Consider the following 237236-nt stretch of genomic DNA (forward strand, 5'->3'; position numbering starts at 1 on the left):
CTTTCTGCCGTGTAGAACTATTGATTGGGCAGTCAGTACCAGCCCTTCAGATACACATAGGTTTGCCAGTAAAATAAAAAACGCCCAGTTAAATTTGAATTTCATACAAACAGCAAATAATTTCTTAATGTAAGTATGTACCAAATATTGTATGAGACACGATTACTATTAAACAATATTCTTTGTTTATCTAAAATTCAAAATTAAATAGCAGCCTTGTATTTTTACTTGCTAAACCTGGCAACTCTAGGTGTACATTTACTAATTCAAATTGTACCATCTTAAAAGAAAATGCTGGTAATCCTATATTTGGTCAGGCCCATGTATTTTTAATGTTATTGTGTGGTATCCAAATGAAATTTGAAAACATGATTTGCATTTTCTGTATTTCTTATGTATAAAATACTTTTTGCTTATGAAATATAAAATAACCTTAAGGAACAATATTTGATGAATATATTTTCTATTTCTTTGATTAAAATTAAAGTTAAATGAATCTGCATAAAACAACATTGCTGGTTTTCTACTTTTTTTGTTTTTGAGGGAATAGAACTGACAGGAAGCCTCACTTATAATATGAACTGTTAACATATGGAGGTTCCTATATCTTTTTAGGTAATAAACAGGATCCATGTAATATTTTCATCTCTAATTTAACTGCCCCAAAGTTCAATTCTTTTTATCATAAAGAAGTTTTATGAAATTACCCAGAGCAAACATACCTTTCTCCAAGTGATAAAATTTCAATGATAAGAAAAACTGTCATACTTTGAATTCCTGAGTATAAATTTTAACTCATTTATAATTTTCCCAGTACTAGTTTTCTAAAGACATTATTAAAATCCAAATGATGTGCTGTGAATTGTGTATGTAATTTTTTTATTTCGAAAATTATTTTGCAATTTTAGGAGCCTCCATTATTGAAGCTGAGACCTCGGAAAGTTACAAAAATACTAAGGCAAAACTATACTGGCATGGGATAGGATTACTAAATTATGAAATGCCTCCAGATATTATCCTTCAGGTAAAACTAAATTAAGAATAACTCATTTCTATTTCAAAGTTTTGTTTAGTATTTATCACGAAAATATTAATGTTTAAAATGGAGGTGATATAAGGTTCTGAAATTGTTACAGAACCTGAAATCATCTCCTTATATTTTGTATAGTCATTACACTCATTCAAACCTTATTTTATGGTTTGTAAATTACAATTATTTATTTATATATTTACTTGCTTATTATTTTAAGATCAGTAAACTAGATGATTTGCTTTCAAATAAAACACAAACATTCCATATAGTCTCTATAAGTAGATTCTGTGGCCTCCCTTTTCCATTGAAAACTTCAGTCATTCAACAAACATTTGTTGAAAGTACTTGTCCCCTAAGCTCCAAGTACTGTAAGTTCTATTCAGAGCACACATTCTTATTGAGTCCTGTTGTAACATGAAAAATTTCTAAGTACGGAACCTTTTCATTTAATTTGAAAGACAATAGACATTAACAGAAAGTGAGCACCTCGCAACGATGGTCCACACATCTGAAGTTAGTTTCGGTTTTTGAAGTAACTTCAGGGACAAACCCTCGAATCTTATATAAGCTATAGTCTATATCTAAGCAGTAGTAGACCTCATTTTTTACCTTTTCCACCAGAACCAGCATCACCACCACTATCAACACCAATCACCATCGCCACTACTACCACCACCACCTTTACCTTCCACCATTACCATCATTACCAGCATCATCATCAGCACCATTACTACCACCACCACCACCATCACATCATCACCACCAACCATTGTAACCATGACCACTAACCCTCTACCTCCACCATCACCATCGTCACCACCACCACAACCACCACAAACACTGTCACCGACACCATCATCACCACCACCTCCACCTCCACTCCCACCAATATTGCCCCTATCACCACCATCACAGTGATTACCACCACCATGCTCACTAGCACTACCATCAGCATACCCTCCATCACTCATACCCCCTAGCTGCCTTCTGGTAGCTTACAATCTAGTAAGAGCAATGAACCAAAAAAAGCATGCTCATATTGATATAAGCTTAAAGTGTGCTGGAAGAATAACCAAACCTAGCAGTGTCTTGGAAGTTTTTCTGTTTGATATGTATTGAACACACACAATGACTTTGTACTATAGGCAGAAGAGAGATCTGCAGTCAATAGTGAATAGCTGACCAGTCTTTTAGAAATGGCTTTATATGACTAGATAAGAGATTAATTCCATGTTTTCTTTCCAGCCAGATGTCTATCCTGGAAAGTGCTGGGCCTTTCCAGGTTCACAGGGTCACACACTAATCAAACTTGCCAAGAAGATCATCCCAACTGCTGTTACTATGGAGCACATCTCAGAGAAGGTGTCTCCCTCAGGAAACATTTCTAGTGCACCCAGGGAATTTTCCGTCTATGTAAGAGACTGTCTAAATTCGTCATTCAGATTGGCCTGTGATAGAAGGTGGTTGGTTAGGAATTAGAGGTTGAACTCTCATCTTAACTACTGAGTCACTTACCTCCTGGACCTCTGCTTCCTCCTCTACAAAGAGAGAGGATTGGGCCAGATGATTTCTGTTACTTAATTTTATTTTTTTACTTTTATCAAATTTATACATGTATAATTAGAAATCAAATATTTCCATGAAGCTTATAATTAGACAGTAGTTTTTTGTTTCACTTCTTCCAACCCCCAACTTTCATGATCCCAAAGCTTCCATTTGCAACAATTTTAGTTGCTTATTTGGGTTCTTGCCTTTATATTTGCTTTTACTGTTATTTCTTGATTTTTCAGTTTTGGTTGTTATCGCTTGACATCCTCCAGTGAAAATGAACATTAGCTCACTTTCATGGGTCCCCCATCATCCCAATATGTTCATGTATTACTTTTTTATACAAAATGGATTTATAGAGATAAATAATTTACACTTCAGAACATTCAACTTACCTACTTAAAGTGCACCATTCAATGGCTTTTAGCATATTTGTAGAGTTGTATATCCATCACCACAATTGATTTTAGAACATCTTATTACTCCCAAAATAAACCTCATATCCCTTAGCTGTCACCTCTTATCCCCCCATCATGCTGCCCCAGCCCCTGGCAATCACTGATCCACTTTGTCTCCATAAAATTACCTATTCTGGACATTTTATATAAGTGGAATCATATAATATGTGGTCTTTTGTGAGTGGCTTCTTTCACTTAGCATATTGTTTTCAAGTTTCAACCACGATATATAGTATGTATAGTATGATATATCATGAAATATGGTATGATATATCATGATAGATAGTGTCAACATTTTAGTTTTTAAATTGTTGAGTAATATTTTATTGAAAGGCTATACCACATTTTATTTAGCCATTTATTAGTTGATGGACATTTTAGCTATTTTCACTTTTGTTTATTATGAATAATGCTGCTATCCACATTTGTGTACAAGGTTTTGTATGGACATTGATATTTGTTTCTCTTGGGTATATACCTAAGATCGGAATTGCTAATCATATGGTAAATCTAGGTTTAACATCTGAAGCACTACTAGGCTGTATTATCTGTTTGTTTCAACAATAATCAAATGTCTTCCTGGTGACTACGGGAACAATACTATTCTTAGTTTAGGCATTTAGTGTATTTGAATACTATTGTCTTATATAATTTTTTGACATTTCTAAGGACAACTATCTCACTTTTATTTAATATGCTTACTTTTTTATATTCAAAAATCACTAAAACATTCCCAAATTCTTCAGAAGTGTGAATATTCTCCCATTATGTTAACTCATGTAAGATAAATTATGAGTTTCTTTCTTCTTTTCTTTCTCTCTTTTTTATTTTTTTCTTTTGAGTCAGAGTCTCACTCTGTCACATAGGTTGGAATGTAGTCACACAGTCACGTCTACCACAACCTCGACCTTCTGGGCTCAAGAGAGCCTTTCTCCTCAGCCTTCCAAGTAGCTGGAACTACAGGCACGCACCACCATGCCTGGCTAATTTTTTTATTTACTGTAGAGACAAAAATCTCACCAGCAAGTTGCCCATGCTGACCTTACACTCCAGGGCTCAGGCAATTCTCTCACCTCCACCTCCCAAAGTGCTGGGATTACAACCATGGACCACTGCACCCAGCTCTTCCCTCCCTCCCTCCCTCCTTCCCTCCCTCCATTCTTCCTTCCTCCCTCTCTCCCTTTCTTCCTTCCTTCCTTCCATTATCCCTTCTGGAGCCCTCTGCCTTTCACTCCAGTCTTTTTAGGTAGGCCTGATGCACAACTGTTAGCATGAGATCTCATTTCTGTATCCTGGAAATTCAACTTACCATCGAATTTATCATTCTTAAAAATTGCATTCTCTTATTTTCCTTTTCTGTTCTTTGTTCTACCTTCTGGAAGAGTTTATCAATTTTAATTTTTACCACTATATTGAATTTTTCATTTTTGCTGTCATGATTATACTTTCTAAGATTTTTTCTACAAATATTTCTTTTTCTTTAGAGTCTAGATTTTTTTTCTTTCATGGATGTGGAATCTTATTCTTCTGAAGATATTGATATTAACTATAGGTTTGTTTAATTTCCTCTGCTCTCTTCCATGTCTTTATTTTGAAGTACCACTTTTCTCCTTTGTGTATAGAGTGTCTATCTTTACTGTAAGGTACTTTTCTCTGACGTCTGTGGTGTTTTTCTATCACATAGAGAGCTGGCCGGAAGCTTTGTGTACATGGTGGAGTTGGCCAACTAAGAGCTTCATGGTGGGGAATCATCTAACTGGGCCTTTTCTTCTGAGGTCCCAAGTGTAGTATCAGACAAGTTGACCCTGAGAGGAATCCTGCAATCTTGTGTGTAGGAAGTATCATTCAGGCTGACCATACACTAGGATCTGCTGGGGAAAAGAGAGCCATGAACCAGCATTCAGTGCATAGGACATAACTCATGCCTCTTATTTGTGTTTGGTACTTGAGCTACCCTGTCATCTCTCTTAAAGTTGGGAGGAAAAAGAGAGCCCTCTGCTGGCCCAGAGGAAGGGTAATGACCTACCATGGACTTGGGGTGTGGGGATAACTGCTTTTTGAAATGACTATCAGCTAAGCCTTAGATGTGGGACTTTCCTGCGGTCTTCTCCCCTCCCACCTTGTGGCCCTAGTCCCCGGCATTTCTGGGGATCTGCAATGTAAGTCAATGTGCTGTTGATTCCACTTACAGACAGAGTAGTTTGTGCTTCCTTCAGTTTCCATTTGGTCATCTTCAAATTTTTATCTTAATTTCTTTTTTTTTCTTTTCTTTTTTTTTTTTTAGATGGAGTCTCACTCTGTTGCCCAGACCGGAGTGCAGTGGCCACCGCAGCCTCGACCTGCTGGGCTCTGGCGATCCTTCCGCCTCAGCCTTCCAAGTAGCTAGAATTACAGGCATGCGCTACCACGCCTGGTTGATTTTTTGATTTATTGTAGAGATGAAGTCTCGCTGCCCAGGTGGGTCTCGAACCCGCGGGCTCAGGCAATCCACTCACCTCAACCTCCCAAAGGCGCGGGATTACAGGCTGAGCCACCGAGCCCGGCTATCTTAATTTCTACTTCCAGTTTTTCCTCATAAGTTTATGCCTTACTAAAGTAACCCTTTGATATTACTACCTGGAGGGGTGCCTAGTGTTAAACAGCCTGCCTTGTATGTCATCCAAATGCCTCTGCATTCCATGATTCTGGGGTTACAAAACACAGGGCTACTATCCTTTGATGCAAGCCTGCACCACCCACAAGAAGTGTCTCAGAACAGTCGCAAGAAGTTGAATTTGGACAGTTAAGCCCCATCTCAGAAAGGTGCAGTTATTCATTATTTAGAGGAATTATGGGTGATTCCTGCAGACTATTTCTCATCTTTTTCCTCTATATTAGAGAATTTATGAATTGAGTGAAATTAAAACAAGGTGATAAAGAACTAGGCAAAACACTCCTATAATCCCAGCAACTTGGAAGGCCAAGGCAGGAAGATCATTGGAGCCCAGGGGTCTGAGGCCAGGCCTGGTAGCATAGCAAGACCCTGTCTCTTAAAAAAAGAAAGAAGCTGGACTTGGTGGCTCAGCCTGTAATCCCGCGCTTTGGGAAGCTGAGGTGAGTAGACTGCCTGAGCCCGTGGGTTCGAGACCCGCCTGGGCAACTTGGCGAGACCTCATCTCTACAGTAAATAAAAAAATCAACTGGGTGTGGTAGCGCATGCCTGTAATTCCAGCTACTTGGAAGGCTGAGGTGGAAGGATCGTCGGAGCCCAGCAGGTCGAGGCTGTGGTGGCCGGGAGCGGCCACTGCATTCCAGTCTGGGCGACAGAGTGAGACTCCAACTCAAAAAAAAAAAAAAGAAAGGGAAAAAACAGTGATAAAGGAGGTAGGAATAAAATTAATGCTTCTCTCCTAGGCTAATGGAACTATATAAGGTGTGAGTCCTATATATACATATTTATGTAATCATGAATATGTTATGCAATCATGATGTATTCAGTTTCAAAATGAAAGTATTATCTTCTCTTTTAAATAAAATTATGTTCTGATGTTAATATTTTTATTATGAAATGACTAAACTAGTGAACTCTTTATTTTGCCATGTTACCATCATTTAAAAAACCTAACAAAAGCTTGAGATTCACAAAACAAATTAGTTTGCACCAATGCACTCTCCTCTCACAAATCTTCAATTTGAGGAGCAGAGAAGGAGAACACAAGGGAAATTGCATACAAATATCAATGATGCTGTCAGTCAACAGAAGCTTAGGGAAAATTATTTGTGTAATCAAAGTCTCACAATTAGCTTAAGTTTATCTCATTTTGGAAAACACCATTTAACATGGGGAATCATTTTTGTTGATTTTATTCAATGTATGCTGACTACAAATACAATTATTAGGCTAGAGTTAATCCTGGGATTAGCTCTATCCTTATCTATCGATCTATCAGCAATCTATCTATTTATCTTTTCTGTCTATAATCTACTATTCATCTGTCTCCCTATCCATCTGTCTATCCTCTATCTATAATCTATTATTCATCTATCTATCCATCTATCAATCATCTATATCATCAGTCTTCTATATATCTATGATATATTATCCATCTCTATCTGTCATCTATCTATCTATCTTTATATCTAACTAGTCACCTCTGTGATCAGCCTCTGGCCTCATTCACCCCTGAGTTAAATGTTCTCTGGGTATGTAGATCAATCCTGGCATAAGCACAGCACCATGTCTCTGGTTAACACACAAAGATGTCTGGTGAATTGTTGCTACTTGAACCCACAACTATTCATTCATTACAATCTCTATATCTGTTCCTTTCTTTATTAGGGTATCATGAAAAAATGTGAAGAAGAAATTTTCCTGGGTCAGTTTATATATAACAAAACAGGAAGCACCGTTCAAACATTTGTACTTCAGGTAATGTATGCCCTGGGAAATGATAAGATTTGAGTGATTCCATCACCGAGAGATTTGTTGAAATTTCTCCATGCAAAGTAGAATGTGAGAAAAATGATGACAAAAGCATGTGTTAAACAAGGCTTATCTGGACTTTCATAGCTCCAAGTGCTTACGAGAATTTTATTGCAAAAGACAGGCGAATACAAAAGCAATTTTTAAGTCAAATTCTTCCTCATCTACTATGACATAAAACTATATTGTTTCTCAGTTCTCCTTACTAAACCATTCCCTGGATACTATTAAGTTTGATAGTCACTATCTCATCTTACTTGGATAAAGAGAGTGGGGGTGATGGTGCAATATGAGGTGGATGGAGACAGAGAGGAACTCAGAGGAAGAGAGGATAAATATTTAATACCAGATAATATAAGTAAAAATTATTTTACTAACCCAATGGGGAAAAATATCAACTGTTAGCTTATAAACCCCTGAAACCTCAGTGAAATATACTATATTCTCATTAGCCACAGGAAGTAATTGAAGAGACGCAGACGGCATCTCAATCATGTGTAAACAAGTGTTTTATGACACTTCTTGGCCAGATAAGTGAGAAAATAAAAGCTAAAACCACCATATGTATTAGAAATGAATGTATTTGTAGAGTTTCCTATTTGATTGTGTACATATATATATATATATATATATATGTTTTTATAGTTGGTTTTATTTATCCAGTTTTCAGACAAGTTCTCCCTTCCCCACTCCTTGACACAGCCAGCAAGGAGTGTGGAGGGGGAGAGACCATGGCATGGAGAGGTCATGTGACCACCATATCTCCCTCCCCCACTGTGTGTCTTTTCATAACCTTTTAACTCCAGTAACACATTTCTTCATTCACGAGCGATATTAGAAAATACTTGTGTAGGAAGGAAAAAAAGAGAATTTTGTTTTATTTATATTGGCATTCATTGAGATGTTTTAAGATGAATTTCTTTATAAGGCATTAATTTTATCTTTTCTTTATTTTCAGCATGAAGTTTCTGAATCTTTATTATATGTGAAACTTAAAATCCTTAGCAACTGGGGACACCCGGAGTATACTTGTTTATATCGATTCAGAGTCCACGGCACCCCAGGTGGTCACACCTAGAAGAGCTGGTGCAGAAGGCTGTGACCACATGTCCAGAATATTCAAGGACCTTTATTCCCTTAGATGATACCACACCCATAGGAATTGAGAATTGGAAGTGGGAAGAAAAGCTCAAAGTGGTTCATACTTGTCTGTAAAAAGTGAATTTTACTAATAAAAAAAATGAAAGTATTCAATATCTTTGTGGCAGTTTAGTCTTTAAGGATGCATCATGTTGTTGGAGCATTGAAAACTTATGTTGTATTTAGAAGATAGTATTTTTAAATAGTTTTTCTCATAATAGCATCTTTGTCTTCATGTATTCATTCATCTATATCAGGCATGAATATCCATTATTACTACTATTATTTAGCACTGATCTGAAGGAACTAGTCAATGCAATTAGGTAAGAGACAGCTAACTTTTAAATTAGAGGTAAAAATCAGTGAGGAGTTTTGACCATGACCATTGCAGATAATTTGATGAATTCCTTAAAATGCAATAAAGTTGTAAGTGTCTGGACATTGACTCTTTCCCCTATATCTGACTTCTTTCTGCCCCTCCCCCAGGAAGCATCCTCTGGCCAATGCTTGTCTCTGCAGGATATGCATATTTCCAGTAATGGTCACAAGTCACACAGGGTGCAGGTAATTGAACAGAGTTGGGAAAAATGTGGCCAGCACCCTTACTGTGATTGTAACCACCATAGCAAGTTGAATAATTAACCTGCTTGACTGAAGAGTTGTTTGCTATACTGTCCCACCAGTGGAGATTCTTTCCCCACCTACAGGCTGCTATCTGTACCTCCTGGGAGGAATCTTTCTTCACCAACTGGCTGCCATTGCCGTCGGTGCCTCTTGTAAGTTCTAATAAACCAGTGACCTTCCTTACTGGACCCCTGTGTGACTTTTTTGGAATAAAGAACATTATGCACAAGTCCTCTCAGATTTGGGTTTGCCATGTTACAAAGGTCTATTTTTTTTTTTTTTTCAGTTACAAACAAGAAAAAAACTGTATTAAGTTAGTGGATAAAAAATTACCACACACAGTATAATTCATACATATAAGAAATAGCTGGAGAGTATAATTTATAAAAGCCACAACAAAGATAAAACAAATCAAAGAAGAAAGTAAAATACCTATGTGGCAAAAACTCTCAGACAGCAGAGACTGAGTAAAGGAAGACATTAATAAATGGAAAGATATGCCATATCCTTGGACAGAACAACTCAGCTGTTAAAATGTCAGTTCTCCCTAAGTTAATTTACAAATGTAACTTGACCTCAATGAAAAACTAGGAAAAAATTATGGTATTTATGGGGCAGTTATGGATAGTAAAGAATTATTGTTAAAAAATAATTTGTAGGTGTCTGTGTGATAATGGTATTGAAATTTTGCTTAAAAATTATACTTATATTTTGATTATATATTTAAATATTAACAGATGAAATGACATATCTGGAATCTGCCAAAATAATATAATAGGAATAAATGAATGGTAAGATCAATAAAAAAGATTGACATTAGAATGGTCATTGAAGTTGGATGCTGCCAGTCTGTAGGGAGTTCTTACACTATTCTGTCTAGTTTATCTATGTTTGATATTTTCAACTTCAGAAAATTTTTAAAAGATTAAACATACATTTTTTAAAACTTTAAAGGGTATGTTTTAAACTAAATCGACTCTGAAGGTTCATATGGAAATATAAACTTAGTAGGAAGCCAACGAGAAAAACTCTGAAAAAAATCCTACAAAGAGAATAGCTCTATGACATAGGTCTAAAACAATAATTAAAGCCATGTGGTACTGGCAATGAAACAGACAAATCTAAAAATAGATTTACATCTATGTGGAAATTTGGTATAATAGAGGCAGTATCTCAAAAGGGTATGAAAAAAATGGCTTTAGACAATTATCTAATAATTAAGAAAGTAATGTTCGTATTTCTCACTTTACAATATGGTAAATTCCAAATATGGTAAAATATATACAAGTAGGCAATAAAACCATTAAAGTATTAACAAGAAGACTTGGGATAATTTCTATATGGCACTGGATAGAAGAAGATCTTTCTAAATTTGAATCAAAATCTAGAAGCCACAAAAGAAAAAATAAATAACTTCTACAATATAAAAATCAAGAACTTCTGTATGGCCAACTAAACCTTAAACAAAATGCTAAAAATGCTTGCAATTGGTATAAGAATCATTCATTCTAATATATCAAGAGTCTCAAGAAAGCAACAACAACTTAACAGAAAAAGGGTCAAAGAGTGTGAACAGACCATTTACAGAAACATTTGAAAGATACTCAAGCTTATTTATAAGAAAAATGGCAAAACTTATATTGTGGAGCTATTTTTTTATTGATAAGATTAGAAAAACCCAAAAGTTTGATAATGTTTTATTCCAAGGTTTTAGGAAAACATTCTGTCACACATTGCTGGAAAAATGCAAATAGAGTATAACCTTTTTGGAAGGAACTTGGTAATATCTATCCAAATTAAAGATGTACATACTCTTTGACTCAAAAAGTTACATGTGCAAAATACCATTAACAATGTTCCCCAAAAGGAAAGACAATGAGAAAGGTAGGAATGAGGTAGGAGGAGGCCCCCACATAGGAAGGAGCAAAGTGTTCGACTGCATATTTATAATATTTTGTTTTTGAACCACATGAATATATTACCTCTTCAGACAGTGAGCATTTTAAAAATACACATGGGTCAGGCATAGTGCCTCACATCTGTAATCCCAGCACTTTGGGAGGCTGAGATGGGATGGTTGCTTGAGCCCAGGAATTTGAGATCAGAGTTTGAGATCAGCTTGGGCAACATAGCAAGATCTCGTTTTCACAAAACATTAAGAAATTAGCTGGGCATGGTGTTGTGTGCTGTAGTCTCAGCGTTACTCAGGATGCGGAAGCAGAAGGATCACCTGACCCCAGGAGGTTGAGACTGGAGTGACCTGTGATTGTGCCACTGCACTCTAGCCTGGGTACATACACACACACACACACACACACACACACACACACACACACACATACACACACACACACATACACACACACACACGAAACAAACATGGACTCTGATTTTTTTATAGTCAAGGAGAGAAAGTAGATATTAAATAAGAATGATAAATGTAGCTGGGCATGGTGGCTCAAGCCTGTAATCCTAGCACTTTGGGAGGCCAAGGTGAGGGGATTGCCTGAGCCCACAGGTTTGAGACCGGCCTGGGCAAATTGGCAAGGCCACATCTCTACAATAAATGAAAAAATTAGCTGGGCATGGTAGCACACACCTGTAGTTCTGGTTACTTGGAAGGCTGAGGGGAAAGGATCGTCTGAGCCTAGTAGGTTGACGCTGGGGTGGCCGTGAGTATGCCACTGCACTCCAGCCTGGACGACGGAGTGAGACTCCAACTCAAAAAATAAAAATTATAAAGGTAATAAAAAGAAAAAAAAAAAGAAGTGCACACATGAAACCAAGGGGCCTCAACCAGTGGAGTAGGGCAGCACCCTGACGGGAAAGAGATTTGTGAGACAGTGGTCTCGCACTACACTCTATCAGAATCACCTGGTCATACGAGGGAAGATTAGTGAACTTTCTGAAACACCAGAGAGCTGAAAAAATGGCAGTAGGGAAAACAGAGACACCCAGGTGCTGCCTCTGCAAGTCCTCTGAGCTTGAGGATGTAGGTATGATGGGGTAGTATAAAATGGAAAAGGTCTTTTATGAGGCACAGCAATGTCAGCTCTTTCATTTTCATCATAGAAAAGAAAGTATGAGTGCAAAATTCTGGTCCTCAGCTTCCTCTAAATTCCTCTCTTGAGCACAAGGTTCATTTCTAGAGAGTCTGGGCTAAGGTGAGCCCCAATTTTCTCCTGTTTGTGTAGTTTCTGTCCCTTTGCTAAGGGGATGAAAGCGCTAGTGAAAAATTCTCTATGTATATGTGTGGTTTCCAGCTCCCAACAAGTAGGCCACCCAAAACACACCCCTTCATTGGCCAGATGGCTTTTTATAACACCACGAAGGCCATGTTGGGTGGAGCAGGGCTGGAGAGGAGGCAGTATGAGGGGTGGTCAGTCTGTGACTATAATGAGGCCCATAGGTGTGGCACAAAAGTTCAAGAGGCAGCAAGAAGTTCAAGAGCTTTGCAAAAATGGTGTAAGGTATGCGGTGGATGGCATGACTGGAAAATGTAGGCAGGTCCACTAAGAGAAGCAGATGGAAGATTTTAGACGTTATCTGAGGAGCAATGTTTTTATAGTCATTGAGGATCGAAGAAAGAGGGTAATATCATCAAATTTGAGTTCAGCCATGCCACTCTGGATGGTCTGTGGAAAATGGGCCAGAAAAACTCAGAAGTAGGCACAGAGAGGTCAGTGAAGGAGTTGTAACAGTCCAGGTAGGGACTGGTGGAGACAGCAGGCTGGAGGGAGGCAAATGGAAATGAGAGGGTAAACAAGGAATTGATCAGTGAAAGATGAGATCTGTTCCGAGTCACAAACGCACATGCTCTCACGGAGTAAATGAAGCAATTGTTTCTAAGCTATCAACGTATAGGTCAGTTGGCAAGAGTCTTTATCTTTATGCAGTTGAACTAGCCTCTTTTCGGCTTGGCACAGTCAGCTTTCCCACAGGTGGCAATGATGCTGGCATCCCTTTGTGTTTCCTTGGCTCTCCATAGGTTGGGGAATAAAGTATAGAATCCTATTTCTACTGGTGGTTAATTTCAGTGGGGCAGTATGCATTTTGAATACAGGCTTGAAATCAGGAGATGTAGGTTAATGGTCAGTTTCAAATTTAACAAGATTTGTGACTTTGGGCAGTGTTCTAGAAAAGACGTTTTTGGTTGTAAGAAAGTCAAAGGCCCTACAACTAATGCAGTAAAAGTGAGAGAGAGTTATTAAAAAGTTACGGGAAGATCATGAAATGCAAGGACAGGAAATGAAATATAGCTAGATCTCGTGAGAACAGGAGTTGAAGCTGTTATCTGAGTCCTACATGTGGCCAATACAGCCACCCCAATTCCAGCCAGGCTCCTGAGGAGGAGAGGGGTCAGGCTGTCTAGTGGCCACACACTCCTTCTTCTATGCACACCCCCCCCACACACACACATCTCTTGGCAATGGGACCCTGTTGCTCCTCTTAACCAGAAGTGAAGACTTGTATTAATGACATTTTTAGATTCAGCCCCTCCCTTTGCAGAAGTCTGGCTAGTGGTATCAGCAGATGCTGGACACTGCTGGGAGTGGGGCATGTGGCAACACACTGGTTTGTTATTTGTTCTCCACACTGTCAGGGAGAAAGGGCCAGCTAGGAGCCCAAACTTCACCTGTGTACCACTTACTTATGTAGCGAATCCTCACTTGTACCCTACAACTCTAAAATAAAAAATTAAAGTAAATTTTAAAAAAGAAGAAACACAGACAGAACAAAAACAAAATTTTTCCTATGTCCTATGATGTTTTGCCATACTAAAAACCCAAGGAGGGACTGCCTCTTCTAGGCTAGCCAACTCTTAGAGGCAGCATATCTTTCACTTGCAAACTGATCAAAGTTTATGCTCCCAACCACCTCCTTACTAACTCTCACACACCAAAGTCAGTTATTCTCCTTGTTTGAAATCACCCAGGGCCAGGTACCAGGCAATAGAGACCACCTGCCAACATTATTCAAACTAGCCAGGTCCAATCTGTTCACCCCGCCCTGCCTTGCCTTTCCCGTGGAAACTCAATACAGGCTCTGGCTCGGGCTTTCTCCTTGCTTCTACTTCTGCTTCCTAATAAAAAACGAGTGCTTCCCCCATGTAACCACGAAGAGGGAATCTTTCCATGGCATTGACCCATCTTTCTGTGTCCTCACTCAGTCACCTCTATAAACTAAAATTTTAAAGAACCATACTTGTCTCTAGAAATTCATTCTTTCAATAGGCTGCTGGCAACTTACAGCCCAGATAAAAAGTAAATAGAGATGGTGCTTAGGCAATTTGGAGTCCTCTTTCAGGAACTGGGAATAGGAACCTGTGAAATTATAGCAGTCGGGAAAAGAAAATGTATCAGTTATCTATTGATAACAATTGAGACAAGTCTGTTTCTCTAGGCCACTGTATCTAGGCCGGATTTACTCTGATCGGTAGAATGTGACCTCAGTAATATTGGAGGAGCTCTGGAGCTTAAGCCTTGAGAGACCTGGCAGCTTCCACCCTCTCCTTGGACCACTAGCCAGGAGCCACCTTGTCGAGAAGTTGGTCTAGCCTGCTGGAGGATGAGAGACTATGTGGAGGAGAATGAGATGCCCAGGCAACATGCAGCACCAACTTTCAGACTTGTGAGCAAGGCCACCTTGCACTTTCTAGCCCAGCAGACCCTCAGCTGAATGTAGCTTCATGAGGAAGTCCTGGTGAAAACAACAGAGCAACCACCCAGACAACATCAAAGATCTTGTTGAAGTCACATGTTTTTGGGATAGTGTGTTACACATCAATAGGTAACATATCTATCTCACCCTTACTTCCTGATGGCTATAATTTCTCAGGTTCCTAGTCCCAGTTCTGGAAAGAGGACTCCAAATTAGCTGAGCTCTGTCTTTATTTACTTTTTATTTAGGCTGCAAATTGCTGGCAGCCTGTTGAGAGAATGAACATACAAATGGACAATGACCAGACCATACATAAAAATAGAACTCAAACCCCACAGTCTGTAGCAGCCTGCCCAGGAAGTCAGTCCTGTCTCTGCAGTAACTAGTCCAGGACTGCTCTCTAGAAGTCAGACTCTAGGAAGTCAGCCCACCCTCTCTAGCAACTGATCCAGGAAGCCAAAGAACTGCTGTAATAACTAGCCCCACATAACCAGAACTTGATTAATAACTGGCCGATAAAGAAGGACAAATATGTGGACTTCGCAGCAACTTGGATGGATCTGGAGTCGATCATACTCAGTGATCTATCACAGAAAAAAAGAACTGAGTTCCATATGTTCTCACTCATAAGTGTACCTTGAACAATTATAATATTATAAGAAAGCATTTGACAGTAATGGGAAACTGTCAGGGGAGGGGGGTGGGATTGGCAGTTGAGGGAAACTGCTAGGGGAGGGAGGGGCACACCTCATCAACAAGGGTAACTGTAAAATCAACATTTGTATACCTAACCCTGAATTGTACCCCATATCTTTATAATAAAAAAAAATAAGCCGGGCTCGGTGGCTCAGCCTGTAATCCCACGCCTTGAGAGGCTGAGGTAAGTGGATTGCCTGAGCCTGCGGGTTCGAGACCCGCCTGGCAACTTGGTGAGACCTCGTCTCTACAATAAATAAAAAACAAATTAGCCAGGTGTGGTAGTGCACACCTGTAGTTCCAGCTACTTGGAAGGCTGAGGCAGAAGGATCACCGGAGCCCAGCAGGTCGAGGCTGTGGTGGCCGGGAGCGGCCACTGCACTCCAGTCTGGGTGACAGAGTGAGACTCCAACTCAAAAAATAAATAAATAAATAAAAATTTTAAAAAAGAAAAAAATAACTGACCGATCGCCTAGCTTTTGGCCTAATTTCCAATGTAGGACCCACAGAGAAAGCCAAATATTCTCCCCTAACCAACTATATGGGATGTCCAGCTTCCAGTGAGCTGCCCCAGCTTCCCCAGGCTGACTGTCTTCATCAGGGCTCAGATGAGTCATCCCTCTCTCACTTTGAAGATTTCACTCTCCAATGCCTGCCTGTAGGGCTCTGCCAAAAGGTGATGGTGTCCGACTCTGAATACATAGACTTTTCCTGATCTTCTTTGGTGAGTCTTCATGTATGTCCACTCTATGTATAATCAATTGCTTTCCTGTAGGCCAAGTGTCAATAAAGCCAATCCAGTCAACAGAGACTTGTGTGCCACTGAACACTCAGCAACCCAGTGATGCAGATTCCTGTAGAGAGTGTGGGTAGGATGTGCCATGGCTGATATTTCTGATTCTCTCTGTTCCCTATCTTTGAAATGGGAATAATAGCACTTATCTTATGGGTGTTTATGTTACCAAAGTAATGATATCAGTGTACAGTTGCTATAAAATGAGAGCTACCTCACCCTGCTGATAGATAATATGTAAATAGTGCTTTTAAAATGAAACATGGAAGGCACTCAACAAATGTTGATCTCCCTCCTCCTGGGTGGAGGGTGGTCTCCTTCCTCAATCCCCATCCCTCACCACCACGCCTGACACTTTTCACGTTCTCCATAAATGTTAACTTTAAAACTATCTGTGGAATTTATTGAAGTACTTTCTCTTTGATATCTAAAAGAGGAGAAGAGTCTTTGAAGAGCTGCTTAAGCAAAAACTCATCCCTTAAAAGGAGTATAATTCTCAAAAGACATTCACTCATGCTATCTCTAGAGTATGCTTTCCTTTATTTTACAGTTTTCTTATGTAAAAAAAAAAAAAAGAAGACAAATATTACCTTTCAAGTTTGATGCAGAACCTCTGAGCTCTGTCAGTTAGTTTCTTTCCCCTTGGGTAATTTTTTTGACATTAACAACAGGATTGCAAACAGTCACTTCTCCCTCCAGGGACTTAAAAAGGATGAGCAAGCACCTGAAAGACACCAGCCAAATACTTACCTAGGTAGAGTTTATTGTCTTTGCAGCTGTAGAGAGGTTAGTTCCCTTACTTCCAACTATACATCCTGACTGACGTTTTCTATGCCCCACTGCTATTGTATTTCAGTTTCTAACACAAGATTAAAACATTTCTCTCCCCAACAAATAAACCTAGCAGCATCAACACCATCTCCCCTCCCCCACACAACCCGTCATTGCATGACTGAATTACTAACCCCTGAGGTTGGGCTGTTTTAAATCAGAAGGCAATTTACTTGCTAGACAAGAATATAAATATACATAACACTAAAAAACTCAGTGGCACACGGGACTTCTAAAAATCTCAAGTGATTTCATTTTTTTCCTCACAATCATTTGGAACTAAAGTAGTGAAATAGTGTCAACACAATTATCAATTCTGAAGTTGTTGAATTAATTTGCTAAACCTATTTAGTGTAAGAACATTGCCTTTTTTTTTTTTTAGTAGGATTCTCACTTTGTCACACAGGCTGGAGTGGCAGCCTCTACAGCCCCGACCTGCTGGGCTCAGGTGATCCTTCTACCTCAGCCTTCCAAGTAGCTGCAAGCACTGGCATGTGCCACCACACCCAACTTTTTTTTTTTTTTTTTTATGTACAAACGAGGTTTTGCCACATTGCCCAGACTGGTCTCGAAGTTGTGGGCTCAGGCAATTCTCTTGCCTCTGCCACTCAAAGTGCTAGGATTACAGGTATGAGCCACCACGCCTGGCACATTTTCTTTTCTTTTTCTTTTTCTTTTTTTTTGAGTTGGAGTCTCACTCTGTTGCCCAGGCTGGAGTGCAGTGGCTAGATCAAGGCTCACCACAGCCTCAAGCTCCTGGGCTCAGATAATCCTTTTGCCTCAGCCTCCTAAGTAGCTGAGACTACAGGTGCATGCCACCACACCCAGCTAATTTTTTTTTTTTTTTTTTTTGGCAGAGATGAGGTCTCACTATTTTGCCCAGGCTGGTCTCAAACTTCTGGGCTCAAGTAATCCTCCTACCTTGGCCTCCCAAAGTGTTGGGATTATAGACATGAGCCATTGTGCCTAGCCATCACACACATTTTCTTAAGAAGTTTAAAAAATTGTATTTTTAATACACAATTAAGCAATTTGCAGTAAAGATCAATATGCTATGAAACATGGTTTACAAAGTTTGTTTAGATACACTCTTTAATTATATTCATGATCTATGTAGCAGCCACCTTATTTTTTTTTTTTTTGAGTTGGAGTCTCACTCTGTCACCCAGACTGGAGTGCAGTGGCCGCTCCCAGCCACCGCAGCCTCGACCTCCTGGGCTCCGGCGATCCTTCCGCCTCAGCCTTCCAATAGCTGGAACTACAGGTGCGCGCTACCACACCCAGCTAATTTTTGCTTTATTGTAGAGATGAGGTCTCACCAAGTTGCCCAGGCGGGGCCTCCCAAAGGCACGGGATTACAGGCTGAGCCACCGAGCCCGGCTGCAGCCACCTTATTTAATAAGTGATACTCAAGTCTTCAAAATTTATTTACGAAGTAATAAAAAAGCATGTTTTTTTCTGCAGATTATATGAGGCAGAGAAAAAAAGCATGTTTTGTTGACGTACTTTTTTTCTTTTTTTTGAGTTGTTGACGTACTTTCAAAAGTGATATACCACATCTGACTTGGCAAACACTTGTGTGAAACAATGTAGACTAGAATTTAGCTTCATATTATAGTCTTAAAATAGGCAAAAACTGTTTGCCATTTTTGTATTTTGCACGTTTAAAATAACCTGCCCTATTATTACTATTAACATCTTGATTTCTATGTATCAAATATAAGATAAGGTTCTAGTCTCCTAATTCCAAAGGGCATAAAAAAGAATACATTTTAACATAATTTTTCATTACAATTAGATACAGTTGTTCTATTTTCCTCCCTTTAAAATCTATTTTCTTTTTAAAAATTCTAATGACATTATCCTAATAAGAATTGTATCTGATCTGGTTAAATTCATCTTGAGGCAAAGGCGCAGAATTATCATTTAACGTCAGTGTTGTGTAAGCACCCTGTCTTTACCAACTAGTCGGAATTTGTTCAAATTAAAAAAAAAAATTAAAACAATTTTCGAAACCTTATTCAAACAAGATGCTTCTAAGCTGAGGTACCGGTACCGTCATCTAAGGCTGCAGGGGCAGGGGAAGTTAAAACTGCTCTAGCTTAGAGAAGTATATTTAAGAGATCATTTTATTTAGTCCTTTATACATGACTGATTTTATTTGGATGTTTTAAAACAGAATTGAATTGAAAGAACAGAAAGTTCTTTCAAAACGTGAATTCCCATAACCACTTGCCCACATCTGGGGCTTGAAGACACTCTCCTCACTAAAAGCGGACCCCCATCTCCCCCGGGGCGTGGCTCGGCGGACCCCACCCCTCTTGGGGCGTGGCTTGGCGGCCAGCCCTCTTCCCCGGTCACGGCCGGGTGGATACCGGGCAAGAGCCGCGGATCCCCAGCGAGGCGGAACTACTGTGCGTGCCACCGCATTTCCGGGCGGGGACGCTGAGGGCGTAACACGAGGCCGCTGTCGATTGACGTCACCGCGGCGGGGCGCGGGCGCGGCCATGAAGTTTCGCGCCAAGATAGTGGACGGGGCCTGTCTGAACCACTTCACGCGTGAGCGAGGAGGCCAGAGGGCGCGAGGGGGGCCAGGAAGGAGGCCGTGCGCGCGCGACTGGGGCCCCGCGAGAGGCTCGGCGGGGCTGGGGGTGCAAGTAGGGGCGGCGAGAAGATGGGCGGGGAGGGGGGCGGTGGCGGTGGCGGAGGGCACTTGTGGGAGTGAGTGCGGGCAAGGGATATTTCTGACACTTTATTCTGATTACACTGCCTAATTTTTTTTTTAACTGACCACTGCTCCCATGGACATCTTTATCTGGCATTGACATTCCTGCAGTCAGGTCCCATTATCCCTCCGCCCTGACTATGCCTAAATCTTGGGTTCAGCTCAATGCTGCAGTACCCAGCGATCCATAAGCTTGTGTTGAATTAATGAGTGGCTTGTAGGTGCCTGTTTACCTACTTGAACGCTGATGGTGTGTGCCACACGCCTCCCAGGATTGTTGGGACACTGGTATGACATCAGCGGTATTAACAGTCCTTTTCAGTGTAATACCAACGTAAAGGTTTATTTTTCACCAGAAGTTCTGCGAGATAAACTGGCCTCCAGGATAAATGATGTGCATTTAAGTAATTTCTTATTTTAACTCTCTCTGTAGGAGTCAGTAACATGATAGCTAAGCTCGCCAAAACCAGCACCCTCCGCATCAGCCCAGATAAGCTGAACTTCATCCTTTCAGACAAACTTGCCAATGGAGGAGTGAGCATGTGGTGTGAGCTGGACCAGGTGAGCGGAAGCTCCTGATAGGCGTGCATACTCTGCTTACTGCTGCTGGAAGTATCACAAATGCCCTCTCTCACTTCCCATTTTCTTCCCTCAGAAGAACTTCTTCAGCGAATTTCAAATGGAGGGCGTCTCAGCAGAAAATAATGAGATTTATTTAGAGCTAACATCAGAAAACTTATCTCGAGCCTTGAAAACTGCCCAGAATGCCAGAGCCTTGAAAATTAAACTGACCAATAAACACTTTCCCTGCCTCACAATCTCGGTAGAGCTGGTGAGTAGGAGGGACAGGGTTTCTGAAATTTTCCACAAAAGGTCTTGGCCTCCGAAGAATAAAAGTAGTTATCAGCCTAGGTTTTTAAATAATATGTTGAAAGCTATTTGGTTTTATTCAAAATTAAAGATCTGGTACATAACTATATATTTTTTCCATTAGAGTTTCTCTTCATTTTGAAATAGCATGTGATCACACAATATTTTACTAAATTGCTGCCTTTTCCAAGCATCTCTCACATCTCTCTTTTAGTAGTATTGTTCCCTAGTCTAGAAGTCATGGTTTCTATCTACTTTAACCTCTGTCCTCTACCTCCCCTCCCTCATCTGGTATAATACCTTTAAATGACCAGTCATTCTTCATTAACACATCTGTCTTAGATGCTACTGCCAGATGAGTTCAGTACAGAGCTTTCGAAACTCTGAACACACACACACCAGAGTGGCTCTCAATACTTGTAGAATAAAGTTCGTATTTCTTAACATGACCAAAGCCTTTCACATATGGTGTACCCATCTTGGAGCCAAATTATAAAATATGACTCTCTGAGAGCTTCTCTGGATGTGTCTAATTTTTTCCCAACTCCAAGGCCTTGGTGATGTTGGGGCTTCCACTTAGGTCTTGTTCCTTCTCACTCTCTGAAACTTTATCTTCCTTAGTGCTCGGTATCAGTACTGTTCTGGTTCTGGCCTTCCGTTATCCTTACAGCTCTCCTTCCTTATATGCTATGTAATTCATTCATCTGTAGGTGAGGATTATATTCAGTTTCAAGCTGTTTATGGAAGAAGATTCCTCAACTTTTCTTTATAACTTTTTTTTACATTGAAAAATATAATTTATTTAGAAAGTAAATGAGAGAGAGAGAGAGTGGAGATTCACCTTTCCAAGGTAGGGGTGGGAACCAAAGCAAGGAAACATGGCGGCCATAGCTCAGAGAACCACATAAACACACCAGAGCTTAACAAAGCAATGACCTATAACTTTGTATTATCTTTTTGCGGTTAGGCAGGTCTTAGAGCTAATCAGAGTATTCCATGTCACAATATAAATTTTCTACAATTGCTTAAGGAAAAGCAAGAGATTCAAATAATACTTTTCTATCTAAAAGTGTGAGATACTTTGTTCTGTGAGTCTCATAGAAGCCCCTAGAAATAGATAAGCATAGCTAGGCTGTGGCTCATGCTTATAATCCCAGCACTTTGGGAGGCCAAGGCAAGTGAATTGCTTGAGCCCAGGAGTTCAAGTCCAGCCTGGGCATCATAGTTAAACCACATCTTTACAAAAAATTTTTTTAAAATTACTTGAGCATGGTGGCACTCACCTGTAATCCCAGCTACTTGGGATGCTGAGGTGAAAGGATCACCTGAGCCCAGAAGGTTGAGGCTACTGTGAGCCATGATCATCATGATCATGCCTGGGTGACAGAGTAAGACTTTGACTCAAAAAAAGAAAAAAGAAATAAGTTAAGCATAGTTTATCTTTTCAGCCATGTAGAAACTACAGCACCCTGAACATCTGTGTGCAAAGTTTGGTCTTTGGTTGCATAGCAGGCTTGCTTCTTTCTGCCTCTTGGCTTTACATATGCTGTTTCCCCTGCCTGAAACACTGTCCCTTCATCCTCATCTTCCCATAACTCTCATTTGGGTGGCATCTGAAACGTCACCTCCTCAGATAGGCCTCCCCTGACATCCTAGTCTAGGGAACTTCCCCCAAAACATTGGTCACTGCTGTGCTTTCTCAAGGCTCTAATGAACATCTTATGTAATTTCATTTGTTTATTTTCTTATTAATGCTTATATCCACTGGAACATTACAAACCATGTCTTATTCAGCACATTTCCCAGCTCCTAAAAGTAGAACATACACACCATAGTAGAACATGCACACCATCTGTATTGGTTGAATGGATTTTGAGTGAATGAATTGGGTCTGTTTTACTTAGATTTGGTGTCTTTTTTGTTCTCATTTTAAAAAATATTTACAACCTAAAAATATTGTTTTGTATTTTTTAATTCTTGGCAGTTATCTGTGTCAAGCAGTAGCCGCATTGTGACACATGACATCCCCGTAAAGGTTATTCCTAGAAAATTGTGGAAGGACTTACAAGAACCTGTGGTCCCAGACCCTGATGTAAGTGATACCTGTAGTCATGTTGTTCAGCACATTAAATGACATGATTTGAATTCTCTAATTTTAGTTGTAATCTTGCAGAATATTTTATTTGAAAGTTGTGTAGTCCTTAAAGTGATACTCATTTTGATTTGAATGTTATGTAGTCCTTAAAGTGATACTCATTTTTAAGGGAAAGTTAAGGAAAAAGTCAGAATATTTGCCTTTTGTTATTTATGTAAAGCATCTTAAAGCATGTTGCATGTGATAGAAATGTCATACTCTCTCCTAATGTCTTAATAACAGCACTTAAACAAAACAAAGTGGAAATAATACTTTGGAGGACAATTAATATTTATTAGTACTCTTGGCCTTAGGCACTATTTTGAGTTTCGCAAGACTTGATCGTTTTGCTCAGCCTGTCAAGAGTGATGTATAGATGTGTGTCAGAAAGCCATGAAGTAAGGAATTTCATGCCTTAAAGCTTGGGTTAACAATCCTGCTATTAGGAAACTCAGAACCTCTGAAAATAAAGATGATGGATGCTACAGGGCCCTTTGCTGCTTGTTCACAATTTATTTAAGAAGAAATTACAAAAATATACTGGGTTAAATGCCCTGGCGGTGCTAAAAAAATTTATATATATATATACACATTTTAAGAGGTATTATCTATGTATTACTTTTAGACTGCTGTAATCAGAAGTGTCTGGATGCTGATGGTAACCACTTTGAGCATCTCTTGTAATTGCAGAAGTCAAAAGTGACTTGTATTCATCTTTTATTATCAATATATATTGAGTATTACAATTGTAATACAGTTTTTCTTTTTTAAACATGTGTATACATTTTTTTGGCACCCTCTGTAGTTACTTTACTTTTACTAGAAGACTTCTACACTGATTTTGAGAAAGTCAACATTTTATAAAGCATATTAGTAACACAGTCTCAGATGTGATGCAGTGACTGCTCGCTATGTTTTTGCACAGAGTATGGAACAGGCTCCTGAGTCCTGGGTATAAACATCCCTTAGAGGAAGGCCTCCTGCTGAGTGCCTGAGTTTTATTCTCTGTGGACTTAGGGAGGACATCTCAGCTGAATACTATAGTTCTTTTTGAACCAGAAGAATGCCCACAGTGACGTGGTCACCGAGGTAACCAGAGGCAGGCATTCTGTTCTTTAATTTTGCTTGAATGCCCATTTGTTAATTAAATTGGTTTTCTTTTGATTTTTTGAAATAACTTTATTCAGAGATGTTAAAAACGATTCCACAGTTTTTGAGCATGTATGCATTCCAAAATTAACTATGGAGCACCTGTCATTACTAGAGTATGTTAATATTTTTAATACTTGTGATTTTTCTCATTGGTTTTGTAGGTTAGTATTTATTTACCAGTCTTGAAGACTATGAAGAGTGTTGTGGAAAAAATGAAAAACATCAGCAACCACCTTGTAAGTTATAACTTCTTTAAGACAACCTCTGAAGTGTTTGGTGTAGCCTACATGGCTTCTTGTCCTGGAAGGCATCTTCACCATGGACCAAAATTTGGCTGTTTTTGTGCTTACCCCACAACGTCCCACTCACCTGAATCCTAGCCTATGAAAACCTGGCCTGGTGTTGAGAACCCTTAGGTTGACAGTTGCCTTTAGAAACCTAATCTAGTACTTTTTAACTCTCATTCACTAAGGAAAGCTTTTATATTTGCCCTTAATCTTAGTGTTTATTTTTATAGTATATTAAGACTGTGTTCGGCTGGGCATGGTAGCTCAAGCCTGTAATCCCAGCACTTTAGGAGACCAAGGCAAGAGGATTGCCTGAGCCCAGGGGTTTGAGACCAGCCCTGGCAACTTGGTGAGACCTCACTTCTATAATATATCAGAAAAAAATTAACTGGGTGTGGTAGCGTGCACCTGTAGTTCCAGCTACTTGGTAGGCTGAGGCAGAAGGATCTCCTGAGCCCAGCAGGTTGACTCTGGGGTGGCTGTGAGTGTGCCATTGCACTCCAGCCTGGGTGACAGAGTGAGGCTCTGACTCAAAAAAAAAAAAAAAAATATATATATATATATAGAATACTTTCAACAGTTCTGCCTTTTCTTCCCCCTTATATTTTGGATGGACTATTACATCTTTTATCTGCTAACATGTATATACTTTTCAGTGAATCTCTGATATGACTGACAGTGAATTTGGAGTGGTGTATTTTCTTGCCAAGTGTCTTTCAGTGAACTAAGGATAAAGATGTGCCACATTATAGCAGCATTTATTCCAAGCAACTCTCACACTAAGCTGGTGGGCACTTTTATATTTCTGTTTATTTTATGAAAGTCTTCTACTGCCATATGTCTCAAGATGCCACAGCATGTGACAGTGGTGGGGAATTGGGTGGATTATCCTTGTTCACACTCAGGGTTATTCTGAATTCTTCTTTCACTCACCCCTCACAAAACACATTTGATTATGCCCCTGAATCTTAAAAACCAGCATCCACCTGACGAAGCATAAACTTTTGATCTTTACAATCTGCCAAGCCACCTCTGCAACCCCATCTCTGTTCCACCACCATGTCCTCCCTTTGGAATGCTACTGTACTCTGGCATTGGCCTACAAGGCTGCTTCCTTTTCTGTTCTGTTTCTTTGTCATTTCACACATGGTTTCTTCTCTCAGTCTCCGCAGAAGATACTTAGCTATTTTTGCAGTTCATCATGGACCTTTCCCCACCTTCCTGCTGGAAGCCCCTCCTCTGATGAGCCGTGTTTTCCGATGTACATGGTAAATCACCTGCTGATATCCCAGAGCACCTCTTAAACTTCCAGTTTCTTGAAAAGGAAAACCCCATTTTAATCATCTGCTCAATGTAGAATTGTCACTCAGTAGGCAGTGATAAGTGTTGCATGGATCTGGCGTGAAATTCAGCTTCTAGGGAATCTTTGAATCACAAAAATTTTTTGAAACCTTATTTTTTTGTTCATGGCTGTTTTTTTCTAGAATTTTGCTCACTTAAGAACAAAGCTGTTATTGGGCCTGCCCAGCTTAAAGCTTTTCCTTCATAACTTAATCCTTATAGAGCTCATTTTAATTTAAAATATGTTTCCCATGAAGCGATGTCACTGTGCTGATATTGGTGTCCCCTGTGACTACCATGATGTTGATCCAGTTGTTAGGCTGGCTTCCTCTAGGGATACCCTGGGGAGTTCCAGAGAGATTCAGAGAGACCCTAGAGAGAAAAGATAGGGCAATTAATTGGAGGATCAATTTGTTTGTTCTTTCTGTTCACTGGAGATGAGTCAGCAAAGTAGAAAGGTAAAAGGGTAGCTTAGAGAAAATCATCAGAGATGTTTTGTTTTTTTCTAGAGTGATTAAAAAACATATAGAAGTTTTGTGGAGTGGCTACTGTAGTCTGGAAAGTTAGCAAGTTAGAGTAGCTGAGTACATAATGAGATCTACCTAGGTAGCAAAATTCTGTATCTGAATATTACAGGTAATAAAATAATGGAAAATTGGTGTACTTGACACATAAAAAATGTCCACCTACACATCAGAAGTGCTCTATTCCTTATTTCCTTCATTTACTGCAAGATGTGACTGAGAGTGAGTTGTGTATGTGACCCTTATAAGAGCAGACAAAGGAGCAAGGACTGCCAAGAATCTACATCATGTTCCAAGATATTGCTTCTAAGCTCTGTTATGCATGTAATCCCCTGGGATCTGGTTAAAGTGCAAGTTTAGATTTGGGATTTCTGGGCTGGGGCCTGAGACCCTGTTTCTGACCAGCTCCTAAGGGTTGTCAATTCTGCATACCTTCAGACGACATAAGTATCAGTGATTTGCGATGTGTGCTGTTCCATATTGTACTTCAAATGTTATCTGAGAAACAGAGCTTCACAGGATCAGCTTAATGATTGAAACGAGAGTTGGAGGTTAGGAATGAGAACCTACATGACATGGAAGAGGGGAATGGTTGGAGCCACACACTTGGGTTCAGCTTCCAACTACCCTGCTTGGCATGGGCCATCGTGCTAGGATACCCCAAATGGGAAGAACAGTGCAGCAGTGACGGGATTTTACTTTTTGTAACTTTAGAGATAATTAATATTAGATGCCTGGTGTAATTAGTCAGCATATGACAAATGGTAAATAACTATTATTAAGGAAAATTATTGAAAGACGATCTTAAGAAATCAAATGTGTTGATGCACTGAATATTCCAGATAACTGAATTTGTAAAACAGATGTGAATGACTGACCAGTGTTCAGAGAATTCATTGTTTGTTAATTTCTTCAATAAGAGTTGATTGGATGCTGCCAGGTGCCAGATACTGGGTATAGTCAGGAGTGAGTTGGCATCTAATGTTCTGTTACTCAGATTGGAAGAAAGCATAAGAGAGCATTTAAATCAGAAGTGAGTCTAAAACCACTGCAAGCTGCTTTCTTGAATAAGTATTTATTTGTATCTGAAATCACTGGTTTTTAAAAACAATGGGAATTTACAGATCTTGGGTGTATGGTTATTTAAAACAATCACACATACATCATATGTTAGATTCACAGTGCTCCAGTAAGCAGTCCACAATATTCATAAGGTTGGTTTTATGTATTTTAAATTCAGATTAAGGAGGATGGGTTAAGAAAAATAACGATATATTTTTGGGTTGATGAAAAAGGTTGAAAAAGACTATTTCTCATTCAAAGGTGAGTTTACTAAGTTATGCAACAAGTTAAGTTTGGAGTACTGTTTTTCTATTTAATGTCAAAAGCTTAGAAATAAAAAGTCACCCAAATTTTTAAAAAAAAACCTTTTTGTTTAGTTTCTGGAATGAGAAATGTTCACTTCAGCAATTTTAAGGAATAAGAACGAGGAACACTCAATTGTATTCACTAGACATGGACTCAGAAGCAGAGCTGTGCAGTTCTGAGGCACTTGGATGGTGCCTACAAAATAAGACCTCTGCACTTACCTTTCTAGTTGCTAGGTGGCACTCTTGTATCACTGGTTAGGCAAAAGATGGGTTGGGCTTTGACGCTGGGCAAACACCAACATCAGTAAGAGAAATACTGTGTGCTATGGGCAGGCTACCAAAATCTCCAGCCACGTTGTGGCATGCATTTCACGTTTAGTTTCCATCCATTTAAAAGAACCACCTGGTTGGTGGTAGGCGAGTGAGCTTGAATGGAAAGCAGTCCTCTGTGACCCATCGGGAGAGTCCCAGGTCAGGAAGGACAGGAGTAGAAGAAAGGAGGAGAAGTGAGGGAGAGGCAGAGGCCTGGTAATGTGGACATGTAGGGTTGGCACAGCCAACCTGGTAGCAGCTTCAGACTTTTGTGAATTTGTTCTCATAGTCATTTATTTAATTCTAAAGGCCTTTATAGTTACATTAACTATATAGTTATGGCAGATGGTTTGGCCCATTTCTAAAACTAAGGAACTAACTTCCACATTCTTTTTCTATTCTCCTTTTTCCATTTTGTGATGGTTATATTATGTCTACATTGTCATGGCATAAAATTATTACACATTCTGTCCTCTTCACTCCTATTGTTTGGTTTTAGTTCTACAGGTAAAAATAACTCACAACTTTTATGCTTTTTATACCTTCCAACGTCTCGTGCATTTTTAACTTCTCTAGTCTTTGTTGTTGTTGTTGTTGTTATCAAAAGCTTATTCTCTAGTTTATCACTCAGGAAGGATTTACGGGAATAAGATTGCATTAGATTTCACACATTCATAATGTCAGTTAGGCTCACTGTACTGCATTGTCTCCTAATATATAATATTGGTGTAAAAAGACTGTTTCCATTCTGATTTTGTTTCATAGCTTGGATTTATTAATTTGAGGTGGGGTGGGGAGGGCTGAATACAGTAGGGGTTTTTCTCCATTTTCTTAAAATCCAGCTGGCTCTGAAGGCCTTATCTTCTCTGTTGCTGATACCACTTGGGCCTCGGTTCCCTCTGAGGTGTTATGAGGTCTTGTGGGGTTACCTTGTCATCTGGAAGCTAGTGCCAATGGGTTTTTTTTCTTTTGTCTTTTCTTTTTTAAGACTATGTAAAATTTTGAATTTCGCAGATTATTGAAGCAAACCTAAGTGGAGCATTGAACTTGAAAATAGAAACTGAATTAGTATGTGTTACAACTCATTTTAAAGATCTTGCAAATCCTCCATTAGGTAAGTTTCCTAGAGGGTTATATTTTGCTTTTAATTAATTGTTTTAGATAACTTACCTGTTGAGGTCTCTTAATGTAAAAGAGTTGAGTTTCAGTTGCCTTAGTTTCATGCTTGGGGAGAGAACAGAGGGACTGAGATTGGACTACCTAGCCACTGGGTGAGGGGCTGTGCTATCAAGCAGCTGAAGGATCAGTGCAGAGTCTCCTTCCTTCCTCTGTGGGATTCAGGTCAAGCTAAATAACTTCCAAGACCCCTTCCAACTCTTCAATTTTCGTCTGCTCCTAAATTTTTCACCTGGAATGGTGTTAGAAAGGTAGTTGCATTTCTTCTTTTCTCCTCCTTTAGTCACTCAATACTTATAAAATTAGATCAGCAAATGCAAAACTGTTTTCACTTGGTCACATTTTAAGTCTCATACGAGGTAATAAGGACATTGGATTCAGTTCAATAAGCAGTAAAAGCGGGGGCAGTTGGATAGCTTGGTAAGTCATAAGCTGAAAGGAGTTAGAACCATAGCCAGAGAGCTCACAGTGGGTGGCAACACAGTTACAGAGGCTGCCTGCACAGGGAAGCAGGCAGAGGACCAGGGGACGAGGACCTGCTGATGCTGGGAAAGCATTTTTGTGGTACACATTTGTTCCACAACAGATCAAATAGGCCTTGCAAATTCCTCACTTTTAGAATTAAGATTTGTTGCCACAAGTTTGCTTGAATATAAACAGCATAGCATTGCAAGAGATTTTTACTGTAGTGTAGGGAATACAGTAGGGAATACTGTTCCAGCAGCATGAACTCCATATAGATAAGACTATGATAATATTGTGTGAAATGACTTACTTGGTGTCACTCATTTTGTTTATTTTAATTAACAGAAGGTGGGTGGAACTTATCTTTGGACTTTTCCTTCCAAAAATTGAAAGAAATTTTTTTTTTTTTTTTTTTTGAGTTGGAGTCTCACTCTGTCGCCCAGACTGGAGTGCAGTCTCGACCTGCTGGGCTCTGGCGATCCTTCTGCCTCAGCCTTCCAAGTAACTGGAACTACAGGCACGCACTACCACAACCAGCTAATTTTTTGATTTATTGTAGAGATGAGGTCTCGCCAAGTTGCCCAGGTGGGTCTTGAACCTGAGGGCTCAGGCAATCCACTCACTTCAGCCTCCCAAAGCACGGGATTACAGGCTGAGCCACCGAGCCCGGCAAAATTTTCTTTTTCAATTCCACTTTCGAACAAAAAGTCTTGCATTAGCTATATGTGTATGGTTCAGCTATTAAATACATAGCGCCAGTCAAGGGAAGCAGCCCACAACCCACCTGTCAACGCAGTGTGGCTATAAGTTTTCAGGGCTAACAGAGTGTCCAGGGGTTGTTTCTAATAAATACTAATAAATACAATTATATTTGACCTAAAGGGGGAGATTGAGTCATATTTCAAGTCCCTGTAGGTGATGATCCCCTGGAAATTGTCATAATATTTTAAATAGTTAGGAATAAATGCATGTTTAACTAATGAGATTTATAAGTTGTAGTATTTGTCTGTGATACTAAAATTAGTGGTAAGGTGAATCATTAAGTAAAATGCATTGAGTATCTCTGATTTCCCACAAATACATTGTATTTTAAAACATTTATGTCCTTTTAGTCTCTGAAAGTACTTCTCAAGACAGAAATCCAGAACAAATGGCTGAAGTGCACATAGATATTAGGAAGCTCCTACAGTTTCTTGCTGGACAACAAGTAAATCCTACAAGGGCCTTATGCAGTGAGTTCACTTCTCTCTCTCTATATGTGTGTATGTGTGTGTGTGTGTATATATATATGTATATATATATACTTTTAAAAAAAATACTTGAGTCAACCCTAGTTTAACAGATTGCATGCAGTCTCATAAATGCAAATAAAGCTCAGTTATGTGGATTCTCATGTTCTAGGACAGTTGGGTCTTTTGAATTTTCCTGGACTCACAAGTACCTAGAGGTAGCAGCAAAGAAACAACCCCTGGACACTCTGTTAGCCCTGAAAACTTACAGCCACACTGCGTTGGCAGGTGGGTTGTGGGCTGCTTCCCTTGACGGGCTTGCCCAGAGAGACGTGCAGGTGCAGATCATCCTGCCTTCTCTGTGTTCATCCAATTTTATGTACTCAGAGGCTCACATACCGTTCTGTTTGGATTTAAGCTTCTGCTCGTGGTATCTTGTTTTCATTCTGTGGCTGCCCTGACGTGTGCCCACGGCCTGTCTCCCTCTGAGATGCTGATGACTAACAATTGTCTGTTGATTGTGGCTTGGTCCCATTGTCTGAGGTTATACACCTGCTCCAGCCCGCTCCATCCCCTCACCACATGTGAGAAAGGCATTACTTGCTAAGAGCTTTTTGAGGCTTTTTTTGGTCTCCTTGCTACTAAAATTACAGCAAACAAGAAGAAGCTATGGTTTGGATTTGACGGTCCACCTTTCGTGGAGTATCTCCTAGGCTGAGCCTGGAGCAGAGCTGACAGAGAAGGACAACCCAGGCCTGTACCTCATAACCCTTCAGATGTGTAGCATGCTTTAGAAAAGGAACAGAAGAGTCTAGGTGGCTATGTCAAAGACCAGCTTTTTTGAATTGAGAGATACAAAGAGAAACAGGAGAGACCAGAGAGGAAAGATCATGAGCGAGGCAGTGGGGGTTAGGAAATTAGGAAAGGCATCAGGTGGAGTGATGGGCACAGATGGTGATATTGCCAGAGGAACAGCTGCCTGGGGTGGAGAAGGAGAAGCTAGAGTAGCCCAGATTGGGGAGGGGAAGCACCCGTGTCTACTTTTGCTGCATCTTAAACTTTGACATTGATGATGTTGGTTTCTAGGGTTGAGTATGGTGGGAGCTACACTGCAGTGCAGGATCTGTGAAGGTAGAGGAAAGCACTTCTCAAAACCCTGATATGTGGAAAGCACCTGGGGGTTTTGTAAAGCAAACTCTTTGTTCACGGTTCTGGGCAGGCCTCTTGGCTGCATTTCTAACAAGCTTCTTGGTGAGGCCTAAGTTTTTGGTTCTGACGAACACAGTGTGAGTAGTGAGAGTATGACATGCCCCTTCTCTGTCCCTGAACTGCACTGCATCTGTCCTTGAACTTGGCATTTTGGGACCCTTCTGAATAATCAAAGCTGATGAAAAACACAAAAGAGTCCTTATCAGCAAAGGTGGGTGACTGGCCACGGGCAGTCTCTGAAATTTCACTTTGCTGAATACCCAAGTATAGCAGGAAAAAGGGGGACCAGCAAATTGTGATACAGCAAAAATTTAAAGATCCTATGTTGAACTTCTCATATCTTTTCCTTATCTCCCCCAACCTCCTATCTTCTTTATCAGCCTCTTCCAGTGTCAGCTCAGCTGTCCCCACCTCTGGGATAGGTCTCTGCCATATTCAGTCTCACTCTGCCTCCCCTGTGCCACTGCAACATGTCTCCTAAAGAACATTCGTCTTCCTATTTGTCTTGTGGTCCCTTTCCCAGCCTCTGATTTTCCTGGGGTTGGTCTCTGCTGCCTGCTCACTCATGGTTTCTCATCACTCAGTCACATTTCCTGGCATGCCCTCCTCCTTGGCTACAGTGCTGCAAATCTCTGTGCTCTCAGTGATTGTCACACCTCATGCTCCCCCCTGCTTTCAAGTGCACTTTTCTTCCGTGTGGTCTTATACCTGATTCCTTGAATTTTGCCTGTCACCCAGCACAAGCTTTTCAGAACAGCTTTCCCACCCTGTAGCTGTTTTAGGCATCTGTCTTCCCCAGGAGCTGTAGAGACACAGCCTCTTGGTCTCACAGCCACCACAGTGGAGGCCACATCATGGCTCCGGTGCAGGCAGCTCTCCCCGGCAAGGACAAGAGAGGAAAAGTTAAGCCACCTGGGCCCTTGGTGAAACACCCAGTGGGTTGGCTTCCTGGCAAACCACATTTACCCAAACAGGAGGCTTGCAGGACCCCTGAAATGCAGGCATCCATCCTGCACTGCAGTGTGTGATGCAGCTTGCCCCAGATGTTAGGGAGACCCTGGACCTTGACTTTTCTTAGTACACTTTCTCCACTCACTGGTGGGAAGCTGCTTCTCCCGCCGAAGGACACCGGTTTGGGTAAATGTGGTTTGCCAGGAAACCAACCCACTGAGTGTTTCACCAAGGGACCGGGTGGCTTCACTTTTCCTCTCTTGTCCTTGCCGGGGAGAGCCGCCTGCACCGGAGCCATGATGTGGCCTCCACTGTGGTGGCTGTGAGACCAAGAGGCTGTGTCTCTACAGCTCCTGGGGAAGACAGATACCTAAAACAGTTACAGGATGGGAAAGCTGTTCTGAAAAGCTTGTGTGTGACAGAATGTGTGTGCTGCACTGGGTCTTTAAGTGGACTTTTCTCTTCCCAGATATTGTGAATAACAAGATGGTGCATTTTGATCTGCTTCACGAAGACGTCTCCCTTCAGTATTTCATCCCAGCACTGTCCTAGCAGCTCCTTGCCCTGTCTTGTGCGTGGAGACTTCATCAGGATGGAGAGCCATGGGTGATGTGTTCCAAGTCATTCATCTTTGTCCTCACAGCACCACAGATCAACACCCTGTACTCACTTCTCCCTCTATAGTACTTTGACTGAAAGTCAAATTGATGAAGCACAGTTGGATAATTGTACTACTTATTATTCATGTGTGTTTTGTTTTTAAGACATTGAGAAAAGCTAGAGTTTTATTCATACCTTAAAAAGCAGTTTCTCGTCGAAGTTGTGAAGACCGCATGTGTTTAGAATTTGTGTAGTAGCCAGAATTCACAAAGGTGTTACCTATGGTGTTTGGTCCTTTTCCACCAGGCAGTCTCTAGCTCAGCACAGTGTGTAGCACATAGTCAGTGGCCCTTACGTTCCATTGTGCTCCCTCTCCTTGCAGCTCAGTGACAGAAAGGACAGCCTGTCTCACCTCTCCTGCTGCTTTGTTTACTCAGACCATCATGGGGAGTCACTGGCAGCATTTGGAGCCTGTGTCCAACTTGCTGAAGACTTGATCCCACTCCCCCTGCGATGCCTGGAGAGCTGGTCCAGCCCACACAGCTCTTGTCTGGGGGTTCATTCTGCCACTCCAAGCAGTTTCTCCCTGGGGCCAGTTTTGGTCTCAGGTTATGTTTCCTTATATTTCTTTCTTCTACAGTGCATCAGGTTTGTGATTCTGGAAATAATTTTAGAGTAGAAACAAATGAGACTTCTAAGCCAGCATTTGTGTTAAGTGATGAGACCATTATTTCTGTTTATATATCAAAGCTGGTTCAGTACTGATAGATATGCTTTCTCATTCTCTCTGAAGTACATTCCATCATAGTTCCTATTATAATTGAATCTTACTTGTCCTGTGGAGGTGGACATCATAAACATTATCTTAATGTCACATTACAGAGTTGACACCTAAGGTGCTTAGGATAAGATGAAGAAATGAAAATCCAGCAAAAACAAAACTTTATTTTTTGGCCTTTTCCCATTATTTGGTAAATCCAATGTATTTGTATTACTCTTTTGATATTTAACAATGTTAGTTTGAATAGGATGGAATTGTTAAATTAGAGGATACCATCTTAATTTGTAAGCTGTCTTCTCTTTGGCTTGTAATGAAATTAATTCCAGCTGTAGTGGTAAAACTTAAACATCATGATGCAAAATGAAGTCAGATCTGAAAGTAGTTTGATAACTTAACGTTTCTGTCAAAGAAAGTGTGTTAGCAACTTAAACTATTGCTGTATGTAATGTTTATTGTCAAATACACCTGATTTTGATGATTTTTCAGATGGCTCAGGATTTTATCTCAGTGTGGCGTGCATCTAAAGAAACCTTAGTTGGAATCCAAGAAGCTGGGGTCTGTTTCTGGTACTTGTCACAACTTGCTGCTTCGTGTCTCCCAAGCCTCTTTACATCTCAAAGAACTGAAAAATGATAGCAAGAGCCAGTAGGAAACCACAGACTTAAACAGTGCAGCTTTAATGAATGGTCTACCAAGGTATATTGTGTCAGATCAAGAAATAGCAATTTGTTTAGAGGAATGAGGAGAATTTGAAAAGTTAACATACTTCAAGAATAACATCTCAAGGTGCCGAGATCTCTTTTTACATAGCTTTCTAGATTTTAGAGATATACTTCCACTGGCTGTGATCATGTAAGAAATTGTGGTCTGTGGAGTGCTGTCCTAAATGTGGTACATAAGCTGTCCACACCTTGCCTGCATTGGGCTCAGGGCCCCTCCTGCCTTTGGTGAGCACATCTTGAACTGAGTTTTGAGGCTATTCTGTGCTGGGTCAGGGACACGTAAGAATTCCTAGTCCGGCTGCTTATGGCTAACATCCAAATGGCCCTGCTACTCTCCTCCAGCTCTTTCTTGATCCAACAGGGAACTGCTTACTCATAGGTCTCCAGACTGAGTTCGTAGTGTGGTGCCTTGTCTGGTGCCAGGGATTCTGCTCTTGGGGCCCTAGAAGATGGCCTCAACATTAGTCTTGGGTCTAGAATACTGGGTCTGCCATCAGGCAAAGAAAGTGTTTAATAACATTCAGTTTTCTTGGTATATGTTGCCAGATTGACATCTCATTTGAAGAGATGCAATTTAATACTTTCAAAGCTTTATTGAAATACAGTTGACATATCACACACGTCACCCATTTAAAGTGTACTACCCAATGCTTTTTAGTATATCCTCGGAGTTGTGCAACCATCACCATGATCAATTTGAGTATTTTAATCATCCAATAGAGAAACTTCTTAACCATTAGTAGCAATTCTTCATTTTTCTCTCTTTCCCTCTTCTGCTCTCCCTGACCCACCTCCTGAGCCCAGTCAATCAATTGTTTAATATTTGTATATTAGCCTATTCTGGTTTTTAACTTTTCATATCTAACTGTAATTTATGTCTTTTTACTGATACTTTCCCATTCTCCTTTCCCCCTAACCACCCCAAGCATCTGGTAACCACTATTCTGCTCTCTCCTATGAGATCCACTTTTCTAGCGTCTGCAGATCAGTGAGACCATGCAGTGTTTTGTCTTTCTGTGTCTGAATTATTTCACTTAATATAGTGTCCTCCAGGTTCATCCATGTTGTCACAAATGACAGGATTTGTTCCCTTTTTTTGGTCACTGAATAGTATTCCATTGAGACTATATTTACCACATTTTAAGAATAACATACATGCAATTTTCATTTGCCAGTTAAAAAATACATTTAAGAAATAAATGAGAAAAAAAGGGTTCATGTTACTGTTACCAATTCAATTTTAACATTATGCCTGCTTTTCTTTTAAATTGTATTTTTAATCCAAGGTACAAGTTTGTTACATGGATATCTTGCACAATGGTGGGGTTTGGACTCCTAGTGTACACATCAATTAATTAATGACCATTATACCCTTAAGTAATTTTTCAGCTATCACCTCTCTCCCCAGCCTCTTTTGGAGTCTTTTGGAGACTCTAGTATCTGTTGTTTTCATCTTTATGTCCATGTGTACCCACTTGTTTAGCTCCCACTTGTAAGTGAAAACATGGTATTTGGTTTTGTTTCTGAGTTAGTTTACTCAGGATAGTGGCCTCCAGCTCCATCCATGCTACTGCAAAGGACATGATTTTGTTCTTTTTTATGGATACATAGTATTCTATGGTGTATATGTACCACATTTTCTTTATCTAATCAACCACTGATAATTAATCAACTTAGGTTGATTTCATGACTTTGCTATTGTGAATAGTGCTGCGATAAACATAGGCGTACAGGTGTCTTTTAAAAATAATGTTATCTTTTCCTTTGTGTAGATACCCAGTAGTGGGATTTCTGGGTCAAAGGGTAGTTCTATTTTTAGTTCTTTGAGAAATCTCCATACTCTTTTCCATGGAGGTTTACTAATTTGCATTCCCACCAACAGTGTCTTAAGTGTACCCTTTTCTCTGTATCCACTACCTCTTCTTTGTGCATCTGGTAAAATATAGCTGTGAATCTGTCTGGTCCTGGACTTTCTTAGGAGGTTGCAGTTTCCAAAAATTTATCAGTTTCCTCTAGAACTTCTAGTTTGTGCACATAGAGATGTTTATGGTACTTTCTGATAATCTTTTGTATTTTTATGGCTCTGTTGTAATATCACCTTTATAATTTTTGATTGCGCTTATTTGAATCTTCTCTCTTTTATTCTTAATTATATTAACTAGTGCTTTATCAGTTTTGTTCATCCTTTCAAACAACTAGCTTTTTGTTTTATTGTTTCTTTGTTGGATTTTTTTTAAAACCTCATTTAATTTCACTCTAATCTTTGTTATTTGTTGTCTTTTGCTAGCTTTGGGTTTGATTTGTTCTTGTTTTCTGGTTTCTTGAGATGTGACATTAGGTTAGTAATATGAGATTTTTCTTTTTAATGTAGGCATTTAATGTTGTACACTTTCCTCTTGGCACTGTTTTTGCTGAATCCCAGAGGTTTGGTATGTTGTGTCTGTATTTTCATTTGTTTCCTTTTTTTTTTAATTTCTGCCTTGATTTTGTTGTTTACCCAAAAGTTATTCAAGAGCAAGTTGTTTAGTTTCCACGTACTTTTGTAACTTTGAGAGTTTCTCTTGGTATTAATTTCTAATTTTATCCACTGTGGTCCAAGAAGATACCCAATATGGTTTCAGTTTTTTTTAATTGACTGAGATTTACTTGATGGCCAAGCACATGGTCAGTTTTGGGGAACGTTTCATAGGCAAATGAGAAAAATATATATTCTGTGGTTGTTGGGTAGAATCTTTCTTAAATGAATATTAGGTTCATTTAGTCTAGAGTCCAGATTTTTTTTTTTTAAATGGAGATGAGGTCTTGCTATGTTGCCAATGCTAATGTCAAAAACCTGGGCTCAAGCAATTCTCCTGCCATAGTCTCCAAAGTACTAGGATTGTAGGCATGAGCCACCAAGCCCAGCCTAGAGTGCAGATAAATCTAGAGTTTCTTTGTTGATTTTCTACCTCAATGACCTGTCAGGTGTTGTCAGTGGGATGTTGAAATCTCCAACTATTGTTGTGTTACTGTCAATCTATTTTCTTAGATTTGGTAGCATTTTTTTTTTTAATGAATCTGAGTCCTCTGGTGCTGGACACATAGATATTTAGAATAGTTGCATCTTGTTGTATTGAACCCTTATTCAAAAAAAAGCACAATGGTTTAAAAAACAGACATTAAAGCACAATGATTAAAGCACATATTCATTATATAATTCCCTTCTTTGTCTTTTTTTTTTTTAACCATTGTGCTTTAATATCTGTTTTATCTGATAAGAGAATGACTACTCCTGCTCACTGTTGTTTTGCATTTGTACGGTATATCTTTTTTCATTCCTTTGTTTTTTGTCTGTAAGTGTCTTTAGCCATTAGGTGAGTCTCTTGTAGACAACATATGATTGGTTTTGTTTTGTTATTCAGCTTTTCACTCTGTATCTTTTAAGTGAAACATTTAGGCGATTTACATTCAGGTTTAATAATGATATGTGAAGTTTTGTTCCTATTGTGGTGTTAGCTAGTTGCCTTGGACTCTCAGTTTTGTAATGTGTAGGATCTGTGCGCTTTCTACATATGTGTGCTTTAATGCTGGTGCATGTTGTCCTTTTATTTCTATGTTTAGAACTCCTTTGAGCTTTTTTTGAAGTACTGGTCTAGTGGTGACAAATTTCTTGAGCATTTTCTTATTGGGAAAGATTATTTATTCTTTTATGAAGTTTGGTTTGGCAAGATATACATTTCTTGAATGACATCTTTTTTTAAATTAAAGATGCTAAAAATAGGTTGCCAATCTTTTCTGGCTTGTAGGATTTCTGCTGTGAAGTCCACTGTTAGTCTGATGGGATTTCCTTTATAGGTGATTTGACACTTCTGTATCTGCTTTTGAGGTTCGTTCTTTCATGCTGATCTTGGGTGACTGGTGACTATATGCATTGGTGATGTTTGTCTTGTATAGTGTCTCAGGTGTTTTCTGGATTTCTTGTATCTCAATATCTCTGTCTCTAGCAAGATCAGGGAATTTTTTCGATATGTCTTCCAAACTTCTTACTTTTTCTTCTTTTCCCTCAGGAATGCCTATATAAGTCATAGACTTTGTTGCTTTACATAATCTTGTATGAGGGGGGACAAAAAAAATTTATTTATAAAAAATTGTGTATTCTTACATGTTTAAACTTCAGCCACCTTCAAAGTCCTCTTCATTTGATGCAGTACACCTATTGAGATGCTTTTTCCATTGCTCTAAACAGTTTTTGAACTTGTCCATTTTGATGTCTTTTAGTGCCTCTGCCATTTTTTGTTTCACCTCTTCCACATCGGCAAAACGTTTCCCTTTGAAGACTTTTTCATTCGGGGAAACGATAAAAGTCACCCGGGGTGGGGCATGGGGTCATGCCATTTTAGGTCAAAAACTGCTTGATTGCTCAGTATGGTGTGAGCAGGTGCGCTTGTAAATCATCCATCATGAAATGGGCAAATGCACTTAAAGAATCTCCAAAAAAAATTCACTGAAACTGAAGGCAGCCTCTCACAACAGTGCTAACTGCTACACGGGTTCTGATGGGTTTCTAGAACACCTACCTAGCGGGGGAAACCTGTACTACAAGGGACCCATTCTCCAAAAGAAAATTCTGGGGATTGGGGGCTCTGCCTTGTATTTCTCAAAGGTGAAGTTCATTTTTTTATGTTATTTTTTTCTTTATCTGACTGAGTGCATTTGAAAGACTAGTCTTTAAGCTCTAAAATTCTTCTGCTTGGTCTAGACTTTCATTAAAGCTTTCAACTATGCTTTGAAATTCCTTCAGTGAATTTTTCATTTCCAGAAGTTCTGTTTGTTTTCTTTTAGCTCATTTGCTACCGCTGACATGAATTTACGTTATTCCAAATTATCTTCCTGGTTGCTGCTGACATGAATTTAAATCATTCCAAATTTTGTTCCTGGTTGCTGCTGACGTGAATTTATGTCATTGCAAATTTTGAACCTGGTTGCCGCTGACATGAATTTACATCATTCCAAATTCTGTTCCTGGTTGCCACTGATGTGCATTTACCAAGGAAGACTCTCTTTTTGGGTTTATAATCCAAGTAAAAATACAAAGTACAGAATGCTAGTCAGAGTGGTGTCTGAGGCAAATACTGGATATCTCTGCAACTTTCAGCTGTATTGTGAAAAAGGTGACAATTTAGAAAAGACCATTTCACTTGTGCTTAATGACAGAAGTTTGTGGCAACCGGCTTCAGATTTTTAAAAAATTTTCACCTGCTCTCAGGAAAGTGAAAAATTTGTCTGTCGTGAATGTACTAATGTATCTATCTCGTCTTTCATCTCCTGAATTGTTTTTCTGCCTTATTTGTGTTGGTTTTCAACTGTCTCTTGGATCTCATTAAGCTTCCTTACAACCCATGTTTAGAACTCATTGTCTGCCATTTCAAAGTTTTTAGTTTGGTTAGGATTCATTGCTGGGGAGCTAGTGTGTTTTTTAGCGGGTGTCACAACATTCTGTTTCTTCATGGTGCTGGAGTTCTTGTTTTGGTTCCTTCTCATGTATAGAAGCTGTTACTTCTTATTTTTTAATTTACTTTTGTTTGGATGGGATTTTTTCCCCTCTTTGAGGATGTGACTGTAGAACATTTTGGGTAGGGTCTCTTGACTTTGCTTCTCTATCCCTGTGCATTCTTGTTTCAGGCTTTATATTGGGTTGTGCAATTTTACCTTCAGGCCAGCAGGTGGTACTTACAGGTAAGAGCCACCTATGGCAAAAGCAGATGGATTTGTATTGATCTTTGTTTTCTATGTGGTGCTTTCTGTTATTGCAGGTGATGATCTGGGCAGTGGAATGCCTTGTGCTCTGAATTTTCTTTTCAGATGGGGATATAGGGAAAGGACACAGCTGGGAAGAGCTGGAGCACCTGGCTTATCCATGAATAGCCTAGTGATGAGCATGGGCACCAGCCCTGATGGAGGTAGCTGGGGAAACTCCTGGGGAAATGCCCCAAGGTCCCTGTGAGGGTTGAGGGAGCTGCACGAGCTCCATGTCCTAGATAGGCAGAAGTGGTTTCTGTCTCCCTTTCACATCCCTGTCCTGAGGCCCATGACTCAGTTCAGACACATATGTTGTCTATCTACAGGCCACTGTGTAGCTGAGAGCCACTGAAGTTGCCTGTCCTGCAGTTCTCCATGGGGATGGTGGCTTCAGGGTGGAATCTCCTCTTTCAGCTCAACACAGACAACTTTGTGGCTCACCTGTTGTCTAATGCGTGTAGTGCTGATAACTTTGTGTAGAGAAGAGGAGGGACTCTGCGTTTTGTCACACACAGGTGGATGTCACCTGTGATAGTGTTGGTTGTTTGGGTCAGCACAAACTCAGACCATGGGGAGAGTGGTCAGGTGCCACCAGTGGTGGCCTGGGCTAGGCAAACCTCCAGGCCCCTAGATGGCCTACTGGACCACATGTACAGGTCCTGAGGGGACTAGGCTGGGACCAGGCCTGCGAACTTGTTCTTGGGTCCAGAATTTAGGTGCTGGCTGCGATAGGGAGGACAGGTTGGTCCCCAGGTTACCCGCAGAACTTTCAGGTGGGGTCAAGTAGAAGGCTCAGACAATAGCAGAATGCCCAGGCAGTGGGAGCCCCAGGACTGACTGAGCACAGGTCTGTGGGGGCTGGGCTCTCAGAAGAGCTCTGGGTAGAAGGTGAAACAGTCAGGTGGGAGCCATGCAGCAGTGCTGCTGGCCTTTCATGGGAAGGCAGACCCTCTCCGCTGGAGCTGTGGAGGCTGGCAGCTGTCGGGAATGTGGCCCACATACACTTCCCTCCCGCAGGAGCAGCGCTGGCTTTTGCTGTTGGGTGCACACAAAGGTGCCCAGTTTCCCTGTGTTCTCCCTGACCCCAAGGCGGCAGCAGTGGTTGCGACTGTTGCAGGGGCCAGAGGATAGGCTGCTGGCCTCTGGGAGCTGGGCCTTGGCCAAAGTGTACATGTTGGTGCAGGACAGCTGCACTCTGGACCTGACGCTGAAAAGAAGGGGATGCCCCATTTAGGAGAGCGCAGCTGAGGCTGGCAGTTGTGGTGTGTGGTCTGACCATGTTGTACTTCCATGTTTATTGCAGCATTAGTCACAATGGCCAAGGTATGGAAGCAACCTGTCACCATTAATGGATGAATGCACAAAGAAAATGGGGGTTCTCCAGCTCAAGAAGGCTGATGAGGTAGCTAGTGGGCCCCTCTTTCATGGAGAGTAATCAAAATAGCAAGTAAATAGTAACTTTGTTTGGGGGGGTGGACACTGGAATTCATCAGAGAAGCAATGGCAGTCACAGAAAGCAAAGGAGAATAAAGACTCCTCTATACTGCAGCTGCAGTGTCTGTCTTAGGGGCATAACAGTGTGCTCAGCCTGCTCACTCCCTTCCTGGTGGGGTAACTGCAGCTGGGCCAGGCTACTCGGGGATCAGAAACCTGTGGGATTTCACATAGGCTCCAGCAGTGCCTCTGCATGGATTTCAGGAAGTTCCCTGTATTAGACTGGAGGCTGGAGGAGATGCCAGGGGCTCTCCTGTGGCTAGGATTGTAAATGTTCTTGGCAGAGTGTGGAAACCCAGGGATCTCTTACTCACCCCTTCCCTGCATCAAGGAGCTTCTTGCGGCTCCATACTTGTCCTAGCTCAGCTGGCTGCCTGTCTTTGCTTTCCCTTGCCATGGAGGAGGTCTGTTCAGAAATTCTGAGCAGACTTTTTTGGCCTCTAAGCCTGTGAGCACTATAGCTGTTGAATTGCTAAATGGCACCCTAAGCCCAGGTTCACTGTGGCCAGCTTTGAGGTTTGCATGTTGCATGCTGTGAGCCCCGCCCCATTCTTTGTTTCTAATTTATACCTAGTGGGCTAACCTTGCTGGCACATGCAGTGCCTCCAGTGAGAAAAGACCAGAGCCTGCCTCCTGCAAAGAAACTCACAATGGTGGGGAAGTGGAATGTCTACCTCCCCCTCATGTTTTCCACCGAGGACTGTGATAGTTGCTTATTGAAATTATGTGGTGGAGAGAGAAGCTGGTGAGCTACTCCATTTTGCTGACATCACTCTCCAATTCTTTACTTTTGCATGGATTTTGACGGAACAGTCTAAAAGGAAGCTTGAGTTTTTGGATTTATAGAGCTTCTTCTAAGTACAGTTGTTGAATTAGGAAATAAATATCATATGTTTAACTGGAATACCCTAAGATTGTTAGAGAAATAAGTTAGCCCCATTCAGACACTGCTGGTGGGAGTGTGAGGTGCTATCACTTTGCTGGAGTCCAATTTGGTATTGATTATGTAGGGAAAGCCTTTAAAAGAGATATATCCCCTTTTACTCAATAATTCTGCTTATCACAATTTATATAAAGATCACAATAAAAGATATTGTATTGTTATACTGAAAAAACTTGAAATATTCTAAATATCAACTTATAGAGGATTGGCAATCTGTGGTTTGACATGATATTTTATACTCTAAAAATAAACGGAAAAAAGGGTACTGATATGGCAAAATGTTTATGACTTATAGTTAAAACAGAGTAGACCTTGATATGTACAATATGATAGAAAAAGATTGGGAAGATACACACAAGCACTTAAACTTGGTTATTTCTGGGTAGTTTATCTTTTAGTATTTGTACAAGTATATATTTTCTAAAAATTGTATAACCAGTTTTGTAACAAAAAATAAATTTCAAGGGACTAAATAAATGTTATTTAAGTGCTATACATATTCAACTGGCAGTTACAGTTTCCTGAACATTGGACTTTAGTCTTTTAATTTTCACAGCACATTCTTATTTTCATAAGTTGAAAATTAAACTTTTGTCATGTTGAAATTATACCAGGCTCAGAATACTGGAGCCTTGACCAATAAGGTGCACCACATTGCTGAATGATCCCTTTTTATTATGGGCCCAACGTGAATGAGATTCAATCAGTGTTTGTAACAAAGTCTTTGTAGTGAAGGCAGAGTGACAGTTATTAGGCTCTTGGCAAGGAAATTCTGGAACAGACCAGCTGAGTCAGAGGACTTCACAAATCACCCCACGATGAAGGAAAATGACCTGACGGGGAGCACAAAGAATGGAAGCTGCCTACCTGGAATCCAGGTCCTCTTCTGTAGCCCTTTCCTGCTGAACCAGTCTCATATGTGCCACACATGTCACTTGAAAAGATGCTAAATTCCACACCCTAAGACCTGGGGAAAGATTCTGGCTCTTTCCAGCATCCTCATCTTGGGCAGGTCATTCAGCTTCTTAAGGAGACAGTTTAACAATGACTAATAATACTGGCCACCTGTGGTGGTTGGAATTGAAAGAACTAACAGTACTTAATTCTACACAGGGATGTATAATATAAAACGTGAACATCTATAAGCAGTCTTAGTCCATTTTGTGTTGCTGCAACTGATTACCACAGACTGAGTCACTTATAAAAGCAAGAGATTTTTTTTTTACAGTTCTGGAGGCCGAAATAATCCCAAGTTGAAGAGTTGCATCTGGTGAAGGCCTTCTTGCTGTTTTGTCCCCTGGTGGAAGGGCAGAAGGCAGAAGGGTGTGTGTGAGACAGGACACAAGAGGAGTGGAATCACTTTTATAATGACCTGCTTCTCTCAGTAACTAATCCACTCTCACATCATGACGGCAGAACCCCCGTGATCTGATTGCCTCCCACTAGGCCCTACCTCCCAAAACTGCTTCACTGAGGACCAAGCTTCCAACATATGAATTTAAGGGACACATTCAAGCCATAGCATATGCCTGATGAAAACAAAAACCAAACAGAAATTGGCCTTTATTCTAGCTGCTAGCCAGAGGCTGCCAGTTCATAGCAGCACACGGTACAGATTAGGTGATTTCCACTGCTTTTCTGAGGCTCTTAGAGGTTTGGTGAGCACGTCCCAGCACACTGACACAATCCAGTGACCTCAGGGCTGAAGCCCTGTGACAAGACAACCCTGCATTTCCAGCCTTGAACTATTTTGAGATTTAGGCTCTTAAAAGAGTCACATGTATACACTGTAACCACTTTTTACCATACTGGTTTCAACTTAATCCATCTATATGGTTATCTTCCTTAGAGAGAAAATCTAGTCACATCTTTGGGATGAGTTTCCTCCCCTTGAAGGAGAAGAAAACATGACCAGACAGAAGCGAGAACCGAAACTGAGTCTCGGGTTTCTACCCTGTGTTTTTGTTCTTTTCACTGTTCACTCCTCTCACTATTTGCAAACCAACCCTGTGGAGGAGGCAGAGGACTTAAGTAGCCTTCATAAGAGGGACGCACCGGTTGGGATGTGGTGCCCCATGTTAGCACTTCACCCAGTTCATATGCAGGCTTCCCAAAGCAGCCCTAACTAGCTTCAATTTCCTGAGCATCCACTCTTGTCAAATCAAAAACGTCACGTCCAGTGTGATTCTCGACTGTTTGGTGGCTTATCTGTCCTAAGTGACATAAGTGGATCTCCCTTCACGTTGGACATGTCAGAAATAACCAGGAGAAACAGTGCTGGCTCCAACTGTGCTCTATGGGGAAACAGAGGGACCACATCTGGGGACCATGGGGACTTGTCCTGAGTTTGCCTTTGCATATACTTACATCATATGATCTAGAGCCACATAAGTAGCAAAGCTTTTTTAAGGGGTTTCTATTCATACTTTATGGTATATCAGTTGTCTCTATCAAGTAATACTTTTACTCAGTGTGGAGGAGCCACTCCAGATAAAAGGACAAAGTTTGATGCAAAACTGGCAGGTGGGGGTGGAGAAGCCAAGATGATATAGATAATCGTATATTACTTGAACTTAAAAACAAATGCCTCAGAGCCTAATAAATTCCCCCATAGAATTTGTGTTGCGCTTTTCTTAATTGCATTGGAACAAGATAAATGCAAAGATGTTTACGTTAATTTCCTTTTCATAATGTACTTTTGAGAGGGAAAAATCAAAGTGGGCACCAAACCCTGCAGTGCTGAAAAATGATTCCTACTGTGATCATCATATTCCTTTGGTGGAATTGCTGCATGTGACTGCAGAGTGAGAGAACAATCAGGGTATAGATATCTTACCCTACACTCCAAGTAGCCGACCGACCAAAGGCATTTGGGGGCAGTCTTTCAAAGTTTGAATATCAAGCTACGAATATTTGCTTTTATTTTGAAGCCAATGAGAAGCATGGATGATTATAGAACAGACAGGTGTTGTTTATAAGTCAGCAATTGTTTATAATTCGTATAAGACAAAGTTCCTGTTTCTCACAAACACATGACACTTAATAACTATTAATATGTTTACTTTTATGGTGCTGCTATTTAACCTTGCAGATGATTTACACATTTTCCCCTGAAAATTAACACCACTTAGAAATACTCATCTTAAGCCGGGCTTGGTGGCTCAGCCTGTAATCCTCGCACCTTTGGGAGGCTGAGGTGAGTGGATTGCCTGAACCCGCGGGTTTGAGACCCGCCTGGGCAACTTGGTGAGATCTCATCTCTACAATAAATAAAAAATTAGCTGGGCATGGTAGCGTGTGCCTGTAGTTTCAGCTACTTGGAAGGCTGAGGCAGAAGGATCACCTGAGTCCAGCAGGTCGAGGCTGCGGTGGCCGGGAACAGCCACTGCACTCCAGTCTGGGCGACAGAGTGAGACTCCAACTCAAAAAAAAAAAGAAATACTCATCTTAGAGGAAACAGCCCAGAAACATGTTTTTGGGGGTGAGGATTAAACCTGAGATCTTCCAGGCAGGAGGTTAGTCTCTCTCAAGGGGTGCTGATTGACCGATTGTCCCAAGATGCTAATGGAGGGTGGGAGGGCTTTCCGCTCCCACCCACAGGGTGGGGGCAGGTCAGTCCCTGTTGCTTCAGGACACCTTTGTAGACGTTCTCCTACTCACAAGTTTGCCCAAAGGCAACCTTGATTTGGCTGCTGACAGGAGCCCATGGGAGCAGTTTGCTTGAGAGTGGAGTGGAGGTTGCTAATCGGAGCCTTGCCCCTGTTATCCTTGGTGCAGCCCACTCCGGGGATCAGCTCAAACAATGGTAAGTGTGACATTCTACCAAGATCTCAGCAATCTCTCCTTATTTTTGCCACAATTAATTACCAAAATTTGTCCAAGCACTCTGCTTGACGTTCTGTGTGTTAACCAGGCGTGGGGGCGGAGTGCTAGCCAAGATTGAGACAGTGTGTAGACCTCCACAGGCTGTCTCCGGGAGCAGGATGACATGAGGGTGACTGGCAGTTTGGTATCTAAGAGGGAACATGTCAGCATGTGTGATTGCTCACGCAATTAGAAGGCCAAGCGATGCTGGCTGGCCAGGTGCTTCCCCAGGAAGCTCCATTTGTAGGTGAGAAACTGAGGCAGGCACACCGTGAGATCATGATCAGAACTCGGGCTTGCCTCGAGACCTGAGAAACAAAGTTGATTACTCATGATAACCATCATTCTAGAGTTCTTTTTTTCTAACGTATTTTCCACTTAGTTGTCTGAGTTGCAAATACAATACTCTAATATCATTAAATGCCATCCACTACTTCTTAAAATTTGAGGACCTGCGGGAAAACAGTTCCTTAGGTAGAGGAACAGTTCTCAGGAAGGACTCTGCTGTTTGAATAGTAGCTTTCTCTTTCTGACCTTTTTTGTACACTGTGAATTGTGTCAACAACTGTTTGCCTTTTTGCTTTAACTGTTGAAACTCTTCAGGCCATGCTACCTACTTTCAGACATTCGTTTTTTAAGTTGAGATTTAAATGTGGCTCATGGTGAAGAAGCTCAGCCTTAATTTTATTTAATTTTCATTCATTTAAGTTCCAGTAGCAGAGGGGTGGCTATGGCTCCCACATTGGGCAGTGCGGTCTCACTTCTTCCCTCAATAGTGTCACCTTCTTTGCTCCTTGTCATTTCTAGCATCTTCTGCTAGCACTGCTGGCTTTACAAACTTTCAATTTAGGCTGTTGTTCCCAGTAGGTCTAGCTCCACAGGGAAGGAAAAGGCAATGGAGGAAGGTCAGGGTGGCCCAGTATGGATGTGAGCCCAGAGGCGAGGGTGGGGCAGCTGTCTTGACTCCTGGGCTCTGGATGAAGTTTTAGATTGATGAAGGTGTCAGAGCAAACCACACTGCAATTTGCAATGGATCCTTTCCTTGGGCACAAGCGCATTTAAAAGCATACGCTAATAAAACTGGAAAGTATACATTTCCTTCAATTCTCAGATTTTTCTCAACAAGCACAGTGGGAGCAAAGGGGGGTGCTGCCAACATGGTGTGAAGACAACAGGAAGGATAGAGGTGTGTTGAATCAACAGCAGACCCCATAAACCCCCCACAGGGCTCTGGTTACTCACTGTCTGTAGAGTTGCAGCTAAATTCTAGAAAACTCAGGGTCCGGATAAATTTGTCCAAGGCTGGACCCCCAAGGCTCTTTGATCATCTCCCCAGGGTCCTTCCTTGTTCCCATCTGGATGGGAACTTGTGTTCCAAAACACATTCCCTTTTCTCAGTATCACATTCTTTTCCAGTTAAATTCGAATTTAAGTCTGGAGTAGAGAGAAAAAACCACAGTTTTCTAGGTAACACACAAAACTAAGTTTTGTAAAATCTCTTTAAGGGTTAAAATGTTGAGGTAAAGAATTAAGGCAACTAAAAAGTGTTTTAAAAAGAAATGAGAGGATTTTAAAAAAAATTTATTGTAGAAGATGTGATCTCATCAAGTTACCCAGGCTGGTCTTGAACCCCTGGGCTCAGGCAATCCTCTCACCTCGGCCTCCCAAAGTGTTGCGATTATAGGTGTGAGCCACCGCACCCCGCCTGAGAGGATGTTTTATAATGAGGGGGACTCAGTCCAACCCTCCAGATCACAAACAAGGAAACGTACAGAGACCAGATCATTCCCGAGAGAGGCTTGGCTGGCATAGAGAGAATGCCAAGCATGCTGAAGGTAGCCCAGCTTAGAAATATTCTTTGGGAAGGTATCCCATACCCTGATGTAGTTGTGAACAGCTTTTTATTATCAGACTTCTCTCAACTTCCGTTTACAATCTCTGCCTTCATTAATGATCTGTGTCAGGCAGGTACTAAGAGCCTGAAGAATACTTCCTAAGGAGCAGCTTGTCTGAAAGTGTTAGGGAAGCAAAAGCTGTTTCTCATTGGGGAACCGATTGGAGTTTGTTTTTTTGCCTCCATGTATGATGTGTGTCCCATGAGGTTGCAAGTACAGGAGCTGGAAGCATCAAGCACCTTTCCTTTGATTTCTAGGGCATGGTGGGAGATGCTGGATTGCTGACTGTGGTAGTGGTGACTGGCCGGCCCAGGGCATGACCGGAGAAGTGGCCAAAAACACTTCTGATTATCAGAAAAGGTGAGCCAGCACTGTTCTCAGAGGATTTAGTGAGCTGGATTTCAAGTATGCATTTAGAAATCTTTCTTTCAAAAGAAATATTTTATTTTTCTTTTGGTGGAGAAAAAACAGGAACCACCAGGGATAATTTTTAAGGAAGAACGAAGTTTTAACCCAAATTCTGCGATCGTAGTATGGTTGGAATACGCATTCCTGGCCAGTGATGTTCAAAGACTAGTTCCAAAAGCTGACACTTTTATCTTAAAGTGAATCTTCTCTGCTTTTTCCTCCTCTGCCACAAGAGATTCTGAGCTTTGATGGGATGAGCTCTTCAGGCTAACCCCAAGAGAGTCATCACCTAGAGGATGTGGGCTCACAGTGGGGGAACAGGATAGTGCACTCGGCCTGGCAAGGTCAGTGGACACTGGAGTCCATGCTGAGAATGGGTTTGTTTTTGAAGGCTTTTGAGAGGACCCCTCTGAGTGTCTGCCTTCATCCCTGAGAACAGTTCGTTGCTCTTCCTGCACCCCAGGGCTGCCCTCCCACTTCCCTACTGCCTGCTGCCTGGCAGTGGACAAAGTTAAGCCATCTGCCTCTCAGAGGTCTTGCGTGGAGCCCAGCAGAAACCCAGTGCAAGGAGAGATCCCAGGGTCTTAGCTCATGGGTCTTATGTCTAAACCCCTGCCCTATACTCCATGCATGCCAGCACCCATGTGTTGTTAAAACCAGGTGACCTTCTAACAAATGTACAATCTGTGAGCTCTGCCATTGGCTGCATCCTGGCTGCAGGAAGCTCAAACCTCTTCCATACCCTTTCTCATCCTTTTCCTCTGAGAAGCAGTGAGAACACAGGTGGGGCCTTTGCTGTCCCCTGACCTGGCACAAGGGGAGCCAGTGGCTGCAGACCTCCCCCAGTTGGTGAGGAAAGTTAGTCTGCACACGTTGACAGCAGTCAGCCACATTCCTGCTCAGACATTTCTTTGTTTTGTGTCACTGCTGCCAAAGATTGGCTGATTATGGCTATATATATATATTTTTTTTCTTTTTTCATTATCTCAGTTTTCTTTTATTCCAAATTTCCTGGCTCCTGCCAACTCCCAGAGCCTTGGTGTGGGCACAATTAGACATCGACGGTTATAAATCAGGGAATTGTAAGAAAGTATCCCCTAGTCCTTAGAAAAGAAAATTTGAGGAGGGAGAGTTGTTGACTTAATTTTTTCCCATACATATTTCTATATCTTGTACTTGTAAACCAAATAGTTCATGGATGCATCAACCATTATGATTTGTTATCAAGACCCCATTTTTGAAGTTGTGGCTTTTTAGGGTCTTCTGGGTTACCTAAAGCAAACAAGGGCTGGTCTCATTTGCAGAAATAGAAGAGGTTTTCTTGGCTCTACTGTGCTCACCACATCATGGAGTTAGGCCCACAGTATCTGTGTGTATGTGTGGGGGAGGTGCGGTGTGGTGTGTGTTTGTGTGGTGCGTGTGTGTGTGTATTTATGTGGTTTTATGTGGTCTGGTGTGTGTGTGTGTGTGTGTGTGTGTGTGTGTGTGTGTGTGTGTGTGTGTGGAGTGGTGTGTGTATTTATGTGTGATGTTGAACCTCTGCCTTCATCACCTGGGAAGCACCAGGAGGCCAGTCAAGGGCCTTGCGTGGCGAAGGGTTCAACTGGCCCAAGAAAAGAGTTCAACTTCCAGGCTCTCATCTTCCAGCTGCTCAGAAACACTCACTCTTAAGGAATTCTAACGTCTGTCATGTAAAGACACCTCAACTGCAGCGTTTGAAGCCGTCGGCTCTGCCCTGCTCCCTTGATCAGTGCACGGTTAATTAAGAGGAAACCAACATGCCCCTGTGAAATGGCACTGATTTTGTCACTGGAGCCTAAGAACCTAAGCCCTCCTCACATCACCAGGAAAAAGAGTCTCCCTTGTATTTACATTGTCCTTTCACACTCCCTTCCCCCCACTTTTGGTTATTTTCATTACTTGAAGTCTCAAGGAAAACCAGCTGTGCAGCACCTCTGTGAGTACAAAAGCACACCTGATGTGGCAGTTATCGAGGATGTGTTCTCGCTTCTCATATTCAGGGGTCAGGAAGTTAATTCTCAAGGGCTAGCTATGTGCCCGAAACCATGGTAAGTAGCTTTTTTTTCTCTGCGTAACCCTTAGAAGGCATCCTGCAGTGGGGGCATCTGGGAGCTTGGTTAGTGCCAGGGCTGTCTCCCCTTGTGTGGGCCCAGAGCACAGGGGAAGTCTTACGGATGTGGGCTGTGAGTGTATGCAGTGGATACAGGTGAGGTTGGTCTTTTCCTCAATTATATTTGCCCTCTAGATTGCAGAAATCCTAAGATTTGAAGTATGAGCTGTACAGTTCCAAAGTTGTCCCTTGTTTTGTATATATTTTTTCATTTTCTTACTTTCTGACCTTTGGAAGACAAGCATAGTTAAGGACAGACAAGGAAACCCTTGGAATTATTCAGTAGTTTAACAGAGGCATTTGACCTAATGACCATCTTCATCTTGAGAATATAGCCTTGCACCTCCCCTCCCAATCTGTCCCAACTCTTTAAATAGTATTCTCGTCTGCCCTCTGGTGGCAGCTTCTGGGTTATTGCCTCAAGAGCCAGCTTTGTAAAAAAATAGGTGGAACTGTCCACAGTTTTATCCTGTGTAAGCCTTGTTTAAATTAAAATATATATCCCCTAGATTTCATAGGCACCCAAGAAAGGTTAAAAAATACTAGAAAGCAGAATGCATTTTCATGGGAGAAGTGGGGCCCAGTGTCTAAGAATGAGGGTAACACTCAGCACAAAATGGCCCTTCTTGGAGTGACAATCCTGGCGGCAGCCCCATGAAGTAGGTTGGTGTTATTTCTATCCTGGGAGAAGGAGACCAGCACACAGGGAGGCAAAGTGATTATCTCTGTCTAGGAACAGGTGGATGCAGGGCCTGTCCTTCCTCTTGGCACAGCAGACCATGCAGAGCTGGAAGCGATGGTTTCCACTGCCCCATTGCTGGGAACTGGTGTGGATCAGAAATTTGAATCACGCTGTCAGTTTCTGGTACAGTCAAGGCCAGAACCCAGAGAACCCACATCAGGGCTTGCTATACGCTATCTCTCTTGAAGTGGATGGATGATAGGCACAGATACCCAGGAGCTGAGGAGGGCAGCAACCAGGGACGAGATGATGACCCTCCACTGAGGAGCAGAAAAGCTTCAGAGGGTTGCTAAGGCCTAGGGAACCCAGAGGGAAAGTCGGCCCTCCATACCAAGGAGCAGAGTCCTAGGGCTGGCTTCAGCTGCAGCTTGAACTCTGCAGGCACCCCCTAGGATCCTTTGAGGGAAGGCACCACAGAATCAGTGTCACCTTTGGGTGCGCTGAGAACCAGATTTAAGCATCGGCCCTGACACTTACTGACAGCACGAGCTCTGCCAAGTCAACTCATTTTCCTGGGCCTCCACAATCTCCTCTTTTTTTTTGAGTTGGAGTCTCTGTCACCCAGACTGGAGTGCAGTGGTCGCTTCCAGCCACCACAGCCTCGACCTGCTGGGCTCCGGCGATCCTTCCACCTCAGCCTTCCAAGTAGCTGGAACTACAGGCATGTGCTACCACTCCCGGCTAATTTTTTGATTTATTGTAGAGATGAGATCTCGCCAAGTTGCCCAGGCGGGTCTCGAACCCGCGGACTCTGGCAATCCACTCACCTCAGCCTCCCAAAGCACGGGATTACAGGCTGAGCCACCAAGCCTGGCTCACAATCTCCTCTTAAAAAGTAACTGCACTTCACCTCTCAGGATTGTTGTGGGCTTAATGGGAAGAATGTCTCCCAGTGCCTGCTTGGTGTGGGCTCTGGGGTCATCCTGGTGAGGCAGGGTCATCAGTGTAGGTTAGACTTAGGTAGTTAAATCTCCTGCAAGCAATTTTAGAATAGAGGAAGCATTCAGACATTTTTCCTTGTTACATCAGAGGGACCAGGCCTCTCTTTTGGCTAGAGCTGGAAAGTGAACTCACCAGGCCATCCCACCCCCTTTGCTTATTCCAGACCAAAATTGAAAGCTATAGAAATGATCATCAGACTATCTTTTAGCTCATAAATCAACCTAGTCACAGAGTCTGGCCAGTCTATCAAGGCAAATTGCATGTTTCTGGAAATGGCCGCCCCCTCACCCATCAGAGAGAGAGCTGGTGATCCCTCAGGAACAGCAGATACCTGTAGCTTACTCATTAATATATTAGTCACTAAGTAGCTCTATCAATCTTTTTACCCACCCAGGGCCAGGAGAACTGCACTCAGGGGTCCAAGGTGGACAGCAGCAACAGGGATGGTGAGGCTGGAAGAGGGGAACGCAAGAAGGAACCCTAGAGGGTAGCCAGGCCCAGCCCAGAGGGTCAGCTCTGTGCATCCGGGTGGGAAGACCTGGAGGGAATAGGAGGAGAGCCGGGGCTATTCGGAGGTCATTTTAGTAGTCAGATGCAAACTGTATTTCAGTTAACCTTCCAAAACACCCCACATTTGGAAAACATAAAGTGGAAAACCATAGCGGCAACTCTTTGTTCATAAGGCAGCCAATTATGTGCTCAATAAGTTTGTGGCAGAGATACGAATATGGATGGAAGAGCTGTCACAGGATGGTTGTGAGCAAACAGTTTGTACCTAATTTAATTTTCATCCATTTATTCTCTTGCTCTTAGGTGTCTCCGGGCCTCTTGTGCCCTTTCCTTTTGTGGCAAGAAGCTCAGAGGTCTTTGTCCGTGCAGCCGTAGCTGTAGCCCTCCCTGCGGTGGAGGGTGGGGTGGTAAGGCCTTGGGATAAGGGGTGGGTCCTGGGCACCCTGCTAACTGACAATTCATCCCCGCCCGACTAATACAGAGCCCATGAATTAAAGAGGCCAAGCAGCTTTCCCAGAGTTGCTACCTGGTGGGTGGCAGCCTTGGGATTTGGAGGCCCTGCCTGAAGCCCTCGTCCCCTAGGGGTTCTCCTTCCCTGGTGATTTTATGAAACACAGGCTGGCTGCTGGTATGGGGTGACAAAACTCCACATCCATCCTCTTAGGCTTCCAGCTGGGCCCGTAAATTAAACTGACACAAGATAGATTAACAGGGGAAAGGCATACACATTTATTTCATATAAGTGTTAAGTGGCATGGGAATCCTCAAAGGAAATGAAGACCCAAAAGGCAGCCTGTTGTTTATATAGTGAATTGGACAAAGAATGGTAAATCATGAAAATGTGGTAAGGCAAAGAGTGTGGGCCCCTTTAATTGGCTGGAGAAGTGACTAGGAAGATAAAGGTTTGGAAATCCCCATGCCTGTGGCCTTGGAGTCATCTCCTATAACCTGAACATCCCTCTCCCTGGGCTTGGGGAGGCCCCATCGTAGACTGAGTGGTTCTCTAAGCATGGTCTCCAGACCCCCAGAGCCCCACCGCAGACTTCCTAAAGCAGAAAGTCAAGGCTGGGCCCCAGTAAAGACATTAAAAGTATTCCCCCTGGCATAGTCACTGTTTAAGTAAAAGACACTTGAAAAAGTCCAGGTGCAAGGTCACTCTGACCTTCATTCTAGTTCTTAAAAGCAGAAGATGAAATTCCCATATAAGTGATGTTCTCCTTATACTAGGGGGAAAAAAAGCAACATTCTTATCATCAAAGATGGGAAGTTGAGACCAAGAGAATTCTGTACAAACCTTGTTCACAATAATTTTTAAGTAGAAATAATTTTTGTTTTCAACGATAGCTATGCATTTGATAGATCTGAGGCACTTTAAAAATACTAATTTTAAAATTGTTAAAGAAAAATTATAAAAATGTTTAAATACTTTAAAAGACTGATTTAAATGAAGTGGGGATGGGGACATGGAAAGAGTATGCCTGGCATCAGTGTTAAAACAGTGCAAAGCTAACTGTTGGGATTCTTAAATGAAAATCAAGTGGAATTAATTTCATTAGCTTATTTCTCCTTTAGTGATTTGCTTTATTTAGTTTTAGGTATTGTTATTATTAATGTGATTTTCAGGGACTGTCAGCTTGTTTTAGAAAGTCAGACTTTTTCTTCAGATAATTTGAGCACAGTAGCTTTGATAACTAATTAGTTTCAGAGAATCATGTTACTTTACTATTCTAGCCTATCTAAAACGTTTTCTAAATATTTCTTCCTTGCGGACATCTCCAGTTCAGGAAGTTACTTCATACCCAGGTTGGCACATCCAGCCTGTGGCAGGCAGTTCAATTACACGCTTCACACGTTTTTGAAGACGCCTCAGGAACATGGCCTTGGGTGACTTTTCTTCAGCTTTGATTATCACAAGATATCAATACACTGAACTCTTGACAGTAAATAGTGTCATTGACTCAAAATATAAAAAGTGGATCCCATACTTTTCTAGAAAGTCGAGAACGTCCTGGGAAACTAGGGTAGAGTCAACTGCCTGTGTTACCGTGGGGGTACAGTGATTGAAGCTGAGTCCCCTTTTAGGATGGCCCAGTCCTGGCCCTGCTAGGAGACCTGCCCCTCTTGGCTGCCTGAGGCCCCCCTGGTTCCTCCTAGCATGAGCAAAGCTGGCCAAAATTGGAGAATGGTTTTATGGAGACTCGGGTCAGACAGAAGAGCAGCACAGCGCTCCAATGCCTCTTCACCCCCACCCCTTCCTGCCTGGGGATGAGGGACTCTCCCTGATGGGGAGGGGGCTGCAGGGAAGACAGTGTGTGCTACACCTAACTCACTCTGAAAAGCGAGGAAAAGAAAGAAAGGACACAACAGGCAGCAGCTTCGTGAAAGGTACCTCTCAAGGACACTCATCCTCAGGATCAGCTGCTACAAGGCCAGGGCAACTCTGACCTCGTGGATGCTTCCAGGGTTTTCTGCAGGCTTCAGAATTTGCTTATTCTCTTCTTCTAGAGGTCTACACCAGTTATGTGCTTTTTATGAGTGGTGAGAAGGGGGTGTGTTCTCCAAGTGCGCTAAAACGGAAGGCAGAAGGCCAGGAATCACAGAAGCCATCCACACCAGCTTCGCGGGAGAAGGTACTCCTTATAGCGGGCTGCTTCTGTGTCTGGGGAAACTTGGCATTTCTTCCTGAAAACCATGCATGTGTACCGTGTAGCTCAGAAGCACTTCCACATTTCAGAGGAGTTTGTCAGTTCATACCAATGAAACCTTAATTAGGAAGCCTTAATTCTGCTGTGACAACCAGAATGTAGTTCCAGAGACACGAAGTACAGACAGGCTGGCGCTCGGTGGCTCCAACACAGGCAAAGCTTCCCACAGCTCAAAACACAAAACCCCAGGTTGTTTGTAGAGTGGAGGGAGGGAGCTCTTTGAAGGCCCCTATTCATTAAGACTGGCCTACCTGGGTATGTGAGTTCATTTGCCTGTGTGGGCTTTATGAGCATGAAAATGAGGCTGGCATCCTCCAGCAGGCTGAAAGCACCCTGTCCTCCTCCTGTGCCATGAGTACCTTTCTGCTGTCCCAATGCCACGGGAACTGAGGTTTTGTCACAAGGAGAGCTGCACAAGTCAGCTGCAGCCAACAACAGCCTTGTGGCCAAGATGGGCTCTGTGCCCCTTTCCTGCCCACCAAGGCCCCCATCCCAACTAAGCTCTCAGTTTGCTTGGGCCAAGCCCCATGGAATTGTCCCTGGGTTATTTCTTAGGCGCCACCCTGCTTCCATTCCAGCAGCCAACCCGTCCATCCTCACCTCACAGGTGTCCACCCCCACCTTCTGGGCCACACTGGAGACATGCTGTCCTCAGCCTTCTGAGCAGGTCCCCTGCCTTCACCCCTGCCTCCCAGTCTCCTTTTTGTACAGCAGCCAGACTGATGCTTCTGAAAAATGAGTCGAATTGTGCTACTTTTGTGCCCAGAACCCTCTGTCCCATTCAGAATGAAACTCCAGGTCCTGGCCTCCCCTAACTCTCAGGTACTCACACCACAGCCCAGTGGCCTCTTGACAATCCTCCAATGAGGCAGGCATGCCTATGTCAGAGATTTGACACTGCTGGGCCAGCCACCGCAGGCTGCATCTTTGGCACAGCTCTGCCTCTCTTTCTTCTTGCTCTGATCAGTTGTCACCATGCCCAGTGGCCTTCCCTGTCTCTGTGTACAAAATGGCATCTCCCCACCTCCTCTCTCTCCCTGCTTTATTCTTTAACATCATGGCCGCCAACACACGCTTTTATGTCTACATGTTTGTTTCCTGGCTTCCTCTGGTGGCATATGAGCCCTGTGGAACAGAGCCGGTCTGTTTCCTTCCCTCACGTTGCCTCAGTGCCCAGCACAGTCCCTGACACATAGCAAGGGTCAACTATGCTGCGAATGAAGTAATGTTACTTTCCCAAATGTACTGGGCTTTCATGTGCAGCTCTTACAATAGTTTATACTTTTTTTCTTACAGAGCATTTGGAGAAGAACTGGTAAAGCAGTGTTAAGTGTTGTCAATGGGAAAACACAAACTTCTCTGGATTGGGATAACATTACTGATGGGTAGGTCAACGAACCATGGCTAAATTACACTTTTCTGAACATGCTAATGACATGGGATTCACAGAAGGACCTACAGGCTTGTTCCTACATGGGCTGGATCTGGATTAGAATATGCATTTCTTTTTTTTTTTTTTTTTTTTTTTAAGTGAGAGAGTAGAATTTATTGAGAGGATAGAAAAGCTCCCACAGTGGGAGTGGACCCGAAGGGGTTGCCCCAAAAATGCAGTGCTTAATGGGATGGAACCAAGAATGGTATTTTTGAAGTTAGTTGGCAGGACTAGACCAGGTAGTCTGAGAAACTTAACCTCGAACATTGGGCAGCATAGAAGGTGGTGCCATGCAAGAATTGTCACTGTCACTATTGTAAACTCTGTGAAGGAGTGTAGTGAGCCTTAGCTGGGTGCAAGTAATAGACATGATGGTAACACAGCCACCCCAGTGTCGACCTACTGGGCTCCGGCAATAACTTCTACCTCAGCCTTCCAAATAGCCAGAACTACAGGTGCATGCTACCATGCCTGGCTAATTTTTTATTTATTGTAGAGATGAGATCTCGCCAAGTTGCCTGGGCTGGTCTCAGAACTATGGGCTCACCTTGGTCCAAAGTGCTGGGATTACAGACTGATAACCTTTCTTAAAGGGAAAAAGATTGGGTTAATATGGATCTTTCTTTGCATTTAGACAGCTTCCACTCCACCTGAAGACTTCTCCCTTGAGCACCTGCCATAACCCTTTATGGTTTGGTTCCCAACCACATCATATCCCTGAACTTCAGCCAGGACTCGGCTCCCAGGGATAGGCCTGTGGTCATAGTGAGGGTTGTCCCAGCAAAGTACAGAGGACGATTAATAATTGAATGAACCAAAAGCATGGATAAAACACTACAGGTTTCCTTTTCTTTTTGCCCTTTCCTTCACATTCAGACTCCCCCATAAACCATCTGTGTCAATCATGAGTATATGTGGTAGAGGTGACCCCAGGTCCTGTCACTGGCAGCTGTATGCAACTGGGACAGCAGATGGAACATTGCCTGGACTATTCCAGGTTGGTATCTGATCTCTGCCATTGAATGTCAACCCTGATGAGAGTCTGGGAAACTTGTCCGATTACAGATGACCTCCAAGTTTGTCAGTGAATCATATTTTGCCTTTCTAAGTAAGTCCTTTGGACACAACTTGGGCAGTTTGAAGGCGTGACTAAAATTTGTCACCACAATCAGGGAAAATGAGCTTCATGTTTTTGTTGTCTGCAAGAGCACCACCCCTCAGCTGTCAACTTCATAGAGTTATAGATGACCATATGAAGTTGCCAGTTTTCTATTGACTTAGCCGAGGGGGCAACATATGCATAAATTTTGAAATTCCTGATAAAATGTGCCTCGTCATTCAGCTGGCACCACCTGGATGCTCTCTTGGCTCAGATGCTGGAAAAAGTGTGAATCCTGTCATTCTCAATGTCCCTTGCACATAGCCAATTTGTAGTCATCCACTCAAATATCAGAGACCTCAGCAGCAGCCGTGCTCTTTATTAAATTGGCTTTTTGAACAGTGGGGACACCCTTGAACAGGCAAGGTCATTCAGTACACCCCCAGCTGGGTTTTTTGTTTGTTTGGTTTTTGGTTTTTTTATGAGTCAGGGTCTCACTCTGTTGTCAGGGCTCACCACAACCTTGACCTCCTGAGCTCAATGATCCTTCCGCCTCAGCCTCCCTAGTAGCTAGGATTACAGGTGCTCACCACAATACTTGGCTAATTAAAAAAAAAAATTGTAGACATGTGGTCTCGTTATGTTGCCTATGTTATGGTCTCAATCCCCCTGCTCCAGCCTCCCAAAGTGCTGGGGTTAGGTGTGAGCTACCATGCCAGCCCTCAGCTGTTTTTAATCTCTACAGGTCCCAGGCACCCCCTTTGCTGCGGCCCCCTGTAGCCTGAAGGTGGAGGCTTCCTTCTATGCCAGGGGACTGCTGTGCTGTGCAGAGAATGTGGCCAAGGATCTGCTTCCCGGTACTATCACCATGAAGACCCCCAATATAGCAGATGGACCCGCTCAGACCAGCACCCAGTGAGCACCCCTGTGGCTGATTTCCCATTTTCCCACTTACTCAGAAGGTAGGGTGGCGGTGGTGTGAGGCCAGCACCCCTTCTTGACCCATAATCAGGAGCCATGCCTAACCCAGTGGTGATTTTAGCATTTTTGTTGTTTGCTTTAATTATTATTGCAGTTGAAGCCAGTGATTTTCCAATTACCATGCCACGGATGACATAGTTGGCTCACTGTTTACCATCAGAAACCTGTGTCACTTGGTGGCCTTTATTTTTCACATCAGTTATATATTCAGATGGAAGCTTTATCTCTGTGTGTGTATCTTTATAGGGTACGCACAGCACACTTGGAGAGGAAGGAAATACAAGGAGCATGAGAACTGGCCAAAAGATACTTAGGCCATCTCCATGTCCATGAAAGTGCTCTCTACTTGCCTTGAGGGTTTCTTTAATCTTTTGTTTATGCTGCCAGCAACCAGAGCCACACCAACACAGTGTGCTTTACCCTGCAACAGCCTTTAACAAATAAATGATGGTCATGACAGTCCTGTATTATTGGAAGCTGAAGGTTGAGTGACTTAGATTGACTATTCTCAACTCCCCAGCTGATGTGCAGCACAAGTAGGTACACGAAGAAATGTAGAAATGACAACACCCACCTCTACATGGAGCTTTTCGTGTGGGAGGTGTCACTTTATGTCCATTAACGTGATAAGAGAAGTGATAAGAGAAACTGTTTATACTTTATATTATTAATGTAGCTAGAGCAGTGGTTCTCACATCTTTGCTGACATCAGAGTCCCCTGGGGGATTGCTGGCCCTGCCCCAGAGTTTCTGACTCAGCAGATCTGGGGTGGGCCAAGAACGTACATGCCTCACAAGTGCCCAGGTGGTGCTGATGCTGCTGGCCCCTGGACCCACTTGGAGAGCCAGGGAAAGTGAAGCTGCTCATCAGTTCTCTCAGACCTTGCTACTGGCTGGCTGACCCCAGGGCCCAGTTGCTTGACCTCTGCCCCCTCACCCACCTGGTGACTGGTTTCTGCTGTCATGAAATTTGGAACCTCTGCCTCTCTCCCACAGCTCCCACGGCCTTTCTCCTGGTGCTATCCACACCCCTAGCCTCCCAGCATCCCAGTGTGGTCCGGAGATGCCCTGTCTCCTCACTCAGTGTCCTTCTGGGGGCATCCCGGCACAAGGTCTTGATAACATCATGAATGCTGTCATCCCTCACTTCCCGGAAGAGAAAGCGCAGGCACCTCCAAATCTGGGATTTCGTGTTCACATGGCTTCTGGAGAGGCTCTTTGTCTGACGGTGGATTTCGGGGACGATTCTGGGGTGGAAATGAGGCTCCACAATGTGTCAGAGCCAACAACTGTGACTGCCTACCACCAGTACGGGAAAGGTAAGGCATACTGTGTCCTTATTGGAGCCAGGGAAGAAGATCCTAGCTCAGGGACCTAAGAGGCAGTGTTGGGACAGAAGGGAAACCCTACTCCATTCCTCTGGACTCAGTCACCTTCCTGGCCCCCATAGCTCAGTGACTTACAGTGCCTGTGGGTGAGTCTGGATACTATTTTGCATTGTGGCTAACTCTACATCCACATTTAATCTTTCCATCAGCCCTGTGGGGTTGGCTGATGAGGCTGAGGGATCTGCCCCGAGGTTACAAGGGCTTCTTTCCTCACAGAAGCAGAACTCTGAAAACAATTACTGTTGAAAATCACTTAAATTATTCTTTAAGTATACATACATGTAATGTTATTTTGCATTCAAATTTCCAACACTTTGTAGTTTCCATCAAAGTAAGACTTTGGACCCATTCTATTTAGACAACTACTAAACTCCTTTCTAGGTGGATGGGGGATGGGGGGCAGTGAGTGAATTCTGATACTTTTTTGTGAACTTGTGGAATTTCATTTCTTCTTTTTTTTCTATTTTAAGGTTATTTTTGGGGCCAAGCGCAGTGACTCACAGCTGTATTGCCAGCACTTTAGGAAGCCCAGTATTTGAGACTGGGAGTTCAAGATTAGCCTGGGCAACAGAGCAAGACCCCATCTCTGCAAAAAAAATTTTAAAAACTAGTCTGGTTTGGTGATGCACGCCTGTAGCTCCAGCTACTGGGGAGGCTGAGGCAGGAGGATTGTTTGAGCCCAGCAGTTCAAGGATGCAGTGAGTCGTGGTTATGCCAGTACACTCCAGCCTAGATGACAAACTGAAACCCTCAAAAAAAAAAATTTATTTTTGAACATGGTACATTATCATGCTGTAAATTCCCACATTCTAGAAAGATGTGTAGTAAAAAGTCCTCTTCCACTGACCCAAAGGCAACTACTGTCTTCTATTTCTTACATCTTTTATGTATAAAGCAAGTATAAATGTTATTTTCCCTGTTTCCTACCAGTGGAAGTATGCTATAGAGTGTCATACTCCCTGCCCACTTAAATGCATATCCATATTTTAGAGAGACTACACTGTCTGTACAGAAAGAGCTTTTCTATTCTTTTGTGTGGTAGTCCATCAACCTAATGGGGCCAATCTACTTAACTGTTGTTTTTTGGGGGTTTTTTGTCTTTTAATTGGTAGACATTGAGATTGTTTCTCATCTTTCAGTATTACAAACAACATTGAAATAATCACATGTTGATGTCATTTCATAGAAAGGAGAAATGATTGTCTCAAATGCTGTGCACATTTGCAATTGATAGTTACTGCAAAATTGCTGTCAGTTAGGACTATCAGTTGTACTTCTGTGAACAATATAGTTATCAATATTATAGGTTAAAAAAATGTATTTTTCTAAAGTTTTAATTTGTATCTTATCAGGTTCATTCTCATGAATTACCTGTATGTGACCATGTTCATTCAGTCAGAAAGAGCATTTTTGTGGTTCAATCTAATATTTCTATGAGTTTTTTTTAGTTATTAACAAAATTCATTCTTTTAGTATGATATTAGTTGCAAATATATGCATTTTTTCCAGTTTATGTTTTTGGCTTTGCTTATAGTTTTTTTTTTTTTTTTCATTTGAGTGTACTTTATCAATATTTTCTTTTATCATCTCTGAGTTTTATGTCATAGACATGCTTTCCTTGCTCTGAGTTTATTAAACAATTCTCTCATAATTTCTTCTAAGATTTTTATACTTCCATTTAGCACATTAGATATTTAATGCATTTGAATATATATTCTGGCATAAAGTCTACGGTGTAGATTTCGTTTCCCAGCTTCCTGAATACCCACCTGTTTGGCTCTACACCACTTGCCGAATAATTCCTCTCCCACTTTGATCTGACTTGCTTCCTCTATCATACACTGACATCCTCTCTGCTCTTTGGCAATTGGCAGGCTCTTTGTCTTGTTCATTTGCTGGATCTGCCTGTGTTTGCACCACCATCATGAGACTTTCCATCTCCCAGGTGGTAGATCTGGCTCCCCTCCTTACCCACCTTCTCTAGAGTTGTTCTGGCCATTTTTACTTCTTCCTTTTCCACCTAACTTTTAAGACTCAAACTGACTAGTATTAATATCTTATTGACATCTTTACTTGAATAATGTTCAATGTATAAATTTATTGATGCAGAGTCTCCCCCTGCATGAATATGCCTTGCTCCTTCAATTCTTCCTTGAGTCTTTGGAAGCATCTTAGACATTTATTTGTATGAAGCTTACCTACTTCATGTATGTTATTTTATTTTTGCACTATTATAAATGTGATATTTTCTTCCATTTTATTCTCAAACTGGTTATCACTGGGATACAGGCAAACTGCTGCCATTTGCTGTGAATTTTGAGTCCTCCTCTCTTACTGAATTCTCATATTATTTGTAGTTATCTTGAAGTATAATTTTTTAGTGTTTTTTTTAACTGTGTAAACATATTAGTTACAAGTAGTGATCTATCAACCTCTCTTTTCCAACTTGTCACCTCCATTTTCTTCTCCCATTTAATTACATGGACTGGGATTGCCAGAACAATGTTAAATGAGAGAGATGATGGGCTAACTTTTGTGCATTAGTTTTAGTTTTGGGTTTCATTTCCACTTAACATTTTATAGACTTTTCTATTTTTTATTTGTCCTCAAACAATTTAGATAGCATTGGAAATAGTCCTTCTACCTTAGACAATTTCCTTTTCAGCCTCTGGGACGGGTATCATTTGCTTACTGCCTTAGAGTACCTTGTTGACCTTCTTCTTTCTTTTCTATGAAAATTCATCCATTGAGACTTTTTATTTCTCCTCTAGTTAGATCTTCAAAGTTATATTTTCTTAGAATATTATCTATTTAATCCAGGTTTTCAAATTTATTTTCACGAAGTAGGTACCTGTGGTTCTTTAATTTTCATTGGTGTCTGTGGTTATTTCCTTCTATCCTTTTTATTTTATGGCTTATTCTTTCTCTGTTTTTTTCTTGTTTAGTTTGGATAGATTTTCATTATTTTAAGAACTGGCTTTTGAATTTTGTTTGTTCCACATTTTCCCACTAGTTTATTAATTTCTGCTTTTTAAAAATTATATTCTATAAGCATTTAAGCATTTTTATCCTTGTTTTCTATTTGACTTGAATATGTCCACTTCAAAGAAGCAGCTGTGGCATAAAATATAATTTTAAAGAGTTTGCTTGAGCCAAAATGAGGACAGCTGCCAGAAAGACTAAGCTTGGATATGAGCTCTGTTTGACTTTTGTTACAAGCAGGTTTTTAAAGGCAAATGGGGGTTGAGTGGGACAAGGAGTGGGCTATTACAAAGTTGTTGGTCAGAATCGTCAGTGGTTTACAGGAGTAACATCGACTAGTGACTGGCTACACCTTGTATGTATGTGTGTATGGTGTCCTGCTTATGGCATTGTTAAGTTTAATTTACAGCTAATTGTAAGGATAGACAGCAGTTTCAAGAGAGGATTACTTCCCCTAAATTGGTGACTGCTGTTTCATCCCTATGCCTCTCTGGGCCTGTTAATTTAGAAGAAAGGTTGCATTTCTCAAATAAAATTTCTCTTCTTTCTCGGGTACTTAAATTATTTATTATTTACATTTTAATATTTTCACGTCATGCGGTCCTTTCTGTGAACTGCTTTCATTATTAATCTCTAGTCCTAATGTAGCATGATAAGAAAATCTTTTCTTTACTATTTTTTTTGAGTCAGAGTCTGTCACTCAGACTGTAGTGCAGTGGCATGCTCATGGCTACCACAGCCTTGACCTATTGGGTTCAAGCCATCTTTCCGCCCCAGCCTTTCATGTACCTGGAAATACAGGCACACACCACCTTGCCTGGCTAACTTTTTGATTTATTGTAGAGATGAGGTCTCACTATGTTGCCCAGGCTGGCTTTGAACTCCTGGGCTTGGGCAATCCTCTCACCTCTGCCTCCCAAAGTGCTGGGATAACCAGTTGAGCCACCATGTGGGCCTTGATTTTTTTTTTTTTTATTCTGAGGTTGTTTTTGTGGCTTAAAAGGTGGGCAGTGTTAGGAAAGAAAATTCGTGGCTGCTTAGCAGGTTAAGGTGAGTTACAGTCTGAGACCCTCCTGCACGGTGAGTGTGGACTGGCTCCATGTGCCTTCCATCTGCCTGCCGAGCCCCTCTGCCCACCCTCTTCTCTGTTCTTCACAACCACACTGCACCTCACCCATGGGAAAGGCCCATCAGGGAGAGGAGGAGGGGAAGGGAGAGAGAGAGTGGGAGGGGGAAGGGAAGGGGTGGAGGGAGAGAGAGAGGAAAACTGTGTAAGATGTGATCCAGGATCAGGATTTGGGGTGATCCTCCCAAGCGGCTGCCTCCTGTCCTGAGAGGGATGGCTCTGTCCCTCTTTACTCTTTCTTGTCACTATACATCCTCATTCCTTTAATAACCCAGGTGACCCAAGCCTCTTCCTTTTGTGTGTTCTGCTGTGTCCTGCACGTGTAGGCCCCTGCAGCTTGAGAGTCGTTCTCCCTCATCACACAGCCTGCCACAATTTGGGGTGTTCTTTTATCCCCCACCTTTTGGAATCACCATCTTAGAAACATCTTGTTTCTACACTGGTATTGGCTTTGCTGCGTAAGCCATAATGATAATTTTTATTTTAGGTAGATGAATTTAGTTAATTCGTCTGTACTGAGATGCCACCTGTTTGGTCTTATCTGTCCATATTTTACATTATAGGTTCTGCATGTATTTTAAAATACACTTCATTAAATAGCCTTTATCTTCTGCTATGTGTTTGTCTGAGTTGACCTTCTGGTACTTGTAAGGCCTGTGGCCTTGTTTTAGTTGATCCCTTTGATTTATAAAAGCCCTTATCCTTCTGTCTCTTTGGAGTATCTTTTCATTTCCTACTAAGGGCAATGATGAAATTAGCATATTCCACCCTTCTTCTCCTTCCCCTCCCTCTTCTTTATCACCAATTTTGTCACTTGAATGACCTTTATTCATATTCTTATTTATTCTCTAGTGTATCACACTCCTTTCTTAATTGGTTTCCTGAATTTACATGGCTTTTGATTTCCAGCAAGTACTTAGGCTTCATTATCCTACGACTCCCACCTCTTTGGCTCTTTCTCTCCCAGTTTTGGTTTGCTGTATAATGTCTGCACTGTCAGATGTATGATGCTTACATTTTTTTCTGTCACCTGCATTTCACATTTGTCTTAGCTCTGGTTCTAGAATTCAGTAAATTTAGTCCTCTTTTTTCGTCCTTTGGCCAAAGTGTTCCTGTTTGGTTCACTGAGGTTTGTCCTCTAGTGGATTTTATAAGAGACTCATGGAAGAAGTTCCTGCATATTCAACTTCTCCAGGTTCCTGCATATTCAAAATTGTTTGCTGCCATTATATTTGAATGACAATTTGCAGGCTCTTAACTCCTCCTGTTCTTTTCCTAAGGATGTTGGCTGTTCTCCCCTTTGTTCTTTTCTGCAGCAGTGGGCTAGCAGCATCTTAACCACCTGAGACTGACTTGAAATACAAATTCTTAGGCCCCACCCTGACCTACTGAATCAGAAATTCAGGCAGTGAACTCTGTGTCTGAAGAAACCCTTCATGTAGTTCTCCATTCAAGCTTTCTTATCCTGTGATGATTCGAAGGTCAACATTCCCTTTCCCCCACCATACATGACTTAATGTTTTTGTCTGACTACCAAAAGAAGTATTTCTTTCTATGTCAACTCCAGCAGTTTTACTAAAACACATCTCAGTATTGACCATTCCAGGTCAGCGTTCTCTGGCACCCAGTAAATCTTTTCCATGTATAGCTATGCACTGTAGTCGTTTGGTACAGGGAAGTTTTCTTTAATTATATCTCTAAATATTTTTCTGTTCTAATATGTCAGCTTTCTTTTGGGGAGACTAGTCATGCATGTGTTAGACCTCTTTTTTCTTTTCTAATCTTTTCTGTTTCTCCTTTATTTTTATTTCATCTTGCCTGTACTTGTTTTTCCCCTATACAGTAAGTCCCCTACATATGAACCTTCAAGTTGCAAACTTTCAAAGATGTCCAATCTTGTAAGTTAGTTCACATGCCTGGCAGATATTGTCACATGTGTGTATCCTCTACAAGTGGTTGTGCTTTTGTGAACTTTACAGTACTGTATAGAGTACAGTAGTACAGTATCTTTATATCAAGCTCAGGATGTTCAGATGTAAGCATAAACTTCTCAAGGTACTGTACTATAAGATTTAAAATGTTTTCTCTATTTTTTAATGTATTATTTGTGTGAAAAGTTTTATAAACCTATTACAGTATAGTATTATATAGCTGACTGTGTTATTTGGGTATGTAAGCTAACTTTGATGGACTTGACAAATAAATTTGACTTACGAATACTCTCAGAATGGAACTCATTTGTATGTACAGGACTTACTAAATCCCTTTCTCATTCTGCAGTTTCTGTTCTCTTTTACTCTCTGAAATGTTGTCTTCATTGATTTCATTTTGCTCTCTGGTCTTGCATTTCAGAAGCTAATGATTCCTCAAGTTGTCAAATCCTTTTATCTTCCTGTGAACAAAGTTTTTCTTTTAAATGATCTTAATCTATTATGAGTATCTCCCTAATTTCCCTTCTTAACTCTCATAGTATCTGTATGTTCTGAATGGTCTTTCCGCTCTCTTTATTCCTCACTTCCTTTCTCTTTCTCTTTCTTTATTCACATCATTCATAATTGAAATAGTTGCTTTTTTCTGGACTGACATTTTGCATGTGAGGTGTGTGTGTGTTTTGCATGTACACACGTACCTGTGTTGATAACATTCATTGCCATGGAACCCTTTGGCCACTGAATTATCATTTCAGGGCTTCTTCTCTTTTCTTCTTCCAGTATGATGCCTGCTCATCCATGCTTGAGATTTGCTGCTTTAACAGTTCTTGCATCTGTTTTGTATTCTGATCATGCTAGCTACCTCCTAGTTTCACAAAAAAAGAAAGAAAGAAAGAAAGAAAGAAAGAAAGAAAGAAAGAAAGAAAGAAAAATAGAGTTTTTATTTTTGTTCACTGTTTTCCTTTTAGCTTTTAGAGTAATTCCTAGAAGATTAAATGGAAGGTTGGCTATATTTCCATGTTCAAATCAGAACTTTCTCTATTAATTCTAAGCATTAATAATTTTAGTACATGCCCATTGATTTATTTGTTGCTTTAAGAATAAAATAAGGAATTAGTCTTATATTTTCTATTAGGGATTAAGTCTAAATTAACTTGTAAGTAACGTATGTCTAAGATTGGGTCACACAGAGTTCCAATGCCAAATTCCTCTAAGTTCCTAGAAGGTATGCTTAGCTATTATTATATAAACTGACTTTCTCACTTGTGATCATGAAATACACCTTTTAGATAAAGCACATAGCACAACTCTTCATTACATCCTGGTTTCTGTGAGTGTGGCAACCTGCATTGGTGTCCATTTTACTTTCTACTTGTCATCAAAATCCATGTGCAGAATATTTTTGAACACAGTTATGAGAAGTAGTATAGAAGAAAATTGTAATAAAGCTATAAGTGATGTCTCAGCATTTAAGATACAGCTTCCCAGTGAGAATATAGTTTGGGAAAGTGTACAATTTCTTGTATGCGATAGTATTGGATGCCCTTCTCTTTGGCCTCTGCTCTGCACAATATTCCCAAATGCTCTTGTTTGCCACTGTGTTCGCTACTCTTCTTCAGAGATACGCTTTGCTCTTTAAAGTCATTCCCTCTTTCCTATGTTTTATGTGACTTCTTGCAACTTTCCTAGATCCATATACTTATCCCATATAATTTGAACACAGAAAGTGAAGAAAGAAAAGACTGCCTTAATTCCTGAGAAATCACTGCGTACTCTATGCCTAGGACAATTGTTTAACCTTTTGAGCTTCAGTATTTCATTCTGTAAAACTTGACTGATTATTCATAAACATGTGAATAAGCATGTGCTGTGTATCTAATAAATGTTCTGTGATAAGGTTTTGAGACAGGGAAGACAGAGAGAGTAGTAAGTCTGAGAGGGAAGTACAACCCAGCTTCTGTGCTCAGATACTGTGTGGAGCCACAGATTCTGCCTGGGTCATTCAGAGCAGCTCATGGTATGTGAGAGTTGGCCAGATGGAGACATGAGGAAGGACGCTGGAAACTGAGAAAGCTGTGCACATGGGGCAGGTTTGTGATAGAGACAGTGGTATCTGAAAAGTAAAATGTGGTTCTATGTGGAAGATGAGTCAGGTGTGGGCATGGTGGAGGCAGGGATTGTGGTTGGAACCAGCCCAGCTCGAGGTGAAGGACTCAGCTACAGATGTGCTTCTTTGACACATCAGGAATCCCTAACATCTTCAGGCTGGGAATGGCATGATCAAATGCACAATTTAAGAATATTGTGTGGGGGTTTGGGCTAGAGAACTGCCAAGATCTCTCCAGTTCAGTGGAATTGTATCAGTAGTCTTTTGCTGTGTTAACAAACTGCCCCAAACATAAAGTCTTAACACACAGCCCTGTACTTAGCTCACCATTCTGCTGGGAGTTCTTTGGGTCTGGGCTGTTCTCAGATGGGCATACTCAAGGATCTGCAACCAGCTGCCAGTCAGCCAGGTGGCTCTTCTCCTGAAGATGGTTGGCCCTATGCTGGGGCCATGGGGGCAAATCAGTCATGTGTTTTCTCATCCGTCATCAGGCCCCTTCACCTGGTAGCAATAACAGGGTCCCAAGACTGGTAAGAGAGGGCAAGCCCAAATGTGCAAACGCTTTGCAAACCTGTTGGCCACAAGACTGGCACCAGTTTGGGGGGGTGAAAAAAATGGGCTGACCACTTAATGAGAGGATCCACAAAGTTATATTGCAGTCATATTGTAAAGGTGTGAAAACAAGGTAAGGATCGGGGTCATTTTTGTAATATGCTATAATAGTTCTTTGCTATATTCCCATTTGGCTGTTTATTAAAAATTTTTTGCATAGCTGTACAATGACTAGTCTCTATTTTCATCCTTATGAATATTTCCTGCTACACAGGATTAGCTACACAATTCTTGGGGTCCAGTGGAAAATAAAAATTCAAGTTCTGCCAGGCTCGGTGGCTCAGCCTGTAATTCCAGCACTTTGGGAGGCCAAGGTGAATGGATTGCCTGAGTCCATAGGTTTGAGACCAGCCCTGGCAACTTGGCGAGACCCCCGTCTCTACAATAAATCAAAAATTAGCCAGGTGCAGTAGCACGTGCCTGCAGTTCCACTTACTTGGAAGGCTGAGGCAGAAGGATCGCTGGAGTCCAGCCTGGGCGACAGAGAGAGACTCCAACTCAAAAAAAAAAAAAAAATTCAAGTTCCCTTGCTAAAAAAATTAAGAATTTCAAGACAACAGAGCATTAAGTCACACAGAATTGTTGAGTGTGGGGCTCTGTCCGACTGTGTGGGTCTTACACCCATGAAATGGCCCTGCTACTACAAGAGATAAGAAAAATCACCTTTACTATATCACTTCCTACATGAGTCACCCCATTACGACTACTCTACAAATATTAACCATTATGCCAGCTTCTAAACATCAAATGGCCGTTCTCTCTTCCTTTTCCAGATGGCGTCTATGCGCTCAAGGCTGTTCTTTATAATGAGTCTCGTGGAACCGAAATGGAACTTGGACCCTACTATGTGGAAGTTGGCCGTGAGACTGTGTCTGTGTTCATGAACTCCAGTAGCGTTCACGAGGATGACGTTCTTGCCTTTGCTGCCTCCCAAAGTAAGACTCTGTCTGGCGTCTGAGCAACCAGACCTCGGCTATAAATGAAGCAGGACCCTCTGCTTTCACTTACCATTCAAGTTATCACAGTTCTAAATTCGATACAACAGCCATCGTTTATTCTTCCCTCATTCAGAAAACATTTCTTGGGACCACTGTGCTCTGTGGGGAAGGGCACAACAACGAAGTCGTACAAAGTCCAAGTCCAAGGAATTTATCATCTAGTAAAGGCATTAAGACATGCATATGAAAAATATGAGACAGGACATAAAAAATGCTCAGGAAGGGCATGGCCAAGGGCTAGGAGGTTTTAGGAAATGGGAGCGATGTCTAGCTTTGGGGACAAGACATACCTGAGGCAGGAGTTGGCATCCATGATGAGCCTTGCAATGTGAGCTGGCCCTGTAGGAGGGATGTTTTGGGCAGACGGCGTGGCCAGGACCAGGTGCACAGAGCTGAGACAGAGCGTCGCATGCTGACTTGAGTTTGCCAGGTGCTACTCATTTGTGTCACCTCCCTTCATCTTCACAGCTACCGTTGAGGGAGGGTTTTCCCTTCATATCAATTTTATAGAGGAGGGACCAGAAGCTCAGAAGCCAATAGAGATGGGAATGGGGAACTTCAGACACTTACTGTGTAGAAAGAGTTCCAATACTATGTACTACAGAGCAAGTAGGGAACCAGCCAGAGATAATCCCACAGAATGATGGGGTCACATTTCCCAGAAACAGGAAAAAGGGTAATTCAATGAGGTCTGTATGTATGTTGTGTGGGTGTGGAGTGTGTTTAGATGTGATGTATATCTGTGTGGGGTATGTGCTCTGTGTGGTTTAATGGTGTGTGTGTGTGTTGTGAATGTATGGTGTGTTTGTGATGTGTGTGTTGTGAATGTATGGTGTGTTTGTGATGTGTGTGTTGTGAATGTATGGTGTGTTTGTGATGTGTGTGTTGTTTGTGTGTGTGTGTGTGTGTGTGTGTGTGTACACATATGTAAAATCTTGCATTATACTTTATAGGGCTTAAATGAATAAGGCTTATCTTTGGACCTCCATTTAAGAACCTCCATGAAGTGAAGTCTACTTAGTGTACACATTGAATAAATACTTTAAAAGCAGGGTCAACTTAAATACTTTAAAAGCAAGGTCAACAGCAAAATAATTGACATATTTCAAAGGCATTAACATATTTACTGCTATGTGTAGGGATTTCTTGGGAGAAATAGAGAAAACATTAAAATAAAATTTTAATGAGATAAATTTTGTGACTAGGGTAATGTTTCCCAGGATTGTCTGAGTTCAGAGCCCATGCTTAATATTTTAAAATGTATTAAAATTTATAGTGGAAAAGTTAAAAATGAAACATACTGGCCATGTGTTGCTTGAGATAAGTGAATTAATTTTAATACCATTTTTCTCTTATTTTCTTTTTTTCTCATTTTAGGCACTCTTGGTGTACATCATTTTCCATCTCTTCCTTCACATAATGTGTCCTTTATTTCTCAAAGCCAAGTGAGTGACAGCCAGGCTTGGTCCAGCGTGCCTGTTTGGTATAAGATGCAACGTACGTTTTTGTTTGAACTCCCAAAATCTCCCTCACTCGGTCAGTTGAAATCAGGAAAGTCACAGACAGCACTAAGTTGTTATCAGCTCTGCCTGAGATCCCCATTTGCCCTCAAACAGTTTCTTTCTGTAGTTTGTTACAAGACTTTTCTGAAAACCATAGGCATTAGGCTCCCATCTAAAAGAATGAGAAGGTGAGTTCCAGGGACAGTCATCTGCCAGCTCCACATACCATGCCCTGTCTAGCAGACTTTCGAAAGGAGTTGGCCCATGGCCTTATGAGCTGTTAACATGATGGCCTTTGGACTCGGGCCAGCACTGCCTGCCAGGTCCCTGCAGCTGCCTCCTTGGCACTGTCTGGCATTCATATTTGGAGGCTCATTACCCATCACTAAAGTCCATGACTAGACAGGAAAGCTGAGGTATGAATTTCTCTGGAGGGATTCCAGCTCTTACGTGTTGCCATAGCCATGCCTCCCTTTCTTTTGTTGTAGCCGTCTCTGTGTACACAAATGGAACTGTATTTGCCACAGACATGGATATCACCTTTGAAGCTGTTACGAAGGAAACAACACGCCTGGAATTTGTGTGGTATTTTGGAGCAGATCCACCAGTGAGGACAACTTTAAGAAGCATTAAAAGAAGACTCAGCATCCCCCAGTGGTCCGTAAAAATGGCCATGATGATGGGCAGCTGTTTCTAATTGCATCCTACCCTCAGTCTAAAGATTACCAAGCCACTAGTGATCATTTTAAGGGCATTACATTTGTATTACAATGAGCCATTAAGTCCCTCTGTGAATTGAAATAAAATAATGTATTTAAAGGAAGAACTCACTTCCCTTCAGCTTGAAAGTGAAAAAGTGTAGGACTTTGAGACCAGACAGTCTTAGGTTCAAATCCCACCCTGTGACCTCAGAAACTCCTTACTAAGGAAGGGCAATGATCCTTGCCCCCAATGCTTTGTGAAATGAATTAAATAATGAAAAGGGGATGGTCAAAATATCACTCCCCCTTTTCCTCAATGAGATGAAAATTACTGGGAACTGTGATAATTCTTACAAATTAAATGCCACTGCCCCCACCCCCTCCTCTGCCTTCTCTTGAAGTACAGTGGGAGCTCTCTCCAGTACTGACCCCTTTCGTGTCTCGCCATCTGCCTTTCCCACCCCTTCGCCTCGCCAGGTATCTTGTGATGGTCCGGGCATCCAACAAGGTCAGCAGCATGGTCTCTAAACCCCACCTTGTCAGAGCGCAAAGGAGAGTCGTGGCCAATCGGCTCACATCCCCCTCTTCAGCTCTGGTAAATGCCAGCGTGACCTTTGAGTGCAGGATCAACTTTGGCACGGATGTCGCCTACATATGGGACTTTGGGGATGGCACCCTCAGCGCGGGGAGCAGCTCCAGCAGTCATGTCTACAGAAGGTGAGCTGCTGCGGGTCAGGGAAGTTCTCTGCAGACAGCAGGGGAGTCAGGTCTCAAGGTCAGCTGCCCTTGGTTCCCCACAGCAGCCATGCCTTCCCATCGATGTAGGTGACAAATTACACAGAGACATATGAGATCCAACCATGGCTCCCAAAGAACCTATAGTCCACGGAAAGAGGGAAAGAGATACCTTCCGTACAGAGGCTGCATGCTGCTGGTGATACTCCTGTGGAAACTGGGGACACAACTCACAGCGGCCTTTACATATGAACTGACAGTGAAATCTTGAGTAGGAGTTTGCCGAAGGGAAATGTGGGGAGGAGATTCCAGACAGGGACAAGGGCCCAGGCAAAGCTCGAGGGGAGGTGCCAGTGTCGTTTGGCGTAACTGGTAAGATGTGTGTAGGCGGGTGGGATGAAGGCAGGCAGGCAGATTGTAAAGTGTCTCGGTGTCATACTGAAGTGTGGAAATGTATCCTTTAATCCTGCAATTGCTGAGTGCTCACTGTTTACCTGAGACAGCATTATGGAGCTAGGATAAAGTGCAGACTCGCAGGACCAATCATTCCCAGCCAAGCTTCTGTTTGGGCCAAGTTCTAGGACCTCAGAGGTCGAGTCCTCCCAGCGGTCATCCAGTTCTCGCAGCTGTGCGGAGACAAGCATGGTCACGCTGAGCCTCAGCCTGGCATGAAGTCTTTGTGCTGGCACAGAAATACCACTGTGGCAGAGGTATCCAGAAAATGATGTTCATGTGGGGAGCGACAAACCTTCTCCTGTGCAGGGTTTCCGAGAGAACCCACACTGCAGATTCCTGAATGGCCTCCACTGGAAATCGATTTGCACATGAGGAAAGAATCGAGCAACCATGCCTGGCAGATTATTGCATGCTCAGGTGGCGCCTGGAGCCCAGGTACCTGGCAGGGTGCTCTGTAGCTCCAGGAGCCCTCTCTTTGCCCTGTGGAAATGGCATGGCTTGATCTGTGCCTCCACTGCCAGTTCTGGAGTGTGCCCTGTGCTCTCTGACGACCCAAGACAACCACACAGCTTTCATTTCCATCAGCGGGACCTCTTTCTTACTGGAGCTCCAGGATAGCGTCATGCAAACTCAGATTTGTGGTCCTCTGATGGGACTCCTGTTTTATTTTATCCCCCCTTCCGCCCCCAGGACCTTCTGCTTTAAATTCAGAAGTCTTCAGTGAGTAACCATTTTGCATCATTTGCAAAGCAAGCATGATTTCCTTAGTGAAGCACTACCTGCTGGGTCAGAAACTGTCCAACTCACACTCCCCCATCCTGCATCTCCTAAGGCTGGGACCCACTGCCCTCCCCCAGGACCAAGCCTCATGTCCAGGTTGTGAATCTATCTTCCTTCTGAGTTTGTAGGATCCCAAGAAATTGGTCACGAAAACTGATCCATGGAGCAGGGAATATAATAGAAAAATGATGGTCAGAAGCTCCCAGGGAAAACTTGTGGGTCAGCTCTGGTCAATAGGGGATCAGGCTGTGGCTGTCAGGAGAGTTGCTCAAAGAGGGACGCAGTATGTCCTCACATATTGCTGTTTGAATACAGCATGAGAAAACAGGCTGGGAGCTTGGTACCTGGCCTGACCCACGCTGGGTGAGTAGCCAGCTTGTCAGCTGGATGATGAATGGCCTCTGTGGAAACCAGCCTCATGACCCTTGCCTCTTATATTCCTATCCCTGGGTCTGACTTCTACCAATGACTATGATCCTGCAGGTATGGGATGGTTATGACGAGTGAATGAAAGCCCAGCATCCAGCAGCATCCATCTGGTCATTTCGTGCTTTCTGCCCTCCCAGGGAAGGACAATTCACAGTGGAGGTCCTTGCCTTCAATAACATCAGTGCTGCCACCCTCAGAAAGCAACTTTTCATCGTGCGTGAGCCCTGCCAGCCGCCCCCGGTGAAGAACTTGGGGCCTGAGAAGATCCAGGTAGGTCCAGGGCCTGGGAAATCCTTCACCACCCTCCTTTCAACGTCCCTCTGAACTGGGAGCTCTGGAATGGTGGGAGCTTTGGGGAACAAATGAAGGGAGGCTTTGTTGGGTTTATCTTGTTGCAGTTCACGTAAGAGTGTGGAGTGCCTGTAAGGACTTGTAAGGGCTTCAGAATGGGTGGCCCAGGTCTCATCGGGGGGCAGGTCTACCCAGCCTGAGCGGGAGGGGACAGCCAAGTTTTTGGGGTCTGGCATGTGAATATATCTTTTAGCTACCTATATTGTATTACTTTAGCATTCTCCATAGCTTGCTTTGGGGAGTTTCTTTTTTGGGAGGAGTTGTGCTAAGAACTATAGCATTTTCAGGAGAATGGAAAATTTGAACATGTGTGACATCAGAATTAAAGGAAATGATCTGTTGAGTACCAACTGTGGTTAGAAAAAATACAGCTGCCTCTTATTTCTTTCATTCCTTTGAGGAATTTGATTTAGAGCAAACTTTCCTTATCAGGGCAAATGTGCTCAAAGGACACAGGAGCATTAACATCCACGAGCTATATTTGCCAAAATGCTTTCTGTGGCATCTGATCTCTTGAGGTCAGCCCCTTTGAGTCTCAGGTCCTGACACCCCCAGAGCATGGCTGTGGAGGCCAGTGAGCAGGGGTCAGATGTCCCAGATGCTACATGCAATGTCCCAGGCCCTCACAGAGTCTTCAGGCCAGCATGTACCCATGCTGTTGGGCAGTTCTGCACACTGGGGAATGTGCTCTCTTGGGTGTGGGGATTGACCAAAACAATGAGGCCACAGCCAGGAAGAGCACAGAGCATGGACAAGGGGAGGCCACAGTCAGGCAAAGCACAGACCCCAGGCAAGATGGCTCGAATCCTGACTCTGCTGTTAGGTCAAAGCACAGGACACAGTCTTTTTTGAAAGAGTTTTTAAAATCTGTAAAACATGTTTACTTTCAGTTCATTATTTATAAAACAGAGAAAACTATCTTGATAATTTCATTTTTCTTTGCCCTTGATTTTGCAAATTTTCTAAAAGTATAAGGAAAAAAAGGAATTATCTGAAATCCAACCAGCAGGAGATAATCTCACTGTTAATCATCTGATATGTTTATTTTCAGTATTTTTCTAAGGCTTTTTATATATGGGGTGTGTGTGTGTGTACATGCACATGTGTTTGGTCTTTTTGCCACAAAACTGGGTTACAGCGTAACCAACTTCTCTCATTAATGAATAGGCTTTTGATGACATGATTTTATTGGCAGCAAACTGCTAAATCATATGTCCTAATTATACATCATTTTACAATGTCCTCATGATTGGATATTAGTTGTATCTAGCTTTCTGTCACTATAAATACTTGGTGATGACACTCTGCATGCAGGTTGTTCTGCAAGTCCATGGGAATAATTCCTATAAGTTGTGGAACCACAAGACACAGTGCCTTTCCTGGAGTCTCAACAAGCCCAGCAGTGTTTTCCTTGGGGCAACTCAACATGTGTCAGCGTTGAGGAGCCAAATCTCACTCCCACCAGGATTTTTGTATTTTTTAATGTTCGTTATCATTAGTGGGCTAAAAATTGTCATCTCATTACTAAAATTTGCTGTAGCCCATATAAAACTGGGTAGTTTTGTGACAAGCCCTAGAATGATGTTATATTAAGAGTACAAACAATAAAAATAATTGAAAGGTAAATTATGACTAAAGTCACTTGAAGGATGTCAAAGGTAAAATGCCAGTTACAATGAGCACCAAAAGTTTGTAAAATCCCATTTCTCAATTCCCTCCAGAGGGAGTCCTTGGACCCAGTTTTTGTCCCAGGGTGACCATGCCACTGGCTACGCAGAGCTCCTAAGCCCCCCTGGCATCCAGGCTCATGGACAAATCTGATTCCAGTAACATCAGGCCCAGGGTAGGGGGTGGGGAAGGAGCTTCAGAAAGGCAGAGTAGCTGGGAGGGATGAGGGTTGTGGGTGGGAAGGTGCTAATATGTCCCCTGTGTCATTGTCCTTTTTGGCTTATTAATGTCAGCCAATATGTTTTAATATATTTATTAACTACTACTTACATTTAAAAATCTTGTATTACATTTTTTTTAAGTGTAAGTATAAATAGAAAGAGAAGTGCAACAAACCTTTCACTTTCAAGGACCAGCGGGTTGTTTCAGAAGGCAGACAGAGCCAGGCCAAAGAAGACTCCCCCAGGCCCCAACTGGATCACTTTGAGCATCTAAAAGATAATGTCTACAATTAAATGAATAATAGTAATATTTTAAAAATCAATTGTGCCAAAGGAGAGAGAAGCTACCCCTGTCTCCCCAAAACAGGTAGACACACCCAACCCATGGGTTGCCATTGGAAGGAGCTAATGCCTCAACTTCTCACTTTGAGCCTTGGTAATTAAGGGAAATAATTAAACATTTATTCTTGTTTCAACAAACTATAGTATGGGTTATAGTTATAGTACACTCCTAGTTTATGAGAAAATTTTATTTTTTAGCAAAAGAACTTTTGTGCATCCCAAATTAATCAATTACATAAAAATATGTTTTGGAGACAATAAGAGAAATTTAATTATAAACTAGGTTTAGATTATATTAAGAAATTATTGTTACTTCTTAAGATGAGATAATAGCATGTATTTATGTAAGGAAATGCCTTTAGTTTTTTATTTGGAGGTTAAATGGCCTGATTTCTGGGATTGACTTCAGAAAATTTCAGTAATTTGAGAAAGCAAATATCTATCATGTATATTGCAAATCATTTTCCTTTTTTTCTATTGGTTGATTATATATATGTATACATACACCCATATATTTTGTTGGTACTGAAACCTGGGAGAGTAAAATTCACTAACCTTTTGCATAGATATTTTTCATTAATTTTATGCATAGAAAGTTTTTTCTCATTATGAGTATATAAGTATAAATGTTTACTTATTTTTCTTGTTTTTATTTTTTTACTTTTTATTTTTGTCTATAAAACAGATGTAGTATTCTGGTGCTGTTTGAAGTCCAGCCCTAAGAATCCCATTCTGTAATTATGCAAACAAATAATGGAAGCTTTACAGTTTAGAGTAGATTTCTTGTAATTTACCATGGCATTAGAAACAACGCACATTTCAATGTGACTTCTTCTCTTTTCAATACTTAGGTATGGAGGTCTCAGTCTGTAAGGCTGGGAGTGACGTTTGAAGCTGCTGTCCTCTGTGACATTTCCCAAGGCCTTTCTTACACCTGGCACTTGATGAACTCTGAGGGGTCCCCTGTTCCCCTCCCTGCTGCTATCGATACTCACAGACAGACCCTCATCCTTCCAAGCCACGTGCTGGAGTGTGGGAACTATACTGCCCTTGCCAAGGTTAGCTGACTTCCTATTCTATTGGCCCAGTGAAACCGACTCTTTTCACCAGCCTTGGAGCAAGAGCTCATAATCTGTAACTCCAGTTATATATATATATATGTGTGTGTGTGTATATATATATGATTTTAAGAGAAATGTTTAATTCCCCTGAGAGAAAAAAACGATGTTCAAATGCTGGCAAGACAATCAATGAAAAACTCCTTCCACTTTCAGAAAATCTTTCGGTGCACCCACTGTGCATTCAGTGCCAGGATGTCAAGAGAATATGTGACTCTGCCTCTTGGGGCCCATCACCCAGAAAGGAAGGGAGGTTGTCAGAGGGCATGAAAGAGGTATCTGCAGCAGGTGCTCGGTGCATGGTGGATGGACAAGTGGTGAAGAATGTTGGTTAGAAAAGGGAGAGGTCACCTCTACCAGAGTGGACTTCATGAAAGAGGGGCCCTGAAAAAGAGAGTGTGCTCACAGGTGCAGAAAGTGGGCATCCTGGGGAGCGATACTTGGCAAAGGCTGAGGGAGATCAGGGGTCATAAGCAGATCCTGGCTGGGAGCAGTTAGCAAGGTAGGGAAAGCCAGACTGAGGAGACAGATCAGGGCCCCCCAAAATATCTGCAGTGAAAAAACTTGACTTTTCAATTCTGTGAGGCACAGGACTGTGAATTTCAATTTTCAATTGAAACTTGACTTTTCAATTCTGGGACTGTGAGTTCTGCTGAGCACAGTCCCAGTTCCCACCCCACGTGGTCACCAGCACCCAAACTGGCCTCCACTTTGCTCAAGGAAGAAAGTCCACCAAGTCTGCGCTGGGAGGTGGCAGTAACAGCAAACCCTAGAAGGAATTTCCAGTTGCTTCTCTCAGTTTCCCTGCTGCCACATTGTGAACTAGGCTGGCAACAATGGGCAGAGTGATGGGAGGGCTGAGACCCGGCCCTGAGCAGCATTGCTTTAGGTGAAGGAAGATGGAAGTTTTCCCGGCAGGATGCACACTCCTCTTTGGAAATACAAATTGGGAAAGAGTTGAGGACAGGTTGAAGGATGGGAGGATGGGATGTTGTGACAACACGCAATAACTAGCGGCTGGAACAGGTGGCGACGGGAGTAAAAAGCAGAGCACTTAGGGGTGGGTGGGGAGCAGTTGACCTGCTGTGGTGACTAATTGGAGAAATAGAGGGGAAAAGTCAAAGGAAAACCTGTAAGGCTGGGCAAGTGGGGGAGAATGAGGCTGCTCTTCACTGTCCTAATTAAAACAGAGAGGTGTGTGAATCCAGAGGGATGTGAAGATACAAGACCTTTGCACACTTGCAGGACCTAGAGGGGGAAGTGGATGGAGCCAACAAGCCATGGAAGATGTGACTTGTGTCCAAACAGTGGGACGGCCCAAGTGATGGGAAGCTCTGAAGGAGATGTGGCTCTGATGACAATTGTCCTCTGTTGAAGATGGAGACAGTGATCCCCCAGAGGGTTCCATCTGCCTGGGGGGCAGGATCTGATCATGCTGAGGCAGGTGGTGCCTGGGGGTGAGTGGTGGGTGGTGACACCTGGATCTTCTGAAGGCAACGGGAAGGTGGAAGCAATGGGAGGGAAAGACCTGGGGCTGGTGTGACTTTGGTGTTAAGCAAGTTGAGGTTGATGTTTTGGGAGGAGGTGAGGTGGTTCATCGCAGAAGTGAAGTGGAGGGCGTGACTGGGATAGTGCTGATGGGAAGCCCTCTCTCCAGAGAGGAGAGCAGAGTCAGGGGAGTGTGAGCTCAGCCTCCTGCCAGGAGGGAAGCACAAAGAGGAAGCCAGTGTTTTCAGGGCACCAGAGGAGGGGAAAAGGCTGGAAAGGAGGCAAGGTTTTCAGTATCTCTGTGTGATTTAACATGCATGATGAGCATTCATGTTATTGTTGGTACTGAAGTTTTATATTGAAATAGTGGAAATTTTTTATTACCTATATTCTAAAAAAAAAAATTCACCTGTTCCGAATTTAGTCTGCATTTTTCCTTGATTAATCTCAATTTGTTATCTCTCCTGGTCTCCATCACATTGACAAGAACAGGTTTACTGTGTCTAATGGTGGAGTCTCTCTGGCTCTGGAATTTCTTGGAAGCAGATTCCTAGGGTGGTGGATTTAAGCCACACTGAAGTGGACCAGAGGCGGACACCTGGGATCACATGGGTGCCATTCTCCTCAGCTTTATCTTCCTGTGGCCCAGTGGAGGCAGGAGCAGGTGGGAGCATTCCCTGAAAGGCTATATGCCAGCCTCCCAGAGAAGTCTCACACTGCTGCTCCTTCCCATATGGTCTGGCTCTTGGTTTTGCTGTCACTTTAGGAAGAAATCACCATTGTGGCTGGATCATGCCGTGTAAGGTCACAAGTGAGTGCTACAAGACCCAGGCAGTTCGGAGAAAAGAGTCAACAATGCAGCCACGAGGTTCCCTTTCCATGTGACTGCTTCATGGCTGTGTGCACACCAGAGTATGGCAAGAGACGTGAGATGTGGGGAAGCATTGTCAGTAAGGCCAAGCACTGAGAGCCTGGCATGTCCAGCCTGGGCTCTGGCCAGTAGGGCTCTCAGGCATCCATTCCTGGCAGAGTGTGTGTGTGTGTGTGTGTGTGTGTGTGTGTAGGTCAGGGTTGGGGCCTGAGTGTGCTTGTTAGCCATGCTGTTACCCTTTAGGAGGCTACTACCGTGTCTTTCTATAGGTGTTGGAGACTGGACAGATAAGGTGTTGCAGCAGCCTTTGACCTCACCCTCATTGTCACATCTCACAGTCAAAGCCTCAGTAGCTCCTTAGCACTCCTACATCTTCCCCAGGCAGCTCCCCATTGTGCTTCCTCTGAACATTCTCAGTGGTTTTTTGGAACCAGAGAGGGGTTGAGCAAGCAGAGGTCAGATGTGGAGTTGGGAGTTTGTACAGTTGTTTGATGGTCTTTAGTCCCATTCAGGAGACTGACCAACAGGGAACTGCTTGTGTCCCTATGAAGAAGATCCAGAATGACTGAGGCGGAGATCCAGTGAGAAAACAGCAAGTGTTAGGCCATATTTTTCTCAAAATTGCTTCAGACTTTATTTATAAAATGTTTCACTGTTTCTGAGTTTAAAAGTATTTGTCTTGCCGGGCACGGTAGCTCACACCTGTAATCCTAGTACTTTGGGAGGTGGAGACAAGAGGATTGCCTGAGCCCAGGGGTTGGAGACCTGCCCAGGCAACTTGGCAACAGCTCATCTCTACAGTAAATCAAAAACTTAGCTGGGCATGGTGGCACACAACTGTAGTTCCAGCTACTTGAAAGGCTGAGGTGGAAGGATTGCCTGAGCCCAGCAGGTCAAGGTTGCAATGGCCGTGAGCGTGCCACTGCACCCCCACCTGGGCAGCAGAGTGAGAATCCAACTAAAAAAAAGTATTTGTCTTAACTTTCATCTGTGTTTTTTGAAGCCTATAATGGGTTTTGGGGTTAGAAAGAAGCAGCTTGAAGAAAGGTAAAAGGATGCAGAACAAAAGCAAGAGAGGGAGCAATTTGCTGTGGATGGAGGCTTGAAAACTGTAAACTGTGCACACACATGGGAAGTCACTATTGTGTTCACAAACCAGAAAAATCCCACCTTTGTATGTGAACACAGACTTGGATAGGAAAATGTTCATAGGCTTGTGGATCCCAGCCACGTCTCCGATAACTCGCAGTAGGTGTTTATTTTGACAAAGGTGACTAGTTTAGTTGGAGCCAAGGATGACCTTTAAACTGGCCATTTTCCTTTCTAGTTTTCAGACAGACGTGTGGCTCCAGTGAATTCCTGCCTTGTCTCCAATTGACACCTTGCCCTTGGCCCTACAGGTTCAGATCAGAGGCAGCATGGTGCACAGCAACTACTGTGTGGGCCTGGAGGTGCAAGCCCGGGCCCCAGTCAGCGTGATCTCCGAGGGTACACACTTGTTCATTTCCAGGACCACCTTGTCACCCATCATCCTCAGGGGAACCCAGTCCTTCCACCCAGACAATCCTGGGGCTGTTCTCAGGTGAGCATCATGGCTGTGCAGCCACTTGGATGCCATCTTCTCCAGATTCAAGCTCTAGAGCACTAGGAGAGAAGTTTTAAAAATGTAAGTGCATTGACACTCATAAGTTGAACTGCTTTATGAACAAAATTTATAAGAGAATTTAGGAACAGGTGCAAGTCAAATCTCAGTAACTTTTTAAGGTGGCATTTAAAGTACTTTCTGTTTTGGAATGTGAGGTTTCAGTGTTACCATGATTAACATTCTTGGTTGGTAAGATGCCTAGATATGTGGAAGACTTGGTTGGTTTCCGAGTGTAGCATATCTCCAGCTGGGCAGTTCTCTTGCCGCCAAAGTGCCAAGGTTCCGGCCTGGGTCCTCTTCTTCTACCTGTTCCCCAGGTGGCCTCAATTAGTGTCCAGCCGTGGATTCAGCCATGATACACATGCAATATCCTCCAACACGCACCCTCTGTCCAGACCACTCCCCACTCCATTCTGTGCTACCAGAACCCCTGTATCACCTCCTCTCCACAGCCTCAAGACATCTCAGTCACAGACTCACCTTCTTTTCTCAGCCTTCCCCATCCCTGCCTATGGAAGGATCCTTTCAGTAATCAGACTTAGAGCTTCAGCAGTGTCCTCAACTTCTCTTTTCCAGCTCTCCCTTGAATGCTACCTCTGTACCTCCCCCATACATCCTGGTCTGAGCCACCAGGGCATCCAGCTCATCTCTATGAGAAGCTACAGGCTGGTCTCCACAACTCCATCTTCCCCTGCAGCCAATTCTCCGTGGCAGGGGTGGATTCTTATTTTTAAAAATTTATATTTTTAGATGCAGGGGTTGTAAATGCAGTTTTGTGGCATGGATATATTGTACCCAATCGGTAACTCTTTTTTTTAAAATAAAGATGTGGGGGTACAATTCAGGGTTAGGTACACAAACATTGATTATGCAGGTACCCTTGTTGATGAGGTATGCCCCTCCCTCCCCTAGCAGTTTCCCTCAACTGCCACCCCCTCCCCTGACAGTTTCCCATTACTGCCAAATGCTTTCTTATAGTATTATAATTATAGTTGTTCAAGATCTGCTTATGATTGAGAACATATGGTACTCTGTTCTCTGTTTCTGTGATAGATCACTGAATATGATCGAAATATGAATATGATCCAAATCCATCCAAGTTGCCGTGAAGTCCATATGTTTGTCTTTCTTTATGGCTGCATAGTATTCCATTGTGTATATCCTTCACCCCTCCACCCACCCACCGATTGGAGACAGATTCTTTTTAAAACAGTCGGAAGAGCTCACTTCATAGCTAGGCCCTCAAGCCCTCCTTTTTACTCAGAGTAAAAGCCAAGTTCCCACACTGCTGATGAGGCCAAAGTGACCTGCCCACAACCCAGCAGGGCTTCAGTTGTCCCTCTCTGCCTCCCCTGCTCACTGTGTGGCTTTCTGGGCCTTCCTGCCCATCCTCAGGTATACCCAGAGTGCAATGAGTTCCTTCTACAGCTCGGCCGTGGTCCTCCAAACATCTGCCACCACCTCCTCCCTTTGATTTGTTATTTAAACACCACCTCCCACTGAGGCCCACGCTGAGACCCCACATAAAGTGATGAATACTGTCCCGATTCCATGATGTCTTTCTCCACATCAGTTCTCACCCCAACACTGAGCACTTGCTTACTTGTTATTGTCACTATTGACTGACCACCCCCCATTGAATGTTAGCTCCAGGAGGGTGGGGCTGTTGTCAGATATGCCCCCTGTGCCTGGCACATAGTAACTTTTCAGTGAGTACTTAGTTATAAATAAATAGATAAATTGCTTTGTTTTCTCAACCTCTGAGATCACACACATATTTGCTGCATTCCTGGTATGGAATTTGGTATGTCTTTAGTCCAGTGGAGGTGAGAGCCTTCTTGGAATCACCAGTTCCATCCATGCACGTGCTCTCGGCACAGGCACCAGCTGGCTACATAACTTCCTCTCCCCCAGCCTAAGGAGGCAGAGGCTGTGTCTTGTTCATCTTTGCACCCCCGCCACATATCAGTACCCAGCCAGCATGGTGCCCCCAAATAAGAATTCAGTGTGTGGCTGCTGAAATGTGCTTAATTTGTTCCCTGGGCATAAAGAACATTCCAGTTGAAACCTGGGGGCCTTTGTTCTGCATAGCCTGTGAGCTAGAGATGGCCTTTCGTTAAGGCCTCTTTGTGCATCTTAGAGACAGAGGGGTCTAGAATGTGAAACCCGCACATTAGACAGAGAAATTCACCTTGACAAGATCAATAGCAGTTTAGACCTAGGTCGCCCTTCTGGAAAGGGCTCATGACTGTGGGATTGGCCCAGACTCTCCCTGCCATGAGCATTTCCATGACAGTATTTCCTCCTGACTAGAACTGCTTGTTTGAGGGTGTGTTCCACTAGATTAAGACCTGCTGAAGGTGGGGGATGATGCTGTCTCCCTGCTTGATCTGGATGGAGCAGCCACGTTTATCTTGTTGGATGTGGCAGTGGTCATTTTGCAGAAAGATAGAACGGGAGGAGAGATGCCAGAGTCCACCTCTCGGCCTCCTCTCACACTGGCTGTGGGACAGGGCAGCTCCCTGGGGCCTCCAGAAAGCATTTTCTACCTAAAATTGAGCTCATGTAGCATTCCCATGTGTCACATCGAGTTGTCACGAGGATGAGATGCAGTGTCGGTGAAGTGGTTGGGGGGCTGCGGCTGTGTTACTTGGGGGGAGCCAGGGATGTAAGCAGAGGAGTCCCATGCACAGGAAGGGGGTGGGAAGCAGGGGTGGCCAAGTGAGTCAGGAGGAGCCGGCTCAAGCCCAGCCTGAGCTGGAGGTGCTGCTCTACTTTGCACATTCAAGAATGAGGAACACAGCACCTCTTCCTACCCACGTGTCCCCTTGCAGGCCTGGCACCCTGGAAAAGCCCACACCCTGAACACACGGTGGCCCCTGACTCTGGCTGGTGCCCTCCTTCACCCCTCTGATGACTTCTCTGACAGGTACCACTGGGGATGCACCACCACGGGCTCACCTGGACAGCCCTGTTTTGACTCTTCCACTCCCCACCAGCTGGATGCTGGGTCCCCCACCATTTCCTTTGAGGCAAAGTGGCTCTGCGACAGCTATGACCAGTTCCTTGTGACGCTGACAGTCTCCAGTGGTGGCCGAAACTCCTCCGAGGCTCGGGTGTTTCTGTCCCTCCACCCTGACTCTGCCTTCAGGTACCACCTCCCTGCGTTCTGCACAGCTCAGCCCACAGGATCCGCTCCCAGCTGGTGCTGGCAACCATAGATGGCATCTGCTGTGTGCAGTGAGCAGTTTGGGGTTTGGCCGTGTAGGATCCTCACTGCTGAGAAGGAAGAGGGCAATGGTCAGGAAGGAGCTGGGGAACAGACCCCACTCTCAGGCTGACCTCTGGGAGGCACCTGATGACCAAGCATGCTGGCTAAAGCTGACATGATGGGGGGCTCCCCTAGTGGGTCTCAGCAGGATCCTTCCTGTCACAGCACCTGCCCCAAAGATGGGGAAGGTTCTGGGGCTTGGGCCAAAGCCAGAAGGAGGCAGAGCCATTGAGTGTCCAGACAGGGGCTCTACTGGGGCCTTCCATGCATCACAGGGCTGAGACGCTACCAGTGTGGGCCCAGCTGTGATGTCTGAGACTGTGAAGGCTGCGGGAGTAAAGAAGCTGTGACCAAAACCCCAAACCCCTGCAGCACTGAGGCCAGAGTAGCACCCAGGTCATGTGCTGCCCCAGATACCAGGGTGCCAAGACTGGGTCGAGCAGCAGGGGTGTGTGTGGGCTGCAGCTATTTCCAGCCTCTCACTCCAAGGGTTAGGGTCATTAGGTGAGTGAATAGGAGATAAAGCCAGCCCCCATGGGGCCTGGAAGCTGGTGTCTACCCAGGAAACACTGTGGGACTGACCCACTGCCCCCAGCCCTGCTTGTCACCTGGAAGGCCCCAGGCAGGTTGGACTGTTTCCATCACTGACCCCTGCAAGGAGCCTGGGCAGTTACTATCATCCTATGTGTGGGCTGGGTATGTTCCGGAAGGCTTCCTGGAGGAGGAAACAAATCTGCTGTCCTCAGATGTGAGAAAAACTGTTTTAAGCAAGACCCCCGGACTGGAATTCAGGGTTTCAGGATGACAACAGTGAAAAGAAGACTCAGCAGATAGGAAAGAGTCAGGCCATGGTGGGCCCCAAGGTTACGCAGAGCTGCTCAGGATTCTCAATAGACCCAGGCCACCTCATGTTACTTAAGGCACCGGATTTGTATTTAAAGTGAAGAAATGCCAGCACAAAGCTGTGAAGGTTGGAGCATAATTTAGATCATCAAATTTAACAAATTATACCCTTTATTCTGAAACTACAACACGCTATATACTTCTTCTCCTTGAGACAATTACAGAATTTGTTTTAAAATATTTGTTCGCCGTGTGCTAAAGTCTTTGGATAGGTATCTTTTGATCCTGTTGGGGTGGTCTGAGTCTGTGTGCCTCAGCCTCCCTGGGAGATCTGGGCCAGACGGGCCTCTCCTTGCCTGTGTCTACCCCCGCCCCCTCCTTCATCCCACTGTACACACACACAGATACACACTTCCACACATGGATAAGCTGGGCCTGGTGCCCAGTGAGGAAGCTGTGTGGCCTCTGCTGCCATGGCACCTCGGCTCCTGCACTGATAGCCGTGTACCGAGGCTATGGTTGGGACAAGGGCCACTGGGCACAAGGGCATGGGTCATTCACATGGGAAACACTCCACACCACACACCCTCTCAGAGTGTCTCTGATGGCCTTGGCCTTTTAAAGGCTCCCGAAGTCCCACAAGAAGGAAACCCATTTCACAAGGCCCAACACAGCAACCCAAGTCACCCTATGATATCGTGAAGAACTGAATTCCACAAAAATGTACTCTGGAAAGTGTTGCATCAGTAAAGAGACCAATCTGCTTCTAGCATCTATATATTACTTTGTGGAGACTGAAGGACTTGTCAGGAGATGCCATGGGACACAGGTCCTAGGTACATGGGTTCCGGGCTGTGGGTGTGGCTGTAGGCAGCCCAGGACACTGCAGCCTGGAACTGGGAGGAGACAGTCTGAGTCAGCAGTGACTTCTCTGTGAATGTCCAAAGTTGCATTGTGAACCACAGAGGTGGGCAGCTGGGAGGGTGCAGGTGGGTTTGCAGCTAGTGGAAGCAAACCCTGAAGCAAGGATATGGGGTAGTGGCTGCTCCTGTGTGGAGAGCTCGACCAGAGCCCAGGTTTGGGGATGGGGGACCAGGCCAGTCCTGGCTCTACCTTCACCTCTGTGACTTGGAGGAAGTCATCCAGCCTCTGTGAGCTCAGTAGGGAACTAGTGCGCTTGCCTCAGGATCTCGCTGATGTTGGATCATATTATGTTTGGGCAGTGTCAGCCATTCTTTTTTTTTTTTTATTTGAGTTGGTATCTCACTTTGTCACCCAAGCTGGAGTATAGTGACACACTCATGGCCACCCCAGTATCGACCTGCTGGGTTCCGGTGATCCTTCTGCCTCAGCCTTCCAAGTAGCTGGAACTATAGGCACATGCTACCATGCCCAGTCAATTTTTGATTTATTGTAGATATGAGGTCTCATCAAGTTCCCCGGGCTGGTTTCCAACCCGTGGGCTCAGGCAATCCACTCACTTCAGCCTCCCAAAGTGCTAGGATGACAGGCTGAGCCACTGAGCCCAGCCATCGGCCATTCTTTATGCACCATCATGTGGGCTGTGATATTGCTACTGAATTCCCGTAATAAAGATCCAAGGTAGGGCAATTGAAACATGCCTCACATGAACGAATGAAATCAAAGAATGCTCACGTTATTTTCCTAAATCTCAAACCCATTTTCATGTTCCAGATTCGTCTACATCTCCTGGGTCAACTTTAAAGGCACCCTTGTCAACTGGAATGAAGAACTTTCTCTTCAAGCTGTGTGTGAAGACTGTGGTGAAATACCACATGTCTCTTATTCGTGGGATCTCTTTTTAGTCAATGCAACAGAAAAGAATAGGATAGAAGGTAGAAATAATTGTTTTCTTAATTTTTCTAACTCTGGGTTATTGTGAGATTGATAAATGTTTACAGAATATGATGGGTCCAGCCCAGTGTGTCTGATCTGCCCATTAGCTGAGCTTCCTTGTGAGGAAAGAGGCGACACACTCAAGGGCCGCTTCTCGTCGTGGTGTGATACAGGAAACTGCGCCCAGCATCCACTGCCTAAGTAGGCTGTTTAGAGGACCCGTGATGCAGCTCAGTATCCAGGGGACTGTGTTACTCACAGTCTTGCTTGTCTTTCTGGTGACTGCCTGGTGAAGGATGAGCAGAGGAACCAGGGTAGAAGATTCCTGTCCTCTCTTCCACACTACTAGCTGGTAACTTATGCATCTCTAAGATTTAATTTTTTCAGATGAAAGATGGAGATTGTACTACTTCAGAGAGTGGTGATAGGGTTAAATATAAAAATGTGTGGGAGCATGCCAGGCGCTGGTGACAGACACTAGGAGCTATGGGACAGCTGGGTGTGAACCAGGAGCGAGTTCTCACTTGGTGATATTGGTGATCAGAGAGGTGGCTCTGAATGGTAAACAGAGGAGCTTTATTTCTGAGCTGGGTAGCTGACTCCTACCACAAATCTAGTGCTCAGCCCCTATTGACCTTCATATTTTTAAAAATTCCACTCACTGAGGCCATTCAAAGCTTCCATAGTAGAGCTCTGAGTACAACTGGTCTCAGCAGCCACAGAGACATATAGTACAATTGTGCCCTTCTTTGCAAGAGAGGCATTCCCAAATTCTTGTAAGTAAATGGAATTTTTCTGAATCAAAGCCCAGGCTGAGTAGAATGAAGGAGCTTTCAATGAAAACATTCAGTGCTTAAACTTAAAGCAAAGCACATGATGGCCCCTAGATTGACAGGTCTCAAAGAATCTGGCTCTCCTGTGGTCACAAATAAAAGCTGACTTTATTGAGAGGTCATGTTCATGGCATTGTTTTCCTTGCTATTTACACAAATTCTTTGCTATTTACACAAATTCTAACAACAATGGTTAGAATCGTTATACTAGATACTAACAGGTAAGGGAGTGAGGATTAAGAGAAACTCCATGTGCCCCATATTCCTTCTAGAAAACACATGAGTAACCCATGGGAGGGAGTGCATAGGATTCGCAGCCACCACCCCCAAGTGCCAGGTGATATGGCTGTGATCCTGGGTCCCACTTCCACGCTTTTGGTCCTGTTGTTGTCCAACATGCCACATCCATGCTCTTTATCTCACAAATGTAGGTTTTCAAATTCACGTCAGATTTGTTTAAAATACAGCATCTAGTAGAATCTGTAGACTTTTTATAAGCAAATATTTCATATTTTGGGTCCAAAATGTTAACACTGACAAATGTTTGCCTCAGTTCCCTTTTGCAGAATAGCTGGGCTACTGGGCTCCCTGGGACTCGGTGCCATTTTGAAGTCATCAGAGTCAAACCTGTTGTCCCTGGAGCCCAACATGGCAGATTCCCATGGGACGACCACGCCATTCTCACGAGCACCTTCACCCGAGACCCTTGGCCAGCCTGCCCTCTCAGACTTGAGGAGACTGTCCAGGGAGCCCATCGTCGGTGTCCACCAGACTCCTGCTACTGGTGACTCTGTGGTCCCAGGGGAGTCTCCTGAGGACAGGCCCCCAGATTCAGAGCCAGGGTCACAGGACAAGGGTTCTCCAAGGAGCAGCCCCTCTGAGAGAAGTCGGCCCACCCTCATACCTGTCCCTGACCTCTCTGGTAAGTGCCACATCCCTACACATTGTCCCTCTTGCCTGGGCACCAAAGTTAGCTTAGGAAGGAGCAAATGTGGTGGGTTAGCTGTGAGATCACATCAACAAGGACCTTTAAATCACAGAGTCCCCGTTCACACCCACTGTTTACTAATTTTGAGATACTCATTCGAATCTCGGATTCCTCATCTCTGACCACAGAACAATTTGAACCCACAGCAGGTTCTGAAGCTACAACAAGGCTGGTGTGTGCAGGGTCAAATGAAGTAAGAGGCAGCTTCCTCATCCTTCTGCCTGCCAATGATCAGTTGCTTCACTTTATCATTGGGCTTCAGGCTGGATGGAAATTATTTTGGTGCTTAAAACAAAAAAGAATGAAGATAATAGTGAGAAAAGTTCTGGCCTCGCACCTGCCTCTCCCTCACTGTCCCTCGACCATGGCGCCCTTTGATTCTGCTGCTCACATAGGTGGTGGTGCTCTGTGCCTGGTATCCCTTGTCGAAGTCACGCTCCAGGGCTCTGAGCCTCAGGTTGGCTGGGAGGATGGACCCCTGTGAGCATCTCAGCTTTCGGGAGAGAAGAACTGAGAGGGCAGGAGTGACACTTGCAGCAGGGCATTCTTGCTTCCATTTCTGTCCTCCTTAGAGAAAAGAACCAGGCATTTTCTCTAAAAAAACAGTAAGACCCGCTTGAAGGGAGGACAGGATGCTGGGTGTGGGGCAGAGAGCCATGTGAGGGCCTCAGTTCTCCAATTTATTACAGGTTATCCTTAGAAGCCACACACCTCCAGCTCCTCCTGAGTGCTTGGGGCAATAGCGTCTGCCTTGCCCAGCTGTCTTGAGCTGAGGTGATGCCTCCGCTGTGGGTATTTTGTAATCCACAAAGCAATATACAGATGCTAGAAATACATCAGGGACAACATGATCTATCAGGAGAGTCGGTGTTAATTTCAGGGGAGTCTGAGTTTTAAAGGAAACATTATGATTTTTTCCTCTCGTATAGATTTTGAAGCCTATTATAGTGATATCCAAGAAGCAATACCATCCGAAGGAAGACAGCCAGGTGACTGTGATTCTCAGATTTTTACCTCCTCCACTCATCTCTCCTTGACACGCTTTTCTGCAATCCAGATTTATTTCATGTTTTCCTCACATCAAGGCCACCGAGAGCTCCACAGAGACAGCGGGGAAAGTTTACACTCTTTTGCATGGCACAGTCGAACCCAACCCTTCATTTTGAGCTCTTCTGCCCCTCTCATACCACATACTCCCCAAACCAGAAAGTAGCCCCTGGCCCATGGGTGGGCTTTCCAGCTCTTCCATGACTTGGATGTGGTGTTGTTTGCCAGAAATGCCTCCCTCTGGGTCCTTGGCTTGGTGAGTTTCCTCCTTTCTGAGCTGGTTTGATCTCCCTTTCTCTAGAAAGTCTCACTCAGTCTTGTAACAACCCCTCCCTTCAACACACACATCTGCTCAGTGTATTTATTCCCAGCTATGTAAAGCAGGTGACACCTGGCACTCATTGTCTCTTTCTGTGTCTTTCTCTTCTACTCTGAGACCTTCCAGGAAAGCTTCCATGGCTGGTTTATACTTGTGTCCCCAGATCTACTGCAGTTCCTTGTCTATTGGCACTCAGTGAGCACATTGTAGAACAAATTGATGATCAGTGAATTATTTATTCATCTGTCGAGTGAACAGATGAATGTTCAGTGAATGATTTCTTTGTCTATCAAATGAATTGGTAAATGACTTATTTGTCAAGTGACTAGATAGATAAATGATGAGTGAATGATTTATCTATCAGCAAACAGTGGCTGATAAGTGAATGATTTCCATCTCTGATTTGCTGCGGTGTTTCCTTGACACCTCCTCAACACCCTCCAAATCCATGGCTTCTCTAGCCCTCTCCTTGGTCCTTCCTGTGCATTGCACTGTTTTTTGTGAGATGTTAAGTCAGGTGCAGCCACAGAGGAGACAGAGAAAAGCAAGACAAAGCTTATTATACTCCCAGGTTCTAGAGACAGAGGCCACACAGGGCAACATGGGGAGGTCAGAAGGCAGAAGACAGGAGGGAGGGGAGGCTTAAACCAAGGTCGTTATTGGCATTTCCATGAGAAAGGCAGGACCAGGCCAAAGCAGGGCTGGGTGAATAGTTTAGAGTCAGTTTGAATAACTTCAGCAGACCCTGGGCTATAGGGTGGTCCCTAGTTCCCTGGGATGATTAAGGCAGAGGAATATTGCAGTAGGGTTCTGGACTGGTTAGTTTGCATATCCGAGCATGCTCCAGGCTGGGTGCTTCTAACTCCAGGATTTGGCTAGACCCAGGCCAGGAAGGGCAGTCTCTCATTGTTTTGCTTTGTTTTAGGATATCAAAACATCATAATATACAGAACACTAAAAAATATTTACCATAACATGCAGTTCTGATTTAGGACCCTTATTCACGCTTGAAGTAGGCATTTAATAAATACAATGGAATGAGTGAAGAACAGATGTGCCTTTATGTCACATCGTAGAATTACTCTTCCTCACAGGAATAATTTAAACTCAACATTTAACTGTTTTATTATTATATTTTGCTTAAGTGACCTTATTTGAAGTCTTAAATTAGCCTTCTTGCCCTAAGCAAAGCCCAACTTTCCTTCCTTGCCTGGGCCACACAGTAGCCCTTTGACTGGTCTCTACTTCTGTTCTTGCTGCCTGTAGTCATCTCACTACACAACAGTGCTCTTCTGACCACAAAGCAGGCTTCTGTGACTCCCATGGCCAGTCCCTCCCATGGCTTCCCACAGCACTCAGGTCAACAGCCTGTCTATGTAGGCCCAACATGATGTGGCCCCTGCCAATGCCTCTAACCAAGTTCAGAGCTTCTTGGGCCTCTGTCCTGACCACTCTTTAGAGATGCCCTCTCTGACCACCTCTCAAAAGGACTTGCTTTCCATTCCCCTGACTCTCTGCCTCTGCATGCCCTGCTGTATTACAACTGATAATTACACTGATCATTGCCTGACTTTGGTCATTTATGTGTTTTCTTGTTTATTTTTCTGATTCCCTCACTATTAAATTCCAGATAGCAAGGACTTCATTGATCTGGTTCACACTGCATCTCCTGTTCCTAGACTAGTTTCTGGATTTAGTAAACTGTAATAAATACTTGTTGAATGAAGGAAGGAAGGAAGGAATATGCTATTGGGCCACTGATTATATTATAACAAAGTACATCTCTTGAATAAGTTTAGTGGCTGGAGACATTGTTTTAGATATGCTGTATCCAATAATGGTAGAAATAGTTTATTAATATCAATATTGAATCATTAATTCTTTAAGATCATTGTGATTTTTTTCTTTAACATCTATTGTCTTGGTTTCTCTTCTTAGGGAACTCTACCAGCCTTACAAGGTCAGAACCAAGTCTGAGTGCCGAGGAGAGCCCCGGTGATGGGGATAACCTGGTGGACCCCTCCCTCCTGAAGAGCAGAGTCGAACCTGTCCCCATGATCGACTGGCCCAAGGCCCTTGTGGGCCAAACTGTCTTCCAGGGCTACACCTCCTCAGGTATGGATACCGTCTTTGTACCCTGTGATTTGTAGCTGTTGCGGAAGATTTCGAATATCAGCCCTCTATTTCTTCTGTGACTTTTCATTTTAAAAGATGAGTATTTGTTTTGCTTTGTTTTTTTGAGTTGGAGTCTCACTCTTTGTTGCCCAGGCTGGAGTGCAGTGGCACACTCATGGCCACTGCAGCCTCAACCTGCTAGGCTTAGGCGATCCTTCCGCCTCAGCCATAGATGAGTATTTGTAATTGTGTTACCTTCCCTACCTATGCTTGTCCCTCTGTGACTACAGTCAGGCTCTTTTAACAACAGTAGAGTTAGCATCTGTCACCACCAGGAGCTCCCTGTTTGCAGACCACAAGAGAAGAGAGGCACTGCCCACTGTCGCAGGTTCTGTGAGCCCAATTGCCTCAGTGTACATGCCTCTGTTGTGACCTTTTGCAGGGCAGATGAGTTATGTACATGAGTTGACCAAAATGAAGCTGTTCCTGAAGAACAGTTGCATTTCTAACCAAGCATTCCTGAGTCTCAAGCAATTCTCCACCTCAGCCTCCAGAGTAGCTGGGACTACAGTTGCACACCACCACCTCAGCCTAGACCTGCTGATTTTGCTCAATTTTCTGGTTTGCCACCTTTCGAAGTAATGCATGTGACTGTGTTGTCCCTTTAAACCTTGGGGAGGATCTGGGTTTCACACTATTTTTAGATGATTTCCTCCTTATCCCTTCCTTGGAACAGTTCAAGAAGTACCGTTGTAAAATTTTGATGTTTGAACTCTGCCCTGTCTAGATTGCCAGTCTTGCATTTTGCACCTCTCCTGTTTTCAGTGTAAGTAGTGCAAGGTCAGCCTCTCTCCGCTAAAGAAGTGATCTCGTCACTACGATCAGTTGTTACACACAGGTTAAGAATTTACCATAACCAATATTCTGAAAAGACTTGAAAAATTGCCTTTAAATACCTTAATCATATTTTATAGACAAACCAAATTTGTGAAATAGCCAAAGCAAACACTGTACTTAACTGTAAACATATAAAATAAGATCTTACTAGCACTCTCTTGTTGCACTGGAACTTAGTAACATTTCTGAGCCAGGAATGACTTGTCCATCCATAGCATGGTTTGTATTGGGCAGGGAAGACATGAAGATGGACTTTTAGCTCTTTATGGAAGGCTGGTAACCACCAAACTAGTGGCATTTCCAAGTAGGAATGGCATGTCTAACTAGTACCAGTTTTACTTCCACCTCTAATAAGGGTAGAACCTTTTCCCAAAGACACTGTCTGACCTCTTGGCCTTCAGAGTCCACTGACCATCACTTCCAAGCAGCCATGTCCTTTTCTGTAGGTATCACAGAGCAAACAGTGACAGTCAAGCCCTACTCACTGAGCAGTGGAGAGACATATGTCCTACAAGCGTCTGTGGGTATGTTACCCTTTTAATTGGAATTGGTGCGGGGGGGGGGAGAACCATAGGGCTTTGGTTGTATTCATATATTTTTCCTGGAAATGACAGTCACTGATCCCCATGGGCTCTTGCTCCCATGTCCGTCTTACTTCACCATCATGATTGCCTACTTATATCAGAGGACAGGAGAAGGAAGCCTGCTGTGTCTCTATGAATTTGCTCTTCCTTAGGGAATTGGGTGCAGGTTTAGATTGGAATAAAAACTGAGCAGTTGCCTTTTAAAAATTGCATGTGCATTTTTTTGCTAGACAACTGGATAAGGTGATTTCTTATCTGTAAATCTATTCGTGATCTCTCTTTCTATTTAAACCCCAAGAAGGTGCTACTGATGTTGTTTTGTACCATCAGTGTTTGTTCAATTCACCCACACTTTACTCTTTCCAGTGTTCCACGCTCCTTCTTGCATTTCTACGATTCAATCTGAGATCATCCTTTTGGATAACTTATAAATATCTCCTCCCATTTCTAGAGATTTTTAGTTCCATGTAATAAGCACAGAGGATTTAACAATTTATATCTACAGATAGATTTGGTTCAGCAACCACATTTTGCATTAATTAAAACATATCATGAATTTCCGTATTTGCATTGTGTGAACTCTCACATCACCCAAGGGAAAAACAGGAGGATCACTTGCTTCTGGGAACTTGGCAGGCAGGGCTCCATAAGATCCCCAAGGGTCTCCTTGATTCTTACTGTTTCTGAAAACATCTGCTTGCTGTTTCCACAGCTGTGTTTAGCAACTAAGCCCTGCATTTCTGCTTTGGGCACAAGAGGGACAATTTGCTTTTGTTTCAGCCTTGCCTTTGGCTAGGCCTTTTTCTCTTTTGCCTCTGAAATTTGTCCAATGGGCAAGTTTCAGTTTCTCAGGTAGGACATACTCCTTACTGGTGCAGGAGACACCTGAGGGCCTTTTTATGGCCCACAAGACCCAGTCAGTGTTCTTGGTTGGCCACTGAGAAGTGAGCTTGGGCTCCAGGTCTTCCCCAGTCCCCACCCCCACCTCCTGTCCCTCTGCCTCTTACTCCCATACCCCTGCCTCCTGACCATAGTCCTCTCCTCTGGTTCCTGTGTTCTTCCAATCATACCAGGCCACTTTGTCATGTTAAGTCTTTAACCGGTAGTTATTTTGATCAGAATATCCATTCTTTCCCCCATATCCCAGTACAGGACTCATACCCCAAGACTGCTCGCTCAAATATGTCTTCTTTTGTGGAAAGTTTCTGATCACTCAAGCAGAATTACTTACTTTTTCCTCTTGGATTTTGCTTTTATTATAAGAGCCCACTTTGAGAACCCGTGCTATAAGGTTTGTGCTTTAAAAACTTAATCCCATGTGACATAATTCTCCATCATGGATGAAATCTGTTTCATTGTTCTCTTTAGCTTCGGAGCACAGCTTACTTGGGAAAGCTCAACTGTACTTGACAGTCAACCTAGCTCCACAGGACGTGGCCTGTCAGGTGCAGCCCCACCATGGTCTGGAGGCACACACCGTCTTCAGTATCTTCTGCATGTCAGGAAAACCGGTATGTGGGCAACCTCATGTCTGTCCTGAGGGGCCCAAGGGCAACTCTCTGCATGAAGTGCTGTGGAAATGTGAAGTATCCTTTCCCATGTGTGAGGAAACCTGGCCTGAAATTGAATGTTGGAAAGTTGCTTAGGCGTGAACAGCACCGCCCACCCAGTAATGAAAGGAGTGCAAAGAAGCCCCCCAGATCAGAAGGTTCAGAAGGAGATGAGGACCCACTCACCAGGAGATGTCACAGGGTTTCACGGTCCCACAGCCTGGTCAGAGCAGGGGCCTCCATTAACACTGCACCTGAGAAACAGGCAAGGGAAAGAGGGGGGATAATTCACAGTGAGGAGGCCGACCCCTCTCCCCACCCAGGACGCGTCTCTAACACAAATTTAACCTCATTCGCCTTATGTCGGCAGTGGAGAAGGCTTCTGTGATTTTCTTGCTCAGAGTCGTATGAGGATAAAAAAGAGAAGATGGGTTTAAAGAGATGGATGCTTTGTGTGGCGGCCAGGGCAGGAGCCTGTCACATTGCGATTCTGGCACTGCCCTCTTCATCTTCCCCTCAGGAACATCAGCCTGTTCCTGCCTTCTGCCCTGCCCATGCTGCCCTTTTCTTGGAAACCTGTCCTCAGTAGGGGCCAGACCCTGGCCTTCACTCAAAGCACTTCCTCCCTCTCTCCCGAGCTGTCATGCCCAGCAGTGGGAAACTGAGGTGCAGCTGAATCCCTACACCCTGAGATAATAGTGGCAGTTTGATTGGTGACTGTCAGAAGGTTCCAGGGCAAGGAGAGCACACAGACCCCAAGAGAGGAAAGCTGTGTTGTGCAAGAAACCCTTTGGGCTCCTGCACAGAATCCCTGGAGGGGAAGGAGACCCCTTACATGGGCTGTGCAGCTATGATCACTGTGTAGCTGTTATTTGTCCTGTTCTTGGCTTAGGAACAATGTCCTCGGGTGCAGTAAAGGTTGCAGGTGTTTGCATATTTATTGTGATGTCATGCAAAGCATGTTCACCTATACTATTTTTTGCTCCCCATGGATCGGATTGTAGGACTTTCATTATGAATTTAGTTACCAGATAGGAAATGCCTCCAAACACACCTTGTACCATGGGAGAGATATCCAGTATTATTTTGCGTTGCCAGCTGGTGAGCCCTTGGATAATTACAAAGGTAAGTCATAGTGCCAAATGGGGCTACTGGCTGTGCTTACATAGGGTTCTAAACCTTTTTTCCTGGTTTTCCATAACTAAAAATCATTAAAGCTATGTGTCTGTCTGGAACATAAATTTATTTATTCACCTTGATAAGTTTGACACTTTTAGTTTAGGTCGAGTACCTACTTTTTAGTGTAGAAGAACATATTAGTAATATTATCAATAAACAAATTTGTTTGTTTGTTTGTTGTTAAAGTTTTAAAACAAAGTTTATTAGAGAGAAAATGAGAAGGACAAAGGAAGATTCATGGCAGAAAGACCTGCCGTGGGCAAGTTTTTCGAAGAAGAAAAACTGCCAATAAATAAATTTTTTATATCTTAATTTTTAACTGAAATATAATGTAAAGGATAAAATGGCAAAAACAATTTGTATATAAATTAAATAAGACAGAGACACTTCTTATTTACTAATGGAATATGTCATATCTGGTTAATCTTTCATTTATTACAGATGAAACCAAATCAAGGTACTCCCCCAAGGAAGAAAATAAAGGGGTAAAAGAAAGTCGAGCTAGCATGCTATAATCGCAAAACAAAATTAATCCCATTGTGCCAATAACTTTCTGCTTTGACCCTGCTCCTGAGGGGAACAGTTCTAAACCGGGTCTCAGGAACTGGCCTCAGCTGAGCACATGAGAGATGCAACCATTTAGGAAAGTATTTCCACATGAACAACCCCAGACTGGTTGAATTAAAATCTCTGGGGGTGACTTCTTTAGTTTTAGTTTTTAGACTTCTGAATGATTCCAATGTGCAGGCAAGTTAGAGGGTCACTGATCTAGAAGTTTCTTTGATTTGGGCTGGTAAGATGATTGCAGCCTGAAGTCTGAACTAGTTAATCCACCTGATTTATTTAGATTTCACTTCTCCTTTACACCCAGCTGAAATGTTGTCTTCTTGGTGAACCCTTGCCTGTCACCTCCTATTAGAAGCACTTCTATCTTCTTCTAATTTCAAGTCAATTAAATTGAATAAAACTTCTGAGAAGGGCATTTTGGGATTTTCTCAATCATGCTATGACTTTGTATCACAATGACTTTGTACTTCTCTTTGATCTTGAGGTTTCTTGAGGTCAAGCTGCATCCAGGATATGTAGAACCTGGGCTGGGCAGATATCCAGATAGAAGGATTTGGGGGCAGGGCCTCAGATCTGTGTTGGGAGAAAGAATTTCTTAGAATAAATGTATAGAACCAAATTTTAAGTCACAGTCCCAGAGCAGTGTCAGGGTTAGTGATGTTACATTATTCACAAGCATGATATTTGTTTATAATTGTCAATATTAGTATGATTAATCCTATGAATATCTGAATTTAAGATTTAGAAGAGGGTAAACATAAGCAAAGTCAATATAATATAATAAGTACTTAATACATATCTTATGTTGTCCCATCTTTTGCATGAACGAATATGTCGGCTTAAATGGAGTCTTCCCTAAAATTTACTTCTTTTAGATTTTCTGTATTGATCCTTAGGACCAACATTATCTGTGGGAGTATTTATTAAAATTACAGCTTCTGGGTCCACCCAATGTCTACTGACTCAGAATTTTGGGGGGAAGGTGGATCCCAGAATTTGCTTGTAGACAATTCCTGGTGATTGAGATGTGTCTATGGGCCACATCTTAAGAGGCACCAAACTCCAAAATTAGGTCCCTGATCCCTAGCGCTGGGTTTCAGGTTGAGTATGTTGCTGTGAAGACACCCAGGGTGCACCTGGGCATTTGTCTTTTTTCGTGGTTCATGTGACGGTACTTGTGGCCCTCACCAGCTGACTATCACCTGCACCCAGAGTCTCATTGGCAGTTCTCGTCACCACAGCCCTGGGCCCCAGTCATGTGAAAGAATCCCTGAGTCCCCAAAACAGGTATTAGGATTTTCATAAAAGTGTCTTCTGAGTCAGAATTCATATTCACTTTTTCTCTAAACCTGTTAAACTGCTATATATCATTTAGAAAATAGTCAACATGCAACCCCAAGCCTTAACAGTCCATTGCAGAGTGTATTTCACTCCCTGGGCTCCCTGTGGCCCCCAGGTCTGACCTCTGTTTCAGCACTCCATGTTTTAGTAGACTGGAAGATGCTGTTCATGTGTGAAGAGGCATTTCTGTAGCCCACATGTCCAAAATGACCCTCCTCTGGCATGTTTCCTTACAGTCAGGCTTTCCACTGAGATCACAGACGGCAAAGGCTCCAAGGTACAGCCGTGCACTGTGGTGGTGACTGTACTGCCCTACTACCATGGGAATGACTGCCTGGATGAGGACCTGTGAGTAACATGACACACACACATCCTAGAAGGTGCTCATATTTCCTCAGGAGATGACTTTCTCCCGAGTTGTTGACTAGTGCCAAGAGTGGCAGGAACTCGTGTCTCAAGATGAGCAAAAGAGAAGATCAGGGCTCTACCCCTGCAATCCTGCTAATTCATATGTGCGTGGCATTTGTGCAGGTGCTCCAGAGCCTATAAAGCACTTTCTTATTTTTTAAAAACAGTTGTATTGAGCTATCATTTACATACCACATAGTTCACCCATTCAAAGTGTGCAATTCCTTGGCTTTTAGTGTACTTACTGAGTTGTGCAACTTTCTCCATGATCCAGTTTTAGGACATTTTCATCATCCCGTGAAAACCTTGTACTCATCAGCAGTCACTCCCTTACCCCAGCACCCAGGTTTCTTTGACCAGTCCCAGACAACCCCTAATCTACTTCATGTCTACACATTTGCCTACTCTAGGAATTTCATATAAATGGATGGTACAACAAATGATCTTTAGTAGGTTCTCTTGTAAGTTAGCATATGAACGTTTGTGAGTTTCATCTATGTTGTAGCAAGTATCAGTACCTTTTTACTGCTGCATAATACTTTACTGTATGGATATACCTCATTTTGCTGATTCATTTATTGGTTGGTGAATATGCAGGTTGTTTCCAATGTTGAGCCACAACAAATCACACTGCTATGAACATTCATGTGCATGTTTTTGTTTGTTTGTTTGTTTTTTGAGTTGGAGTCTCACTCTGTCGCCCAGACTGGAGTGCAGTGGCCGCTCCCGGCCACCGCAGCCTCAACCTGCTAGGCTCTGGCGATCCTTCCGCCCAGGCGGGTCTCAAACCTGCGGGCTCAGGTAATCCACTCACCTCGGCCTCGCAAAGCACGGGATTACAGGCTGAGCTACTGAGCCCGGCCCATGTGCATGTTTTTATGTGGATGTATATTTTCATTTCTCTTGGGAAGTTATCTAGGAGTGGAATCACTGGGTCATAGGGTAACTCTAGGGTTAGCGTTTTGAAAAATAGCCAGATTGTTTTCCAAAGTGGCTATGCTATTTTATATTCTCACCAAAAAATGTAAAAGGTTCCAGTTTCTCAGCTTCCTAACCAACACTGGCTATTGTCTGTTCTTTTGTTTATAGCTGTTCTAGTGGGTATGAAGAGCTCTCTCATCAAGGTTTGGATTTGCATTTTTTGTTGTGATTGATAGAGTTGAACATCTTTTTGTGTGCTTTGTATATCTTCCTTGGAGAAACATCATTTTTCAATTGGGTTGTCTTTTTATAACTGAGTTGTAAGAGTCCTTTACATATTCTGGATACAAGTCCCTTATTAGATGTAAGATTTTCAAATATTTTTTCTCAGTCTGTTGTTCTTTTTTTATATTCTCAAAATTAAGTTTTAAATTTTGATTAAATCCATCTTGTCTGCTTCTCTTGCACTCTTGGTATCATATCTTAGAAATTATTGCCAAGACCATAAAAATTTACCTCTGTGTTTTCTTTTAAGAATTTTATAGTTCTACAGTTCATTTTAAGGTAATTTTTGTGTGTAGCACTGCAACTTCATTTTCTGCGTGTGTACATCATTGTCCGGCACTATTTGTTGAAAAGATTATTTTTCCCCATTGAATTATCTTGGACATCTTATTAAAAATCAATCGACTATAAATGTTAGGGTTTTTCCCAGACTCTCAGCTCTATTTTATTAATCTAGATATCTCTCCTCATACCAGTATTATGCTATCTTGATTACTATCGTTTCCATAAATTTTGAAACTGAGAAGCCTGAACCCCCTAACCTTGATCTTCTTATACAAAACTGGCTATTTCAGGTCTCTCATACATCCATATGAATTTTAAAGTCAACCTGTCAATTTCTGCAAAAACAAAACAGCACAGGTATGGTACAATGGTTCTGTTGCTGGCTGCCCTCCCGACCCTTGCTTTGTTTGGGTAGGCCAGGACTCCAGATATCTGCTGAAAAGAATATATATATAAATATATCACCAGTTGGGGTTTTTTTTTACAGAATTTGTTGAATCTGTAGATCAGTTTGGAGAGTATTGCCATTTTAATGAAATCAACTCTTCTACTTTATGAATATGTCCTTCATTTAGATTTTTAATTTCTTTCAACATCCAGTTTTCAATGGGTACATCTTATGCTTCTTTTTAAAATTTCTTTATCAGCATTTTATTCTTTCTAATGCTATTGTAAATTTGCTTTCTTAATTTTATTTTTGAATTTTTTTGCTAGTGCAATACAATTGATTTGATATATTGATCCCATATTCTATTACCCTGCTGAATGTACTTAATAGTGCTCATAGTTTTTTAGTGCATTTCTTGAGATTTTCTGTATATGAGATCATGTCATCTGTAGCTAGAGATAGCATTACTTCTTTCTTTCCAATCTCGATGCCTTATATTTCTTTTTCTTGCCTGATAATCCTGACTACAGCCTCCAGTTCAATGCTGAACAGAAGTGGCAAGAGCAGAAATCCTGGTCTTGTTTCCAATTTTCAGGCAGAAGCATTCAGTCTTTCACTACTTTGTGTAAGTGTTAGCTACAGGTTTGTTAGAGATAACCATTATCAGGTTGAAGATGTTCCCTTCTATTCCTAATTTCCTAAATGGCTTTTGTCTGTTTTTTTAAATTATGAAAGGGTATTGGATTTTGTCAAATGCTTTTCCTAGATCTATTGAAATGATTATTTGATTTTTGTTCTTCATTCCCTTAACAAGGTCCTATGGTTTGAATGTTTATTTCCTCTCCGAGATTCATGTTGAAACTTTATCTCCAGTGTAACAATATAAAGAGGTAGGGCTGATAGGATATGATTAGGCCTTGAGGCCTCCACTTTCATAAATGGGATCAGTACCTATAAAAGGGTCCCTCTTTACTCTTTCATCCCTCCCACTGTGTGAGGACACAGCATTCAACCCCTCCAGATGATGCAGCATCTCTGCCATCATGGAAGCAGAGAGCAGCCGTCATCCGACACCAGCCCTGCCAGTGTCTGATCTTGGACTTCCCAGCTCCAGAACTGTGAGAAATAAATATCTGTTCCTTTTTTTCCAGTCATGGAATATTGTTAAATTGTCTAGATTTATCTTGTTTTTAATTTTTAATTTTAGAAATGTGAGGTACAATTCAGGGTTAGATATACAAATGTTCATTATGCAAGTTCCCTTGTTGATGAGGTGTGAATTTCTGTTCTTTATTCATTACCCAGGCAGTGGTATTTTGTTATAGCAGCATGAATGGACTAAGACATAGGTTATATTAAATTTATTGATTTTCGTATGTTGAATCATCCTTGCATTTCAGGAATAAATTCCATTTGGTCATGCTGTATAATCCTTTTCCAGTGTTGCCAGATTTGGTTTCTACTACTCTATTAAGGATTTTTGTGTCTATGTTCATAAGAGATATTTGCCTGTAACTTTCTTTTTTCTGTATTGTCCTTGTTTTTTTTGCCAGAGTAATACTGACCTCCATCAATTTGGTAGCATTCCTTCATCTTCCAATATGTGGAAGATTATGTGAAGAATGGGTATTAATTCTTCTATAAACATTTAGTAGGAATTACTGGTGAATTATGTGGGCTTGGATTTTCTTTGTGAAAATTTTTAAGTGACTATTTCAGTTTATTTACTACTCAGATTTTCTACATCTCTTTTAGTCAGTTTCAATAGTTTGTTCCTTGTTAGGAATTTTTCCATTTCATCTGCATTCTCTAATATTTTGACATTTAATTTTTATAGTATTCCCTTATAATACTTTTTATTTCAGTGTGATTAGTAGTGATATCCATTTTACTCCCGATTTCAGTGATTTAAGTCTTCTTTCTCTTTCTTTTTTTAATGTTTGTTTGCTTTGTCAGTCTAGCTAAAGATTTGTCACTTTTATCGTTCTTTTTTAAAAAATCAGCCTTTGGTTTTATTGATTTTTCTGTTTTGTTGCAGTTGTTTATTCTCTTTTTCATTCAGTTCTGTATTAATCTTTATTCTTTCTTTCCTTTTGCTTGCTTTGGATATAGTTTGCCATTCTTTTTCTTGTTTTCTAAGATAGAAGGTTATTGATTTAGCTTCTTCTTCCTCTTCCTTCTCCTCTTCCTCCTCTTCTTCTTCTTCTTCCTCTTCTTCCTCCTCTTCTTCCTCTTTTTCCTCCTCTTCCTCCTCCTCTTCCTCCTCCTCTTCCTCTTCCTCCTCTTCCTCTTCCTCTTCTTCCTCCTCTTCTTCCTCCTCTTCTTCTTCTTCCTCCTCCTCCTCCTCCTCCTCCTCCTCCTTCTTCCTTTTTGAGCCAGTTTCTTGCTCCATCACCCATATCACCCAGGCTACAGTACAGCAGTGTGGTCACAGCTCACTGCAATCTCAAATTTCTGGGCTTAAACCATCCTCCTGCTGGACCACCACTCCCAGCCTTGATATCTTCTTCTTTGTAGGCATTGATAGTTATAGATTTCCCTTAAGCACTGTTTTAGATACATCCCATGTGTTTTGAAATGCTGGTGATTTCATTCATTAATCCCAAAATATTTTGTAATTTTTGTTGTAATTTCTTCTTTGAATAAGTGATTATTTAGGAGTGTGTTGTTTAATTTTTACATGTTTGTGAATGTGTCAAATTTCTTTTTATCTTTGATTTCTTTTTTTTTTTTTGAGTTGGAGTCTCACTCTGTCACCCAGACTGGAGTGCAGTAGCCGCTCCTGGCCACTGTAGCCTCGGCTCCTGGCCACTGTAGCCTCGACTCCTGGGCTCTGGCGAACCTTCCTCTTCAGCCTTCCGAGTAGCCGGAATTACAGGCGTGCGCTACCACGCCCGGCTAATTTTTTGATTTATTGTAGAGATGAGGTCTCGCCTGCCCAGGTGGGTCTTGAACCCGCGGGCTCAGGCAGTCCACTCACCTCAGCCTCCCAAAGGCGCAGGATTACAGGCTGAGCCACCGAACCTGGCTTATCTTTGATTTCTAATTACTTCCATCATGGTCAGAAGATATACAAGTTTTTTATAGCCTACTGTATGGTGTATTCTAGAGAATTTTCTTTATGTACTTGAGAAGACTATGTATTCTGATATTGTTGTGTAAAAAGTACTATAGATGTCTGTTGGGTCCAGTTGATTTATAGTGTTCAAGTCTTAAATATCCTTGTTAATTTTCTGCCTAGTTTTTTTATTCTATTATTAGCAGTATTCATTGTTTTTGTTTTTTTAATTTTGTATCTGTCCCTTCAATTCTGTCGGTCTTTGCTTCATGTATATGGGACCTATTTTTAGGTTCCTATGTATTTATACTTTTTGATCTTCCTGGAAAATTGTTCTATTTTAATGTTAGAAGATGTTGCTCTTCATTGTTACTTCTGTGTTTGTCTATTTCTTTTTGTCTGATATGAATATAACCATTCTGGATGCTTGATGATTACTGTTCACATGTCTATCGTTTTCTGTCCTTTTATTTGCAACCAAGTTTTCTCCTTGTATGTTTCCAGTAGATGGCATATAGTTGGATCATGTTTTTGTACTCATTCTTACATTCTCTGCCTTTTGATTGGATTGTATGATCTATTCACATTTAATATTATTATTGACAGGGTTAGATTTATGTATGCCAGTTTGCTTTTGTCTTCTGCATGCCTCATAATCGCCTTGTTCCTCTGTTCCTCCTTTACTACCTCCTTTTATCGTAACTGAATATTTTCTAGTGTGCCATTTTAAGTCCTTTAATGATTTTTTAGGGCTTTTAAAAAATATGTTTTCAGGCTGGGCTCGGTGGCTCAGTCTGTCATCCCAACACTTTGGGAAGCCAAGGCGAGCAGATTGCCTGAGCCCATGGGTTCAAGACCAGCCCAGGCAACTTGGCAAGACCTTGTCTCTACAATAAAAGTCAAAAATTAGCCAGGTGTGGTAGCATGCACCTGTAGTTCCGGCTTCTTGAAAGGCTGAGGCAGAAGGATCACTGGAGCCCAGATAGTTGACCCTGGGGTGGCTGTGAGTATGCCATTGCATCACTCTAGCCTGGGCAACAGAGTGAGACTCCAACTAATATATATATATGAGCATATATACAATATATATATATGCTCTTTGGCTTATAATATGCATCTTAATTCACTAGAAACTATTGCAAATATATTCTAACTTAATTTCAGCAAGTTGTAGAAACTACCTCTGTTTAGATTCATTTCCTCTTCCTTTTTGTATAATTATTGTTATGCCTATTAAATCTGTATATATTACAAACTCAACAACACAATGTTATAATTACTGGTTTATGTAATCTTCTGTCTTTTACAGAAACTAGACAAGAAAAAAGAGTACAAATATATTTTTAGAAGTGTTTTTATGTGTATTCATCTTATTTCCTATTTTTCTTTGTCTTCATATCTCCCTGTGGCTTAAAGTTACCACTAGTGTCATTTCCTTATTCCTGCATAGCTTTATTCCTATCTCTCTTCTTTGTGCTATTATTGTACTACATTTCTATGTGTTATAGGCCTACTGGTACAATTTTATAGATATTACTTTATGCAGCAGATCTTTAAATAAGTAAAGAAAAGAAAGAAATAGAAAAATGTAGTTTATAAACTAAGTTATGATGTTCAGCATTTCTCTGAATTGCTATTCATATACTTCCTACATTTTTCTTTTCATTCTTTATAATCCCTATTGCTCTGTCTTCATTTACACAGAGTCTTTTCTCAAATTTATTTTTCCCTCCTTTCTTCTTTATTTCTTTTGGAGACAGGATCTTTTTCTGTCACCTAGGCTAGAATGCAGAAGCACAGTCATTTCTCACTACAGCCTCAAACTCCTAGGTTTAAGTGATCCTCTTACCTCAGCCGCCTGAGTAGCTAGGGCTACAGACGTGTACCACCATGCCTGACTAATTTTTTAAGTTTTTTTTTTTGGTAGCGACAAGGTCTTTCTATGTTCCAAGGCTGGTCTCCAGCTTCTGGCCTCAAGGGAGCCTCCTGCCTCAGCCTTCCAAAGCACTGGGATACATATTACATATCCTCTCTTTTATTCTGAATATTGTACATGTAACTCTAGAATTTTCATTTGATTCTTTTTATAACTTATACATTTATAGTTTCTATCTCTTTATTGATATTCTTTATTTGATTAGTCATTGTAATAACTTTCTTTAATTTTAACAAAATATGGTTTCATTTGCACATATTTGTAATAGCTGCTTTGAAGTCTTACTAAATCCGACATTTGGATCCACTAAAAGGCAATTTCTTTTGTGTGCTTATTTTTCCTGTGTTTGAGTCATACTTTATGTTTCTTTGGATATCTCATAATTTTAATTTGAAAACTGGAAATTTGAGATAATATATCGTAGCCACTCTGGATATTTGGCCTACCCCTTTTTCTGGGCTTATTGTCATTGTTTTTGTCTATTGTTCATGTTATTGACTGGGCAAGACTAATTCTGTGAAGTATATTTTTCCTCATTTTGTAGCCTGTGATGTTTCTGCTCAGATTGGTTTGTTTGTTTTTGTCGTTAGACTGGCTTCCTAGGGTCTGCATACGTCACTTATTGGTCAAGGGTGCTTAAGCATATGTGTTCAGAGCCTGTAAAACACTTTCTAATTATTTAGAAATTTATTTCAAATTACTTTACTTCTTGCAATGACCCTGTGTGGTGTGTTTAGATGAATATTTTTGCTTTACACATTTGGAAACTGACGCTCAGTTATTATGTTAAATGGCGTCATTTATGTCATCCAGCAAAGAAGCTGCAGAGCAACTAGCCTTTGACCACATGCATAAGACTCTTTCAAGCTAGGTTCGGTGGCTCAGCCTATAATCCTGCGCCTTTGGGAGGCTGAGGTGAGTGGATTGCCTGAGCCCACGGGTTCGGACCTGCCTGGGCAGGCGAGACCTCATCTCTACAAAAAATCACAAAAAATTAGCCAGGCGTGGTAGCGTGTGCCTGTAGTTCCAGCTACTTGGAAGGCTAAGGTGGAAGGATTGCCAGAGCCCAGCAGGTCAAGGCTGCGGTGGCTGGGAGCAGCCACTGCACTCCAATTTGGGCGACAGTGAGACTCCAACTCAAAAACAAAAACAAAAACAAATCTCTTTCCATGATATCGTGTTGCTTTTCCAAGTGCAAACAAGTGAACTATGGAGTTTGTCAAAAAGTAAATGTTCATTTTTGAAATATGAAGTCTTGAACTTGTATATTTATACAAACCACAAGAACAATGCAGATGTCCCCTCCATCATGGGCTTAGACACTGACTACTCACTCTAGTTATTAAAATGTTTGGAGAAATTCAGCCATCTGTAGCAAGGTGGTATGTCTCTCTGGTTCTGAATGATATGTCTTCATCTGCCATGATGTTTCTACATCAGTATCTGTCCAACTTCTTGTGCTCTTTTTTAGTTCTGATAAAAGGAGTTTTTATAGAATTGTGGTATTATTCCTTATTATGCCTTTTTAGTTTACTGTGCCCAGGCCAACTCTCCTTTACGTACTTCTCTTTCTGCACTGTCCAGCCCAAGACATGTTTTTACTCTTGGTGGGCAGGGTGAATAGTTTTGCAGCATGTTGGAGTGATTATGATAACTCTTGTGTTTCCTTCAGCTATCATTCCAGCCTGAAAAACCTGTCTACCCTCCAGTTGATGGGGAGTTACAGGGAAATCAGGAACTACATCGCCATGATCACTGGGATCCTGAGTCGTTTGTTTAAGGAGGACGAAACTGCCTCTTGTGGCCAATGGTCACGAATACAGGATACATTCATTTCTACAGTCTGCAAATTAACTTTTTCAAATCAGGTATGGGCCAGAGCAGCCGGAGTTCAGTGTCTCTAAGTCTGTATCAAGTAAGAGGACTCGTTGGTGCATCTGGCAGGGGTTCATGCTTATGAAACACAGGCAAGAAATGACACTGGGGTCGGTGGGGGGTGGTGGCTTGACTCCCACACAGGGCTGTGGTCTCTCTAACCTGCTGATGTGTATCACAAATGAATGCTGCTACCCATAAAAGAGAATGATCCAAGTTGATTATCATTAAATAATTCACTGAAGTTTGTATGAGTAAAACTTATGCAAATCCAGTCTGATTCTATCTCATTAACAATTATTAACATTTATACCCTAGAGAGTTAAGTTCATGATGATGTACAACTTCTAAGGAAATGACCGTATGTTCACATGTTACTGTCCTTGCTCAGCTTTTTTGCAACTGCTATCTTATAATTGTCACTAGGGAATAGTCACATTTAAAGAACAACATATTTCATTACAATGATAAGATATTTCACTTGAAATAATATGTTTTCTTCCTCCATAATTCTCTCTGACCCCTTTTCTTTGTTTTACTTGGCTCTGGGTCCCTTATTTTCTCTTCCCTGGTATTGATTTCCTGGTGGGGTGTGCTGAGGGTGGCCCCAGGGCATTTTAAGGAAAGAGGCTGGACAGGGAGGAAAACAGGAGACCACAGTAATAGTCTCTCTAAAGGAGGTCTGGCCTTCAGTTAATAGTCTCTTAGCTGAAAAGCATGGAATCTATTCTGTTTCTACATAAACAAGCTATAACTTTAAACTAACTTTTCTCTTTCTCTTTTCTTTTTTTGCTGCTGTTGTTTCTTCTGTTCAGGAAGAAATGGTTAATTCTGTTCTTATACTGAAGGACCTCACAAGCTTCTCTAATAAGGTTAGTGCTATTTCTTTCCAAGTATATTTTTCTGCAAATTATGGAGAATATGATCAGTTATTGAAGACTATACTGTCCAGAGTTATGTTTTGACACTTAGATTGGAAATATGACTTTCTCCTAAGAATTTTTCTGAATGACATTGTCCATCTCAGATCAGATCATGGGTAAAGAACATACTTCCTTGGTATAGAAGTTTGGAAACCCAAAGTAGAAATGAATCCAAACAATTACTATCCATGCTAGAACTATTTTAGTCATTGTTCTTTATTGTGAATACATGGCATTGGCTTTTTCTGTCTTCACCTCTTCTATTTATCTCAAGTCTCTTGGCACCCTTTCCTCCCCTTCAGCTGTCGTCCTCACCTCTTCTATTTATCTCAAGTCTCTTGGCACCCTTTCCTCCCCTTCAGCTGTCGTCCCATTGTGTTGCTCTTTGAGAGGTGAGATGAAAGTCCATCAGAGTCCTTCATCTACCCTCAGTCTGCAGATGTACTCTCTCACCATGGACGAAATCTCCCCACTTCCCGCATGGACTCATCAGTGTAGGAGTCCCCTCCAGGCCCTCAAGTCATCTTAGTCTGTGACGGGTGTCCCCTGGCATCTGGCCATGCAGCCTGCATGGCTACAGGCAGTGATTCTACTCCTGCCCATTTTCCCTTCTCCGGTTCACCACCCTCTTTGCTGCCTCTTCCATTTCTCCCTCTCTGCTGGATACTCAGCCACATGCTGAGAATCTCACTTATTCTTTTAAAAATCACTCTAGTGAAACACATCCTCTTCCAGCTGCCACCTCACTTCTATGCTTCTCTTCACAGCAAAGTACTTAGAAGGTCAGTTCTGTGCCTGCTGTGAGCCATCCTTGCCATCTCTCGTGTATTTTGAACTATCAAAATCAGGCTTCCCTCCCCATTTCCAAATCGAAACTGTTCCCATCAGAGTCCCTGAAGGTCTCCATGTGGCCAGATCCACAGGGCACCCTCTGCTCATCGTTCTCTCCCCCTTCTGGGGACACACCCTTGTCCTGGCTTCATGACATGGGATCTTAGTTGGCCTTGTTGACCAACCCTTGTTGGCTCCTCTCCATCTACAGTTACGTGGTCAGGGTCTCAGGGTTTTGTCTTGGGTGTCCCAGAGTCTCCACCCACACTTTCTCCCCTGGTGATCTCATCCGGTCCTTTTACTTAAAATTGATATGATTATATATATATATTTTAAAAATACATTTTTCATATCTTCAACCCAAACCTCTCCCAAGCACTCCAGACTCATGCTGTAACTACCCACTATTGTTTCCATGATGGCGATAACTGCTCAGCCCAGCACATCAGGGTGGAGCTCCCTTCCCTTCTTTCCAACCTCATTGCTCCTCCTGCTTCCTTCAGCTCAGGACAGGGCAGCACCATCCACCCAGAATTACGTGTCAAAGCCCAGGTGTCACTAGAGAGTCCTCTCCTTTCCTCATCCATCCACGTATAATTTAGTCATGTCAATTCTTCCTCAAGAGCATAGCTAGAATCTTCCCATCTCTTCCACCTCTACTGCCCCCAGCTCTAATCTAAGCAAGTGCCATTTCTCATTCAGGTCAGGAATGTGTCTCACTGTCCTCCCTGCCTCCTCTCTTGCCACCTCATAATCCATGCTACAGATGGCAGCCAGAGAGTCATTTTAAAAGCCTGAATCAGTGTATGATATTCTCCTGCTTAAAACTTTCTGTGACTTCTTGTTCCATGTGTAATGAAATCCAAACATCTTACATGGCTGCATGGTTTGGCTCCTTCTTACCCTTCCATCTGCCTTTCCTGGCTTGTCTCTCCCTGTCTAGCCATCCTCTAGCAGTACTGGCTTGTTCCTTTTCCTCCTGTCCCCCCCCGCCGGCTGATCAAAGACCTTTCATTGGACTCTCAGCTGCGATGTTTCTGCCACAGAGAAGCCATCCTTGACCTACAATCTAAAGTCACCTCTCTTGCCATCATCTTCCTCAGTAATAGGAGCAGCTATCTCATCAATCAGCAGCTTCTCATTATTGCCGCTCTCCCCACTGAGAGGTAAACTCCATGATGGCAGATACTTTTTATTTCTCTCCACCGCAGAAATAGCCACAGCTGTGGCACATGGCAGAGACTCAGGAGACGTAAGGAATAAATGAATGAATGATGACTGGACAGCTCTTCACCCTCCTCCCTTCCCTCCTTCCTGAGGCTCACCCTTCTCATCATGAGTTTCTCTATTCCAACAACCACCAATCTAGGTTGAAAGGCCAGTCTTCCCTTGGCAACATAATCCTCTTTTCTTGTGTTAAGCTATCTTCAGAAAAAACACATCTGGTCATGTCACCTTTTGTTCAAAATATTTGATGGCTTTCTAGTAATTTGCTGATAAACCTGGATTGTTCTGCATATCTTACAAGGCATATCTGCCTGACTTCACCTTACTGTCTGCACCTCACCTTGTACAAGTCCCAACACAGCCAGCTTTGTGTTCAGTCACTCTTGATGTTCCTTACATCCTGAAGTATTTTATTTTTCCTAAACTTGGAACAGGCTACTTCTTCCTCTGAGAAAATATTATTTTCTCCTCAAAGGATTCAAATGCCATCTTCTCTGTGAAATCTTCATACAGTTCTAAAGGCAGAGTTCATTTTATTGGAAACAAATTTGTATATGACTTTGCTATAGCACTATAGCACCTTTGATTGGTGATCTTTTTTTTGCATATCTGTCTTCCAACTTTAGACTACTTAGTCACCTAAGTTAAAAACTGTATTAGTTAAAATAACATTGGCTGCTATAACAGATAACCCCGAAATCTCAGTGACTGCACACAAAAGAACACAAAAGAAGTTTGTTCTTCATTCACACACATTCCATAGTAGGTGTTTGGTGGGTGGTCCCCCATGGCGATTCCGAGACTGGCTCTTTTCTTCTCATGCCTCTAACACCTCTACTTTGTGGCTTCTTCAGTCAGGGGAAAAGAGCATGGATAAGGTACACTGCTTGCCGATAATGTAGACCTGGAAAGGTCATACCTCACTGCACTCACATTCTGCCTCACCTGGACTCGAGGGACTTGGGGAATGAAATTATTTCCCAAAGGTGATTCTACATGAGGTTTCAGAGGATGAATCTGGTAGATATCAAACCATACGTGCCATAGTCTCTCTCTCATGCATCTCTGAACCCCAGAGTCTGCCATAGTTCTTAGCTCAGAATAATAAATAAAACTGAATGTGATTGTCATTTCTAAAGTAACCATTTCTAATATTTTTGGCTTAAAAAGCGGACAGTATAAAGTGGGCGTGATATGTTCTTTAAAGCACTTGTTTTATTTTAGGTAAAATATTATTTTTTAAATTTTAAGTCCTATTTTGTTGGTAAGTTGCCTCATGTCTAAGGTTTTTAATCATAGTTTAAGTATATTCCCACATTTAGTTTAATTTTATTTTGGGTGAAAAAATTGATTTTTAGAAGCATTTCTTTTCTAATATATTTTTATTTATTTTAATAGCTTTAGGGGTACAAGTTATTTTTGGTCACATGGCTGCTTTTTATAGTAGTGAAGGAGTCTTGGCTCTTAAGTGTACCCATCACCCTCATTAGTGCACATTGTATCTGACAGGTAATTTTTCTTCCCCCTTCTTCCCATCCTCCCCTCTTCTGAGTCCCCAGTGTCCTTTATGCCATCCTATTTATGCCTTTGCAGAGTGCTAGCTTAGCTTCTACTTGTAAGTGAGAACATGTGGTATTTGGTTTTTCACTGCATCTGTGCCAACATCTATTTTTAAAAAAAAAAAAATAATGACCATTCTGACTAGTGTATCTTATTGTGATTTTAACGTGCATTTCCCTGATGATTAGTAATGTTGAGAATTTTTTTGTATGTTTGTTGATCACTTGTATTTCTTCTTTTGAGAGATATCTATTCATGTCATTTGCCCACTTTTTAATGGAGTTATTATTTCTTGCTATTATTTACTTTATTCTTGCTGATTTATTTGAGCTCTTGTAGATTTATTTGAGCTCTTTGTAGCTCCTAAATCTTGCTGACTTGAGCTCTTTAGTCCCTTGTCAGATGTATTTTTTGCAAATATATTCTCCCATTCTGTAGGTTGCCTATTTGCTGTGTTGATTATTTATTTTGCTGTGCAGATGTTTTTCTGTTTGTCTAAGTCACATTTTTGTTAAATAAGCATGACTAACAGAAAATAGAATCTCATTTCATTTTACTGGACACACATGTATTTAGCAATTACTAAATGTTATTAAGGTACAAAGAAGAAGAACATTTAGTCCTTGTCTTTTAAGCACTAATGAGCAAAGCTAAATATGGAAACAGATTTACTTAACTAAATATGCTAAGTCTATGATTAGGATAATGACAAAATTCTGCAGAAACACAAAAAGTAGTGAGGCTAAATTTGTTTGGTGGACATTTGAAGCTGGTTTTAAAAACATAAATAGGAGAGAATCATAATTTTGTTACATGTGATAATGGCATTGTGAACATGTTTTTAGAAAGATCATTGTCAGCACTACATAGTAATGTATTCATAGATTAAAAATAATATGAGATTTGTTTTAAATATTTTTTAAAGTTAAGTGGGAAATAAACGAAAAATCATTGCTAGTGATTGATCATTGTTAAAGTTGAATAATAGGCATATTATACTACTATACTATTCTCTCTACTTTGCGCATGTTTGAAAATGGTCCATGTTAAGAGCTTAGGGAAAGAGAGAGAAAGTAGGATTTTGCTAGGCCAGGGAAGGGTAAAGGTACTGGAGGCAGGGAGAACATGTAGGGCATCTGGAAGAAGCCTCAATTCTCTGAGTACAATAAGAATTTCAGTGTGGCTCAAGAATGGAAAGCAGATGGGTAGGTGATGGGGAGAGAAGGCTGTGGAAAGAGGTTGGGACTGACTTGTGAAGGGATTTGCAAAGTGGTTGTTGGGATTCAAACCAAGTAACAGCTTGAAGCATTAAAGGCTGTTAGTGACCATTAACTTTTCTTTGATCATTTTATGGGTCAGGAACAAGAATATAAGACAGCAAATTGCTACTTAGAAAGTTGGCCAATTATCACCTAGGATCAAACCTGGACTTGAATCCGGTTTTCTTGACCCCTCGTTCAGTCATTTTATTTCCCACTCATAGTGAAAGAGGCAAACATATATGCATCATGTGCTGTGAATCACTTTATTTACATCTTTTCTTTTTATGTAGCTGAGCTTTATGAGTGCAAGTCTTATCCTAAAATATACCCGGATGCTCCTTGCTCAAGACCAGTTCTCTGGGAGGTTTGTGGTTGACAAAGCATTGAGGCTTGAGCTCATTCTTCTCATATCCAGAGTCTGGGAAGTCTCTGAGCAGGAAAAATTGAGGGATAAGTATTATCTACATAAAGAAGGAGTGACAGTCATCTCGGATGTATTGTTAGTAAGTCATACTTTTTATACACCCATGAAAGTTCTGTGCTGTTTTCCTCTGCCAGGATGTTAACCTGTGTTTGTATTTGTTTCTCAAAACCCAAAGTAGAATCAGTTCCTGAAGTACTACGCTTATTGTTCTGGGTGGTGATTTGTTATTTGGAAATTTCCATTTCGAATTTTAAGTGTTTCATAGTAATATTGTAATATTTCCAGTAAAACTGTGTTTCTGTTTCATCCTCTTGTATTTTGGTAGATTTTCATTTGGGACATTTGGGACATTTGGGTCTTTAGACTCAGAAACATTATTTCTCAGGGTACCTTCTGCTTTTTGAGGACCAATGTGAAATAATGAAATCATTTCTTACATGTACTAATTTTAAAAACAGCTGTGCTGATACATAACGGCTATAAAAAATGCCAAAGTTTATTTCATTTATTTCTGCTCTAGCAACTTTGGGAAATTATCTCAGATTTTTAAACTTTCAACTTATAAAATGACCAAAGGTTTCAAGACGCAGCAAGTTAATAGAGGCTTTTGTCCTTCTTCTACCAGTTTATCATCCCACCCATCCAGTCCCATCCAGTACCATCCAGTCCCATCCAGTAACTGATTGGTAGTTACTGTAATGTTTGGGAAACTAGAAAGTAAATAGATACTCTGTCTGAACCTGCTAATAACAACCATCATTACTCATTAGTACACTTAGCAACATTTGTTGCATACCTACCCAGTGCTGAGCACAAAGGCCCTGTGCTCATATTTCTTGCTGAGTCTCCATGTTTTAAAAATAACCATGGCAATAAATCAAAAATTAGCCGGGCATGGTAGCGTGCGCCTGTCATTCCAGCTACTTGGAAGGCTGAGGCGGAAGGATCGCCGGAGCCCAGCAGGTCGAGGCTGCAGTGGCGGGAGCGGCCACTGCACTCCAATCTGGGTGACAGAGTGAGACTCCCACTCAAAAAAATAAAATAAAATAAAATAAAATAACCATGGCATAAAAACTCCCTTTTGATGGGCTAAGAATGCCCGAGAACATTCCAGTTGTTAAAGAATGAATAAAATGTCACAGAAATGTGTCAAAACAAGACAACTTTGTGTTTTGCTATGATTTGCCATTTCTATACTCGTACCAAAATCTTTGCTCAGGCAAATTAATCCTGTCTAAACTGAGAAATGCTATATTTTCTATTGTTTTCCCCCTTCCTTTGTCTGGATTCAAGACTATTTGCTCATTAGTTAGTTAACATTAGTCTCTCCATGCTCTGTGTTTCAGGGCTGTCTCTCTTTGAACCGCATTAGCACTGGGCAGATGGAGTTCCAGATCCTTCTTCATCACAACCCTCAGAGTTCTGTCCAGAGCCTGGGCTTTGCCCAGGTACATTTACCTGGTGACCTTGCTGGGCACAGTCCTGCTATGGCAGAAATGCAGAGCCAGTGCTACATTAGCCAGCTCGTACTCTTCAAGAAGAGCCCATATCCATGGGGACAGCCTCCTGGGCAGGTACAAGATGGCAGATGACCTTCCACTTCTAACTATTTGCAGAAATTGGGCTTCAGTGACAGAAAGAGAGACCAGGTTGGCACATGTGTGCCAGTTTTTCAGTTCCAAGAGAGGGGCCACTTACAATGTGTTGCTGTTCCCACTTCTCTTGGAAGATCAGTTTCTTCAGAAAAATCCTACCAGAACTGATGCTACTGGTGTCTGGGCCATTGGACCCCATTCCGTGTTTTCTGTGGGGTTTTCTAGCCTATTATCAGAGAACAAAAGGCTCAAGCAGGTTGGAGCATGTGGTGCAGTGATGATTCAGGCATCATGGTCAAGCATGATTTTTTTAACTTAGAAAAGTGTAGTTATTTAAAAAGACTTACTGCTGCGGAGGTGCAGTGAGAGTGATCTTTCAGAAGGCACTTGGTCACTAGGCATCAGGAGCTTCAACAATCTGGATCTTTTCATTATACTTAGGAATCTACACCATGGAAAAGAGAAAGGATTTATTCAGAGCTAGATGTTTTGTCTTTTTTATTTATTCAAAACAATTATGGTAACCCAAATAGAAATGTTCAACATGGAGTATCATTCCTATATAGTAAGTGGAAATTATGTCAATCAGGGAACTTTAATGACTTTGGAGGATTTCATGCAAAAAAAAATATAGAAGACTGAATTATCTGCCTAGTATGTGCTCAATGCATAGAAAAAGTGTGGTATGCAACTTTCTCACGTATGATTTATCTGAGCTATGGAGTTATAGGTAAGTTAGTTCACTCTTCTTTGTACCTTTTTATACCTTCCTGATTATCTACAATGAGCAGATATTTGTTCTTGTATGAGCTTTTCTCTCTCCTCTCTCTCTTTTGCGCTGTGGTCTCACTTTATCACCTAGGCTAGAGTACAGTGGCACAATAACAGCTTACTACAGCCTCGACCTCCTGAACTCAGGCTATCCTTCTGCCTCAGCCTCTTGAGTAGCTGGGACTACAGGCACATGCTACCATGCCTGTAGCATGTAACCTGGCTAATCATTGTATTTTTTGTAGAGATGAGGTCTTGCTATGTTGTCCAGGCTGGTCTCGAACTCCCAGGATCAAGCAATCCTCCTGCCTCAGCCTCCCACTGTGCTGGGATTATAGGTGTGAGTCATTATACCTGACCATGTATGAGCTTTTAAAGTAAAAAGCAAAAAATATTTTTAAAATGTTAAAATATATCAATTTTAATAAGAGTAACACAAAGGAAGCATCAAATTCATCTCAAATCCTGACATCCTAAGTAATAAAATTCATTTTATTTTCCTATGCAGTCCTCTTATACCAGGTACATAATTTATATAACTATAACTGTATTCTTTGGTTTTCTGCTTTTTATGCTTAAGTTTATGTTTTGCTGTGATTTGCTCTGAGATGGTCTTTGTTCCCCAAGATTGATGGATCTGTTGACGTCTCCCTCTACAACTGCTCCAGCAGAAGACCCATTAACAGACATTGGCTAAGGAAACCTGTGACAGTGGAGTTTGGGGAGGAAGATGACCCAGTAAGGAGAACCTTTCCCACCGTCCCTCTTTATTTAAGCTGTTCTGACTGTTGTTTAATGCTTTCACTTTTCCAAAGGCAAATTTTACTTAACTCGTTTTATTTTTGATAACAGGATAATAGGAGAAATAAAACAATGTTTGTATTGCTTTGGGATAAAGTGAATTTTCATCAGTTCATTGGACTTTCTGGAAACTCCCAAGAATCTCTACAGATAGAAATTGAATTTTCTAAGCCCATTGCAAGAGCGTTTCCCATCATGTTGCTAGTAAGGTATGATGACGGTGACAGCTAAGATGAGAATTAGATCAGAGCAAAACATATCATCCTTAAGAATGTTTTGTGAAAAAAATTAGTGACTTAAATTGTGTTTTTAAGGCAATAATGAGGCTCATTTAAATAAATTATGTCATATATTCTCCTGTCCAGATAGTAGACTTCCTTTTTTTTTTTCTTGAAGTTGAATTCCTATCTCTGTTATGCTTATTGGAGTAAAAAATATCAGAATTGTTAGCTCTCTGGGTCAAAATTCTTTTTTTTCCCCAAACGAAGAAAATGTGTTCAAAATTATTTATCTAAGGAAATTTGATAACTCAATCATCTTTCTCAGGGATGCTGTGTTCATAAGACTTGGGTGGGCCTCATTTTACAACTAAATTACATGGGAAGGCTAAATAAGTGAATATTAAAAAGATTCTTTGGAATCATACGTGAAAAGTGCTAAGAAACCACCAGTTTGCAAAGCTTGTGGTAGGTCTGGATGGACAAAGTCTTGATCATTTCTCAGAGTTCAGCTCTCTGACAAAGATGTTTACAATTTTGTTGCTGCTGATTGATTAGGTGGGCATGTCACCTGGATTGAGGGACACAGCAAGATACAGCAAGGGCTGTGTCTTATGCAGGTGCTATCCACATAGTCTTTTGCATGTGGCTCAGTCTCTACTTGTAGACTCTCATTCTACCAAATGAGCAAAGCCATTAAATGTATGAAAGTGTCTATTTGCTTAGAGTTTGGATTTTATCCTAATTCTTTGTCATATACAGAAAAGATAAATCAGTTCTGATAACTGTATTAATCTAGCTTTGTGTTTACTCTCTTTTATCTGCTAACAGGTTACCATAAAGAGTTAATAGAAACACAAACTGTGCACATGTGCTGTGGGTGCCCCTCCCTAGCCACAGGGAGCCACGTTGTTTCATTGCTACACCTGGTCTTTCCTTTTCTTGTTTTTTATTAGTTTTGTTTTTTTTTTCTTAAGTGAAATGATGGGTGAAAGTGTTATACAGAAGTGTTTATTAAGAGCTAGAGACCAGGTGGTGTTGCAGAACAAGCATATGGGCCCTTGTTAGTCCCATACTACCTCCTTGCAGCGAAAAGGGTATTTTGCACAAATGGACTAAAATTTTGGGAGATGTTTCACTGAAATCTTGGGAGAGGGAAAAAAAATGAAACATCATGACTTTTTTATCTTCTAGATTCTCCAAGAAACCTACTCCCTCTGATTTTCTTGTGAAAAAGATCTACTTCTGGGATGAGCAAATTGTACGAATGTATGTACCTGCTGTTTCACAGAAAGGTCAGTGGGCAAGATGTTTTAATTTTCAATTCTGTTAGATGATGAAAGCATCACCTATACCATATGTGTTATCCATGATAAAAACATCAGAATCATTCTTCTGCCTGCTTGGATACAAACCACTCCATAATGGGTAGCTCATGAAAACTACCCCATAATGACGTACAGTCCTTGCTATACAGCAGTGTTGGGATGGCACGCTGTTCACAACTCTGGACATTCTTAACATTATGGTGAGCTAAGAGCACACAGTCAAAAGTTAGTTAAATTTGTTATTTTTTCTGTGTGGAGTTTTGCTATAAATTTTGTATATAGGAAGGTTTACTGGTTTTTTTGCATGTAGTTTTTTTTGCATGCTAGGGCTTACTTTTATCCATTTATTATTTTTGTATAGAATTTATAAGACAATGTACTGTTCAAATGTTTAACCCGTATTTTAAAATGTATACTCAGAGCTAAATCTTGCTTTCGACAACCTTATCCCGCTTCTTTGTTCTCTCCAATTTTTTTTATAGGTAATTGTTTTTATTAGTTTCTTACTTATTTTTCCGATGTTCCTTTTTGGGAAAAAAAGCACACGCGCATTATTTCCCCTTATTTCTCACACCCTTTTGCATGTGCTTACTTCAATTACATATTTAGAAATTACCCAATATGTATTCATAATCTTCATTTTTTTTTTACTGCTACATGCTTCTCCACTGTACAGGTATATGTACTGGTTTATTCAGCCAGTCTCTTATGAATTCATATAAAAGACTTGTGTATGTACTGTGTTATCTTTAGGGGAAGGAATATATCTTCAAGTTAAATTCCTAGATATGCTATATTTGGGTAAATGGTAAAGGCATGTATGGTTTTAGTAAGTATTGTCAAATTCCCCTTTAGCAGTGTGTGACAATGCCTGTTTTCCCACAGCTTTGCAGCAGACTATATTTTTGAGCTATTGAATTTTGCCAGTCTTATCATTGAAAAATGATAATTTAAATATTCATTTTATATGAATTAAATTGAGTATTTTTCATCTATTGAAAGGCCATTGTCCACTTTTTTGTGAATTGTTCACACATACCCATTTTTTGTTGAGTTTATTTTTTCTTGATTTTAAGAGCTCTTTATATGTTAGGGCTATTTGTAGAACTTTTTATTTAGGTTTTGAGCCATAGTTAGAAATTAATTTCTTACATCCAGGTTATAAAAGAAGTCATTCATGTGTTCTTTTAGTACTTGTGCAGTTTTTTGTTGTTTTTTTTTTACTTTCACACTTGAGTATCTGATTGGTGTTTATTATTGTATATAGTATGAGGTAAATGCCTAATTCCATATTTTTACAAGTGACTAGTATCTGGTTGCCCCAAACCATTCTTTAAAAAGACATGGGAAATTTAAAATAAATAGAATTTTAATACATGTGCTTCAAAGCATAAAAATTATCCCAAGATGACAGACTAAAACCACATGGGTCATCACACTGCCCTTACCAGGATAGCTTCAGACTCAGATTATGCTGAAATTTGGCAGACAATTTGGGGAGAACCACAAAGTGGGCTTGAATGGCATCCGGCGGAACTGACTCAACCCTCTTCTGTCCTCACTAGTGTTGTGGGGTGACCTGTTCAAGGGGGACTAGGAACATATGGGGCACTAGAAGCACAGTTTTTCTTCCTAGTTTTCTGGCATTCCCCAGTGAAAATCAGCACCACGAGTTTTGACTGGACACATTTAATCCACAGTTTAAATGATCCAGGTACAGGAAATGGCCAGAATTGGATGTGCTCTTTCAAATCTTCATCTCCCACTCCTTGTCCCCACAGGTAGTAGACCAGTAGTCTGTCTGCTACTCTTAAGTTTGGAATGAAGTAGACCCTTCTACAAACTTCAGAAATAAACCTTGCTTATTTTTTTTCTTTTTAGATGCCAGTGTAGGGTATTTATCCTTATTGGATGCTGACTATGACAGAAAACCTCCAAACAAATACCTCGCTAAGGCTGTGAACTACACAGTACACTTCCAGTACATCCGATGCCTGTTTTGGGATAAGAGAGAGTGGAAGTCTGAAAGTTTCTCTCCACAACCAGGAACTTCTCCTGGAAAAGTGAGCTGCAGGTATAGACACAGTGTAGAGAAATAACCTGGGACTTTTTGGTGACTGCATTTCCTTTTGCGTTTGGCCCAGCCCCTGGTGCCTTTCCTGGATCTTGCCCTCCCATAAAACACTAGGGCACTCTTGGTGTGTCCAGGTCTCCAACCTGGGCCTTTATAGCCATTCTGTGTGTCAGTCTTGGCTCTCCCACTTTGGGTGACTCTAGAGGAGCAGAACTGGTTTGTAGATTGCCCTCGTGCCCCCACCCCTGGTGGCAATGTTTAATGAACGTCTGTAGAAGACGTGAGTCAGTGGATGAGTGACAGATGAACCCATTTGTTTTATTATCATAGAGATGATACGATTTGGGCATGCAGTTTGTAGTCAGGCAGGAACTTCTCCTGGAAAAGTGAACTGCAAGTGTAGACATACTTTAGAGAAAAAAATCTTGGTTTTTGTAGTGACTACCATTCCCTCATAAGCTCCTAGTCTGCCCAGAAGAATTTGTGCCCAGAAAAATTTGGGCACAAACATGAGCAGCCTTCTCGGGAATTTCTGGATATATGAGTCATGTCTGTAAATTAGAAATTCTTTATCGTTTAGCTGAAAAACTAACAGTTCTGTGAGAAGCTCAGTTAATTCATTTTTGTTGTCCTTCCCTTTTCATTGGGATAGTGATCAACAATTATTAGGCATATTTAGAAATAGAAACAGTAATTTCCTTTTTAAGAGCAATTAAACCATAAAAACTGTGTTTTGTGGTTGCCTGCTGGGAGGCAAATATGTCCAGATCATACCATATTAGTGCAATTCATGGCCATTTATTGCCTTACTTACGTTGTACTTTTAAATTTAGCTGATGCCATTGCTAGGAACACTGGTAATGACCCAATATCTTGCTTCAACATAAAATTATTGATTAATTTATTAATGCAGTTGTTCATCCTTGGTTACTTCCTACTCTGAGCTATGCACTTTTCTATGAGGCAGGAGTACAAAAATGAGTAACATATGGGACCTGCTCACAAGATAATGGGGGGAGGCAAGTTTTATTTTTAAAAAAGAGAAAGTGAGTGTTTATAGTGATTGTAAGGTAGTCATTACTAACGATGGGATGTTTTTAATGCCAGGAACTAACACTTGGTAAAGGTTGACAGAGTTTAGCAAGTTGCCAGGATCATTCACAGCTAAGCTGCAATTTGGCCCTGAGGATCTCCAACCGCAGCTGCACTGTGGAGGGGCTGTCACGTGGTCTAATGTGCTCCTGAATCTGGCATCTCAGGACAATCTCTGCGAGAGCTGCATCCCCCAACACTCAGATGGAAAGATACAGCACAAGAGTCCCTTGTTTCTAATATAGAATTTAGATGAATACTTTAAGCTGGGTCTAAATCATAAAGGTGTAATTATTGCACTTTGTCTTCCTTTTCACTCTCCCCTTAATTTGTACATCATGACACTGTGAGCAGCTGCTCTTAGCACTCATTCAGTATCTTAACCAGCATTTCCCTCCTAGCTACGATCGCCTTGGCGCGTACTCTGTCCTGAGAAGAAGGCTGAGTGCCAGTGTTGAAGTGAATGATGTTTCCAAGTTACAGAGGTAGGTTCCATTTTCTAAATCAAGACTTCCTGGACTTCATTTATCTGTTTTACTGTCCACCCAGGATGCCCAGGTAGAATTGAGTGGATGTATGAAATCCATCTTACTCACCATTTGTTTTTGGAAATATGGGTATTAATAGAGAACTATCTTTAGATATTATACAGTTGAATATTATATTCAGTGACATGTCTGTTCACTGATAGAGATTTGTAAACACAAGAAAGTCAACACACTTTTCTTTTAAGTTTAGCTTTAGTAGTGTGAGTTTGGTCAGTTGTTATGGATTGGGTTAATATCTGCAGTGTTGATACTGCCTAATTTGCCTGTCCCAGTTTATATTTGACAGAACCTAATATTTAATAGCGCCCTCTTTCTCACTCAGATGTGTTTCGTTTCAGATGATAAATTTAAAACTCACCCTATTTTTATAGCTTCCATTTTATATGAAATGACTAGATTTATAATCTGAAATATGGATAAATCAAGTATAAGTTTGTGTGGGCAGGGCTCTCCTTGTCTTATTCATCAGTGTCATTCTATGTTTAATACAATGCTTGGCCAAGAGCAAGCACACAAAAATATTTGGTAAATATTTATCTAGGGCAAAGTCTGCATTTTCTGGGGTGTTGAGTGTTAATTTTTTCCTCCATTACTTTCATGTAATAGGAAACTCTACCTTGTTTAATAAATCATATTACTTTGTAGACTAGTTGGTGTCTCAGATAATTAGTAAATAAGATGTTAATTACGAATGTAGTAGATGCTGGGCCTAGAGAAGGTCACCAGCCATTCCATGATCAGGGCCTCGGCTGTGGTTTCTGCAGCATTGATACCCTTGTTGATGAAGGGTGGGGACTGGAGAAACCATGGGGGAAGCAGCCCTGAGGGATGTCCAGACAGAAGATACCCCTTGAGGTCAAATAGGGGCAGTACAATCTGGGAGACTTCAGGGCAGGCCAGAGCTGGTGGGGCGGGCTCCAAATGGGTTCTGTCCCATAGGGAAGAAGTGTGTCAGGCAAGAATCCAAGAACTGAGTCCAACCCTCAGATGAGGTTGCAAAGCAGCATGGCAGGGGATGGGAGGGCAACAGGCACACACAGCATAGGCCCCTGTGCCCACCCTCTCAGATCCCATCAAAGGTTTGTAAGACTTGAGTTAGCTCGCATTCCACACAGAGGCTTGATGTGAACGCCATTCTGTGAATCTGCTGTGAGAGATCAAAGATCTCTCCCCAGCAAGGTGAGCACCTGGAACCACGAGTGGAGCCTGTAGTTGGGGAGCAAGCTGCATACCACAGGGGCAGGTGGGAAGCTGACGCAGGGTCCCTGCAATGTCTCCCACATCTCCTGGCCTTGTCCTGCTTGGCAGGGGGATAAGATTATTCTGGCACCTGCATGCTTGAAGCATTTTATATATGTTATATTGCTTCACTTTTAGCCTGACAGTGAACTGACACTTTTTAAAAATTTATTTATTTTAAAGATGTGGGGTACAATTCAGGGTTAGGTATATAAACACTGATCATGCAGGCACCCTTGTTGATGAGGTATGCCCCTCCCTCCCCTAGCAGTTTCCCTCAACTGCCAGTCACACCCGCCCCACCGCCCCTGACAGTTTTCCACTACTGCCAATCGCTTTCTCATGGCATTATAATTATTCAAGTTCCATGAGTGAGAACACATGGAACTCAGTTCTTTGTTTCTGTGATAAGTCACTGGGTATAATCGACTCCAAATCCATCCAAGTTGTTACAAAGTCCATATATCTGTCCTTCTTTATGGCTGCACAATATTCCATTGTGTATATGTACCACATTTTTTAAATCCAGTCCAGCTTCAATGGTCAACACAGTTGGTTCCATGTTTTTTGCTATTGTGAATAGAGCTGCAACAAACACGTGTGCAGGTATCTTTTTCATAGAATAATTTGAGTTCTTCCGGGTATATTCCCAACAGGGGAATTGCTGGGTCATATGGAAGGTCAAATTTTAGATTGCCACACTGTCTGAGACTGACACTCTTATCCGTAGTTCACAGTGAAAGTTCCTTAGACCCAGTATGGCACAGCTTCCTGGCACAGAGACTGGTTCGTTACCAGGCTTTTTTTTTTCTGGAGTCCATGCTTGTGGGATGCTGGTCACTAGGCCATGGAGCAACACTGTGCCTTCAAAACCCTCTTGACACAGCCTCCAACATGTTTGAAAACATGTTGGCAAATCCTAGCAGGGGTTTGTTTGTGTGTTGGGTACGGGGCAATCAGTTTTTCCCAAAGGTTGATTTCCATAAGTAATTCTGTCTCCCTTTTTATTTACAGTCACCCAGAAAACCTGCTTCCTGGTATTTGTATTGTGGTTTTTATGATTTTTTATGGATTTCTGGTTACTAAATGTAGACAATTAGATCATCATGAAAAAAAGAAAACTGGTTATATCTTTCTGCAAGAAGACACCCCACCCAGCCACCAGCCATATGCAGTTGTCATTGACACCAGTTTCCGGTCTCCAGCCAGTTTTACCTCAAAGGTAACTGGAGCATCCTGGGGGTGTCCTTTGGTGGTATCTAAAAGGTGTCTACAAGTGTGAGGGAAGCACTGGAAGTGGCAGTTCGACACATCAGCTGTCCCATCTGTCACCTGTCACTTCGGCCCCTTCTCATTGCCAGGGCTCTCCTGCCCTTTCCACTGCCCTCCCTCGACCTGCACATCTGGCAGGGTGGAAAGTAGAACTCTTCATTTTCCTTAGTTACCAGCTAGAATTCCTTCTCTTTCTGTCTTCACTGTGGAAGGCAACCCAGAAAGATGTTTTCTGACTCTGAATGTATCTTTGAGACTGAGAACCAAGATGTTTTCTTCTGAATTCATGGGAATCCATTACCCACTACCCAGAGCATATGCTGTGGTTGTCTCCATTGAGATGCAAAAGGATCTTCAGTCAGATAATGAGAACTAATAAAAATGCTTAACTGGATTCAAAATTAGAAAATTATCAAAATCGTCTTTATAAAACAGCAATAACTATTTATACCATGCAATTGAAAACAAGACCCTTTCATCACAGTCTCAAAATGGTAGGGGCTTAGAAGTAAATTCACCAACACCACGTAAAGACCATGATGGAGAAAACTTGCCCAATATGCACAAAAGATCTAAATAAAGAACTTTATTTATTCATGGATAGGAAAATTATTTTACCTTGATCATTTCTCCCTAATTAATCTGTAGTATTTAATAATAATGATGTGAATTGAGTTTCTTATTATACCCACTTTATATTTGAAAAACCAAACATAAAGAGGTTAAGTTTAATGAAATCCACACATAATTCCAGGAAATTATTTTGTGAAACTTGAAGAACTGATTCTGTAATTCAGTTGTAAGAGAATACATGAATACATGCGAATTACAAGGCTAATTCTGCCAACTCTGATGAAAAGAACAGGGCGGGGGACCCTGAGCAGACATCTTGCTTATTCTGAAGTTGTAGTGGCTGAGATAGTGTAGTGATGTCAGGAAATGGATTCCTGGGGCAGACTCCAGAACCAGTACTGAGCAAGATCTTGCAAAGCAGGAAGGAAAGGGTGGACCATTCCACAAAATATTTTGGGATAATGGCTATCTTTGTATAAAGGGTAATATTACATTTTTAAATATGCACAAAATAAACTCCAGAGGACTAGAGATAAAAAGGTGAAAAAATATTTAGAAATGACTCAAAGAAAATATATACTTTGTGAAAGAGAAGGATTTCAAAAACAAGAATAAACGATCTTTCTTAAATGAAAGCTTGATAAATTACACTGCATCAGAATTGTACATTTCTATGAGACAAAAGACACCAGTGAGGAGTGTCAAGTGCCGTGTTGGCCTCCACCTTCCCAGGGCCTGCCTGCAGTCACATGGATGTCCCCCCAGTGCCCACCAAGCCAGGACCCAAGCCTGCTCCAACATTTCCTCACCAAGCCAGAGGGAGGAAGGTGGTGCACCTTCTCTGTGTTCTCCAGCCCTCTTGAGAAAATAAATGTCTTCTGAATCCCAGTTGGGATCTGACTTTTCTGGATCAAATATGTGCGAAACTGGCCAACCCTACTAGGCTCTACTTACAGGGCCCTCCTGTGGGTGTCTCCAGGAAGCTAGAGCCTGGGAGGGGTTATGCAGGCCACAGCAGCGGCTCCCTGTCATCCCCTCAGCTCCACACTGTGGCACACCACTGTCAAGGTGGTTTTGTGGAGGATGGGAAGGGTGAGGAAGTTCTTGCCCAGCACTGCCTGGTGTCTGTGAATATGCTGAGCTCTTGCCGTGTCTTTGTTTTGAGGTTTATATTGTTTTATGTGGTGAAAATGGACTTTCAGAAACCAAAGAACTCTGCTGTCCAGAGAAGCCCCTGTTTGAAAGGAACTCCAGACACACCTTTATCCTGAGGTATTCCAGAATATTCTGACCACACGACTTGGGCAAGGGAGGCCAGTCAGAATTGGTGTAGCCTTAACACAAATCCAAAAAGCAGAATGCATAACATTGGGCCCTAATAGGGAGTGTTGATTTATATGCAAATAATTTTATGAAGTATTTTGCGATTTGTTATTTGGAGTAGATTAAACAGCATGTTAATGTAAGAGGAGGAAGGAAGGAGGGAGAGGGAGACTTACTGATTTTACATGTTGGTAAGTTTCATAATTGCAGTGTTTTCCATGCCAATAAACCTGCTTAAATTAATTAGGTTCACCCCAAGTTTGGAAGAGCAAGGATACAGAGGGATGATTGATCAAAATAGGAGTACACAAGCACCTGATATTTCAAAAAATGTGAAAGTACTGGACTAAATTATTTTTCTTTCTGGAAAATTTCATTTATATTTATTAGCTTGGAGTAGTGTGTCTTCATCAAGAGAGAGAAAAGGTTAACTTTGGGTTAATCTGTGACAGACGCAAATACATTAATGGGATTTGAGTGACTTTGGTTTAGGGAAACTGATGGACATTGAAGATTTGTGTACAGGATCACTGTGCTCAGTGCGATCCCTGTCTACTGGCCATGTTCTAGGAGCCTCCCATGTCACTGCACATCAGTTATCTATTGATGTGTCCTATCTGCCCCGGGTGGGCCATCAGTGACTGAGGGCGGGCTTTGGGGCTGGTGTGTGAGGGCCACGCCACCCACACACCTGCCTGAGATGCTATTATGTGTGTTGCCAGCACTCCTGCCCAGCTGGGCCCACTCCAGAAGATCCACATCTGGCACGACAGCTGTGGGCCTTCCCCGAGCTGGTTCATCAGCTACGTGATGGTGAAGGAGCTGCGTACAGGACGGGGCTGGTTCTTCCCTGCCCAGTGTTGGCTAGCTGCAGGCAAGCGTGATGGCCGAGTGGAGCAGGAGCTCACCTGTCTGCAATCAGGGCTCGGCTTCCGGAAGGTAGGCCCTGTCCAGGTGGCCTCCCGTGGCGTACCTGGCTAATCAGTAGACACTAAGCCCAGTTCTGTTTCTCTTGTTACAGCTGTTTCTTTAAACTCTTCCAAAGTGAATATGCTCTTTTCTTAGCTATCAAGATATCCATATCTTAAATGATGCATGCATTAAGTGGCCATCCAAGCATGCATTAAGTACCTTGCCAATTATTAATTATCGTATTATGCTCTTCTTTTTTTAATTGTAACTGTAATAACATTTCTGGAATTTATGGTTGCTGGTGGTCTTTGGTGTCTAGAAGGCCCCTAATTAAAGACTTTTCAGTGTCATGAACTACCTAGATAACTATCCACAGACGTGGTCAAGGCCAAGATGACAAGAGGTGGTAAAAAGTGACAAAACTACTGATAGTCTACAAACTGACTGCAAGTTTTGAGTTTAGCATGTGCCTTTACCTCTTTCCCTATATAAGAACATAGTCTATACAGTTGTAATAATGATGCTATGCATTTTGCACTTTCTAATTCAACATTTTAGAGTAGATCTCTTCATGAATTGTCTTTAAAAGCATTTATAAGCCATGTAATGGCGCCCTGTGTGCTGTCTTTGCTTGAGTTTCCACCTGTTAGGCATTTACAATTTTCTTTCATTTATCACAGTAGTAGTTTTAGGAAACACGTTTATTGTGACTCTGTGTTTCTGGTGAGTCATCCCTGAGGCTGGGTCTCCAGCAGCAAGAGCTCAGTCGGTGGTAACATTTCCCCTCTGTCACTAGATCTTGTCAGTCACTGGACTTTCTTTCTAGTCCATCCTGGTGAGAGCACCAGACTCCCGCCCCTGGCATCTTCAGGCCTGACAGAGCTAAATTAGTAAGAAACACGATCACAAAGAATTGGAAACAAGTTTTCAATCAGTCACTTCATGCAGAAATTCTTTGACATCTAAAACTGAAGGGCTGATTCAGCTGGGACTTTCCCTTAGACAGTTGTTTCCATGTGAGAATTGACTAATGATTGTCTAACTGTAGTTGACAATGGGAGTCATACAGTGTTTATTCTCCAGCGAGACCTATTTGTTGCTTGAGAACGATTTGTGAGGAAACTGTACTTACTAATTTAGTCATCTATAAGCCCAAGCAGCTGTGTTCTATGATCACTCATCACTTGATCACTTGTTGGCCAGTTTATTTACATTAAAATGATAGAGTCTCATTCTGTCAAAACTGTTTTGCTGGTATTTGCTTTTGTATTCTCATATCCATAGTATCAGTTCTGTGTATAATTTTTTTTTTCCTGGAATAATGTTGAGTATCCATTACTTAAATTGAATTGGAACTTAAAATTCCTAAGCAACTTTATCACCTGCTGCATGGCAGACACCATGTGGGCTCCCGAGGACAGAAGTGAACAGGACACGGTCCTACTCTCGGTGCACTGAAAGCCCAGTTGAAATTAACTGTGTTGCTTTGGAAAGTGCTGAGAGCAAGGGGTTTTTAAAAGTTTGTTAGGAACACAAAGGAGAGAATTGTTAGAGGCTCTAAAGAGAAGGTCTCATGAGCCAGGCTGTGAAGGCGTTTGAGAGCCAGACACGTGAGCAGGGGAGGGGTTTGTCCCAAAGCTCAGGAAGCCCCAGCAGAAGGTCGGAGTGGGCTGGAGTTCAGCGTGTTGGGAGCCTGGCGAGAGCGAAGGGCTACCGAGAAGGCAGAAGAGGAACCAGCTGGGTCAGGCCTTGTCTGGTGGAGGGCATCCACCCTTCTGCCAGGATAGAGAAGCCCCCAAAATGGGGGGGTCTGCTTAGAAAACCACTGGTTATCCACCAGGATTTCACTCTGTTCACGTCGATGCCTGATGTCCTGGAACACGTCTCTTGCTGGTTTCTGTTTCAGCTTTTCTATTGCAAGTTCACGGAGTACCTGGAGGATTTCCACCTCTGGCTCTCAGTGTACAGCCGGCCCTCCTCCAGCAGCCACCTGCACACGCCGCGCCTCACTGTGTCCTTCTCCCTGCTGTGTGTCTACGCGTGTCTCACTGCGCTGGTCACTGCTAGAGAGCAAGAGCAGGTGGGAGGCCTCGGCTGTTCCTCACAGTGGCTTCCAGAGCCCAGACATACCGTGTGGCACTTCTTGGCTGAGGAATGAGCAAAGTTAATGGTCCTCCGTGAAAGGTTTAAATCCAGGGAGGCAACCTCAGCTGCTGGGAGAGTCCTGTGGGGGATGCTGACCTGGGAAGGAGCTGGGAGGGCCTGCAGGGTGTGGACTGAGGTTGGGCCAGTACAGCCCTACCTCACCAGGCGCTGGTTCAGCTGACACTGCCGTGGGGGAGCTTGAGCCCACAGGGGCCACATAGCAAGGCTTTTTCAGAGAGGTTGACAGCCTGGGCTGTCTTCTGAGAATGCGCCAGGGTTTTGTTTGTTTGTTTGCTTGCTTTAAGATTAGCAATTCATTCAGACTGAAAAATCCTCTGGCCAAAAGAACAGAGAACAGTTCTGATGGCCACATTTGTCCTTGGGATGCCAGTTTTCACTGGCAACTCTGGTCTGATTGTTCTTCATGAGATGTAGAAAACTAATTCTAAATCAGTGCCAGCAGTTAAATGGAGACCCTCACGGGAGCTCATGCCTGTGATTCCAGCACTTTGGGAGACTGAGGTGAGATGATTCATTGGGCCCAGGTGTTCGAGGCTGCAGTGAGCTATGATGGTGCCCTTGCCCTCCAGCCTGGGCAAAAGAGTGAGATCCTATCTCTTAAAAAAATAAAAATTAAAAAAAAAAAGGAAACCCTACATTTCCTGAGGAAAAAAAGTCAGAGATGACTTTCTAGGGGAGGGTAAACAGGCTTGTTTTTTAAAAAACCTCAGGGCCATTCGTGGGCCCATCCCTCTGGGCTCACATGGCCCACTGTGGCTGGAGAATGTGATAACAGGGTCTGTTTCAGAGGTGAGGTCTGCAGTCTGTCCATAGGATAGCAGGGTATGGTGGCCCCTTACACAGCACCAGGTATCAGAGAGGTCTGATAACAGCTATAGATTGGTGAAATTTTTTTTAGAAAGGATAACGTGTGTGGAATTTGCAAAAGAATGATAAAGAAACAGCATCAAGAAGCATGAAGGAACAGCTCTGTCCACCCGGGAAAAGGTTGGGGTATACTGTCAGGAAACCTGAGTAAGGCTTCTCCTCTGTGGTCCACAAGTTGTCTGACCACTTCCCTCTGCTTGTCAGGACCTTGGGGATATTGATGCCTTGTGAGATTATGGCAAGGGTTGAATCAAGGGAGCACATGCCTGGAATAAAGTGGGTGTTCAGCAATCATTTGTTCAATCCAGAAGGATTTGTATAGGAGGAAAGCTAAGTGATTTATTGTATTTTTATTTTACTCTTGGGATGGAAGGGCAAAGATTAACGAATAGAGCATTTGATTGAATTTAATATATATATTCACATTAGAATATTTGTAACGACAAACGACCGTGCATTTTAAGTTAGACCCACCAGGTTGAAGTCATGACTGCTGTTGGATTGTTGCAGCTTCCATTGGATGTTGGCCCCACCGTCACCCTCAGATCCTTTGGTGCGGGTCTCCTGTGCACTCTGCTGGCTTCTGTGGGGGCCCAACTCCTGTCCCTGTTCTTCAGGCTCTCCAAGGTACCCATGGCTTGTCTCCTGGCCCTGCCCTCCTGGGTCGTACATCCTCATTACCCCTTCTTGCTGGGGAATGCCCCCTGAGCCACTTCTCTCCCACTGCAGGAAGCCCCAGGGCCTTCCCTGGCCCAGCAACGCCACCTCCTGGGAGGAGGAGCACAGACTGAGGACACTTGGGGTGAGTGGGCATTTTTTTAAAAACTTGGAAGCTCGCCCATTGTGGCTGATCCTTTGGGGCCAGTCTACTGGGCAGAAACTGTATCTCCTACTTTCAGTTTGCACTGCTTATTACAAGTAAAGTTGAGCATCACTTCATGGATTCAAAGCCAATGTATTTTCTGTGATCTATTTCGTTTGCCCAAATTTATGATAATCTCATGAAATCCCTTTTTTTCCTGAGGAATTTCTAAGTGTTTTTCACCCTTTAAGTAAACTAAGCCTTTGTCAGGTGGGTAGTGAACACTTTTTCCAGTTGCTATTACAATTGGAGTTTATTACTTTTAACAAATTTTTATATTTGCATTTGTCAATATTTTCTCTTAAGACTCTTTTTACTTTTTAAATGAAATATTTTTCTCCAGCTGCTATTTTTCACTAGGATGGTTGTGAGTGATTGTCTAAGCCCATACCAGGATGGCAGTTAATAAGGCTTCATTCTAGCCTTGTCCTGTTTCTCAGAAAGACTCATTCTGGAGAAGTCTGGAAGAAAGAGTATCCCTGGTAAACCTTAAAGGTACCCTGGTTTAGCATCATATATCTAATTTTTTTTTTCTTAAATCAGGGCCTAATTCCTGCAGAAGGATATCAGATGCACAGGAGTCATCCAAGGTAAATCAGTACTTATGTGCTTTAGTTAATTCTCTGGCATAAAAGTCTAACAATTGTCTTTCTCTGGCGTGCATCCTCCCTTGGCTATGGTATGGCCACAGATGGGTCAGGCCCAAGGCAGAATGTAAAAGATCCCTGCAAGACCTGCCATGCTGGCCAGGCAGGTCCTCCATAGAGGAATGACCATTTCCCAAGATGCAGGCCACAGCAGGCTAGCTGTCCAGAGAGGGTCAGGGAGGAGTCTCAACAGAGGCCAGGAACAAGGGGGAAGACGGTGCAGTGCAGCAGAATGGGGAGAGCCCATATATATAGTCAATACAATACTGCAGGGCCATGGGAGAGGCACTGGGAAGCAGCAAGGCAAGGGTGTTTGCTGGGCCAGCTCCCTCTCCCCTCATGAGGAGGGGTACTCACAGCTGCCCCAGTGTGGGGAGCTGCATTCCAGGTCTCAGAGGCCTGTGACGTGGGCAATCGAAGGGCAGTTTCTAGTGGTGCAACTGCAGCATCCCTTGGTATTTTTACATGTTGGACTTGTGTGACTGTACCCTTCACTTAGGTGGAATTCTTCTTTGTGGGGCATGTGAGGACATACAATTTCCTGTGTTTTCCAGTCACTAACTCCCTGCTTGACAGCTCTGCCACTCCTGTTCCTGAGCATGGTGCTCTCAGTCTCCTGCTCAGAGCACAGTGCATCCCTCAAACCCCAAACACCATGCTGGGGCTCTACACTCACCACTGTGGAGTTTTTGCTCAATCTGTTTTTCTTAGCAGGATTCTCTCCTCTTGTACCTCCCAAAGAGTAGAATGCAATCACCCTGACCACCACATGGCGCCACCATTAGGCTGTGAGCATTGCCCCAGGGCATCCACTGACCTTTGCAGGGTATGAAAGAAATGGCTCCTGGGGACTGCCTGTGCCTCCACCCTCAGAAGTCAACAGAGGACTGAGTGCAACATCCCACCTGTGCATATCTGTCCTCTGAGAAGGTAACAGACTGCACAACTGTTGAGCCCCGCCCATGGAGACATTAACCTTGGCCTGACCTTGTCATTCTAGCGTCCTGCCTCAGCCATTCTCTCTGGAAGTGCCAGGTGTCCGAGGAAGGCAGCAAGCAGTGATAGCACAGCCTGTCTACCCACTGAGCTGGAGGCCTGTGGGGCTGGCCGTGGCGAGACTGTTCTGAGGATGAAGGGTCACTGCTATCTTCCCCATTCACAAGGTAGCATCAGTCATGTGGCTTGTAACGTGCAGCCCCCTTCCTGCCATTCAGCATTAGCCTGCAGTTGTCAAGAGAGGCAGGGTGGGCGAAGCTACCTTTGGACCAAATATCACTAAATACTAGTCTCTAAAACCCAGACATCCAGCTTAGTTCCAAAGTCTTTGTGGTTTCTGGCATTCACTTAACATAGGTTTGGTCAGATCTTTTAAAAAGTCAGTAATAGACTCTTAACTTGTCTTTAAGCATTCTGGAGTTTAAAGCTTTGCATTTTGGATACTAATTAGAGTGAATAATGGCCCCAGATTCCAGTTATGCTGAAAGCTCAGCAGTGAGCTGGTAGAAGCAGGGAGTTACCCAGGAACAAACAGAGCTGTGCAGACGGGTCCCAGGAGGGCGGCCAAGCCCATGTCAGTCACAGCCAAGAGGGAACTATGCTGGGCGTGGCCCAGGGAGGTGGGTTTGAGGCTGCAGGGATCTGAGACCCCATGATGCATTTGCACATAATTTTTTTGAGTCTCCAAGTCAACCCAAGTCGTTGGGGCTGGGTTTGGGTACCAGAGGGAACTCTGTCCTATAGGACAGTGGCTGGAAAGGTCTGTACTTGCAGCCATGTCTGATTGGACCCATGCTGTGTTGCACCTGACACACAGTGGGGCACAAAAAGGATCCTTTCTGAGTGCATGAGGCCTTTGGCAGGTGAGCCTTCAGTGCCAGCACCAGGTATCAGCTGCAAACTTGTCCCAAAGACTGGCCACCCTCCATAACAAGCTGGACACGTGGCTTGGGCTTAAAGGGAGTGCTCAGAAGCACAAGGCTCACCCTAGCAGACCAGACACCAATGAGGCTGTGGAGAGTAGAAAGCGTGGCTTAGGACGGCTACTGTCCCAGCTACAGCTCCATGGTCTTTGATCTGTGTTTAGCAAGTGTCCTTCAACTGGCATAAGACCAGTTTCCCAGTGAGAGTCCTCAAATCTACTGAAACGTGTTGTGCTGCCCTAGGCTGACATGGCATTCTCTCTGGGTGTGCCCTCACTGGGACTGAGCTCTAACAGCAGTCACAAGAAAATGGGGCTCTAGGTGGCTCTAGACAGAGGCTTAAAGGGGAATGGGGTAACCCCTGTGGTCCTGTGTGTAGCTCTGGGGAAATTACACAGCAGAGAGGGAAGGATGGGGACTGTAGGGGGTGAGTCACAGTCCCTGTCCCTAATGGCCTGGAGACTTGGTCAAATCAGGACACATGCTGTGGATTCCAGGTTGGCCTGTAAGTCATTTGGGATCTGAAATGGAAACTAGTCCCTCCACCTCTAATGTTGGGGGTCTCCCAGTGGGTTTAGGAGTGGAGGTCCCCAAGGATCTGCTGAGGGCACTGCAGGACAGGCAGGAGTTTCTTCTCACCCATCCCTACCCCAGCCCCTCAGGTGACCACCTAAGTCCCAGCTCAGTAGTCAGGTGAGAGGAGCTCCCTTGTACTCAGCCTGTGTGTTCTATTCAGGTACTCTGTGGATCAGATGAGGCCTGCTCACATCAGGAAGGGCAATCTGCTCCACTCAGTCTGCTGATTCAGATGTTATTGTCCTCTGGAAACAACCTCTCAGACACCCATGATGTTGCTTGACCAAATGTCTGGGTACCCTATAGCCCAGTCAAGTTGACTCATAACATTCACTAACACACTCTATGGATGGAGATGTCGAAGTCTGTTAACCCATCTTGTCTCTGTCTGTTCTTCCTCAGTGCCCTGGTGGTCAAGAACCCATCTGCTTTGGCCAGGTTCTGTGGCATGGGTCATTTGTGGAATGACTTCCCTGGCCTGTGGCTTGGGGACAGGGTTTGTAGGCTACAGGTGAGTAGTCAAGGTTTTCAAACATCCCCAGGTCTTTGCATAGAAAGTCTAGCATTTGTGTGGAGATCCTTGCATTTCTGAGAACTTATCAAATGCAGGCTCCAGATGTCACTAAAGTAAGTCCCCTACATATAAACCTTCAAGTTGTGACTTTCAAAGATATAAATGTGCGTTTGCATGTCCAATCACATAAGTTAGTTCACATGTCTGTCATACATTGTCATGTGCTGTACTGTAAGACTTAAAATGGTTTTTGTTGTTTTTCTAATGCATTATTTGTGTGAAAAGTATTATAAGCCTTTAACAGTACAGTATTATACAGCCAATTGTATTAGTTGCATACCCGGGATAATCTTGTTGGACTTGCAAACAAATTGGACTTACAAATGCATTCTTGGAATGGAACCCATTCGTATGTAGGGAGCTTATTGTATTGCTGTTTTCTCCCCCACTTCTCCTTCCCATCTCCTGGGAGTAGAAGGAATAAAATCATATGCAAGCCCAAAGAGGGCTTGGCCCAGCCAGCTCTGTGATGATAGTGGGCCTGGATGGAGTTTCAGGTATTAAATAAGTTGCCCAACCCCTACCCAAGGAAGGAAGGACCCCAGCTGCTGAGGGGGGCAGGCTGTGAGCTGGGTACACTGTCATCATCTCCTATCGTATGAAAAAGCATGTGCCTGCCAGACAGGCACATTATGATGCAAGAATCACAGATACTGATTCTCCTCCCCTTTTCCCCTCCCCCTGCCACCCCAGCAGTGCTGCACCTCTGGCTCCCGTGTAGCTTGGGCCCACCGTTGGGTACCCCATGGTCATTCAAGGTGACTCCATGGGCCTCCATCCTCATAAGCCACAAAGAGCAGCTGCAAAGCCGAGGCCCTTTCTTCCCACCTCTTTCCTTTCCCCAAGTTGAGGGGTTGAATCACCCTCAGAGGATGGGCAAGGTACTTAAAATCTCCCTCTGCCTCAGTTTGCTCATCTGTAGACTAGGGATATCAGAGCACTTAATTCATAAGTCTCAGGGGAATCAGTCAGTCCTGTCAGCATAGTGCCTGCACCCACAAAGGGCTCTATCAATGTCAGCGTCATTTCTTGCTGCCCTTATTATTATAATACCCAGACCGCTTTTTCTCTCCTCTCTGCACTCTGCTCTATTCCATCCATTGTTGTTTTTCCCTTTCTCTTTCCCACTGGGCAGCTTTGGCCCGGCGCAGTGTGTGCAGTGGCTACATCTGCTCTCCCTCTCCGTGATCTGCTGTGTTTTCATCACCCAGCCACTTATGGTAAGAAATGCCCTTCACGGTAGAGGTGCCTTCCCACAGCAGGGAGCCTGGAGGAGAGGGGAAATAGTGGCTTCATTTTGGGAGTGTATGATTTTTTTTATAGCTTGATTTAAGACGTGGTGAGAAAGAACTAGGAGTCAGGCCCTGTGCTAAACTCCACATGGGCCTGTTCCTTACTCCTCAGAAAAATTCCCAGGGAATGAACCATTTTAACACCCTTGTTTTGCTTGAGGAAGCTGAGACTCTGCAAACATAGGTCCACCAAGTCTGCAGGTGGATGGGCCAGGAATCCCAGACAGGGATGTTGATGTCTGTTTGAAACTGGAGGGAGGACAGCGCTGTGTAAGATGAGCACACACTCGGAGCAGCCGACTCTCTTCCCCGTCATGTGTTTCCTTCCAGATATGCCTCATGGCGTTGGGTTTTGCTTGGGAAAGAAGAAATGACTACCACTTTTTTACCGAGTCTTTATGTGAGGCAACCAAGAATATAGATTCCGCATTGGAAGAACGTTCCAGGGCCCACCTCTCTTCAAGCCACAGCACTCCCGACTGTGCAGTCGAGGTTGAAAAGGTGAGAAAGCGACCTGTGCTTGTGAATCGAGCCTTTAAGAACTGCTTTATAATCTCATCACGCATATCTGAGTTTAGGCTTTGAATTCTACTTGGGCTGCCTTTTTGGAGACCCAAGGGATGTATCTGAATTTCTTATGCTTCTTTGACACACATAGTGACAGATGAACACAGAAGATGTATTTCCTAACCTTTATCCCAGTCCCAAAGTCAGAACATCAAGAAAATGAGCATATTTCAAAATATTGAAGCAAATGACAAATAGAATTCTTGGCCATGATTTTGAGGAACTTTTAGGCCACTTGTATTTCAGCGGGCCCACAGAAAATGTACTCCTTCCCCCCTCCCTCCTTCCCTTCTTCCCGATACTGTTTTTCCTACTGTACATACATCACTCTCTTGGAGAGTGTGAATGATATGAAGGAGAGGAAAGGTCTGCTGGTTGCCATGAAGATCGCACAGGTGATTCCTTGAAATGACTCCCACGAAATAACTACAAGTCAGTTACGACCAAGGACACAGTCCCAGTTTATTTACAGTCAGACGCTGACTCTGCTTCTCCTCTCCTCATCTCTGCTCCTTCCTCTCAAAGGAGACTAGTGAGCCCCCTCTTGAAAACCTGTCCGAGACCTTTCTCCCCCACAACCTCTCGGCCCCCTCAGAACTCCTGATGATGAAGACTATGTGGGAACCGTAAACCATGTGCTAGTCATCGTGCCACTTTATATCTGCACTTATTTACGCTTGTGTTTGTTCCTTATTTCACCTATGAGTAGGCAGCATTACTGCCCTGTTTTATTATTATGCTTTTTTTTCTATTTGAAAGAATATTTTATTTGACCAGGAATTCGAGATATAAAGCCACTTGGTTTGTTTAGAGTCTTCATGGTATTTTCATTTGCTTTTGTTATTTTTTTAGTTTTATTTTATTCTGTTATAGAGATGTGGGGTACAAGTGAGGATTAACTACATAGGTAGGCAGCATGCAAGTGAAGGTTGGGCTTCCACCTGGCCCTCATTCCCCTGGTAATGGATCTAGTACTCTGTGTTATCACATGCCCCCCACTCTCCTCCCTTCCCTAGCAGAGGCCAGCGACTGCTGATCTCTCCCTTTTGTTCACGTGATTATTGTTCAGGGGCCACTTATGAGTGAGAAAAGGTGGTATTCAGTCCTTTGTTTCTTTAGTATGATGGTCTCTATCTCCATCAAATTTGCTGCAAAGTCCATGATTGTGTTCTGTATGGCTGAGTATTACTCCATTGTGTATATGCAGCACATTTTCTTTATCCAGTCCACTTTTGATGGGCATCTGGGTTGGTGCCATGTTGCTGTTGTGAATATTATGGCAATAGACATGTGTGTGCAGGTGGCTTTTTGGCAAAACAATCTATGTTCCTCTGGGTATATTCCCAGGAGAGGGGTTGCTGTCCCAGGAGAGGGATTGTATGGAAGGCCAATTTTTAGTTCTTTCAGGAATCATTATACTGCCTTCCATAGAGGTTGAGCTAGCTTGGAATTCCACCAACAGTGTAGATACTTTCCTTTATCACCGCACCCACACTAGCATCCGTTGTTTGTTGACTTATTACTGATGGCCATCCTTACGGAAGTTAGGTGGTATCTCATTGTAGTTTTAATTTGCATTTCTCTGATGATTAGTGAGGCTGAGCCTTTTTTCATGTCTCTGTTGGCTGCTTTATGTCATCTTTTGAAATGTGTCTGTTCATGTCCTCTGCCCACTTTTTAATGGGGTTGTTTTTTTTCCTTTCACTTCATTTGAGTTTCTTGTAGATCCTGGATGTTAGGCCTTTGTCAGATGCATAATTTGCAAATATATTCTCCCATTCCATGAGTTGTCTCTTTAGTCCCCTAATGGCTTATTTTGCTGCGCAAAAGCTTTTCAGTTTGAAGTCCCATTTGTCTATCTTAACTTTTATGGCATTTGCTTTTGGGACTTGGTCAAGGATTTGTTGCATACTCCAATGTGCATAAGAGTGTTTCCTGTGTTTTCTCCTAGGATTCTTATAGTGTGAGGTTTTACAATTAGATCTTTGATCCATTTAGAGTTGATTTTTGTATATGGTAATAGGAAGGGGTTTAGTTTCATTCTTCTGCATGTTGTTAGCCAGTTTTCCCAGCACCCTTTGCTAAATATGGTCTTCTTTCCCCAGTGATAGTTATTGGTGGTTTTGTCGAAGATGAGCTGGTTGAGAGACTGTGTTTTCACTTGAGGAATTTCTGTCCTGTTCCATTGATCAATTTGTCTATTCTTGTACTAATACCAGGTGTTTTTGTTATGGTAGCCTTGTAATAAAATTTAAAGTTTGAAAGTGTGATACCTCAGCTTTCTTCCTTTTGCTGAGGATTGTTTTGGCTGTTTGTACTCGTTTCTGTTTCCATGTGAGTTTCTGTGTTGTCATTTCCATGTCTGAAAAAAAGAATCTTGGTAATTTGATGGGTTTTGAATTGAATTTGTAAATTGCCTTGGGTAGGATAGACATCTTGACAAAATTGATTCTTCCAATTCATGAGTATGGAATGTTTTTCCATTTGTTTGTGTCATCTTTGATTTCTTTGAACAATGTTTTTTAGTTCTCACTGTAAAGTTCTTTCACTTCTCTGGTTAGGTGGATGCCAAGGTACTTCATTTTTTTGTGGCTATTGTGAATGGGATTGTGATTTTTATTGGTTCTCTGCCTCTTGTTGCTGATGTACGGAAATGCAACTGCCTTTTGCATGTTGATTTTGTACCCTGAAACTTTACCAAAGTTGTTTATCAATGCGAGGAGGCTTTTGACAGACTCCCTTTTAAGGTATAGAATCATATCATCTGCAAAGAGAGATAGCTTAAGTTCCCCTTTTCCCATTTGAATACCCCTGATTTTCTGCTCTTGACTGATTGCTCTGGTCAGTACTTCCAGCACTATGTTGAACAGGAAGGGTGAGAATGGGCATCCTTGTCTTGTTCCTGTTCTCAGGAGGGAATGCTTCCAACTTCTGCCCATTGAACAAAATGTTGGCTGTGGGTTTATCATAGATAGCTCTTACTGTTTTAAGGAATGTTCCTTCTATGCCTAGGTGCTCAAGAGTTTTTATCAAGAAGGGATGCTGAATTTTGTTAAATGCTTTTCCTGTGTCTAATTATATAATCCCGTGGTTCTTGGTTTTATATCTGTTAATGTGCTGAATTATATTTAGGGTCTTGCAAATGTTGAACCAGTCCTGTATCTCAGGAATGAAGCTTAACTGGTCATGGTGGATGATCTTTGAGATGTATTGTTGGATCAAATTTGCTAGAATCTTGTTGAGAATTTTTATGTGTATGTTCATCAAGGAGATTGGCCTGTAATTTTCTTTCTTTATTGGTTCTTTGCCAGGTTTTGGTATCAGTGTGTTGCTAGCTTTATAAAATGGGTTGGGGAGAATTCTATTTTCCTCAATTGCCTGGAATACTTTTGATAAGATTAGTATCAACTTCTCCTTGAATGCCTTGTAGAATTCAGCTGGAAAATCCTTGGGTTCGGGGCTTTTTTGGTGGGGAGAATTCTTATGACTGAGTCGATTTCCTGGATTGTTATTGGTTTAGAGTTTTGATTTCTTCTTGTTTCAACCTTGGGAGGTTGTGTGATGTCAGAAAGTTCTCCATTTCCTTTAGGTTTTCAAGTTTATTTTCATACAGGCATACACAGTAATCGCTGATAATCTTTTGAATTTATTTGGAGTCAGTTATGACTTTACCTTTTTCATTTCTACTTGTGTTTATTTGGAATTTCTCTTTTTTTTTAGTCAATCTGGCTAGGGGTCTATCAATCTTATTTATCCTTTCAAAGAACCAGCTTTTTGTCTGGTTGATCCTTTCTGTGATATTTTTGTCTTCTGTGTCCTGTGACTGTGGCTTTTTCTTGGTGATCTGGATTCTTCTGTTGAAGTTAGAATTTTCATGATCTTGTCTTTCCAGCTCTCTTAGGTGTGACATTAGGCTGTTTACTTGTGATCGTTCTGTTTTCTTGATGTGTGCACACAGTGCTATGAATGTTCCTCTTAGCACTGTTTTCTTGGCATTCTAGAGATTCTGATAAGATGTGTCTTTGTTTTCACTTGTCTCCAGGAATCTTTTTATTTCTGTCTTGATTTCCATGTTGACCCAGAAGTCATTCAGCAACATGTTGTTTAGTATCCATGTCTTTGTGTATTTTGGAGTAATCTTGTTGGTGGTGATGTTTATTTTTATTCTACTTTTTATCTGGAAAGATGCATGATATTATTTCAGTCTTTTGGAGTTTATTTATGGCTCATTTATGTCCGAGTATGTGATCAATCTTGGAGTATGTTGCATGTGCTGATGAGTAGAATGTATACTCTTTGGGTGTTGAGTAGGTGTTCTGTAGATGTCTATTAAGTCCATTTGGTCAAGCATTGAGTTGAGGGTCTAGATCTCCTTATTGATTTTTTTTTTGTCCCAATGATCTATTGAAAGTTGTTAGTCGGGTATTTATGTCTCCAACTATGATTGTATGAGTCAGTGTCCTCTCTTAGTTTGCTTAGTAGTTGTTTAATAAAACCTGGTGCTCCTGTGTTAGGTGCATTTATGTTTAGGATGGATATTTCTTCCTGGTGGACTGAGCCTTATTTTATTATGTACTGTCCTTCTGTGTCCTTTTTAACTTTGGATGACTTGTAGGCTGCTTTGTCTGATATCATAATAGTTATTCCTGCCTTCTTCTATTTTCTGTAAGCCTGAAAGATCATTTTCCCGCCTCCATCTTTGAGTCTGTGGGTGTCCTTTGTAGTCAGATGAGTTTTCTGGAGGCAGCAGAAGGTAGGATTGTGATTTTTTATTCAGTTTGCCACTCTATGTCTCTTCAGGGGTTCATTTAGTTCATTCATGTTCAGGTTAATTATTGAAATGTAAGAGTTTATCCCTGCCATGGGACTCTTAGGGGATTGCTTCATTTCTAACTTTTTAGTTTACATATATGTGTGTCTTCATTTTTGTGGGTACTCTGTATGATTTATTAACTCTGTATATACCTGTACTTTTGTTATGGGCTTGACCATTCTTTTTTTTTTTTTTTTTTCTTTCTATATTCAAAACCTTCTTAAGTGTCTCCTAAAGAGCTGGTCTGGAGACAGCATATTCTCTTAGGGACTGGATGTCTGTGAAGGATTTTAATTCTCCATCACTGATGAAGCTTAACTTGGCAGGGTAAGAAATTCTTGGCTGGAACTGCTTATCTTTAAAAATATTAAAAATTGGACTCCAGTATCTTCTGGCTTGTGGTGTTTCTTCAGATAAGTCTGAAGCAATTCTGATGGGTCCTCCCTGGTAGGTAGTCTGACCTATCTCTCTCTCTGCCTTTAGGATTTTTTCTTTCATGCTTACTTTGCAGAGGTGGATTACCATGTGTCTAGGGGTTGGTCTTCTCATGTGATACCTTGTAGGGGTTCTCTGAATCTCTTGTGCTTGAATGGTCACATCTCTGGCAAGATGAGGAATGTTTTTTTGGATGACCTCATGGAATGCTTGTTCCATGGTGTTCTCCATTTCTCTTTCTGCTTCAGAGATACCCATCAGGCATAGATTTGGCTACTTGACATAGTCCCACATATCTTGGAGGCTTTACTCCTTCCTTTAGAGTCCCCCTCACCCCCTGGTTTTAGCAGATTGGGTTGATTCCATATTTTGTTCTTCAAGTTTTGTGATTCTTTCCTCTGCTTGGTTGAGTCTGCCTCCTATGTTTGTTACTTTGTTATTTATTTCAGGGATAGTGTTCCTTATTTCTGTTGTTCCTATTTTTTTGAAATTCGCCAACTCCACTTTTACTTCCTATACAATTTCATTGAATTTGGCTTCTAGTTTCTCTTGGTTCCTCTTCATTTTTGCCATCCAATTTCTGATTTAAGTGGCTGTCATCTGGGGCAGGTCGTTCTGGGGGATTTCCATCATTTGTGCTCTGATGGTTGCTTTTTCAGGTACTAAATCTTTAGAACTCTGAGGGTTGCCTGTATTCTTCCTCATTTGAAACAAATCTCCTTTGCTTCTCTATAATTCCATCACTCAGTGAAAGGGGGAGAAACATTCACCTCTGCTGCTTGCTCCACCATCTGGCAGGTTTCTGTTATTGCAGGTTCTCTCTCCCACTGCTAAACTAGTCAAACCAGTTTTAAGTCCCTGTTCTACATGACCGATGACTGGGAGGGGTGAACCAACTCTTCTTAGAATTGTTCATCTCATTCCTTCATTGGGTGGGACTTCAAATCCTGTACTAATCTGGTGCATGGTGGGGGATACAGCACACGGATTCCCATCCTGCTGTCATTTTCTGGTGTCTGTGTGTACAAAGAGACCCTTGCTGGATGCAGAGTGTATCAGCAGCTGGGTCCCTATTCTCTTCCTTGCTTTCCAAGAGAGACCTGCACGTGTGCCAGTCTGTTTCTCCACTAGTTTCTGTCTGCACGTGTGCCAATCAGATTCATTCTGCAGGCATTTTTTTGTTTTGTTTGGTCTTTCCTGGCTGGGAGTTGGTCACTATAGCAGCAGCCAGCAGGCAGATTTTGCTCCCCATTTCACTTGGTCTCCAGTTACCTCCACTGCCCTGGCCAAAACTCCTCCCATGTGGGACTGATGGCCCATGAGCAGCTGGAAGTGGGTGAACTGACTTGAAATGTCCTTCTCCTTCACTGAGCAGAGCTTCTGACTTTGTCTGAGCCTGGAACAGGGCAGGGGTGGGGTGTTCAGAATCCTGCATCTGCCGTCACTTTCTGATCTCTGTGCACTCAAAGAGATCTCTGCTGAGTGCAAGGTGTATTGCCTATCCAAAAGTATTCAGGGCATCTCTGTCAATTGGCAACTGGCTCCCTACTCTCTATCTTGTTAGGTGAGAGATGGGCTGCTCTACAGCTTCACAGTGACCATTTTGAATTCTCTCTCTGTGCACCTCTCCCACCCCATTTTCCCATTTTAAAGATGAAGAAATGGAAGCTCAGAGAGGTGAAGTAATTAGACCAAGACTATGCCACAGCAAGCAGGTGTCTGGGGCCCACATCTGGGTGTTCTGGTTCCTTTACAACTTTTGAATCTCAACTTTCCTTTCTACTTCAAAGGTTTTCCTGTCTTTTCTGCTCCCTGTTTGCAGCTTTGGTCTGCCAGATTGCTGGTCTGTTTTTTTCCTGTCTGTAATCCCAGCCCCAAGGGTGAGTTTTTTTCTGACAAATTCAGCCCCATCCCAAGGGCCAGACTGGCATCTCTAACCCTGGGCATGTCTCAGTTGGACCTTAAAGTCGTGGTTCCCCCACATTCAAGCTTCCTTAAGTATACAGCCACAGGGCACTGGCCTGGCAGCTGGAGAGAGTGCCCATACCCCCACAGATCTGCACATGTAGCTTCTCACTTTATGCTGTTGTTATACTTGTCACATGTTTCCTAGAAGTCCAGAATCTCTGAGCGAAAGAACTGTCTCTAACTTCTCAGAAGTCCGCAGTGCCTGACCCAGTGCCTGCTCAGTGCATGTATGTTGAATAAATGAATGAGCAAGTGATAACTGAATGAATGAATACTTCAGTGGGCTCATTTATCTGACTACTGTTATGCCCTGACGGTGAACAGAGTATGAAAGTAAAATTGCTGTCTTAAAAGGAAATCACACTTCACTTCTAGCTAAGACTGCACTTTCAACTGGTTTTTCAACACTTTGAAGTTCTCTAGAGAAAATGCCATGCAAATGCCAAAGATCTTGCTCCTGCCATTTGACAGGAGTAGACCTGCCTCTCACGTAAAGCAGCTCTTTGTAATGGTCCAGCTGCCATTCCTGCCAAAAGCTTGCCTGGGACATGAGCAGATTTTAAAATCCATTTACCCCCTTCCTGATCCCCTCCTCAATAGCCTGGTGTATTTTATCCACACAAAGTACTTCTTTGTCCCCAAATACCAGGCAGAGTGCAAAACATAGTGATGGTACATTTCTAAGCTTGGCTGGAATACTGGGGGCCTCTCTCCTTCCACCCGCCAGCCACAGCTCACAGTGCTCTTGTTCCTGACAGATCTTGGCTGCCCGAAAGCGAGCTCGCCACCTGCGCTGGGCACAGCCACCATCCAAGGCCCAGCTCAAGGTCACCAGGGAGAGGATGAGGAGAGAGAGATACATGCAGGCAGCCCTGAGGTGGGTGGAGGTCTCCCTGAGGAGGGGCGTGTTTCCTTTCTGAAGTGTGAAAAAAGCAGGTACAGATTTGAGTTTTTAAAAAGTTAAAACTCTGTCTTCCTGAATTTGAATTGAACATTTCAGTATGCATTCATGCGTGTTTTTTTTTTTTTTCTTAATTTTTTTCTAAGTGTCTCTACCAGGAAAAGGCGTTGGAATAACCTGGGAGCAATACACTGCCTTAGCCCCTAGATTCTGGTCAACAAATAGCATTTTCCACCAAAAAGATCCAGGAATTGATGAGATTCCTGATTTGAGGACTGTGATGTATAAAGTGCAAGATAGGCCTGGAGCATTTCTTAAGCAAGGAGGCAACTGATGACAGCTAGAGTCATCATCAAAGGACACAGAAGTCCATTTGAAGAGGTTCGCATGGGTCAAACATCAAGTTGACATCAAATAAAGAATCAAAACTGCAGCGCATTGAAGCTCATGAAATCTAAAGCCATGAGCTGTGACAATACCCACAATGTAATTGACTCATGTGGTTGGATGCTGAAGAACCAACTTATTAAAAGCTGGCAAAAGTTGCCTTTCTTATATAAATTGTACACCTGGAAAGCCACACGGTAGGAGAGGGAATAGTTCTCTTTGCAGATATTCCGGCTAATGCATACACCTGGCCTAAAGACTAAAAGAAACAAGTAAAACCTAACCATTTTTGCAACTTTTTTTTTTTAAGTCAGAGTCTCACTGTCGCTCAGGCTGGAGTTCAGTGGCACATTCGCGGCCACTGCAGCCTCAGGCAATCCTTCTGCCTCATCCTTCCAAGTAGCTGGAATTACAGGTATGCGCCACCATGCCTGGCTAATTTTTTGATTTACTGTAGAGATGAGGTTTCGGCAAGTTGCCCAGGCTGGTCCTCAGTCTCCCAAAGTGCTGGGATTATAGGTGTGAGCCACTGCACCCAGATATTTTTACAGCTTTTAAGGAATCCTGAACAACAGAAAAGGAGAGACAGAGAATCAATCAGCCATGATGTGTCTTCTGATGGAAGAACAATCATCTGAGGCAACTGACCCTCACAGTCCTATCTTAATCTGATGAAGTATTTTTTGCCAACTTGCCATTTGTAATGTGAACATATCAAATACCACCATGGGAAAGCAAGATTCTGAGAACTCTATCACAAAGAACCAGCTTGCTCAACAAACACATCACAAAGAAACCAAAAAGAGATAAAGGTGATATCTGTTGGTCAGAAGAGATATGAGAAAAAAAGCTAATGTAATTCACCATATTAACAGGCTAAATTTGAAAAACCCATATGGTCATCTCAATAGATGCAGAAAAATAATTTGGTAAAATTCAATATTCATTCATTTAAAAAAAAGAGACCTCTCGGCAAACTGGAAATAGAAGAGAGCTTCCCTCAATGACTAAAAAGTATCTATAAAAAGCCTACACCTGATATCATACTTAACAGCGAGACTGAAAGTTTTTTATGATAAGGAGCAAGACAAGGTTGTCTTTTCTGATCACTCCTATTGATCATCATATTGGAAGTCCCAGCCAGTGCAAGAGACAAGAAAAATAAATAAAAAACATATGGATTTGAAAATATGAAAAAACCCATCTATTAGCAATAACACAAATAGTCTATGCAGACATTTTACAAAATAAGTTGTTAAAAAAGGCTCCTAGAACTAATAAGTAAATTCATAAAAGTTGTAGGATACAAGTCAATATATAGAATTAAATTGTGTTCCTATATACCAACAATGAAATTGAAATTTGAAGTTTCTAAAAAGTACTATTTTGTAAGAGCACTACAGAAATGAAATACATAGACATAAACCTAAGAAAATCTGTGCAGAATCTGCATGCTGAAAACCACAAAACACAGATGAAATAAATAAAAAGATCTAAAGGTGTGGCAAGACTGTGGGTATTGATTGGAGGATTCAGTATTGTTACAATGTCGATTCTTCCAGTTTGATCTGTAGATTCAATACACTCTCTACAAACCACCACAAGCTTTTTTTAAAAAATAGATATTGACAAACTGATTCTAAAGTGTACATGGAAAGCAAAGAAAATAGGATAGCCAAAGCAATATTTTTTTTAAAAGTCAACAAAGTCAGAGGACTGACACTACCCAACCTTAAGGCGTACTATAAAACTGCAGAAATCAAGGAAGTGTAGTGTTTGGAAACAGACTAGACACACAGATCAATGGAACGAATTAGAGAGCCCAGAAATAGACTCACACAAATAGGCAAAGGCACAGACAATCTAATGGAGACAGGATTTTTTTAAGTGGTGCTGGGAAAACTGGATGCCGATGTGCAAAAAATAACGATGCTTTGCACGTACCTCATCCCTTACACAATCATGTCCTCGAGGATTTAAAAGACCAGGTTTTGCTGAGTGAAACTCCTTGGATGTGCGCGCGTGCACACACACACACACACACACACACACACACACACGGGTCCTGTCAGGATGCTAACTTGACACTTCCTTTCACAGAGACATTTCCATGGGCATCTTCATGCTGCTTCTGCTTTTGTGCATAATACATGGGAGGGTCTCCCAAGATGAGTGTTCTCTCAATCAAGCTGTCCGGAAGGAATTCACAAGGTAGGAGGCTGGGGAGCTCCTTTAGCTCTGGGCCATTGCACTGGTTCGTGGCCAGTGTATGCCCAAGGGGAAGCCCTGAATTCAGGGTGCAGAGGGAGTTTGCTTTCTTTTGTTACTTTGAACAGGCCGAGTCACGTCTCTATCTTCTAGTACTAACATGGAGGGGAGGGACCTTACAGCCTCCCCAATCCACTTCCTTGGGCCATTTACCTCTGCATGATTGAGCCCCAGAGAAGGGTCTCCCATGTCCCACATGGATGTATGGGAAAGGCTGTGACATTGACTTGTGACATTACTTCCCAGTGTTAATTAGGGGCCTCTACTGGCAGACAGTGAGCGTGGTCCTAGCATCTCGTTTTGAGTAAATATGAAACAAGTGTATTTCTAGGTACTTTGAGGCTTGTGACAAAACAGGATGGCCTTGCAGTTTATTTTCTGCTGAAGACACTTGAGTTCTTCATTCAAAGGTGGTGGCTGCAATTCATCATAAATAACGCCCAATTTGAAACAGATTGTAACACCTCCTCAAGTTTCCACCTGTTCTCAAGTGTTCATTTCATTCTTCCTACTTCTGAAAGTATTAGTAGTATGTGTTCATGATAGGGAAACTGGGCAGAACTGAAAGATATAAAGTAGAAACATTTCCATGGTACCACCAGGCAGGCAAAGGGGAGCAAAATCGCATTATGTTGTGTCAGATTTTTTCCCATATCTTGGCAATTATAAAAATCAGGATGCATATTGTCATCACTGAGGACATTTAATGTAGCATTCCTTTTTTTTTTTGAGTTGGAATCTTACTCTGTTGCCCAGGCTGGAGTGTAGTGGCACGCTCATGGCCACTTGCAGCCTCAATCTGCTGGACTCAGGCAAGTAGCTGGAACTGCAGGCACACACCACCATGCCCAGCTAATGTTTTGATTTATTGTAGAGATGAGGTCTTACCAAGTTGCCCAGGCTGGTCTCAAACCCATGGGCACAGGCAATCCTCTTGCCTCGGCCTCCCAATATGCTGGAATTATAGGCATGAGCCACCATCCCCAGCCAGCAGTTCTTTTTTTTTATTGAGAGTTGTTATTAAGTCCATGGCCAGACTTTATTTTCACTTGCAAGAAACAGTCAGTCTGTTAGTTTTTTCACGGCAGTTTGGCTTTGAATTCTGAAGTACATGATATGAAATAATACTGGTTTTTCACTATGGTTTCAGTGACAGGAAATAAAATGGAAAATTCTATGTATTCCAGGGTTTACTTTTATCTTTAGAATATTTAAAGATGCGTTCCTCCAGCTTTTCAATGAAGAAATGCCTTTGACTTAATTCCTTTGACCAAGTAATTCAACTTGATGTGGGCATTTTTGTTGGATTCTTTGGGGGCAGAGACTGGAAAGTTCATTTAATTTTATCCATACCTTCAGAATGTATTTTTTTTATTTTCTGCAAGAGAGAGAGGGTTATTGCTATCCAGCCAGATGATGGTAGCTAAAGAAGTATTGTCCTCCTTTATCAGTGTTATGACCCACTAATATAGTAAGACCTGGAAGTCTCAGCGCAATAAGTCTGGAATCTTCGGAGCTCAGCAATCCAACTGTTTACATGGTGAAATTAAGTGGAATTCTTTGCTTCCCTGTTTGCAAAATAAGCAGTTTTCTCCACCAGTGACCAACTTTTCAGCTCTCCTTCTGTGCATGTGCACAGCTTGTGACGGTAGGTGGTGCTATGTGCAAAGTGACAAATTGGGACATCATCCCCAGAAATGGAAATCTAAACATGAAAAACCTCTGACTCTTGCTGGTTTATTTTTTAATCTCATGTTTCATAAGTCAGCATTATTTGGCATATTTCTCATATGACTTGCTGCCTCTTGATATTCAAATCAGACGTATCACAGCTGAGATAATATTTGTGGGAAATCTCACGCGTACACGAGACTGATGTGCTCAGATTAACAACTCAGATGCTGCCTCCCTACAGGTTTGCATAGACATCATGTTTTCCGCAAAGACGCAAAACCTCACCGCCCCTCACTGCTCTGGCCACCAGGCAGGGATATTTATGTGTCCTGGTTCCTGATAGAAAGTTTAAGGTGGACCCTCTCCACCTCAGCCCTTATCCCCAGTGCCTAATCCTGATATCAACAGCTCCTGGGGTTTTGGCATTTGTTGGTATCCCAACAGAGGAATTAAAGCTCAGGAGGGGAAATGAATTAAACAGAATTCAGAGACAGGGCTTCTAGGTGCCCTTTGGCCACCAGGTGACTCCGGCAGGCCCTTTGACTCTGGACCTCAGAGTCTTCATCTGTAAAGTTGAGGAAGGCGGGATACTGAATTTCTTGTGTCTTAACAAAAAGTAATTATGCATGGATCCTGACATATTTAAGTTGTTTTTGAAATGTTTCTGAATTCAAGAAAGTCTTCATGACATTCCATGTTTAAAAAATCCTCAAATAAGGCACCAATCAATGAATCAGGTGCTCTATCCAAGAGCCATAAATGTAAAGTAACTGCTTATTTTATCTATGCATTATTTAACTAGCCTTTTAAGTTTGTTTTATATAATTCCTGCAACTAATACGGGTGGGGTCAGAATATTCTTGGCTTCTTTAGCTCACTACCTGCACTCCAAGTGTGCCAGGACTGAGGCTTGAGATGTCCACAGCTTGGGTGTGGGCCTTTGGCTCTGACATTCTGGACTTTCTTGGCTTCATTTCAGGGAGTGACAGCATTCTTCGAAAGCTGTATAAACTCAGTGGTGCTACTAAGTCTATACTACTTTTTAAAAACACAGAATATGGAGCATATCAGTCTATAAATGTACAGTTTGCCTGTAAAGTAGTCTTGCTTGCCAAGCAGATGATGAACATTTTACACTGCTGGAAATTACATGCCATCCTTGCCCTCTTCCCTCCCTTCCCTCTCTCCTTCCCTCCGTCACTGCCTCTCTGGTCGCTCTTTCCCATCCTTTCCTTCTTCCAAATGGCTGTATCTGTAGGCCTTCCCCTGCTTACCTTATGCCTCCCACCTCTGTCTCTTTACCTTTTCCTCTCCTGGTGCCTCTCTGTTTCTCCATTCCACACTCTGGATGCTTCACTGGCCTCCCTCCAACTTGCTCTGCATTTGATAAACAGTTTGACCAGAGTTTTAGAGAACTCCAGAGTTGAGAATCAGCACCCAATAACAAACCTGCATAGATGAAGCTCTAAAAATGTATAAACCAAGGAAGATCAAATGCTTGAATGGGTGGGAGATGATCTCTGTAGGAAAAAGGAAATAAAACCAGTCAGATAAATTCGTTCACTAGCCGGGCTCGGTGGCTCAGCCTGTAATCCCGCGCCTTTGGGAGGTGAGGTGAGTGGATTTCCTGAGCTCGCGGGTTTGAGACCCGCCTGGGCAGTGAGACCTCATCTCTACAATAAATCAAAAATCACCCGGGCGTGGTAGCGCGCGCCTGTAATTCCGGCTCATCGGAAGGCTGAGGTGGAAGGATCGCCAGAGCCTAGTGGGTCCAGGCTGCAGTAGCCGGGAGCAGCCACCACACTCCAGTCTGGGCGACAGAGTGAAACTCCAACTCAAAAAAAAAAAAAAAAACTTTGTTCACTAGACTTTTATTCCCAAAAGCTATGGAAGTTTTGGAACACATTTATTGTATTTATACATTGTCGGTTGAGGCTATTTATATCTTCCTAATAATCTATGTATTAGTGGCATTTCTTTGTTCTTTATTTTCTTTGTATTACCTAATTTTTGTCATGACTATAAACTTTTAAAAAACTTTTTCTGAATTATCTCCAAAATTTGCCCTTAATCAGCCATGCCAAATCTGCTCCACACCCTTGCCTGGACACAGTCTCTGGGGTGCTGATAAACAGCTAACATCTGGCTTTCTGTAGGACAAAAGCCCTGACTCACAGCATCTCCCTGTCAATTTCTGTAGTGTAAAAGCTCTCATCATCATCTGTTTTCCACTACCGATGCACTATCACTGAATGTGGAGTTGGGAAGAGGCACGCACAGTTGGCTCTCATGTTGAGAGGCAGCTCCTCCCTCACTGTCCCTAGCCCAGTTCTGTTCTCGGGTCTCTCACGATGAGAAGTGGGTCCACCCTCACTGTCCCCAACCAGCCCAGCTTTGCTCTTGGGTCTCATTTATCAAAGCCACAGCCATCATCTGAAGAACTCATATCGGTTCATTCTTTGGAGTAGTCTGGGTTTGGTTGCAGGAACAGTCACGAAAATTAAAACTGTGTGCACTTGGATGACTTGAGTTTATGTCCTTTTCCAACTAACCTAACATCACTTTCCAACAAAATTCCCTTCCCTGAGAAGTATGTGGTCTCCCCTTTCCATGGAAGGACTTGGATGAAGCAGCCACATCAGACCCATCTCTCCTTGTGTGGGCATGCCACGTGTGAGGGAGCGTTTAGTTAGGTGAGAGCTACTTTTTTCTGGGGAACATTTGATAGTCTTCGTTTCTCTCTGTCTGTAGCCCGGAGTCAAATGTACACTCCTGGTGCTGCCGTGCACAGCTCTGGCCCATGCATGGTCTTAGGGCATTATCTGAACAAACCCAAAGTGATCGATTTCCTTTGTTCAACATTATTTCAGTGCTTCTTTACCCTGTCCCTTGGTGGAAATATGATGCATACCTAATAAGTGTAATAATGAAGTGAATTGGAAAGAAAACAGACTAGCATTGGTGCCAATACTGCGTTTCTTCTGGCCTTGGCCTCTGCTACCCACAGGCAGCTTGGAGGCAGGCCACATGCCACGCCCACCCATCGGCAGTCAGTGTGGAGAGGACGGGGTCTCGCCCAGGTGTCCCCGTACCTCCCTGTCTCCTCTCGCCCTGGTGCTTCCTCTGCAGCCCTCTTGGAAGTCCTTGCCAGGCCTCTCCCTTGAACAGCCTCCCTCAGATGACCATGGGCTCCTCCCTCCTCAAACTCCAGGTCTTTGCTGACCTATCACTTCCTAGTAAAATCTTCCATGGCTGCTCAAGCTAAAACTGCTACATGCCCACCCTACCACTTCCTGTCTTTCCTGCTTCACTTTTTTCTCATTAATATTACCGCAAACATAGTGTAAATTTGCTGATTTATCTTATTTGTTGTTTCCCCACACAAGCACAGGGATTTTCTTTTATTTTTCCCAGTGCCTAGAAGTGTGCCTGACACCTGGTAGTTGTACAGTAATGGTTGTTGAGTGAATGAGTGAGCGAAAGGACAGCAGGTTTATCCGCTATTCTCCGTTCTCTTCTGCTACTGAGGAGCAAAGTGATTTCCAGGGTTTTGTGTCTCATGCTGCTGATGGCTTTAGTTTAATTCCTGCAGGATACTTGAAATCTGAGTGATAAAAATTGGCAAGAAAAAAACACCTTTGTTCTTGCTTTTAATTGCTCTTGTTCATGAGGAGACAACTTTTTGTTTTTGTTCTTGGATCAAGAAATGCCAGACACTCCTTGGACGGCCTGAGAAGTGTCGCCGACTGGTGGGACTGGAGTCTGACCACACTGCTGGACGGCCTGTACCCAGGAGGCTCAGCAGCCGGCGGGCCAGGGACTCAGGTGGGCTTTCCATCGCCTCTTCCCAGGAGATCCTCTCAGAAAAGCTGTAACCATGAGTGAAACAGTACCAGTGCCTGAGCTCCAGCACTTCACAGGTTGTTGGGTGATCACACAGGTATGGTGATCACACAGGTATGAGGCTGTGGCTCACCAACATAGATGCCAAGGCCAACAGAGCACCTATCCCTCTCCCTGCCAGAGTCCTTCGCCCATCCCTCTCAGTTACATGGAATTCTCCAGATTCCGATACTTCCCAGGCCGAAGCTAGACACAGGCCAGGTGGAGCCAAGGGAGCCCTCGGGCTGATGAGATGCAAGGCAGGTAAATGGAAGATTCTAGTTCAGTGTACAAAATACTGTGACAAGGGCACACGAGAAGCACCCTGAAGAGAGGAGGAGCAAACAGCCAAGAAGGGAGCCTCAAGGAAGTTTCCAGAAAGAGATGAGGCTGGTCTCAAGTTCTGAAGAAAAAGTGAATATGCATTTTGCACAGTCCTATTCTTGCTCATCCACCTTCAGCTCCCTCCCCATTAAAAAAAAAACAAAGGTCTTTGTCCTGCATTTCTCAAACACCTCACTTCTATTTTATTGTGTTGTATCCCATGTAGTTTCTTGGGTTGATGACGCTTGAGACACTTCAGAAAAAGATAAAGCGACCATTCTTATGCGATGCGAATCATGAAGACGTCATTTGAATGCTAGTCCCTTTCTAGGACAGGATGAGGGAGGCAGTCGCTGTCCTCCTTGGGATGTTGGTCACATCCTTAGAATGTTGTCAGGAGGAAGGAAAGTTCTGACCTGCAACGTAGCAGGTCAAGTTGTACAGAGCACACGCATGCCTTCTCAACACTGCCTGGTGGTGATATTCGACGTCAGTTGTGTGCCGCATTCTCTTAACCTGGTTTCTTCTTCCAGCCCAGAGCTCTTGGAGGAAAGTGCTACCTCATGGGCAGTTCACTAATTAAACAGCTCAAAGTTCCTCCCAGCCGTTTATTCAGGGTAAGAGGCTCTTCTTCTTTTTGCTTCTGTAAATCCACGGAATTAGAGAAATCTAGGTGACACTAGAACAGGACATGGCAGATCCCATTGGCCCCTCTGGGGACTGGAGTTGTCAAGGATGGGTGGGAGAATGCGGGCCTGTCACCTATCCTCTCTCCTTGCAAGCCCTTCCAGAAGCCTCTTCCTTCCTTGCATTCACTGTAAGTTTATTCAGTCCACTGTTTGTCCTTGGAGATCCAGAAAAGCCAAGATTTTTCATCTAAAAATAGAATATTCACATAGACTTTTCTTTATCCACATCATCCCATCATGGGGAAACCTCAAGTAGTCCAAGTCCTAGACTGGTAGATGCCTCAGATGCCAGCCTTCAGTGGGTAGAGCCTGGATCCTTCTAGCTTGCACTAAAGCCCAGAGATTGAGAAGCCACCTGCAGAATGGTCATTTAGGGGAGCAGGTCACTGTGTTGCAAGTCACTGTGTTGCATGTGCCCACGTGCACCCACATTTGGGAACTTCTGGGTACAGGTGGACTTGGGAGTGGTGGTCTGTTTCTTCTTCTGATTGCTGGTTTTGTTCCACAGCATCCCTGGGCATTTTCAGCACTCATCGAAGACTCTTTTCCAACGTGTAGCCCCCAAGTTGGAGACCCTGAGAACCCCCACATGGTAGACCTGGAGAACCAAAATGTGACCCTGAGTGGTCCCAGGGGCTTCAGAGCAAGGGAAGACTGTGTGCTTAGCCTGGGCAGAACAAGGTCAGTGTGACAGAGGGCCACCATCTATCCCAGGTCACTGTGCCACCACAGGTACCATCTGGACTTGGCATGGGTGCAGTCAGTGCTGCCTCCCAACAGACCAGCAAGCGGGCATACCACTGCCAGGGGCTCCAGCAAGACTTGTCATTGCTGTGAATAACAGAAGAGTCTCCATGAGGGTGTGACAGAACACAAGCTCAGGCCTCCAGCCTCCATGTGTAGGAGAGAGCACAGGGCGGAACGTTCCTTCAGAAAGTTGCTGCTGGAACACATGGAGGTCCTAGACTATCATGCACATTGGTCATGTCGTGGGCTGACTCTGTCAAGCAGCATATTGACCTGGTCTCATTGAACCCTCACGCAGCCCAGTGGAGTAGGTCTGGTGCTACTTTTTGCTGCATCGTGCAGATGAGAGGTAGAGTTTAAGCGCATAACAAACACAACTCCAAGTGGCAGCCAGGTCCAAGGTCAGGCCGCCTGCCCTGCCCAGCCAGGCACACACCACTGCCCACACCCACCAAACTCCCTGGGCAACACACGCTTTCACACTGCCTTGGGGCTGTGCTGACCCTGGTGCTAACACTGATGGTCTTAGACCAGTGGGGCCTCTAGGTAGTGACAGTAATGTGTGCCTACAAGGAGTAAAAAATAGAGGAAATGACTTAATTGTTACCAAATACAAATTAGTAAAAGATAGTTTATTTCAAATGAATCTATTAAAAAGAAGAAAATAGAATGTCTTAGAGTACCTGGAGTGAGGTATTGGGCATCTCTGCCTTACACTGTGCGGGTGGGAATGGAAACCCTTCTTTCTCCAGATCCCTCCTGCCTGGGGGTCCTCTGGGCTGCCTCAGGGAAGAGGGTATGGCAGGAGAGAGGACAGAGGGCTACTGAGAGGGTCCCTGAGAGACAGAGGGTCATCTGCCCAGGCCCTTGAAGCCCAGGTGCTGTTCGTCCTTGTGTGAGGCCTTCCTGGCATGGGCCTGCGGCTGGTGCCTCGGACTCCTGAGCCTTCCTCCCTGCCCTCCCCCAACTTGTGCTGCTTGACAGGCTGGAAGCCGAGGCTGCCCTGACCCGCCTCAGGGCCAGCGGGTGGATTGACCAGAACACCAGGGCCATGTCCGTGCACTTCACCCTTTACAACCCTCCAACCCGACTCTTTACCAGCGTGTCCCTGAGCACGGAGATTCTCCCCACGGGGGGCCTCGTCACCTCATGCCTGGTGGAGTCATTCAGCATCTTCCACAGTGACATGGGCCTGCAGTTCCACCTCGTGCTTCCTGAGGTGAGTCCCTGCCCCTTGGACCTCCAGGAAGTGCACAGGAGGTGGGGCTCCACGCAGGCTGGGCTTTTCACGCAGGACCCATTTTCTGCCCACTCTACAGCCCTCCAGTCACACCTTTGTCATGTCCCCATCACCTGGCAGGCGTCATGCTAGGTATTGAGGCACAAGATGGAGAAGATTCCCAATGGGAAAACCAATTGCCATTTATGTGTAAAATGCAAATATAGGACAGGTCTTAATGTACTCAATTCACCATGGATGGATTAGGCTTGATAGTTCAATTCCCCCATGGGTCTTCCCTCAGGCTACCATAACAGAATACCACTGACTGGGTGGCCTAAACAAGAGACATTTACTTCTCACAGTCCCAGAGGCTGGAACTCTGAGACAGGGTACCCTCATGGCCAGGTTCTGGTGATGACGCTCTTCTTGGCTGGTATATGGCCGCCTTCTCACTGTGTACTCATAGGATCTCTCGTGAGACAGAGAGAGAGAAAGGGAGAGAGAGCTCTCTGGGGTCTCTCTGTGGGGACACTAATCCTATAGGATCAGGGCTGCAGCTTATGACTTCAGCTAACCTTGATCACTTCCCTAGAGGCCCCATCTCCAGTACATCCACACTGGGGTTAGGGATTCAACCTGTGGATTTGGGGGCACACAAAACTTCAGTCCGCAGCACCAGGGCTCTTGGTGAGATGAAACATGTTCATGTAGCTTCACTGAGCCATCAAAAGCGCCAGAAGTCACTCTGAGCTTGTCCTTGGGAACTTTGCTAATATTCTGCCCGTAGTTAACTTTTCGCCTTGAAGAAGTAGGTCCTGCTAACACTTCAGATCAAGCTCACTTTGGTGTGAAGAGAGTCCCAAGAGGTTTTAGACCCCAAGGACCATTCAAGGCTGACCGTGACTAGAGCTCAGTGCCGTGCCTGTGTGTGGGTGACCGGAGGATAGGCAGGGTCAGGCTGGGGGAGGCAGGTGAGGTACTTACCTCGGCCCCAGATTTAAGGGTTACCAAAATGACCTGGTAATCAAAATGAACAGTATTCTAGTGCAATATTTTTAAAAATCAGCATTTATGTAAAAAATTGTTATGGGCAAAAATTCAAAATTTTAGACAACGGCGGGATCAGTTTCGCGGACTGTTCCTTTCGCCTTGGGCTGCACTGTGGCTTAGTGCAGCACTGCTGCCTTTCACTGTCCAGGAACCCACAGGGAACTTGCTCTGTGTGTAGCTTCCTACGGCAGCCTGAGGCACACAGGGCACGGACTCCAGCAGGGGACAGAGAGCACTTTAAGAGGCTTGCTGATGTGGCTCAGTTCCTCGTAAATCCATGACTAAAATTGAGTTTCAGTGAATGCATGGGTGCATGAAGTCATAAAATGCAACTCGCCAGTGGACAGGGAACCACACAGAGAACTGTAGGAAGGTCCTTACGCGGGAGCTTTGAAAGGCTTTGCTTGCTGAAGATGCACACATGTATTTTAAAGGTTTTACTTGCTGAAGATGTACATATACAAGAGGTGACCAAAAAAACAGTATTTATAAAAAGTTGTGTATTTATTCTTACATGTTTAAACTTCAGTCATCTTCAAAGTACTCTCCGTTTGATGCAATACACCTATCAAGACACCTTTTCTACTGCTCAAAACAATTTTTGGACTCATCAGTTTTGATGCCCTTTAGTGTTTCTGCCATTTTTTTTTTTGTTTGTTTCACTCCTTCCACATCAGCAACACATTTCCCTTTGAAGACATTTTTCATCCACAGAAACAAAAAAAATTGTTGCTCGGGGTGAGATCAGGTGAATAGGGAAGGTGGGGAATGGGGATAATACTGTTTTTTGGTCAAAAACTGCTGAACACTCAGCACGATGTGGGCAGATGTGGTGTCATGGTGGAAGAACCAATCACCTGTTTGCCATAACTCAGGACATTTTTTCTGCAGCGCAGCCTCTTACAACAACACTAACTGATACACTGATGCCAATGGATTCCTAGAATGCTCACCTAGCAGGGGAAACCTGTACTCCCAGAGACCTGCCCTCCAAAAGATAATTCCAGTTTTTTGGGGTCTCCCCTTATATATATATATATATATATATATATATATATATTTATATATATATATTTTTTTTTTTTTTTTTTTGCGTGGAGTTCAAGTATATAGACATAGATATTTCATATTTTATATATTTTGTTTATGCGCAAAACTCCCTCTTTTGAGTGGCACCAGGAAGGTCTGGAGGGGGACGTGGAGGTCAGGGAACCTGGGGACTGTAGATCTCCAAAATCCATGGTTTTTCTGTGAGGGCAGAGCCCATTGCAGGGTCTAACGCTGGCACGGAGTTAAGATTCTGAGTGTGCTTGACTCAGAAGAGAAACCCAGCTGCCCCAAGTACCTACTGAAGAACAGAGTTTATCAAAACTCTGCAGAGCAAGAAACTGGCTTGCACTGTCTGCTAGAAAGTGATTGGTAGAGGAGCTGGCCACAAGTCTTAGACCATAAAAAAACAATGTATCAGTATTTGTGTTGATCTTGTTTGTTTATATTCTCCCTGCCAGCTGATCTTCCTGGTGCTCAGCCTGATTCACTTCTGGTTTCAACTCTACTGGGTGATGGAGAAGGGCCTTCTCCCCTACTGGCAAAAACCAAGAAACTGGCTGGAGGTAGCCCCCCCTTATGTCACTTTCTTGTGAAAAATTATACCAATAAAAATATTTTCATCTTGAAAAAACAAAAGAATTTTAATGAGATATTGATTGTGAACCCCCTGCTTCCAACATTATTGCAGTTTTCTCCTCTGTAGTGTTAATGCCAAAATAGCATTTGAGATAAATGTCTACTTAGCACTTTTACAGTTACCGCTGTGTGCCGCATGACATTTCAGTCAATGATGGTAATCCTGTGAGACTGTAATGGAGCTGAAATCATCCTGTCACCTAATGACATCTTATGATCCTGACCCTGTGTAGGCCTAGGCTAAATGTGTGTGTTTGTGTCTTTGTTTTTAACCAAAAAAAGTTTAAAAAATAAAAAATGTAATAATAGAAGAAAGCTTATAGAATAAAGATATAAAGAAAGAAAATATTCTTGTGCAGCTAGACAATGTGTTTGTGTTTAAATGTTATTACAAAGGAGTCAAAAGTTTATAAAATAAAGTCCCAGTAAGCTAAGGTTAATTTATGTTTGAAGAAAAAATTTTAGGTAAATTTCGTGTAGCCAAGGTGTCCAGTGTCTGTACAGTCTGCAGTAGTAGACAGCCGTGTCTTAGGCCTTCACACCCACTCACCACCCACACACTGTCTCACCTGAACAGCCTGCAGTCCTACGACTCCATTTCTGGTAAGTGCCCTATCCTGGTGAACCATTTTTCAATCTGTAGACCCTCTTTTTCTCTACTTTTTCAATGTGCAGACATGTTTAGATACACAAATATTCCCCACTGTGCTACAGTGGCCGACAGCATCTTAGTACAGTGGCATGCTGTACAGGTTTGTAGCCCAGGCTGTACCACATAGCACAGGTGTGTAGTAGGTGCTACCTCTAGGTTTGCGTAATGCATGCTATGATGTTCCCGCAACAGTGAAATCACATAACAATGCATTTCTTAGATGTATCCCTGTGGTTAAGCGATGCATGACGGTCACTTATGGCCCAAGTTACATGGGGTGCCAGGGAAGTCCTTGCCAGGAGTTGGTCTGAGGAGCCCTTTCTCCTGGGTGTTGCAGCTCTCTGTGGTTGGGGTGAGCCTCACCTACTACATGGCCTCCGGACATCTTGCTACACTTGCTGGGGATGTCACCGACCGGTTCCACAGGGGACTTTGCCAAGCGTTTATGGACCTCACTCTCATGGCATTGTGGAATCAGGTATGCTGGGGGCGGGGCACAGGGGTCAGGGCCATGCCTGCTGGGCTCCCCCTGTGACTCTGCATTCAGGCTGCAGGGGATGTGTGGAAGCCAAGTCCATACAGTTGGCCTGCTGTCCTCATAACTGGCCTCTCCCCAGCCCCTGCTTCCACCCAAGAACCCTCCCTAGACCACCCTTTTCCACCCACCCAGAGGGCAGTCAGGGCCCAGGGCCATCCATAACCCAGGGTGACCTCACACCCTCAGGGCTGGACAGGTCTTGGAACAGCCTGGAAGAGCAGGAGCCAGTTCTTCCCCAGCTGCAGGCCCTCCAGCCCCCAGCTCCATCAGTCTCCTCCAGCCTCTCTCTTCCTCCTTCTGGGCTCCAGGCCCCTGACCTGGCTCTCCTGTCCACCCTTTTGGGAGACCTGCGTGGGATGAGGTCAGTGTCCTCCACGTCTCTTCTTCCTCCACCAAAGCACCAGCCCCCGTCTCCTTGTTGGAGACTGTTTTGTTGCAAGCAACACAAACCCCCTTCTCTGGGGGGAAAAGGGGCTCAGAAGGAGCCCAAGCAGAGGAATATTGGACTTTTTTCCTGAAGAAAAACAGAACACACGAGTCCAATGAGCCAGAACATCACACTACAAGTAAGTCCAAGCAGGGCTGTTATCCTAGACAGGCAACAAGGGACAGTGGAAGGGTGAACTGGTCCCCACTGCTCAGGAGAGCTGACCAGGCTGGATGGAAGTTCATCTTTTGCCTCACAAGCACCACAGCTGGGGACCTGGAAAGCAGCCTGCCCTGAGCCATAAGGCAGGAATACGATGCTCCGGGCTGAAGTGTCATAGGGCATCCTCCTCTAGGAGGGATGTACGCAGAGCCTAGGCTGCCCCAGCCAGTTCCTCCTCATCTCAGGATGTTGCATCCCCTACTTGTGCTAAGTTATTCTGGGAATTACAAGCAAGAACAGGGGACGAGCTGGGCAGGCCAAGGCCATCCAGGGACCTGTCCTGCAGACACTTACAGCATGCACTGAAATCTGCACTGAAAAATTGTTTGCTTTACTGCCTGTCTCCCCATATGAGGCTGGAAGCTCTATGAGGGAGAGCGTATCTGTTTTGTCCACTATCACTCTCCCAGGTCCAGTTCTGGGCCTGATGAGGACGGGTTGCTTAACTTGTTGGCATCTCTCTCTCTGTGCCAGACAGTGGGCTTCCTGGTCTACCATTTACTGTACGTCTGTGCTAGACAAGCCTCTTCCTACTAGCTGGGTGCTACCTTACCCAAGGTCTCCACTGTCCCATAACTGTGGCCTTACATAGCTTTGGTGGCCACAAAGCCCACGAGGCCAGGCTTTTCCTTGCCTATGCCGAGAGGCCCACAGGTGATGGCCGGCTTTCTGTCTCTCAGTGCATGGCTTAGTGCACTGATAAATCACCAATCGGCCACCAGGCATGGACCTCAGCAAGGGGGTCAAAGTGGAACACTTTGCAGGATGCTCTTTTCACTGGATGTGGACAGGAGAGATCTTCTAGGAGCATGATGAGGCCAAACATGAATCTGTCTACATACTTGTCTGATGACTCTCAGTAATTAGTCAGCTTCTCCTGACTTCTGGCCTTGGGAAATGAGTTTACCCTTCTATCCTTCCCCCCACTGATGTCCTACCTTTCTCATCGTGCTCCCTGCCCCTGCCAGAAAAACATGCCTAGGGGATTCTGTCTAGGCCAAGTGCCAACTTCTGACTCCTTAATTAGCTTCTGTGTAAGAGCTAACATGTATTCAGGTTGACTCCCGCTGGTAGTATGCCACCATGAAGACTGAAAGGCTAAGTGGCTGGCCCAAGGTCAGGTACATCTAATTAGGAGCAGCACTGGAACTGGCCCTGGGCCTTGGGCACAAGGGTAGCCACAGTCCTGAGCACTGAGTTTGATGCCGTGGAAGGGCCCTTAGAGGACACTGTCCACACTGACTCAGGAGTGCTTGAGGCAGAAACTTGTGGCTGGAACCATTCACTTCTATTGCTGTGTTGCTGTGTGTTCAGGGCCAGCCCTTGGGAAATGTGCAGTGTAGACAGTATTTGTCCCCTCAGGTGCCTTTGTGTGCCCATCTCTGTGCTGGCACCATGGTCTCTGCCTGCACTATGGCTTTCCCTCCTGACTCCACTTCTGTGAATACCTTTCATGTGGTTCATCAAACTAATCCTCATAGAGTTAGATTTACCTCTAAATTTAGCTTAAGCTACATCCTGGTGCTGAAAGAATGAGACATCTTCAAGATGAAGACAACTGATTTTCTATTGATGGGATTTAACTCCCGGGTTTAAAGAGCCATGACTCAAGTATGTGGAAATGGAAATGCACAGACTTTAGGATTAGCAGACCTAAGACTCAATCCCAGCTCCTCTTCTTCCATGTGCCATTGGGCAAATTACTTAATGTTCAAGTCTTAATAAGGTGGGACCATGCTATGTGCCTTGAGGGTTTTGTTAGGATTTGAATGTGTGCACTATTTGTACATACATAGACATGCATATCCTTCCAGCACAGAGCTTGGCATCTGGTGGGTGTCCTACAGATGAAAGTCATAATAATGACAATGGCTAAAAAGGCTTAATGACATCCTTCAGTCAGATGCAGGCGAGAAAGGGGTCTTTCCACGTTGTCCACCCATAGGGGATTGTAGTTGTGATGTCCAGTGCAGTAGCCACAGGCCACATGTGGCTACTGAGAACTCACAATGTGCCTATTCCAAACTGAGATAGGCTATGAGTGTCAAATGCTCCCTGGCTTTCATAAACTTGGAAAATTAAGAATACAAAATATCTCAGTAATGTTTATGTTGGCTACACATTGAAATGGTGCCATTTTAGATATGCTGGCTTAAATAAAATATATTATAAAATAATTTTCCCTTAATTTTATTTTTTAAAATATAGCTACTAGCAAATGTGAAATTCCACTCACAGCTTGCATTATACTGGAACCAGTCATTCCCATCTCCACATGCTTGGCTCACCTGCTCTGATTGGAAGGGAACCCAAGGGGTCATAATCACTCACAGGCTGTCTGGGTTTTGATTGTCATAGGTCAGTGTTGACTTTGTCCCAATTAATGATAAAACAAAACAAATAGGAAACCTTGATTCATTGCCCATGTCAATTTTAAACCACCCAGCTTTCATTTCTTTCCCTTTTGTTGCGTATAGATGAGATCACACACCCAGAAGTCCTTTCCCAGCGAGCCCTTGGTAGGAAGGAGAGCAGTCTTCCTGGAGGCCTTGTGGGGGTAAAGGATTTCAGGAGGCTGGGTTGGCCTTGGGTCTGCCGTATTTCCAGCTGTGCAACTTCTGTCTGATCACCCTGCTTCTCTGAGCCGTGAACTCCAAAGCTATGAAAGGAGAGTGCTCTTAGTCTTTAACAGAGTAGAAACTGTAAATCTACATGGAAAGTGTCAGTAGGTTAATGTATTCTGTCATACAAAGGAGGAAGAAGGAATGAGCATGCACTGGTATTTTCCCAGGGCCCCTCTGTGGTGGCGATGTTCTTACAGCATAGTAGACTGAGGCTCGGACAGAGGAAATGACTAGACCTGCTCTATCCTGGTGGGTATAGAAATACCAAGGGAGAATTCAGAGCTGGTCTTTCTAAAAAGGCTTTATAATTTACACTTACTCCTAGTTCTGACTCATTCTCCTGCGCAGACATCAGCACCTAATGTTCCTCAGTGCCCGTGTGGTTTGTCTATCAGATGCAATGAGTCCCGTGCATGGCCTACAGGTGTAAATATACCTGGGTACTTTCTTATGATTGGCAGGACATAAACTGACTGCTGCGTTCTTCTGTCTCAGAGGGTGCGATGGCTCCAGGGAATCCTCTTATTCCTCTTAATGTTCAAATGCATCTATCTGCTCGGCACTCAGAAAACAATGGCATCCTGCTCCTCGAAGATGAGTTGTCCACTCTTCAGTGTGTTTACATCAGGGGTAAGAACTCTCCCCTTTGTCAAGTGATTTCTCCAGTAAACCACTACTTCAGCGCATGCTCCTTGACCCTTTCTCAAGGGAAAACCAAACTTCCCTCAAGGTGAAACACTGTCTAGAATTCCAGTCTTCTGATCCCTTGCAGTGTGGTTTTAGAGGACTAATATCAATAGTTGTAAGGTAATCTCTGGCCATGACAATAGCCACGATTTATTAAACACTTGCTCTGTGTATATCTTGTACCAGCACATTACTGCTTTGATTTCTAATGGAAGTAGTTACTGTCACCTAAGGACCTTTTTCTAAGTGCCGGGAACAGTACTTTGGGCCTCTCATCTATTACCTCACTCGATTATCACAACCAAGCTGCGGGCAGGCACGTTTCTTTTAGGCAGGAGCAAGGGGCTGAGAAGTTACGAGGTTTGCCTTGAAACTGTAACTCTTAGGTACCTAGGTGCTTACCTGCGTGTGTGGGTTCTTGGGAATGCCTCGCTCTAACCCCAGGGTGAGGTCAGCTCTGCATCCAGGGCTGGCCCGGAAGTCTGGTCCGGAGGGGAAAGTCCCAAATCAGCATCCCCAGAGTGCAGCTTGTAGCCCTTATGAAGTTCTTGGGGTGCTGGTGATTGTGATCTGGTCCCCACAGGAAAAGAACTTGCTCCAGCATGACCGGCCCTCGTGGGCATCATCTCCTTCTCTGCAGCGGCGCAGAACTGCAGTCAGGGCTGAGGGAGAGAACCTCCACCAGCTGCCCTGAGTTAGAAGGCTCTGGGTCAGGATCAGGGCTCTCAAAGCACACGAGACACCAAACAGGTCTCCCGCTCCAGGAAATGTGTTCCCCAATCCCTACTCGTCTTACGCTTAGAGAAACAGACTCAGCAAACCAGAGTGGAAAGAGCAGACTTTCGAATTGAGAGAGCTGCATTCAAACCCTGGCTATCCCACTCCCACTCCCTGTTGTGTCCACAGGCCAGTTACCAAACCTCCCCCTCTAGAAAGTTCATCAATGGTGTGTGCCCAGAAAGACCTCAGAGATTATAGGTTTGTGGAATTCATTGAGCTATCATACTGGTCACTATTAGGACCATTTAGCAACATGCAAAATTGCTTCTTTGTAAGGAAAAAAAAATCCAGAATGTAAATAAATTGCGTCCAAATTAAGTAGCAGAATTCTAATGGTATAGCAAGTATAGATACACAGGAACAAAAGGAGTCCAGGTAGGCCTTGTGGCTGGATTTGTGGAGTTGTGGGCTCAGGACTGTGCTTGTTTTCCTCTAAGTTGGCTGACGTGTGATTCCTCCTGGAGAGTAACTATTGCTAAAGAGACCCCGTGTGTCAGTAGGGAAGTCATCAGGTGCAGGGCTGGTTACAAATGGATGCCAGCAGGGACCTGCCTAGAACACAGCAGGTGACCGTTGCTGCAGCTGGGACGGCCCCTCAGATGGCCAGTTCACACACACGAACACATATGAACCTGTGACAACCAGCTGATGGTCCATCATCCAGGCTGAGAAAAATGCTTGTCGGCATCAGAGCTGGTTTGAATGGATGGAGTGAGTAACAAAAGCGGAGTTGGCCATGCAACCCCAAGGCAGCAGGCCAAGTCCCCAGTCTGTTACAACAGCCAGGACCACAAAACTTAACCCAAGCTGAATTTAACTCAAAATCTGCCTTCCCGATGCTTCTTAAGTGGTTTATTTTACTAGGTCCTTGCCGGGTGCTGGGGACATAAAGATGATGAGTGAGCCACCCTGTCATGACAACCGTGGTCTCCTAGAGGGGAATGTCCCACAATGCGGGCAGGCCAGTCAGGGCCAAGGGCCAGGAGGAACAGGCCAATGATCAGCCAAGGCAGAGGGAGGCAGCCACGGACAGAACAGTGGCGCTGGCAGGAGGAACCCTTGAAATGAGCAGGGAGCTTCACCACAGCTTGGAGAGCTGGCTGGGGCTTGGGAGGAGGGAGACCTGGGAAAGGGCGAGAGACAAGACCAGCCTGTCGGAGTTCCTGAACCCAGGATGATGGAGGACGTGACACTGCTCCTCCAAGCTGGCCTCTATTTCACAGCATTTAGAAGTCCCCAAACGGGTCAACCATGCCTAAGAGGTGGTGACAATGTCAGTCATCTCCTGCTTTTCTCCCTGCAGCTGGCGGGGGCCCTGATGCTGGCCGCCCTCTCTCACCTGCACCGACTCCTGCTCTCCGCCTGGGCTCTCCCATCCGGCACCTTCGAAGATTCTCTCCCCGGGCTGCTCTTTCGTTTTCCAGGAAGAATCCAAAAAGATTCATTCCTTGACCTTTCCAAATCTGACCGGCAGGCCACAACTTGTTACTGCGGGGCCCTTTTTATAATCACCGCCATGCTGTGTTTTGGAATGGTACGTTAATGCGTCCCAGCCTTTGAAGTTAAAGTTTGTAAATGGTTTCATGGCTGTCAGGGTGAAATTCTCTCTGGTACCTGTGGACAGTGCCAGATCGCTCGGGCCAGATCTTACGGTGACAGGGCCTCTCGCCTACCTGGGCAGGGCTGTACACAGTCAGTTTGACTCCCCTTGACCTAGACCAGTTCAGCAAGACAGCAGTCACCCAGGGTACCTCCCTGGCCCTTCACCCATCACAGAGTCACATCCCTTCTCTGAAATTCATTTCACGTGATCTCACATGGCCTCAGGATCTCATGCCTTGTTATCTCAGTCTTACCATCTCATCAGGTCTCACTCCCAGCAGCCAACCTTCCCTGGACGTGTTCTTCGGACTGGGCACTGAGTGAGGAATGGGGGTCCCTTTTTCACACCCTACTGCTGATCTGCCATTGGTAAATCTAGTCATGTCACCCCCAGCTTAAACTCCTTCAGTGGAGGAAAGGTTTTCCCCATCGCCTTGCCTTCTCACCCCCAGTTGGGACTCGTGGATTTAGCACCCAGTTACAGTTCAATTCCAGTAAACAATAAATAAGTTTTGAGTACTAATAAGCCCCTGTGATAGTCCAGACATACTTATATTAAAAATTATCTGTTGGGCCAGGTGCCATGACTCATGCCTATAATTCCAGCAGTTTGGGAGCCTAAGTTGGGAAGATAGCTTGAGCCCAGGAGTTTGAGATCAGCCTAGGCATCATATAGAGACCCCATCTCTGCAAAAAATTTAACAATTAGCCCGGTGTGGTGGCATGCATCTGTAGTTCCAGCTACTCAGGAGGCGGAGGCAGAGGAATCACCCGAGCCCGGTAGGTTGAGGCTGTAGTGAGCCGTGATCGTGCCACTGCACTCCAGCCTGGGCAACAGAGCAAGACCCTGACTCAAAAAAATGACTTGTTGTTGACCTGAAACTAAATCGTAACTGGAAATCCTGTGCCTGGCCCTTCCCTGCTCTGCCAATTCCTCCTCAGTTCCACCTGGGATTGTGACCTCCATATCTTGGACACAGCACCTCTATTTTCAGAAAGCTCAGGGTTGGAAACCCCCGCTCTGTGTCTGACCAGGCCTGACGGCATGCTGTATGTCCTTGCTGTATATGCTTACTGTATGTGTTTGCTGTGTATGCTGCGCCCTCCACCTACACATGCCTTCTCCCTGGACCCTCCCCTGTGCCCCATTTGGTGTTAAGTAAGGCTCACTCTCAGGAGACAGCCTCAGTGTGGTGTCCCCTCTAGAACCTTTCCCAGCACCACACCCAGCTCTCAGCTAGCTGGACCTCACCAGACCCCAGAGGCTCTGGCCTGCCTCCTCAGTGCACCTACTTCCCTGTGCTGTGGTTTTCTAGCTCCATTTGAACTCTGGCCTCATCCGTAACAGCTATGTTGGTGTGCCTGACTCCTAAACCGGCTCCTGACACACTGTAAAGCCCAACACAAGTTCAGTGCACTGAATATTCGAGCATTGTAAGCAGGTTAACATTCTCTGCAGTCCTCTAAGGGCTCTCAGTATTCTAGTTTAGTAGTTAGAATGAAGCTAGAAATGATTACTCACGTGCACACCTTGATGACACTCACATTGAAAGATTCTTTTGCTCTTTCAATGCTCCTAGCTCCCTACTGTTCATCCATCCATCCATCCTTCCATCTATCCATCCATTCATTCCCCCACTAATCCACCCACCCACTCACTCAGCTAATTACCTCTCTACCTATCTACCCTCCCATCCACCCATCCACTCACTCATTCATCCATCTATTCATCCATCCACCCATCCACTAATCCACTAATCCACTAATCCATCCATTCATCCATTCACCCATCCATCCACCCATTCATCCATCCATCCATCCCCTCATTTGTTCATTCATGCATTCACTCAATAGTTACTTAAAGAACACCCATTATCTTCTGGCAATGGTGAAACAAAGATCATAACTGGGTCCTGCTTCAGGGATTTCCCAGTCCATAGGGAAAGACGGGTATAAACAAAAAATTGTAGCGATTTTTATACATTGAGTACAGTTTTTTTATTTGATTTATAAATATTTTCTCCTAGCCTGTGACTTGTCCTTTTATTTCTTAACAGTGTCTTCACAAAGCACTAATTGAAAATTTTGTTAAAGACTAATCTTTAAATTTTTTCTTCTATGGATTGTTTTTTGGTGTCATAGCTAAAAATGAATCGTCACACCCAAAGCCAACACGTGTTTTCTGTTACATTATATATTCTCTTATATATTATAGCTTTTTGTTTTACATTTAAGTTGCTCATCCATTTTGAGTTAATTTTAGTATAAGGTATGAAATGTGAATTAGGTTCCTGTTTTTTATAGATAAATGTCTAATTTTTCCAGCACCGTTTTTTTTTTTTTTTGAGTTGGAGTCTTACTCCATCACCCAGACTGGAGGGCACTGGCATGCTCACAGTCACCCCAGCCTCGACCTGCTGGGCTCAGGCAATCCTTCTGCCTCAGCCTTCCAAGCATGTGCTACCATGCCCAGCTAATTCTTTGATTTATTGTAGATATGAGATCTCACCAAGTTGCCCAGGCTGTTCTCGAGCCTGTGGGCTCAGGCAATCCTCTCACCTCGGCCTCCCAAAGTGCTGGGATTACAGGCTTGACCTACCGTGCCCGGTCCCAGCACCATTTTTTAAGAGAGTATCCTTAGTCCATTGAATTGGTTTTACATCTTTGTTAAAAAGCATTTGACTATATCTGTGTGAGTCTATTTCTGGGCTGTCTATTCTATGTCACTGATCTTTCTTTTCCTCACTCCCACAGGGTCTTGATTACTATAACTCTAGAACAAGTCTTGGAGTGACATAGATGAGTCCTCCAACTTCATTCCTTTTCAGTTTTGGATATTCCAGCTCTCTTAATATTAAAATCACCTTGTCAATGTATATGTTTTAAGACATGCTGGAATTTTCATTGAAATTGCCGTGGAAGTAGGAATCAAATTCGGGGAGAATAGTAACTTAATAGTATCAAGATTTTCAATCTTATTATTTAAGTCTTTGATTTATTTCATCAGTGCTTTATAGTTTTCAACATTCAGATCCTATACAATTATATGCAATTTTTAAGCCTATCTAGAAGTTTCCTCAAAGTGCAAGAAACTTAGATCAGGGACTCATTTGTGCTTCCTAAGAAGACCAGGAAACCTTCACACAGCAGGAAAGGTATTTAATTCAAGCTTCAGTGAGTTCATTTCATGTAGACAGCTGGGAGCAGCATCTCTGTCAAACAAACATTATGTTGAAAAAACTGATTAGAACCAGGGATGGAAGGCCTTGAATATCATGCTAAGACCCCTGAACTTCATCATGTGAAACAGGAAGGCAATATTACATTGCAGTCTCTGAGTGTAAAAGTCAGGCCTCGCTGTCCTTTGTGGCTGTTTTGCTGGTAAACCCAGGAAATCTCAGACCTACGTACAATTGTGTGTTTATATACCAGTTGTGTATCCTCTCAGGCTCCTGGGCATCCTGCAGAGTCCTTACACATTGTCAGGGGTTCCAGGGATTTGGGGACTGATCATGATATGATCATGAAAGACATTAACACACACTCACTGTATGGGTTATTTTTGAGGGGTTTCATGTGGAGGAATTCCTTCACACTATGAAACTGTCCAACGACTTGCAGCACAGGGTGCAAGAAAAATCCAGAAGGAAGAAGGGCAAGGGAAATCTCGGGGCAAAAGGCAGCAGAGAGGGACTTCCCAATACAGAAGCTGTCATTTGGCAGCACGGCAGCACAGAGAGGAGGCTCTGAGTCAGAAAGTGCCTATGGTCCATGACAGTTGCTAAACCTTTGCTTGGGTTTATTGTTTTAAAACAGTTTGATGTGTAAAAATTTGAATTTGGTGCCAGAAAGCTTTTGAGCTAACAGCTCTCAACTTGCAGTGAAGAAATAAATCACCTGGGGCCAATATGCAGTAGCCATTGTTGGCTCCCTTAGGGACACACTTGACTACCCAACGACCCACTGAGCCTGTGGCCTCTTCTGTCTCCCAGGTACAGGCACATGCATAGGTGGTGCACACCTATGGCCCAGTGTGGCTCATCAGGGATGCAGAAACGGAGACTCAGATTTTACATATGGAAATGTACATCACATTAACAATCTTGACCCTCATCTGCTAGATACTGAAAACATTCTTTATGATACGATTAGCTTTCATTGTTGCATTCATCTTACTGCCAATGAGTTCAATTCAGGAGAGGTATTTTTCTGGTTTTGTTTTTTAACCAAGAAATTACCATCTTACCAAAGGTTATCAAATAGCATCATCAGATATCTCCACTTTATAGTTTGTCAGATTAACAAAGCTATTCTTTAGTTGCTAACACGAAATTTGTTCTTTTTTTTCTCTTTCCCAGCTGAGAGGTTTCCTCATGACTTTAACCCGAAAAAGAAAATCTTGTCAAAGTAAATCTCTTGTGAGACTTAAAGATGTCATTGCTTTTACATGGGGGAAGGCCCTCATCTTTCTGGGACTGGAAATGCCAGAGTTAGAAGAAGCCGAGATGGTGGAGAATCACGTAAGCTGTGGCATCTTGTATTCATGAGCATAACAGCACACTCAGGATGATGGTTTCACTGCAGAACTTTGCTTTTAGTTATCAAAGCATGATTGGGTTTCTCTGCCAAATCTCATTGCAAAGTTACAAAATAAGTTCTCATCCATAGTGTACAATTTTCCCTTGAAATTCTGAAGAACTTTGCAGTTTACCAAGCACATTCTCCTCCATTAACTCACTATGTCCTTGCAATGACCCTATAAAACTGAAAAGATGGAGTTTTTGTCTCCCCCAACACAAACACACTGTGCTCTGTCCCCTTTAGAGTTAGTTATTTGTTTTTGGTACCTGCTACCAAATCCAAACTTCTACCCAAAATATGGAGCCTTAAGAGCATTGTTTGTGTTGAGTCATTCAAGACATGCATGCAAACAGCACCAGTTATTTGCACATTGAATAATCAGCTGTCTTCCATGGCTGACATTTAGGCATCACCCAGTGAAAATCTAAAGACAATCATGTATAATCATAATATTGTACATTTTGATAGGACTTTACTGGCTGTCATGCACTTCCCTATTCATTTATTGTCTTTAAATCCATCCAGGAGTCTTCTATGTAGGCATTACTAACTATGAATTTACCTGTATATCTGTATATGTACATTATAAATAAGACAACCAAGATACAGAGATATGAGACTTGGGCCCAGCACCCAGGTCTTCTGACTCCAGGGGCCAACATGTTTTCTAACATAGCATCGTGCCATATAAAACTGGGACCCCTACAAGCTCCAGATAATCAGGAAAGAAGGAAAATGAAGTTCCTGAGTTCATTTACTAATCTAATTTTCTTCCTTTCAGAATTACTACCTGGATGAATTTGCAAGTTTATTAGATGAACTTCTGATGAAGATTAATGGTTTGTCCGAAAGCTTACAACTGCCTCTTCTAGAAAAACAATCTAACAGTATGGGGGAGACAAGTACAGAAGATAGTCCCTTGGTGGGTGTTCCTAGTTACCAAGCCACTGTGGCAAGACAATGAAAAATGATTTATGTCAATTTTCTTCATAGCAAATGTTTTTTAAGTTCCAAAGGAGGTTTGGAATGGTTGCTATTCCAAATTATGAAACTCATTTGCATAAACATTCTTTAAGGATAATACTGGTGATAAGATGAGCTCAGTTCATAACTGAAGAACCACTTAATTTAAAATGTATGATGTGGCTGACAGTTTAAAATGATGGCATAAGTATCTATGTGCACCTTATTTCTAATTACAACTGGTGTCAACAAAGAGATTGAGAAACAGAAAACTCCATCTTTCGAGAAACTAAGAAATATCTGTGACCCAGAGAATGACCAATAATCCCAAGAATGGATGCCAAGAACTTTGAAAATCAGACCAAGAGAGAAAGGATGCTACCACTTTCGAGATCACACAGAATTCTCCAAATTAGACTTCAAATCTGGAGGGACCAACAAAGACCCCTGGTTTGGAAGAAAAAAATTATAGAGTAAAAAGGAGTTAACACATCTCCTTGAATCATAAGGCCACAGAGTTCTGGAGACATATGACTGAAGGACAAAACATGTAGGAAGCCGTCTTTGTAAAAAGCTGTTTGCTGATGTAATCACCTAGAGAAGGAATTGCTGTTGGCTTACAGAGCCAGGCTTGGACCACTTGCCAACTAAAGAAAAATCAACACAAATTCACACACCATGTGCTAAGTACACTGTGAAAAAGAAAGATAGTGCTGTGCCCCTGACATGGAGACCTGCTATTGTCTGTCCATACTGCCACAGCCCCTAGAGAAGAGTATGGCAAGGGATTGAGCGGGCACGCACAAACCCACATTCCTGAGAACTAACAGAAAAGGCGCTTTCCCTTATCTGTCATGCACTCCCAGTAAATAACTTCAAAGAGCCGGGCTCAGTCTGTAATCCCGCGCCTTTGGGAGGCTGAGGTGAGTGGATTGCCTGAGCCCGCAGGTTCGAGACCCGCCTGGGCAGTAAGACCTCACCTCTGCAATAAATCAAAAAATCAGCCAGGTGTGGTAGCACGCGCCTGTAATTCCGGCTACTTGGAAGGCTGAGGCGGAAGGATCGCTGGAGCCCAGCAGGTCGAGGCTGCGGTGGCCGGGAGCGGCCACTGCACTCCAGTCTGGGTGACAGAGTGAGATTCCAACTCAAAATAATAATAATAATAATAATAATAATAACTTCAAAGAACCCTTAACTTCCTTGCAGACTGTGCCCAATTTACTGAGAGAAGTCAATTCCCATTTACTCTCTTTTCTTAGTAGTCACAGGTTTGAATAATATAGTATTAAGGTAATTGTAAGTCTTGTGATTTGTATAACTTTTGTATCAATGTAATCATAAAGCTCTTGTGATTTGTATAATATTTGCATATAACAACGTGTGATGTATGATGTCTTAGGCCCTTTGAACCCCCTTTACTCTATGGCGAGCTTAATTAACGCTTCTGCTAGGTGTTACTGATATAAAGCTGTGAGATATCTCTGGTAACTGGTGCCAGGAAATGTGGACCATAAATATCCTTATTGACAAAATGCAGCTGTGACTTAAGTTCTATATAATGCTCTGCTAGTCACATAGTCAGTATATAGGTACCAACTACCCTGCACTTATAAAAGCAGACTGTAAAACTTGAGTGGTGAGCAGAACCATTTTTAAAAGGCCAGAAGCCTGGCTCTGCTCCCTGGATTTGAATTCAGAAATAAGCCTCTTTCTACCAGTTCCCTGCCCTTTGATTTATTGGCATCGAGGAAAAGCAGCCAAAGATTACTTGGACTGTAACACCCTGATGATGAGTACATTCCAGCAGTAACTTCCCTGAGATCCAGAGAGCAGAGAGACACTCTTCTGGCTCAGAGCAATCCTGTTCATGTGTCTGAGCGACAATGAAAGTGCTCTCCAAAGGCAGAGGAGAACCTGCTACAAGCTCCCTGCCTCAGCCCTTTCTGGCCCTAAATAACAATGACCTGGGGAAGCACACCCTTCCTGCAATGATGAGCTTCTACACATAGAGAAGAGCAATGATCATAAGAGCAAACCGTCACTGGATCTATGAGAACTTGCTGCAGGGAGAAGTAGTAAACAAACATGACCAAAAGAGAAGGTGATGAAGATTATGCCTTTGAAAGCAATTGCCATCAACAGGCAAAAATTGTAACCAAGATGTTGTCGATCAGTTTATTAAAAATAAATTAATGAAAAAAATGCTTCTTTGAAATGAGAGTTCAAAGCCAAGATGAAAGAACTCTAAAATGAAATTAAAAAGACAAAGAATAAATTAGAGTTGAAAAAAATGGGAAAGAAAAAAAGATGACAGAAATACCGGCAAAGCAACAATAAAATAAAGAGCAGTAGTTTCACAGAAAAGGCAATGAAGAATGAATTCTATGGGTGACAGGTGTGAGAAAACTCAGGAGAAAAAAAGTTGAATCTGGGAGGCCGAGGAGGGAGGATCACTTGAAGCCAAGAGTTCAAGAGCAGTCTGTGCATCAAAGTAACACCCGGTCTTTTCAAACAAACACAGTTAAAGTTGATTTTAGAGAAAATAACGCACATGGAAATCAGACAAAGAAGACCATACATAAGACAAGGAAAAGGTAAACATAATTAGTGTAGCCCTAGAAATTTGAACAGAAAAGAGAAATTAAAGATATAATTTAAGAAAAGTTTTCTGTAAAAAGATTTAGACCTATGTATTTAAAATGGAAGTGTGTCCCAGGGAAGAAATAAATTCAAGTCTATTTAAGCTAGAACATATCCTTAAAAAGGCACTGGACTTAAAAAAATAAAGATAATACTATTGGCATCCACATAACCTCCCTTTCCCCGCAAAATTATGTCATCATTAAGTGATTTCAATTAGATTATTCAAAAATTAATTTTTACTATTTTAATTATTAAAATTGTTTAAGCATGCATACCAATAGAAAACTATTCAAAGCAATTTTTATAGGATAGACAATATAAGGACCAATTCTTTAATAAAAATAAGGAGAATGTATATAGAGGAATAAAAGATAGGGTTGCATATTCTACATTCGTAACATATAAAGTAACTTAAAAATTTAAGAAGAATATTTTAGAAGAAAGATAATTGTATTTCTATTTATACCATAAAGTTTATATTATTTTTGAATGATATGATCAAAACAAAGGACAATATATACTGCAAATTAGTGTTTAGAAGAAAATCTAGAGTGTATATTAAGGAACAACAACAAATGAAAGTAAACTAAGTATGTATTCAACTCAAATAGGAAAAATCCACAGCACACGCAAATACACACAAAGACACGCAGGCACATACCTACTAAGCAAAGCAGAAGGAAGGCAGTTGTAAGGATAAAAGCATAATTTAATAAAATCAACAGCAAAATGAAGTAATTCAAGAGATAGTTATTTTAGCAAGCAATTAAATTGGTAAATCATTAGCTAATTTATAGATAAATATGATGAAAATGAGTCCAATACATATACAAAAGGAAAAATAACCTTAAAGAAATTAAATGAATTATTAAAAATTTGGAAAGAAAAAACAGTTACCAATGTTCATTATGCACCAAACTGACTTGAGTAGAGACAGGAATCTGAAAGAATATTTGAAGATCTGTCCCTCCACAAGCCCCAGGCCCAGATGGCCTCACAGGCAAAATAAAAACTATTTAGAAACATGTACGTCCAGATTGCTCTTCAAACTTTCACAGCAGAGACAGAAGAAAGACTTCCAAATATATTTTTATAAAACAAGCAACTTATTGATCTAAAAACTGGACAGAAATATCCCAAATGTTAAAAACTCACTACATACCAGTGTTACTGATTTTGATGCCAACAACATAAAGAAAACCTTAGCACATAGAATCCAACAGTATTAAAAGAATTGCATCCCATGATCACATGAGTATTAAATCAGGAATAGAAATGTTTTGATATTTAAAACATGTTAATAACCTTCACCAAAAAATAGAGGAAGGTATCATTTGCTTTTATCCATGACTGCTTTTGATAAAATTCAGCAAATAGTCTTAACTTTGAAAACATATTGGTTTTTGTTTTGTTTGGTTTTTTTTGAGTTGGAGTCTCACTCTGTTGCCCAGACTGGAGTGCAGTGGCCGCTCCCGGCCACCGCAGCCTCGACCTGCTGGGCTCCGGGGATCCTTCCGCCTCAGTCTTCCAAGTAGCCAGAACTACAGGCGCGTGCTATCACGCCCGGCTGATTTTTTGATTTTTTTTATTGTAGAGATGAGGTCTCGCCAAGCTGCCCAGGCAGGTCTCGAACCCGCGGGCTCAGGCAATCCACTCATCTCAGCCTCCCAAGGCGCGGAATTACAGGCTGAGCCACCGAGCCCAGCTTTGAAAACATATTCTTAATAAGAAAGTGAAATTGACATAATTTTTAAAACATAATATAAATCAAGTTAAAAGCTAGCACTATAACTACTTGCAACATCAGAGGCTTTCCTACTGAGGGCAAAGAAGGAATTGACAAGGAAAGATTGTCAATTCAAAAGTCCACAAGAGCCTGTATTTTAAGGGGTAAGCCTCATCTCATTTCTGCAGATACACTTGTTTCACTTACATATTTCATAACTTGTATAGCAAGCAAAAACATTATAATATGGCTGAGTAGTCTTTCATATACACAACACACACTATTGTGAGTCCTTATATGGTCACAACATGTAATCATCTATGCTGATTTTCTGAACCTTGGAAAATAATTTCCCTCGAGTAAATTAAAGAGGCTTGTAGTTGTGTAACTGTCGTGTCTTTGCCCTCACAACTTACTGCTCTTGTGTATGATGTGGGAAGTTTTCAGTAATGCAATCACCGGTTTTAGTTTCGTCCCATGGGAAATCACAATTCTTTCTGGACAACCACTTAATGAGGCATTTATCAGAAGTGTGTTTTGCAAGAAGTTAGTGCTGCCAGGGGTGGGCCTCTCACCTGACTCCCAGGTGGATCTCTGCCTGCAGAACTCAAGTTTCTGCAACATGAGTTTAGCAGAAATCTACTGGGAAGGAACCAGGAATGTAATTGGCATTGGAACAGGCCAAGCAAACTGGACTTTACAGAACAGACCCTCTTTTGTGTGAATTTCCTAACTTCAGGGCAGTTGTTTTTTCATCTTACCATTAATAATTAAGATGTGTATCTTTATAAACTAGAAGGATTGGATGTCTGGAGCTCTCAATAACCACCTACAAATTATATTGTTCTTTGCATTTCTTAAGTGATTCATGGCAACAAAATGCTGTGGGTTGGCCAGCCTCCACCTTCTCCCCCTTGCCAGCCGGCTCTCTTAGGTTTCTTGGCTCTTTTTCGCCTCTCAGCTATGTAGACTTGGCCCAAGAGAAGAGCTCCCAGCCAGGGCGCTGCTGCTCATTGTGCAGAAGGACCTTGTTTGCCGGCAGCCCCTTTCCAAGCTTTGGTGGCTGCTGGGGCCTCTTCACTACAACAGTGACTCACCGTTTTGCAGGAGCTGGCCATGCCACAGTCTGGGGATGCAATTCAGAGATACCAGGAAGTTTTTCTCCCCACATGTTTTCCTCTTGATTTGCTTTTGTGAGTACAATTGAGTAAGGCAGGAACATCCAGAAGGGAGCATGAGACCTCAGGGTACGGAGTCTGCCCAAGCAATTTTTGGCTTTTTTTTTTTTAAGTATAATTCCTCAGCAACCACCTGCCAGGAGAGAGGTTGAGAAGTTTTGTCTAACTGTGGAAAATCTGGGTTCACATCCACATTTGGGGTCCCTGACGTAGTCAATGTGGGTATGTGGAAAAAAGGGTGGCATGCCACTGTCCATGGTGCTGTGTTCACCAAGGTTTGTATAGTGAACTCTGTGGGTCAGGGTTACTCAAGGGCAGGAAGTGATCAAGAAGGTAAATTTTCTTTCAGCTTCTTCCCTTCCCTTTGCCAGTTTGTGGAATAGTTGGAAGAAGACTTAGATAACTTACCTTTCCCTAATGCGCTCAGCTATCCCCAGTCACAGAAACCTGCTTATAAAAAGAAATTTACTAAGCATCTCAAAATCTAGCAGGTTTTGTAATTATAATTGGGTTCTGTAAACTTAATCTTCAGTGACTCAGAAGTCACTGACAGTATAAGTTATCTGACCACTCTAGGCTTGAATTCTTGAGGAGAAAACCGGCTAGGAAGGATCTGTTAAAAGGAAATATCAGCTCGGCCTGAGCATGCAAAAAGTACAATGCCCTGCAGATGTTCCTACTTCTACTGATAAGCACGGAGGTCACGTGAGTCCGAGGGTTGCACAATTGCTGATGTGATTCCATTTTAACCTCCGGCTGGCTCACTATGGGCAGGAACTTGCCTTCTTCGAGTCTTCTGTCCTGCTCTGTACAAGGAAGACACTAGTAGGGCCTCTCCCACAGGGTCGTTGAGAGGTAAATGACTAGTGTCTGTGTCCTGCATCCTGCTCTCTGTGGGTTTAATATAGATTGTTATATAGCCTATTCTATAGATTATTGAAACTGAGCTTGAAGACTCATTCAATTATCAAGTATTTTTGTGCCAGACACAATTCTAGGGCCTGGGGACCCAATGACGAACAGCATTGACTTGAAAGTGAACTATGTCAACCAAGAAGACATAGTGTTCCTAGAACCTGGAAAATACAAATCTCAAAATCATGGACAAAAATCTGAGTGCCTTTTGTGTTCTTTTATGTGAAGCTGGGAGGAGCCATTAATGATGCAGATATTTCCTCAAAATGAGGGATGCTTGGGGAGAACACAACCTGTCATTCCCAAGGTTTATTCAGTATCGTAAGCACTCCTGTATTACTTTAGTAAAGAAATGACAAAACAGTAAGTTCACAACTCTGAGATATGTTTAAAGGTTTTTGTTTTTTTTTCTAAGAGTTTCTAAGTATATTTTAGAATTTTTCCCTTGATGAGCATCACAAGAAAAACTTATTAAATTTAAAAGAACTGTTTAGGTATGATTTATCAATACTTAATACATTAAAAGTGGAAATAACTTAAAACTCAGATGGCAGTCTTGAAGCAGACAGCCTTCTGAAATGAATTTTCTCAGCCTTCATGAATTATGCTGAGTCTGTCGTGATGACTTCACAAGAAGGAGTGTTTTTTGTTGCTACTGATTCATTCCTTCCTGGCAGACACAGCCCCATTAAAGTTGAAATATTGGGGTTAATCCTTTTTATTTAGATGTGTGCTAGAATGACACTTGAGGCACTGAAAATATAAACCAGGGCTTCTGTGTTGCTGTGAAGACATAATCCGTTTACTCGAGCCCAACTGTCTCCAGCAGGGGTCAAGAAAGTTGAATTCTCAAGGACTAAAATGCACTATCAGTTGGCTTCTTTTTGAAGAAGTTTTTGTTTCAGTTCAGAATCTTATGAGCTATAAGTATTTCCCAAAATAATAAGTAAAATACTGTATTACTTTGCTAGGGCTGCCATGACAAAGTACAACAAACAGAAATGCATTCTCTCACAGTCTGGAGGCCAGAAGTCCAAGGTCAGGGTGTCAGCAGGACCAGGTTCCCTCTGAAGGCTCTGGGGAAGGATCTGTTCCAGGCCTTTGTCACAGCTTTTCATAGTTCCTTGGCTTCTGGCAATATACTTCTAATTTTTACATGCATTATCCCTGTGGACATGCCTCTGTGTCCAAATTTTCCTTTTTATAAGGACACAGTCACATTGGATTAGGGCTCACCCTAATAACCCTATCCTGACTTGATCATCTGCAAAATAAGGTCACATTCACTGGTATGGGGGGTTATTAGCACTTCAGGATCTTTTTAGGGGATGGAGGGAAGAACAATTCAACCCATAACAAGTACATTTAAGCAAAAGTAAATATTTAAAGACAAGTGCTACAGTTTTTCATTAATTTCAACTCTTTGAGAAATTTAATTCCACACTTTAACAAAAGTAAAGCAAAAAAAGTAAAACTCAGCTGGGCTCGGTGGCTCAGCCTGTAATCCCGTGCCTTTGGGAGGCTGAGGTGATGTATTGCCTGCCATGGGATGGAGACCCGCCTGGGCAACTTGGCGAGACCTCATCTCTACAATAAATAAAAAATTAGCCGCGTGTGGTAGCGTGTGCCTGTAGTTCCAGCTACTTGGAAGGCTGAGGCGGAAGGATCGCCGGAGCCCAGCAGGTCGAGGCTGCAGTGGCCAGGAGCGGCCACTGCACTCCGGTATGGGCGACAGAGTGAGACTCCAACTCAAAAAAAAAAAAAAAAAGTAAAACTCAAAAAGTTTTGCAAACTTTTCCTTTTTACTCTGTGTAGAGTTTAATATAGGATGTTTTTATAAAAATGATGTTAACATGTTGATTATCATAAAAATTATAAAACAAGTGGATCACCTAAGTTTTTTGACTGTGGAAAAGATCAGGTAGCAACCAAAGATGGTTTTTTTTTTGCCATTTTAAATAGAAATACAATTGGATCTTCCTTAAAATACCACATGGTTATCTGTATGAGCTCCCACTGGATTCCTAAGATATAGGAAGCAGCATGGCAGGAGGCTCTGCTAGGTTGGGAGCTCCTTAGAACCTTCTCCTCAGGTAGATAACTCATTCGCAATGAACGTAGCCATGTAAGAATCCCCTAAGACACATCTCATCCATGTCACCAGAGCACACCTTTAGTAAAAGGTCGAATCCGTTTCCCTAGCGATTTGGAAGAGAGTGTGTATCTTTGGTAAATTCTAATCCAGCAGTTCCCACGTGGGTTCTGCACTAGGAGGTATGTCTTATATAATGTATTAGTCAACACAAAGTGGAAAGGCTTGGCAGTTAAGTAGTTTTAAGAAGGCCCAAGGAGAGGGAAAGTTAGAGCAGGTTCAAGAGTTTCTCTATGACAAGACAAGGTTCACTCATCTGGCATTTCACTGGCTTTGTCTTGAGTCGATGAGAAAGGGTCCAAGTTACAGCTGGCTCACATGAGGAGACCACACCCAAGAAGTCATCATTCACTGCACCAGTGTGGGATTTATTTATCTGATCTTCAGAATCCAAGTACATGTAGAATGAAATTCTGCAAATCTGTGGGTCTGTGGGAAGGAACCCTGCTCCTGTGCTGACTTTCTTCTTGGCTTCTCTTGCTATTATAGACTTTCTGTATGCTGGAACTGGTTAAAAATTACTGAAATACTAGCCCTGGACCTTAAAAAAGTAGAGACTGAGAAGATTTTTCTCTGCATTTCTCCTGAGTTGAACAAATTTCCAGAGATTTGTGCTTGTCAGGACCTCTGTCTTTTATTTTCACAAGTTATTGTGGTTTTTGTTTTTTGTTTTGACTCTCACAGGAAAAAACACAGGTTACTGTGGTTTCTTCTGACCATCCTCTTGGTCCTGTTTCCAGGCAACCACAAAGAAACTTGATGATACAAGTTCAGGAATGTGCACTGACCTTTGAAGGACCTATCCACACCCTGCACCCTGCAGAAGGTGAGCATCTTTTTACAAAAACTGAGCGACATAATTTTTTACTGTCATGGGCAACTGGTTTCTTGGATGGTAAGAGTGGCAGAGGAGAAACTTGATGCCTTGCATGGGAGATGACTGTATTTAGAAGGTGCCTATACTATGTAACCACAGCAATCAAGACTGTGATCCTTGGAAAGGGGAAGACACATAGATCCCTGGAACAGAATAAAGATCCCAGAATAGACTCAAACAAATATGCACAGTTCATTTTTTACAAAGGTGTTAAAGCAATTCAGTGAAGGAAGGATAGCCTTTTTGACAATGTTGCCAGCACAACTGGACGCCCAGAATCTAACAGGAAAAAAAAAAGAATTTGACCTACACCTCACACCTTATACAAAAATAACTTGAAATGGATCATGGACTGAAATGAAAACATAAAAACTGTACAATTTGAGGGAACAAAAGCCAAAGGAGAAAATTAGAACAATCCATACAGGAAAAAACTTGATAAACTTGAAACATTAAAATCTTTTTCTGAAAATGACCTTGTTGAAAATGAAAGTAAAATTTATAGACTGGAAGAAAGTATCTGCAAGCCACATATTTATAACAAAGGACTATGCCAGAGACCAGCTCCAGCTGGGTTCAGTGTACCCCAAAGGTGGAGACGGAGTCGGCAATTGAGGGGAAGAAGAGAGAAAGAGAGAGAGAGAGAAAGAAAGAGACTGGACTCCAGTCTAGTGCAGAAGTGATGTGTGTTATTGGGAATTACAACGGTTCTTTTATACACAAAGTCAGATGTGAGAGGGCCGTCCCCCACCCACCAGAAACCTTAATCCATGAAAACTTAATGATTGCCTTTAAACCCTTTTCATATGATAATCTTAAAATCCCATAACAAAGGATAACCTAATCTGTGACTGATATATTCTATAAACCTTTTTCATCCTAAGCTGATTGATTTATGCCAAGTTAAACAATTCTATAGAAGCTTAAGTATTTACTTTACAAACGAAAGTGGCCCATCCCAGAATGTTTGGAATGTGGCCCAGTCCAAAATTCACAGTGGGCTACCTGCAAGTAACCCAGCCGTATTCTTTCAACAAAATGGCTGTCTTCTAAAACTATATTCTACAATGCACACCTTCAATAAATCCTAAGATCATGACCCAGAAGCCTGTGACCAATACTAAGGCTCTTAGATGTGACACAAGTTTGAATTATAAGTTGTGTGAAAGCCAAAACTGCAGTTTGTGGAAGAATGGGATCTATGAGCTTCTAAAGTGAGCTTGTGTTTGTCTCAGTCTCAGAGCTTTTATGTTTGAGCTTATAGGAGCTTAATCAGATTAGTGCTGAGTAGAAAGGGGAAGGAAATGGGGTCAGTAGCTCCCGAATGCATCCTAGTGGTCTCGGGGTCAACGGCCCTTCCTGATCCCTAACACTCAGTGGGCCTCCATGGCCGGCTCCCAACAGGACTAGAATAGCATATATTTTTAAAACTCTCAGAACTCAATAGTAAAAATACAAATAATCTAATGAGAAAATGAAACAGGCCAGGCACAGTGGCTCTACAATAAAAAATAGTGACAATACCAAATGCTGGTGAAGAGGCAGAGACAGCATCACTCATGCCTTATTGGTGGAAAGGTAAGAAGGTATAGTCACTGTGGAAGATAGAATGGCAGTTTCTTATAAAATGAAACATGAAGACGAATGACCTAGAATTATCGGGATCATTGGTACCAGAGAAAGGAAGACTTCATTGCCACAAAAACCTGTGCATAAATGTCCATAGCAGCCTTATATGTAACCCCTCTGAGCCAGAAACCATTCAGATAGCTTTCATTGATTGCATGGTTAAACAAACAGTGGTCTCTTCATACCATGGAATATGACTCATGCAGTAAAGAGGAGCAGACAGACAACAACCTGGGCGAATCTCCAGGGAGTTATGCTGGGTGCAAAAAGCCAATCTCAAAAGGTTACAAACCACGTGACTCTATTTGTGTAGCATTCTTAAGATGACAAAGTTACAGGAGTGGAGAGCCTTTGGTGGTTATCAAGGATCTGGGATGGGGAGGAGTTAAGGAAGGAGGGAGAGAGGTGTGTCTATAAAAGGGCAGCAGGAAGGATCTTGGTGGCGGAATTATTGCATCAATGTCAATATCCTGGCTGGGATATTGTCCTGTGGTTCTACAAGATGTTACCATTGAGAAAAATTGGGTAAAGTGCATGGATTTTTCTGTATTATTTCTTACAACTGCATGCGAATCTACAATTGTCTCAAAAAGTAAAAAAAAAAAATTGTTATAGCATGAAAAATTGCAATAAATTGAAATGTTATTAGCTGAAAAACTAATACAAAGGTTTTCTGGGGTTTTTTGGCAGATGAGAGAATAGCTCCAATCACAACCGTGCATTACAACAAGTGCTTTGTCTGGACACTTTTCTCCAACCCAGACCATGGTTTATCCTTTTCCCCAAGTGTCTTTTCTGGGTGATCACTCCAAAGCATGAATGCATCTGAGCTCCTGTGATAGCTGGAAGTCCTGAGTTGCTCCGATTTCTACCTGACTGTGACACAAACTCACCCATCCAAAATCAAAGGATGGACACAGAGACATGGAGTGCAGCAGATGCAAGACTTTAATGATGGTCTTGCAAGTTCAGGCACACCTAAGGTGGTTACAATAAGCTTTTTTATTTCCTAGTGTATAAACTCTTCCCCTGGTTTCTCATTGACTGAGTAATACAGAAGTCACAATTTTTCCTGGATGTCACTTAAGTAGTTTTTGGTCCAAAGAAGATTAAAATAGAGCCGGGTTCGGTGGCTCAGCCTGTAATCCCATGCTTTGGGAGGCTGAGGTGAGTGGATTGCCTGAGCCCACGGGTTCGAGACCCGCCTGGGCAACTTGGCGAGACCTCATCTCTACAGTAAATCAAAAAAATTAGCCGGGCATGGTAGCACATGCCTGTAGTTTCAGCTACTTGGAAGGCTGAGGCGGAAGGATCGCCAGAGTCCAGAAGGTTGAGGCTGCGGTGGCTGGGAGCAGCCACTGCACTCCAGTCTGGGCAACAGAGTGAGACTCCAGCTAAAAATATATATATATATTAAAATAAGTACTTGTTGCTATTTGACTGGAGTGTTTCAGCTTTCTTATTTCTAAGTAAGTTTATTTCCCCAAGATGTGACTATTACCATGCCTCCCTTTGTTTTGTCTTTTGGTTACATCAACAAACCTTACTTCATTTTCTGGAAATTAATCATGTATTGTCCTTCACACTGATGAGGTTCTCACTGTCTGTTCCTACTTTAAGTAGTACCAAGACAAGATGGGGGTAGAGGGAAGAGACTGTGTCACCTTAGACTCTATAAAAGTAGCATCATTCTTGGAAGTTCAAAAATTTGAGGACCAGGGTAATATGGTTTGTGTAGAGAACACACAGGAAAAGAGTCCCTAGAGCTGTGCTCGGCCTGCTTCCACTGTCATTGTAGTTGAGATGACTGAAAGCTCGCCCCTTATAACACAACACATTTCAACACATCTTAGCCATGAAAGGCTCCCCAGCTTCATGTCCCAGACAGAAACTGGCAAAGGAAACTGAGTCTGTTGGTGACTGCAAAGAGCTGTCCACGTGCACTAAGGCAGGGAGTCCTTCCTCCAAGTCTTATAAGATAAAAGCCTTCCCAGGATAATGAAAGGGTTCTTATAGCACCATAAGATAAGAACTTTCTTGGATGATACATATTGGAAAGGAATGTGACCCCAATCTGTAATGCACCAGTGTAACTCTGCTATAATAACCTTGAGCTGTGAAATACCCAATTAACCAGTATGCTACTAATATGTAAGCCTTATTGGGGGGCAAGGAAGCTTAAATTGTATAAAAGACACTGCCCCCCATGCTCTGGGCTCAGCCTTTGGATGCGAATCCACTGAGCCCATGCCAGCAAGAATAAATGCTATTTCCTGGCAAAGTGGTCTTGGTCTCTCTCTGTAAAGATTCCTGCTACATTTCTGGTGCATTGGCTGGGAAGCGAGAGGCAGAGATGGTGTTTCCACCTCCCTTGTTACCGGAGTACGACTGGAGAGATTGCACCCTGGCGTGACATTGCCTGGCACCAGCAGACCACTTGATCCGTAGGAAACTGCCCATCCCAGCATGCTGGGGTGAGAACCTTGGGAGCATAATGGAATGCAGTGAGGCTCAGGAACCAGTCAAGGGAGCCACGCCCACCAGATTGGTAAGAACCTGGGTTCAATTTGGTAGACCTACCCCTAAGAGGCAGAAGGGGAGCCTGATTACTTCCCAGAGTCGCCCGAGTAGTCCACAGGGGGATGAAACCGTAACTCTAAGGCACTGGGCGGCGGGTTGAAGACATGTGAATGTGAGTGAACAACAAACCACCTAGTGGCGAAGCGAGTGCTGTAGCCCTGATTTGGTTCCAGTGGTGCCCTTCACACTGCTAAACAGCGGGAGTAGATTTGGGGGCCGGTAGTGATCTTCATATGGCTAAATGGCGGGAGTAAGTTCTATAGTGAGACTGAAACCTGGTCAGGGTGTTATACCAACTCGCCTATTGCCAGGAAGGCACCTGAAATATCTCCTGTAGTAGGAATATGACACCCTGGGCCAAAACCTGGTCGAGGCTTAGACCTACTCGCCTATTGCCAGAAGGCACCGGAAATATCCCCACAAGGCGTACGGCTGGAGAAGGGCAAAGTGGCCAACCCATCCTCTTACCCCACCCATTCCTTCCGACCTTGTGTGTGATTGTCATCTTTTAGTGGGAGGAAATGAGTGGCAATCGGTGTAAGCTTACCCCTTAGAGTGCATGGTAAAGAATTTCAAAAAGGGATATTCAGGGAATTACAGTATTAAGTTAACTCCCGGAAAGCTTCGAACCCTCTGTGAAGTAGATTGGCCTTCCTTTGGGGTGTGGTGGCCCTCTGAGGGGTCAAGAGATAAGAGACTAGTTAGTAAGTTATTTGACATCATTGTGGGAGATCCAGACCACCCAGACCAGTTTCTCTGCATTGACTATTGACAAGATGTAGTCCTCTGTCACCCACCTTGGATAGAAGTCTGTCTAGAAAACACCTATAAAATAATGCTGGCCCAAGCAACAGCTCCCTCAAGGTGCTGACAAGAGTCGAAAAAACTAGTTCTGTCTGAGGAACCTGAGGAGATTCCCCCCCACCTTATGTGCCACTGTACCCCTCATTGTCACCCACACACACCCCCCCCAATTGCTGCAGCTGAAGCTGTGTCAGAGGTTGGCCTTAGCCCAGAATCCACCCCTTCCGCAGGGTCATTGAAACTGCTCCAGGCAGCAACTAACTACTCCAGAGCCGCCAATGTTAACTCCTTACACCCTGGCAGGAAGGCACCAGGGAAACTTTGCTGACAGCCTCCCTCCCCATGGATGTCAAGAGGCTTTACAACTACCGTTAAGGGAAACTAGAGGGCTCCTATACTACAATCCAGAGAGCCAGATCCAAAGGGGGCAACATACTTTTATATACCAGCCTTTTACGACCACTGGCCTTCTGAACTGGAAACATCATACCCCCTCATAGACTAAGAAGCCTCAGGCCATGATTGATCTAATGCAGTCCATCATTCAGACCCACAAGCCCACTTGGACTGATTGCCACCAGCTCCTCTTAACTTTTACCACTGAAGAACGTCGTGGCATTACTCAGGCTGCTTTAAAATGGCTAGAAGAGCAGACACCTGAGGGAACGCTGAACTCACAAATATATGCCCAAAGACATTTCCCCAAGGAAAACCCCCAATGGGACCCCAATGATGGCTGTGGATTTCAAATGCTTGAGCATTATCAAAAGGCCCTTTTTGGTGGTAGGTAGGTAGGTAGGTAGGAAGGAAGGAAGGAAGGAAGGAAGGAAGGAAGGAAGGAAGGAAGGAAGGAAGGAAAAAGACCATAAATATGAATAAAACCTCAGAGGTGCTCCAAGCCCTGAAGAGAGCCTCAGCCAGTTTTATGAGAGGCTATGCCAGGCATTCCATCTTTACACGCCCTTCCACTCAGAGGCAGCTGAATATCAGCAAATGATTAATGCAGCCTTTGTAAGCCAAGCTCAGGAAGACATCCAGCACAAATTACAGAAGTTAAAAGGCTTTGCTGGGATGAATGCTAGCCAACTGATAGAAGTCACAGCAAAGATATTTGTTCATCAAGACCAAGAGGCCCGGAGGGAGGCAGACAGGAAAATGAAAAAGAAAGTAGACCTGATTGCCACTGTTTTGGCAGACCAATGCACCTGGGGAGCTGCCCCACCAGGCTGAGGCTCAGGTTGAGGCAAGCAGAGAGGCCAGCAAGAAGGGATGCCCCACCCAGTGATAAGACTGGGGAGGAACCAATGTGCTCACTGCTTCCAAGAGAGGCACTGGAAAAATGAATGTCCAGAGCTGGAAGACTTCCATCCGGCTCCTCAGGGAAGAGAGAGAGAGGCCAGGTGGTTCAGGGACAATACCAGTCTGCACCCCAACCATACGTGGCCCCTGAGGATCATTTTGTGGCCTGGCTGCCATGGAAAATTATGAGGAAGACTAGGACAGACCAGGTGCCATTTTACTAGGTCCTGGGAGCCTATGGTCCAAATGACTGAGGGGGCCGGCCCCCTGACTTCATGGTAGACACAGAACATTCTGTAGTAACCCAGCCCGTGGGGCCCTCTTTTACCAAGACAAGCTACCATTGTGGGAGCCACGGCGATGCAATCTAGGGGGCCATGAAGTTGTCCATGAATTTCTGTACCTCCTGGATTGTGGCTTTAATGGGCCGAGACCTCTTGGAAAAGCTGGAAGCCCAAATAACCTTCTACTCCAGTGGCCAGGCAGCTTTGTCCCTGGGGAGTCCTGAAGCAAAAATCATGACTCTTACAGTCCCCAGAGGGGAAGAGTGGTGTCTCTATAGTCTCACAGAGGAGCCACGGCAAGAACCTAAACTTCCCTTCAAGGTGCCTGAGGTATGGGCTGAGAATAGTTCCCCTGGACTGGCCCAGAACATACTCCCAGTAGTAATGAAACTAAAGTCGGGGGCTGTGCCCATCCATCAGAAACAGTATTTCATCCCTTGCAAGGCACAGGTTGGGATCCAAAAGCACCTGGAGAGACTTTTAAAATACGGAATCCTCTGGCCCTGTCAGTCGTCCTGGAATACACTGTTACTGCCAGTTCAGAAACAGAGGACAGATGATTACAGGCCAGTGCAAGACTTTCAGGTAGTAAATGAAGCCACTGTTACTTTATACCTGATTGTCCCCAACCCCTACACTCTCTTAAGTCTTAATCCCGCCGAAGACGCCTACTTTATCTGTTTAGTCCTCAAAGATGTTTTCTTTTGCATCTGCTTGACTCCTCAGTCAGCTGATTTTTGCTTTTCAATCAGAAAATCCTGATAACAGTGACAAAAGCCAATTGACTTGGACTAGACTGCCATACGGTTTCAAAAATTTCCCAACTATTTTTGATACAGCACTAGCCTCTGACTTAAAGGACTCCCCAGCAGATCAGTACAACTGTATGCTGCTCCAATATGTGGACAATCTACTGCTGGCCAGGCAAACACGGGAGGACTGCATGAAAGGAACACAGCAGCTCCTTACCCCCCTATGGAATGTCGGTTACAAAACTTCAAAGAAAAAGGCCCAAATCTGCCAAGAAAAGGTAAAATACCTAGGCTTCCATTTATCCCAGAGGCAACATCAGCTTGGCCCAGAAAGAAAGAAAGCTGTTTGCTCCATTCCAGTTCCAACTACCACATATCAGATTAGGGAATTTCTTGGGGCCGCAGGGTTTTGTAAAATTTGGATACCTAACTTTTCACTGCTGGCAAAGCGTCTCTATGAAGCCACAAAGGGGGGAAAATGACAGCCCATGTTATGAGAATAATCACAACAGAAGGCCTTAGAGGAAATCAAGCAAGCCCTCGTTAGTGTACCTAGAATGGGGCTCCCTGACATATCTAAGCCATTTTTCCTATACATACACAAACATACTGGAGTGGGGATAGGGTCTTAACCCAAATGCTAGGGTCATGGCATCGTCCAGTAGCATACTTCTCCAAGCAGTTTGACACTGTTGCTCAAGGCTGGCCGCCTTGCCTATGGGCACTCGCTGCCACGGCCATTCTAGTGACAGAGGCTGACAAGTTGATTATGGGACAAGCACTAAAGGTCCGGGCGCCACACTTGGTGTTAACATTAATGGAATATAAAGGGCAATCCTGGTTGACTAACACTCAAATGATCAAATCCCAGGGAATGTTATGTGAAAATCCACGCATCCACTTGGAAGTGGTGCAGACTCTCAACCCTGCTACCTTGCTGCCTACCAAGCTGCATCAGCCCTGTCATGACTGCACCAAGGTCATGGACGAAGTGTTCTTCAGCCAACCAGACTTGACAGACCAGCCTCTCAGGAATCCCGATGTGGAATATTTCACTGAAGGCAGCAACTTCATAAGGGATGGAGAACGGTTTGCAGGATACTCTGCAATAACCCTGCAGTCCACCATCGAGGCAAAGCCTCTGCCAAAAGGGACTTCAGCACAAAAGGCATAATTAATTGCACTAACCTGAGCCCTCCAGCTAGTGACAGGAATAAATATCAATATATACACTGACTCTAAATAGGCCTTCACCGCTCCCCATGCACACGGGGCTTTATATAAGGAGAAGGGCTTAATCAACTCAGGAGGCAAGGACAAAAAATATGGTAAAGAAATCCTTGAACTCTTAGATGCTGTATAGGCCCCTAAAAAGGTGGCCGTCATGCATTGCAGGGGATGCCAGAGGGGAGACACAATGGTTACTCAAGGAAACCAGAAGGTGGAGGCAAAGCTTGCAGCCTCCCAAGGAACAATGGCACCAACAACTTTGGCAGCCACATTGTTCCCAAGTCCATTGGCAGAATGGGACCCTGATGATTCACAGCATGAGCAAACTTCGTTCAAAACTGAAGATGGGAATTATCTCCCAGGTGTATGGTGGAAATTTTAAAACAGGCAAGTTGCTGTCCCTGAGACTTTGGCCTCAACCTTTGTCAAGCATTTTCATCAAGAAACTCATACAGGCCGGACAACTCTCGAGACTACGTTATGCCAGCAGTTCTATGTTCCCCAACTCTCCAGTATAGACCATGCAGTATGTGAATAATGTGAAGTATGTGCAAGCAATAACCCGTGGCAGGGGGCCTAGGATCTCTCTGGGAGTGCAGAGTGTTGGAGGGGCCCCATTTGAAAACATAATTGTGAACTTCACTGAGCTTCCCTGGGTCCGAGGCTGTAAATATCTGTTAGTTTTTGTGTCCTTTCTCGGGTTGGGTAGAGGCCTTTCCTACCTGCACCGAAAAGGCACATGAAGGGGGATGGCAACTTCTAAAAGAAATCATTCCCTGATTCGGAATCCCAATCACTATAGGATCAGACAATGGGCTGGCATTTGTGGCTGAGGCAATATAATCAATGTAATATAATTAATGTAAAGGGCTTAGGAATCACATGGAAATTACACACTGCCTATTGCCCCCAGAGCTCCAGAAAAGTGGGACAGATAAACTGAACTCTAAAACCGCAACTGAGTAAACTGTGTCAGAAAACTCACTTGCAATGGTACCAGCTATTGCCAATTGCTTTGCTAAGAATTAGGTCTAGCCCCACTAAGGAGACAGGGTTTTCCCCTTTTGAAATTCCTTACGATGTCCTTCCCCCATTGTTAAAGATATAAAAGGAGATTGAAAAGAGGTGGGTAATCTTACTCTAAGACAACAGATGCAGGCTCTAGGCTCAGCCCTTACCGCTATACATCATTGGGTTAGAGAGCGGCTACCTGAGAGCATAACCATAGATGCTCACTCCTTTAAGCCAGGGGATGATGTATGAGTAAAGGAATGGAACATCCAGCCCCTAAAGCCCCTTTGGAGAGGTTTGTTCACGGTTATTTTGTCCACTCCTACTGCAGTAAAGGTTGCTGAGATGGACCCCTGGATTCATCACAGCAGAGTAAACCCAGTCTTCCGAGATTGAGAGTGCACTGCTAATCCATCAGCACCCAGGAAGCTCACTCTCTGAGGCCACAACCCCAGGACCTTAGAAGACTGCAGTCCTGCTTTGGTCACTCCAGAAGCTGACTAATCTACGCACGGCAGAAGCTTGAGGAATCGACCATCAAACAAACAAACGGACTGTGTTTTTAGTGTAATGCAGTGTCATCCCTTGCTGTTGTTTTTTGCTGTAATTCTTGCCTTGTGTTTCACTACAGGTTTGGCATCAGTTGCTCCAGACAGTGGGACCCCTGGTGAGAGGTTACTGTTAGCACTCTTATCTCTTTTGGACAGGATGTATAACCATTAGCTATTGTTACTGATCTGGCTCCCCTTTGTAATTTAAAAGCCCTATGCTTCATGTGACCCATGTAATTACACAACCAGGTCAGGTCAAGGAGTTACCTCGACCCTCCTTTACCAAGCCTATTTCTCTTGCCGGGGAACTATTTCAGGGACCTGCAGGCATGATAAGACTATCTATTCTATCTGTCAGCAAAAAATCAGTACGCCTGCTACAACCCACAACACCTCCTGAGTAAAGAATGGCTAGAGGTTCGTTGCACCAAGGAGAAAGGGTATTTAATTAACCAACCCCTAATCACCAATCCCCACCAAGTGGTGTCTGTATTCTTTGACACCTGCTCAGCCATGAATGAAACCTAGTATGCTGTAATCCACAGTACTGGTACTAAATCATATGGAAGCCTAGCCCAGGAGAAGGAGTATAGGTGCAATGATAAGTATATATATGAACAGCCTGCAAATGGAATGTGGTCCCCATGTTATAGTTTATCTGAATTCTTTTTTCCTCATTGGGACTGTGTATCATAGGCCACTTGGAGAGGTCGAGGTAAAGTTGCATTCCTTCAAAAGGGTGTTGCCACCTCTAATTGCAAATTAGGAGCCTGCAATCCCCATAATTTTATCATTTTTAACCTAAAAAATCTGGGATGAAAAACAGGCCGTCAGCTTGGCATATGTATCCATGGGTGAGGTCTTGACTCTAGAGCCCTACTATATGTCAAAAGAGTCACAATCCCACTCCAAGCCTCCTCCCATGAGGCCTTATGGAAAAATAGAAAGTAGTCGCCCTCCCCTCTCTGTTAGAACTAGAAATCTGTTCCTAACTTTGATAGGAACTATTGCTCAGCCTCTAAAGATCTCCTCTTGTTATGTATGTGGGGAAACAAATATAGGAGATCATGGGAAGCTAGAAAACTGGAACCCCACAAGCTCCACAATGAAACAGGGTATCCCAGTCCTGCCAATGAAATTTGGCTATTTAAAACCTCAATTATATAAAAGAAAATTGCCTTGTCCAACGGGGAATGACGTTTAGCACTCCTATCAGAAATATGACATGCCTAGGCCAAAGGTATTATAATGCCACAACTAGCAAAACTCAGTGGTAGGGGCCCCCAGACTACCCTGAACCAAATCCTCACCCTTTGTCTGACTTCCCATGCCTCCAGCAGGCATGGAATACTATTGACACAAACATCAGATGGCAGATCCCAAATGGACTATATTGGATCTGTAAAAAACAGCCTACACTGTACTTCCTTCTGAGTGGATAGGAGCTTGTGTGTTTGGGTCTATCCGGCCTTCCTTTTCCCTACTCCCACTTGCAAAGGAAAAACAATTGAGGGTCCAAATATATAAAACCTGGAACTCCCAAAGAAAGCGACATGCTCTACAAATTGGAGACTGGAAAGATAATGAATGCCCCCTGGAGAGTATTATCCAATACTATGGCCCAGCTAACTGGGCACAGAATGGATCTTGGGACTATCGGACCCCCATTTACATGCTACACCACATAATTTGATTATAGGCGGGTACTGAAATTATAACTAATAAAACTGCAAAGGCCCTTAGCATATTGGCCAAACAGCAAACTAAGATGCACAATGCCATTTATCAAAACCGCTTAGCTTTAGATGACCTGCTTGCTTCTGAAGGAGGGGTTTGTGGAAAGTTTAACTTAAGCAACTGCTGCTTGCAACTAGAGGATAAGGGAAAGGTCATAGAGGAAATCACTGATCAGATAAAAAAGCTTGCTCATGTCCCAATCCAAACCTGGAAAGGTTGGGACCCCGAAAAACCGTTTGGAGGTTGGCTCTTAACTTTTGGAGGATTTAAAATGCCCATAGCCATTGTACTCATGATGTTGGGAATTTGTCTAATCCTTCCATGTCTAGCTCCCTTAGTTATAAGGTCTGTCTCCAGCTTCATGGAGGCCATGGTTGAAAGAGAAACAGCAGCACATGAAATGCTGTTATGGAAGTGCAAATCCCTAAACCAGAGTGATGTTCTATAACTCTAGAAAGGGGTTCGAACATCAAAGGGGGGATTGAGGCAGGAAGCCCTTCCCCAAGCCTCATAAGGTGAAGGTCTTCACAGGACAGGGTAGCCCCTACCCTTAGTACAATAAAATAAAAGACTTCCAAGGATAACGAAAGAGTTCTTCTAGCACCATAAGAACTTTCTTGGATAATACATATTAGAAAGGAATGTGGCCCCAATCTGTAGTGTGCAAGTGTAACTCTGCTGTAAACTTGAGCTATGAAATACCCAATTAGCCAGTATGTTACTAATATGTAAGCCTTATTGGGGGACAAAGAAGCTGAAATTGTATAAAAGGCAATTATCATCCCCCCCACATACACACGCTTGGGGCTCAACCTTTGGATGTGAATCCATTGAGCCGGTGCGGGCATGAATAAACGCTATTTCCTGGCAAAGCAGCCTCAGTGTCCTATCTCTCTCTAAAGATTCCTGCTACATTCTGGGTGGGAAGCCACCTAGGCCACTTGCCCTGCAAAAGCAAGCCAGCGTCCTGCACTGTTCTGACCTCACACCTTGATACAGACTGCTGTAACTGGCACCATCCTTCTCCCTGCTCTGGGGTCCTAGTCTTCTGTCTCGGGGGCTATAGGTACATACAGTTAGTCCTGACTGAGCAGCAGAGTGAGAGGAAGAACTGTCAGAGAGGAAGGGGAGTTGGAATCAGGTAGGGCATTGACAGAGATACCATTAAGTTCAGATGGCCTGCAATCCCCCAGGGAGCCCCCCGGGGTCTGCTGACATAGACCCTGTGGTGAGGCTGTGTGGGAGCCTTCATCTGGCTCAGCCTGCCTGGAGTCTCCGGTGCCATGAGGTGCAAAATAGAGTGCATTCACGGAGAGTCTCTTTTGTGTCATCTGAACGTTTCTGTGTGGTTGGCAACTCAGAAGCATTTCCCGTGTGAGCTCAGATCCTGCCGGTTTGGTTTTGTGGGTGCCCTCGGATGGAGGCCAAAGCACTCCTTCCCGCCTCTTTTGCTCCTTGACTGTCCTAGGTAAGTGCAGAGTGGCATCCAGGCCAGGGGCTCTGAGGCACCTGGAGAGCTGGCTGCACAATCATAATCCTGGGTGCCACTGGAGATCCCGACTCAGAATCCTTGGGGGCAATGTTCCCAGGTATTTCTGGTGGAGACTAAATTTGGAGAACCACAGATTCTGGTTGCTTCTCTAGGTACCATGACTTTTTATAAAGCCTTGGGTAAATTGCAAGTTTAGGGTACAAGAGACCTGTTTAGGCTGAACGCCTCTACCCTCGTTCCACACCTCTGGGGGTTTGTTGCTGGCTTTCCCGTAATGAGACAGACTCATCACCAACATCTGCCATTGTGTGTCCATGGGACAGTCCCCTTGTGGAGCTGCAGAGGGTCTTTTCTAAGCAAGGGTTCCTGTCCAGCTGCCCAGGAGACCACCTGGAGAGCTTGTCAACATACCGGTTCCTAACCCTCCCTGCATGGTCTGACTGAGGTGGCCTGGCTGGGACTGGGACTGCTGCTTCTCAACATTTAGGCCCCAAGCAACTGTTGACAGAAAGAAGTGGCACTCACAGGGTCAGGGAAGCCAGCGCCTGGGGCTGCCAGTCCTTGTAACTCGGTGCTGCCCCAGTATTGGTTCACAGTAAAGCCAGGAGTTCATTGCCAGGGCCCCATGTGCCCTCTCCTTTCTTGGTGTGCCTAAGGCTGCCTCCAGGGCGGAACTGACTTTGGGGAAATAGACACTTCTTGATGTGGAGTTTGATCTGCTATGGGACGGGGCACTCTAAAGGCCGGGCAGCCCTGGCCTGTATAGGCCGTAGCTCTCTGTGCACTTCTGAAGCCAGTGTGCTTGTATGTGCTCTTGTTCAGGGATGGAGCAGGGAAGTTCAGGCTCTGTGTTCTGAGCCATGACCAGGCAGAGTCAGGCAGGTGCCCTTCTGAAATGGTTCCGAAAGGAAAATGCAAAGCGGTGAGGAGACGGGATTTACTTTGCAAGGTATCATTTCACACAATACACATCAGCAGTGGCCATTTTGCAACCACGAATGCAATCATCGAGTCAGGGTAGAATTCTCATCGGCCGTCAAAGCCTCTGAGTCAAAAGGTTTTTGGGGTGCCAGAGATTCAAAGACTCACTCCACAGGTTGCTGTTCATTAAGAGGAGAACAAGAATGCCTCTGCAGCAGAAGGGTTTGGGAGGACATCACCTTAGTGAGATGCTCAAACGTAGTAACACTAACAGCAGAACCAGTTAGGAGGATGCCGTACCCCCTTCCTGTGTTTGCAACATGATGTGTGTACTGTCAGCTGTGAAGCATTTTCCCAAGACTGTCTGACTGAATTGAATTGTGAGTTGTCAGACTAATCCAGATTGTGAGACACTTCATGGGACAACTAACGAGACATTTCACAGGACGAACAACTGCCCAGATTCTTCACAAATATCAATGCTGGGAAGGACATAAAAAGGCAAGGGACAGAGGTTGCCCTGAAGGAAACATGGCAGTTTAAACGTACTCTGTTTTCCTTGATTGAATCCTGGCTTAGAAAAAAGGTCATTTTTCAGGGCGATTGGAAAAATATTAACATAGACTGTGTGTTAATAGTATAGTACTATTGTGAAATAGGGTGTGATTGTGGCATTACAGTTCTATAGGATAATGTCTTTGCTCTTAATAGATAAAGGCTGAAGTATTTGTGGATAAAATGACAAGACGTCTGCAACTTAAATGTCAGATGATTCAGTAAAAAGAAAAAAAAGCATCTGTGTGCAGAGAGAGAAGAGAATGCAAATGCAGTGACATGTTAACACCTGGAGAAGTGGGAGGATGATATCTAGGCACACATTGTGCTGTTTTTATAACTTTTCTACAAGATTGGAAGTTTCAAAATAGAAGAAAAGTGGTGGCAGTTTAAAAAAAGAAAGAATGCAATATGAGACATCTCAGCAATGACAGCAGTGGGCACCCCTCCTGCTTGGAATCTGGACTGCCTGCCATATCCGTCCTAGAGAAGGCCCCAGGGACCAGAATACTTCCAATGTTTTGCCAGCTCATGGTGAAAAGATGTCCTGGAAAAAGAGGTTCACACACTTGTTTTGCTTCCTGTCTTCACTCCCCCAATCCCGGGAAAACACCTTACCTAGTGAGAACTGGGAAGGCATGTGACACCAGGGTGGGGAAAGTGTTGCCTGCTGACAGCATTCTTCTCACCTGCTGCATAGAAAAAGCCAATACATTGAGACAGCAGGTGTTGCAGCCGAGAAAGTGTTTAATAATTGCAGGAAGCCAGAAGGAGATGGAAGATATTTATCAAATCTGCCTTCCTGAGAATTTGGAGGCTAGGAATTTTAAGGCTAACTTGGTGGGCAGGGGGCTAGGGAATGGGTACTGCTGACTGGTTGGCAATGAAGTCATAGGGATATAGAAACTGTCTTTGTATGTTGACCTGGGTTGAGGCCACAGGTCAACTCAGTTCCTTGGTGTAGGCCTCTGATTCGGTTGGTGTCTGTTAGTCCACCAAAATGCAAAGTCAGCAAATATCTCAAAGACCAGTCTCAGGTTTTACAATATGATGTCACCTACGGGGTAAGTGGGGAAGTTACAAATCCTGTGACCACAGTTACATGACTCCTGAGCAGTAAGCAATTCTAGAAAAGCAACACGCTGCGAAATGGCAGGTTATCGTTTAACTATGCATGCAGGAGAATACACCATCAAGGAGGCCAGCATGACCTAAAGATCATCATTCTTTAAAAGAGAATAGGCTCATCAGTCTTGCACATAGCCTGGGGGCCAGGAGGTGAAGATATTGTGAGTGACTACCATCTATTGAAAAGACTGTGTGCCAGTGACCACGCCTTGAGGCGGAAAAGGGACACAGAGAAAGGAAAGCAAGTATAACAAACACCTTACGATTTTTCGAATTTAGGCCCTACCACAATTCCAACTTGCAGACTTCCAGTGACTTTATAAAGGCCACTTAGAAGGGACAGAAATGCTCCGTTGGAAATAAGCTCAGAAGAGTGCACGTGCAGAAGCCACCAAACACAAGTGGCTCAGGTAGCCGAGGCTGCTGGCTGCCCTTCCTCAACCCACTCTTTTCTTCCTTAGGAAAGGAATCACAACCCCAAGTGGGAGACAGGAGGCCACGTGAGAGGCTGCACTATGGCATCCCATACAGCTCAGAACCGTGTGGTACTCAGGCCTGATGAAGGAGACGTAGGTGGAGTTTGCTGAACAAGGATTCCAAGTAGCTCCTTAAGAAGTGAACCTAGCCCTGAATTATACCCCACATCTTTAAAATAAAAAAAAATTGTTTAAGGAAAGAAGTGGACAGAGCTCTGGCTTCCTTCTGCTCTGAAATTCAAGAACTGGATCCCCAGCAGCCACCTTGGCCCACGAGAAAACTGAGAGGGTGGGAGTCATCCAGTGGGGACAGCATGCCCAGAGGAGAGTGGCACTCCAGGACCCAAGGAGCCCCCAAGTTGTTATGATTGTTCTGGATGCCCTGCCTCCAGAAGATTTTATGAAAAAATAAAACAAACTTCTCACTTGTCTAAGTCCTTTCTGGCCTCTGTTAACAGCAGCTGACTGCAGTTCTAACTGATGTAGCACAAGCCAGAAAGAGCACTGCACAAAAGTCTTGGAACAAGTAAAATAGCCGAGATGCATCAAGCCCGTCCTTGCCATCCTACCTGAGGCTTGGGACCTCGGCATGTGAAGCTACCTCTTTGGACCTTGGGTCCCTTGTCCGTAGCTTGGGGTGGTCACGAGTCTTCCTAGGGTGGTCATCGTAAAGTACGTAACACTACGTCTAAGATGTGTTGAAAGTAATCACCTATTTTTATCAGAAGTAGGACGATTCATGAAATGCTGAGATACATTGAAAAAGACAGCACTGCCCTATTGAGAACTACACATCATCAATAAGATGTACTAGGAATAACCTAAACCCACGCGGAACACCAGTGCTTTGCCTGTGGACGGGCTGGCCCCACTGTCACACAGCCCGTGTTGTGACAGTGGAGACCAGGGGAAATGATCTTGCCTCAGCCAGACTGGCAGAGGATCTGTGGCTGGTGACCTTCCCTGCACCCTGGCCACAAGTCAGCCTGTGTCCTGGGCCTACAGGAGGGTGGGGCAGGGAGCCAGTTCGGGTGGAAGCCCAAAGCCGGATGTTTCTTTTGCTTTTAAATGTCCTGTGTACACAGACCCCCGTCACCATTCAGAATCCCAGAACTGAGGTGACAGGTGACAAAGCTTTCTGTCTCCAGCCCAGACATCCCTTCCTCATCTCTGTCATCGTCATCTCCTCTCATCACATGACCATAGTTAGGAAAAGACCAACCACATCTACAGAGAGTTTCTCCCAGTTACACATTCACCAGCACGGCCATGGGCTTTGCTGGGGTTATTCAAGCGTCAAATCATCCATCGTTCAGCAAATATTTAGGGGTCACGTACCCCAGGCTGGACACTCCTTCCTTTCCAACTAGATAAAACTGTCTGTCATGGACCAGCAGACTGCCACGTGTAGTTTATGTGACTCTGGCAGCTTAAGGTGGCTTTACGTGATACTGTCAAATTAAAGTTTCTTTTGCAGCCGGGCTCGGTGGCTCAGCCTGCAATCCCGCGCCTTTGGGAGGCTGAGGTGAGTGGATTGCCTGAGCCCGCGGGTTCGAGACCTGCCTGGGCAGCGAGACCTCATCTATACAATAAGTCAAAAAATCAGCCGGGCGTGGTAGCGCATGCCTGTAATTCTGGCTACTTTGAAGGCTAAGGTGGAAGGATCGCTGGAGCCCAGCAGGTCAAGGCTGCGGTGGCCGGGAGCGTCCACTGCACTCCAGTCTGGGCGACAGAGTGAGACTCCAACTCAAAAAAAAAGTTTCTTCTGCAAAGCTAAAGATCTCCACTGAACAGGAATTATTATTGCAAATGAACTATTAGAGGCTCTTTCTACAGCTGGGTACTCTGGTAATTGTTTTGTACCATCTTGCTGATTCAGAAGAAAAAACTGATGGAAGGTTCCCAGTATTTATTAGTCTCAGTTTACAGTGAGATTCAGCCCCTGCCCTGAGTCTGGGGAAGGAGGTAAGACGTTCAGACCTGTATTGGCAGTAACCATGCCCTGTGCAGCAATGAATGTTGCCCACTGACTACTGTGGTGGCACAGAGGGATGTGGCCACCCTGGATTGAATGGAGAAGGGAACCGAGTGTTCTTTCCACTGGACTTTTTACACAGTCACACACTGATTTGGTGAGCTCTTGTAGAATAAAAGTTGAGAGAAGGAAAGAGAAGAAGTGAAACAATCGGGTTGCAGGAAGAGCTCAGGGAAGGACGGGGCTTGTCCACACAACCTTGCAGCACAGGCCTCAGCCTCCCGTGTCTGGTGTCCACTTTTCCTGTGTGAACCCAAACTACCTTTCAGGTCACACAGGAGGGCGAGAAGTCTGTTTTGCGGCTTGCTGGATCCTTTTAGATTGACATCCAAGAGTTATAAAAAGCAGCCTGGGCTCCACCCACTCTGAATTTCTGTGCTTCCTTCTGGTTTTGTTTGCTTTCTCACAAACTGCTAATCCACAGAGCTCCATTTCAGAATGGGATGAGAAGTTAAGTTTGCCTTCTCCAGCTAGCTCCTCTATAAGAACCTGAACTAATGCGTCAGTCCACATGGGTATTAGGCTTCAGGACATTTGAGGAAGTGACTTCTGTAAGTCCTGGCATGCAAGAATCATAGCAGAGACTGCAGGGGTAAGATTCCAGCACCCAGGCTGGAGATAAACAAGGGGCCTCCCAGGGATGGCAGCAGGAGCTGTGGTCTCAGAGCACCCTGCTGGCCAACCAAGAGGTGCGAGGGGAGACACAACGTGAGAGGCAGGAGGTGGCAGTACGTTGCACAGAGAGGACTGCACATGCAGTTGACAGTGAGAGTCCCGTTTGCAAATCCCGCCCATTGATGATGAGCTGTGAAACCGTGGAGAAAGCACATAAGCCCGCAGAGTTCTTGTTTTCTCCAAAGCAACCTGGGCTAGCAATTGTGCCTATCTCGAGGTATGTCAGAGTAAAATGAGATAATCCAATATGCAAATGCACTTTGCCCTTCATGGTCATTAGCCACCTCTCTACTTAACGCGTAAAGAGCTCAAGGGGCCTCTACTGAAGTGATGGCGAAAGCTTTGGAAAAGACCTGCCTTGGGCAGCTCTGCAAGTCTCTCCCTTTGAGTTGGTCTCTCCTGATTTCTTGGCAGAAAAGTATGGAATGTCAAGGTTGGAGATGACTTCGGAGGCTCCTTCTACCTGGAAGATCCAGCTATATTGGTTTGGGGGGAAAAAAAGAGAAGCAAAACAAACACTGATGTCAGGTTGTCATGTGAGTTCCCAATTCAGATGGGGCTGGGCAGATTTCAAGCAGGAAGCTGAGTCTGTCCGGTTTTAAAATGGTTCCACTAGCCGTAATCGCAATTGAATCTCACGTCAAATCAAACTGTGAGGGGTCTCATAGCAGAACCACGAGCAGACTGATCAGCAGTAGGGAGAAGATGTGCAGGGTCCCAGAGGGGAGAGGGCTGAAGGGCAGGGGTGCCGACTGGGACCCCACCCTGGCCAAGCCCAGTCATCTGGCCTGCGAGGCCTGGGGGTGTGATGTGCTGGACATCTCTCCTACTTTCCCAGAGCTGCCATCAAAAAGTGCCACAAGCCAGGTGGCTTAAACAGCAGAACTGTTCCCCCTCATACTTCTAGAGGCTGGAAGTCTGAATCAAGAGTCCAACAGGGCTGTGGTCTCTTTGAAAGCTCTGGGGGAGGATCCTTCCTGCCTTAGCTAGTTTCTGGTGCCTCAGGTGGCACCATCACTCCAACCTCTGCCTCCGTCTTCACCTGCCTCCTCCCCTGTGTATCTGCGTCCAAATTTCCCTCTTCGTATAAGTACCCCAGTCATATTGGATTGGCCCCCTCCAGGGACCTTATCTTAACTAGATCACGTCTTCAAAGACCCTATTCCCAAATAAGGTCCTATTCGCAGGTAATAGACGGTTAGGACTGCAATTTCCTTTTCTTTCAGAATTAAGTCTTATTTTGTATTGATGGAAATCACGGAAACAACTTGCACTATCCCATGTTACAGTACACAGGTCGATGGAATAAGAGACTTCATACCATGAATAGCATCATGCTGATTTGGATGACAGAAACACTAGTTTATGTTCTTTAAAACAAAGGACAAAGACTTACTAAATGACTCTTTAGAATGTTTAAATCCAAGCCAGGCATGGTGGCAGACACGTGTGGTTCCAACTACTCTAGGAGGCTGAGGCGGGAGGATCACTTGAGCCCAGGAGTTCAAGGTTGCATTGAGCTATGATCACGCCACTGCCCTCCCGCTTGGCACAAGACACCATCTCTAAAAGCAAAAAGTTTAAATCTATGGTTTCATTAGTAACATTCCTTGATCGATTAGCATCCACTTATAAAGATGCATTCTTAACATTGCTATGGTCTATTGGAATACAGTTGCAAAATTAACAGCAGTCCAGAAATACCAAGCGTATGTTTTAGTCCATCTTAACATGTGTGGTTAGGATGCCTTGTATGGAAGATTCTGACTAAATTGTATCATCTATAAATTTGTTTTCAAGCATCTTTTGGGAACATGATTCAACCCCTGGCAACCTTTGTCACAGGGAGGGAGACCCATGAGAAGTCAAATGAACTTTTCAGCAACCAGCACGCAGAGCTTGGTTGCCACATGTTCCTGGGTTCCGATTTCCACCTGAAGTGGGGAGCCTCAGTGATGGCATGGCTAAGAGCAGGAGGAATCCCTGCCCCTGGAGGGTACTTCCTCGGAATCAGAGAAAACTTAGAAGCCAACTATTCCTCATGTGGAAACTTCTCCTCATGGAAAAATGCTCCAAACTGCTTGCTCTCAGGCAGGGAGCCAGGCCTGGTTTGTGGAGATTCCCTCCAAGCTCTTCTTTGGAGAAGCATTGCCGAGAAAGCCTATGATCTGGACCCCAGACTTGCTCTGAGTCTGGTGGCTCTAAAGGCACCAGACACCTTGGCAAAACAGACCAGGCCATGAAATGCATGTTGAACGTTGGAAACCTCCTGGGAGGAACCTGGAAGAAATCTTCAGGAAAGCAGAACAGATGCCAAAGTTATTAAAATCAAAATATGAATAAGAAGTTGAAAAATTCTCTGATTTCACAGATCATGAAGAAGCAGCAGACAAAGTGGGAGCTGGTGCACATGGCCCAGTGAAGGAAGACTTGGGTGGGCATTTTCTCATGGTATAGGTGGGATAATAGGTGGGGCTGAGTAGAGATTACCCACTTTTTGGTCTCCTGGCTCAAGTCCTCGTCCTTGCTGTCTGTTGACCAGAGCCAGTGCAGTGCCCATGGCCACCCCCACTCCCTCTCAGACTCTCAAGGGAGCACCTTCCAGCAATGGTGGGTCACGTTTCTCTCACACATGCATCTGACTTTCCTTCTATGGTTGCTTCTTGACTCCACCTGGAGGAAACTCTCTGCTTCTCAAGGCTTTTGTGATTAGGCTGGGCCTCCCTGGATAACCCAGGATGTCTGTCATCAAGGTCAGCTAGTTAGGCGCCTTCATCATACCTATAAAGTCCCTCTTGCAGGTAAACAAAATATAAAATAGCATAGCATAACACAACACAACATAACACAATACAACATAAGATAACACAATATAACAAAGCACAGCAAAACATAATAGAATGCAACATAAACACAATGCAATATCACAAACACAAGACGACACAGCAAAACACACCACCACACAGCACAAAATACAACACACCAAAACAAAACACGGCACAGTATAAAGCAACATTACAGACCATAGCAAAATGTAACACACACAGCACAACATGACAGAACATAATAGAATATAAAGAAATCAGCACTGAGTGCTGGTGTGGACATGGATACCTGGAATGGAACACATCCTGCTGGGAAGCAATACTCACAGCCACACTGAACAGCAGTTTGGCCACTTCTTAGGAAGTCAAACACACATGGACCACAAATCCAGTGACGCCCACCTCCCAGCATTTCCCTAAGGAAATAAGAGCTGATGTCCACACAGACACCTGGACACAGATGCTTCTAGAAGCTCCAGGTGTACTAGGCAACAGTGGAAAGCAAACAAAATATTCTCTAACAGGCGAACGCCAGACAAACTGTGGTCCATCCACACAATGAACACTGCTCAGTAGAAAATACATTACACTACACACACACACACACACGGATTTCCTAATGGAAGTAGGAATTTTAAATGTACAACACAGCACTGTTAACTATAAGCACGATGTTGGGCAGTGAATCTCTAGAAGTCACTCATCTTCCATCACTGGAATTTTCACCGGTTGTAAAGCAATGCCCATTGTTCCCTTCCCAGGCCCTGGCACCCATCACCTTACTTACTATTCCTTGAGTATGACTACTGTAGGGGTTTCATCTCAGTGGAATCCTGCAGAAGTGTCTCTCTGTGTCTGGCTTCTCACTAGCACACTCTTTTTCATGTTCATTCCTGTTATTCAAATAGCAGATCTCCTTCGTCTTTATATTTTTTATTTTATTTTATTTTATGTTTTTTGAGTTGGAGTCTCACTCCATTGCCCAGACTGGAGTGCAATGGCATGCTCATGGTCATCCCAGTGTTGACCTGCTGGGCTCCAGCGATCCTTCTGCCTTGGCCTTCCAAGTAGCCTGAACTATAGTCACGGGCTACCACGCTCAGCTAATTTTTGATTCATTGTAGAGATGAGGTCTCGCCAAGTTGCCCAGGCTATTCTTGAACCCGTGGGCTCAGGCAATCCTCTCACCTCAGCCTCCCAAAGTGCTGGGATTATAGGCTTGAGCCACTGCACGCGACCAGGTCTCTTTCTTTTTAAGGTGAATGGCAGACCCTTGTATGGAGGCACCCATGGGCTTCATACATCTTGGATGGACACTGAGGTGGTTTCCATGTGCCTGTGGGAGCCATGGGGGTGGTCCTCAACAATTTCAGGGTCCCAAGGATATGGGCGTCAGCCAGTGGGGAGTCCTGAGCAGGGGTGTGACTCCCATAGACATGTGCCTGACAAAGGTTTCCAGGCCATGGTGGCCTGTGTCTGGCTGAGGTTAAAGCTTAAAAGTCGACACCATTAGGAGGCTGGTGATGGGGCATTTGGGGGACCATGGGAAAGCTTTTGAGGGGACAGGAGCTACCTGGACAAGTTTCCCTTGCGTCCCCCCCATTTCAGTTTCGGTGGTCACAAAGGTGAAGATGACACACAGGCCCTTGTCTGACATCTGAGAAACAAAAATTGACATCCCAAAGGTGAGTCCACTTGCCTCTCTCCTGGGATTTCTCTGACCTTTTGGCAAGAAAGGTGGTTCAGGGGTCTGGTTTGTGGGGCCTGGTCACTGGGGAAATGGTCAGTAGGAAACTGGCCACTGGGGCTCATGATCTAGGCCTAGTCATTGGGGCCTGGTCAGTGGGAACTCATGTCCAGGGACTTGTTTGTTGGGGGCCTCTTCCACAGAAGGCTGGTCCATGGGGGCCATGAATGTGTAGGCCTGATCAGCAGGGGCCTGGTGTGGGGGGATCTGGTCAGTGAGGACCTAGTTATCAGGGCTTGGACATCGGGTCTAGCCAGTGGGGTTCTGGCCTATAGGGCTCTGCTCTGTGGGGGTCTGGTCTCTTGAGTCCTGACCTGTGAGGGTCTACAGGGTCCTGGTCAGTGGGGGCCTTGTCATTGGGCCATGGTCAGTGGGCATCCGGGCAACAGAGCATGGTCAGTGAGGACCTGGTTACTGGGGGCTTGCTCAGTGGGAACCAGGTCAGCTGATCCCTGTGTGACCTCAGGCAGGGGCTTGGCCTTGGAGCCTCCTTCCTCCATCTGGGGGCACTAGTCACAGCACCCAGAGGGTCCCTCCCGGAGTACGTGAAAATCTATGTTGACTCCTGCCTGGCCAGGCTGACCCAGCACTTTACACACACCTGAGTCCCACCTAGGGAGGGGAGGGCCTCTATCCTCTGACCCTTGCCCCTTGCCCTCCTCAGTCTGTGTCCCCAGGACCAATGTGGCTGGGGAGGGTAGAAACTGAGGTGTACCTGTAGATGCTCTGATGGGGGCCATGGCCCCAGGGGTGACAATGACAAGGGTCTGTGTGTATATGGGAGTGGAGCAAGGCCCAGTTTGAAGAACAGAACACACGCACACACATATTCACTCACAGTCACGTGCACGCCCACAGGCACATGTGGACAGTTTGAGGTGGAGGACGCTGAATCCAGGTCCTGCTGACCAGAACAGAGTCACATTGTCACTTGTCCTGTCACCCATGATGTCACTGTTGCCTGGTACCCACTTGCCTCTGTTTGTGGAGCCGCTGGAGACACAAAGTGGTGTCATTGAATGCCTCAAATGTCTCCGTGAACAGGACCCTTTTGACATAGGTGGATTGCAGTTATTACACATGCATGTCCAGCCCTTCTAGGAACATTTGTGGCTACAATTCTCCTTTCTCTACAGAGGGGCTTCATACCTTCTTCAACAGGACACGGGTGTGAGGGTCTATTCTGGACTCTCTGCTCTGTCCTGCGGATCTAAGTTCTATCTTATTACCAACTGCACACTGTTTGGGTGTGTGATCCTTTATAGCACTGTGAGCCTCTCACTTGGGGCTTCTTTTCTAGAGTTCCTCGGACTGTTCTTGGTACACTGCCCTGTCACCCAGAGACACGTGCCCGTGAGCGTACACACACGTGCCACAGCTATACATACGTGCACACCACAACCATAGGACGTTCATCCCAGGAATGCAAGGCTGGTTTCATATTAAACACGAGCCAATGCCACTCACTAGAGAACAGATTCAAAGACACCTTTGCTTCTCTGACTAACAACCCAACCAATTGGAAGAGGCCAAATAGAAACCAGGAGAAAGGAGAAGAGAAAGGAAGAGTCTGGGGACGAGCAGAACACACACTCACTCACACAACGTGACCCTGCAGAAAGGCGCAGACAGGGCCTATGGAGTCCATGCATTTCTAGGCTCATCCTGGACAGGAAGAGAAAGGCCCTGGCACACGGGACCCCAATGTTGGGAGCCAGCCACGGATGCCCACTGAGTGTTAGGGATCAGGGAGGGCTGTGGACCCTGAGACCACTAGGATGTGTTCGGGAGCTGCTGACCCCTTTCCCTCCCTCCTTTTCCACTTGGCACAAGAAACCAGGAAAGGATCCTGCTGGCTCTAACAGAGGACTCTGAAACCGGAATGAACACAGCTAACTTGGGAGTCTATTGTTCCCATTTTCCATGGTTTATGGTCTTTGCTTTTAAACAATTTAAGTCTAACTTTGAGTCACATTGAGGAGCCTTAGTGCAAGTCACAGTTTCTCTTGATGTGATTTTAGAAACTTATAGAATAGTTTATATAGATTAAAGAAAATTTAAGTAACCCTTTTTTTATAGAAGTTTTTAGTTCAGTTTGATTTAGGGGGCCAGTGAAGTTTGAATTAGGCCAGCTGGTGCTAGAAGAGTGTAACCATAGCAGCAATTGTTTTAATAAAAACTAGTTTGAATCAGTACAGAATAGTAGAAGTTAATAATTCACCATGGTGGTTTCAGGTTTAGACATTGAGTGACGTTAATTCAAGATGATGTAGTTGTAATACAATTAAGGGCACATAAGAAACTGGTTTGGGGAATATTAAGCTAGCATAAGATACAAAAAGACAATTTATGGTTGTTCTTTCTCATGTTCTTCCTTATGCATGAAAAAACATTTGCTTGAGAGTGGGGGGTGTCCTTTGTGCACCTGGACCTGTTCATGTGAAAGGCACATGCTACCTTTTGTTTCCTGTGATGATGACTTTGCAGAGTTTGGGGATAAAAGCCCTGGGATAACATTCAATAAGCGGCTTCTGCTCACTAAGCAGGAGTTCAGTCCCTTTCTCTCTCTCCAGTGTCTTCTCTCTTTCTTTCTCCCCCCTTTCTTTCTCTTTATATTGATCCTTCCAGTTTAAATCGCCGATGCCGCCACACCTACCAAGGGACCCCCAATCTCTGCAAGGGCAGGACCCCTGCACCCCACCTGCTCCACCGTCTACTCACCAGAATCAGGGGCTACTGTGGCCATTCCAGAGGCTGTGGCTCCAGCTGTGAGGGGTGTGACTCCAGCTACAGGGGCTCTGGCTTCTACTGTCAGGGTTGTAGAGTCGAGGGGTGTTCAGATCCCCCCATTTTTCTCTCTAGGCCTCCCTCTTGCTTCTTCTCCTAAAAATGTCCTCAAAATAGCCAGACTAGGCCTCAGGGCAGGTGCTGGCCTTGAGTTACTAGACATGCCTCAAAAAATAAGCAAGTATGTGGATAAGACTCCTCCAGCCCCTTCCCCATTTCTTAAGCTCCTGAACTCAGAAGATCCTCAAGGTATTAAAGAAGGAATTGGGACCCTCTGAGGGAGGGACATGCTCTCTGAGAGCACCCACAGCCCAGAGACAAGCTGGAGCCTCATTCCTGAGCATTCCTCTAAAGGGTGTCAGGACAACATGACTGAAACCAGGGAGTGGAGATGCTGTGTCTCCCATCCAGAGATAATTACAGAAGAGGTCATAGGCAGGAGCCAGAACCCAAAGTTCAGCTGAATGAGGGACAGTCCAGTCCTGGCATGGAGTGACAAACCCAGTGGCAGAGGGGCTCAGTGCCCTGGAATGTCTCACACACAGGGAGACATCACCCATAGCTGGTGGCAAGGGCTGGGAGACAGGTCAAGAGTCTCATGCCTGAGTTCTGAGCCAGTGCTGAAGCCAGGCTGAGAAGCCCTGGGGTGAGGGTGTGAGACTAGGAGCACCAAGTCAGCCTGAACCCTGAGAGCATTCCAGAAGCAGCCAGAGGTTGCTGACAATGAACGAATCCAGGACTACACACACTCCTGGCACTGGGATAAGCAGCCAGCAGGGGTGTCCTTTGTGTCAGACCAGGGGTCAGGCAGAAACCCCGAGGACTCTAGGTACCCAGGTTTGTGTGGCCCAGCCCTGCAGGGGTCAGATAGGCTCCATGAAGATGCTGAACACATCTGCTTTTCTTTCAGCCACAGCAAGCCTCCCTCTTTCTGAAGACCCTCTCCGCAGGGGAACAGGTGGGCTGGCCCTCCTTGGTCCACAAGCTCAGCTCCTGCAGCCTACAGAGGCAGCCCCACTTGAAAAAGAACTGTGTCCTCCTGCCCTGACTTTACATGGCTGTCCCCAAGGTCGAGGTCCAGAGGCATGAGGGGGCTTCTGTAGAACCCAGGGTAGTAGGCTGCTCTCTGGAGGTCCTGGTGGCTCAAGACAGACTCTGGATGATTTGTGGTTTCCTCCTTGGGAACTCCAAGCACCAGCTTCCCACAGACCTGGACATCTGGAGACCAAGTTTTCCTCGTACAACCTAGAGCAGAGCTGCTGGGGGCCTGTTGCCTTCCTCATCTGCCTGGACATCCCCGGGATCACAGGACAGGACTGGCCCTGCAATCCCATCCCGGCCCTCACACCAGGCTCTGTCCAACATTGTGATCACCCAGAGGCAAGCCCACACCCAGCAAGAGTGGGACACACAGGCCAGGCTGTGTTGGGGCCCAGATCTCCAGCTGGAGAGAACTTCCATCCTAGAGGGTGATCCAATATCCCGGGCATGAACAGGGGCCCACAGGTGGGTTGGGCTCTGATGACTCTCCATGGCTGCAGAATTAAGCCAGAGAAGGAGCTTTCTGCAGAAGAAAACCACCTTCCATGCAGAAGTGCTGAGAGACACTTGCTATGTGTGCAGTGAGTCTTGTGTGTTCTGAGACTGTTTTCTCCTCTTGGTTCTTCTCCACAAAGCATGAAGAAGTCAGGCAGAAGGACCTCAGAGAACATTTCCCTGACTGACCTGGATGTGACATGCACCATGACAAACCATATCGTGTTCCAGTGTCACATAAGTCCTGTGGGAGGCTAGAGGGTCATAGGGGAGTTGGAGATGGGGTGATGCTTCTCAGGGGGAAGGGGGAAGTCTCAGAGCAGAGGGCGGAGTCCCACAGGAATGATGACACAGCCACTAAGGGCTGTCCCGGCCCAGGGAACTGCCAGCACCATGAACTGAGCACCTCCTGGACTCTGAACTCAGGGATGGGTTGAGGCTTCTGGGAGCAGGACCTAGGGGACTTTTAAGAGAACACACAGCTGCCAACGTCATGCTGAATGGTGAAAAGCATGCTCCAAGATTTGCAAGGACCTCGGGCATAGACTCAAGTAGGGCAGCAGGATAAGGAGCTTGGAGTCTTCCCAGCAATGCTGACAACACCGCATGCTGGGGAGAACGAACAGTGGCAGAATCTCTCCTCCATGGTTGGTGGCAATGCAAAATGGCAACCAGGGTGGAAGACAATGGGGCAGCTGTTCACAGAGCGAAATGAACTCAAAACTAATACCCCTACAATGTCCTAGATATTCACCCAGCTGATCTGAACACTGATGGCCACACACAGCCTGCATGTCACACTCACTTCTAGACCCAACAGCATGAAAACCTGGAGTCCATTGAGCTGCCCTTCCACGTGGGAAAGGTGTACCCTGGGGAGAGAAATCAACTCCCTAAGAAAAGGGACCAAGCCACTAAGAATAGGACAATTGCTTAAGGAAAACACCCTCCACACATTGTTGGCTAAAAGTGGTGAGGGAGAGTGTAAAGAAGCACTTGCTTTTTTCTACTTTTAACATAAGAAACAAAATGGTGATTTATTTTCAAAATGGCATCTAATTGTCTCACTTCCTGGTTCTTCATGCCCTTTTTGGCTGGCCTTTAATTTGAAAATCAGCAGGATCCAATCAAACTCAGGCCTACCAGTGACATCAAGTATGTAAAACAGGTGACTTCTTTCTAAACCAATCAAGCTTGTAATCTAGGTGACATCTGGGAAAGAATGTGACCTCTGTAGTACTCAACCAATGAGGAACCAGGGGAGGGATTTGCACTTTAGGGCATAAATATGCTTGCTGTGACTGCCTCGGTGTGCCTGCACACCAGAGAGACGCCTGTTCTTGCAAGAGCGATGTTAAAAGCTGCTTCACTCCACCGATTTCTGAGTCTCTGTGTCATGTTTTAACAATGAAACCGAGGTGGGTCGTCCTCATCTCCTACAACTCTGGGGGATCATCTGGGATACCTGCAACTACAGGACCAGATCCCTGTTGGAGGCAGAGATGTATCTCAGCCAGTTTTTGGTGACTCACTCCCACTGGGTGCTCCTGGTTCCTACTGTTTTGCAGACAGACCTGAGACTGTTATCCAAGACTTGGCAGAGAGGGATGGCACCACCCGCAACAACCTGGTAACTTCATGCATAAGCCAAGGTAGGAAAATTGGGACTATAAGTACTGACTTGGGGGTCAGGAAATTTTCAGAGGTTGAGTGTATATGACTCAGACATATCCCAGATACAAAGCAAATGCGGGGCCCAAGCTGCAGTTCTATTGTCCCACGAGGGAAATGGCTGGAGACATGAAACAAGTCCAATGTATGGAAGAAACCTCCAACAGGGGATGTTGAGCACATTAGGAGAAACTCAGGAACCAGACCACTTGCCTGGTAACCAAGAATGGGAAATAAAAGGCTTAGTCCTAGGAAGGGAGGAAGTCGGGGTGATTCTCCTGAAATTCCCCCAGATAGTCCACTTGAGCGAATGTTAAGAGATTGGGATGATGACTCCAGAACTAAGAAAAGGAATAAAAAGTAAAATAACTAAATTCTGTTATTTTATATGAACCAGGAACCAACTGCCAACCCTCAGTGTTCTGGCCACAATTTGGCTCTGACGAGGATTGGCTTTATTAAATTTGGTTCTATATGTAAATAATAAACCTTCTGTTTCATCAGAAGAGAGGGATTATGTGCTCTGCTGGCTTCCTGGAGCCCTCCGTGTGTTTCCTCTTCAAATGGGAAATGGAAGAGAGAAAACATCTGAGTCTTTGGAGGAAAGAGAAAAACCCTGGGATCCCCTCTCCTGTATTTCCCCCACCCTTACAATCCCCGGGAGGAACAGAGGTCAAAGAATCAAATAGGAGATGCAGACCTATCAGAAACTCAGGAATCAAGACCCCGCAGGTCCCAAAACTCTATAACCCAACTTGAAGAAACAACTGGGAACGTGCAAAAAAGATCTAGAAAAATTTCCCTTTCCCTCTGAAGGCTCAAATGGAAATTCAAAAATGTTCCCATTGAGGGAAGTTCCTTTGGGGCAAGGGGAAATTGGTTTTGTCAATGCCCAATTTACTAGCACTGAAGTGAGGAATTTTTAAAAAGAAATGAAGCTATTACTGAAAGACACTCTGGGATTAGATGATCAATTTGGTCAATCTCTTGGACCCAATATATATATTCGGTCAGAAATAATGTCCATTATGAATATCCTATTCACCAGCAAGGAAAGAGGAGTGATTTGAAGGGTTTCAATGTCTATTTGGGAATTAGATCGTCCACCAGGATTAGGAGTGCAACCAGCTGGATAAAAATACCCAAATGTAGATCCTAGATGGGATAATAATGACCAAGAAGATAGAATTAGAATGCAGGATCTAAGAGGACTCACAATGAAAGGAATTAGAGAATCAGCTCTGAGGTCTCAAAATGTCTCAAAGGCTTTTGAGATTCAACAAGAAAAGGAAGAAACTCCAACAGCTTTCCTACAGTGACTCGGGGATCAAATAAGAAAATACGCAGGGCTAGACCCAGAAGCCCACATGAGACGGAGTCTCTTAAAGGTTCATTTTGTAACCAAAAGTTGGACAGTTATTGCAAAAAAATTACAAAAGTTAGAGAGATGGAACAAGAGACCTGTTGAGGAATTACTAAGAGAAGCACAAAACGTGTTTGTTAAAAGAGATCAAGCAAAACAGAAACATTATGAACTTTGCAGCAACTTGGATGGACATAGAGGCTGTAATACTGAGTGATCTATCACAGAAACAAAGAACAGAGGATCACATGCTCTCACTTATAAGGGGACCTTGAACAACTGTGGTAATACTATAAGAAAGGGGTTGGCAGTAGTGGGAAACTGTGGCGGGGGTCACACCTCATCAACAAGGGTATTGCATAATGAACATTTGTATACCTAACCCTGAATTGTACCCACATCTTTCAAATAAAAAATTTAATAATAATAAAATACTGAAAATTGATAATATTGGGGAGTTTGCTGAGTTAACTGATTGGCATATCTCTGCATGAAACTAAAATACAGTTAAGCATTAAATCTAGGACCTAATGTTTTGCAACTTTATATGCCATTTCACTTATCAAATATCTTCAATGTAAACACAATATTTCCCATGCTGAAAATAGCATGAAATCACTTATTTATTTTGTCCAATTCTAAGTCTGAGTTATTCTTCCTCTTCTCACTTTATTATCTGAAAATTTTACATGTTTTTAAATCATGGATATATGTTTGCCCCCAATAAAGCTTTTATTAAAAAAAAAAACAAGAGAAAAACAGAAACAAAAGGCCAAAATCATGGTAGGCACTGTAGAAAAAGTAGTTGGAAAGAGGAGTGGGAGACCCCCTTGGGCGAAAACGTAATATCAAAAAAGGACACACTAAAGGAACGTTTAATCCAAAGGGAACCATGAAGGAGAGAATTTAAGCAAAGGGAATTGGATGTTATCACTGCAAGAAGCCAGGACATTTCAAGAGAGATTGCGCAAAATTAAGAAAGGAGGAAGAAATAGTCTCCCTCATGGCATCAGATGTGGAATAGGGAGCTCAGGGGTTCCCCTTTATCAGACCCCACCAGGAACCCTTGATAAATGTAGAGATGGGGCCTAACAAGGAAGACACTATCATCCTCGTTGATACAGGGGCAGCCCACTCCTCCCTAATCTTCCAACTCCAGAATGTTAAATTTTTACCAGAAAAGCTGCTAGTCTCTGGAGTAAAAGGAGAAGGGATTTTAGGTTCCCAAATTTGATCTCATGATTATAAAAACTGAAACGGAAATGATGACAGGGTCATTTTTATTTGTCCCGGAGGCAGGAGTGAATCTTCTAGGTAGAGACCTGATTATTCAATGGGATATGGGAATAGAACTAGGTCAAATTAAGACCCTAATGGCATATCTCACAGAGGAAGAGTAATAAAGAATTAGCCCTAAAGTATGGGTAATAGACGGACATAGAGGAGGTCTGCAAATTCCTCCTATTCAAATATCTTTAAAACAACCAAATGAAATTGTCTGTAGAAAGCAGTATCCTATTCCCATGGAGGAGAAAAAAAAGATCTCCAATCAGTAATTGAAGGTCTTTTTAGGGATGAGCTTTAGGCACCCTGTATGTTGCCATACAGTACTCCAGTACTTCCAGTAAAGAAGCCCAATGAATCCTACCAATTAGTACAGGATCTGTGAGCAGTAAATCAAATAGCTCAAACTCAACGTCCTGTGGTTTCAAACCCTTATTCTCTCCTTAGTAAGACCCCTTATGAACATGAATGGTTTAGTGTGGTAGACCTCAAAGTTGCCTTTTGGGCCTACACACTAACCTCAGAGAGTAGAGACCTCTCTGTCTTCAAGTGGGAAAATCTTGCAAATGGAAGAAAACAACAGTACCATGGACTGTTGCCACAGGGCTTCACTGAATCTTCCAACTTATTCAGTCAAATTTTAGAAATTGTATTGAAGGTTTCTGCAAAGGGTTTCTACCTTTGCCTGACACTCAACATTTGCTATGTGTAGATGATCTCCTAATTTCAGGAAAAGATAAAACTTAGGTTTCTGGAACGACTACAGATTTACTTAATTTCCCAGGACAACAAGGGTGGAGGGTTTCCAAAAGTAAACTATAGTTTATAGGATGAGAAGTTAAGTATCTTGGGCATGTAATTGATGTAGGCAAATGGAGAATTAACCCTGAAAGAATAACCAGAATAGTTAGCTATCCTAGATCCGAAACAAAAAAGGAACTCAGAAGATTTCTAGATCTGGTAGGCTATTGTCAACTATGGATTGAGTCATATGCAATTAAAACTAAGGATTTATATTAAAAATTATTGGAGGAAGCCCCAAATTTCCTCCAATGGACCGAAAAATAAATATAAACTTTAGAAGAATTAAAACAGGCCTTGATTACAGCCCCCATCTTTGCCCTCCTTTCTCTTTCCATTTATTTGTAACAACTGATCAAGGGGCAGCCATTGGAGTACTTACCGAGAATTGGGGTGAGAAAAAGCAACCGGTAGTCTTTATGTCTAAATTGTTAGATCCTGTGTCCAGAGGCTGGCCAGAATATGTTCAGGCTATCACAGCTACTGCTTTGCTAGTTGAAGAAAGCCGAAAGTTAACTTTTGGAGGAACTCTTCGGGTCAGTACTCCTCATCACATTCAGGTCATACTAAGTCAAAGGACCAGCTATTGACTTATTCCTGAATTTTAAAATGTGAGGCAATATTATTAGAAAGGGATCATTGAATATTAACCATAGATTCTTACATAAATTTAGCAAATTTCCTAAAGATTGGGGAAAAAGAAAATCAAAAGGCATTGGATCATAATTATTTAGATATTATTGAATATCATAATTATTTAGATATTATTGAATACCAAAACCAAACTAGATTAGATCTAAGAGAAAAACCACTCTGTGAAGGTGTTTGGTTATTCATAGATGGGTCTTCTAGGGTAACTGAAGGTAAAAGACATCATGACAATGCAGTTATTGATGGGAATAAGTTATCTATTTCTGAAAAAGGGAGGTGACCTAATTTATGGTCTGCACAAACTTGTGAATTATATGCTCTTAACCAAGCTCTGAAATTACTTACAAATAAGGAAGGTACTATTTATACAGACTCTAAATATGCTTATGGAGTGGCCCTACCTTTGAAAATATCTGGATGAAAAGGGGTCTTATAAATTGTAATGGAATTAGTCCATGGGGAATTAATTAAACAAATCTTAGAAAATTTACAGCTTTCCACTGAAATAGCTGTAACCTAGCAATGGTCATCAAAAGGGAAGTTCCTTTGAGGCAGTTGGTAATAGGCTAGCTGATGAAATAGCTTAAAGAGGCTGCCTTAAAGAATGAAATTAAACTCCTAAATCTCACCCCTAATCTGCCTGTAATCACTGTAAAACCACATTTTACTGAAAAATAGGCAGAAGAAATGAAGAAGTTAGGGGCTACTCCAAACAAAGAAGGGAGATGGGTCCTCCCTGATGGAAAGGAAATGGCCAATAAACCAATTATGAGGGAACTGATGACTATATTGCATAAGGGAAGCCATTGGGGAGCCCAAGCAATGTGTGACACACTCTTAAAAACTTATGGGTATATAGGTATTTAGACTATTGTTAGACAATTCTGTGAAGGGCATATAATCTGTCAGCAAATAAATAAGAAGGTAATCAGAAGATCATTAAAAAGGGGGAGACCTCCAAGGTTAAGACCCTTCCAGAGTATACAGATTGATTTCACTGAAATGCCCAAGGTTGGAAAGCGAAATGTTTATTAGTAAATTGTTGACTGTCTTACTATATGGGTGGAGGCCTACTCGAATGCAACAGCTACAGCAGGATCTGTAATAAAAATGCTCTTAGAACAAGTAATCCCTAGATGTGGCTTAATAGAAAATATTGATTCAGATAACGGGAGTCACTTCACCTCAAACATGTTACAAGGCATTGCATTAGCACTCCAGATGCAATGGGATTTTTATACTCCCTGGCATCCGCCATCCTCAGAAAGCATACAGCGAATGAATCAGACTCTAAAAGCACACATAACTAAACTAATGTTAGAAACAAAATTACCTTGAGTTAAGTGTCTCCCTATAACTCTTCTTAGAATCAGAACAGCCCCTCAAAGGGATTTAGGTATATCACCTTATGAATTATTATATGTTACCATATCTGGAAAGAACAACAGATCTACCAACCCTGGAGACCAAAGATCAATTCTTAAAAGAATATATATTAACTATTTCCTCTACTCTGTCTTCCCTTAGATTAAAAGAACTTCTTGCTCAAACTCCTCCTTTTTGAGTTTATAGTTCACCATTTCCAACCTGGGGATTGGGTACTGATTAAGATCTGGAAAGCAGCTAAACTTCAACCAAGCTGGGAAGGACCCTATCAAGTTCTCCTGACCACTGAGATGGCAATATGAACAATGGAAAAAGGATGGACACACCATACTCGAGTTAAGAAATCAACAACAAAGACTTTGGTAAAGGGGAGACAAAACCGATGGGAAGTCTTTAAAATAGAGCCTCTGAAGATAATAAAAAAAAGTTAATTTAAATCTTAGTCTCCATGAATGTCCCCGACATACTGCTTATAATTTTACACATATTAACTGCTTTGATTGGTCTTTCTATCTGCTTTATTAGACACTTATACCAAGGCCCCCTTAAACCTGAATGCCCATGGAATTTTCTTCTCCCATGACAGTATCTCTTAGAAAAACTAATATCATAACTTTAATTCTAATGAGTGTAATCCTTACAAAATATGGAAAAACCTTAGGTAGCCGAATGACTCTTGGCACTGGAGGCTTGGTCAAAGTACATATGTAGGATAACTTAGTAAAGAAATACCAAATAAAGGAAAAACCATTGGGATATCCTATTAATTTAATTATTAACATAACCCAAACCTGGGATTCTCAAATGATTAAATTTGATACATGCCAGGTAGTACCTTGTGGGGATCTAAATTACCAAAGAAGGCCATCTCAGGCACATAATTAGCTTTGCCCTGATGAACCTCTGGGAACCTATTCAAACCCGGCCATAACTGGGATGATGTATGGTGGAGTATAAATCCTAAGGGTTGGGCAGCTAGTCTAGGTAAAAGCCTTACTTTGTTCCTGAAATTTTTAAAAGATAAACTATACTTCAAAAAAGGAACTGCACCAAAAGATTGCCAAAATGTACAATGTAATCCTGTGACACTAAGTGTTACACACCCCCAACTTCTAGGTAGATATCCAGTCATAGCCCCTCAAGGCTACAGTATAGGAAAAGATGTAACAAGAACAGATCCCGTAGGACACTTTGCCCTAAAACTGATTGAAGAAGAAAACAAAGCCAAAGTAAGTACTCCAACTCCAACATCTATACCAACTGAGAAAACTAACAAATCCAATTCTGTCCATAATGATCCCCAAAAAGAAATTATATCTGAAATAACAAGCATTAGGCAAACTATAGAAATTCAAACGGGATATGCAGAAACAAAAGCCTGGGTAGAATGGGTCAAATGTTCAGTATTGGCCCTAAATAAGAGTGAGTGTTATGCACGTACTGCAGGGTGGCCACAGGCCCAGATGGTCCTGTTTCCCATTAGCTGGGACACCAACTTCAAAGGAATGAGTTGTATGTTGGCCCCGTACCAAGACCAGGGTGCTTGGGGAAAAGAAGATTGCAAGAGTCTGTCCATGCTCCATCCTGCCCTACAGAAGACTGATCTGAGGATAATTCCGTCTGCTCCCATAAGAGAGTTGAATCACTCCTCATGTTTCACCAGATGGGGGAAGGACTCACTTTCATGAGGGACAACAATCTAAGGAGGCAATGCATCCAAGTCCTGGATGCCTTGGAGGTACTTGAGAACAACTACACTAGCCCCAACATTCCACGAGCAGACGTTTGGTGGTACCACGGGGCAAAGACTTTACTAAAACTATTGTCACCCTAATGAGCCAGGTCCTGTGCTCTGGTCCAATTGGTCGTTCCATTAACCCTGGCATTTTGTTTCAACTTAAAAGACCAATGTCGAATAAGAAATGAAAGATCACCAGAAGGAGCATTGGATCCCAGTATATTCATTGATAAGATAGGATTTCTCCAAGGGGTCCCCAATAAATGTAAAACTGGAAACCAGATAGCAGCAGGGTTTGAACCTGTGCTCTTCTGGTGGGTCACTATCAACAAAAATGTGGACTGAAAGAATTGTATTTATGATAACCAACAAAGACTTATTAACTATACTAAGATGCTGTCAAAGGAATTGCAGATGCCACCAGATGCCAGAACAATTAGGTGCCACCAGTCGAATGGCTTGGGAAAATTGTATGGTATTAGATATGATGTTAGCAGAAAAGGGAGGGATCTATGTAATGTTGGGAGGAAAATGTTGCACTTTTATTCCAAAGAACACTGCCCCTGATGGAACTGTCGCCAAAGCATGACAGGGATTGACCATTCTGGCTAATGAACAAGTTGAAAATTCTGGAATCGATGACCATTTTACAGATTGGTTAGAAGGATGGTTCAGAAAATGGAAAAGAATAGTAGCCTCGATTCTAACCTCTCTTGTAATTGTAGTGGGAATATTAATGGCTGGAGCTTGTTGCATAATTCCTTGCATTAAAGGGTTAACCCAAAGACTGGTAGAAACTGCCATCAATAAATAAATGCCCATGGGCTACACCTATAATAATCTCATTATAATGGGAACCAAGTTAAATCTTGAAGAAGAGAGTAAAAAATTATAGGAAAGCTTTGAAGTATATCTGATTTATAATGAAAATGAAATTTAAAAATCCTTAAAGAAAAGAGGGGGGAATTGTAAGGAACAAAATGGTGATTCATTTTCAAAATGGTGTCTGATTATCTCACTTCCGGGTTCTTCATGTCCTTTTTGGTGAACCTTTTATTTGAAAATCAGCAAGATCCAGTCAAGCTCAAACCTACCTGTGACATCAAATATGTAAAATAGATGACTTCTTGAACCAATCAACATGTAATATGTAAAACAGATGACTTTCTAAGCCAATCAATTTTGTAATCTAGGTGGCATCTGGGAAAGAAGGTGACCTCTGTAGTACTCAACCAATGTGGAACGAGGGAGGAATTTGCACTTTAGAGCATAAATATGACTGCCTCATGTGCCTGCTCACCAGAGAGACACCCGCTCTTGCAAGGGTGACATAGAAGTGCTGTGTCATTCCACTGATCTCTGAGTCTCCATGTCGTGTTCTAATGATGAAACTGAGGAAGAATGTCTTCATCTCCCACATTTATAATAATGGAGGAGCTGGTTTTATCAAGTCCAATGGGAAACAGGAAAGACTCTTTTTGAATGTCAAGAATTAAAGCAAAACCTACATTTACAGTCTTTCTGACATCAAGAAATGGAGAGTGAGAGGTGGTTCTAACTCGTTTCACTATTTTCCTTTTCAGAAAAAACTCCATGAATAAAACTTTTTTAACCTACTTATATAAATAACATTCTAACATTGTATCCAAATTTAATGACCAGAAATAATGGAAATAGCTTACATTGAAAAAAATGTCCATTATTTGTATTATTGAAAAATTAGAGACACCTACAGTGCTCAGTTTGGGGAGAATGATTTAATTCTCTGTGTTAATCAGCTATGACTGCAAAAATGATATATAAGGAACTAATCCTAAACCCAGTAGTTCATAAGTATTTATTTAGTTAGTTACAGACTTACTTGTACAGAGGTTTTTATGTCAACTGGGTGCAGTTCTGTTATTATGGCAAAAATGAAGCATAACTAATCCCAAACACTTGTGACTTGTAAATCTATCTTTCTTTTCCTTTCTCCTTTTTTCTTTTCTTTTCCTTCCTTCCTTCCTTCCTTCCTTCCTTCCTTCCTTCCTTCCTTCCTTCCTTCCTTCCTTCCTTCTTTCCTTCCCTTTCTCTTTATTTCTCTCTCTTTTTTTAAAGACAGTATCTTGCTTTGATGCCTAAGCTGGAGTGCAGTGACACATCATAGCTCTTTGCAACCTCAGACTCCTGAGTTCAATAGATCCTTCTGCCTCAGCTTCCCAAGTAGCTAAGACTACAGGTACATGCCACCACACCCGTTTCATTTTTTTAATGTTATTTTTGGTGATGGGGGTCTTGCTATGTTGCCCTGACTGGTCTTGAACTGTCATCAAGTGATCCTTCTGCCTAGGCTTCCCATAGTCCTGAGATTTCAGGTGTCAGTCACTACACCCAGTCAGTATTTCTTATTTATTCATTCATTCATTTACTTATTTGTGCAGGTGAGTGTGTGTCAGCTGAGACAGCTCTGCTTTGGGGTTCAGGTTGTGTTCAGATCTGCTGCTCATGTTCATTTTGTGGACAGGCTAAAGGATCATCAGCTTCGTGGGGCATGCTCTTCTCCTTGTGATAAGGGAAAATTACCACCCAAACTATGTAAGCATGTCTGAAGCCTTGTTTCTGTGATGCCAGCTAGCACTCCATCGGTCAGAGAAAGTCCCATGACCAAGGCCAACAATCAGTGAAGCTGGTTAGTGTCCTCTGCCCCCTCTGGGATACTGCAAGGTTACATAGAGAGAGAGAGAGAGAATGAAGAATGGAGAATAATATAAATGTGATGTTTTCCTTCTTAAAAAACTTTTTTTGGGGTAATATTGACATAGAAATCCGCTATTGTCTGTCTATATTACCATAAACCTTAAATGAACACTCAAGTGGGCCAGTACATACCTACATTCCTGAGAACTAACAAAGAAAAGCATTTTCCCTTATCTCCTATACATTCCCCATAAGTCACTTCAAAGAATCCTTAACTCCCCTGCAGACAGTGCTCACTCAACTGAGAAATGAATCTCTATTCACTCCCTTTTATCAGTGGTCATAGATTTGAAAAATATAGCATCCATGTAACCTTAAGGCTTGTCATCTGTATAACTTTTTGCATGTTATAATTAATAATGAACCATATGTTGTAGTGAATGATGTTTTACTTTTTAATAGGCGCTGTTAACTCCCTACCATATTAAAGCTCACTGGTATCATGCCTTGGGTACATAACTTCCACTCCTGGTAAAAAAGTATACACCTGAACAAAGGGACCCTGTTCCTGGAACAGTGCCACAGCCTCAGTGGACTGTAGGGCCAGTACAGAACTTAAGGCTGTTATTTAAGCAAACAAAATAATTCTTACTATTCTTGTTCTGTGACTCTATATTACAAATGCCAGTGGAAATGTGTATTTAGAATGGGCCTATTCTTATGTTGATATGCTTAATTATTCAAATTACTGAATTGGTGGGCAACTTCAAGTTTCAGAAGCCTCAGTACTTCCCTGGTGGGTCACACCTTTTCAGGGAAGTGACATGAAACAACTAGGTCTGTATATTCAGGAATTCGGAGCAGGCAATTGAGCAGCTAACAGTGATAACCTAACAAGAATGAGTCCCCAGCAATGGGCCATTAGGGAAACTATCAGTGAATAAGGCCACAATTTCACTTTTTCATACCAATCTGTCATGCAAGATAACATAGTAATTTTTAATTAACATAAGCCTAAAGCCCTGGCTCTCAATTATCCAACCATAGAAGGGCTCTATCAAATATGAGATGGGGTAATAAGGCTCACACCTGAATATGTTAGATTAAACAGACCAACCCTCTTGTGTTGGGGAAAAAACACCACTCACAGCAGCATCTTTCAAATGACACATGACACATAGGATGGGTCCCATTAGAGAAATGCCAAAGCCTTATTGTCCTTAAGGACAGTGATCTGTTTGCCACTGACTGAACTCAAAGGTCAGGAGTATCCTGGCAAGTTCCCAATGGGACTTGATGGGTCTGTGGTGCAAACTTGTGGCCTTGGCTCCTTCCTGGATGGATTGGTAGGTGTACTCTGGGCTTTCCTCGGGCCAGGGGACACAAACATAGCACTCCTCAAAAGGCAAAGATAGCCAGCTTGCCTTATCTGCACACTTGGTGAGCTGGATCTGTTTTCTTTTTTTTTTTTCTTTTTTTTTGAGTTGGAGTCTCACTCTGTCGCCCAGACTGGAGTGCAGTGGCCACTCCGGCCACCGCAGCCTCGACCCGCTGGGCTCCAGCGATCCTTCCTCCTCAGCCTTCCAAGTAGCCAGAATTACAGGCATGCGCTACCACGTCCAGCTGGTTTTTTGATTTATTGTAGAGATGAGGTCTCGCTGCCCAGGCAGGTCTTGAACCCGCAGGCTCAGGCAATCCACTCACCTCGGCCTCCCAAAGGCGCAGAACTACAGGCTGAGCCACTGAGCCCGGCTGGATCTATTTTCAAATGGTTCAAGTATGTCCTTAATTTCTTTTTACCCAGTGTAGGGCTGGAAAGTGTGTCCCTTCACATCAAAGCTTTGGCTAAGTTCACACAGCAAGCCCCGAGTGAACAGCGTTATTTCAGTAACACTGAAATAACGCTAATGTGTAAGGGGGTGCTACAAAATCCTTCTGCATCCCAAGGAGGCACATGTGCCATTATTCACACTGTGTATTGCACTTTCATCCCAGATGAATCCGGGAACATCACAGCAATGCTAAGCCAAATGAAAATCAGCGTGAATGCTCTAGACAATAAAGAAGCTTACTCTTATGAGGTGCTTGAAAAAGTCCCTGACTGGTTTTCTGACATGTTTTCTTGGCTCCCAACAGGGTTACAAGATTTCCTTTCAGGCATAGGAAAGTTCTTTTTAATCGTGTTTATAATAACAATATTAATACATCTAGCCTCCACACCTCGTACCCAGTGGATTTTTAAAATTCCTACATTCATAACTAAGCCTATAAAGTGTAAAAGCCAGCAAGAGGGAAAGAACCATGTGCATGTTTATGCTAAGGCAGCATAACAGAACTAATCCCATGATGTATATCATGACTTCAAGTGACAGTGAGAAAATGATACAGTAATCCACTGTCATCTGTCCCTATTCCCACACCCTTAGAGAAAGCATTCAAGTGGCCTACACGTACACACATTCCCGAGAATTAACAAAGAAAAGCTTTTTCCTTATTGCCTATATATTCCCAATAAATCACTTCAAAGAATCCTTAACTCCCCTACAGACCGTGCTCAATCAACTGAGAGAAATGAATGTCTATTCACTCCCTTTTATCATCGACCATAGACTTGAAAAATATACCACCCATGTAACCATAAGCCTTGTAATTTGTATAACTTTTTGCATTCTAGAACTCCTAACGAACAATATGTTGTAGTGAATAATGTTTTGCTTTGTAATAGGCTCTGTTAACTCTCTTACCCTATGGCAAGCTTGATCAACTCCTCTGTTTGGTGTTACTGATAAGAGAAACTGTGACCTACCCTTGGTAACTGGTGCCAGGAAATGTGGACCATAAATGTTACTATTAACAAAATGCAGCTATAACTTACATTCTACACAATGCACTGCCAAGCATGTAGTCAATGTATAGGTGCCAGCTACGTTAAACTTATAAAAACAGACTCTAAAACTTAGGATGAGCAGACTGGTTCCAGAAATGCCAGGTGCTAGGTTCTGTCTCCCCGAATTCTGAATTCAGAAATAAACCTCTTTCTGTCCGTTAACTGCTTCCCAATTTATTGGTGTTGAGAGATAGCAGCCAAGCATTTACTCAGATAGTAACATTACAAAAATACCAAAGTGGCAAGAAGAGGACCATGAACCTCCTTCCACGTGTCCATCATTCAGCTTCCCCCTTCAACAGTTACTAGTGCCTGGCTGCCTTTTTTTAACATCTATACTTCCACTCTCTGCTGAATTTGGTTATTTTACTGTTTAGGATTAAGGATCCTATCACAAAGAGATAAGGATATATATATATATATCCATAGTCACAATCACTTGGACAACATTTTCTTCTTTTTTTAAATAAATTTTTTATTTTAAATATGTGGAATACTATCCAAGGTTAGATATACAAATGTTCATTATGAAGGTACCCTTGTTGATGAGGTGTGTCATCCTCCCCTGGCAGTTTCACAATACTGCTGTTCCCTTTCTTATAGTATCATGATAGTTATTCATGGTCCGCTTATGAGTGAGAACATGTGATACTTGGTTCTTTGTTTCTGTGACAAATCATTCAGTATTGTAGCTTCTAAGTCCATTCAAGTTGCCGTGATGTTTATAATTTTTCCTTCTTTATGGGTGTGTAATATTCCATCATGTATATGTACCATATTTTTTTTACCCAGTCCTCTTTCAATGGGCAGCATGGTTGGTTCCATGTTTTTGTTATTGTAAATAATGATGCAATAAACATGTGTGTACAAGTATATTTTTCATATAGTGATTTGAGTTCCCTTGGGTATGTTCCCAGTAGGGGGACTGTGGGGTCATACGGGAGATTGATTTTTATATCTTTTAGGAATCACCACATTGTTTTCCACAGAGACTGTACTAGTTTACACTCTCATCAAAAGTGGAGAAGTGTTCTCTTTTCAATGCATCCTATCCAGTATCTGTTGTTTTTTGAGTTATGGATGAAGGCCATTCTGACTAGAGTTACGTGGTATCTCAGTGTGGTTTTAATTTGCATTTCTTTGAGGACTAGTAAGAATGAGCATTTTTTTCATGTATCTATTGGCTGCTCATATGTATTCTTTTGAGAACTGTCTATCTTTTCCCTACTTTGTTATGGGGCTGCTTGTTTTTTTTCTTTTCAGCATGTTTCCGGTACTTATAGATCCTAGATGTTAGGCCTTTCTCAGATATAGAGTTGGCAAATATTTTTTCCCAGTCTGTAGGCTGTCTCCCCATGCTCTCAATAGTTTCTTTGGCTTTTGCAGAAGCTTGGCAGTTCAATGAGGTCCCGCTTGTCTATCTTATCTCTTATGGCATGGGCACTTGGTATTTTGATCAGTAATTGGTTGCCACTTCCAATTTCCATAAGAGTGTCTCCTGTATTTTCTAAGGTTCTTATAGTTTGAGGTTTTACATTTAGGTCTTTGATCCATTTTGAGTTGACATTTGTGTATTTGGATAGGTAGGGGTCTTGTTTTAATATTCTGCAAGTGGTCAACCAGTTGTCCCAGCACCATTTACTGAATAGGTTCTCCTCTCCCCAGTGGTTGATGGTGGAGGCTTTGTTGAAGATGAGATGGTTGGGAAATTGAGATTTTGCTTTTGGAATCTCTGTCCTGTTCCATTGGTCTATATGCTGTTCTTGTACCAATACCAGCTCTTTTGATTATTGTAGCTGTATAATAAAGCTTAAAATCTGGAAGTGTGAGGCCTCCTGCTTTGGTTTTTTTGTTTGTTTTTTGCTGAGGATTAATTTGGCTATTCATGGTCATTTATGTTTCCATATGAATTCCTGTATAGTTGTTTCCAGGTGTGAGAAGAATGATGCTGGTAATTTAATGGGTACTGCATTAAAACTGTAGATTGCCTTGGGTAGGATGGACATCTTAAAAATGTTGATTCTTCCAATCCATGAGCATAGCATATTTTTCTATTTGTTTGTGTCATCTTCGATTTCTTTGAGCAGTGGTTTGTAGTTTTCATTGTAAAGAACATTGACTTCTCTAGTTAGGAAGATGCCAAGGTATTGCATTTTTTCGTGGCTATTGTGAATAAGATTGAGCTTTTTATTTGAGTTTCTGTTTGTTTATTGTTGGTATATAGGAATATGACTGTCTTTTGCACATTTATTTTATACCGTGAGACTTTGCCAAAGTCCTTTACCAGTGCAAGGAGGTTTTGACAGATTCTCTTGTGTTTTATAGGTACAGAATGATGTCATCTGCAATGACGGATAACTTAGTTTCCTCTTGGATACCTCTGATTTCCTTCTCTTCTCTGAATGCTCTAGCTAGGACTTCCAACACTATGTTGGACAGGAGGGGTGAGAGTGGACATCCTTGTCTTGTTCTAGTTTTCAGGGAAAATGGTCCCAATTTCGGTCTGTTTAGCAGTATGTTGGCTGTGAGTTTCTCATAGATGGCTCTTACTACTTTGAGGTATGTTCCATCTATGCCCAGATGTTCGAGGGTTTTTATTAAGAAGGGGTGCTAGATTTTATCAAAAGCTTTCCCACATCTAATGGTATAATTATGTGGTTTTTGTCTTTATATCTGTTGATGTATTTCATTATGTTTATGGTCATGCAGATATTGAACCAGCCCTACATCTCGGTGATGAAGCCTACTTTGTCATGGTGGATATTTTTTGCAATGTGTTGTTGGATCCTCTTTGCTAGAATCTTGTTGACAATTTTAGCATCTATGTTATTCAAGGATGTTGGGTGTAATTTTCTTTCTTTGTTGGAGCTTTACCGGGTTTGGGTATCAATGTGATATTAGCTTCATAAAATGATTTGGGGAGAGTTCCATCTTTCTCGATTGCCAGGAATAGTTTTAATAGGATTGGTAGCAGTTCATTCTTATATGTTTCATACAATTCTGTTGAAAAGTCATCTAATCCAGGGGGGGTTTTTTTTAGGTAGTTTTCTTATGACATCATCGATTTCCTGGGTTGTTATTGGTCTATTTAGAGTCTCAATTTCTTCTTGTTTTGACCTAGGGAGGTTGTGTGATGTCAGTAAGTCCTCCATTTCATTTAGGTTTTCAAGTTTGTTTCCATACAGGTGTACATAATAATTTCTGATAATCTTTTGTATTTTTTCAGGGTCAGTCGTGACTTGATCTTTTGCATTTCTGATTGTGTTTATTTGGACATTCTCTCTCTTTTTCTTGGTCATTCTAGCTAGGGGTCCATCAGTCTTGTGTATCCTTTCAAAAAAATCAGCTTTTGGTTTCATTTATCTTTTTGTAATATGTTTTTGTCTTCTATGTCCAGAATTTGGGCTTTTATTTTGGTGATCTGGATTCTTCTGCTGAAGTTAAGGTTTTTGTGGTCTTGCTTTTTCAGTTTCCTTATGATCTTTCCATTTTCTTCATGTGTATACATAAAGGTATAAATTTCCCTCTTAGGACTGTTATCATGACATCCCAGAGGTTTTGGTAAGATGTTTCTTCATTTGCATTTGTTTCCAGGTATCTTTTAATCTGTTATAATTTCTGTGCTGACCCATGAGTTGTTTAGCCTCATGGTGTATAGTGTCCATCTCTTTGTGAGTTTTGGGGGAACTTTGTTGGTGTCAATACTTATTTTTATTACACTGTGGTCTGAGAAGATGCATGGCAGAATTTCAATCATATGGAATTTGTTTAAGCTTGATTTATGGCTGAGGATGTGGTCAATCTTAGAGTACATTCCATGTCGTGATCAGTAGAATGTATATTCTGTGATTGTTGAGTGGAATGTTCTGTAGGTGTCAATTAAGTCCATTTGGTCAAACGTCACATTGAGGTTCCAGATCTCCTTATTGACTTTTTGATTGATGATCTGTCTAGGGCTGTTAGTGGAGTATTTAAGTCCCCAGTTATGAAAGTGTCAGAATCAATACCTTTTTTTGGTTTACCTAGAAGCTACTTTATGAAAGTTGGTGCTCCTATGTTGGGTACTTACATGTTTAGGATGGATATTTCTTGTTGATGAATTGAACCTTTTATCATTATGTAGTGACCTTCCATATCTTTTTTAATTTTTGATAGACTAAAAGGTATTTTGTCTGATATTAAGGTCATGACTCTTGCTTTCTTTTGTGTTCCATTTGGCTGTAATTTTGTTTCCCAAGCTCTTGCTTTGAGTCTGTGAGTGTCCTTTCTGATGAGATGAGTCTCTTGGAGATGATATATTGTAGCCCAGTGATATTTTATCATTTTGTCATTCTATTTCTTTTCAGTGGTGCATTTAGTCCATTCACATTCAGGCTAATTATAGAGATATGAGAGCTTATCCCTGTCATGAGGTTCTTACAGAGTTTGTTGTTGATGCTATTTGTTTATTTGTTTGTTGTCTTTCTTTTGATTTTTGGGTTGCTTCTCTTGTGTTTTCAATCTTTCTTCTGCATTCTTGGGAAGGGTATTGATGTTCTTTTTTTCCTTTCTTCTGTGTTTAATACTTTCTTAAGTGTTTCTTGAAGAGCTGGTCTGGAGGCAGTGTAAACTCTTAGGGATTGAATGGGAAGGATTTTAATTCTCCACCACCGATGAAACTTAGCTTAGCTGGGTAGATAATTCTCAGTTGAAATTGTTTATCTTTGAGAACTTTGAAGATTGGGCTCCAAGCTCTCCTAGCCTGAAGTGTTTCTGTAGATAAGTCTGCTGTTATTCTAATTGATCTTCGCTGGTAGGTAGTCTGACCTTTCTCTCTTGCTGCCTTTAGGAGTTTTTCTTTTAAACCTATTTTATGTAGGTGACTTACTATGTGTCTAGGAGTTCGTCTTCTCATTTGTTGTCTTACAGGGGTTTTCTGAAACTCCTGTGTTTGAATTGTCGCATCACTGATGAGATGAGGGAAGTTTTCTTGGATAATTTTATGGAATGTTTGTTCCAGGTTGATCTCTGTCGCTATCTGCCTCAGGGATTCCAACTGGTCTTAGGTTTGGTCTCTTGAAATAATCGTTTGTCTCTTAGAGGTTTTATTCTGTCTTTTTAAGCTTCTTTTCTATGTTGTTAACAGTTTGGGTTAGTTCTATATTTTGGATCTCAAGCTCTGAGATTCTTTCTTCTGCTTGATTAATTCTGCTTTCCATGCTTACTTCATTCACTTTATTATTTATTGCTGTTATCCCAGTTATCAACGCCTTCATTCTTTTCTCTTGTCTCTTCTTGTTTCTATTTATTCTCTCTATTAATGTCTTGGTGTCTGGGTTTGTGGTTTAAGACTAGTCATTCTGGGGGCTCTTCATTGTTTGAATTGTGAAGTCTGTATTCTCAGTGGCTGACTTCCCAGGGGTCTGTGTGATATTCTTCCTTTGGTTTTTTCTTCATTTGTGTATGGTTTCCTTCCTCTTTTTTTTTTTTTACTTGTTCTTTAAATCTGTTGTTCAATGATGGGGGATAGCTTTTATTTCTGTTTGCTCAATCTCCTATTCTTCCTTACGTAGATCCTCTGGTTTTGTTCAATTCAGAAGCTGGATTGTGGGTGAAAGCCTGTGCTTTTTGCAGTTTTGAGATTTAGTTAGGAGGGGAGCTGTGATTCAGAAGCTATCAGTAGATCCCAGTATCTGCTGACAGGTGTGTGGGCTCCCTGGAACCCACTTCTCTCTGCCTTATAATCTGTCCATATATTGGGGATGTCTGCTTGCCCCCTGAAAGCAAAATGAGATAAGAAAAGGGGAATGAATTAAAAAAAGAAAAGAGGAAGATGAAAGGGAGGTGGAGAAAGAGAAGAAGAAGAGGGAAAACAGACCGGCACACCAACTAGCAAATAAACAGAGACAAACAAGACTGAAAAAACAAAAAAGACAAAAACATACAGACAATTAAACAAACAAACAAAAAAACACCCCCCAGTTGGTGTGCTCTTTCTCAAAAATATCCATACATAAACAGAAAATCTAAAAAAAATATTAAAATAACAGAAACAAAGCAAGCACAAAAATGTACACAAAAACAGAAAGAAATAGAGAAGAAAAAAGCTAAAACTAAAATAAAAAACAAGCAAGAAGGAAAAAAACCTCTCTCTGTGGCTGTTTCTGTTGCTCCAGTTTCCTTTCAGGCCTCCATCTTAGTGAGCAGCTCTGGTCTCTAGTCCCTCTGCTCTGTTTTTAGCACAGGATGATAGGGTTGCTCTCAGCCTGGTCAGATGCTCCATGGACTGCTGTGGGGGGATGATAGATCAGATCTGAACTCACCCTACTCGCTGCTGCTGCTGTCAAGTCTCTCACTGATCTGACATGACTGTAGCTTTTCCAGCGTGGGAGAGGGGCATCTGTCTCTCTGAGTCTGGTGAGAAGATAGCCTCTGGGTCCCAAGATGGAGACTGGGCAGTGCTGGATGAAACAATGCAGGTCTCTGCCTGGTCCTGGGACTGAGAAGATGGCACCCATTGGGGTCTCCTCACTGGTGTTGGAGCTTTATTCCAGATTTCCACAACCTGCCTCCTCCTACTTATGCTCAGTCTGCTACTGCAGGTGATGGCATGGGCTGAGTGCCAGGTGGTGAGGGGCAGCTGTTCTCTGCTGCTTCCTCTCAAGAGAGCTGTGAGAATAGCAGGTGATCCTGTGCACCTGGATCTCCAATCTTAGGGCAGTGCTGAGTTACAGTCACCTCCAGAGGAAAGCCCCGGTTGCATGAACCTGAGTGTCCCCTCAGACAGATTTTTACTCACCTACCAGCACACACTCACTCACACAGAGAGTCTTTATGGACACTCACTTTGTAGAGACTCTCACAATCCGACCAGTTCCATTGTCATCTTCTGCTATCTGGACAAAATTTTGTTAAGAACATGATAGCATTTTAACCAGTTAACAAAAATGATGCCAATGATAAGTTTATAATGATGTAGAAAATAAATATAAATTCAAATGAAAGAGAATACAGCATAATTACAACTCTGTTTTTAAATGCTATACAAGGTCCTACAATCAAGTTCCTGAACTCATCCTAGAAAAAGTGCTGCATACCTTGTTGCCGAATATCACTTCAGTCACCTTCAAAGTATTCCCCTTGGAAAGCTATGCACCAAAGCTAGTGCCTAGTCCACCCATCAAAGAAATTTTGGAAGTTTTTTCTGGGATAGCCATCAGAGCTGTCATCGTTATTTGTTGAAGTCTGACAATTAAGTTCATGGACTTGCCAAGTGGAACATCTTCCTGCTCACCTGATCTGGTCCCCAGTGAATTTTTCTTTACCCCAAAATAAAGGAAACATTGAAGGGAAGACATTTGATGACATTCAGGACAGCAAGGGTAATACAATGAAAGCTCTGATGGCCATTCCAGAAAAAGAGTTCCAAAATTGCTTTGCTGGGTGGCATCAGTGCTTAGCTTCCCAAGGGGAGTACCTCAAAGGTGACTGTAGTAATATTCAGCAATAAAGTACGTAACACTTTTTCTAAGATGAGTTCCGAAACTTAATTGTTGGACCTCATACAAAAGATGAAATGGAAATTTAACAAAAAGTGAATAACAAGCTATTCCTTGGTGATAGGAATAAAGGTGATTGATTTTTTAAACTTTTAATTATTTGTCCATGTAAACATATCCCTTAATAATTATGGATTACTTTAATAATGAAAATAATGATATCAAATGTAAACATAAAGGCAAATATCAGGTTACTTATTTGTATATGCAGTCTTTGCTAATGTTCCCATTACTAGTTTACCGAAAGGGAAGCCTAAAAAGGGAGAGAAGCAGAATTTACTTGCCATAAAAGGATTTTGGCCAAATTGCTCAAACTCATAGAACGTAGGCATACTTTTCACTTGCCAAATGAGGACAGTATAACACCGAACTAAAAAAGTGTGTCTTTATTTGCTATGTCACTTAGCATAATGTCTTCCAGATTTATTCATGTTGTCACAAATGACAAGATTTTCTCTCCTTTCTTTTTAAGACCCAATTGTGTTCTGTTGTGTATTTTGTGTTAGTTTGTATAAAGGAACCTGAGGCTGTGCGATTTATAAAGAAAAGAGTTCCGTTGGCTATACAAGAAGCACGGCTCCTGTATCTGCTTCTGGTAAGGACCTCAGGAAGCTTTCGATCATGGTGGAAGGTGAAGGGGGGGGCAGGTGTGTCACATGGTGAGGGAGGATGTTTCTGGCTCATTTTAACTCTCAGTTCCTACACGAACTCATAGAGTGAAAACTTGCTCATCACCTCAAGGATGGCATCAAGTCAATCATGAGGGATCTGTACCCATGACCCAAATACCTCACCAGGGCACACCTCCAACGTTGCGATTGTACTTCAATATGAAATTTAGAGGGGACAAATATCCAAACCATATCCTTCCATCCCTGGCTCCCCAATCTCATGTCTTGATCACACCACAAAATACAGCCATCTCTTCCCAATAGTCTCCCAGAGTCTTAACTTGTTCCAAGGAGCAACTGAAAAGTTCAGAGTCCAGCGTCCCATCTGAGACTTAAAGCAAGTTCTGTCTAGCTATTAGCCTGTAAGATCAAAAACAAATTATTTACTCTCGAGATACAATGGTGGATGAGACATTGGGCAAACATTCCCATTCCTAAGGGAGAGACCGGTCAAATGAAAGGAGTAACAGGCCCCATGCATATCTGAACTCCATCAAGACAGGTGTTAAATATTAAACCTCCAGAATGATCTCTCCCTTGACTCCATGTCCCGCATCCTGGTCACACCAGTGCAAGGGATGAAATCCCAAAGCCCTGGGCAGTCCCATCCCCATGGCTTTGCTGGGTGCAGCCCCTCTGAGCTGCTCTCAGGGGTTGGAGTTGAATACCTGTGGTTTTTCCAGGCTGAGGGTGCATGCTGCTGGAGACTCTACCTTCCTGGGGTCAGGACAGCGGTGGCCCCATTCCCAGAGCTCCACGAGGCAGTGCCCTGGTGGAGACTCTCTGTGGGTGCTCCAACTCCGCATTCCTCATTGGCACTGCCCTGGTAGAGTCTTTCTTTGGGGTCTCTGCTCTACAGCACACTTCTGACTGGATATTCAGGTTTTCCCACACATCCTCTGAAATTCGGGTGGAAACTGCCAAACTTCCAGCACTCTTGCATTCTGTGAACCTACAGACTTAACACCATGTGAAAGCCACCAAGGCTTACAACTTGTGCCATCTGGAGTGGCTGCTTGAGGTATACATGAGGTCTTTTGAGCTGCAACTGAAGCCAGAGTAGCCTAATTTTGGAGATTCAGGGAGCAACCTCTCAAGGTGGCATGGGCCAGTGATACCCCTAACCTGGCCCCCCAAACTATTTATTCTTGGACCAGGCATGGTGACTCATCCTTGTAATCTCAGCACTTTGGGAGGCTGAGTTGAGATTGCTTGAGCCCAGGAGTTCCAGAACAGCCTAGGCAGTATAGCAAAACACCATCTCTATTTTTAAAAGAAAAGAAAAGCCATTTAGTCCTCTTAAGCCTCTGAGCCTTGGCCTCATTGTTTCGGTTTCCTTTTATTCATATGAATTGCTTTAGCGACCTGTTGTTCTTACTCAGCCATACTTCAAAAAAATTCCTCTTTTAAACACCCTTTCTTTCTCTACCACATGGCCAGGCTGCAAATTTTCCCAGTTTTTATGCTCTGCTTTCTTTTTAATTACAATTTCCCATTTTAAATCATTCTTTTGCTCTCATAGCAGACTATAGGCTGTTAGTAGCAGCCATGTCACTATTTGAATGCTTACTGCTTATAAATTTCTTTCATCAGATACCCTAGGTCCTCACTCTAAAGTATGGCCTTCCACAAAACCCCAGGGTATGGACAAAAATGCAGCCAATTTCTTTCCTAAGCCATAACAAGGATGACCTTTCCTCGAGTCCCCAAGAAGTTCCTCATTTCCATCTGAGATCTCATCAGCCTGGCCTTTACTGTCAATATTTCTGTCAGCATTTTGTTCAGATTCACTTAAGCAATCTCTAATCAGTTCCAAACTTGCCCTCATCTTTCTGTCTTCTCAGTCCTCCAAAGTCTTATAACCTCTGCCAGTTACCCAGTTCTTAAGCTGTTTCCACATTTTTAGGTATCTTAATAGCCATGCCGCACTCCTGATACCAATTTTCTGTGTTCTTCTGTTGTGCATTGCTTTAAAGGAATCCCAGAGGATGAGTAATTTACAAAGAAAGTAAATTTCACTTATGGTTCTGCGGAATATATAGGAAGCATGGTGGCAGCATCTGTTTCTGGTAAGACCTCAAGAAACTTCGAGTTGTGGTGGAAGATGAGGTGGGGAGCAGGTATATCACATGGCTATTGAAAGAGCAAAGGGAGCCGGGCTCGGTGGCTCAGCCTGTAATCCCACGCCTTTGGGAGGCTGAGGTGAGTGGATTGCCTGAGCCCGTGGGTTCAAGACCCGCCTGGGCAGGCGAGACCTCATCTCTACAATAAATCAAAAAATCAGCCGGGCGTGGTAGCGCGCACCTGTAATTCCAGCTACTCAGAAGGCTGAGGCGGAAGGATCGCCGGACCTCAGCAGGTCGAGGCTGTGGTGGCCGCGAGCAGCCACTGCACTCCAGTCTGGGCGACAGAGTAAGACTCCAACTCAAAAAAAAAAAAAGAAAG

General features: G+C 43.0%; 4 protein-coding genes across 5 annotated transcripts in view; 3 read left to right on the forward strand and 1 right to left on the reverse strand.

Moving 5' to 3' along the window:
• SUN3 (Sad1 and UNC84 domain containing 3) overlaps positions 1–8750 on the forward strand; it is a 41326-nt gene extending 32576 nt beyond the window's left edge. Inside the window, exons 6-9 of the mRNA XM_021714975.1 lie at positions 909–1024; positions 2279–2446; positions 7358–7447; positions 8549–8750. Of these exons, the coding sequence (XP_021570650.1) occupies positions 909–1024; positions 2279–2446; positions 7358–7447; positions 8549–8716 (542 nt within the window). The 3' untranslated portion in view covers positions 8717–8750. The remainder of the gene's footprint in view (positions 1–908; positions 1025–2278; positions 2447–7357; positions 7448–8548) is intronic.
• Positions 8751–19733: 10983 nt separating this feature from the next.
• HUS1 (HUS1 checkpoint clamp component) lies at positions 19734–34857 on the forward strand. 2 transcript variants are annotated; one of them, XR_504625.1, is made up of 9 exons: positions 19734–19805; positions 20405–20532; positions 20627–20803; positions 22826–22933; positions 24289–24363; positions 28976–29075; positions 30715–30834; positions 31004–31119; positions 33461–33533. XR_504625.1 is itself a non-coding variant. In XM_008062980.1 (8 exons), exons 1-8 carry the CDS (start codon positions 19754–19756, stop codon positions 33541–33543), a joined length of 843 nt encoding a protein of 280 aa, XP_008061171.1. In that variant the 5' UTR covers positions 19734–19753; the 3' UTR covers positions 33544–34857. The 2 variants fall into 2 exon arrangements, 1 of the variants encoding a protein (XP_008061171.1); XM_008062980.1 differs by lacking the exon at positions 31004–31119 and having other exon boundaries at positions 33461–34857.
• A 12157-nt stretch (positions 34858–47014) lies between these two features.
• PKD1L1 (polycystin 1 like 1, transient receptor potential channel interacting) lies at positions 47015–205473 on the forward strand. Its single transcript, XM_021714974.1, is given in 62 exon segments — positions 47015–47114; positions 54105–54200; positions 56307–56431; positions 57803–57891; positions 58815–58935; positions 59783–59999; positions 60539–60554; positions 61014–61336; positions 70937–71098; positions 72539–72658; positions 73152–73320; positions 73842–74081; positions 75902–76034; positions 79198–79404; positions 83224–83405; positions 86398–86619; positions 89278–89438; positions 90826–91194; positions 92190–92249; positions 94565–94741; positions 96085–96162; positions 97591–97733; positions 98777–98897; positions 101096–101207; positions 109813–110008; positions 110831–110887; positions 116109–116321; positions 117589–117816; positions 119236–119346; positions 119461–119618; positions 120822–120922; positions 122837–123029; positions 124523–124606; positions 126923–127130; positions 128919–129025; positions 129799–130015; positions 131895–132068; positions 133532–133648; positions 135531–135693; positions 137428–137536; positions 138735–138819; positions 139222–139392; positions 147433–147551; positions 150063–150173; positions 155609–155729; positions 156644–156727; positions 157308–157480; positions 158531–158765; positions 161327–161431; positions 162494–162634; positions 166463–166597; positions 168738–168968; positions 173395–173556; positions 174399–174569; positions 183879–184020; positions 194292–194327; positions 194570–194651; positions 199908–199980; positions 200506–200613; positions 201152–201192; positions 203645–203766; positions 205031–205473. Coding segments are annotated over 62 exon segments (9270 nt in total).
• Positions 151748–153359, reverse strand: CUNH7orf69 (chromosome unknown C7orf69 homolog). The gene is given in 5 exon segments (XM_021714973.1): positions 151748–151854; positions 151857–151888; positions 153179–153205; positions 153207–153292; positions 153294–153359. Coding segments are annotated over 5 exon segments (318 nt in total).
• Positions 205474–237236: the final 31763 nt, after the last annotated feature.

Source organism: Carlito syrichta, unplaced genomic scaffold, assembly GCF_000164805.1.
Source record: "Carlito syrichta isolate Samal-C Ts95f unplaced genomic scaffold, Tarsius_syrichta-2.0.1 Scaffold306292, whole genome shotgun sequence".
NCBI classification, from domain to species: Eukaryota; Metazoa; Chordata; class Mammalia; order Primates; family Tarsiidae; genus Carlito; species Carlito syrichta.

Coding starts and splice junctions, on each gene's coding strand:
- HUS1 (XM_008062980.1), top strand. CDS start 19,754: ATGAAGTTTCGCGCCAAGATAGTGGACGGGGCCTGTCTGAACCACTTC. Junction 22,934..24,288: donor CTGTGGTCCCAGACCCTGAT/GTAAGTGATACC, acceptor TTGGTTTTGTAG/GTTAGTATTTATTTACCAGT. Junction 29,076..30,714: donor TCTTGCAAATCCTCCATTAG/GTAAGTTTCCTA, acceptor ATGTCCTTTTAG/TCTCTGAAAGTACTTCTCAA.